At 42.0% G+C, this 288,358-nt stretch overlaps 1 protein-coding gene across 1 annotated transcript; it reads right to left on the bottom strand.

The window, feature by feature from the left end:
- Window positions 1-99,041: 99,041 nt before the first annotated feature.
- Window positions 99,042-276,204, bottom strand: LOC145341448 (zinc finger SWIM domain-containing protein 6). The gene is made up of 14 exons (XM_080186405.1): window positions 275,690-276,204; window positions 156,725-157,081; window positions 155,325-155,473; window positions 150,205-150,355; window positions 136,353-136,532; window positions 133,226-133,402; window positions 132,834-132,980; window positions 130,848-130,976; window positions 126,785-127,045; window positions 124,434-124,569; window positions 113,132-113,289; window positions 107,870-108,033; window positions 105,973-106,054; window positions 99,042-101,417 (listed from the first exon to the last, which is right to left on the bottom strand). Exons 1-14 carry the CDS (start codon window positions 276,057-276,059, stop codon window positions 100,555-100,557), a joined length of 3,324 nt encoding a protein of 1,107 aa, XP_080042531.1. The 5' UTR covers window positions 276,060-276,204; the 3' UTR covers window positions 99,042-100,554.
- Between the last annotated feature and the right edge of the window lie 12,154 nt (window positions 276,205-288,358).

Below are 288,358 nucleotides of genomic sequence, written 5' to 3'. Positions count from 1 at the left end.
TAAGAGAGGGGATTAAGGGTTATGGGGAGAGGGCGGGAAAGTGGAACTGAGCCACGACAGATCAGCCATGATCTTATTGAATGGCGGGGCAGGCTCGAAGGGCTAGATGGCCTACTCCTGCTCCTATTTCTTATGTTCTTATGTTCACGTCGTTAGTGTGTGCTTAAACCGGACCAGCTGATGGGCAACATGACACCTCAGTGACTATCACTGTTCGCTGTGCAGATACATGGATTTGGGCCAGTGTCTGTGGGAGTTTGCACATTCTCCCTGTGCTTGCGTGGGTTTTCTCTGGGTGCTCCGGTTTCCTCCCACACCCCAAAAACGTGCTCTTAGGCTGATTGGTGTTAACAAATTGTCCCTAAATTAGTCTTCCCTCAATCTTCCCAAATAGGCGTAGACAAAGGTCACAGGTAGAAGAGGGCACTCACAATGTTGAAATGGTGGCGCGGGCTCGTTGGGCCGAAGGGCCTGTTTCCCGTGCTGTGTTGTTCTTTGTTCTTCTTTGTTAAAACCAGCCATGCCTCCACCAGAGAGAGATGCAGTTTCGTTGGTTTGACCAGTCTGCTAGCAGCTTGCAATACACGCCAGATCATATCCTTGATCATTGTTCTGAGCTGTATGTGCTACCCCCCAGTTACAAAACAAGCTGGCCTTCCAGCTGGGCAGCCACTAATCATCCAGTTGACGCTTGATTGGCCATGTTGTCATAATGGGGCCTGAGTGAGAGAACACACACTTCCCATTCTACCTCCCTCACCCTACTGGAAACCATAAAATCAGCTCATTGACTTTAGCTATAACAAAGGTTTAAATCCATTTATTTATATGACTTAACTCTGACATTAAAAAAGAGCAGAGAGAGCAAAGTGGCATAAAGATTGTTAAACCTATAGTAATGCTGTTCAAAATTTCCAGATTTTTTAACATGCAAGTGACTGAACTTCTAATAAGTAGTGTGTTGGGGTCAACCACATTGTCCAGTGTGGAATAGGTCCAAATTCTGGATTTTGAAAATGATATTAACATTATGTACTGAAGCAGACAGCACTGTGAATGTACCTTCACCACATAGACTGCAATGGTTCCAGAATGCAGCTCACCATCACCATCCAAAGGGAAATTTGGAATAGGCAATAAATGCTGAGAGGAGAAGAACTTGTGGATGAGAACATGGACATCATGAATCCAGCAATGACTCAGAGGAGGAATAAGATGTAGATCAGAACCATAGCAACCTGCAAGAAAAACAGCAGAGATTGGGTACTGGGCAGATTATTCAAGCAGGGAAGAAGGAAAGAAAACAGTAATTAAAGGTCAATGATTCTCAAATCAGTGGTAGGGAAATTATTGGAAAAAGTTCTGAGGGACAGACTTAATTTCCACTTGGAGAGGCAAGGATTAATCAAGATTGGTTGGCATGGCTTTGTCAAGTGGAGATCATGGCTAACAAATTTGATTGACTTTTTTGAGGAGGTGACTTGGTGTGTGAATGAGGGCAGTACTGTTGATGTAATCTACATGGATTTCAGAAAGGCCTTTGACAAGGTGCCACATAGAAGACTGGTCAAGAAGGTCAGTGCCCATGGGGTCCAGGGCAATTTGGCAAATTGGATCCAAAATTGACTTACTGGCAGGAGGCAGAGAGTGACAGTCGAAGGTTTTTTTTTGACTGTGTCCAGTGATGTACTGCGGGAATCGGGTCTGGGTCACGTGTTGCTTGTCATGTATATTAATGTTCTAGGTGTGAATGTGGAGGGTAAGTTTGCAGATGACACAAAAATTGATGGTATGGTAAATAGCAAGGTGGAAATCTTTAGGTTACAGGATGATATAGATGGGTTGGTCAAATGGGCAAAACAGTGGTAAATGGAATTTAACCCTAAAAAGTGTGAGGTGATGCATTTTGGGAAGCAAGGCAATACACTATGAATAGTTGAACACTAGGAAGTACAGAGGACCAGAGGGACAATGGGGCGCATGTTCAAAGATCACTGAAGGCAGCAGGTTAGGCAGATAAGGTGGTTAAAAAGGCATATTTGCCTTTATTACCCAAAGCACAGAATATACAAGCAGTTAGGTTATGATGGAGCTGTATAAAACGTTTGTTAGGCCACAGCCAGTGTACTGTGTGCAGTTCTGGTCACCATACCAAAGGAAGGATGTGACTGCACTAGAAAGGGTGCAGAGGAAATTCACCAGGATGTTGCCTGGGCTGCGAAGTTTCAACTTTGAATAGAAGCTGGAAAGATTGGGTTTTTTTCCCTTAGAGCAGAGAAGGCTGAGGGGGAGGGTAACTCCATTAAAGTGTACAAAAGTGTGAGGGATATAGAAAGTAAGAAACTTTCCCCCTTTGTGAAAAAGTCAATAACCATGGGCTGCTGATTTAAGATAAGGGGCTGGAGAGCAGATTTGAGAAAAATCTTTTTCATCCAGAGTGGGAATCTAGAAATCACTGCCTGAAAGGGTGGCGGAGATGGGAATCCTCACATTTAAGAAGCATTTAGATGCTTCTTAAATGTGAGGATTCAAACACTGAGGATTTAAACACTGTTGTACACAAGGCTATGGACCAAGTGCTACACATTGGGATTAGCACAGATACAATGGGCCAAAGAGCCTCTTTCTGTGCTTGACTTTATTACATCAGAGAGCCTTTTATTTTTAGACAGTTCAACTGAGGCTTTGGCGACGCCAACCAACTTCTGCCCTGGCACACATTGGCTCACATTTGTAAATGTTGCCTAGAGGTCTTATGACTTTCATCAGCATGCATCAGGTATTGTGGGCCCTATTAATTTAAGTATTCCCCAGACCAAGGATTAGCAATCAAATACTGTACAATAGGTGGTATGTGTAATAAAGATCAGATTAACAACAATGCAACGTATTACACATGCAGTGAATACCAATGATGGTCCCTATATTGAGAGTGATTTCTTTATTTGATTATGGGTATGATGCCAATGTCCTCCCACATCACTGCTAGCTACGCTGGAAGCAAGATGCTGGTCTTAATACCCGATGATCTTGACAGGCATCTTATAGTCATCTGAAGCCATGAGGTCCCTGGCGTTGTGAGGGATTCCTGCCTCCGCAGACCGAGTATTAACAATTAAATACTATACAGCATCCTGAGATGCTGTTGGCACTGGCAAAGGGGCGCAGGGGGAACTGCTGAGGGCAGGTGATGGTCTAGTGGTAGATTATTAATCCAGAAACTCAGTTTATGCTCTAGAGACCTGGGTTCAAATCGAGCCATGGCAGGTAGTGAAATGTGAATTCAATAAAAAGATCTGGAGTGAAGAATCTACTGATGACCATGAAATCGTTGTTGATTGTCGGAAAAACCCATCTGGTTCACTAATGTCTGTTAGGGAAGGAAATCTATCCTTACCCGGTCTGACTTACGTGTGACTCCAGAGTCACAGCAATGTGGCTGACTCTCAAATACCTTCTGAACAAGGGCAACTAGGGATGGGCAATAAATGCTGGCCAGTCAGCGATGCCTATGTCTCATGAATGAATTTTAAAAAACCATCAGGAGACCACAGTTTCCACCAATTTGTGCAAATCCACTGAGGTGTCTATATTTGGGCTAGCGGCAAAGCAAGGATAGGATGGTGCACCCATTGCTGTTTCCTCGTCTTCCTCAGAGATTAACGCCAGTTCCTTAGCTACTTGGCTGCCAAGTGAAGGAATAAGACAAATGAGTTCACATCTACAGTGAGGAAGGTCATCGAGTAAAAGTAGCTTCATCTCGAACACTGATATACAACATATGATGTATGGCTCAGAGGTGGTATTCTTGAACCATTACATCACACAAACCCATGCCATCCCCTGTTCCATCCTCACTCCTTCACACCCAGGGGAGGCTGGTGCAGGGTCTGTATGAAACTCATTACACTGTAGCATTAGCTACAGCCTCCCCTCTGCCAATCAACCTAGCCCCTGTTGACTGGACTATTCCAGGATAATTTAAGACTTGGAATAAACCTATGGAAACCTTAGTGACATGTGGTTTACTGCAAGCTCAGGTGATGCCAGCAACTTTTTTCTGACTATTAGACCCCTCCTCCATCATTCCAGAACCTGTCAGAACCTTTCATGAGCATTATAGGTCTTGTACAGACAATGGGAGATTGATGATTTGATGATTGATGATTGCTGCAGCTGTATAGGGCATTGGTGAGGCCGCAGCTGGAGTACTGTGTGCAGTTTTGGGCGCCGCACCTGCGCAAGGATATTTTGGCCCTGGAGGGAGTGCAGAGGAGGTTTACTAGGCTGATACCGGAGTTGAGGGGATTGAGCTATGAGGAGAGGCTGAATAAACTAGGCTTGTACTCGTTAGAGTTTAGAAGAATGAGGGGAGATCTCATTGAGACGTATAAGATGATGAATGGGATGGATAGGATAGAGGTGGAGAGACTCTTCCCGCTCAAAAAAGACAGTAGGACTAGGGGGCACAGCCTCAAGATAAAGGGGAGGCGGTTTAGAACGGAGTTGAGGAGGAACTTCTTCACTCAAAGGGTGGTGAATCTCTGGAATTCTCTGCCCGTTGAAGTGGTGGAGGCTGCCTCGCTAAATATTTTTAAGAAGCGGGTTGATGGGTTCTTGATAAGAGAGGGGATTAAGGGTTATGGGGAGAGGGCGGGAAAGTGGAACTGAGCTACAACAGATCAGCCATGATCTTATTGAATGGCGGGGCAGGCTCGAAGGGCTAGATGGCCTACTCCTGCTCCTATTTCTTATGTTCTTATGTTCTTATGATTTCCATATCTGAGTGGATCAGCCATACAAGTAGCTTCCATCATCCTGTTTCTTCTGCGCTGCACACTGAGGCACTTCTTTTTTGATAGATGACACTCCCATCCCCAGCTGCTGAGGGCCTTGCAGGGTGCTGAGACTCCTTCAGTTGACATTGTGGACATGCGGGGTCCTGTCATCCACACTCTTGGTAGAAACCTCTGAGGAATACCACATGCATATTCCCTTATAAGTGTATTGTTATTGATTTGTGAGATGTGGGCGGTTCTGGCTGGCTAGCATTTGTGTGTGAGTGCATTGACAGTCAGCTGCCTCACTTATGTTCACAGAATGTGAAAGTTTGTTCTTCCTTTTTCCTGCATTGCGGCCAGGTCTTACACATGACCTCACAGCCATGCATTTCCATCTAGGCTTTCTTGGTCAGAAGGGAAGGTCTGCTTTTGCTGTTTGCTGACAGCCTGGAGAAGTGTTCAAAGGGAGTCATCACTGAACCATGGGACTATCCATGCATGCTCTATGCCATTGCTGATGGAATATGTCTGACTCTCTGAAATCCCTGGGGTTTCTCTATTTAGCCTACAGTGGCTTACAATGACTGAGGTGCAGTGGTACAAAGAGGGTTACACCAGCTCCTTTGACTGCAGCTTGCTATCACTTGCTGACTTATCTATTCCATCTGGCCTTCTCCATCAGTCACTCCAATTTGTATAAACTAACACTGCTGGTCTCCCTTTAACCCTCAAGCCTCTTCTGCCCCTGAGCGCCTTCTCATTGCTGTCATGATTCTCACTGGCCAGCCATTAAATTGGTGGCCAGAATGTGATTGCAGATAGAAGTCAGGACCACACAAAAGAAACACGTACTCCATACTAAATTCTGCCGTATGAGTTGTTTTTTAATGTTTGTCTTTATCTATACTTTTAGTGCTGATGCCAAGAAGCAATAATATTATTTTTTTCAACCTCTTCCTTGCAAAGAACAAAACATCTGGACTTCACTTTGACACTGAGACTTTCCCCATATGGGAACATGGGTAAGATGGTAATAGAGGGAAATAAATCAAATGCAGGCAATTGGGGCTAGCTTAGGGGTTTTCAAAAAAAAGGGCAGCATGGACAAGATAGGCTGAAGGGCCTGTTTCCATGCTGTAAACCTCTGTGTTTCTTTATGATGTGAAGGGTCTCAGAGTAAATAGGAACTTCCCTTAAAGCTGGGTCTGTAAATAATTCCTGCATTGCAAATCATTTTTGTGGCTTTTTAGTTTCTTCTGTGGGTGGGTCTGGCTATCTTTTCAAAATTGCATTAATCGGGATGTTTCCTCTTTTCCTCATTGTTCCCACTTAGAATAGTGGCCGTTTTCACTGCAGCTCTTTCCAGCAGCCGGGTATATATAAAAATATCCCCGTTCAGCTTCGTTGCCTGACATTTTTTCCCCCTGTGCCTTGAAGGAAGTGCCTTAGCCCCTGCTGCTGGCTGGTACTGGCACTGGCACTGTTAATGTCTGAAACTTGCTGTCTCACAAATGACTGTTGTGAATCTGTGCATATCTTGGCTTGGAAATCTGTGGCAACTTTCAAGCATTGCAGCAAACTCATGTCCTAACATGTAAGTTGCTCCCGCAGAGGTTTTTCCTTTCAATTCTGTCAGATTTGCATTTGCAGTTATTATCTTGAATCCTATTTCACATTGTGAATCACAGATATAATTCATTCCAACATAATTGCAGAGATTGTTTGAACCTTTACACAGATAAAAATGGCAGCCAAACTAAACTTAAAGACAAAATGATGCTGTATAAAGCGCTATTGGTTGTTTTAAAGAGGTTCCAAGTTGGTTGTTGAGTTTCAGCCTTATCTCACAAATAGTTATCTCATCTACTCTCATTGTAAGCTCAAGTCACTCCACTTTGATCAGTGTAGTACTCAGGAAGTAGTGTTGTTGGGGGGGGTGGGGGTGGCACCTTCTTTCAGATTAGACAATAAACAAATTTTTTAAAGGTCCCACTGTTTAATTTATGGAAGATGAATTTATGGATGCCCTGACCAACAGTTATTTGTGAACCAACAAAGCTACGTTCACCTCACTGCTGTTTGCAGAAGATTTTGCAAATTAGCTGCACATCAAAAGTAATTCATTGGTTAAGGGAATAAAAATTGCTACATAAATTAATGTGCAAGGAGCACAAATAAATTACTACCATGAATGTGTCTACTACCTCAGGATAACATGGTGTGCCTTGAGAAATTGGCATTTAGGAAGCTCTAAAGAAGTGAAACAAAAAGAAGTCACAAACCACCTATAACAGTAAAGCTGATGTTTTTTCTGTTACCAAGCAGAGATATAACTAGTCATGCAGTCATCCATATGTTGGAATGTATCACCAAGGTCACCACGGCTTTATTCAAGGGGTCACACATATCACATTGCCAAAATTGTCAATTAGCGGATATTTGACCTCATCACATTCATATGGCAGTCTCTGTGATTTGGCATTCCAAGTAGGGAGAGGCACTGCACAGTGGAAAACTCAGGTATACCATCCATGATTTTTCATCCCTGAATTTTAATTGTGGAAAATTATAGGGTGAACGCCCATGCATTCTTCACGAGAATGATTCCTCACTGGGAGCAATGAATTGGCCCTTACGCACTTTATTTTACTTTTGGTGAGTTTTTTTGGTATACTTCAAGTAACTGATATTGAAAGTTGAGGCATGGAAAAATTGGCCCTTCTTATTCAAGTCAGCATTGGTATCAAGCATGCCGGGGAAGCTGTAATAATAATATACAAACATTAGCCTTCCAAATATACTATATCAAGTTTAAGTTATACCATTTTTTCAATTTGTTCTTATATCCTTTATAAGTGAAATTGTCAATTTATTGCCAACTTGTTTTATCATTTCTAGGCTGCTTTATGGTATGGATCTATGTCCACAGGAAATTAGTTCAGACTTTACAAATATAAAAATGATACCTGCCAAACACCATCTGCTTGGGCTGGATTCCAATCCAAATCTAATATGTGAAAGGACATTGTGTTAGCCTCCAGAATTAACCAGGCCTAATGGTTTTTAAGGAACTTTGCAAAGTAAGACCTCAGAACCATAAATCAATTACCACGTGAAGTAATACTAAGGACAAACTGTCCGTACAGTTTGGATATTCCAAACTTTGATTTGCAAAGATCAGCTCACATTATGCCCAAGTATTAAAGAAGTATTTATTTCTTACATTGTCATGTGGCCCAGGCACATGAACTGAAATTTTATCACTATATTAATTGTCTGACAAACATTAGAAGAGATTGTTATTCTATATTCTATATTTATGCATGGCATGAGCAGTGCTAACTCTGAAAACCAGTAAGTGCTAATTCTTCTCCCCTTCAGACTATTATCGTGATTTATAAATAATCTGTTCTTTCCAGAAGTGCTGTCAATCACAGATTATTTAACCTGCGTTTTACTCAGGCATTTTGAAACAACATGTTTATAATTCAGTTCCTCAAACAAGTTTAATGCTTCATTCCATATTTTATTGGACAACAAATTATGAAGTAAAAAGCTTAAGAAGAAGGTTGAACACGTTGGACCTGCACCCATTGGAATTTGGAAGAATGAGAGGTGTACCATTTCGAAACAAATAAGATCGCGAAGGGGCTTGATTGGTGGATTCTAGGACAATGTTTTCTGTCCTGTGGGGGGTTGGAACTAGGAGGCACAGTTTGAGAATCAAATACCTGTGGGTGTACCTACACCTCAGCGACTGCAGCAGTTCAAGAAGGCAGCTCATCACCAGTTTCTCAAGGGTACAGTAAGAAGTCTCACAACACCAGGTTAAAACCCATCACACTCTAACCAGTTGTTGTGACTCCTTACTCTGGCTTCTCAGGGGCAACTAAGGATGGGCAATAAATGCTGGCCTAGCCAGTGACACCCACGTGCTGCAAATGAATTTAAAAAAATTATTGACTAATTAGTAACCAGAATCAATCTTAGTTTTCATATTAATACAAACCCATTCATATCACTATGTTGGATGTTTCCTTGCACTTTGTGACAATACACTTACAGGCAGCAACATTCCCCGGCATGGGAGATGGAGAACTGTTTATGTGTATCAAAGTACCATTTATATGCAGAAGGTTTTTTTTTGCAATGCAACACTACAGATAGAAACATTGAAGTAGTATCAACCTTTCTTCGACAATTGATGCATTTATAATGTCTCCCGAGGTAACTGATTTAAATAACATGCTGGAGAGAAAGATTTATGCCTACGGATGTACTGATGTGGCAATACACCATCCAAGTTTTGGTCTGATAGATTTTTAGTTTATCACATCTTGCCATCGTGATGAATAAAAGCAAACAACAATAGCAAGAGTCAAACTGAAACACTGCTGCCTTATGCTACTATTTGAAGATGTTTTGAATTAGAAACCATGGGAATGATGTGGTAACATTTGTTGTTTCGAGTTAACAACTTTGCCACTCTATCCACTTCTGTAAGTGCACATTCTCCAGGAGTAACACGTCACTGAATCATTTGCAAGATGGGTCTGGTAAATAATGGGAAGGAGAAGCAAGTTCCTGGACTGTCCTTCTGGTAAGTTCTGATAAATATCCTTATTGGTGCCAAAAAGCTTGCTCGTTGCAGTTTGGTGCACCAGGAACAGTTTATTCCCAGCAATCACAGCATCTGGACATCCTCACTTTATTTCGAGAGAAGAATTTAATTAATTCTAGACAGAAAATCCTGTGGGGTCTTCTGACCTCTGCACCCAAATTCCTCACCACCAGTGTGAATACATAAATTTCCTTACTGTTATTGAAGTGTAAGTTCATAAAATTACCCAATATTCTTCAACTGGCAAATTTGAGATTCCCCCTGAAATTACGAGAATTCTGGTGCAGCACATGGGAGCCTTTTTGCCCTGGACCTATGCCAGAGGCCCCGGGATATAAATTTGTCATTGTTTGGTTTCAGATGATAAGGTTTGTCACAACCAGGTTAACTGGTTCTATACGGTATATAGTGGGTCAATAGGCAAGGAGGTACCTTAGCTTGGCATGGGGAGGTGGGAGGGGTGGTGGTGCAAGAGGAGTCATGGGGTTGGTGGAGCCTCACTGGTATAGGGATCATGAGGCTGATCTTTGGAACTCACCTTTTAAAAGATGTCCTAATACAGACTAGGGGTTCATGTCTCATTGAGAGGCCCTGAACTACAACTCTAAAAACTTGGCCCGAATCCATGATTACTGTTGACTAGTGTGACATTGTTTAACTCTACAATGGAGCTGTCCAGATTGGGAATGTTGCAGACAGGTTTTTGACAAGAATCAGCCCGCACTCATTAAAGGCATTGCCAAAAATCCAACAGCCTAGGAATGAGGTCAGGAATCCCAGAATCTGGAACCTCCCAACACTTTTAAAGACTTCCTGAGTCATTGGCTATTGACCACCCTCCACTGCACACCACCTCCCCCCCAGCCCATGCCTCCCACTTCTGCAGCCCTTTGTGCCTGTTATGCCAAGCTATGGCACTCCCCTATACTCCACTCCCCTTGACTCACTGTACACTGCATAGAACTAATTAGGCAGACAAATGTGTAAAATTAATTAGAATTAGTAATGATATTCATTAATTTACTTTCCACTACGTTAAAATGTCATTTAACTACTACTCAATAAAAGTGTCAATCAGTTAGACCCTTAATAACAAAAACCACAAACCCTTGAAACTAAATAACTCATGCCTCATCATGTATGCTTGGCTGAGACGGCAGTTATTGTTGTTGACACAGCTGCACCCCAGAGAAAACATTGCTTTACAGAGAGCTCAGGTTCTTTGATCTTTTTCAGTTTCACAATGTTTATTTACACAAGGTTAAGTGGTTTCAAGGGATGTGATATCAGTTTTTGATACTTTAAAGGGCCTGGATTATTAACACTTTCATTGTTTTGTAGCGAACTTACATGTTTTTAAACCTAGTGGGAAGTAATAATGACCTTTTTAAAAGCTTTTTTTATACATCCTACTGTCAACGTAGGATTAATTGGTTCTATGCACTGTACACTGGGTCAACTGGCATGGAAGTGCTATAGTTTGATATGGGGGCACAAGGAGCCATGGAGGTTGGTGAAGTGCCATAGCTTGATGTTGGGGGTGTGTTAGGCCATGGGGGCTGAGTGGGGCATAAACTGGCATGGGGCATATTGTGGCATGGATGGGGCCTGGAGGTTGTATAGGGGTGAAGGGAATGAGGGATGAGGGCAGGAGGGACACTGCATTTTTATTTTAATTGGGAAAAGTCCCACAGCACCAAGTCAGCCTTTTAAACAAATCTCCTCCGCCCCTAGCAGTCCCTCATGGCTGCCTCTGCACTTTTTCCTGGGTCAGCAAATTCGCCTCCAACTTATACCTGTCTCACGAGAATGAAGGTCTCACCTTTGTGGGCATTTCTCCTGAGCTGGGTGGGCTGAGCCGGGAATTTTACTGACTGCTGCTGGCTGTCTTGAGGATGAAAATTCAGACTTGAGGTCACCCCAAAAATTGAGCCTCATTAATATTAATTAGCCTTGCTTTACCAGCAGCAGCTCAAAAGATTGACGTCCTGGAGGAGGATGTGGAGTGGCTCTCGGTACAGGGTGGGATTAGGCTGGGTAATCGAGACACTGTGGAGTTGGGGGAGTTTAACCCGGACAACCTGGAAGCTACCTCGCTAAATATATTTAAGACGCGGGTAGATAGGTTTTTGGTAGGCAAGGGGATTAAGGGTTATGGGGAGAAAGCGGGAAAGTGGAACTGAGCCACTTCAGATCAGCCATGATCTTATTGAATGGCGGGGCAGGCTCGAAGGGTTAGATGGCCTACTCCTGCTCCTATTTCTTATGTTCTTATGCTCTTATGTTCATGGTTCCACTGTTTGCTTTCTTTGAACTTATTATTAAACTTGAAAGAGTGCAGAAAAGATTTACTAGGATGCTACTGGGACTTGATGGATTGAGTTATAACATGAGGCTAGATAGACTGGGACTTTTTTCCCTGGAGCGTAGGAGGCTTAGGGGTGATCTCGTAGAAGTCTATAAAATAACAGGGGTGGGGGGGTGTGGTGGGGGCATAGATCAGCTAGGTAGTCAACATCTTTTTCCAAAGGTAGGGGAGGTAGTAGTAGAGGCGGGTACAATTTTGGCTTTTAAAAAGCATTTAGCCAGTTACATGGGTAAGATGGGTATAGAGGAATATGGACCAAATGTGGACAACTGGGACTAGCTTATTGGTGAAAAAAAAAGGTGGCATGTTCAAGTTGGGCCGAAGGGCCAGTTTCCATGCTGTAAACCTCTGTGACTGTATGATTCTACATTTTGCTGTTGGTTCCTCATTGTTCAATAGTCCCAAACAGAGCATGTACTGGCTTCTGTTTAATTCTGTCATATCCCGTTTCAGTGAGGGGGCCTAAAGTATGCGTTCACCCCCATTCACAATCTGCTGGCTACTGGAGGTTCAATCAGTAATAATTAAAGCTGGTAATTTTTAGTCAATAGAGCCAATAGTGGGCCGAAGGCTGAATAAATTCCTCAAAGAGAAAAAAAATCCACCTGCATTGGGAGTAATCACCTCTTTATTTTGAGAGATGTGAGAAGTAGAGAAACCAAGCCTGCTCTCAGCTGGGCCTAACGAGGTTATGCTCAGCAGAAAGCCCTTGAACTCTTCTAAAAATGCCCTCAAAGGCCTCAGCAATCTCACTATTCCAGACTTCCAAGGTAAAGTAAATGGATGAATCCCACAGATTCCTGCTTATTCTCTGCCTTATGCTATCCATGGATTTTGAGCCTCATTCGTGTACACTATTGTCAGAGGAAGCCATTAAAAAAATACTGCAGCGATGGAGATGTTGGATAGGGTTTCTCCTTTAAAGGTCCATGGCATCAACTATCTCATAAACAAAATAACCAATGACCTTAAATGGTCTGATATGACATCACATGAGGTTTTGGGCAAGCTCTTTGGTCAGTTTGTTCTGCAAATAAAGCAATTTGGAAGCCATCACAATCACTAATAGCATGGTCTGTTCATAATCACTGCAGATATTCATCTGTTTGACTTATAGGAAAGCAAAAGCCTTTTAATAACTTCATAACTTGGCCTTAAACAATGGGTAGTACATCAGTGGCTGCAGTACATCAGAGTATTTCAATGAGGCGCCAGTGCAAAGCAATTTAGGCGCTATCCAGAAATAGTTCCCTGTATCCAAACTGGTAGACCTACCTAAAAGAGGCCATACTGGTAGACCTAATACATAACCAATATTGGGCCTCAAGATCTTATGAACATACATATAAACACACAACGTAAGGACAGGAATAGACCATTTAGCTCTTCAAGCCTGTTCTGTCTTTTGATTTAAAAAAGCTGATTACGTGTGGGCTGAACTCTACTTTCCTGCTTTCTTGTCTACCCATGATAAATTCTTAATAGGGTGTCAAAAGTTATCTAATTCAGCCTTACAAATGTCCAACAACCCTGCCTCTGTCCTCTGGGGAAGAGAGTTCCATAGAAAAGTGACCTTACCTTGTCTTAAATGAGAACTCTTTTTATTCTGTGGCCATTGGTTCTGGTATTCCCCGTAAGAGGGAACATCCTCCTAGTTTCCACCCTGCCAAGTGCCCTTTTATATATTTCAATAAAATGACATGTGAATGTACAAGTTAAGAACAGGAGTAGGCCACTTAACCCCTTCAGCCACCATTCAATAAGATCATGGTTGATCTGATTGTAACCTCAATTCCACATTCCCACATGCCTCATATAACCTTTCACCCCCTTGCCTGTCAAGAATCTATCCACCTCTGCCTTAACAATATTCAAAGACTCTGCTTCCAAAGCCTTTTGAGGAAAGAGAGTTCCAAAGGCTCACAATAGCCCTCTGAGACAAAACTTTGCACTTCAACTGTCTTAATTGGGTAACACTTTTTTATAAACTGCAGCAGGCGATGGTGCAGAGGGACCTCGGGGTCCTTGTGCATGAGTTGCAAAAACCCAGCTTGCAGGTGCAGCAGGTGGTCAGGAAGGCAAATGGGATGCTGGCCTTCATAGCAAGGGGGATTGAATATAAAAGTAGGGAGGTCTTGCTGCGGCTGTATAGAGCATTGGTGAGGCTGCAGCTGGAGTACTGTGTGCAGTTTTGGGCGCCGTACTTACGCAAGGATATTTTGGCCTTGGAGGGAGCGCAGAGGAGGTTTACTAGGCTGATGCCGGATGGTTGAGGGGGTTGAGCTATGAGGAGAGGCTGAATAAACTAGGCTTGTACTCGTTAGAGTTTAGAAGAATGAGGGGAGATCTCATTGAGACATATAAGATGATGAATGGGATGGATAGGATAGAGGTGGAGAGGCTCTTCCCGCTCAGAAAGGACAGTAGGACTAGAGGGCACAGCCTCAAGATAAAGGGGGGGCGGTTTAGAAAGGAGTTGAGGAAGAACTTCTTCACTCAAAGGGTGGTGAATCTCTGGAATTCTCTGCCCGTTGAAGTGGTGGAGGCTACCTCACTAAATATTTTTAAGAAGCGGGTTGATGGGTTTTTGATAAGAGAGGGGATTAAGGGTTATGGGGAGAGGGCGGGAATGTGAAACTGAGCCACGATAGATCGGCCATGATCTTATTGAATGGCGCGGCAGGCTCGAGCAGCTAGAGGCTCCTGCTCCTATTTCTTATGTTCTTAAACAATAATCTCTATTCTAGATTCTTCCACAAGAGGAAACATCCTCTCTACATCCAGCTTGTCAAGATCTCTCAGTATCTTACTTGTTTCAATCAGTTTGTCTCGTATTCTTTTAAACTCCAGTAGATACAAGCCTATCCTAGCCAACTTTCCTCATAAGACAACATGCCCATTCCAGGCATAAGTCTAGTAAACTTTCTTTGAACTGCTTCCAGTGCATTTACATTGTTTCTTAAATAAGGTGACCAATACTGTGCACAATATTCTAGATATTAGATGGATTGCCCATGCTAAATTGCCCTTTAGTGCCCAAAGATGTGTAGGTTAAGTAGATTAGCCATGGTAAATATGCAGGGTTATGAGAATAGAGCAGGGGGTGAGCCTGCTCTTTCAGAGAGTCAGCTCACAATGGGCCAAATGGCCTCCTTCTGCAGTGTAGTGATTCTATGGTTCTATGTGGTGTCTCCAATGCCCTGTACAACTCCCTAACCTTCCTACTTTTGTAATTAATTCGTCTCACAAGAAACAATAACATTCTATTTGCCTTCTGAATTACTTGCTGTACCTGTATGCTAAGCTTTTGCAATTCAGACACTTGGACATTTGGTTTCCATTGCATCTTAGAGCTCTACAAACTCACAACATTTAGGTAATGTGTACATTTTTTATATTTCCTGGCAAAATGGACAATTTCACATTTTCCCACGTTACACTGCATTTGCCAGATCATTTCTCATTCTTCTAAACTCTAATGGATAGAAGCCCAATGTGTCCAACCTCTCCTCAGAAGAAAATCTCTTCCTCCAAGAATTTACACGATACTGACAAGCTGTGGTTACTAGCAGACTTCCCTATCTGGTTCATCCTCAATGCGAATTTCAATTTAGGTCTATTGCAACAGGGAAATTGGATGGAGAGGCATGGAAGCAATTTAGAATGGGAGAGGTGATTTAGAAAATCAGAGGATGGTAGGATGATTGGGCACTGATAACAAACTCCAATGCTCCTCCTCTTAACTCAGTATTCAGTATGTTTTTAAGCTTACCATTTTCATAGATCTAACGTCAATCCAGTTTTCCTAAATAGACCAAGGCAAGCCACTCAGTTTTGCAAACCAGGTATCAAACAGTTATTAGGCTGCTCAATTGTATTTATTATAAGAGGCCTATGACCTGTTTCAGGTTTGGCCCATAGACATCTTTTCTTCTACCTTTACTAACATGATGCCCCGCTTGAGCCTGCTCTGCCATTCATTATGATCATGGCTAATCATCAAATTTAATACCCTGATCCCACCTACCTCTTAATCCTTTCAATCCCTTAATCTTGATCCTCTTAATCCCTTAGCCCCAAGAATTATTTCTAACTCCTTCTTGAAATCACACAACTTTTTAGTCTCAACTACATCCTGTGGTAATGAATTCCACACATTCACCACAGTCTGGATTAAGAAATTTCTCCTCACTTCAGTCCTAAAAGGTTTACCCCTTATCCTCAAACTATGACCTCTAGTCCTGGACTCCCCCACCATTGGAAACATTCTTTCTGAATCTACTCGGTCTAATCCTGTTAGAATTTCATAAATTTCTATGAGATCCCATCTCACTCTTCTAAACTCCAATGAATATAATCCTAACTGACTCAATCTCTCCTCATAGGTCAGTCCTACCATCCCAAGATGGCAAACCTTTGCTACACTCCCTCTACAGCAAGAACATCCTCCTTCAGATAAGGAGACTGCGCTGAATACTCATGTTGGATGCTTAGGCCTAAACAAAGCAGTGCACGACGAGTATGTGCTGGAACTGGGAGAATCAAGGATTGTTGGAAAACGGTCCTTGGACATCATCAGTGTGCTGGTCTCGCCTCCACAGGCAGCCCACCTTAATGAAAAGATCAATGTCAGCTCTTCGGATCCAGTAGTTGCCCTCAGTAAGTTTCAGGAGGTTACAGGAAGGATCGGGTGTGGGTGGAGGTAAGGTGGAGCATTCCTCTACTGACCCCCACCCCCAGCTCCAGAGGAATGAAAGAACATTTAACATGCCTTACATTAACAGCTGCTGGAGCCACTGAAACATCAGCCTGTCCCATTCTTTACCAACCATCTGTACAGATTTAGTGCGGGTTAATTTGGGCGTGTTGTGCCGGTTTTCCCACCAATACATGGAAAAGCCTTCCAATTTCTACCCTCACGTCTTCTGTTAAGTTGAATTTGGTTTTCCTGACTCAAGTTGCAGATATTTCAGCTTCATTATTGGACACTGTCTAAAATTCCAGAGGGAACCGTTTACCAGTCTCATATCTCATTCTGCAGCCGGATTACATATTATCAGTTTTCATTTTGCCTCCAGCAATTGACAAGTCAATCCTAATGTTTAGCATAATGACCGATAGTATTCAACTTGTCTGCATTGGGTTCTTGTGTCACAAGAACTCGCCTCAAGAAAGTGACACCCTAATAAGAGGGGTCACAGCTAATACAAAAATGTAACTGTTTGCTACTGTTTTCAGACACCAGCCTACAGCTGTGAGCTTTAGTGTGTGGATCTCTTGTGTAGCCACTCCTAAGGATACTGTATCTATAATGGTAACTTGACTGGTTCTTGACCCTCCTGTGCCTTCACTGCACAAAAGCCTAATTCACTTTACATTAGCACTGCTGAAACTCACTATTGAAAGGTGTTTATGTAGGAAAACACAGGGAGCCCTATTCGATATTCTTCATGCCTAACATAGGTAAACTGAACTGTATGCCAGTAACTGGTACAAATAAACTCTTTTAGCACTGATAAAAATACTTGTAATGCTAAGTTGTATTTTTCACCAATATCTAGCACAATCGTGCTCTGTTACAATTGAAAGTGCTAAAAAGAACTTCAGCGTTTTCAAGTTAATGCAGAAAAGTGTTATTAAAAACATCAAACAGTGGCGTAGACCTGGGAGGATAGGAACATGATCTGTGAGTAGCATTGTGATTAAACTGGCTGCTCCCAGCATCCAGGAACTTTTGTAGCATCTACATCAATAGGGATGAAGTAGAAAGGGTCGAGAGCTTCAAGTTTTTAGGTGCCCAGATCACAAACAACTTATCTTGGTCCCCCCCATGCTGACACCATAGTTAAGAAAGCCCACTAATGCCTCTACTTTCTCAGAAGACTAAGGAAATTTGGCAGGTGCACTATGACTCTCACCAACTTTTACAGATGCGCCATAGAAAGCGTTCTTTCTGGTTGTATCACAGCTTGGTATGGCTCCTGCTCTGCCCAAGACTGCAAGGGGGTTAAAATGACTTTTGACTAGCTCCACAATCTGGTCAAAAGGTTTCAGCTGGAATCTTATTACTGTTCACACCAGCAGGATTTTCCCATCCTGCTGCAGTGACTGGAGATTTGGCTAGGGCCCTTGCCGGTCATGTGGCCCTCAGATCATGCTCCCTCTTCAAGTTACATGTCACTATAGCAATTGTGTCAAATACACTGATATTTATCTTGCCTATGTCCTTTTGGATTGTGAATACTTCTATAGGATTACCCATACCTTTCCAGCAGTGCAAATCCTCCCAGCTTCTGCAGCAATTCCTCATAACTCAGATGTACAATGTGTCACCCATCAACTTGGATTCCACTCCCTGCATGTTTTCTCATGACTGGATGTCTTTCTCCTGTGTAAAGTGACATGAATTCTGCCACCAGACATGGCAGTTTTCCACGTCAGATTGTCTGCTTTTCATGAGCAAGGAGAATGTTGGGACAAGGGACTTCATCCTACCCAACGTTACTTCATCTCCTCCTATTTCCCCAGACCACACTCCAAATTTTTCTGGTCCACTTTCCATGATACCTGCTTTTGGCAGAATGGGAAAATCCTGTCTATGTGTCTGAAGTCCTCTTCCCATGCTGTCTCTGCTTTAGAACCCTACTGTTTGGAAAAAGATAATAATGCTGTGAATTTACATTAAATTAGATTTACAGCTTCGTTAAGCCAGTTCCTCAATATATGCCGGCCCTTCTCTACCTGATTGGGCACTCCTGTTTACAATCCCTTCCAGTTTTATATTATCTGAACACATCAGGCATTCATCATCAAAAAAAGACAATTGCAGTTATACAGCAACTTTGAATGCAGTGAAATAGCCCAAGGTACTTTCCGAAGTGCTGAACCGAAGAATGAGATACAGTAAGGGATGATCAAAAGCCTTGGCCTGAAAAGAAGCAAGTGAGGCAGAAAGGGGATTGGGAAGGAGGGGTTAGGGATGAAATTAGAAGTGTGGGCCCTTGACCGCCGAAGACACAATTACCAACAGTGGTGCAAAGGGAGGAGGGGAGGCAGAAGTGACTAGAATCCTTCCATGCCAAGCCTGCTCTTTATACCATTTGCTTTCTCCCCATTAGCCATTATTTGATCCATTTCAAAAACACTTGATTCATTCTTTCTAATCTTGTAAAGTAATCTCCAATGCAACTGTTCATCAGAACAAAGAACAAAGGACAACCCAGCACGGGAAACAGGCCCTTCGGCCCAACGAGCCCGCGCCGCCATTTCAACAAAGCATTTTCCTACACCTACCCTGCCCCGTGTGTATGTGAACGGTACCCCTAATGTAGCCAGATTCAGGGGAGAATAGTGTCAATTTGGTAAAACCAATCAGCCTAAGAGCACATCTTTGGGGTGTGGGAGGAAACCGGAGCACCCGGAGGAAACCCACGCAACCACAGGGAGAATGCGCAAACTCCCACAGACACAGGCCCAAATCCATGTATCTGCACAGCTAGCAGTGATAGTCACTGAGCTGTTGCGGTGCCCGTCTGCTGGTCCAGGATTAAGCACACACAATGACATGGAGTACTAGGCCACTCTTGAAACCTCCAAGAGCAGCCCACGCACGACCCACCGTGTGCATGCCCCTCGTTTGACAACAAGGTGGACCGACACCTGTGGAATAAAAGAGACAAAACATTAACATGTAATATTACATTTCCAGTGTCGACCCGAGGCTCTGACCATTTTTAATACCATCTACTATAACCCTCCATCCCTGTTTCACTCATGTGTCTATCTAAGTAAACCTTAAACAAGTCCAATGTGCCTGCCTCCACCACCTTACTTGGTAGTGCGTTCCATACCCCCACGACCCTCTACGTGAAAAATCTTCCTCTAGTATCCAAATTATACTTCTCCCCCCTCACCCTTAGATCATGACCTCTCGTAATAGTTGTCCCCAATCTAGGGAAAAGCCTACCACTGTTGACTCTATCTATTCCCTTCATTATTTTATACACCTCTATCAGATCCCCCCTTAATCTCTGTCTTTCTAAGGCGAAGAGTCCCAGTTTTTCCAATCTTTCCTCGTAACTCAGTCCTTCCATGCCAGGCAACATCCTGGTAAACCTCCTCTGCACCCTCTCCAGGGTCTCCACGTCCTTCCGGTAGTACGGTGACCAGAACTGGACGCAGTACTCCAAATGCGGTCTAACCAACGTTCTGTACAACTGAAGCGTTAGATGACAGCTCTTATACTCTATACTCCTTCCTATAAAGGCTAGCATTCCGTAAGCTTTCTTCACAACCTTCTCTACCTGTGTTGACACCTTCAGAGACTTGTGCACCTGCACTCCCAGATTCCTCTGTATTTCTATGCTCTTAATCGGTCTACCTTTCATCATGTAACTCTTCCCTGCATTATTCCTTCCAAAATGCATCACCTCGCATTTGTCAGGATTAAATTCCATCTGCCATCTATCTGCCCAATATACCAACCTGTCTATATCCTGCTGTGTCACCTGACAATCTTCCTCAGTATCTGCCAAACCTACCATCTTGGTGTCATCTGCAAACTTGCTGATCACACCACGTACGCCCTCTTCCAAGTCGTTTATATATATTACAAAGAGGAGAGGTCCCAGTACTGAGCCCTGCAGCACACCACTGGTGACTGACCTCTAGCCAGAAAAGGACCCTTCCACTACTACTCTCTGTCTCCTATTGCCCAGCCAGTTTTCGATCCATCTAGCTACGTGTCCTTGTATCCCATGTGCCTTAACCTTTTCTACCAGCCTACCATGAGGGACTTTGTCAAACGCCTTACTGAAATCCATATAGATGACATCAACGGCTCGCCCATCGTCAGCCGTTTTTGTCACCTCCTCAAAAAATTCTACCAGATTCGTAAGGCAAGACCCCCCCTGAACAAAGCCATGTTGAGTATTCCTAATCAGATCGCAACGCTCCAAATTCTTATACATCCTATCCCTAAGAATTTTTTCCAATAATTTTCCTACCACCGATGTCAAACTCACTGATCTATAATTACCAGGGTTATCCCTACTACCCTTTTTAAACAGCGGTACCACATTAGCTACCCTCCAGTCCTCTGGGACCTCACCTATGTCCAAAGAAGAGACAAAGATTTGTGTCAGAGGCCCAGCAATTTCATCTTTCACCTCCCTAAGCAGCCTGGGATAAATACCATCAGGCCCTGGAGCTTTATCCGTTTTTATGCTACATAAAAACCCTAGCACTTCCTCCCTTGTAATGGATATTTCCTTCCACTGATCTACAGCTCCCCCCAAGACACTACACGACACCAAACCCCTCTCCTTTGTGAATACAGACGCAAAGTATTCATTCAGGATCTCCCCCATTCCCTCAGACTCGATACATAGCTCCCCTCCTTTGTCCCTAAGAGGACCAATTTTCCCTCTAACCACTCTCTTGCTCCTAAGAGTAAAATGTCTTTGGATTTTCCTTAATCCTATCAGCCAAAGCTATTTCATGCCCTCTTTTCGCCCTTCTAACTCCCCTTTTAAGCTCCCTCCTACTCTCTCTATATTCCTCCAGCGCACTGTCCGTTCCCAGTTGTTTCGACCTAACGTATGCCTCCCTCTTCTTCCTGACCAAGTCTTCGATACCCCCTGTAATCCATGGCTCTCTAATCCTGCCTTTCCCATCCTTCCTCTTTGCCGGCACATGCCTTTCCTGCAACATTATCAGTTTGCCCTTGAAAGCCTCCCACTTACCAACCGTGGACTTGCCAGCTAACAACCCCTCCCAATCAGTGTCCTTCAGCTCCCTCCTAATCCGGCTATAGCTTGCCATCCCCTAGTTCAGTACCCTCCCCTTCGGGCAGCACTCATTCCTTTCCATTTTTATCCTAAAGTAGACAGACTTGTGGTCACCGTTAGCCACATGTTCGCCTACCTCAACCTCAACCACCTGCCCCGTCTCATTACCCAACACTAAATCCAGTATAGCCCCTTCCCTAGTTGGGCTAGTTACATACTGCTCTAGGGACCCTTCCAAAACACATTTTACAAACTCCTCTCCCTCCGTACCCCCAGCTCTAAGCACCTTCCAATCCACTCCAGGAAGATTAAAGTCACCCACTACAACCACCTTATTCTTTCTGCACCTATCTAAAATGCCTCTGCAAATACCTTCCTCCACTGACCTTGGGCTGTTGGGTGGCCTATAGTATACCCCTAGCATCGTAATCTCTCCCTTTGCAGCTTTGCTGCAATCTCACATTTGCCTATTTTGTGTAATATTCCTCATTTTCCCTGGTAACTGCACCAAAGAAATGACTACAAAATTGAACCAGTTCCCAAAGAAACAAGCAGCCATAACTTTCCACTTTTAGGAATGAATGTGAATAATCATTAATCTTGAATATTTGTTGTGAATTTGCTCCATGGAAAATCAGCTTTGCTTTCTGCTGGGAATTCTTTCTTCGTTTCTCTACACCGCTGGTGTCAAAAAAACCTGGACAACCTTGAGAAAACAGTGCATTTCTCAAGTTGTAGGCAAACACTTACTCGGACACATGAAGTCATTAATTTCACAGCAGAGTGCAAGAAATGGAAGGCTGGTGCTCTGAATCACAAACTCTATTCCTTAAAAGATGGATGAGTTTTCTGGGCTAAGGGAATGACCACACACTTTCCGAATAGTTACATGTGAGATGGGCAGGGGGATATATAAAATCCATAGAAAATCCCGACCCAGTATGTCTTGACTTTAATGAAATCTGAAGGCCCAAACATAATGGAATAAACTATTATTGAAGTTTCATAGAATTCCTACAGTGCAGAAGGAGGCCATTCAGCCCATTGACCACAATCCCACTGAGGCCCTATTCCTGTAATGCCACATATTTACCCTGCTAATCCCCTGACACCAAGGGACAATTTAGCAAGGTCAATCAACCAAACCTGTACATCTTTGGACTGTGGGAGGAAACTGGAGCGCCTGGAGGAAATCCACACAGACACGGGAAGAATGTGCAAACTCCATATAGACAGTGACCCAAGGCAAGAATTGAACCTGGGTCCTTGGTGCTTTGAGGCGCATTGCTAACCACTATACCATCATGCCACCCCTAAATTCCCCATCAGGATATTACATTATTCATTTTATAAAACGTTGACATCTAGGCAATGTAAAAAATGCCACACAGCTTTCCATTCAGTTAGTTCTCTGCTGAAAAGGATGTTCAGGTGGAAGGTAAGCTCCTGGCCTTTAGGACACCATTGCAGACTTAAATTCACCCCCTTCCTTCTTCCCAAGATGGAAAATGACACTCATCGATGGACCAAATCATTATCAATTAAGTGCCTTGAATAAGCATCAGCACAGATTCAATGGGGTGGGGAATCTTTGTCTCTTCTTTGGACACAGGTGAGGTCCCAGAAGACTGGAGGGTAGCAAATGTGGTCCCGTTGTTCAAAAAAGGTAGTAGGGATAACCCTGGGAATTATAGGCCGGTGAGTTTGACATCGGTGGTAGGGAAGTTAATGGAAAAAGTACTTAGGGGTAGGATGTATGAGCATTTGGAGCATTGCGATCTGACTAGGGATACGCAACGTGGATTTGTTAGAGGGAGGTCTTGCCTTACGAATCTGGTGGAATTCTTTGAGGAGGTGACAAAAACGGTTGACGATGGGAGAGCCATTGATGTCATCTATATGGATTTCAGTAAGGCGTTTGACAAAGTCCCTCACGGTAGGCTGGTAGAAAAGGTTAAGGCGCATGGGATACGAGGCCAGGTAGCTAGGTGGATAGAGAACTGGCTGGGAAATAGGATACAGAGGGTAGTTGTGGAGGGGACCTTGTCGGGCTGGAGGCCAGTGACCAGTGGTGTGCCGCAGGGCTCAGTACTGGGACCTCTCCTCTTTGTAGTCTACATAAATGACTTGGAAGAGGGCGTAGGTGGTGTGATCAGCAAGTTTGCTGATGACACCAAGATGGCAGGGTTGGCGGGTACGGAACTGGATTGTCAGGTGATACAACAGGATATAGATAGGTTGGTGCAGTGGGCAGATAGGTGGCAGATGGCATTTAATCCTGACAAATGCGAGGTGATGCATTTTGGACGGAATAATGCAGAGAGGAGCTATGTGATAAAAGGTAGGCCGATTAGGAGTATAGACATACAGAGGGACCTGGGAGTGCAGGTTCACAAATCCATGAAGGTTGCGTCACAAGTGGAGAACGTTGTTAGGAAGGCTTATGGAATGTTAGCCTTTATAGGAAGGGGCTTAGAGTATAAAAGCTGCCGTCTAATGCTTCAGTTATACAGAACGTTGGTTAGACCACATTTGGAGTACTGCGTCCAGTTCTGGTCACCTTACTACCGGAAGGACGTGGAGTCTCTGGAAAGGGTGCAGAGGAGGTTTACCAGGATGTTGCCTGGCATGGGGGGACTGGGTTACGAGGAGAGATTGAAGAAACTGGGACTATTCTCCTTGGAAAGACGGAGATTGAGAGGGGACATGATAGAAGTATATAAGATACTGAAGGGAATAGATAGAGTTAATAGTGAGAGACTGCTCCCTAGACTGGGTACGAACACGAGAGGTCATCATTTAAGGGTGAGGGGGGGGAGGTATAATTTGGAGGTGAGAAGAAGGTTCTTTACGCAGAGAGTTGTGGGGGTCTGGAATGCGCTACCGAGTAGGGTGGTGGAGGCAGGAACGTTGGACTCGTTTAAGATGCAGTTAGATAGGCACATGAGTGAAATGAGAATGGAGGGATATGGTAGGGGCTATTAAATAGGGTTAAACCTCGGGAGACACCGGAAGGGCAGGCTGTATGATTAATATTTTTTGTCTTTATTCCACAGGTGGAGGTCCACCTCGTGTCAAGCGAGGGGCATGCACACGGCGGGTCGTGCGTGGGCTGCTCTTGGAAGTCCAGGAGTGGCCTAGTACTTCATGTCGGTGTGTGTGCTTGATCCTGGACCGATAGACGGGCGCCGCAACAGCTCAGTGACTAGCACTGCTAGCTGTGCAGATACATGGATTTGGGCCTGTGTCTGTGGGAGTTTGCGCATTCTCCCTGTGGTTGCGTGGGTTTCCTCCGGGCGCTCCGGTTTCCTCCCACACCCCAAAGATGTGCTCTTAGGCTAATCGGTTTTTACCAAATTGACACTATTTCTTCCCTGAATCTGACTGAGTAGGGTCCCATTCGTAGACACGCAGGGTAGAATAGGTGTAGGGTGATGCGGCGGCGCGGGCTCGTTGGGCCGAAGGGCCTGTTTCCCGTGCTGGGTTGTTCTTTGTTCTTTGAATACCTGATAGAGATTTTCTTCTGTTTTTCATCAATGGACGCTACATATGTAAAGATGTTTGATGACTATGTTTTCATAAATGGTAAGCTTTGTTTTTATTCAGAAGGATTTAAAATATAGGCATTGCACTTTCAGGACATTCTGACAGTATTGGAGAGTGTAGAGATAAGAATGCTTCCAGGGATGAGTTACCTGGATAGATTGGCAAAGAACAAGGGTTGTTGCTTTAGAGAAAAAAAGGCTGATAAGAGATTGGATAGGAGCATTCAAAGTTAAAAGGCTTGGACAGAGCGGATTTGAAGAAACTGTTCCTACTGTCAGAAGAGTCAAGAACCAGAGGACACTGGGTGCATAAGGGTCTAAGTAGTAGTTATACAGCAAGTAGTTAGGATCTGGAATGCACAGCCTGAGTGAGGTGGAAGTAGATTCAATCATGGCTTCCAAAAAATAATTGAATAATTATCTGGAGAGAAAGTATTCACAGAGTTAGGGGAAGTGGGACTTGCTGAGTATCTGTTACAGAGAGCCTGCATTGACAGAATGGGACAAGTGTACATTTTCTGGACTGTAACTGTTTTGTGATTTTATGCTTCCACATTAGAAAGACACTAATTTATTGATGATGTACAAGTCCAACCTTTAAAAAGTTCCTTTAGTCGTAGCAGACAAAGCAAAGGAAGATTCTCAGAAGCGTTGTTTAAGTTGAGGATATTTGCAGTCTCAGTTAATCATCATCTTCTGCTACTGCTTTAGTTGTGTGGGCATCACAGGTTAATAACTGTACTTCACCAACATTTAGATGGATAACGCTGGCTAAACTGGACATGACCTGCTGAAATTATATTCCTGATAATAAAATCTCCTCAGTGGAAATAATCTAAAAATGGCCCTTGAAAATTTCAAGTGTTTGGTCTGTGGCTATTTCCTTGGGCAGCTTGTTATGTTATGGGATCTTACAAGATTGTGTGTGGAAATGGGAACAGAGCAAAACTAAGAAGAATTGATAAACATTTGATTTGATTTATTACTGTCACATGTATTAACATACAATGAAAAGTATTGCTTCTTGAATGTTATACAGACATAGCATACCATACATAGAGAAGGAAAGAAGAGGGTGCAGAATGTAATGTTACAGTCATAGCTAGGGTGTTGAGAAAGATCAACTTAATATAAGGTAGGTCCATTCAAATGTCTGATGGCAGCAGTGACGAAGCTATTCTCGAGTCGGTTGTTATGTGACCCCATGCTTTTGTACCTTTTTCCCAATGGAAGAAGATGGAAGAGAGAATGTTGGGATGCATGGGATCCTTGATTATTCCGGCTGCTTTCCCAAGGCAGTGGGAAGTGTAGACAGAGTCAATGGATGGGAGGCTGGTTTGCGTGATGGATTGGGTTACATTCATGACCTTTTGTAATTTTGTGCAGTTTTGGGCAGAGCAGGAGCCATACTAAGTTGCGATACAAGAAAGAATGCTTTCTATGGTGCATTTGTAAAGGTTGGTGAGAGTCAATTTTCAAGGGCCATTTTTAGATTATTTCCACTGAGGAGTTTTTATTATCAGGAATATAATTTCAGCAGGTCATGTCCAGTTTAGCCAGCGTTATCCATCTAAATGTTGGTGAAGTACAGTTATTAACCTGTGATGCCCACACAACTAAAGCAGTAGCAGAAGATGATGACTAACTGAGACTGCGAATATCCTCAACTTAAACAACGCTTCTGAGAATCTTCCTTTGCTTTGTCTGCTATTACTAAAGGAACTTTTTAATGAATGGACTAACGCATCAACAATACATTAGTGTCTTTCTAAAGTGGAAACATAAAATCACATGCCAAATTTCCTTGGCCTCCTGAGTAAGTAAAGATGCTGGTTGGCTTTCTTAACTATAGCATTGGCATGGAGGGATCAAGACAATGATAAACATTTTGTTATTAGTTGGATACCAAGCTAAATCTGTCATTGTGTGTAAGCAAACCCAATAGGAATTTCTAAGAAAATGTCCAACAATGTTCAAAGTGAAGGAAAATATTTAAGCTTGTTCTTGAGATACAGTAATATTGGACAAATTAACACACAATTAATAGGAGCATCAGTATCAGGATACAACTTTTTTTATAGAGCCATGTTTAATGCAATGGAGTGAATACAATAGATCCTTTAAATATTCATTAATCTCCCATGCGATTGGTGGTTAAGTAATCACACACAATCAAACATTATAATAAATGGAAATGTGTCAATCATAAATACAATTTTATCTTCAATCATAAATTGGTCAGGCTTCATCATCTAATTGTTGCACTTGCTGAGTCCTTTTCATCAGCCCATGGATTCCCTCTTCTTGGTCAGAAATCTTACTTTCCAACCTAGAACTGCCAACACAGCCCTTAATAACCTGATATGATATCAAAAATATTGCATACCTGTAACTACTTTGTCAATTTTAACTAAATCATGCCATGTTGCACTTGAATGAACTAACCAGCCTTGTGCCCTCCCTTACTGCCTACCATTCACATACCATTGCCCATCTGAGTGCTCCGACAGAGTGCTGCAGCAGTAGTTGAAATGTGACTGGCTATAAGTTGCTGTGATGTGGAGCTGCCGGCATTGGACTGGGGTAAGTACAGTAAAAAGTCTCTCAACACCAGGTTAAAGTTCAGCAGGTTTATTTGGTAGCACAAGCCACAAGCTTTTGGAACACTGTCTCTTTATCAGGTGAGTGGGAGTTGTGATGAAGGGGCAGTTCCCCGAAACTTGTGGCTTGTGCTACCAAATAAATCTGTTGGACTTTAACCTGGTGTTGTGAGATTTCTTAACAAGTTGCTGGCCACTGGTGGAGACTGCAGATGGCCTTTGAGGACAACTTAGAGCAACTGAATGCCTGTAAAGCTCAGTGTGGACAGCTGCAGTCAGGATTGCCTGCTTGGGGGCAGGAAGGCACAGCAGGGGCATCGCTTGATGGATAGTGGTGAGATCACAAAGAGAATATTGTCCCCATCAATGAATTCAGCACTGCCACCAGCCATAACCTCACCAATGGCCCTTCTGATTATGACCAGCATTATCCCCGAATATATAATAAACTTACAATGTTCACACTAGAAATGATGCTACCCAAACACATTTTTCCCTAAATCCAAAGGTGATGAAAGATTTTCTTTCCAATACTGATTTTTCTTCTTGCATCTTGTTTTACGTTATCATTGTTCCTTTCATTTGACATCAGTTGCACAATATCAAATTATCACCTAGCAACCGAGCAACATGGGGATTAAATTCCTAAAGTTCTGCTGCCACTTCATAGTTATGTTGTTTCTTCCCAAGATACCACTTATCTTTAAACAATCCCTGCCACCCTCGCCCCCCCCACCGTTAACCAGAAATGCAAGATAAATGTGTTTTGGATCATCGTTCTGACACTCATCAATGTCACTGGTCTTCAGGAGTACATTAAAAACAATAATTTAGAAGTTGGGGGTAGTGGGGGAAAGGAAATAGGTACATGTTATTCATGTTTCCACACAGAGTATTGCCTGTTTCACAGAGTACTCTAGCTGGTAGTTTGACTGAAAAGTAGAAACTCATTGAGTAGAGTTAGGCAGTTTAAGGTGATGCTAGAACGTGATCTGGTCTGCTCGAGGCAAAATTCATTTTCCTAACTCCCTCTTTTCCTTTCCTCATTTTCCTCTCTTTCCATCCTCTCCAAAATGCTTTGTACTTGAGGGACACTATGTGTACTCAAAGCAAAAAAATTGGGGAGGTGGGCAGCACAGTGACACAGTGATTAGCATTGCTGCCTCACAGCGCCAAGGACCCAAGTTCTATTCCGGCCTCGGATGACTGCGTGGAGATTGCACATTCCTCCATGTGTGTGGGTTTCCTTCGGGTGCTCCAGTTTCCTCCACAGTCCAAAGATGTGCAGGTTAGGTTGATTGACTGTGCTAAATTGCCCCTTAGTGTCAGGGGGATTAGCAAGGTAAAGAAGTGGGGTTAACAAGATAGGGCCTAAGTAGGATTGCTGTGGAGCTAGGCTTGATGGGCCAAAATGGCCTCCTTTTGCACTGTAAGAATTCTATGATTCTAAATACTGCAGAAAATGCTGGAAGCAAATCTTCTATGAAAGATAATACTCTGTGCTATTCGCCTTGTATTTCTGGGTTTTAGGGTATGAACTTCAGCAAAATAATATAAATATAAATATTTAAAGGATTCTGCTTTAATGGATTTGGAGGGCTATCAAAAGTAGTTTTAGCAAAAATTGGCCACATAAGATATTTTCAAAGTATTTTCAGCAATACTTTGATGTAATTTTAAAATAAAGTTTGGCTCTTGTTGATACAGATATTCAGCCCTTCATAAGAGAATATTGGATGGGTTTGAATGTATAACAATTCCCAACATAAGCCTAAGTCTCAGGAAAAAAAAAATGCTCTGAAGCATTTTTGCTTTTCAGAATAATTTTGCCAAGTACCTTTTATTTAGTTATATCTTGTTGGTGAAATATTAAAAATAGTCCAACTTCTTATTCTGGTTGATAAGGTGTTGAGTATGCTCGACAAACATCTGCAGATTATATGAACAATTGGCATTCTTGCCAACATTCCTCAACTTTGCTTTAATTGGTTATTATTGGAATACAGCAAGCCCATTCAGCACTTGTAAATCATTAAGAGTGTATTATCAATCAGGAAAGAACAAATAGCTGATATAACCATCATTTAAAAGTTTTTGTTTGGTTTGATTTTTTATTCAAGTATTTGCCAGATTTTGTTGGTGCGAATTAAACAGTTCTGAGCTGATATTTTGATGATTTGTAGAGAGGGTGATTCTGTTACTTACAACAGCAAATTGCACCAGATATCAAAAAGAATGTATACTGAGATAGTCAAATGATCATTAAATTAAGTTTTTCAATTAATCCAATAAAATTGAATAAACAAATTAAATGAGAAAAAGTGCAGATGCTGGAAATCTGTAATACAAACAGAAAATGCTGAATAAACTCAGCAGGTCTGGCAACATAAGAACATAAGAAGTAGGAGCAGGAGTAGGCCATCTAGCCCTTCGAGCCTGCCCCGCCATTCAATAAGATCATGGCTGATCTGTCGTGGCTCAGTTCCACTTTCCCGCCCTCTCCCCATAACCCTTAATCCCCTCTCTTATCAAGAACCCATCAACCCGCTTCTTAAAAATATTTAGCGAGGCAGCCTCCACCACTTCAACGGGCAGAGAATTCCAGAGATTCACCACCCTTTGAGTGAAGAAGTTCTTCCTCAACTCCGTTCTAAACCGCCTCCCCTTTATCTTGAGGCTGTGCCCCCTAGTCCTACTGTCTTTTTTGAGCGGGAAGAGTCTCTCCACCTCTATCCTATCCATCCCATTCATCATCTTATACGTCTCAATGAGATCTCCCCTCATTCTTCTAAACTCTAACGAGTACAAGCCTAGTTTATTCAGCCTCTCCTCATAGCTCAATCCCCTCAACTCCGGTATCAGCCTAGTAAACCTCCTCTGCACTCCCTCCAGGGCCAAAATATCTTTGCGCAGGTGCGGCGCCCAAAACTGCACACAGTACTCCAGCTGCGGCCTCACCAATGCCCTATACAGCTGCAGCAAGACCTCCCTACTTTTATATTCAATCCCCCTCGCTATGAAGGCCAGCATCCCATTCGCCTTCCTGACCACCTGCTGCACCTGCAGGCTGGGTTTTTGCGACTCATGCACAAGGACCCCGAGGTCCCTCTGCACCGTCGCCTGCTGCAGTTTTTCGCCACGTAAGTAATTGCACAGTTGATGTTGAGTGCATATAGTCTTACTACAGAAAAGAGACAGGAATTTTTTTCATTCATTCGTGGGACATGGACATCACTGACCTGTCAGAATTTAATGTCCTCCCCTTGTTGTCCGAGGACAGTTGAGAGTCAACCCCATTGACTCTCCATGTAGGCCAGACCAGGTAAGGATGGCATATTTCCTTCTCTAAAGTGAACCAGATGGGTTTCTCCAACAATCAATAACGTTTTCACGATCATGAGTAGATTCTTAAGGCCAAACTTTTTTTTTTACTGAATTCAAATTCCACCGTCTGCCATGGTGGGATTCGAACCCAAATCCTCAGAACATTAGTCTATTGCTCCAGAAACTCAGCTAATGATAATACCACGAGAGCTATCACCACCTCATCTGTTGAATGAAATATTTGGAGACGCTGGTGGAGCAGAATGGAAAGTCAGTGACAGGTCAGAGTTAAGGAGTGATTGATAAAGAAGTCATGGAAATGATTCAAAAGAAGAAAAGAATTATTTGATTTAGAAATATGTACAGCTCAATGATGAAACAAAATATTAGGTATGGTTCTGCCCAATACAGACAGGAAAATACTACAAATTTTAAAACTGTGTCTCAAAATGGAAATAACAACTTTTAAGATGGCTGACCACACATCAGGTGACTTTGGCTGTATCAGTTCCAGACAAGACCTGAAAGTCAAGCAAATACCTAATTAAAATTTGGACAATGACAGCCCCTTGTGAAATTCACACACCCCTTTGTTAAAGATAAACTAGCAACGGAATAAGACGATCACACATCAGTCAACCGGCCTTTCACTTCATCCTGAAATGTGAAGATATTGAAAGGTTTTGCGCCTTCATTTGCCACGGGCATGAATGGCGAAAGGGCACAAAACATCACGCGGGCCAGAAAACAAGAATCCCCAATTACAACAGGATCTTGATCAATTGGGCCAGCAGGCTGACAAATGGTGGATGGAGTTTAGTTTAGATAAATGCAAGGTGATGCATTTTGGTAGATTGAATCAGGGCTGGACTTACTCAGTTAACGGCAGGGCACTGGGGAGAGTTACAGAACGAAGAGATCTAGGGGCATATGTTCATAGCTCCTTGAAAGTGGAGTCACAGGTGGACAGAGTGGTGAAGGCGGCATTCAGGACGCTTGGTTTCATTGGTCAGAACATTGAATACAGGAGTTGGGACGTCTTGTTGAAGTTGTACAAGACATTGGTAAGGCCACACTTGGAATACTGTGTTCAGTTCAGGTCACCCTTTTATAGAAAGGATCTTATTAAACTAGGAAGAGTGCAGAAAAAATTTACTAAGATGCTACTTGATTGTTTGAGTTATAAGGAGAGGCTAGATAGACTGGAGCATAGAAGGCTAAGGGGTGATCTTATAGAGGTCTATAAAATAATGAGGAACATAGATGAACTAGTCAGTCAATATCTTTTCCCAAAAGTAGGGGAGTCTAAATCTAGAAGGCATAGGTTTAAGGTGAGTGGGGAGAGATACAAAAGTGTCCAGAGGGGCAATTTTTTCACACAGAGGGTGGTGAGTGTCTGGAACAAGCTGCCAGAGGTAGTAGTAGAGGCAGGTAAAATTTTGTCTTTTAAAAAGCATTTAGACAGTTACACGGGTAAGATGGGTATAGAGGGATATGGGCTAAGTGCAGGCAATTGACAAGCTTCAGGGTTTAAAAGAAAAGGGTGACATGGACAAGTTGGGCCAAAGGGCCTGTTTCCATGTTGTAAACCTCTGATTCTATAATTATGCCCATTCAAGCACCACTTATATGTGTGAGTGCATCACTGATTGTTGCTCAGCATTTAACCCTTAACACACTGACTTTGTACAATTGCTGATTACCTTGATGTATCTGTACCACTAACCCTGTTAACTACATTCACTTAGAAATTGGCAATGGCATATTGCCTGAGGTGGACATTCTTAATCCTTGTGTGCTTGGTAAATGTTGATAAATGCTTCCCATGGACCAGGTTGAGGGCATGCCTTGGAGTGAAGTTTTGGATGATGCCTGCACCTCAGGTGAGAGCTCCAGATGCAGTAGATGGCTGAAGCTGTGGCCACTTGGGCATGTGGGTGTGTGGAGTCGTGCCAAAGCAGAATGTGACGTAAGGACTGGGCATCACTGTTGTGGCCAGAACATGAGTCAGTGGGCTTTGAGTGGCAACTTCAGCTGATGAATGGGTGAAGAGCATTCCTTAGGAGACAAATGTTAATCATCAAGTCTTTCTGTGACACTGCAGTGAGGACAATGTCAGGAACATGGGGCCTGGTGATCTTGCTCTCATTCTTCTTGCTTATAGGCAGGAGGTAATAAGACTACAGAAGGTAAACGCCAAAGGCAGGAACAAAACGCTGAAAAGGAGGAGGTGGCAGGGCCTGCTCTGCACACAGAGGATGAACCCCAGAAAGCTGTCAGTCAGAGGTGCTTTGCCAGTCCCAGGGTGCAGAGTGCAGGGAACTGGTTGGTCACATCTGCCACATTCTGCAAGATTTGTGGTTATGGGGACTTGGAGGAAATCCACTGCCGGTGTCACTGAAGGTTACAGCAGTATTCAATTATTACACTCATGGCTCCTTCCAGGGATCCACAGGGGGTCTATACAGGATTTCGCAAAGGCACTGCACACGAGTGCATCCAGGAGATGACAGGTGCAATCCTCAGGCAAACCAGGATACAAGAAGAATGGGTTTTCCTCAAGTGCAGAGTGCCATTGACTGCACTCATATGGTACTCAGACCTCTGGGGCATCAAGCTGTGAATTGTGTGAACCACAAATGCATCCACTTGCTGAATGTTCAGTTTCTATGTGACCACACCAAATACATCCTGCAGATGTGAACAACATAGTCAAGGAAATATAACTAAATCTTGAAAGTGGGAGAAGGATTCTCCCGCAACCAGTTCCATCTTCAAGCTCACCTGAGAGCTGACCTTCTGGCAATTCAACTACAGGAATCTTGACAGATTGCTGAGAATCCTCTACTTTACAAAACCCCAACTTGGGCGAAAGCATTAACTCATCTAAGAAACTGGAGGCTGTTACAAAAAGAGACTGAAATAATTATGACCTATATTTGTATTGCTTTTTCTTCATCCGTGTCTAACATTTGTGTGAATGGTGGCTTTTGAGAGGTGTCTTAGAAACATAGAAATTAGAAGCAGGAATAGGCCATTTGGCCCTTCGAGCTTGCTCTGCCATTCATCTTGATCATCAAATTCAATATCCTGATCTCCCTTCCCCCTCATATCCCATGATTCCTTTAGCTCTAAGAGATCTATCTAATTTCTTCTTGAAATCAGACTACGTTTTGGCCTCAACTACATTCTGTGGTAATGAATTCCATACATTCACCAACCTCTAGGTCAAGAAATTTCTTCTCACCTCAGTTCTAAAAGGTTTACCCCTTATTCACAATCTACGACCCCTAGTTCTGGACTCCCGCACCATTGGGAACATTCTTTCTGAATCTACCCTGTCTAACCCTGTCACAATTTTATAAATTTCTATGAGATCCCCTCACGTTAGGATCACCTGATTTGAACGCCTCACACCTGGACTTCAGCAATCACTGGATATCCCTGTTGATCCATGGTTTCCTATTAGGAAACACAAAGATTTGCTTCCTGCATGTACTGCTCCAGAAAACCATCCCACATGTTCTCCAGAAATAATTTCTCTATTGTTCTGTCATGAATTTGACTCTCCCAATCTATATGCAGATTAAAGTCACACATAATCACAGATGGCCTTTAACACATGCACTGGATTTCCTGCCTAATCTTTTCCCAACATTACCACTACATGGTGGTTTGTATACTACCCTCACCAATGGTTTTTGCCCTTTGTTGCTTCTTAACTTGATGCATACAGACGCCACATCAACTATATTAATATCTTTCCTCAGTATCATATCATTGTCACATTTTAAACCTCCAGGGCAAGAGTGTGTTAATAAGTAATCTTTATTTTTAAATTCATTACAGCTTGCTGCTGGAAAATATTTAAATTGAGACACTTCATTCTGAGGCAACAGATACACACTAACTTCACACTTGAAAATATTTTGATCATGGACAATAAGAAAACACAAACTGTGTGCGACAGTACAAATATAGAGAGAGCAAGAGTATCCTTTTTGTATGTTTAAAACAGCAAAACATTGAAAGATTGTCATAGAAACAATAGATGTCGAAGGTCAGTAACAGGGATCCCCAGATGATTCACCTGGTTAGACAGAGAGCAGCTGAGTCACTATAGGCAAGGAAAGTTTTCTATCTGGTGTTTGTTGAATTAGCTGTTATCAAACTGGGTCACAGTAAGAAGGGTGCAATTTGCATTAATGATCTAGAAATACAGACAGGAAAAGCAATCAGGCTTCCTGCTCCTGCTTGCTGTATCGTGAGAGCTACAGGAAATTGTATGTATGTGTGAACTCCCTATGATGTCCTTCCTAATGAAAAGCCAGCTTATACTCACAATCTTGACTCACATTTGAAGAATAGGTATCAGCTGGAGTCTGCCCTAATGTAGTTTCAGCTTTACACCACATGCATTAGTGTTATATTCTCCACCTCCTTAAACACTCTGATAAATCATTCCAAGTTCTAATAACCCTATATTAAAAAAAGTCAAACATTTCCTGATTACTGATTTGCCAACTATTGAAAACATTCTTTCACTTTTAGTGGCTTGAAGCCTTTCATAGTTTTAGCTATTAATGTATTTTGCATGACTTTCTATTAAAGGCACATTTCTTCTGTATCATGCTCATGTTTACCCTGGCTATGATTATTAACATTTTCAAGCAATTGAACAATTAACCCCTTCTTCAGATTTGATTACCAAAGCAAGCATGAAGATGCATTTTTAAACCTTGTCAGCAGAGGTTGTGTACCAAATTTGTTTTGTGCCCCATTTGATAAGGTATGCTTTAGGGCAGTTTCAGCTACACAACATGCAAATTCGATAGGATCTTTTAAGAGACTTCTGGATGGGACTTAATAGGATTGAATGTTATAGATAAACCTAGTAGGTAGGGATGTGATTGGCGCAACTTGTGGGCTGAAGGGCCTGTTTGTGTTGTAGTTTTTCTATGTTTCTATAACCGTTCCCCCAACCCAACCCCCACCTCTTTAAATATTTCAGTCACAAGGTGAGAACAGATGAGGAAGGCCATTTGGTGAATTAGAGAGTCTGATGTTCATCTTGGATTTTCTCAGGTTCTCCCAGAATTTGGCTTCCCGTCCTGTGTCCCAGTTGTGGGCTCCCAGGAATGCCATTTGGCCTGGATTTCTCCAGGTGATCAGACTGCTCAAGAATTTTGTGCATGCATAAATCAGAGCTCATGCACTGACACTCAGCCACAAAGGAGCAGCAGCGCTGACTGCCACTCTCCTGCCTTACAGCTGTCAACTATCATCATGGTGGTTTGGGGTCTTGCAATGGAGGGAGTCCATTGGACTCTGATGAAAAAAGGGGAAAGGTCTGGACAAATAGCAGCATCACTCAGACCCGACTTGAGTTGGGGAGAAGGTCCAAAATTGACTCCAATGCCATGGCAGTCTCAGGCTCCATCTGGGGGCTTGTGTATGGCTCTGACTCAGAAGGGGGAGTGGGGGGGGGGGGTGGGGTGAAGACCTAAGGGAGCTGGAAGGCCCGGCAAGCATGGGTAAGGGTCAGGTCAACCAGAGGGAGAGAGTATCCAGATTGATATGCAGAGATAAAGTCAGTGACGTGCTTGCACTGCGCCAACATTACGCCAGCCTGTAACAGATTCATATTCATAATACATTTGAGTGCCATGTAATACCCTTATCTTTCAATTACATCCTAATTTCAAGATAAAGTCAATGACACGTGAGCATCACATCTCACCTGGCTCACAATCATTTAAAGATGGGGTATACCAGTTGGCTTTGTGCAGTTGTGCCTCAGGCCATGGTTTTCCTGTTTAATCCCACAGCTTTGGGAAGGAGAGCAAGAGAATGGCAGTTTGCATGGAGTCTGTGGACCAACAAGGGGGAGTCAGTTATGCAGGGGGTAGTAGAGTGGGCTAGGGGGCATGAAGCACTGAAGTGAGAAGGGCCTGACAATTTGGGTGTGGTGAGATAGTTAGCCAAGGTAAGAAGATGAGGGACCTAAAGGGTGGAGTCAGTATTGTTCAGACATGGGTTTATCATTTTTACAGACGCATCACAGAAAGCATTCTTTCTGGTTGTATCACAGCTTGGCATGTCTTCTGTTCTGCTCAAAGGGTTGTGAACGCGGCCCAATCCTTCATGCAAACCAGCCTCTCATCCATTGACTCTGTCTACATTTCCTGCTGCCTCGGCAAGGCAACCAGCACAATTAAGGGCCCCATGCACCCTGGACATTCTCTCTTTCACCTTCTTCCAGTCAGGAAAAAGATGCAAAAGCCTGAGATCACATACCAACCGACTCAAGAACAGCTTCTTCCCTGCTGCCAGACTTTTGAATGGGCTTAGAGGTTTACAGCACTGAAACAGGTCCTTCAGCCCAACTTGTCTATGCCGCCTTTTTTTAAAAAAAAACCCTAAACTAATCCCAATTGCCCGCATTTAGCCCATATCCCTCTATTCCCATTTACCCATGTAACTGTCTAAATGCTTTTTAAAAGACAAAATTGTATCTGCCTCTACTACTACCTCTGGCAGATTGTTCCAAACACTTACCACTCTCTATGCAAAAAACTGCCCCTCTGGACACTTTTGTATCTCTCCCCTCTCACCTTAAGCTTATGCCCTCTAGATTTAGACTCCCAAAAGTCTCTGCTGAATGTCCAAGAATGTCCTGCAAGAATCTGGATTGAGGCCTTAATCACCATATTTATTAACGACTTACATAATGGAATAGAAAAATGGGATAGACAGCCTCATATAAATCTTTTTCTAACACCTTCACTGAGGCACAGAGACTTTAGCATGACCAACCAACCCCTCAAATAGGTTTTCAGAAAGCTCATTTTTAATCTGTGCCCAAGTTGCCCATCCTTTGCTGAGCCTGCCTCTGACCCCTCACTATTTCTGGGGTCACCAGCTCCAAACTCCTAACGCAGCCTGCTACCCCAAAACCTGCCATTTGCTCAGACATTTACACATCGCAGGGCAGGGAATTTGTCAGACTCTGTGAAACTCTTGTGTGGATGAAAACCTAATCCTCTATTGCCGGACTTGCTGAAAACGTTTCCAGCATTTTCTGGTTTATTACTAAAGATGGCTCATGGGCATACACCAGAAAATATTAAGTGCCCTGGGCCTATAGGCAAATGAGAATCTCACAATGGCTTAGTATATGGGGGACTCCAACCTTACCTTGCATTAAGTTGATCTTTCTCTACACCCTAGCTGTGACTGTAACACTCCATGCTGCACTCTCTCGTTTCTTTCTCTATGAACAGTATGCTTTGCCTGTATAACACACAAGAAACAATACTTTTCATTATGTTAATACATGTGACAATAATAAATCAAATCAAAAATCTCAGGATGCTGACTGACAGAGTCCTGTTGGAGCTTTTAGATCAGTAACTTCATTTCAATTATCCCCACTGAGATTGGTCTTGGACAATGTCCTTTACAATGCATTGATTGGACACCATCTGAGCCTGCAAGTCAGCCATGTCCCTAGAGTGGTGAATACAACATGAACATTCAATAAAAAGTGAACAAAAAAGAAAACACATTATTTCTTCCACAATAAAGGAAATGTCCCTAACTCGCCTATAACCATCAATGTGTGTGCCGTGAGGTGTGCCAATGCATTTAGCTCTCTGGCTAAGCTAATGTAAACAGTTCTCTGTCTTCAGGTATTGTCCCTCTCTCCCTTAAATCTGTCATATTATTCCTCTCCTCAAAAAAGCCAACCCCTTGACAAAACTTCAGCATCACTATCCTTGCAAAGCAAACTCTCATTTCCAACTTCCCCATTGAAAGGGCTGGGACCAGAAGATCCAGCTGCCGACCATTGATGGGCTGCCTCTGTCACTGTGAAACATGCCATACCGAGGGCACAGAAAATCTCATCCCTTTTTGCAAATTCCTCTACGGCCTTGACCCATTCCTATCTTTATCACCTCCTGTAACCCACAACCCTCCAAGATATCTGTGCTCTGCCAATTGCCGTTGTGCATCCCCAATTTCGATCACTGGTGCCGTGCCTTCAGTTGCCACGACCCTACATTTTGGAATCACTCCCCCTCCACTTCTGAACCTCACCTTTCTTCTCCAAGATGCTCCTTAAAACCTACCTCTTTGATCATGTCTTGGGTTATGTGACCTAATTCTTACCTGGCCTGGTGTCATATTTGTTTTATAATGATTCTGTGAGGTGTCCTTAGGGTGTTGTATTCCATCAAAACTATCAAATAAATGTAAGATGTTTTTGTAGTATATCTGCCTCCTTGCCAGCAACTGGGGGATAAATTTCCTCCATTCTCTGCTGAAACCAGTGATTCAAATTCATAGGTAAGAACCAACTTCCTTACATTCCATGTAACAGCAAATTATTAATCACTGACTCATCTGGAAAAGGTTTGAGAGATTTAAAAAAAGAGAAATTTTCTAAATACCATCATTGGCTCTCACCTGCCATTATCCTTTCTACAAGTGCCTGTTATGAACATTCCAGCCTATTTATACTTCAGCTTCCTGAAGTGCTTTGCCACATATCTGCCCCTAACCAGCATAATACACACTGAAGTATTTATTAGAGCTAACAGTTCAGTAGACTCGGTAGACATAAATGAGCAGGTCTAGTACAACATTAGCATTTGATATTCATAATGTACACTTGAACTGGCATGCCCGTGGGCTAAAATTTTTAAAAATTTACTCCATTCTGTAAGTTACAAAGCCAACGCTCAGAGTGGACTGGGCAAACCCAAATCCATTCCTTGCATGCTCGATAAACCGAATTCGAATTCCAATTCCAATTTAATCCAATTCATGGTCCCCACAAGAGAAACAAACAAGACCCAAGTTGACAAGTTAAGGAATTGCACCCTTGCTTGTCTTGAGCTTGATCTTAGCCAAAAGGCTGGGAGGTCCCGAGGTTTTTTTCTAGTTTATATCCAATTCAATCCAATCAAAGTCCAATTCAGAGTCTCAGCAAGTGAGACATTCTGAATCCACACTCACTCCCTGTCTTGGTCTTGATCCACATGATCCAAGCTGATTGGAGCAGGCATTGCACCTTCTCCAAGGCTTGTCCTCATTTGCATCTTAGCCAAAAGGCCTAGATGCCGCTTTAAAAAATTACTTCAAATGAAGCCTCAGTGTAACCTTGTGACTTCAAGCAAGTGCAGAATGTTGACACTACACTTGATCTTAGCCAAAAGGCTGGGTAAATTTCCCAGAGCCTTTTGCAGCAGCCAGTCAGCCATCAGATTGAGTGCTGCAGTCTGCTGGATCTGACAGCAGCATTTTTATCTTTACCTACCTTATGAAATTCACATAGTTTTCCTCATCAATAAAAGCTTACTGGAAAGAAAATGCTGACTGCATTGAGAAAAATAACATCCATCAACTTTTCCAGCCAGGAATGTTGACCTATTCAAAGGAGCAGTTGAAGTAATTACTTCATTGAAAACCAGTGTTCTGCTTTCTTGGTGAGATGTGTTTGGGTTGTGATGAGCGTGTGTGAGCTGCCTATCAGCAGTTCCACATTTTACCTCTAGGATAACCCATTCATCTCCCTGGTTTTGCTAAGACTTCCATAAAAAATGCATTCATTTGCAGGGACATGATGCACAAACCTTTAGATAAAAAGGAGGAAAACACACCCCAAAATGCTCTCATCTTGAGGGCCACCTTTGTGTGTGGCAGCATCAAGCTGTGTTTAGACCCGCGGTACAAAAACATTAAGGCCAGAACTTGCCGCTCCCATTCATATTGGAATAGGTTTGGGGACAGGAGTGGAAAATATCATGTGCAAGGTCACACTTTATGTCGGTGTGAACGCACGGCACGATTGTCCCCTCTCTGTTCAACGTCAGGAACCTCACTTGAATATATTATCAGGCCTGTACATCGGAATCATCCTCCCCATCATCAAAAAACCGATCCACAATGTCACGATGGCAGAAGTCATGAAACCTGACTGATCTCCAAAGGCTTGCACCTGGCAAGCAAACCTTTCAGGGGAGTTCAGATGAGTACATCAGGATAGAAACCCATGCCTGGGTAGTACCCAGGCAGCATCAGGAGGTGCTCATTAAAAATGGCTCACTGACTCAAATTTCTAAGTTGTTGGCAGGACAGGCGAATCAGAGCCCACCCTGCCAGCAATACAGCATGGGATCCATCACTTAAAGCTTTTTTTCTGACTCCTAAACGGTCGCCATTGCCCTTCGTAGCTTCGACACTTCTTTTCCAACCCAACATCAACCTTTGCCAATATCCGGGAAAATCCCGCCCATGGGTCACAACGTGTTAAAGTTCTACCTGCAGGTTCCTGATGTTGCATAGTATGTGTGTGGCCACGTTTCTGTGGATCACTCCATGTAGTTACACTGTGCAGTATCACCAATCCCTCATGAAAAGTTTATGCAGAGAAACACTTTTGATGAAATGTCCATCAGGCAGTGGTCTGCATGTAATGTCTTTGAGAACCTATGGGAAAAGGAGAAGGTGGATTCTGTTGGATGGTTCCCCGGTAGACTGTTAAAGTCATTTGTCAAAATGCCTCACTGTCAGAGCTTTCAAACATGCATCACAACGTGGTTTGGCTAAGGTGAGAAACCCCACCCCTTACCATCAGATCCTGTGTACATGGCCAGAGTCTCACCCCCTCCACACATTGTCCTCGAGGTGGTTGTGGTGGTGAAGAGGTTGTTCTTCATCTCTTTCTGGAAGGTGCCTTTGCAAAGGAGGTCTGGAGAGAAATGCAATGTTTATTGTTACGGTTCATCCTGAGTAATTCTGTCACACAGGACTCTGCTACATGGGCTGGTCTCAGGAACGTACACCAAGGCAAATATCAGCTGCCACTGGAGAATCATCAACTCAGTGAAAGATGCTGTTTGGTCTGCCCAAAACTTGTTGATGCAAAGAGTTCTCCATGAGCAAGTATTGCGGGCTGCCCATTCCAAGGCTCTGTGTTGAGGGATGCAGTGAAGCTTGGGGCAGCTGCTGTAGAGGCACAATGGGGGAAGATCACTGTCTAGCCTTTCAACCATATTGCACTGACAGACTAGAAACTTTATAGAGCCTCTTGGACACACATTGAATGACTAGGGTGAATATTACAGATACGCAATTATATTAAAGCACCAGTTCACTAATGCAACATGGTCTTTGCCAAAAATTTGAATCTCATTGCATAATGTTCTTTTAGATACTTTATGAATAAAATATGCTTTTGCAGAAAAAATACACCCATTAGAAAAGTAGGAAAGATAAACCTTGATTGCATTGTGGAGGGTTTCATACATATCAACTCATTGCATTTATTGTCTACACACAAACACACACTGAGGCTCAATAACAATGCCCTGAGCCATTCAAACTGATAACATTCATGCAAATGATATTGTTCGGAGTATTAATGTACGTTTTTGACTTGTATTTTATGAACTTAATAAGATCAGCATTGCGTTGCAATTTGTAATATTGACAACATTTTATTATCAGATTTTACAGCTTCAGTAATTTAATTGTTAAAATTATATTTGATTTGACATAATATCTTGCATCTTCTTGGCTAAGTTAATAACTCCTGTACATTCATCAAAGTGACAAAGTTATGAAGAGTTATAGAAAGTAGATGTGGTATTAATACCATGCTGTATTTAAATAGATCTATCCCTTTAGGTCTAATAGGCTAGACATAAAAGTAAAAAAGACACTTGCAAATTAAATCACCAATAGTTAGCAGTGGAATTTCTTTTTTATGTGGAATTTTAACAAAATATTAATTGTGTGCATGCCCAAAGGAAAAGTACCTTGCACACTTTACAGTGAATCCATCCTAATTTAGAGTCAGCAGAGGGTAAAAACCGAACCAATCCCTAATTACTCGAAGTTCGTGCCTGTCCGGAATTTTGTTTTGCACAATAAACCTGACATTCACATTGTGTGATAAAGAGCCAGTGGAAGGTCCAAGTAATATTGTGCAGCCTGCAGCCAAGAATTAGACAAAGCAGCCTAGGTCTTTGCAATAACAAAAATAGAGAATGCAGGACAAGCTTGGCAGGTCTGGCAGCATTTGTAACAACTGAAAACAAAGCTAACCTTTTGAGCTGTTATGACTTCTTCTTAGGTGCAGGTTGTTTTTAATTCAGTGTGAGGTTCAGGCAAATGGAGAAAGACTAAAAGGAACTTTCTGGTCTACGTTGTGCCCAGGATATATTATTCCCTGTTTTATGAGTGGCTCAGTGCCACAGTGGTTATTACTGATGCCTCACAGTGTCAGGGACCTGGTTTCGATTCCTGACTTGGGTCATGGTCTGTGCAGAGTTTGCAGGTTCTCACTGTGTCTGTGTGGGTTTCCTCCAGGTGCTCTGGTTTCCTCCCACAATCAGAAAGGATTGCTGGTCAGGTGCATTGGCCATGTCAAATTCTCCTTCCGTGTGCCCAAGCAGGTGCCAGAGTGTAGCGACTAGGAGATTTTCACAGCAACTTCATTGCAGTGTTAACGTAAGCCTACTTGTGACAAAAAAATAAACAAACTTTAGACCACCCACTGACTTCCCGATAAGTAGTGGGGGAGATGGGGGAAGGGATGGTTTGGAAGACCGTGTGAGGAAGAGAAGGTGATAGGCCCCAAAGAAGAAGGTTTTTGACTTCACTCAAGGGCCTCCTCGTCTTTCTCACCAGATGCTGAACTGCTTCAGCAGAGAAGGAAACTCACATGCACCTTCCACCTTAATAACCAAATTACAATTAGTCTTATCAATGGCATAGAACGTCCAATTAGCAATTATAGAACAGTCTGAATCAGACCAGTGCCTCATCTGCTAAACCAATAGCATTAAATTCAGAAATCTGCCAGAACAGAATGGAAAACAGAACTGCTCAACATTAATTGCCCGCCCACTCCTTTCTGATGCAGTACGGTGAGTTAAAGTACCTCCCAGGATTTCACTGTTAGTGGGACAAAGGCATATGAAAATGATTTGAGCTTGCTCTGCCATTAAATAAGATCATAGTTGATCTGTTTGGTGTTGAGTTCCACATTCCCATTTACTTTTGATAACCATTGACTCCCTTGTCTGAAACCATCTAGTTCCATCTTAAAAATATTCAGTGATCCAAAAGACATGAGCTTTTCTGAAAAAGAAAGCAAAGGTTTGCTCAACCGGCACAACTGGATTTGAAAATTCAGTTAGGCCTTTGCACATAGGAGTAGGGAGAGATCATTCAGTCCAATAAACTTGTTTCACTATCCAATTGAATTGTGACTTATCTGTACCTCAATGACATTTATCCATCTTTGTTCCATACCCCTTCATAGCCAAAGGTATAAAAGAAACCCTGTGAAAATTGTAGACAAAGAAAAGGCAGTTGACGTTTGATAAGCAGATATTCTGGGAAACTGCTTTTTATTTATTTGCAAACATGAATCAATGGAATCACTATCTGCAGTAATATCACCATAATAAAGATGGTGTATGATGCACGCGTGTGAATGGTAGGTGGCTAATCATTGATTCATGTCATGTCTAATTTCTGGTGATGCATTTTGGATCAAGGAAGAACTCCAGAGTGCAGGCATTAGCAAATAATAACAACCACATTAACTTGCAACTTTAGAGTATTTTCATTTCACAAAAGCATCAAAGGTCCTTCACAGCGGTGTAATTAAAGAACAAAGGAAATTACAGCACAGAAACAGGCCTCTGGCCCTCCAAGCCTGCACCATGCTGCCTGACTGAACCAAAACTCCCTACTCTTCTGGGGACCATATCATGTATTTGTCCAGGTGCCCTTTAAAAGTCACTGATGATAATGAGAGGCATGGACAGTGTGGCTAGTCAGAAGCTTTTTTCCAGGGTGGAAGGGTCAATTACTAGGGGGCACAGGTTTAAGGTGTGAGGGGCAAGGTTTAAAGGAGATGTACGAGGCAAGTTTTTTTTTTACAGAGGGTGGTGAGTGCTTGGAACTTGCTGCCAGAAGAGGTGGTGGAAACAGATACGATAATGCCCTCCATACCAGGCAACATCTTGATAAATTTTTTCTCTCCAAAGCCTCCACACCTTTCTGGTAGTGTAGTGACTAGAATTGAACACTATATTCCAAATATGGCCTAACTAGTGTTCTATAAATCTGCAACATGACTTGCCAATTTTTAAACTCAATGCCCCAGCTGATGAAGGCAAGCATGCTATATGCCTTCTTGACTACTTCCTCCAACTGCGTTGCCACTTTGTGACCTGTGTACCTGTACTCCCAGATCCTTTTGTCTGTCAATACTCCTAAGGGTTCTGCCATTTACTGTATATTTCCTATCTGTATTAGGCCTTCCAAAATGCATTACCTCACATTTGTCTGGATTAAACTTCATCTGCCATCTCCGCCCAAACCGCCAGACAATCTATATCCTGCTGTATCCTCTGATGGTCCTTATTGCTATCCACCAACCTTTGTGTTGTTCACAAACTAAATCCAGTTATATTTTCCTCCAAATTATTTATTTATATTACAAAGGTCCTAGCACTGATCCCTGAGGAATGCCACTTGTCACAGCTCTTCATTCAGAAATGCACCCTTCCACAATACCCTCTGTCTTCTTTGATTGAGCTAGTTTTGTATCCAGCTCACCTCTGATCCCATACAACTTCATCTTCTGCTCCAGTCCTGCCATGAGGGTCCTTGTCAAATTGGAAGCTGAGTTAAAGATGAAGGAGCTATTAGGTGGTTCTAAAATCATGGGAAAAGATATTGGGGACGATTCTCCCAGCCTGCTGTGCTGCTCCAGCAGGTTCCCCACTGGGCGTCATGGGCTCTGTGGGTCTCTGGGATCTGGATTTCCAGCATTTTCCAGCAGGGAGCTAACATCGGTGTGGAGATGATTAAAATATTTAAATTGCGACTTAAATCTTATTAGCGGGCCCAGGGCTGAAGTCTTCAGGCCCACTAGCCTCCAAACACCACCACCACCCCTCCCCAAATTCCACACCCATCCAGGAGTGGGTCACTCCAGTGGTGTTCATAACACAATATCAGGGCCTTTGGTGGAGAGGTGGGGGGGGGGGGGGGGTGAAAAAGATTGGTAGGGGTTTAGGGAGTCCTGCAGCCACCCTGCATAGGGATTCACGGCAGGGGGAAGGAAGGGCTGATCGGGGTGGGGGGGGGGATGAAGAGAGGTGAGGGCTCATTAACTCTATGTGCCGCACCCTTATGCTGCATCTTCCTCCAAGTCTCTATCCAACGAATTTTCAGTGATCCTGGTTTATCTTATGCATTATATTATCATACATTAACATTGTCTTTACTACATTATCACTTGCCCCATCTCCCCCTTTCAAGTCCTGAAATTCAAAGGTTCAGGTGATCTTGAAGCCTCACAACCCTTCCATATCTTGTTTGTTCCCCTGTTGGAGTAAGCTCTGCTGATTCTTTCTGTAAGTATAGAGGTATGGAGATTGTTCTGACATCTGGATATCATTTCATTCTTTTGAGTTGAATCACACTTGGTCAGTTCGGCTGTTGCGTTGGTTGGTTGTTGCTACCCTAGCTTGTTTCTTCTTCTATCCATGTGTGCATTGTTGCAACATCCTCTGCATCAGAGCATGAGCATTCTTATGCCAAGAATGAGGTTTAGTAAAATGCTCAACTCTGTATTTCATTGTTAGCCATGATGGCTGCTATCAGGTTCCAGCATCTTTGGCTTTGGTATGCTGGCTGGGAGCTGCTGTATGTCTAACCAGAATGGATAAACCTGCTCTGCAAGGACAGAAGACCATTCAGAACTGAAGCCCCAGTAAGGGTACTTTATTATGTCAGTATTTGGGAACTTGTAGATCTCTAAGATTAACAAGAGTGGTTGTCTTCACATTTTCTGCTGCTTTGGAGGAGATCCAGCTCTAAACAGACATAAGAGGGAAAGACTGGTTATGGCTGATACCAGAGCATGGTGGCATAGTGATTAGCACTGCTGCCTCACAGGGCCAGGGACCCAGGTTCAATTATCAGCCTGGCTCACTGTCTGTGTGGAATCTGCACGTTCTCCCCACATCTGTGTGCGTTTCCTCTGGGTGCTCCCATTTCTCACCATGGTCTGAAAGAAGTACTGACTAGGGGATTTTCATTGTAACTTCATTGAAGTGTTAATGTAAGCTCACTTGTGACATTAGTGAGTAAACTAATAAATAAACTTAAAATTTACATTGGCTTGAAGAAGATGTGTTTGTCACCATAACTTGGTGATTTCAGAATCATGTCAGATTCCTCCAGACCCACATAGTGTATCTGTTGTTCAAAACCACAGGTTTTTTGCCTGACCGGACTGTTACACTGGATCCTGCATCTGATTTAAAAAATTTGACAAACAGCCATTGACTGAAGTGTCTGCATTCCAAATTGAGAAACTATGATCCTTGACCTCAACCAAGAAGCATGGCTGTGTGCCTTCTGGGCTTACAGTTTTGACCTTGTCTTTGATCTTTGGGTCTTCTGTGCATTCCAGAGTGTTTTCCCTACACATAAGAACACAAGAAATAGGAGCAGGAGTAGGCCATCTAGCCCTTCGAGCCTGCCCCACCATTCAATAAGATCATGGCTGATCTGAAGTGGCTCAGTTCCACTTTCCTGCTTTCTCCCCATAACCCTTAATTCCCTTGTCTATCAAAAACCTATCTACCCGTGTCTTAAATATATTTAGCGAGGCAGCCTCCACCACTTCAATGGGCAGAGAATTCCAGAGATTCACCATCCTTTGAGTGAAGAAGTTCCTCCTCAACTCCATTCTAAACTGCCCCCCCCCCCCTCCCTTATCTTGAGGCTGTGCCCTCTAGCTCTGCTGTCCTTTGAGCGGGCAGGATCTCTCAACCTCTACCCTATCCATCCCCTTCATTATCTTATATATCTCTATAAGATCCCCCCTCATCCTTCTAAACTCCAATGAGTACAGACCCAGTCTATTCAGCCTCTCTTCATAGTCCAACCCCCTCATCTACAGTATCAGCCTAGTGAACCTCCTCTGCACTCCCTCCAAGGCCAAAATATCCTTGCGCAAGTGCAGCGACCAAAACTGCACACAGTACTCCAGCTGCAGCCTCACCAGTACCCTGTACAGTTGCAGCAAGACCTCCCTACTTTTATATTCAATCCCCCTCACTATAAAGGCCAAAATTCCATTCGCCTTCTTGACCACCTGCTGCACCTATAGACTGGGTTTTTGCGACTCATACACAAGGACCCCCAGGTCCCTCTGCACCGTAACATGCTGCAGCTTTTCACCCTTTAAATAGTAATCCCTCCTACTATTATTCCTGCCAAAGTGGATAACCTCACACTTGCTAACATTGTACTCCATCGACCAGGTCCTCACCCACTCGCCCAGCCTATCCAGATCCCTCTGCAGACTTTCCACACCCTCCACGCAATTTGCTTTTCCACTCATCTTCGTGTCATCAGCAAATTTCGTCACCCTACACTCAGCCCCCTCCTCCAGATCATCTATATAAATGGTAAATAGCTGAGGCCCTTGCACCGATCCCTGCAGCACTCCACTAGTCACCAACCGCCAATCAGAATAGCACCCATTGATACCAACTCTCTGCTTCCTATTTGACAGCCAATCCCCTACCCACGCTAACACCTTACCCCCCAACTCCATTCACCCTAACCTTCTGTAGCAACCTTTTGTGCGGCACCTTATCAAACGCCTTCTGAAAATTGAGAAACACCACATCCACCGGTTTCCCCTCTGTCTACCGCTGTCGTGTCCAATGCAGCTGCACTGAAAACATTGGGCTGAAATTGCAGGACATTGATCTCACCTGTGGGGGTGCTTTGCTCCACAGCATTGACATAGCTGCTCTGCTGGCCAGTTCAGGTATTGCTTTCCCTGTTCTGGAGCGCCCAGTGATTTAGTTTCTAATCTTGCTGAACTGTGAGCTGGTCTCTTCACCACAGTTCATTTTCTCCTCTTAAAATGGTTCTGTGTTGATCACAGAGTTCTAAATATCTGGATTACCTTTTCCAGGACTAGATCTTTCTTTGCTTGCCTGAGGTCAGGGAGTGCATTATTTGCAACTCCTACCACTCTGACGCGTTCCAATATCCATGTGGAGTTTGCACGTTCTCCGGCTTTCTGCTGCAAACCAAAGATGAGGGTTACGTAGATGAACCATGCTAAATTGCCTCTTTATGGCAGGTGGACTAGAAGGGTAAATACGTGAGGTAATGCTGCTAGGGTCTGGATGGGATTGTTGTCAGTGCAGGCTTGATGGGCTGAATAGCCTCCTTCTGCACTGCAGAGACTCCCTGATTAGTTGAATAGTCACACTGTTCCTGAAATATTTAATTAACTCTTTCTTTTTGTTTCCGAAGAGGTCAGGAAATGAACGTTCAGGATCTGACTCAGGCACTGGATTTTAACAACAAACTACACTTCTGACTCTGAATTACTTTAAAGATTTCTGAATACTTGCTGTAGCCTGGAAATTTAAAATATTTAGCTCACCCTTGCAAGTTCTACCTACTCTGCACTCAGTTCCAAAGGAGATTCATTGGAGTATTCTGTTGCAGTAAGGATTTTTAAAATTTCTGCCTTCAGCATCCAAACCTTTCTTTGAAAACTTCTCCTAGTGATTTTTCCTTTGCTCCCAGAGCTTTGTTTCATGTCAGAATGCTTTGCTAAAGTTTACCTCAAACTTATAGTACAGTATTCGGTTGTTCTCTGCATTTTAGCAATGTTTTGGATTTTTTCCACAAGTTGCCACCACATTGTAGAGTGATGGTAGGTCATATGTAGATTAACTATAAGTTTTTATTGACTCAGAACTATTTACAACTATACAGTAAAGGATACAAGCTAGGAGCTTTTTCCATGTTTGCTGATACACACTCTATTCAACCCTTAACTAACCCTTGGTCATGTACTCTCTTACATCACTGTGGGTGATACAGTCCCACTTTAACTCTGTATGGGCTAAACCTTTATACTACAAAGCTCAGGTAAGACACTAAGGTTGTGAACTGTGGGCTCCAAATTGAGATAATGGTCAGGGAAGGAATGTGTAAATACAGAGTTTATGGTGAATGCCGAAGATGATGGCTTTGATCTACCCAATGTTTAACTGGGGGAGCCTGCAGCATGTCCAGGACTGTGTACCAGACAAAAACTGGCAGGAACAAGGCAATAGAGGGTACAGAGAAGTGATGGAGAGGAAGAGATGGCCATCAATTGACTATTTGTGGAATTTAATGTTGTGTCTTTAGATGATGTTGTATGAGGTGAGAAAGAGGCAGCAAAAGATCACTCGGCTGGCCCTCCACTCTTGGGGATTACAGAAAGAACAGTAATTCTGGATAATTGGACTGGTAAAAGTAAAACCAGGCAAGAATAGTCTCACTCAACCGAATGAAGGTCACTGGCAGAAGATGGTGGACTGAGTCAAAGGTTGCAAGGTGGACAAGAAGAATGAAGGAATTGTGATAAACACAGAGGGTGTAATTCATGCCTTTGGTTACGGTGGTTTTTGTGTTGTGCCAAGAGGGGCAATCTGATTGAAAGGATTTGGGAGGATTCAAAACATTCAGTGACTTTAGGAAAGGAAAGGAGGTTGTAGCTGGGATAATTTGTAAGGATGGAATGGTTGCAGCTGGACTTCTGAGGAGTGGGGGCGAGATGAAAGCACGGAAGCGGAGTCAGCCAGAATGGGATTCCCAGAATGAAGATTGGGTAATCAGAAGTTTCATGTGAAATGGATACAGATCAGATGCCATGGCTGGGGGAGGAAAAAAGGGAAGCTATCTGACTGAGAAACTGGGATGGGTCTAGGGGAAGGCAGGAGAGAGTAGAGCCTAAGGAGTGAAACAGGGTCAGATGCTTAAAGAATGTTAAGGCGTCACATTCAGCATTCACTGCATTCCAATCATATGGCTTGATTTGGAGTGTCTTTTAAAACCAGGTTGCTGTTATTTTATTCACTGTTAAATCTGGTTTATTTGTGGGAAAGAGTAATTCTGTTTGTATATCGAACATCCTGCATACTTTCATGTATTTCCACACTGCTGTCTTATTATGGGAGTTTTTTCTTCGTGGAGACACCATTTCCTTGACAATTAAAAGCTGTGGTACAAAGAAGTCAACATTTTCTTCAGGTCCCAAGTATGGCCAAACGGGCCACCAGAAGTGGCGATTTATCAAGCATCCTGGGACAATTGGGCAAGAACTAAAACAGCAGGCTGCAGCCGAAAAGACAGAGATAAACAGGCTGCAACTCATAACTGAATACACAGGATATAGGCCATCTCCAGGACAAAGGGGACTTTCTGGTCAAACTGGGTTGTTTACCAGACATAGGGGCACCTTAACTCCTTACTTGGGAGGGAGGTGTGTGTTCTACGTATCCCCAGCACCTACAGACATGGCTGTTGGGGAACAAAGAGAAGTCTCACTGTACCAGCTTAAAGTCCAACAGGTTTATTTGTAGCAAATGCCACAACTTTCAGAATATGCTGTTCCTTCATCGGGTGGGTGGGAGTTCTGATCATAAACATAGCACAAAGACACAAACTAAACTTACATGAATAATGATTGGAATGTGAGTCTTTACAGCTAATCAACTCTTAAAAAAAGTTACAGACAACGTGAGTGGAGAGAGCATTAAGCACAGGTTAAAAAGGATGTGTATTGTCTCCAGACAGGACAATTAGTGAGATTTTGCAAGTCCAGGCAAGTCGTGGGGGTTACAGATAGTGTGACATGAACCCAATATCCCGGTTGAGGCTGTCCTCAAATGTGCGGAACTTGGCTATCAGTCTCTGCTCAGCGACTCTGTGCTGTCGTGAGCCGGGAAGGCTGCCTTGGAGAACGCTTACCCGAAGGTCAGAGGCCGAATGCCCATGACTGCTGAAGTGCTCCCCAACAGCAGGAGAACAGTCTTGCCTGGTGATTATTGAGCAATGTTCATTCATCTGTTGTCATAGCGTCTGCATGGTCTCCCCAGTGTACCATGCCTCAGGACATCCTTTCCTGCAATGTATCCGGTAGATAACGCTGGCCGAGTTGCAAGAGTATGTACCGTGTACCTGGTGGATGGTATTCTCACGTGAGATGATGACATCCGTGACAATGATCCGGCTCGTCTTGTAGAGGTTGCTGTGGCAGGGTTGTGTGGTATTGTGGCTGGGTAGTTTGCTGTGGACAATGGTCTGTTTGAAGGCAAGAAGTGAGAGCATGGGTTGGCTTTGGCGAGATGCTCATCTTCATCAATGACATGTTGAAGGCTCTGGGGAAGATGTTGCAGCCTCTCCACTCCAGGGAAGTACTGGATGACAAAGGGTACTCTGTCCACTGTGCCCCATGTTTGTCTTCTGAGGAGGTTGGTGTGATTTTTGGCTGTGGCGCTTCAGAAGCGTTGATTGATGAGTCGAGCGTCATATTCTGTTCTTACGAGGGCATCTGGAGGTGTCTGTTGCGATCCTCCTCATCTGAGCAGATCTTGTGTATATGGAGATTAGGATTTCCAAGAAGATCGTGCGTATCGACACAAACATCAAGTTTCTACAAAGATGCAAGAAAGCAGACAAGATACCAAAAGGACTACAGATCACGAACCCACTCAGGTCAATCTATAACACAGACTATGCTGAGAGTCTTTGCCACTGCACCTCTCTCACACTCCTCAACCACCTCATACACCAGCTCTACAGCAAACGCTGCATCCTGGAAACCAAGATAGAATTCATATTCTCAACTTGCGCTCAGAACACAGACCGGCTGCGAACCTCTGCCAAGCAGAGACAAAGGAACTACATCATCTACATGCACACCAAAAACAGGAAACTTGAGAAACTCGGCATCACCACCAGCAGCAACCAAGCCTCCCCTGGTACCACAGTAGATAACAGTACCACTGCAGGGAAGTCCATTGTCAACTTGTTAGACTACACACTTCAACCAGATGAAATCGAAGTTCTCAGCCGAGGGCTCAATTTCTGCCCCACCACCAAAATGGACCCCAATCTCACAGCAGACACAGAGGAATTCATCAGGTGAATGAGGCTATGGGAGTTCTTCCACAAACCCCAAGAGGCCAACAGTGAACACAATGAGACAGCCGATGAACCGGAGCAGCTGACAGAGGGATCTGCAGTGCAGCAACCGAGGAGGAGAGAGTCCATTTGGACTCCTCTGGAAGGCCACTGCCCTTGACTTTACATGTATGCCCAAGCCATCAGGAGATGCGTCAACACCAGATTCATTAACCATACTCACTAGACAGCTCCAAACATCACCCAAGCACAACGCAACGCCACCCGCGCTCTCAAGACCAACCGCAACATTGTCAATAACAAGCAGACAAAGGAGGCACCATTGTCAAACTGAACAGAATGGATTACTGCAAAGTGTACTGACGACTGAACAATGAGGAACACTACAGACAGTTACCTGTAGATCTGACCAAAGAACACACCCGTCAACTCAACACTTTGATCAAGACCTTTGACCTGGACCTTCAGAGCACCCTCTGTGCTCTCATCCCACGTACTTCCCACATTAGAGATCTCTACTGCCTCCCAAAGATACACAAGGCAAACACCCGGCTGTCTCATTGTATCGGGCAATGGGACCCTGTGCGAGAACCTCTCCAGCTACATCAAGGGCATCCTGAAACTTATTGTACAAAGAATCCCAGCTTTTGTTGCAACACTACAGTTTTCCTACAGAAACTCAGCACACAGCAGTTGAGCCAGGAGCACTCCTTGTCACAATGGATGTTTCAGAACCAGCATCCCCCACGACGATGGCATTGCTGCAACTGCCTCAGTACTCAACACTAACAACTACCAGTTTCCAGATGCAATTTTACAACTCATCGGCTTCATCCTGGACCATAAAGTCTTCACCTTCAACAACCAGTTCTTCATCCAGATACATGGAACAGCCATGGGGACCAAATTCACACCTCAATATGCCAACATCTTCATGCACAGGTTCAAACAAGACTTCTTCACCACCCAGGACCTTCAACCGATGCTATACACTAGATACATCAATGACATTTTCTTCCTTTGGACTCATGGTGAACAATCACTGAAACAATTATATGATGACATCAACAAGTTCCATCCCACCAGACTCACTATGGACTACTCTCTGGAATTGGTTACATTCTTGGACACACACATCTCCATTAAGTATGGTCACCTCAGCACCTCACTATACCGCAAACCCATGGATAACCTCATGATGCTCCTCTTCTCCAGCTTCTTCCTAAACACGTTAAAGAAGTCATCCCCTCTGGACAAGTCCTCCATATACACAATATCTGCTCAGACAAGGAGGATCACAACAGACACCTCCAGACGCTGAAAGATGCCCTCATAAGAACATCATAAGACTCATCGATCGACAGTTCCTATGCGCCACAGCCAAAAACCGCACCAACCTCCTCAGAAGACAAACACGGGGCACAATGGACAGAGTACCCTTCGTCGTCTAGTACTTCCCCGGGGGGAGAGGATAAGACATCTTCTCTGGGGCCTTCGACATGTCACTGATGAAGACCAACATCTCGCCAAGGCCAACCCACACTCCCACTTCTTGTCTTCAAACAACCGCACAACCTCAAACAGTCCACTGTCCGCAGCAAACTACCCAGCCTTCAGGAGAATAGTGACCACAATACCACACAACCCTGCCACAGCAACCTCTGCAAGACATGCCGGATCATCAACATGGATACCATCATCTCATGTGAGAAAACTATCCACCAGGTACACACTCTTGCAACTCGGCCAATGTTGTCTACCGGTTACGCTGCAGGAAAGGATGTCATGAGGCATGGTACATTGCAGAGACCATGCAGACACTATGACAACGGATGAATGAACATTGCTCGACAATCACCAGGCAAGACTGTTCCCTTCCTGTTGAACACCTGTTGGGGAGCACTTCATCGGTCACGGGCATTCGGCATCTGACCGGGTAAGCATTCTCCAAGATCTGAGCATAACCTGTGTATACAGAGGGCTTGTCCATAGGGGATGGCTTCTTTAACATGTTTAGGGTGGAAGCTGGAGAAGTGGAGCATTGTGAGGTTATCCATGGGTTTGTGGTACAGTGAGGTGCTGAGGTGACCGTCCTTAATGGAGACGCGTGTGTCCAAGAATGTAACCAATTCTGGAGAATAGTCCATAGTCTGATGGTGGGATGGAATTTGTTGACATCATCATATAGTTGTTTCAGTGATTGTTCACCATGAGTCCAAAGAAAGAAAATGTCATTGATGTATCTAGTGTATAGCATTGGTTGAAGGTCCTGGGCAGTGAAGAAGTCCTGTTCGAATCTATGCATGAAGATGTTGGCATATTGAGGCAGAGTTGCTGAGCAGAGACTGATAGCCAAGTTCTGCACACGAGGATGGCCTCAACCGGAACCTTGGGTTCATGTCACACTATCTGTAACCCCCACAACTTGCCTGGACTTGCAAAATCTCATTAACTTTCCTGTCTGGAAACAATACACGTCCTTTAACCTGTGCTTAATGCTTTCTCCACTTACATTATCTGTACCTTTAAGACTTGGTTAGCTGTAAAGACTCACATTCCAATCATTATTCATGTAAATTGAGTTTGCGATCAGAACTCCCACCCACCTGACGAGGGAATAGCATATTCCGAAAGCTTGTGGTATTTGCTACAAATAAACCCGTTAGACTTTAAGCTGGTGTTGTGAGTCTTTATGTTTTTACCCCAGTCCAACACCAGCATCTCCACATGTTGGGGACACATCCAGAGATTGGTGTGGCAGCACCCGATTGGACTTCATCAATCAGGATGGTCAAGTCCTGATCGATTGATTGGCAATGGCCATAAGGGGAGCGAAAACCAATAGGATATAAAGAGTGCTGCGCAACCAAGAATCTCGCTCTCTCTGACCCCACGAACAAGCTACAATAATAATGACCATCGCCAACAACAACCAGCACAAGGAGAGCCACCACATCCAAGGAGGAAGGAAGACCAGACCACAGGTCCAGACTACACAGAGGACTACAGAGAGCAGCACACATATAAAGGCCAATAGCTGCCTGGGTACTTGCCAATCACGCAAAGTCAAGGTCTAGTATTAGACTTGAACTTTAGTATTTCTGTAAGATAACTTATTATTGGTTGGGTGGGTGATTATTGATTGTGTGTTTCAATAAATATTGTACTAACAAGAAGTCTACTTGTAATTCTTTGGCAATGGTATAAGAGTTAAAACAGACTGCAGCAGGCACAACAAATTGGCAACTCTGATGGGACGTCAACAAGAAATAACTTTGTTGCTCTGATATCAAATCCCACAGAACATCCTGGAAATTTAGCCTGAGCCCGAATTAAGATAGCAAATGCCCCACATGATGGCCAGGATTTCAAATAAATCAAAGGTATATATCGAACGATTACTTAAAACTCAGAGCCAACAGGTGTAAACCCCTTATTGGATAAATTACTGCATTTGAGAACTGTCATTGTTCATGCATTGTTACGAACAAGGAGATTAGGGAAACTCCGTAGGTTTACATTAGAATATGGAGGGATTAGGACCAGAACGTAGCCCAAAGCTGAACCGCAGTCTGATCAACTGCCTACCCCTTGTCGTCAAAAATATAGAATGGCAGGAAACAGCATAGAGACAGAGAAGTGTCCCATATGGGAAGTAAAAATCAGAGGATACATTAAGAAGAAAGGATGATCCCTATGAGCAGAGTTTTGTACCAATACTGAGATGGGACCAGGATCCCTAGGGCAGAAGTATTGGGACGATCTAAGGAAAGGGCAGGAAAATGTGAGAAAGCGACTGCTCTGGTGAACTGCTTGGAACAGAAAAGGAATTAAACATAGTTCTTAAGGAATTAGAGGAATTGAAGCAGGCACAGGAGGAAAAGGAGGACATTAAAAAAAAACTAAAGGATCATAGAATCCCTACAGTGCAGAAAGAGGCCATTTGGCCCATTGAGTCTGCACTGACCACAATCCCACCCAGGCCCTACCCCATGTCCCTACATATTTACCCACTAATCCCTCTAACCTACACATCTCAGGACTCTAAGGGACAATTTTAGCACGGCCACTCAACTTAACCCACACATCTTTGGACTGTGGGAGGAAACTGGAGCACCCGGAGGAAACCCATGCAGACACGGGAGAACATGCAAACTTCACACAGACAGCGACCTGAGCTGAGAATCAAATCCAGGTCCCTGGAGCTATTAAGTAGTGGTGCTAACCACTGTACTACCATGCCACCCCTGAATTGTGATTTGAAGTTGCAAATAAAGGAACTAAAGCAGGAGAGGATAGAACAAATAAGAGCCCAAAAGGACAGAGGTAGATGAATTAAAGAAAACCAACCAGGCAAATTTATTACATCGAGGCAATTTTCAAACCCAGTACGAGAGAGTCTACCAAGACACTCAGCACTCTGTCTTGGCCAAAGGTGAAGCCGAGCAGGCAGTAGCATGATTGGAAGTGCACTGATCTGCAGGCGGCAATAAAGTCGCTACATCAAACCAGTAAAGAACAGAGACAGGCAACCGCTGACCACTCCAAATGCTAGCGAGAAATTCCACAGCTGGAACCCCTATTATCGGTTCAAAATGGATTTGTGTACACCTTTGGGACAATAGAGGAAGAGGAGATAGAGGATGTGGATTGGGGAGAGTTCAAGGAGAACGCTAAGCTGTATGTTACGCGAAATGAGGATTGGGGTCCACCACCATCTTTCCCAGAAGAAGTCATATCCACTGTGCCCTCAGATTCACCTCCAGTACCGATGCACCCAGTGACGACTGAACATCGGGTAGGAGAGTCTCAGGGCCCAGCTCTTACACCACCTCATTTACGGTGGCATAATTGGCTGAGATCGCAAATAAAATCAGCCACCGGCTGACGCACATAGTTTCTTTGATGATGATGTTAAACAGCAGAAGATAATGCATGGGCTAGATGAAAGGGAAGTAGTGAAGCTCACGGTCATATGCTTAAGCAAGTCTGTACAGTCTGCCCTGCCAGCCCCTCAAAATGTTGGGGAAGGAACCTTAAACGAGATCAAGGAAGTGATATTGACTGCGGTAGGGTTTAAAGGAGATCCTGTAGATGGGTTAAATAAATGTAGAGGAAAGGGGAACATCTGACTGCCTTTGCTGGTCGTTTATGGATCCACTTCACGGGAGTATATGGGGCGTTAGATCAGGTTAGATTAAATGAAGCCTATTCATCCAAATGGGCTGGGACATTAGTCTTGCATACCACAGAGGAAGGCAAGAAAGCCTACGCTAATTTTGACGCCGCAGAAACCACACACAACGAAGCATGGGTTCTCCAATGGTTCGCTCGAGTCTGGGAACATGAAGTTCAGGGAACCCCAAGGTCACAGTCAGAAAGGGAGGTGAGAATGCTTCTGATGAGGGCTAGCCAGGGTCCAGTATGGAGAAATGCAGGTAGAGGGGATCACTACAGAGATACCGCTCGACCTTACACAACAGCCCCGGGGAGAAATAGAGGGACATGTTTTAATTGCGGGCAACCAGGACACTTCACCCGCGATTTTGGGATACCCTTGCCACCATATACACAATCCCAGAGACCACCAGTTAGGTCAGCTCCTAGGTACGAGAGAGAGATCACCGCCCACCACCGATAGAAGGTCCCAGTCACCCCATGCATACCGTAAGCACTACCCCCACCACTTTCTCTAACTGTCCCACCTACGGAACCCTAGATTGATGGTGTCCAGCCTCCCCAACCTGGGTCTGGAGCACCAGGTGGGATAGCGTAGGGAGACCCCCCAAAGTTAACGGTGAGGTAAGAGGCCACCTTATAGAATTCTGTTGGGAAAATGGAGACGCCCAAATACATCAAAATTAAAAACAGACATCCCTTGGCCAACTATGGGCACAATTACACTCATTGGATTCACAGGACACATGCAGGAGGGACACATTACAGCCCCTGTACAGATCCGCCTAGGTTACATGACGTGTGACCTTCTGGTGGAGTTAGTTGACCTTCCCCCAGACTCTGAACACATCCTTGGGTCGGACACATGAATAAATGTAATCTATCATTTGATCCAACAAATCGATGCATTTGGCAGATGGCTACAATTAGCAGAGCGCCAACAATCATTCCAGTCGGGACATATGATAATAGGTTAGTGCAATAGTGGAATTCTGGTTTGATCCCTTAACCATTAGCAATGATCCAGCCATCAGGGAGGTGCTTCATAGAAACAATGGAGTGTTTGGGCGGCACAAAGATGATTGTGGCCAGATACCTGGGCAAGTGTTACTGAAGGGCCAGACCTGAAACCACAGAGACAATACGGTTTCCCCAGACAGGCAGAGGGGGAGATGGCCAAAGTAATTGATATTCTATCGCAGCAGGGGGTGTTGAGACGAGTGGCATCCACAAATAATGAGCCGATATGGCCTGTGAAGAAGGTAGATGGATCATGGATGTTAACGGTCGATATTGGGAATTAAGTAGGTTACCCCACTCACAGCCCCCACAGTAGCCACAAGCCCCGTCACCATGATGAGACAGGGAACCCAGGCAAAGTTCTTCATGGTACTGGATACCATCCCTTTAAAATCGGTCCTGCCAGTACAAGTTTGCTTTTATCTTCCAAAGACAGCAATACACTTGGACTCGCCCACCACAGGGTTTCCATAATTCCCCGTTCATCTTCTAAAGGCAACTAGCTACCAGATTAGAAAGATTTTCCCGACCCAAGTGCTTGGTCCAATGCGTAGATGATTTACACCAAAGAGGAGCATATAACATTGCTGGATGAATTACTCGCGCTGCTCCATTCATTAAGCTGCAAAGTCAACACGAAAAAGACCCAAATTTTGCAACCCAAGGTTATATTCCTAGCTACAGTGATTACGCATGGGAAGAGGGAGATCGAACAGAAAAGGATAGACTCCATAGTGCACCTCCCATTGCTCCGAGATGTGAGTGTCCTCGATCTTTCCTAGGTCTAGTAGGGTACTGTCGGAAACATATAACAGCTTTGCCACTAAGGCAGCCCCACTTTCTGAATTGCTAAAGAAAAACCCGATCTGGAAGTGGATTGCGCAGCACACAGCTGCAATAACTGATTTAAAGTGCACCCTTGCCAGCCTTACTAGACCCTGACCCAGATCTATCATACACCTTAGAAGTTGCAGTCACTGACCACACACTTTCAGCAGTATTATTACAAGACAGACATGGTAGACCAGGCCCAGTCATCTACGCCTCATGAGTATTGGACCCAGTCGAACAAGGTTTCTCTGGGTGTGAACGCCATCTGCTCACAGTATTTTGGGCCGTGCAGCATTGCCGGACTGAACCCAGTAACCATTCTCACTGAACACATCCCAACACAGCTTCTGCTGGACGGCTGCCTTAAAGACAGCTCAGTAAGCCAGGTCCGCACTGCCCATTGGACACTCTACTGCAGGGTAGAGACATCACTGTAAAGCAAACCGAAGTGCCCACGTCCCTGGCAGATAATTTAAATTACGGGGGAGATCCGCTTGAGTGTCAGGTTCTTGCCACAAAGGACCCCACAGGTCAGTTTATCCTGAAATGACAGGAGACACGATCAGGGGCAAAACAGGCAGCCCCCAGCAGACAGACTCAGCCATGAGAGTTTATGTAGATGGTTTATCCGCCATAGCGGATGGGACCAGAATCACAGGATGTGGCATTTATGTGGAAAATCAACAGGAATAGCTACTAATAAAACTCGCCTTCAAACCACCCAGCCATTTGAGTGCTCAAGCTGCTGAACTAGCAGCAGTCACATATGTAGTGAGCCACCCAGACCTACTTCCAACACCTGCCAACATACAGTCTGACAGTATGAATGTGTGCAACAGCCTGACTGAGTTCCTACTGTTATGGGAAGACAGAGGCTTCGTATCTGCGGATGGAAAGCCCCTACCATCAGCCCCCTTATTAAAATACGTTCTGCAGGCCACTGAAGGACGCACATATGGGATTATTAAGATTAGAAGCCATCAAAGGATCTCCCGACCTGGAAACTGTAAGGCCATTGCATTAGTTAAGGCCAGTGCTCGTACGGGACAGTTTTGGCAGCCACCTGTAGGAGAGCGAGTCAATGCTGTGACCATCTGCCAAACTAATATAGCCGACTTGGTTCAGGCGCAACGCACTGACAGTTCCCTAAAACAATTTTTAGAAGCAGTCTACCCAGCCCCATATGAGAAATGAAAAGACAAAATGCAGATTCAGGAGGGTTTGATATTAAAGGCAGGCATATACGTAGTCCCTTCCCAGGACAGAAATCAGCTCATCTACCAGTACCATGACGGACATGGCCATCAGGGCATAGAGACAACAACTGAATGATTAAAAGAATTATGTTGGTGGCCTGAACTGCACGATGACGTTGCCCATTATATCAACAATTGTTTAATTTATGCCAAGAACAACCCCGATAGGTATGCCAGAAAAGTGGAGCTAAGGCACACACGTCCAGTACGTAGAAGGCCCCTGAACAAATCTCCAAATTGATTATATCAGCCCACTAGTGTCATGTAGGAATGGATTTAAATATGTCCAAGTAATAATAGACACTTCCACCAAAAGAGTTGAGGCATTCCCCACTAGATCCAACACAGGTAAGGCAAAGATATCAGCCCAGCAGATGTTTACACGATGGGGTCTTTTCCACAGCATAGAGTCCAACCAAGGGACATATTTCACCGGGCGGATGATGCAGAACATTCTGGCTATTTTTGGCATCAAGCAGAAATTCCATATCGCCTACCATCCACAATCCAGTGGAATCATAGGGCGCACGAACCGAATGCTAAAAGACGGTGCAGTAAAACAACAACATGGGATACAGTACTTCCCTTTGCCTTTCTGAAGGTATGCAATACTGTTTCCAGTTCTTTTGCGTTCACCCGTCCACATATTAATGACTGGCCTACCTATGAGGGGAGCTGAATACTTCTTGGGGTTTGATTTAACTGAGCCTGCTATCACAGAACTCACCCACGGGAAAGCCATCCAGCAGATAACCGAAAACATTAAAGCAGCCCAGTTAGCCGTGGCTGTCTGATTAGGAATTACAAAGAAACACAGCAAGGCATATTTCGATAAAAGGATACACCTGGTAGTTTATACAGTTGGCCAGCAGGTGATGATTTCCCTTTACAACCGCAGTTCTTTCTTGTCCCTGAGGTATGCAGATCCGCATACCATCACTGACAAAATAAGCCTTTCAGTGTATAAGGTCTTAATCACCAACAGGAAAACTGATTGGTTCCACGTCAATCAACTGAAATCTTATGGGACTCAGAATAATCACTTCCACCATCTCTCATTAGAGATAGGGGAGGATGACACTGGGCGACTGGAACAGCCTCACCCAGGAAATGTATTTCCCCGGACACCTTCTCATCCACTTTCAGGTTCAGACAAGACCCTTACTCCATACTACAACCCAGAGCCTTGTCCACACCTGAAAGGGTACTTAGAGGTACTGATCAACCCAGATATAACAGGAGATTTGTGCACCTCCTGGCACGACTCACTGAATATCGGCTCTTGCAGCCTTATAGATTCTCCCATAAACATAAGCCTTAACAGCCCCAGAGCCAACACGAGGCCCTGATTAAAAGACAGTGGATCCCCCACCAGGGTAAGGGACCAGACACAGATTGATCAGAATGGGAGACGAGGATAAAGGAACCACGAACCCAGATCCAAACACAGACCGCCACATGGAGGCCAGGTGAGGAGGTAATGATAGAGCCCCATGAGACAAATGATTCCGAGGAGGAGTCTCTGTTGGGCAATTGGTTAACAAAAATGCTGAATGAAGGAATCTAAGGTGCTCCAAATGATTAAATTTGCAAACCAATGCAAGGTATCTCTGATGGAAGCACCTACTTAAAACCTCGCAACCTGCAGATCCACCGTGACCAACCGACCGACAGTAAAATGTCCACGATCGAGTACAACCAACTCATTCCCATACTTACTGTACAATTAACCAGGTTATCTACACAGTACAAAGCTGTGCTTTTTGGTCACCTTTCTTCAGTCAAGGCTAATCATTAAGGCAACTGTGCCCAACTTTGAGACCATTGCCGAGCAAATTTTTGTTCCGATCGATAAATGGATGAGTCGGGGAGTGATCGGAAAAAAGCTCGTTTAACTGGCCAGCAAAATCAAGGTGGCCTGTTTTATTCTAGCAGCAGTCACCATAACCCCAGGGATTCGAACAGCACTGGAGTCAGTCTGTAATGACCTGAAGAGGTGTCCGTTCCATGACTGTTTCAAAGTTTGAAGATGGAATGCATTTAAAATTTAGCACAGGTGCCTCTAAGAATTTAAAATGTCGCCCAGTCACTTTGACGATTTGAAAACATCTAGATAACATCTAGGCAACTATGCTAAATTTTCAAATCGTCAGGCCACCTTGATTTTGCTGGCCAGTTAAACGAGCTTTTTTCCGATCACTCCACGACTCATCCATTTATCGATCGGAACAAAAATTTGCTCGGCAATGGTTCACAATTAAAATTTTAAAAAAAACTACGGCATGCAAGCGACAATCGATATATCCAGGTCCTCCTGACCACACTACAGTTGATAGTGTTCAAAAACAAAGTTGGGGTGGGGGGGGTTGCATGGATAGTTTAAATACATGTATATACATCAAATATTAGACACGATAACAGCAGAAATTACATTGATCTCCTCTGGATAATGACAGACCACAAAGAAGCAACCTAGGGTTTATCTTATCGGACTCATCATCAGGATAAGCACGAAGGTTCAATGACGACTGCAAAGGGGCTCCAGGGAAAGCCCTGGGAATGATATTAGGGCTCCCCATAATCACTGACGACCGGGTCGGACTGAGGGTCTTTGAAGTGGAAAATATAGAGACAATCCATCAGGATATCTGGATAGGGCACGACGGCACTTTACTGCACTCAGTGGAGAAAGAAGGGAGATTTATTGGCACTACTCTGGACAGATGTCAGCAAACTGACAAAATAATCGCATACCCGTGCCCAGTTTATTTAAAAGGAGCACACAATGTGTGGATTCAGAACAAACACTAACCCAAATTGCTCAGTAGAAGCTCGCAGCCTGGACACAGACGTAACTCAGGTAGCTTACAAGTGAGCAGGGAGTTAATGTCTCACCACCTCCCTGAAACAATATCAGTATGGTGCGACACATTGTAACATTACTAACACTACAGACAAACCAGCCAGGGTGGGCCTCATTCAACTAATAGGCATTCATAAGAGGGAGAGGGTAGATTTGAACACTACTGACGAGCTCCAACAGACTCGAAGGGAGTATCACATGAGCCTAAAACCCCTGCTGGAGGAGTTGAACCTGATTGGGGTAAAATTGGCTACAGCCCACAGAACCTTTACCAAAGTAATACAGCAGACCCATGAAGTGAAATTAAAGAAATTAAAGTCATCTCCTGGTGGAATGATCTTTGGAACTGGGGCTGAAACATCCAAATCCAATTTGTTCATATAATGATGGTATTACTGATTTTGTTCACCCTGGTATATCTAATCATCTTCAGTCCAATTTAGCTAATGAAAAAAAAGGATCACCCGGAGGCAGGACATAGGGTTCGCCCTTGAACAGTAGTCCCCTCTAATTCAGTAGAGCAATGTTTACAGGGAGCCTGCCATTTTGCGATTTGTACTAATGAACAGTTAGAAATCCTACGATCAAAATGTGCCTCAGGTTTGCGAATACTTTATTGTAACATGTGTTTGAATGTTTTGGTTTGTAATTAGTTTATTGTAATAATGGTGTTTGGAACATGTGGTTGTTTGTATTTGTAGAGTGTTGCTGTCTGTAGCTTCTGCAATATAAATATGTTGTAGGGATGTATTACTACTTACATGCCAATGCCTGGGCCTTACTTGACTGTTGAATAACTGGGGAATTCTGACAGATATTAGTTCTGAGTTTGTGATCGATCATGCTTCGTGTTCAGGATCAACAGGAGGGACTATGGCCCAACAGGCAACCTAAAATGGCCATTTCTAAAGCATCCTGGGACAATTGGGCAAGAACTAAAACAGCAGGCTTCAGCCTAAAAGACAGAGATAAACAGGCTGCAACTCAGACAACTGAATACACAGGGTATAGGTCATCTCCAGGACAAAGGGGACTTCCTGGTCAAACTGGGTTGTTTACTATATATAGGGACGCTTAACCCCTTATTTGGGAAAGAGGTGTGAACCCTACATACCCCAGCACTACAGACATGGCTGTTGGGCACACATCCAGAGATTAGTGAGGCAGCACCTGATAGTACTTGATCACCCTGATCAATAAAGTCCAAATTGCTGGATTGGCAATGGCCAAAAGGGGCGCAAAAACCAACAGGGTATAAAGGGTGCTGTACAACCAAGAATCTCTCTCTCTCTCTCTCTCTCTCTCTGACCTCACAAATGGCCATCGCCAGCCACAATCAGCACAAGGAGAGCCACCACACCCAAGGAAGGAAGGAAAATCAGAGCCAGAGTGCCAGACCAGACTAAACGACAAGACTACACAGAGGGCTACAGAGACCAGTGCACAGATAAAGGCCAATATCTGCCTGGGTACTTGCCAGTCACACAAAGTTAAGTCGAGGTCTAGTATTGGACTTGAACTTTAGTATTTCTGTAAAATAACTTGTTGATTGGGTGGGTGATTATTGATTGTGCATTTAAATATTGTTCTACTAACAAGAAGTCTACTCACAATTCTTTGTCCACTGTATAAGGGTTAAAACAGATTGTGCAGTAGGCACAACACAAAAAACTTCAATTGTGGGGACACAGTGGTGTAGTGGTAATGCAGCTAGACTAGTAATCCAGAGAACAGCATAATACTCTAGAGATCCAGGTTCGAATCCCACTAAGTCAGATGTTGAAATTTGAATTCAATAAGAAACCTGGAATTAAGAGACTAATGATGACTATAAAACCTTTGCTGATTGTCATAAATACCCACCTGGTTAACTAATGTTCTTTAGGGAAGGAAATCTGATCTGACCTACATGTGATGCCAGACTCTCAGCAATGTGATTGACTCTTAACTGTCCTCTGAAATGGTCTTACAAACCACTTGAGTTTTATCCAACCGCTACAAAGTCACCGTGGGTGTACCAACACCACATGGACTGCAGCAGTTCAGAATGCAGCTCCTTCTCAAGGACAATTAGGGATGGGTATTAAATGCTGGCCTAACCAGCGATGTCCCATGAATAAATGTTTTTTAAAAATTCCAATGTCCAAAGGCCTGTATTTATGGGTTAGGAACCCTAGCTGCTGGGTGGCAGGGTATGTCTTATCAGCATTTCCATTTCACTTGCTGCAGGCTAATTTATAGACAAGGACTAGATATCCTTTGCCCATTGCTATGAAAACTAGCTGACAGAATTCAGACCACAGTCAGGGACGTAGGCGCAGTAAGCCATTCTGCAGTTGGTGTTCGTCTATATCTGATAACATGTTTGCTTAAGAAATCTTTCTTCCTTTCCAGTGGAAACACCAACTGGAAGAGTTTGGAACTTTTGTCACCTGGCTAGCTTTTCATTAGCTCCAATATATACAAGAACAGGAATTTATACCGCAGAATAAAATTACAGACCTTTTCAGACCACAGAAATGTGATCCTGCGTGGTAATGCCTGTTGTCGGAGAAGAAGCCAGAAAGCATTCATCACGCTACAGTTCACATTGCCTTCATTATTTGAAGGTCCCGAGAGCACAAACAGATGGTTTTATTGGAGACCAGTACTTATATTTTCAGCCAAAGCAGATGACCCTAATTAAAAACCCCACAGGAGTACTCACCACAGAAATCACACTTACCCACCGCCAAGTTATTGTCAAGCATGCTCGGGGGATAATTAAGCAGCAGTTTTGTTGTTTGTGCTGCTCAGGTAGAGTACTGGTCACCAGTCCAGCCAAAGTTTCCAAAAACACCACCAGCTGTTATTTGCTGAATACTTTTGCCATTTTAAGTGGAGTCAGCATGCTGCAGGTTAAGAACAAGGGTCATTTGGATAAAGTCTACAGGATTGCAGTGATGTTGGATGTTTACTGAGACGACTGCTGCATGCCACTTATGATAGCTTCAAAAGATATAGCAAATGCCTTTCATTCTGGCTTCAAATGCCACTTGAAGGCAAACCAATCCCTTACCTGTATAGTTGATGTACAATGTGGGCTCACAACCTGCCCACATCCTGTTTCTCACTGTTCTCCCACTTCCACTGACTATGTTCCAGAAGCCAACGCTTTCCAAATGCACTCACACTGTGTCTGCTGGCAGTACTCTATGTGAGTGGAACTTGGAATTACAATGTACAAAGTTCTCCACTGTAATTGTGTTCCTTCCTTCCTGCACTGCGCAGAGGCATAGCCATAAAAGATACATGTTCTCTGAAAACTCTGGCCATGACATTCAGGAGAGAAATTTGTCCATTTGGGCCACGTCTTATGTCGATGCAGCACACCTTCAAAGACTGAACTACACCACTCCCAATATGTGCAGAATGACCTCTTCTCATCCCCAAAGCTCCTTTCACCACTAAAACCTCACACATGCCTTCATTTTCTGAAGACATGGATATTGTAATACTCTCCTTCTGCTTTCCAATCTGTCACTATCCATAAACGCCAACTTGTTTGAAACTCCTCCACATATTTTGTCACGCATTCAGCCTTCCTTTCCAATCTTCCCATTTTCATGCATTTAAATTGATTCTCCAAGGCTCCAAGGCATTAAAATTCTGGTCTTTGCATTCAAATGCTCCAGAGGTCTCACCCCACCTGCGGCACAGTGGCACACTGGTTGGCACTGCTGCCTCATAACTCCAGGGACCCAGTTGGGTCACTGTCTGTGTGGAGTTTGCACATTTTCCCCATGTCCGCGTGAGTTTCCTCCAGGTGCTCTGGTTCCCACTCACAGTCCAAAGATGTGTGTGTTAGTTGGATTGACCATGCTTAATTGCCCCTTAGTGTCAGGGGGGCTAGCTAGGGTAAATGCAGGGGGTTATGGTGATAGGGTCTGAGTGGGATTGTGGTCAGTGCAGATTTGATGGGCCAAATGGCCACCCTTCTGCAGGAGAGGATTCTATGCTCTCTCCCAATCTCCTAGAATTACACAGAGGTGACAACATGAAAAGGCCTGTGTTGATAATTATCCAGAACACAAGTAGCACTTCTGATCATGTATATCCTTCTCCATCCATCTCAAACACTAAGCCTTTGATCAAGCTTTTGATTACTCTAAACCTCTCCCTTCTTTACATCTGTGGGATGCCTTGGGATATTTTGAACAGGAAAGGCATTAAAATGAATACAAGTTATTATTGTTAATACATTGACATTGCTCCAACGACCAGAAAATATTTCTCCTATTTGTCACAAGTAATGAAGAACCTGGAGAAATGTAATCATTCACTCACCTCCCTTTCCAGAAAAATGGTATTTCTGGCTATTTCAGCCACTTAAAAGAAAGCTGCAGAAGTTCAGTCCAGTGCCTCAATCTGGATTCCCACAGTGGTCATCCAGTTCCACATGAGTCCAATGAGATTGAGGGATCAGGAGCTTTAAAAAATTCTACCACTCAAAACACAATGACATTGAACATAGTTGAACACAAGGCCATTTGACCCTTCGAGCCTGTCCCATCATTCAATATAATCAGGCTGATCTGGTTGTGGTTTCAGCTTTACTTCCCCATCTGTCTCCCATGACCCTGACTCCCTCGTCAACCAAAAATCTAAAAACTTGGGCTTGAATTAATTTAAAGGCCCAGCCTTCACTGCCTTCTGGAGAAGAAAATGCCACACTCTAATGACCCTTTTGGAGAAAATATATCCTCAACTGTCTTAAAAAGGAGAACACTTCAAATAAGGAGACCAAACCTGTACAGAATACTCTAGATGTGGCCTCAAGGCCCACTACATCATCTTTTATATTCCATTTCTCTTGCAATAAACACCAACATTCCATCTGCTTTCCTAATCACTTGCTGTACCTGCATACTAACTTTATGTGATTCATGCACTGTGACACCCAGATCCCTCTGTACCTGAGTTCTGCAACCTCTGTCCATTAAATCACATACTGATTTTCTATTCTTCCTGCCAAGATGGACACATTGACATTTACTGACATTGTATTCCATCTGCCAACTTTTTGGCCTTTCACTTAACCTGTCCATATCCCTTTGCAGACTCTCTGCCTCATCTTGACATTTTACTTTCTTACCTATCTTGATGTCATCAGTAAATGTAACCACCATGCATTCAGTCCCTTCATTAATGTAGATTGTAAATAGTTGAGATCCCAGCACTGATCCCTATGGGGAACGGATAAGCTTCTGATCAACCTGCACAACTGATGACTATTTTTTCAAATGGCAAGGCAGGAAATGTCAGCCTCTGTATCTCAGCATGGTCCAAATCAAAAGTTTTATAATATGTCATTTTCTCTCGGCTTCACATCCGACATTCCTGTAACTTCCTATTGAATCATTCCAGCCTGGCTTCCACCATTTCACAGCAGTTCAATATCCTCAACAAAAATCAAGCAAAACATCTATGATATTGTGGCTTTGGGGCATTATCTTTTCTCAGCCTCCTTGATCTCTCTACAATGTTTAACATAATCGATTATATCGTCTTCCAGCTTTTCAAGTTCCATACTGCTGTCACATGGGTCAATTAATTCATACCTTTCTGAATCCAGCCAGGGAATAGTCTTTGTGCCCAGCTTGCACTATCAGCTCAGGAATCCCTCCTGAATCTATTCTTGGCTGCCGTGGTTTCTTCATCTATCTGGTGCCGCTTGACAAGATAATGCCCAGACACATCAGCAGACATCCAGATCTCCTCCTTTACCGCTGTGCTATCAGGCTGCTGCTCTGGCATCTGTTCCTGAATGACTAATAACTCCATCCAGTATGCCAGGAACTACACAAATCTTCTGGCTATTATCCCTCAAGACTGAAATAAAGGCCATCTATTTACAGGGATGTCGTTTCAACACATCGAGAAACCCCATCTCATTTGAATCAAAATCCTGGATTATGACGTGCTACTCTTTTTGAGGAGGGCAGGATGTTCACTTCTTTCCTTGTGAATACTTTAAGTAATCAATCATTTGGTATATTTTCTATATTGTGCCTGTCAGTTTACACGTTTTGAAGTGCTCACTCCTTCTCTGACAGCCCTCGAGCTATTATATGGAAATAAATGTGTTACTCTTATGCTTTACATAGATGGGTATGTTTTCTCTTTTCCCCTCTAGTCAATATTTTGACATGATCCTGCGATATCCTAGATTCATCCCATCCATTAAACCCATTCTCTTGTGCAGTATTTGTAGAGGTATTTTTTCATCAATTTCATTTGGTTTCTTTCAACCCATGTATTCACACTGCGTGGTCAGAATTATCATTTAAATCTCCAATCTTCTACTGAAATGTGACCAATATCCCCCTCCAATCTTTTGTTTTCATTCCTTCCCTCAGTTATTAGTTAACTTAGCTCTTTTGAAGTTATTACCCTGCCTTCTGTTCTTTAGTATAATCGAATGTTAAACATGATGGCCTAGTGTATTATCGCTAGACTATTAATCCAGAAACTCAGCGAATGTTCTTGGGGCCAGAGTTCAAATTCTGCCAGAGCAGAAGGTGAAATTTGAATTCAATAAAAAAAATCAGGAATTAAGAATCTACTGGTGACCATGAAACCATGGTCGATTGTCAGAAAAACCCATCTGGTTCACTAATGTCCTTTAGGGAAAGAAATCTGCTGTCCTTACCTGGTCTGGCCAACATGTGACTCCAGAGACACAGCAATGTGGTTGACCCTCAACTGCCCTCTGAAACAGCCTCACAAGTCACTCTCAAGGGCAATCAGGGAAGGGCAATAAATGCTGGCCAGCCAGTGACACCCACAAATTAATTCTAAAAATGCAAACAAATCGAGAGTGGATAAGCAGGATGAATGCCAGGCCAGATGAGAAGGATACCTGGTATATTTACGTGGTGAATGGGGCCATGGACAGGATGAGGACATGACCAACAATGGAGATAAAGATGTGTATGGGAGAAAGAGTGTTAATATACTTTGAGCTGGCAGTGCGTGGTATCCCTGTGAATGTGAGAGAGAGTTGAGAGTGATGAGAAAAGTGACTTACCATGGCAGAATGGAAACAATCATTCATCCACTCTTAGCAGTGGGTGGCTGCCCTCTTTTGCAGGTAGAGCTAACCACTGTCTTCATTTTCCATGCTGGATGTGTCACCTTGGATATAAGCCTTCATTCAGAGCATGTGTATAGTTCAAATCCAATAGACTCCCACCAATTCCAGGAGGATTAGCAACTCTCTCGACTTTACCTGTTAGCTTCTCCATTGTTCCAAAATCACAAAGTACCAGATACCATTCACCAGGCCCTACACAATATACCCCCACATTTTAACATGCAGTCAAAAGAGCCAGCTTTGTTATTGGGAAGCAGTCAAAATCAAGGGGTAAATAATTTATCTTTATGTATTGTGGGATATGAGAATTTCTGATTAGGCCAACATTTATTGCCCATCTGTAACTACCCTTGAGGTGGTGGCAGTGAGCTGCCTCCTTGAACCACTGCTATCCATATGGTGTAGGTACACCCATAGTGCTATTAGAGAGGGAGTTCCAGGACTTTGACCCAGCGGCAGTGAAGGAACATTTATCAATCAGGTCAGGATAGTGAAGGGAAATTCCAGGTGGTGGTGTTCCTAGATACCTGCTGCTCTTGTTCTTCTAGATGATAGCAGTGGTGGGTTTCAGAGTAGCTAGAGCGGGAGTGACAGCACCCCTTGAGCACATTCTTCAAAAAATCTTTTCCCGAGATCTGAAGTCCTCGATCCGTGTACTGCAATTATGGGATGCAAATCACAGGGTGCGACAGTATCCGCATTGTACCACATTTTTCTGACTTTACCAATAATTAGCACTGTTGCGGAACGATCCTTTAGGCGGCTCAAACACCAAGTTCTACCTTCATTCTACAATGGGTGAGGATAGATTGTCTGGGTTAGCTTTGGTCTCCATTGAAAGACAGTTGGCTACTGAGGTAGATTGTAATAAAGTAATAGACAACTTTGCTAGAATGAAGCCTAGACAAAAGAGGCTGTTGTAGTTGCTTCATACCTTTTTCATATTGCTTCATTTTGTTTTCACTTTACGTTTAAAATGTAAAATAATTAAATAACATGTTTTTGTTATGTTTTGATCTTAAATACAAAATAAAAATGTATAATGAATTTAAAATTATTTGGTATGCATCATGGCGCCTTTTTTATGTGCTCCCTCCCTCTAATTTTAGAACCCAGCTATGCCCCTGGTGGGTTTGGAAGGATCCTGAGTTCCTGCAATGCATCTTGTAGATGGTACACACTGCTCCCAGCTGAATGAGCATTAGGTGGAGAGTTGGGAGTGGTATGGGACATGGAGAGGTGCCTCGATTGGATGGGGAGGTGTGGGCATACTGTGGGTCAGTTTCCCTAAAAGAAACATCAAGAATAAAAAAAATTGAATATAAGGTAAAATAAAGCAGATTTTAAAATGTAGAAAAGAAAATAGGTTTATGGCATTTTATAGAAAGGGAGATAATTTTAAACAGTAAAGGTATTTGAAGAATTAATAAATCATTTTAACCAATGGCAGTCAGGTCAAGAGAAAGGCCAGTATTCCTTTCAAGTTTTATTCCCACTCAATCCTATGTAACAGATATGTTAGACAACATGGATTAATGAGTCATATTCAGTTTTCAGTACTCCGAGATTAAAGAATACAACACTAAATCTTCATTTCTGCTACATGGCCTGATGTGGTGAAAACAAAATAGCATATTTTCATTTTGTACTTTCATACAAGTTCAACTGCATTGCATTTTTTTTTTTAAAATGATCTATTTTTTGATCTCTTACTGCTGAATAAATCAGAAGAAGCTTGAAGTACATAAACTCAATCTGCTTCATGCAGTCTTGCTTCTAAATCAGCCAGTATACAATGAGGCCATTGCTTGGCTGATTCAGAACTGAAGAAACTGCCCTAAAGCTGACAAGTAGATTGCTGGAAATAAGATACAGCATTGTAAATAAGCCCTCAAAAAAAAAGCCAGTCGCACTTGGAGAGATTGTGTAGATTTTAAGTAGCAATTAAAAAAAGGTTTCAACGCTTTCAACCCAATGTTTACGTGGAGCCTTTTAATTCAGTGCAAATTCAGATTATTTTTCTTCTGCTTGCTACGTTAATTGTGTGGGACCACTTAACTGGAATGGAATCTTAATTTATAAATCAGCTTTCAGACCACTAGTTTCAGATTGGTTCCAAACCTGTTCCTGAATGCATATTGGAAAGTGTTTCCGTCTTTAACTAGTTTCCTTAGCTTATGGCTTGCTACATCACATGTACGATGCATGCACATGTTTGAAGGGTTTGCAGTTTCTGTTCCTATCCACATGGCTGATTTTTGTCATTGTACCCACGCAGACTTCCTCCTTACAATCCTGCACCCTACATAAAACTCTATGCTCAGCTTATAGCATAACTATTTCTTGATTCAGATTTCCTCACATTTTAACTCTTTCAACTTTGATGGTGTCCTTAAGCACCCATCCACCCTCCATCTCAGTTTCTAAATAAAATCCCAGTGTACATAATCAAGCCAACCTGCTGAATGAACTATGCAACTGCAAAGCTCTATCTGAAACATAATCAAAGCAGAGCAGAGGCAGCTACTGAGGTATTCCTGCAGAGACAGGCAAATTAGTCACAAATCCTGTGCACTATTCCTTGAACAGTGTGAATGTGGCAGCACAAAGTAATTCTTTTCTAATGAAACATTGTTGGCTATCGAACAAAACTGATGTTAGATGTCAGCTGATTCCACACTGCTGACCAACATGTTTGGCTTCAGTAAACTGTCCTAGGACCACATTTGAACAAAGGATGTAGTCAGTGATGGAAGATACTGGAGGTGCAAGTGAAAAAAATGGCATTTCACCTGCAAAAGATTTTCTTTTAGTTCAACTGGAATGGATGTTCCCCAACTCATTTTCAAAAGTGAAACTTTCTTTTGATGTATTCCATGTTCATTAAATTGGAGTATATTGTTGCTGGGCTACTCAGCAATAGAATACCCTTTGAATTTTGATATGCTGATGTAGGCATCACCCATTCTAAGATAGGTTAAGCCTATGAATCTTCTACCAAGCCCAATTATTGTAGCTCAGCCCCAATTTATTTCCTATTCTATTATACCCACATCTTGGAGCCTAACAAAGAAAGGACATTATATTCCCATCTGTCTAAAATGGCAACATGTCAACACATTGTCCCCCCAGCTTTCTTCTTAACATGTTTTCCTCTCCTTTCTAATTGTCTTTGTGTGCTGCAAAACAGTCAGTACTAAGAAGGTCCAATTCCCATGTCGACTGAGGTTATTCATGTGTACAAAGATACAAAGATACAAAGAACAACACAGCACGGGAAACAGGCCCTTCGGCCCAACGGCCCAACGAGCCCGCGCCGCCGTCCTACTATCTCAGTGACCTATTCATGATTTTAGTCTACGCCTAACGTGCGAGGATCAGGGAGGTCCAATTTAGGGACAATTTTAGTACCCAATCAATCAGCCTAAAAGCACATCTTTGGGGGATGTGGGAGGAAACCGGAGCACCCGGAGGAAACCCACGCAACCACGGGGAGAACGTGCAAACTCCCACAGACACAGGCCCAAATCCATGTGTCCGCACAGCAACAGAGATAGTCTCTGAGCTGTCATGTTGCCCTCGAGATGGTCCAGTTTAAGCACACTAACGACATGAAGCAATAGGCAACTCCCGAAGCAACATCCAAGAGCAGCCCACTACAACATGCCGCCCGCATGCCCCTTGCTGGACTTAAATGCCTGTGGAGACAAAAAAATTCATTATTAAACAGGCAAAGACTAACATTCGAGGCAAAACGTATTCCCAAGCCTACAATGTTCAGTAAGGCCTACTATATCCCCCTATATGTAGCCCGCTCATATGGCTGTCTAAGTGACTCTTAAACAACCCTAGCGTGCCTGCTTCCACCACCTTACTCGGCAGTAGAAGGCTTTCTCAATCTTGCCCCTTGCCTGAGGTGTGGTGATCCTCAGGTTAAATTGCTGTCAGTTACTGCCTATGGTCATCTGGGACTATGGCAACTTTGTTTTTTTTTAAACTAAGTGGTATGCTCTTGTCCTCTGCTAATAATGTTCTGAAACTATGCTTTATGTACAACAGGTCTCTTTAATCATTTTGGACCTGTTAAGATCTGCTCATCTGCAGAGTAAATAATGGAGATTAATACACATTTTCAGTGCAAGTGTGGAGTAGGTGATTTTAGTGGAGTATTTGAATTGACTTATGACAGTCTGTATAAACCAAAAAAATCTTTGTCTATTATATTCTCTGTAAATGGATGATGATAGCCAGTGTTTAGAATTAGATTTCTTTCTTTGAACTCGGATAGTTTTGGTCATATTGTACAGAGTATCTTGAAAACCAACATATGGTAGTAAATAAACAGAAAGTTTATTAATTATTCTATTAGAATGCCTGTATCTGGTATACAGCATACATGATAATTGCTCTGGGCAAAGAATCACATATCACAAAGGATGTAAAGGTTTAAAAGGAGGCACATTCCTTAAAATGTATTCAGGAGTTTTTTGTATCAGTGTGTAGGAGGCACAACAAGGAAAGGAGCAGTGCTGGGGAACGAAGCCAGACATGTGTTCAATGTGGCAGTGGGGAACATTTTAGTGACAGTGACCACAACACAATATGATTATAGACAAAGAAAAGGATGGCTTGCAAGACAATTTTCGGGGGACAGGGGTTGGGGGGAGGTGCAGATTCCATTAAAATAAGGCAAATCTGGCCAAAGTTGATTGGGAACAACAACTTGTGGGAAAAATCTACAGTGGAGGACGTTCAAAAACAAAGTAGAAACATAGAAACTAGAAGCAGAAGTAGGCCATTTGGTCCTTCATTTTGATCATCAAATTCAATATCCTAATTCCCCCTTCCCCCTTGATTTCTTTAGCTCCAAGAGTAAATCTAATTTCTTCTTGAATCAGACAATGTTTTAGCCTCAACTACATTCTGTGGTAGTGAATTCCACACATTCACCACCTCTAGGTGAAGAAATGTCTCCTCACCTCAGTTCTGAAAGGTTTACCCCTTCTCCTTAAATTAGGCACCTAGTTCTGGACACCCCCACCTTTGGAAAGTTACTTTCTGAATCTACCCTGTCTAACTCTTAGAATTTTGTAAGTATCTATGAGACAAAGCCCCTCATGGCAGATTGGTGCAGAAGGTGAGGTCACATGGGATCAGAGATGAGCTGGCAAGGTGGATACAAAACTGGCTCAGTCAAAGAAGACAGAGGATAGCAGTGGAAGGGTGTGTTTCTGAATGGAGGGCTGTGATAAGTGGTGTTCCTCGGGTCAGTGCTGGGACCTTTGCTGTTTGTAATATATATACATATATCCACCAACCTGTCTGTCATCTGCAGACTTAATCAAACCAGTTACGTTTGTAACTGGTTTGATTAGTAAGTTTGCAGATGACACAAAGGTTGGTGGATTTGCGAATAGCGATGAGGATCAGTAGAGGAAACAGCAGGATATAGATCAGTTGGAGATGTGGACAGAGAGATGGCAGATGGAGTTTAATCTGGGCAAATTGAGGTAATGCATTTTGGAAGGTCTAATACAGATAGGAAATATACAGTAAACGGCAGAACCCTTAATAGTGTTGATAGACAGAGGGATCTGGGTGTATAGCTTACTAAAAGTGGCAATGCAGATGGAGAAGGTAGTCAAGAAGGCATACAGCATGCTTGCCTTCAGCAGCTGGGGTGTTGAGTTTAGAAATTGGCAAATCATGTTGCAGCTTTACAGAACCTTAGATAGGCTGCATTTGGAATACAGTGTTCAATTCTGGTCACCACACTACCAGAAGGATGTGGAGGTTTTGGAAAGGGTACATTTACCAGGCTGTTGCCTGGTATGGAGGGCATTAGTTATGAGGAGAGGTTGGAGAAATGTGGTTTGTTCTCACTGGAGTGATGGAGGTTGAGGGAAGAACTGATAGAAGTCTACAAGGTAATGAGAGGCATGGACAGAGTGGATATCAGAAGCTTTTTCCCAGGATGGAAGAGTCAATTACTAGGGGCATAGGTTTAAGTTGTGAGGGTCAAGGTTTAGAGGGGACGTACAAGGCAAATTTTTTTTTTTATATACACACACAACACACACACACACACACACACACACACACACACACACACACACAGAGTGGTGGGTGTCTGGAACTCGTTGCCGGGGAAGCTAGTGGAAGTGGATTCGGTGGTGACTTTTAAGAGGCGTCTTGACAAGTACAAGTACGTGAATGGGATGGAAATAGAGAATATGGTCCCTGGAAGGGTAGGGGGTTTGGTTCAGTTGGGCAGTATGGTCAGTGCAGGCTTGAAAGGCCGAAGGGCCTGTTCCTGTGCTGTAATTTTCTTTGAGATCCCCTCTGACTGTTCTAAACTCCAGTGAAGATAATTCTAACTGACGTAATCTTTCCTCATGTGACAGACTTGGCATCCCAGAAATCAGCCTGGTAAACCTTTGCTGCACTCCCTCTACAGCAACGGCATCCTTCCTCAGATAAGGACACCAAAACTGCACATAATACTCCAGATGTGGCCTCACCAACACCCTATACAATTGCAGCAAAACATCCCTATATGCAAATGTGGAGAATACAGGTCCAACATATTCCCTAGAGTGGGAAATGTAGGAGCAAAAATTTTAGGGAAGCTTGGGTGCCTAGGACAATTTGGGACTGGATAAGGAAGAAAAGGTCTTTTAGCAAGCAAAACAATTCAATTGCAGCCCTAGATGAATTAGGAAGTGCAAGAGAGAACTTGAGAAGGCATTTAGAAAACAATAGCTTCCGCATCCTTTCGATAACATGGCCACCAGAACTGCACACAATAGTCCAAATGCAGCCTAACCGACAGCTCCACATGATTTCCCAACTCTTGTACTCAATGCCACAGCAGAAGACGACATGCAGGTCATACGCTTTCTTAATCAGTTGCCACTTTTAGGGAACTGTGGACGTGCACACCCAGATCCTTCTATATATTAATGTTCCTAACAGTTCTGCATTTACAATATAATTCACACTTAAATTTGATCCTCCAAAATGCATCACCTCATTTGTCCAGATTAAACCCTATCTGCCATTTCTCTGCCCAAGTCTCCAATCTACCTATATCCTACTGTGTTCTCTGACAATCCCCTGCATTATCAGCAGCTCCACCAATCTGTGTCATCTGCAAACTTAATAATCAGACTCCCTACATTTTCCTCCAGATCATTTATATACACTACAAACAACTGAGGTCCTAACACTGATCCCTGAAAACACCACTAGCTACAGATCTCCATTCTGACAAACACCCTTCCGCTGCCACTGTCTTCTATAACCACCAAACCAGTTCTGTATCCACCTAGCCCTGAATCCCATGCAATTTTAGTATTTGTATCAGTCTGCCATGTGGGAAATGCCTCACTAAAGTCTATATAAAACTACATCCACAGCCCTTCCCTCAAATTATCTTTGTTACCTCTTGAAAAAACTCAGTCAATTTGATGAGACATGACCTTCCCCTTACAAAACTAAAACTGCCTGTCACTAACCAGTCCATTTTCTGCCAAATATATAAGTATCCTGTCCCTCAGTATCTGCTCCAAAAACTTCCCCACCACTGACATCAGGCTCACCAACCTATAATTTCCTGGATTATCCCTGCTTCCTTTAAGCAAGGGAACAATATTGGCTATTCTCCAGTCTTCTGCAGCCTCGCCTGTGGTCAAAGAAGATATGAAGACATCTGTTAAGGCCCCAGCTATTTCTTCCCTCGCCTCCCACAATAATCTGGCCCCAGGGACTAGTTTCTCTTAATGCAATTCAAGATACTCCACACTTCCTCCTTCAATAAATTGGCATTCTCTAGAGTGTTCACACACCTATCCCTGACCTCAACATCTGTCATGTCTTTCTCCTTGGTGAATACCGATACAAAGTACTCATTAAGGATCTCATCTACTTCCTGTGGCTCCACGGATAACTTCCCTCCATTACCTGAATGGGCCTAGTCTTTCGCTTGAAACCGTCTTGCTCCTAATATATTCATAAAAAATCTTGGGGTTGTTCTTCGCCCTATTTAAAGGCATTTCATGGCCCCTTTTAGCCCTTCTAACTCAATATTTAGGTTCCTTCCTACTTTCACTATATTCTTCAAAGGATTCCTTAGAGATGAGAACGTTGAGAGAAGAATTGATGGAGGTGTTCAAAATCATGAAGGGTTGAGACAGTAAATATTCAGACTTAGGCTGATGTGGCAAGTAACATTTGTGCCACACAAGTGCCGGGCAATAATCATCTCCAACAAGAGGGAATCTAACCATCTCTCCTTGTCATTAACTGGAACAACCATATAGATACTGTGGCTACAAGAGCGGGTCATAGTTTGGGAAATCTGCAGCGAGTAACTCATCTATTGACTCCCCAAGGCCTACCCACTATCTACAAGGCACAAGTCAGGAATGTGATGGAATAGTCTCCACTTGCTTGGATGAGTGCAGCTCCAACAATACTCAAGAAGTTCAACACCATTCAGACAAAGCAGCCCAATTTATTGCCATCGATGCCCGGCAACAGCAGTGTGTAACGTTCACAGGATACATTGCAGCAACTCATCCAGGCTCTCTCAACAACACTTTCTAAATACATGACCTCTACCCCCTTGAAGGACAAGGCTAGCAAATGCTTGGGAACACCATTACCTGCAAGTTTCAAGTCACACAGCATCCTGACTTGGAACTACATTGTCATTCCTTCACTGTCACTGGTCAAAACCTACACCATATGGACTTGTAAGAGCATGAGAGTCCCTTATGGAATCTCACTTAGGTTCAGAGTCATGCTCTGGATAGAACAGAAATGAGTGACAATGTCAACTATTACATTAAAACATCAATTTTATTGAATAATTATAATAGTGATATAGTAATTATAATTGATTATATAAAAAGAGGCAACTTTATTGAAAGATGAAAGCACCTTATTAAAAGGAAGACAAACATCTTTACCTACATATTGCACATGCCATATTACAAATGTTAACCCTAAACTGATCTGTTCTAGATGGCTCCCCAAAATGGTAAAATTCCCTTTTGTCCACACATCAAGTCTCTGAATAACTGTACCTGGGTGGGCAATTTAGTCATTCCACTTCAACCCTTCTTTCCATAGTCTTGTGGGTGACTATTTCATGCTGGCTGCAGCAGTGAATCCTGGAAACTGTCTGTATAAGCCAAATTTCTGACTCCACTCAAGTCTTCCCCCAAACAAGAGTCTGGAGAACAAGAATCTTTATCAAATCCCTCTCGCAGGCACTGCAAGGATTTGCAGACTTTGGAAATATTCAAACTGCTTACGCATCTTTTGAAGGCATCTCCTATCAATCAGCCATTAATCAAACTCCATCTCCCGATTCCTTACCATATTGACTGCCCCTTGCGTAAGGGCATTCATTGTCCCAGCTTATAGTTCAAGAGTCATTGAATGCAGCAAGAAAAAGGACTTCTGATGAACAAAAGGCTCTTTTTGTTTTAGTAGCTTGAAATAGGAAAACAAAGATGCTGACCAAATACCAGATGTGAATAGTTAGTCTGAAAAATAAGATATTGGGGAAACAATTAATAACATCACGACTGCTTACTATGGATTAGTTATTTGACTTAATCAAAACACTTATGTTTTGTTTTATTCATTCGTAGAATGTGGGCTTTGCTGAATGTGGCAGCATTTATTGCCCATCTCTAATTGCTTTTGAGAAGATGGTAGTGAGTTGCCTTCTTGAGCCACTGCAGCACCTCTGGTGTCAGTGCACCCAGTGTGGTGAATCAATCTCTACAAAGTAAAATTTGATAAAAAGGTTCAATTAAAAGTCAGCTGGATTACTGACTGTAGGCCTACAGACTGCAGCTGAAGGCAGCGGCTCATCAGCTCCACTCAAGGGCAATTAGGGATGGACTATAAACGGTTAAGAACAGGAGGCAGATTTCAGTTGTTTAATAACAGCAGCAGTAACACCACAAGGAAACCCTTCTAACAGCAAGTTAACAGGATTTAGGGGAGGTGGTGGTATTATCACTCGACTATTAATCCAGAAATTCATTTAAAGTTCAGGGGACCTGGATTTGAATCCTGCAATGGCAGATGCTGGAATTTGAATTCAATAAAATAAAATCTGGAATTAAGAATCTACTAATGACCATGACGCCATTGTCGATTGTTGGAAAAACCCATCTGGTCTTTTAAGGAAGGAAGTCTATTGTCCTCATCTGGCCTGGCCTACATGCGACTCCAGAGCCATGTGGTTGACTCTCAACTGCGCTCTGAATAAGGGCAACTAGGGATAGGCAATAAATGCTGGCCAACCAGCAACGCCCATGAATGAATAAAAAATTATAATTTACTCATACAGAATGTCACTGGCAAGGCCAACATCTGTTGCCTAACTCTAATTTCCTCCAAAAAGGTGAAGATGTGCCACCTTCTTGAATGGGCACAGTCCATTTCACACACCCACAGTGCTGTTAGGGAATTTCAGTTTTGACTTAGCAATAGTGAAAGAACAGCAATAAGGTAATGATGGTGAGTGTATGGGAGAGGAACTTGCAGATGGCGGCATTCCCTTGCATCTGCTGACCATGTTCTTTTTGGTGGTAGGTGTTCCAGGTTTTGAAGGTGCTGTTGAAGGAAGCTTGTTGAGTTGTTGTAGTGCACCATATATACGGCGCACACAATGTTGAAAACAGGGTTAAGGCAGATGAGGTGCCAATGAAGTTGCTGCTTTGTCCTGGATGGTGCCAAATTTGAGAATGCACTGTCCAAGAGTGTAGTGGAGGCAATCATGGTTTTTAAAGAGGAACCAGTTAAATACAATGGAGAAAATAATTACAGGAAAATGGCTGGGTAGTTGGACTGGCTGAATTGCTGTTTCAGAGAGGTAGCATGGACACAACAAACTGAACGGTCTCCTATCAATTCATGCCTTACATGCTTTCGAACTGGATGCTTCATTCCATTGTTCCATGAGTCAAATCCGTTGCTTCTTACTGTTTAATCTACTTAAAAGATAAGTCAGGTATATTTGAAACATTGACATCTTAATTATAAATCCTACTAACACACACATTTGTTTGAACTAGAGCCAAAGCAAATAGATTACAATTGTCCTTTCTAACCAAAACATCCATACATTCCGATACAAGATGCTGCATTCATGTGCATTCAGCGTGTGAGAGCAGAATGGTGACTGGAAACAGGACATTTGATGGTAGATGTCAGCAGAACAAAGGTTAATCCAGATTGGACAAAGGAGTCCAAGATGATGTTGAATCTCTGCTGCATGTCTGACTATCATGACTGTAAAGTCTGTCAGAACCAAATGTAGTTTTATGTTCTTATACATATGTACTTACATGAATGAAATCTTTGGCCACTTTTACAGGACCGTTTCAGGAGGTAACAGGGCCAAAAGTTCCTTGCATTGGGAGGTCCCATACCCTGGCCAACAGTCAGGGCCCAGCATAGGGTTGGCACAAGCAGAATTGGCCAAGACTATGAATGGGGATGGTGCAGAGATTGTAAGGAAGGGGTGGTTGGGTCATCCTGAAGTTTGTGTGTGTTAAATAAACTTGTATTTAGAACATAAGAACATAAGAAATAGGAGCAGGAGTAGGCCATCCAGCCCTTCGAGCCTGCCCCACCATTCAATAAGATCATGGCTGATCTGTCGCTGCTCAGTTCCACTTTCCCGCCCTCTCCCCATAACCCTTAATCCCCTCTCCTATCAAAAACCCATCAACCCGCGTCTTAAAAATATTTAGCGAGGCAGCCTCCACCACTTCAACGGGCAGAGAATTCCAGGTGCGGCGCCCAAAAATGCACACAGTACTCCAGTTGCGGCCTCACCAATGCCCTATACAGCTGCAGCAAGACCTCCCTACTTTTATATTCAATCCCCTTCGCTATGAAGGCCAGCATCCCATTTGCCTTCCTGACCACCTGCTGCACCTGCAAGCTGGGTTTTTGCGACTCATGCACAAGGACCCCGAGGTCCCTCTGCACCGTCGCCTGCTGCAGTTTTTCGCCTCGTAAGTAATAGTCCTTCCTACCATTTTTCCTACCAAAGTGGACCACCTCACACTTGCCAACATTAAATTCCATTTGCCATTTCCTGGCCCATTCGCCCAGCCTATCTAGATCCTTCTGCAGACTCTCCACACCCTCCGCACAATTTGCCGTTCCCCCAATCTTGGTGTCATCAGCAAATTTTGACACTCTACACTCGGTTCCCTCCTCCAGATCATCTATATAAATGGTAAAAAGCTGAGGTCCCAGCACCGACCCCTGGGGCACTCCACTAGTCACCATCCGCCAATCTGAATAGCACCCGTTGACCCCCACTCTCTGCCTCCTATTTGACAACCAATCCTCTATCCACGCTAACACCCTACCCCCAACTCCATGTCCCTCGACCTTCTGCAATAACCTCTTGTGAGGCACTTTGTCAAACGCTTTCTGAAAATCTAGAAAGACCACATCCACCGGCTCTCCTCTATCCACCGCCCTAGACACATCCTCATAGAACTCCAGTAAATGTGTCAGACACGACTTCTCTTTAATGAAACCGTGCTGCGTCTGCTCTATCAAGCAATTCCCTTCAAGATGCCTCGCAATTTCCTCCTTAATGACAGATTCTAACATTTTACCTACCACAGATGTTAAACTAACCGGCCTATAATTCCCCGCCTTTTGCCTGGCACCCTTCTTAAACAACGGCGTAACATTAGCCGTTTTCCAATCATCCGGCACTTCCCCGGAATCCAGCGACGTTTGGAAAATAACCACCAAGGCATCCACTATCACCTCCGCCATTTCTTTCAGAACCCTCGGATGCATTCCATCCGGTCCTGGGGACTTGTCCACAATCAGCCCCTCCAGTCTGTCGAGCACCGCCTTTCTAGTAACAGTAATGTCATTAAGACCCTCCAGTCCTACCACCTTTCTATCGCTAACACCCGGCAAATTATTCACGTCCTCCTCCGTGAAGACAGAAACAAAAAAGTTATTCAATACCTTAGCCATATCCCCATCCCCTACCACTAGGTCCCCTTTCTCATCCTCTAAAGGACCAACATTCACCCTAGCCAGCCTCTTCCTTTTTATATATTTATAAAAACTCTTGCTATCCTTTTTTATATTAAGCGCTAGCCCAGCTTCATAGTTTATCCTACCCTTCCTTATCAACTTCTTTGTCAATCTTTGTTGACATTTAAACATAAGAACATAAGAACATAAGAAATAGGAGCAGGAGTAGGCCATCTACCCCTTCGAGCCTGCCCCGCCATTCAATAAGATCATGGCTGATCTGTTGTGGCTCAGTTCCACTTTCCCGCCTCTCCCAATCCTCTTCTCGCCCACTACTCTTAGCTACTCTAAATTCCTCCGCTTTTAGTTTAACACTTTCCTTCACCTCCTTCGTTATCCACGGTTTATTACCTCTCCTCTTACTATCCTTTTTGACCATCGGAATAAATTTCCGTTGAGCACCAAGAAAGATCTCCTTAAAGATCCTCCACAGTCAAGCAAACTTTGACAATTAACCAGAGAAATGTTGGGTGGGATTCTCCATTCTCATTGGTGGTGGGACTTTTTGTGAGCAAGAATGGAAAATTTGTCGTTCCAGTCAAAACTTCATTAACTTACAGCAGCAATGGAAAATCCGAAGCACTTATGAAGATGGAAGCTTTTATTCATCGAGTCAAATGACCCCAAGTTTGTCAATGGTTCAATAAAGGAGAGAAAGGCTTTAGGGAGGGATTTAAAAAACATGAGCCTTTGGTCAGTGTGTTGCTGGCAAGGTCAGCTCAAGACCTTGTACAGTAGGGAACGATTACTAGGATTTTGATGTGGCAATGCCGAAGGAACATTGCACTGGGAGGCAGGTGAAGGGAACTCACCAGGGCCACGCACGTAAGTATAGCCCCTGGGGGCAGAGACATTCTTAGACAGTACACTGACACTGCAAGTGGGCGCTGCCAGCATGCCAGGAGCAGTCACAGTGAGGGAGCCCTTCTGGGGAGCTCCATGGGATGGGTTCCTTTGTCAATGGAAGTAGCAGCTCCCATGTCCCATGAAAATGGGGTTAATTTTTTTGTTATTGGAAATTGGGCTGCCCTTTAGAAAAGGTGCTCTGATTGTGGGGTTCCAATGCTGCTGGCTTTTTCTGGCCCCTCTCCTAAAACGTGGGTCACACCTTTTTTGTGTTGCAGCAGGTGTTGGGTTATCTGGAGAGAAATGTTAAGTGCGCAGCCAGCAAGCTCTGGGCCAGATTTCTCACCCGAGCCAGCACTTGGTGCAGAAGTGTTAAAATTCTGACCATAGAGTATGAAAGTAAACTTACAAATAACATAAAAGTGGACTGTAAAAGCTTTGACATGTAAAAATAAAAAAATAGTGAAGACAAATGTAGGTCCCTTACAGCCTGAAACAGGATAACTGATAATAGAAAACAAGGAACTGGCTGAGCATTTAAACAATTGCTTTAGTTCTGTCTTCTCTGAGGAAGACAACTTCCCAGAAGTGCTAGAGAACGAAGGGTCTAGTGAAAAACGAATTGAAGGAAGTTAGTATTATTAAAAACATAGTGCTGGAGAAATTAAAATGGGGGTGAAAGTCAATAAATCCCCGGGGCCTGGTAATCTACAACCCAGAATTCTAAAGGAGATGGCCATGGGAACAGTGAATATGTGGTTGTCTTTTTCCAAATTCTAGAATGGTCCTAGTGATTGGAGGGTAACAAAACGTAACCCCACTATTTAAAAAAGAAAGGAGGGAGAAAACAGGAGTAGCAGACCAGTTAGCCTGACATTAGCAGTAGAGAAACTGTGAGAGTCTATTATAAAGGATGTGTTAACAGGACCCTTGGAAAATAGCAACAGGATTAGACAAAGTCAACATGGACTAATGAAAGGGAAATCATGTTTGATAAACCTATTTTTGAGTTTTAAAGACATAACTAATACTATAGATAAGGGAGAATCAGTGCATGTGGTGTATTAGGATTTTCAGAAAGCTTTTGATAAAGTTCCACATAAAATTGGTATAGACAAATAGTAACACGATTAATAACCAGTTAATGAGTCATCACTGTGCCCAAATTAATAGTTTGATTGTATGTGAAGGTCTTTGGGACAAGTCTAAGACAAGTTCTTTCTCTTCCAAAGTATGCCATGGATTCAACCATCATTTACATAAACTCATTACTAAAAGGTACTGAAGATGACTTGACTAATGCAGTGGTAGAAAGGTTTTGTAAATTTGAGCACAGTGTGCTAATTAACTATAACAATGTTCACCTTATTTTGCATAAAAGCTTACTCAAATAGACCACTCAGCCCTGTTCCTGCACTGTTTGTTCATGGATGATCTGTATCTTAACACCATTTACCCAAATTTATTCCAAACCCTTCAATAAAATTACCTAGCAATAATCTATCGACCTCAATCTTGAAAGATCCAATTGCCTGTACATCCATAGCTTTTGGGGCCATGGGCAGACAGAATTCTAGATTTTCAATACCCAAAGTAAAGGCAATTTCATTCCCAAATCATTTGGTTCTAATTTAAAGGTTACACCTTCTTGTTCAGGATTTTCCAAATAAGGAAAATAGTTCCTTTAATTGTGGCCATACCCAATCCTTAACAACCTTAAATATCTCCAATCTCCTGCCAACTTTCTCACCTCACGGAAATAAAATAGAACTTATCAGAACAGTTGATAGTTATTCACTTTCACTCAGGCTCTATTCTGAAGAATTTGCACTGTACAACCTCTAAAGCTCATAACGGTCAATGCTAAATATTGAATGCAGTATGGATGGAGTCTGACCAAGGCTTGGTAGAACCAAAGCATCTCTTCTAACATTTATATTTCATCTCCCTTGAAATAAAGGCCAACCTTTTTTTGGGATTACTTTTTGTATGTATGCATTTGCTTTTGATGATTTGCGTACAATGACATCCAAATCGCTTTGCTCTTCCACGTTTTAAAAATCAGCAAAGCCAGTAAAAGCACCTGCTATTAAAGACTGTCCTGTGTGTCATGTTCTGTTCGATTTTAATCATCAAAACGTGACAGAATAAAGAGTGTTATTGTGACAGTGAATGAATAGCTAGTAATTAAGGGTGTACTGTATTTATTTAAAACTAGAGATTTTTGTAACTTAAGCACTCAGCCCTGTTAGCTAGGGCCCAAAGCACAAATTCTAAAGCAATTAGTTTTAGTAGTAAAATATGAGGATACCATACAACATGTCAGCACTGTCTGCAGTGTCGACACATGAAATAAACCTCATCACAGGTCCTCATTTCAAACTATTTTCCATGCCACAACTCCCAACAGCATTAAAATTAATTTTCTTTAAATGACATTTCCCAAATCTAAATGCACCACCTATTGTAAGGAACATATGCAGAATGACGACAACAACATAGCAATTTCATTAAGTGGTTCAGCTGACACTTTAAAAAGGTCAAATAGTATTATCTGAACGCTAAAATTAGTTCATTGTCTTGAAATCAATTCCACAGGCCGTTTGATTGTCTTTTCTATATATTGTTGATAATATAGTGTTATTTATTTTTTACCTGATGGCTAAGATCAAGATGACAAGTGATCTGCATTTCTACAATAAGCAACATATCAGACATTATAAAGCGCCAGCTGCATAGGCAAACCTCAAAACATGACTACGCATCTGCATTCCAGCCAACATAATGGTGGCTAATTTTCCAACAAGCTAATCCTGCCTTTTGCCACGTGATGCATCATGTGCATAGCCTTTGATACGCAGTTGGAGAATTTTGAATAGACACTCCCATGAACTATTTCCAACCAGCAAAATGGTTCTATTTTGTCGAAACCGCTATGTTTTCTGAACCAAGGCTATAATCAGCAACCTCTCCCACCACAATTTTGTTGCTCCATAAAATTCCACATATTATAGAAGACATTGCTCCAACTTTCCATTTTGGTTTGCTGCTTGGCAAAAAGCTGTATATTTTTCTGAAGGTCAAATGAAAGAATATTGCAAAATTTTCAAGTTTAAAATGTGATTTTTAAATTTCCATCAAAAGTGTAAAGCAAAGCTGCAAATATTGCTGAAGTGGGTGCTGCAAAAAAATTCTCTCTGAACAGGTTATTATCCAAGGCAATATGATTGATCTTTTCCACTAACAGATGCTGCCATCAGTCCAGAAAGACGCTCAACTGTGTGGTAGGTAGAACAATGTTTTATGTGTAGTGCCAGGTAATAGGGCCATATGTCCTGGCAATTGCTGTTTAAATCAAATGGCACGTTCCTTCCGTTGTTCATAATAAACAGAGTACAGACTGTACCAAGTTAGAATCATAGAATCCCTATAATGCAGAAGGCCACCATTCGGTCCATCCAATTTGCATTGATCACAATCCCACCTCGGCCCTACTCCCGTAACCCCACATATTTACCTTGCTAATCTCCCTGACACTAGGGTTAATTTAACATGTCCAATCAACCTAATCCTCACATCTTTGGACTATGGGAGGGAACCAGAACACCAGAAGAAACCCACGCAGACATGGTGAGAACATACAAACTCCACAGACAGTGACCCAAGGTCAGAATTCAACCCGAGTCCCTGGCACTGTGAAGCAGCAGTGCTAACCATTGTGCCACTGTGCTGCCAGTTTATGCTCGCAAACTCAAAACAGGTCAATTGTTGGATATGATCCTTGCTGAACATTCAAGTGCATGGTTAGCTACATTAACAACGAATTTACTAATTAGTCTCTCGTAACATGGCCAATTTATGCTCGCTAGAACTGACATGCATTCGTACCCAGGGACCTTTTTCCTGCAAAAAGGAATATGTTCAATCTTTTCACCTTTTCTGAAATATCAAAGGAGCTTGGGGAGCCCATACCAACCATTACTTTCTCCATGGCAACACCATGGACTTGCTAACCAATCACAACCCTTTTCACCTGTAGTAAATTGTTGCGATTGCCAAATTTCATGGCATTCTTGCCTTTGTCCTGATGAGCTTCAGTAACGTGTCTCTTCAGTAATATTAGAATTATTTTATTAATTTAAGATAGCATTTTAAAATTGGACCAAATTTAAAGCTGGTGTTTGTCACCACATAAACCAAGTCCCAAGGGAAACTCAACATTTACCAAACACAGAAGGATTGAAGTTAACTAAATAGACAGAGATAGGATAAATGAGAATGCCATTGGGAGTATGGACTTGAACAGTGTAGACATAGATAGATTTAGGGTTCAAATACATACCAGTAACTTGCTGAAAATTCAAGTAGAAACAAAGGTTTGTCAGCAAAAAATCATCAGAATATGATTTTGTTTAAAAAGAGGGGGCTATCAGAGTAAAAACATTGACGCATTTACAGAAAACATTGGTTAGTCCACAATTAGTGTAACATGTGCAATGTTAGGTGCCCCAGTACAGATTGGCCAAGGTGGCTGCCAGAGCTGGGAAAATATTAGTTTTACAGAGAAACGGGCAACATTGGGAATATTTCCATTGGTGTAGAAAAGGAGATCTTTTTGAAATTATGAAGGATTTGATACAAAGAGGTAAAGACAATTTCATCTTGTCAATGAGTCATCAGATTAAAATATTCATTGAAAAAGAGGAGAAATTTCCACAGTTTTTAGGGGTGAGGAATGCTTTCCCACAGGGCAAAGGTAAAGTCCATCACAACCTTAAGACAAAATTGAACATTCAGCTTAAGTAAAGGATAATACAGATCATCAGATGGGGAAATCTGTAGAGTAGTTTAGGATGCTTTCATTTTGAGTTGGCAGAAACACAATGGTCTTCCTCTGTTTAAACTTTTATGGCTATGTGCTATTTTAATCTCTAGACCTCAGGATACTATTGTAATACTTAAAACATAAAATACTATTTACTAATTTTCTATTATTAAACTGCTACAATAATGTGGGCTTTAACTTTAGAAAGATGAGCTAAGTCAATGATATTGAACATCAAGGGCTGGACTCTCTGACCTTGCCCACAGCTGGGATTTTCTGGTCTGAATGGCTGGAAAATTCTGGCCCAAGTATTTTAAATTTGCAGAGTACAATAACCACCGTGAACATACAGGCCACAGAAATTCTGCCAATTATTTTTCATGTTTTGTATATTCCAAAAGATCCAGAAAATCAGTTATTTTCAAACATTCATCTTGCTCAGGCTGCAACCTCTCCAGTAACTGAAATGCAGAGAGGTTGAAGGAAAGAGAAGCATGATTCAACAATAATACGCATTTATATTGTACAGCAACTTCAGGATAATCAAATATTTCCAAAAATATTCCTGTTTCAAAGGAACAAAATATTCAAGTTAGACATAGAGCCACGCAAGGAAAGAGGGGTCAGGAGTGCGAGACCTTGGAGACATTTGAATGAAAGGATGATGGTTTTCAAAAGCAAAGCTTTGCCAATCAGGACCCAATGTGGGTTTGTAAGCAAAGCCTTGCCAGATGAATGGGACTTGGTTATATGAGCAGAGTTTTGGACAAGCTCAAGTTTAAAGACGAGAGGCCGTCCAGGAAGATAATGGAATTCTTCTCTAATCTTTTATGCTTGTATTAAAATAATGAAGTCAGTAAACACAGCAACCTTTTTTAAGGGGACAGGTGGTGGCTACAACTGAAATATTATCTACGGCCTTTCCTTATTATAGACCTAATAAGCAAACAAAAAAAATGAATTAATTGCTGAGGAAAAGGAGATTGTTTGAAAGAGTTGCTTGCTGCTGTAAGTTAAGCAAATCACAACGTTTTAAGAGGTTTGCCATTTGGAGTGTGTGTCTATTCTGGTCCTTTTCTCAGGGAAAGATCAAAAAGTTCACTACCCCTTTTCAACATGCTTAGGGAGTTGATGTCAACAATGGACTTTTACTGCCTGCATTTCCTGAGTGAGAGAGGAAGCAGGTATACTCCTAAAGTGAATGGTCAGTAATTTAAAATAGCATCATATCACTTCCTTTCCCCCCAGAGCCAGCTTCTTGTGAGAATATTGCAACCCACAGTAATAGCCTTACACCAACAGAACAGTTTTATTTGCAGAGATGACAACAATTACATATTTAAATAGCAAATACCGTCAGAGCTACCTTCAGTCCAAACACGGAGCAAATTAGGAGCACTAGATGAAAAATTATTGTTAGACTCCAGAGGACTTAATTATGACAAATATACTTTAACAATAATTAATTCTGCACTGTCTTTTGAGGTGACTTCAAACATGGAGACATAGAACATAAAACACTACAGCAGAAACAGGCCCTTCGGCCCACGAGTTGCGCCGATCACATCAACACCTATCTATAACCCCCAATCCCATAAAACCCCATATACTCATCCAGAAGTCTTTTAAAAGACCCCAGCAAGTTCGCCTCCACCACCACTGACGGCAGCCGATTCCATTCACTCACCACCCTCAGTGAAAAACTTGTCCCTAACATCACTTCTGTACTTTCCTCCCCGCACCTTAAACCTGTGTCCTCTCGTAGCGACCATTTCAACCCGGGGAAATAGCCTCTGAGAATCCACCCTATCTATTCCTCTCAACATTTTATAAACCTCAATCAGGTCGCCTCTCAACCTACGTCTCTCCAGGGAAAAGAGACCCAGTTCCCTCAACCTAACTTCATAAGGCATGCCTCCCAATCCAGGCAACATCCTTGTAAATCTCCTCTGTACCCTTTCAATAGCTTCTACGTCTTTCCTATAGTGAGGCGACCAGAACTGCGCACAGTACTCCAAATGAGGCCTGACCAGGGTCTTATAAAGCTGTAGTTGGGGAGAAATGCATTAAGGAATGAGTGGGAATACAATTTCAAGAGGTAAGGGCACAGTAAAGTTTACATAGGAATAGGGAAACATATCTAATGCTAATTTGAAGATACAGAACTAGGCCATTCAAGCCTGTTCAACTATTCAGTTAGATCATGACTGATACGTATATCAACCCCATTTTAACCATCTTGGTTTTAAGTCCATGATACCCTTAATTAAAAACACATCTACAAATCAATATCATGAAAGCTTCAAATGACACAGCATCCATAGTCCTTTGAACTTTGAGTAAATACTTTAATTTGCAGATACTGGCTACATTTGGGACACAAAATTCATTGTTTAGGTAGTTCTGGATTCCACTTCGGTCTATGCGTTGTGCACGCTGATTACATTCTACATCACAACTTTTTAAAAAGTAGTTTGCTCAGAAGTGCGAGTGATTGAGAAGGCTGAGCCCTTCTTGTTCAGGAGCCAAAGGCATTTATAGGATTATACTCTAGCCACTACATAGTGAGATGAAGTGAAGATAGGTATGGAAGCAAACCCTCACTACCTACACCAGAGAATTGACTAATAGAATGAATGTACCACTCATACATCACAATTCCACTCATCCTTAGACAATATTATTGAAAAGGCTGCAGTCAGAAATTCTAGACATTGCCCAGTCATTTTCTCATAGTCACCCTGGATACTTGCTCCGAAGGAAACAATGAACATAAAAGGACCACACTGTCAGATTAAATACATTCCAACAAGAAAGAAAAATGTTAAAGAATAGGCCTGGCATCCATGGCCAACTGGAAAAGTTAAAGATAGTATCAAACAAAGAAAAAGCATTTAATTGTGCAAGGTAAGTGGTCAGAAAATTGGGCAGAATACAAAGAACAGGAAAGAATATCTAGGGAATCAATAAGGGAAAAATTAGAACACTAGGTTGAACAGCCATAAGCTAGCCAGAAAAATAAAAACAGATAAGAGTTTTTATAAAGAGTTAATGTTCATCTCAGGCAAAGTGAATCTGGAGAATTGATAATGGAAAACACGGAAAAGTGAGATGAATTAAGTATTTTACATCAGTCTTCACTATAGAGGATACAAGTAACACCCCATAAACAATTATTAACAAGGAAATGGAAGGGGGGGAGGAACTTGGGAAAATTAGTTGGAAGCGGCACTAAGTTGTTAGAGCTGAAGGCTGATAAGAGTCCTGATGTACTTCACTCAAGGGTGTTAAAAAAAGTTTCTAGCAAGATAGTTGATGCTTTGGTTTTAATTTTCCAGAAATGCCTAAACTAGAGAAGGTCCCATTAGCTGGCAAATGTAACACCATTATTCAGAGACAGAAATGGAGACAGAAAGCAGGAAACTACTGGCTAGTTCACCTATTATCTGTCATAGGAAAAATACTAGAAGCTATTATTGAAGAAGTTATAGCAGGGCATTTGGATAAGCTCAAAGTAATCAGGTAGCGTCAACATGGTTTTGTGAAAGAGAAATCAAGTTTAATCAACTTATTGGAACTCTTCAAGGAAGTATTCTGGGCTGTGGATAAAGGGGAACCAGTGGATGTACAGAGATTTCTGGAAGGCATTTGATAAGATGCCCATCAAAGGTTACTGCAGAAAATAAAACCACATTATAGGGGGCAACATATTGGCATGGGTAACAGATTGGCTAACAGGAAGGCGAGAGTAGGCATAAATGCGTTTTTAGGTTGGCAAGATGTAACAAAGGATCAGCTGGCACCTCAACTGTTTACAATTTATGTTATGTTGGTGATTATTTTCCAGACGTCGCTGGATTCCGGGGAAGTGCCGGAAGATTGGAAAACGGCTAATGTTATGCCGTTGTTTAAGAAGGGTGGCAGGCAAAAGGCAGGGAATTATAGGCTGGTTAGTTTAATGTCTGTTGTAGGTAAAATGTTAGAATCCGTCATCAAGGAGGAAATAGCGAGGCATCTTGAGGGGAATTGCTTGATAGAGCAGACGTAGCACGGTTTCGTTAAAGGGAAGTCGTGTCTGACAAATTTACTGGAGTTCTATGAGAATGTGTCTATGGTGGTGGATAGAGGAGAGCCGGTGGATGTGGTCTTTCTTGATTTTCAGAAGGCGTTTGACAAGGTACCTCACAAGAGGTTATTGCAGAAGGTCAGGGGACATGGAGTTGGGGGTAGGGTGTTAGCGTGGATAGAGGATTGGTTGTCAAATAGGAGGCAGACAGTGGGGGTCAACGGGTGCTATTCGAATTGGCAGATGGTGACTAGTGGAGTGCCCCAGGGGTCGGTGCTGGGGCCTCAGCTATTTACCATTTATATGGATGAGCTGGAGGAGGGAACCAAGTGTAGGGTGTCGAAATTTGCTGATGACACCAAGATTGGTGGAACGGCAAATTGTGCGGAGGGTGTGGAGAGTCTGCAGAAGGATCTAGATAGGCTGGGCGAATGGGCCAGGAAATGGCAAATGGAATTTAATGTTGGCAAGTGTGAGGTGGTCCACTTTGGTAGGAATAATGGTAGGAAGGACTATTACTTACGTGGCGAAAAACTGCAGCAGGCGACGGTGCAGAGGGACCTCGGGGTCCTTGTGCATGAGTCGCAAAAACCCAGCTTGCAGGTGCAGCAGGTGGTCAGGAAGGCGAATGGGATGCTGGTCTTCATAGCGAGGGGGATTGAATATAAAAGTAGGGAGGTCTTGCTGCGGCTGTACAGGGCATTGGTGAGGCCGCAGCTGGAGTACTGTGTGCAGTTTTGGGTGCCGTACTTACGCAAGGATATTTTGGCCTTGGAGGGAGTGCAGAGGAGGTTTACTAGGCTGATGCCAGAGTTGAGGGGGTTGAGCTATGAGGAGAGGCTGAATAAACTAGGCTTGTACTCGTTAGAGTTTAGAAGAATGAGGGGAGATCTCATTGAGACGTACATGATGATGAATGGGATGGATAGGATAGAGGTGGAGAGACTCTTCCCGCTAAGGATAGGAGGACTAGGGGGCACAGCCTCAAGATAAAGCGGGGGGGGGGGGGGGGTGGTTTAGAACAGAGTTGAGGAGGAACTTCTTCACTCAAAGGGTGGTGAATCTCTGGAATTCTCTGCCCGTTGAAGTGGCGGAGGCTACCTTGCTAAATATTTTTAAGACGCGGTTTGATGGGTTTTTGATAAGAGAGGGGATTAAGGGTTATGGGGAGAGGGCGGGAATGTGGAACTGAGCCACGACAGATCAGCCATGATCTTATTGAATGGCGGGGCAGGCTCGAAGGGCCAGATGGCCTACTCCTGCTCCTATTTCTTATGTTATGTTCTTTATATAAATGACTTGGATAAAGAAATTGAAGGTTGCCAAATTTGCCAATGATACAAGGATTGGTAGGAAAATAAATTACGAAGAAGGTGCAAAGAGGCTGCAAGACACAAAAATACCAGACAGAATGGGCAAAGATTTGGCAGAGTATAATGTGGCAAAGTGTGAAATTGTCTATTTTGGCAGGAAGAATTAAAAGTTATCAAAATGGTGAGAAATTACAGAGCTTGAAGATGCAGAAGGATCTGGATGCACTAGTGTATGACTCTCAGAAGGCTAGCATCCAGGTACAGCAAATAATTGGGAAAGCTCAGAATGTTATTATTTATTGTGAGGGGTTTTCAATACGGAAGAAGGTTATGCTTTGGTTGTATGGGACACTAGTGAGACCACATCTGTGTACACTATTGGTCACCTTAGTTAAGGAAAGATGCAAGTACATGGGAAGCATTTCAGAGATTTACCAGGTTAATACCTGGAATGGCTACATTGTATTATGAGCAAACATTGGACAGACTAGGCTTGGATCCACTGGAGTTTACAAGAGAAAGAGGTGACTTGATCAAAACCTTTAGGATCCTGAGGGCATTAACATGGTGGATGTAGAGATGTTTTCTCTTGTGGGAAACTCTAGAACTAAGGGTCATACTTTCAAAATAAGGGATCGCCTATTTAAAATGGAGATGAAGTAATTTTTTTTCATTCAGAGTCTGGAGGCTTTGGAACTCCTTCTCAAAAAGGTGGTGAAGCAGAGACTGAATATTATTTTAAGGCAGATAGATTCTTGGTAAGCAAGCTTACTGGAATGAAGTACAGATTTGAGTCTTATCATCACTAGACTATTAATTTAGAATCTCAGCTAATGTTCTGGGGATCTGGATTCAAATCCCACCAGGGCAGATGGTGGAATTGGAATTCAATAAAAAAAAATCTGGAATTAAGAATCTACTGATGCCGGAAAAAGCCATGCGGCTCACTAATGTCCTTTAGGGAAAGGAAATTTGCCATCCTTACCTAGCTGCGATTCCAGAGCCACAGTAATGTGGTTGACTTTCAAATACCTTTCGAGGGCAACTAGGAATGGGCAATAAATGCTGGCCTGTCAGCGATATCCAGGTCTCAAATGATACAATGCTTTTCCTTTTCTGGAAGATCATTGTACCCAGAGACAAATCACCACAATCCATACTGCGCACAGGATAACAGTCACAAGCTTTCAAGGGATTCTTTTCAGTTAACTCGAACTGCAAAAGTTTCCCACTGAGCGATTGCCTAAACCACTGAGACTCATTCTGTGCAGGCTGTTACCTTAAGCACTCCACCAGATAATTAGCTTAACTGTATGAAATACCTCAATGGGAACACCACCACCACAACGATTGCAACATTCAAGAAAACAGTTGACTACCACCTTAACAGAGCAACTAGACATGGACAGAAAATGTAGCTTTGCCAGAATCACCCACATTCTGAAAACAAACCTTTGAAAATGGATCACTGCGTTTTTTGGTAGGTTCGATGTAGCAAAACTCAGAATGCATCCATAAATTTTAGACTGTATTACAGGATGATGGTAGTGCAGTCAGTTCATCCTACCTTTCATCTAGTTAGCATAGGAATTCAATAGTGAGCTTAGGGGATCAGGACCTCGATAAATTATATAAAAGATTAACAGTGGAAGTCATACTCCAATTCCATTCACTTTAAAAATAACCTAAATGTGAGGAAGAATACCACTTTTTAAAATACGCCTGTATTTAAACTACCATTTAATCAATGGTATTTCGGTATTAGCTATTACATCAGGTTAAATATAATTCCAACATCAATACAATATAAGTTGAAATGTTGAAAATCTTAATTCACTTCAGATACATTCAGCCTTCCCATCTTGTTTCCCGAATTTCTACGATCTTTGTTTCAGAGTCACAAATGTTTCCTCACCTGGACAGAGCATTTTAAGCAGCAAAGTAGAAATAGTGATGGTTGTGAACTGGCCATTTAAGGAAAAGGAGCAATTAGGTTACGAATTAAAGGTTTTACACAAGCATACTACATATTTATTGACTTAAATGATCATTAAACTAATACATATAGTGAATTGATTTTTATACCTGTTATTTTAGATGTGGCAATGCCAGTGTTGGACTGGGGTGGGCACAGTAAGAAGTCTCAACACCAGTTTAAAGTCCAACAGCTTTATTTGGTAGCCTGAGCTTTCGAAGTACTGCTCCTTCATCAAGTGAGTGGAGAGTTGGGTTCATAAACAGGGTATTTATATACAGGCTCAACTGCAAGATAATAGTTGGAATGTGAGTCTTTACAGGTAATCAATTCTTTACGGGTACAGACAATGTGAGTGGAGAAAGGGGTGATAATAGGTTAAAGAGGTGTGAATTATCTCAAGCCAGGACAGTTAGTAGGATTTTGCAAACCCAGGCCAAATGGTGGGGGTTACATGTAGTGTGACATGAACCCAAGATCCTGGTCACATTCCAACCATTATCTGTGTCTATATATGTTCTGTTTGTGAACCCAACTCTCCACTCACATGAAGGAGGAAGAGCACTCCACAAGCTTGCACTCGTGTTGGACTCTAACCTATCATTTAAGTACTGGAGAATTAGTTATTTGAATCTGACTAGGCATATTCTAAATGAAGCCATTTAAACTCTTATTACTAATAAATACATACTGGATGAAATTGGACAACATCTAATACAGAGGCCATAATATTTTTGCAAATAGAATAAAGGGATTATCAACACATTTTAATTGCCAAATACTTTTGCTTGACAGAAACTAAAATTAAAGTTGCAACAAGTTCTATGTTGGTACAGCATCACCATCATTTCAAAGCATTCAATAAGCCTAACGTTGATACCAAGGCCATAGGCATAGCGCTCAGGATTAATAGCATGGTGGAGATCCTTCTAATGACCCGACGGCAATGTCTCCAAATTGCTGGTTTCTGCACAATCACTTTCTTGTACTTCAGGTAAGATGAAGAGGTTGCAAGCCATCAGACAGCCCTGCAGTAATTAAAAAAAAAGAGGCAAGATGCAAAAGAAACAAATGCCCATTGAAACATTTCTAGCTGTTTTAAAGGAATCAAATTATAGACAGAAAAAAGTAATTAGTGACAAGCTATTTGTCACTACACAATTCACATGTTACTGATCTCATTGTCTTTAGACTTTTTTAAATCAAAGGTAAAGTTTAGAAGCAGCAATTACAAAGAGGCAAAAAATCAATTAGGTAGATTACACCTCAGTTTAACACAATTTTGTGACATTTCCCTGTAATTTGCAACTACAAACCTAATCAGCCACATTCTAGGAAAAGCTATCTAGTACAAACAATTCCTTTCAATTCCAAAAGTGATACTGGGTAAGCATCCACTTGCAAGTAAAATATTAAAAAGTTCACATTTTTATAAAATGATTCACAAACTGAATTTTGGATGCTTATAGCTCACTGGCAAATATATATTATACACAGAGACATATTTAACTTTCAAAAAACTAATTTTAATCAAAACAAAAAAATTGTTGAATCATTAACAAGTTTATAAAACAGTGATTTAGTTACATAAATAAATTGATATCAGTGTATCAAATCTTAATTACTTTTAAACTTCAAGAGCATGTTTACACGGGCGATGAAGTACAATCTTTTACCTACTATAATAAATAAAATGGTGAGCAAGAAATTATAATTTTCTTTTCCTAAACAGCAAAAAAGGCTACAGAACATACCTCTAGCATTTTCCCTAGTGGAAGGAACAAGTGACACTAGTAACATTTTGCACCCAACGTAAAAACTCTTTTATAAAGCACAAGATACAGAACAGTTCTGCTAAATTAAAGACTCAAAATAGAAACCAAAGTCATTTTTAATGAACAGTTTGGTAGTTAGATGTCCAGTTTGGTTATTTTTTTTAAAGCATTAAGACAAGGCAAGATAGAAGGCTGTTCTCTCTTGAGGAATTCTATAGGAGGAAAAAAAGTAGAACAGTCTTACTACACAGCAACTTCCTGTCCTGCACAAAGTCAGTTCCCAATGCAGATTAATATTTGTTATTGAGCACATAAGTAGCATTTCACTATACCACTGCAAAGGCCTACTGTAACATCTTTTTATTGTAAAACACATAGTTCAACCTTTTCAAGGATGTCTTTAATTGTTGTAGTTCAGTTCTAGACTAGGAGGCACAAAGCCTGATTCTGGCAAATACTTTTAATGCTAAGGCTTACTGCTCTGGCTGTCATTTTTTTTTGCCCCTCTTAACTATGGTGTCTGTTACAAGCAGATTTTTTTTCATGTTTTTAAATTATGTTTTCTCAGACTAGTTATCAGTCCAATCATGCAACAGAGGTGGTGGCTCTGCATAGATGCCCAGCACGCAATTCTCCACCTGAGCCAACCTGAAGCAAGGCGCACTTTAGTCCTTCTGATATGTTTTTATACCAAGCTACTGCAGCTTCAAGTATTTTGCATTACATAGAATATTTTATAAATTAAAATGTTACGTATATTTTTTCAATATTCAGACATATACTATAATATATACAGTACAATAAATGCTCTCATTCTTTCTTCGATAAATCCCTGAGAATGTGTGTTGACAGTCGCTAATTACACATGCACGAGCATCGTGTGCCATGCTTCTGGATGAACAGCACTGCAAAGCCACGTGATCAGCCTTGTATTTTTAATACACTGAAATGTAAGGATGAGTGACGAAGGAGTAAAGCTGAGTCCATACGAGGTACTTATCACTTAGGATGGAGGTGTCTGTTTGGTTTAAAGCCATACTCTTAGGCTGTGAATGTACATACAAAGACAGGAGCGACGTGGGCTTTTTGCCACTTGACAACATGTACTCAGTGTAAACTGATACTTTTTTTTCTCTTTTCTCTCATACAAAAGACACACATAAATCTCACAATCAACAGGGTTAAAGTTTGTGAACTGTTCGTTACTATACACATATAATACCGGTGTGGCTCTGGTTTAAGTTAAAAAGGGTACAAAGGCAGGCTCAATATAAAGATACGACAATGTGATCAACCAAATCGTTCACGCACCAACATCATGAGTTTTTTTTTGCCTTTGTAAATTTGCTTCAGGTTGTCAATAAACTGTGTAAACTGGATGTGTCCATCATGAGCCATCAAGAAGGTCTCTCGAGCCTTGCTTAGGAACTCTATAAATTCACTATAGTGCCGTGGACTAATGTGTGTAAGCCGCGAATGTGTTGTATTTATATAGGCCCCAATAGTGGCATCCAGGAGCTGTCTGAGTGGGGCTTTGTCCAGTGACATTAATTTCCCAGAGTTCCTCCGTCCATGGAGTCCCACCATTCCTGGTGTGGTCAAAGTGCACCGGCGCAGAATGTCAGAAAGTACTGTAGCACACTGAACACTTTTAACCACCAGAGGTATTATCGCTGCTAGCTCATTCTTCCCAAGGGAGTGGCTAAGTGCACATGCCCATAGGACGTCATTAATGGCAGGGTGTGTATCCTGATTGTAACCCAGGTTGAGATGCGTCATTGCCAAGGTGGCTAGCTTATAGGCCCGCATCGGGTAACCACGGTGCTCCATATACCGAGCAATTGTGAAGAGCTGTGTATAACTCATACCAGTCGTGGCAGCATCTAGAACTATTTGGTAAGCAGTCTCAAAAGCTATATGATCCTTTTCACACAGAGTTAGGGCTGAGAGGGCACAGTTCTGAGGATCCTTCATAGCACATTGCAATGCAAGCGTCCTCGCACTGCTAGCAAGTTTCTCCCGTTGGTTGTAGTCCAGGTTCAATCTAACAACTGTGCTATGGGACATTACTGTAGTGGCAACAATACTGGTAGCTTCAGTTGGGGTGAATAGTGTAAACCAATTCTGCATAATGCTGTCCAATGCATAAACTCCTAAAAAGGAAAAGAGAAGAGGTTAAGATACTTTGCTCTACAAATAATGACAGAAATAGGTCCCAGTATGCAAATCAGGCTTCTGTGCAGGTTACAAAGAACACGAGTGCATCCATGTCTGCAAAAATTTTCTTCATATTTCAAATGATAGAAAATATTTTCTTCAGTGGTGTGGAGGCAATGGAAACAAAAAGGAAATTACAGAAGAGGATGCAAGTGCACAGAAACTGAGAAATACCACATGCACATGGCTCCTACCTCCAACTAAGCAAGGCAGTATTTGCAAAACAGGGGCCCCACAATAAAACAAAAAACAAGATCAGGTTTCTCCATACTTTCATAAGATGAAATTAATTTATCACAAGTTTTCTAAACTGATTTAAATCAATTCATTCCAAAACTAGATCTGCAGCTTTTAAAATCATGCTTGTGCCAAATAATCAGTTTTCTTTTTTAGCATCAATTCACCAGGAAACCTATTCGTACATCAAACAGAGGAAAAATATTCCACCTAAGCTCTGTGCTCACGAGGGTTGACTATCAGCATCCAGCAATCATACAACCATAACTGAATACTTAAAAAGCTACTTGCATCTATCTTGTATATGGATATGGGCTGGATATATTGAGCGCTTCAGGACCACTGTGCTGGGGCCAATGCCCACACCGCAGCAAGACCAGGTCAGCAATCTTCCAGGAAGCATCCTCCTAATTGGCACCTTTGTGCTCATCATCCCAATGCTGCAGTTTCAAAGGGCCGCAGCGCTGTAGTCTTGATAGCGCCACGGGTAGGCGCTTTGAGAACACAAGGGTCTCAAAATGGAGAGACTTCAGTTACATGGATAGATTAGAGGTTTTCTCCCCAGAGAAGGCTAGGGGATGATTTGATAGAGGTGCTCAAAATAAGGAGAGTGAGCAGAGATAGGACAAAACTACTTCTATTGGTGGAAAGATTGAGAATCAGAGGACACCGATTTCCAAGGTGGTTGGCAAAAGAACCAGAGACGACATGAATTTTTCACATAGCAATGCTTAGGATCTGTAACGTCCTGCTTGAGAGTGTGCTGAGGCAGATGCAATTGTGTGGCTTTCAAAGGGGATAATTATCTGAAGAGAAAAGATTTGTAGTGCACGAGTTAAAAGGCAGGGAGTAGGTTGCTCTCCAGTGAGGCTCCTTCTGCGCTGCAGCCTTTTCTATGATTCTAAGAGCTTAACAATGGCTGGAGTGAGAATGGGAAAAAATGTCATACCAAAGCACCAGGGATGCTCTTTTGAGGTCGAGTCACAAGAGGGAGCTTTCTTTTACATCTGGCCTTAGAACCCACTGATATGGAGCCAAAGAACAAAAGCCAGCCATTTGGCCTATTAAATCTCACCCATCATGGAATACATGATAACACATTCTCAACAATAACTGTTTTAAAAAAAATATTATCCATTTCTGTTCCATACTGGCATTTATTGCCCACCTCCAGTTGCACTGAGGTGGTGGTGGTGATACAAATATTTTGCTAAGCCATTTGAGTGGGCTGTTAACTTGAGTTGCATACTGGCTAGAGTGGGCTAGGTCTGCAGGTTTCATTTAGGGAAGGAACAAATTGAATTTATGTGACAACCGCACTGGTTCATGGTTACTTGTTGCAGATGTAATTTTTATTTGCAGATTATCCAAGACATTATTAATCCAGGCCTTTAGATTATTAGTCCAGTTACGCATTCCTGCACTAGCCTGTCCATGTACGTATCAAGCAGATCTAATACTTCGTGTCTCACCCACTGTCCATAGGGATGTGATGGACAGATTAAGCCCAAGCGAGCTTGGGCAATAGCAGGAGGGTGCAAGGGTCAGAAGTGAAGAACCAGGCCAAGTCTCAAGTGTACCCCAATTTAATTTACCAATCAGCACAGAAATTAGAACAATGATTAGATTGGGATTCTCAGCAAGAAAGGACATTGCCACCTCAAACGTTCTGTAGTCTCTTGAACGACATTGCCAAATATATAAAAAATTAAAGCGACATTTCATTGGTCACTTGAAAATATATTAGACATTTTGAGTAGGAGCACTGTATCCAGCAGATCATCATCATAGGCTGCAATCTGGTCCACTTTGTCGTGCACAAGACTTAAAAGGTTAATTTTTTTAGAAATTTCAATTTTTTCTTCAGGTTTGGCCAGAATCTTCACAAGTTTTATTCTTTATTAAGCAAATTATATGTTTTTAAAACAATTACACAAACTATGCACTAAATATCTACCTGAAGACCCAGTTAACGATCAGAGACATCTTACTATGTTTTCCATAATTTAGTTAATTTAATTCAATTATTGTTGGGCTATGTTTCCTAAGCTAGGTTGTATTGTTTGGTTTCAGTTATACCAATACTTCATCCCCTAACCACCTTGTTATTAACAGTTCGAGTTAGGAAATGTATGATGAGTTTTCAAACTATACAAAATATTTATGTGCATTGAGGAATGTTAGTAAAAGGGGAACATGACCTCTGTCACCTTGCCCCAAAAGCCCAACTCCAGTAACAAGCACAACTCACAGCCAGACATTAATGCATTTCTAGCACTACCACTAGTTACACTGGTCCTCAAACATTGTGGTGCTAAGCCTGTCCCAAATAGAGTGATGGAATATGAGAAAGGACAAAAGTGAACGTGAATGTAGCAGTGGTCCTGTTTGGGTGAGTGGGCAGCCATAGAAATGGATTTCCTAAATTAGCCTTTCACAGCAATCCTTCCAGTGATCCTGGCTGCTTCTTGGTAACCACAAACTTTATATTTTGCTTCTGCACAGTGCAGGTGTTCTTGAATGCTGCAGTAAACCACGTAAGCCAATGAACTGTCACACTGCCAGGTGTTCACTGACCTAGCCAAGTAGGTTGTAGTGAGTCATGGTCTATGATAGTGCTGGAGCCTGGGCGCAAGGAGAAACTCCTGGGGAGGGAGCGGGTGCAAAAATGGACAGAAAGGCAGAAGCATAGAACAAGCAGAAAGGAGGAAAGTAGCAAAGGTGAGATGACATGCATACATATCATCATAAAGAGAGAGCACGTGAACAAAATAAGTTAACCTGATTCTGGCTACGTGTGATGCAAAATTCCCCAGAGTGAGATGATTTGATACCTAATTAATAACCTTCTAGACAGATTAAATCAAAAATTACCTATAACACAAATATGACAAGTTCTGAAATTTGGAATTTACAGATCAGATTCTTTCACTGGCATCTTGTTACAAGGTGAACTATATGTACAGAAATCAAACCAAGTTAACATTTAAATGTCTGGTTAGCTGGGAAATGTATTATATTTCTGCTTTCTCTTTCAATCCCAAGAAAAAAGTAGAATTTTTTAAAGTTATGTTTTGTCCCGTTCTTTTCATTGGAAGACACAACTTCCAGTTAATTTAGACAATTTGTAACATTAATGCACATGACAATAAGCTAATTTTCTTTGTTTAACACAGCCAATTTATTTCAATGTACAGTACCTTTGTTTTTTTGCACGGGTACTGTGAAGTGTCCTAAACAGTACCTTCACATTTGCTGCATGGTTACACACATGCATAGCTAAGGAGGAACATTAGTAACAATCATATGGTTTAGTTAAAACAAAACAAACCAAAAAGACTGCTGTTGGGCCTTTTTAAGATACTCCCTGTACCTTTCTTTGCAGTTTTGTTCTCACTCTGTAATGTCCTTGTCAACAGGTCAGGCAGTCAAATTGCTCCAGCCTAAAACAAAGCCGTAGTAACTCTCCTACTTTGGAGGTATGCAAGACTGGCTTGTCTTGGCCTACTCTGTAATGTGCTCCTCACCAGGAAGTGCCTTGCTAGCCACTTTACTTGGGCCGGTGGGGGGGCCGTGGGGGTGTGTTGTGTGTGTGTGTATATAGAGAGACAGGAAATTTACCTAGGAAAATCACAAAGTAACTTTGAACAGATTTCCTAAAATGCTCGTTACAAGCTGATACTCCCACGTCCTATTAGACACCACTGTTTACATTAAGCAATTCACATCGAGTCATTAACCCTGCAGAAATCAGGCCTGTCCCCACCAAATATCTCAGCAACAGCAGCTTCAGGTGTTTATGCTGTCTCTCTGGGATCGCTTGGAATCATCAGCCGAAAATTGCAGCAGCTGATTGGGAGGGCCCGTCAGAAAAGGGAAAAAAAAAACTTTTAAGACAGAACCCTTCCTCCTCAGATGCTCAGTAAGAAGTCTCACAACACCAAGTTAAAGTCCAAATCACCTGATGAAACAGCAGTGCTCCGAAAGCTTGTGATTCCAAATAAACCTGTTGGATTTTAACCTGGTGTTATGAGACTTCTTACTGTGCCCACACCAGTCCAACACCATCATCTCCACGCACATCCTCAGATACTGACAGAATTAAGCATTTTTTGTTTTTTTAAAAACAGACTTTTAGCATTTTCTTGCTTTTAAGTTTTCCATTCTTGATCTTGAAGTTAGCTGAAGGTTTTCTGTTGCACCGCCTCTCTTTAATGCAGCTGTTCATGGGGTGAATTACAATTTTTGACTCACCTACTTCTGTCGCACATGTTACCAACCATCGCACCATCTCACGACGGCGCCAGTTTAATGTTGATAATGTCATTCGCATAACCTGCAACAGAATGGTTTTAAAATGGAAGTTTAGGTTTTTCAAAAGTGACTGGTCAAATGAAAAGCTACTGGAAGAAAAGCTGTTGATCTTTGCATTCTGAAGCTCTAAGTTATTTCATTTTGTGGAGGGAAAGGAAAGATCAGCTACTTGTAAATAAAAATTCCAATGGAAGTTGTATTTGTTGACACCTGAGGTATTGATGCTGGGTTATTGAGACACTTTCCCCATTTTGGGCATCCTGCATCAGCACCAAGCTCCTCTAAGTCACATACTGCATGGTCAAGATGCAGAATAAAGCTCATTTATACTCTGCCACAAAAATGCACCTCAGCTCTAACCTCAGAAACCACAACTATCACACCAATATAGCTCCCATTTCCAACAGCAGTCTTTCCAACTCGCTGTCTTGGGTCAATGCTCTATATAATTCCAAATGAAGGGGGGCTTTGTGCAGTGAGCAAATACCCACCACAAATGGCCCAAACTTCAACTCATCTCATCATAGGATCCAAAATGTAATTTGATCTCATCAACAACTTGCATTTACAATGTTTCACATTGCAAAGACATCACAATCGTTTTACAAACTGGATCAATAAATGGTCACTGATTATGAAAGAGCAGAGGCAGAATGAATTTAGGAGGCAGAGCAGAGAAACAATGGAGAGGTGTTTAGTAAGCTATTGAAAGCAGGGACGGAGGAGGTAAAGATGTTGAGACGGAATTCCAGAGGTTGTTCCAGAGGAGCAGGATGTAAAGCATGACCGTCAATATAAAGAATGTGCACTTATATTTATATCGTGGGACAAGATACGGGAATATGTTGAGTGTGACTGGAAATCTGTGCTGCAGAGACAGACAGGCCGGAAAGGAAAACAGAGGGTGGTTAGCGGATTAGACAAAACTAACAGGTTTCAGGTCAACCTCTACTCAGCTACAGCACTTAGTGGTTAATGTGTTGAAATAACATTCAATGCTGCTTGATGATGGAGAGTATAATAGGGTGAGCAGTCAACAGCAAGAGACCATGTGGCAATACGAGGGATTTTATATCAGTTTGATACACTCCTCCTTACAAAGGGAGGAAAACCACACCTGCAGACTAGAATCCAGGAAGCAAAAGGTTGCACACATATGAAAGGAGGTGCAGGAACAGTAAGGTCCAGTGCAGAAGGTGAGAAGACAGACCACCAGATAAAAATGCTACTTTTAAGGTGCAGTTAGGAAAGGCCAAAGTAAACAACATAAGCAGGAGAAAATGTCAGTAAAAAGCCAGGAAAGCAATCAATATTGGAGTTAATAAATGGCTCACTGGGTGAGAAAAAGCTGCCCTCCCTCACTCGTTCTAACCCAAGGAGGTAAAAGGCCAGTGTGGAAGGGTTCGCTTAATAGTATACTTTATGTAATGATCAATAATATGTTAGATAGGCAAAATATGGGATTTGAACACGCTTCTTTGCTACAAATTGAGAGATTCAGATCCACATCATTTTACAATTTAAAAAAAAATCACAAATTTGTGAAAATCTACACCATTGGAATTGTCATAATATGAAACCAAGTCGTTACAAAAAGATGCACAACAGAGAATAATATTTATTAAACACAAGATACACAGACACTTTTTTGGTGGGTCTGGGAGAGAGAAAAAGTGAAGCATATTACTTTATTAATAATTCAGAAAAATCTTCATATGATGGCACTGTTGACTGCAGATAATAATCTCAATAATAAGAGCCTATCTGGTTCTAATTCACTCACTGAAATTGCCTAAGAAAGAACATCATCAATCTTGGCATTACATTGTGGACTTACCTGAAGACCCAGCTCCAGGGACACTTTGAGAAGGGTAATATCGGGCAAACTGTCCATAGGAGTTGCTATTTTAAATGCATCCTGGGCAAGCTTGAAGATGTGTGATGAGGAGTGAATGTTCTTTTGTATGGATTCTAACACTGTTTCCAGCCTCACAACATCCCCTGCAATTATTTGAAAAGATGTAGTTTGCTGAATTGCTTTCAAACAAACATAACTAAATACAAGCTTGTATTTGAAAATAAAAAGTACTTTGCTGTAAAGACAATGAGAAGTATACAGATCGAATCAGTGTCTGTCCATACATAGCTGCTGTTTTATCTTTCATGCAACAAGTTGGATATAGAAAAACGCATGAACTATTCAATAATTGTAATGCTGTAATTGTTTACATGCTTGTGTGCTATGTCAACAGAGGAATACTTACCTCTTTAAAAGTGATGAGTGCCATTTTGTGGGAAGCAGGCAGGTGTCAGAAGGTGTGTGCTGTATATAAAAAAAATCAACAGCAATTTTGGGGCCTTGTGGGGCTGCCCTCTGCAACCAAGTTGCTGGTCAACAGGCAGAGAGTCACCAACTCGACCCTTTTTTTTGATTCAATCATGGGACATGGGCGTCGCTAGCTGGCCATCATTTATTGCCCATGGGCAGCTGAAAGTCAACCACATTGCTATGCGTCTGGAGTTGCATGCAGGCCAGATCAGATAAGGATGGCAGATTTCCTTCCCTAAAGGACATTAGTGATCCAGATTTTTCCAGCAGGTCATCAGTAGATTTTTAATTCCAGATTTTTTTTTATTGAATTCAAATTCCACCACCTGCTGTGGCTAGATTCGAACCCAGGTCCTCAGAACATTTAGCTGAACTGGCTCCCTGAGCAGCAACTGAAAAGGAAAATATGAGTAGTAGTAGCTGCTGAATTATTTTCATTTTAATTCTAACCCCATGTAAAGCCTCCAATAATATGCTGGAATCAGCAAACAGATCAGGGATTCATCAATAGGGGACAGTTTTAACTTGTTCCCGGGGCAAAGAAGTCTATGGAAAAAAAACTTGACGGCTCTCCCACAAGATCACAGAGAAGCTTAGTATTTCTGAGAAACCATGTGTCGCACAAAATCACGAGAGCTGGACTTTTTGGGGTTAAGTGGCCGACTAACACTCTCCAACAAAGGCTGCCAACTAGCTGTTGCTTCTACCAAAGAATCACGTGCTATGTGCCAAAAAATTATTGTAATGACATAATCCAGGGACAAGGCTGTTGGAGCCTGAACAACACCATTCCTAGCAGAGCAGCATAGCTCTGCATTACTGGCTCCATTGAATAAACCAATCATTCAACTTAAAGCTCTAGTTTGACAGTTGAGGCAAAAGATAATCAAACTGCACAAATTGTCCTGTATTTGATTACATCCCAGACTTTCTAAATGAAAAAAGCAAGTAAAAATACCAAGAACAAGAAATGAAATAGGTTCAAAAGCTTCTGGACAGGAACCAACAGGCCTGAGAGCAAACACCAGTGGGCCAGACTCTTCTTCAATACAGAAAAAGAGGCAAGAATTAGAAAAGGGGGCGAGGAGAGGTATAAACAACAAGTAGTTCAATCAAGATAGGTAAATGCATTGAATGATTTGCAACCTCCTTAAATGAAAAGCAGGAAATGGTTAATTGATATAAATGATCAGCTCAGTCAGGAAGAGATTAAACAAACAAAGAACTCACTAAGAGCAAAGACAATGAGAGGCCCAACCATACAGAAATAAAGCAAGAAAATGAGGGAGTTGGCGGGGTGGGGGGGGGGGGGGGGGGCGCGGCGGTGTGGCGGCGGAGAGAGAGCTGTGGTGGTGGGAGGAAAACGACAGGAAGTCTACAGATGTGGGTCTGAAATGAAAACAGAAATGCTGGAAACACAATGGAAGCATCAATCCACAAGGAGAAACCAAACACAGGCAAACATACAGAATCATTACAGCAGTCATTCAGATCATTGTGTTCACACACACAGGCTCTAGCTACTCGCTGGGTGAAAAAGTTTCTCTCATCGCTTTTGCTTCTTTTACCAATTGGTTTAAACATGTTTCCTCTTGTTTGTGATTCTTTCACAAGTGGGAATAATTTCTCCCCATCTACTCCATCCAGAGCCCTCATAATTGAGTATCTTCTCTCTCAACCTTCACTTCTTAAAAGAAAAAAAAAAATTTCAAATAATCATCAAATTCCCCCTCGAATACCTCAATTAAACTTGCCTGTACTGTGCTGGCAAGCAGTCCATTCCAGACCCTAACCACTCTGAAAAAAACTCTCAACTAACTTTTGCTTATTATTTTAAATCTGTATTGTTTCTTTCTCAATCCTTTCACGAGTGGGAAAATTTTCTCCCTATCTATTCCATCCAGACCCTTCAGGATTTTGAACATCTCTATCAAAATTTCTTCTAGCCTTCTCTTCAAGCCAAAAAGTGCTAGCTTCTCCAATCTACCTTCCAAAGAGGCTGCATGGTGACACAGTGGTTAATACTACTGCCCCTCAGCTCCAGGGACACCTGTCTCCAAGTGCAAATTTCCCTTTGACTCCCAATTGACTCCACTCCTTTTACCATCCTTCATGTGCAGGTGTGTCCTGTTGCAGCTCCTGTTAAATCACATGATGGCTCTGGAGCTGGGGATGGATTCACTTTGGAGCATCCACGATGCTGAGGAAGTTGTGGAAAGTACGTTCAGTGAGTTGGTCACACCACAGATAAAAATCACTGAGGGAAATAGGGAATGGGTGACCACCAGACAGAGGAAGACAGTGCAAGAATCCCCTGTGGTCATTTCCCTCCAAAACAGGTATACCACTTTAGATACTGTTGAGGGAAATCTTTTATTCATTTGTTGGACATGGGAGTCGCTGGCTGGCCAGCATTTATTGCCCATCCTTGGCTGCCCGAGGACTCTGGAGTCACATGGAGGCCAGACCAGGTAAGGACGGTAGATTTCCTTCCCTCAAGGACATCAGTGAACCAAACATGTTTTTCCAACAATCGAACATGGTTTCATGGTCATCAGTAGATTCTAAATTCCAGATTTTTAAAATTGAATTCAAATTCCACTATTTGCCATGGCAGGATTCAAACCTGGGTCCCCAGAAGTGAGTTTCCAGATTAATAGTCTAGCTATAATACCACTAGGCCATTGCCTGCCCCTGCACTCCCCCCATCACCACCAATGAAGATGGCTTCATAGGCTACTCTGTTTTGTAAATGCCTCCTGAGCTGATCTTTCATATTGCTAAATAGCTTCGAGTCCTCCTGTGATTGAACCATCTCCATTTTTCCCCAGACACTGGTTTCATTTTCATGTTTTCAGCTTTGAAGAAAGGTTTTGGCAAAAAATACTAACCTTGCTCCTCTCTACACACATGCTCCATACCCATGTTCTGTTTTTTGTTCCAGGATTTCCTAATATTGTTCTGGGGCAGCACAGTCAACTTTCTTGCTACCTATTTCAACCACACTTTACTATCACAACTGACATTTACATTCAGCACGTCAGATCTAAAAAAATGCATCTGGAGTCAGACCATTGATAAATGCACTATTTTAATACAATTGTGATTGCATATTTGAAAAATACAAAATTTTTTGGATTCTCACCTCCTTTAATATTTATTTTCTAAATAAATAAACTTAAATTAGCGTCACAAGTAGGCTTACATCAACACTGCAACTAAATTACTATGAAAATCCCCTGGTTGCCACATTCTGGTGTCTGTTCGGGTACACTGAGGGAGAATTTAGCATGGCCAATCCATCCAGCCAACACATCTTTTGGATTGTAGGTGGAAGCAGAGGCACTCAGGAAGAACATGTAGACTCTGCACAGGCAGTGACCTAAGCCAAGAATTGAAACCAGGTCCCTGGTGCTGAGAGGCAGCAGTACTAACCATTGTGCTGCCATGACTTCCCTGCACTGGCTTGGTTGATAGGGCAGACAGATCCTCTGAACCCAGCATTCATCCATAATGCTAGATAAGAGAGCTCTACAGTGGGTGACCTCCTCAGGTTTTCCCTCTCTAATGAGCCATAGAATCATAGAAAAACTACAGCACAAACAGGCCCTTCAGCCCACAAGTTGCGCCGATCATATCTCTACCTACCAGGCTTACCTATAACCCTCAATGCTATTGAGTCCCATGTACTCATCCAGAAGTCTCTTAAAAGACCCTATCGAATTTGCCTCCACCACCACCGAAGGAAGCCGATTCCACTCACCCACCACCCTCAGTGAAAAACTTACCCTTGACATCTCCTCTGTATCTACTCCCTAGCACCTTAAACCTGTGTCCCCTTGTCGCAGCCATTTCAGCCCTGGGGAAAAGCCTCTGAGAATCCACCCGATCAATACCTCTCAACATCTTATACACCTCTATCATGTCCCCTCTCATCCTTTGTCTCTCCAAGGAGAAAAGATCGAGCTCTCTCAACCTATTCTCATAAGGCGTGCCACCCAATGTAGGTAACATCCTTGTAAATCTCCTCTGCATCCTTTCAATGGCTTCCACATCTTTCCTGTAACGAGGTGACCAGAACTGAGCACAGTCCTCCAAGTGGGATTCTGACCAGGGTCTTATACAGCTGCAGCATTTTCTCCTGACTCCTAAACTCAATTCCTCGATTGATGAAGGCCAGTACACCATATGCCTTCTTACCCACATCCTCTACCTGCGAAGCTGATTTAAGAGTCCTATGAACCTGGACCCCAAGATCCTTCTGATCTTCCACACTGCTAAGAGTCTTACCCTTAATATTATATTCCTTCATCCCATTGGACCTACCAAAATGTACCACTACACATTTATCTGGGTTGAAGTCCATCTGCCATTTCTCTACCCAGTCTTGCATTCTATCTATGTCACGCTGCAATTTATGACATCCCTCCAAACTATCCACAACACCTCCAATGTATCTGACCTAAGCTCAGCTGCTCATATCAAAGAGGTGAGGTTGTGAAAGATCATGAATGCAAACCTCCATGCAAACACCTGATGCACTGAAATCTCAACAGATGGAATAATCCAGTTAAAAAGAAATATTCCTGACCATCTCAAGTATATCCCCCTCTATCTTCAAAACTTGACCAAATGAATTTGAAGGGAGGCTGCAAAAGTAATTGAAGGATTAAGCTGCAAGTGAAAATGCACTATGGAGTAGGCACACATTTGAAAAAAAATAGTTTTACCACTTAAAGTCAAGAGTAACTTAAAGCCAAGTGAAGTTACCTTTAGCAGCTGTTAACATTGTAGAAGCCAGCTCACATTGCTGAGACTCAATGTGACTTAAAGTGAACCAGCGTGGATAACGGTTTGGAACGACAGATGCAATGTGGTGTGGGCGTGATACATCTCCTGTCGGTGCTGTTGATTCCAATACGGGCAACCTGTGAAGCATCAAAAAAAGAGCTTTTGACTTATTCTTCTCTAGGTATAATTGTTTTTCTCCCTCAATTTTAATCCACAAAAACAACTGAAAATTGCAACAATTGCGGTGTCAAAGATGAACAGATAGCAGATTTAGGCATAAGATTTTTTTTATACAATTTAGTTCTTGGCCTCCTAAACTGATGTGTCCCTCTTTTAAGGAGCACCTTAAAAATCACATCCTTGATCAAAGAACAAAAGGGCTAAAGTGCAAAAGCTTAGCAAAAAGCAAAAGGGCAGTTGATATCATTGGTCATGTCAATGTTTGTCTAACTACGTTTCTGTAAAATGCCTTGGACATTTCCCTACATTAAGATTGCGCAAATAAACTGGCCAGCTATTCACCTACCAGTTTGCGCAATACTGCTTCTGAGGAACAATTGCATATTTGCCTGTATAATAGTCACTGAAGCTCAAAAGCATAAATTTACGATATAGAACACTTAGAAACATTAATCTGATATAGTACAACAATGAATAGTAAATAAACTTAACAGTATCATAACAAATCAGACTATGTTTCTTGTAACTCATTTAAATTGTCAAAATACAAAAAAGTAACAAGGATGGGTAAGGTGGGTCAGGCAAAGGGAAGAAAGAGGATATTCAAAATGTTTTCCGGGATTAGCTGAAATTTATTTTTGAGTTTAGAAGTTATCAGGAGATTGGTGTCATGTTGCAGGGAACTCCTTAAAGATGTAGAGTTATACCAACATTGTGAGCAGGTTTTCACACTTATAGCTCACGTTTTTGTATTCTTAAAAAGCAGTCTGTCCCACTAGTCCAAAGCCCAGTCTGAGGCTTTAAGGTCTTAGTCCTAAGGATGCGAACAGAAAGACACAAAGGGCCTTTTCTTTGAAAAGAAATAATCTCCAAAGATATGCAGGTTAGGTGGACCGGCCATGGTAAATTGCTCCTTGGTGTTGGGCATAGGGCTTGGGTGGGATTGTCGTCGGTACAGGCTCATTGGGCTAAATGGCCTCTTTTGCACTGTAGGGATTCTAGAATCAAAACTCCACGAACAAAGAGAACGAAGAACAATACAGCATAGGAAACAGACCCTTCGGCCCTCCAAGCCGAATTGAGATTGACAAAGAAGTTGATAAGGAAGGGTAGGAGAAACTATGAAGCTGGGCTAGCGCTTAATATAAAAAAGGATAGCAAGAGTTTTTATAAATATATAAAAAGGAAGAGGCTGGCTAGGGTGAATGTTGGTCCTTTAGAGGATGAGAAAGGGGACCTAGTGGTAGGGGATGGGGATATGGCTAAGGTATTGAATAACTTTTTTGTTTCTGTCTTCACGGAGGAGGACGTGAATAATTTGCCGGGTGTTAGCGATAGAAAGGTGGTAGGACTGGAGGGTCTTAATGACATTACTGTTACTAGAAAGGCAGTGCTCGACAGACTGGAGGGGCTGATTGTGGACAAGTCCCCAGGACCAGATGGAATGCATCTGAGGGTTCTGAAAGAAATGGCGGAGGTGATAGTGGATGCCTTGGTGGTTATTTTCCAAACGTCGCTGGATTCCGGGGAAGTGCCGGATGATTGGAAAACGGCTAATGTTACGCCGTTGTTTAAGAAGGGTACCAGGCAAAAGGCGGGGAATTATAGGCCGGTTAGTTTAACATCTGTGGTAGGTAAAATGTTAGAATCTGTCATTAAGGAGGAAATTGCGAGGCACCTTGAAGGGAATTGCTTGATAAAGCAGACGCAGCACGGTTTCATTAAAGGGAAGTCGTGTCTGACAAATTTACTGGAGTTCTATGAGGATGTGTCTAGGGCAGTGGATAGAGGAGAGCCGGTGGATGTGGTCTTTCTAGATTTTCAGAAAGCGTTTGACAAAGTGCCTCACAAGAGGTTATTGCAGAAGGTCGAGGGACATGGAGTTGGGGGTAGGGTGTTAGCGTGGATAGAGGATTGGTTGTCAAATAGGAGGCAGAGAGTGGGGGTCAACGGGTGCTATTCGGATTGGCGGATGATGACTAGTGGCGTGCCCCAGGGGTCGGTGCTGGGGCCTCAGCTATTTACCATTTATATAGATGATCTGGAGGAGGGAACCGAGTGTAGAGTGTCAAAATTTGCTGATGACACCAAGATTGGGGGAATGGCAAATTGTGCGGAGGGTGTGGAGAGTCTGCAGAAGGATCTAGATAGGCTGGGCGAATGGGCCAGGAAATGGCAAATGGAATTTAATGTTGGCAAGTGTGAGGTGGTCCACTTTGGTAGGAAGAATGGTAGGAAGGACTATTACTTACGAGGCAAAAAACTGCAGCAGGCGATGGTGCAGAGGGACCTCGGGGTCCTTGTGCATGAGTCGCAAAAACCCAGCTTGCAGGTGCAGCAGGTGGTCAGGAAGGCGAATGGGATGCTGGCCTTCATAGCGAAGGGGATTGAATATAAAAGTAGGGAGGTCTTGCTGCAGCTGTATAGGGCATTGGTGAGGCCGCAACTGGAGTACTGTGTGCATTTTTGGGCGCCGCACCTGCGCAAAGATATTTTGGCCTTGGAGGGAGTGCAGAGGAGGTTTACTAGGCTGATACCGGAGTTGAGGGGGTTGAGCTATGAGGAGAGGCTGAATAAACTGGGCTTGTACTCGTTAGAGTTTAGAAGAATGAGAGGAGATCTCATTGAGACGTATAAGATGATGAATGGGATGGATAGGATAGAGGTGGAAAGACTCTTCCCGCTCAAAAAAGACAATAGGACTAGGGGGCACAGCCTCAAGATAAAAGGGGGGCGGTTTAGAACGGAGTTGAGGAGGAACTTCTTCACTCAAAGGGTGGTGAATCTCTGGAATTCTCTGCCCGTTGAAATGGTGGAGGCTGCCTCGCTAAATATTTTTAAGACGCGGGTTGGTGGGTTTTTGATAAGCGAGGGGATTAAGGGTTATGGGGAGAGGTCGGGAAAGTGGAACTGAGCAGCGACAGATCAGCCATGATCTTATTGAATGGCGGGGCAGGCTCGAAGGGCTGGATGGCCTACTCCTGCTCCTATTTCTTATGTTCTTAAGCCTGCGCCACTCATTAGTCCAACTAGACATTCTTTTGTATCCCTCTGTTCCCAGTCTGCTCATGTGACTCTCCAGATAAGTCTTAAGCAATCCCAGCGTTTCCGCCTCCACCACCCTGCTTGGCAGTGCATTCCAGGCCTCCACCACCCTCTGCGTAAAATACGTCCCTCTGATATCTGAGTTAAACCTCACCACCCCCCCCCCCGCCCCCCCCCCACCTTGAAGTGCAATCTCGCCCCCCTCACCATTAATCTTTTCCAGTGGTTTATTTTCTTAACCAACATTTTTGCACGAGATAGAATTTTCAGAAGCCCAGCACTTAACAAATCACACACACAAGATATATTTTTGTCCTTCCTAACGATCTGGAAGTCAAATTTACCCAAGTCAGTTGATGTGTGCCAATTCTGACTGAAAACCACGTGGTCAATGCTGGTTTTCAAATTATTCCTTTGTTTGTGTGCTTTATTTGAAGTGGCTTTCTTCACCTCACCTACTGGAAGTGCATTAATCTCTAAATTTTCAGGATTTGGATGTAAAAAAAGGCACCGAGAGGAATCTTTATTTCTACATCGTCTGAAATTACTGTGTCAATAAATGATCAATGCTTGTTTGCCCTGACTAAATGACTGCTTCTGCATTGAACTGACCTTCAGCAAGCAGGACACGAGCACTTCACTTTGGATGAGAACAGAACATTCAGTTGACCTTTTCCTGGCATTCCTGATACCTGTGACATTACATATACTACTACTTTTCCAAATCTTCCAAGTTTCCAGAAACCATTCATGCCTAACAGTCATTTTTTTTCTCTTTTACTCACAGCATATGAAGCCTTTACAACTCTCAAGCAGATGAAATGGCATGGGTTGCTGTGGGGACAGGATATTGGGAGCGAAAGAGCGATGCTTTAAATTCAACACGAGCCTCAAGTTGGCTATAGACTGTCATCGCAAAAAAAAATTGCACAGTTCCTAGAGGAGATGAATTAAACATGCAACATACAAGACGAAGGTAAATGGGTACAGTCAAAGATGTGTTTAGAACCACTGCAGTGCTCATCTCATAAGAACTAGAGCTCAGAACAAAATATTCTATTCCAGAATTAGTCTTGCATGTTGTGGAATAAAATTATTATTCCGTTCCTCTGGGGTACAGGAGTATTCAGGAATCCGTAAAGCCTAGTAATTAGTATGACGCAAAGTTGCAAACCATATTAGAGGGTCTGCATTTCACAGTGAGTGACTTATCCTTGGGGTCAAGGACACAATGTGAATCCCTTTCTACAGTAACCAGGCATTGTCAACAATTAGGGATAATAAACTAGAGATAGCAACCTACTAATCTGCACTGTGTGCACACATTTTTGAGCAATAAACTAGTCCACTTCTACTCAAGCAGAACATAAATGATCAAGACAGCTACCAAGATGTGGACAGTAAGGACTATGCTCCTGCCCAAGAATGATGGTTTTTCCTTGACCTGGTAAGTAGGAACACAACTTGCTCTACCTATTCCTCACAGAGCTTACCTTCCAAGCTGTAAGGTAAGAACTTCACATTTATAATAAAGTCTAATTTGAACTGTTAGAGTGAAATTCTACAAATTAGGAATTATTTTTATTTCCAAAACATACTTAAGTTCTGTTGCACAGAAGTCAGATGACCACTTTGATAGAGTGGCCTTTACAAAGAGCCAAATGGTTACACACACTAAAATGTTATGTCTCTTTTCAGGCCCGTCAGGATGCCTGTGGCCAACAAAGTGCCTGAAGGAGACCAGGATCAAGTTGGCACAGTGCATTGCACAGATTTCCCAACTCCACGATAATGCTCGTGGATCCAACCATGATGCAGCAGCCGGTGGCCCATGTCTCAGTTTCCACTGCAGCACAAGCAGAAGCCACTCTGTCTGAGTTCTATAGTGCTGTCAGCTCAGGCTGCTGTCACCATGGCTGCAGATACCAGTGTTCAAAGGGGCTTGCCAAAAGGGGCACAGCAATTGCAAAATCCATCTTTTGCCAGGGAGAAGCAGGCAGAGTGAACACATGGCCTGGAGGGGTTTAACAGGATTTTAATCAGTTAGGGAATCAAGGGTTATGAGGATAAGGCAGGAGTGTGGTGTGGCGGATATCACATCAGTCATGATCTGAGTGGCAGCCGAGCAGACTCAATGGGCCAAATATCCAACTTCTGCTCCTACGTCTTATGATCATTGCCTTCTCTACAGTGTAGGCTGTCATTTCTGCACGTACATTGCTTTTCAAACATACACATCAGCTTGGAAAGGAATTCCAATCCTTCAACATCCAGCTGGTGAAAGACCTAACACAGTATCATGCAAGTTGATGCCCAGTGATTAGTCATGTTGTCTTTATTCTTCATTAGGCCTCTGTATCATCTGCATTTGAGCCACCGTAACACATCAGATGGTGGGTTGAGGCAACAAAGGTTGCCCTTTGATGACAGCACATGACACTGGTGCACAACCTATGCATGCATGGGCAGTATGTGAATAACAGAAGGCATGCTGCTATGTAAAATGTGGCAGAGCAGTTTGTTAGGGTGTTTAAAGGATACATCTGCTGCCTGGACCACTTTGGAGGAGCCTTACAGTATTAACCACCAGCTATAAAGCAAGCCCTGCAGTATCTACAACCTTTACAGGAAAGAAAGATGATTTGGTAAGTCCAGGCCTGAATTTATATCTATCCACCCCTAACCAAAACTGAGGCATCTGCATCAATGTTTTCGCAGCTCCCAAGTAAGCAGGAGGGTGTAGAATCTATTGTTGATCATGTGAAGCCCATTCCATTCCCTTGCGTTGATGGGTAGAGACACTGTCTCCACAAAGCCACATGAGAAGTGCCTCTTGCTTACTACGTTGGCCAACCTGCCAGAATCTTATTGAATATACAGTGGAATCCATCACAACAAAACCAGTTTGGCATCTGGGGCCACTAAATGCAATACTTTGTTTCGATACTAAGAAAGCCCACTTAAGTGGGCAAGAGACTACTGCTAATCTTGGAACATACTTCAATTGTGACTATTATTAGGAACAGTGTGGGAAGGTAGTCAGAGGAAAAACTGCAGGAGAGGAAGTTCTTGTGATGTCTAACACGGATTAAAAATCTGACAGCTGAGGTTTCTTTCGTCAGCTCTATTGCCTCGTCAGCTTCTTCTCCTCTTTGATTTAAGCAATTAAAAAAAAATCAAACCCACTATGAGGGTTTCTCTTTCTTTACTGCCATCAACCCTCAAATTCTACTCTCTTCAAACAACAACATAGATGCAGAGTTCACAAACTCCATCAGCTGTTTTCATTGCAACCTAAATATTTGGAGCATTTAGAATACTACAGTGCAGAAGAGGCCTTTTGGCCCATCAAGTCTGCATCGACACATGAAAGGCCCTGACCTGCCCACTTAATCCCACTTGCCAGCACTTGGCCCATAGCCTTTCTAGTTTCATTTTGCTTGACTTTCATTTCTCACTTTCTTTCTTGCAGACCCTACGCCAAAAGTTTAAATACAAAGCGTACAACATATAGTGCAATGATAGAATATACAGAATCATTCTTTTTAAAAAGAAACCTACTGCTTTGTAAAACTGCCGACTTCAAAATTATTTAAGACCAATTATTGTTCCAAACCTCCTCACAATCCACTGTTGAGATAACTGATACCAAGGGCATGACAACAGACTACTTTATTAAAGAAAACAACAGCTTCAGGAAGAATTGGAACTAACAGATTCCAAGCATTTCATATTGAACAATGCCAGGAACAGTCCTGGAAAGTTTGACAGCAGAAAGGAATTCTACATTTGATACGTCTATGACGGTTTACTTCTTTGCGCTCAAAGCTGTCCATATATTTCCCAGAAATTAAGATTTTTGTTTAAAATTTCATCCCTTTGCAAAAGTCATACGTGAAGTAACTAATGCCATTAACATTCAATTGTACTCAACTAACCTTCAAACTGTATATGATTTGACAATGCCAGTAGCCAATTCCAACACTTTGAATTTACTCACGCTGGACTAATACCACTCAATTTGCAGTTAAATTATTTTCACAACAGCAGCAACACACAGCAGAGAAACACTCCAAACTTTTAAAATATAAATCTGGATCCTTTCAAATAAAGGACATTTGACAAAATTACTAAAAGCAGCTACTTTTACTCCCCATAATCCAACAATATTTTGGCTCCTGATTTAAACAACAAAAATCAGAGTAATTCTATTTTAAATCTAACCAGATGTTGCAAGAACACTATGAATTCAAAAATGAATGACTTTTATATAAAAGGGACACAAACCAAACATTAAAATATTTGGGCATTTTTGTTTAAATAGCATTGACAGAGTGTCACTAATGCATAATCTTAAAAAAGATGCCTATCCCTCATTTCAGCAATAAGTTTCTTATAACAAATAGGATCAATGATTGACAAAAGCAACATGCATTACTCAGCTAACCTTCAAACTATGTATAACTTGGCACTGTCAAATCATACATATTTTGAAGGTTAGTTAATTGGGTAAAATTCAACGTTAATGGTATTAGCTCCTTCACATAGTTTTTGCATAGAATATACAAATAGATACAAAAGGGCAATTATGTTCACTGAATTGCCATACAATCCTTAATGCTGTAAAGCATAGTTACAAATTTATGTATTCCTGATCTTCCCATCGTTTTAAAACTCCACAGTCAGATCACCCCTCACCTCAGAGAATATAGCTCAATACATACATTCCAAATATCACTCCAGACTGTGGCCAATGTAAACTATCCCTTCATAAAGGCACGGTGGCACAGTGGTTAGCACTGCTGCCTCACAGCACCAGGGACCCAGATTGAATTCCAGCCTTGGGTGACTGTGTGTTGTTTGCACGTTCTCGCAGTGTCTGCGTGGATTTCCTCTGGGTGCTGAAGTATGGTTTCCTTCCATACTTCAAAGATATGCGGTTAGATAAATTGGGTCATGTTAAGTTGTCCCTTACTATCTCAAGATGTGTAGGTTGGGAGGACGGAGTAAATAAGTGGGATATGGGGATGAGATGCTCTGTCAGAGAGTCAGTGCCAACTCAAATGGGCCAAAACAGCCTGCGTCTGCACTGCAGAGATTCTGTGATACTAATCCGCTGAGTTCTGAATGCCCTGAATACACCTCGGGATGATCTTCTGGACCTTGTTGATTATGAAATTCTTGGTAGTGCTATATTTCTGGTGCCACATTCTTCTCTGTCATATTGAAACAAATGTTTTAAGCCATCTATTTTCAAGGAAGTAGTGCCTTCACTCAAACAGCATATGCAGCAATCAGAGGAACAAATTGGGGGCTCCTTGTGCCAATCTCATCACTTTCAGGGCAAGTGAGTGGCTACCTGTAATTAGTGTTCTCTGGTGATGTATCAGAATGACTCCCGTAATATTACTGTTGATTATGCAACTTGGTGAAAGGTCAGGAAATACCACGTTAGCAGTGAAATACTAAAAGGATTAGCTTAAAGCTGCCTGCAGGCTGCACTGTGTGGGGGATCACAATGTCATTTTTAAATTCGATGTGGAGATGCTGGCATTGCACAGGGGTGGGCACAGCAAGAAGTCTCACAACATCAGGCTAAAGTCCAACAGGTTTATATGCAATCACGAGCTTTAAGAGTACCATTCTTTCACCAGGTGAGTGGAGCCATTGGGGGCAGGGTGACATAATTGGGGGTGAGGCATTACATCATTGGGAGCAGTCCCCAGAAATAAAGGTGAACTCAGGGACACACAAAATGCAAGTCTGCCACAGCCTGCCTACATTTACAAGGCTTGATGCAATCTAAGACAAAGCAGCCTACTTGATTGTTTCAGGTAGTGGATGGGGTGCCATTCATTCCCTCCACCACCTACGCACAGTGGCAGCAGTGTGCAACATGTACAAAATGCACTGCAGCAACTCACTAAGATTTCTTTGATAGCGTTTTGCATACCCACAGCATCTACCATCTAGGAGAAAGAGGGCAACGTGTTGGATTACAATTTTTCTGGTCAAGATCCATTCTTTTCCTGTTGTAATTGGCTTTTCCCCTGTAAATTATTCTTATTCTGAACTGTACCTTGTCCTTTTCCATAGTCAACCTAAACCTTTTAATGCAACAATCACTGCCCCCTAAATATTCCCCTACTGATAGCTGATCCACTTGGCCCACTTCATTCTCAAGAAACAGGTCCAGCAATGCCTCCTTTCTCATTGGACTGGAAACATACCACTCTTCTTACACCTACATTGCTTATTAATGATTTAGGTACTAGACTATCAAATCCGCTCATTCACGTGGTGCATTGGTTAACATTGCTGCTGCACAGCGCCAAGGACCTGGGCTCAATTCGAGTCTCGGGTGGCTGTCTATGTGGAGTTTGCACATTCTCCCATTCTGCGTGGGTTTCCTCCCACAGTCCATAGATGTGCAGGTTAGGTTGATTGGCCATGCTAAGTTGACCCTCAGTATCAGGGCAAATATGTGGGTTTATGGGTATAGGGCTTGGGTGGGATTGTTGTTGATGCAGGCTCAGTGGATGGAATAGCTTCCTTCTGCACTGTAGGGATTCTATGATTAATTTACCATAACCACCACCTTCACTGTAGCCCATATTATATCTGCTAATATAATGGCTGCTACTCATTTTACTTGGGTCATACAAAGCAGACAGGGTGGTATGCAAGGAAACACGAGGCCAAAGGGAAGCATTACAGCCTTGTGACACATAAACCCCTTCACACTCATACTACCTAAAGTCAAGACACAGATCTGTAAGTTAAAGGATATTATCCACAAGGCCACAGAAGTAATAGGACAAAGTTCCATTAATCATGAATAAATTGTTCAGGAAGCTATTTGTCCCATATAACAGGAACTCAGATGAACGCTACATAAATCTTTAGGTTTTATTTTCTTGTTGAGAAAGTTTTTATTACTATGGTTTCAATCACAAATACCAACCAGCTGCTAGGATTATAAGTAGTGGCTTGGCTGGGGCAAGATATGGCAGTAGATAGATGTACACAAATGTATTTTTTCCATCTCCAGTGCAATGGTCATTGGAAATGAGGCAACTTAATCAAATTACTAAATCAACATCACAGACGAGGTTTTCTGGCCTTGCTCATCCTGAAACTTTAAAATCCTGCCCGAGATCAAAGGACCTTTTCATGTTCTGCTCCTTGCCCGCTCCACTTCCTGTGAAGGGCAGGGCAGTAAAATTCCAGCCCATGTGTGGAACTTGAGTGTGCAGGGGTAGCAGTGAAAAAAGTACCACCCTTTATATCCTTCAAGAGTATGTGACAGTGCAGTTGATTAACAAGTAGTCAATCAGTAGCAGCATTTAATGCAAAAAAGGTACAAAATCTTCTTGGTACAGTCCCTGCTTCCCAATTCATCAAAAAAGATGAAAGTCTAGGCCTTGGGAGTTTTTATTTCATCAATATCACATCTGATTCAAATTACGTGCATTTAAGCTGAATCTTTGGTGCAATTCAATTGTCTGAACCTTTCTTATACATGACTATTTCTATTGAGTAGCCGTTGCAATGACAGAGCAAACAATTGCTCCACCACTATTGAGGAGCACAGTTGAATGCAAATAGCAATTAGTGTTTATTAAGTACCCATGCTTGAATGATGGGTAATATAGTTGGGGGTGGGGGTCCAAATCAAGACAATTGTTATGACCATAGCTATCCTGAGGTCTAGATCAAAGCTATTAAAGCATATTCATTATTCACACATTCACTAAAATCTCATTTTCAGTAGTTATGAATAATTTAATGAGGTTTCATTTAAGGGCAGTTTGTGATTAAATACTTTCTGAATCTGCCAACAATCCAGCTCAAACATAGTCAGAATCTGTAACGGCAGCATCAGACCTGACAGGCAGATTGGATTTGAGAGATGCAAGTACAGCATTCTCTTTTCCCTTACTGCAGCCATTCATTGGACTGAGCTGTGGACACATAAGCCATTTAAAAGATCAACCAATTAAGTGAACGTGCCAGCAATGCTAAAAATGGTACTGCAGCAACGGCCAATACTCACCGCATTGCTCTCAGTGCAATTTTGTATGCCAACTCAGCATCATGAGGTAGGAGAGACGTGAAGAGATACTTGGCAAAGGTGTGCATTGGAACGCTCTCTCGGTAGATGATTTCACCCAGGCCACTGTAGGGCCCACCTGCAGAGGAAGGCAAATGTTAGGCTCAATAATTGTACAAACAAGTCAGAAAGCAATGTGACCTCATGTACACAGCCATTTCGAAGACACAGGGAGTCCGATTTTAACTCCATCAGTGAATGGTTTTAGAATGAGCTAAAAATCAAAATCTAGCTGTTTATAGTGGGAAGGTATTTCTGAAAGCTGGAGAGTGACTAGAGGTCACAGCCTATTTATCCAAGGTTATGACAGGTGAGTAAGAGTTGGTGAGTAAGCAAACAGGTATAACAGCAAGGTATTGCACTGTTAAACTAATCAGATCTCTGTTTCACTGACAACAAATGTTTACTACAAAGAGCAAGGAGATAAAGTCATAGATGAATGGCAGCACAGTGGTTAGCTCTGCTGCCTCACGGCTCCAGGGATCTGGGTTCGATTCCCGGCTTGGGTCACTGTCATGTGGAGTTTACATGTTCGCCCTATGTCTGCATGGGTTTCGTCCCACACTCCAAAGATGTGTGGGTTAGATTGGTTGGCCATGCTAAATTGCCCTTTACTGTCCCAGGATGCGAAGGCGAAAGGGGTCAGCAGAGTAAATATGTGGAGTTATGGGGATAGGATCTGGGTAGGATTGCCTTTGGTGCAGACTCAATGGGCTGAAAGGCCTCCTTCAGCACAGTAGGGATTCTATGGTTTTCAAAGACACCAGTTCCATGTGATAAACTAATAAAATATTTTTAATGTTCTATTTAATTTCAATCACAACCATTGTCAGTAAAATCTGCTTATACTTTGTTTCCATTTAATGCACATTATACTCCAGACACCTGAATACCTACAATGACCTAGGCTAACATTTGGAGAGTGCTTTACTGTTGGAGATGCAGTCTTTAGATAAGATGTTAAGCCAACAAATTTCAGATGAGCTGAAGTAGAATAAAAGATCCCATGGCACCATTCAAACAAGAGCAGGGGTGTATTCTCTCATTGCCTTGGCCAGTATTTATCCCACGACCAATATTATGTCTTTGCTGTCTGTGAAACTTGCTCTGTACAAACTGGTTGCCATATTTTCTACATTATAGCAGTATAAAATTATAAAGCACACAGACTTGAGGTTGCAAAAGGTGCTACACAAATGCAAGCTATTTATTTCTTTAACACATGCTAGTAAAGACCAAGTATTTCATTTTCCCCCACCAGTCCCAATGACCTTTATGTGCCTGAAGGAGGCAGGCATGTAATCTGCACCTAGGCCTACTTTAACACCTCTCAAGTACAAGGGAGAACAAATTGGCCACTAGCTCTTCTTTGCTCCTTCAGGCAGGGGGTCAACAGTATCCTTTGCAATCTCAATGTATAAGCATTCCCAGCCACAACTCCAGAGTTGCTATTGTCAGAGATTACAGCATTGCTATTCTCAGCTGAATTCCCCTGATGGGCAGCACGTCGAGTTTATTTGAACAGGAGCAGAACAAAAATACATTTGAAAACATAGAACAATTGCAGAGTTTTGGATAAAGTGATGAGCATTAGGATAGTTAAATGATCCAGGCTCCTGTTAAATTAAGCAATCAGGATTTATAGAGCTGACACGGGTTGTGTGAAGTGTTTTCATTTCCTGTTCTGAAAGTTCCACGAAATTAATTCCCTTCCAAAGACAAAAATAAGTCAAAATACAAATGGAGGAGAAGACAATACTAAATATCAAAAGTTTAAGCACATAAATAAACTGAACAATCTTTCTCATGGCAAAGAGAGTAGCAATCCATCCCTACACAATGCATTCAATCTGCTGTCACTCAACGGCTGCTATTTGTTCAGCTCTAAAGGTGTTCAGGTTAGGTGGATTGGCCATGCTAAATTGCCCCTTAGTGTCAGGGAGACTAGCCAGGGTAAACACATGGGGTTATGGGGATAGGGGTTGGGTGGGATTGTGGTTGGTGCCGTCTCGATGGGCCGAATGACTGCTAAAGGCCAATTGTAGGGATTGTCTGATTCTAAGGCTGTGCAACAACGGGACATCCAAATCCAAGTCCAAGTCTGTGAGGAGGGTGAGATGTGTACCGGTTTTCTCTTAATCACCCAGAACAGGTTCACAATCTCAGCACAAACTCCAAGGGGTGACGCTGGGCAGAACACAATCAGGTTGAAGGAGAACAAAAACAGCAAGTATACATCCAGCAAAGCAGCAACTATAAAAGGTTAGGCTGAAAGTTCTTCAGAGTTAATTTACCTTCTAACAGGAAGACTGCTTGTTTTCGGAAAATTTTCACCAGCATGTCATCTAACTCGATCTCCTGCAGCTTTGCAATCAGCTGCTCCTCGTTGCGACACACTTTCTCCTGGGCATACAAGCCATCGGGCATTATTCGTTGCTGACCCAATCCAATCAGGGCTATTTCAACAGCTAGCGTTAAATAGGATTCCCCATCTTCCAGGAATTTGTGAGCAGGCAGATGTTGGTACTCCAGCAGTTTCAACTGCCCCATGGTTTCTATGAGAAAGAAACAGCCACGCACGATCACATTCGGTTAATCGTGCTGAAGAAAATTCCACTTTAAATCCAACCCCTAATATACTCTTCCAATGCGGAGTGCGGAATTAAGCCCTACCTGCACCGAGCTAAATTCAACTAGCCAGTGTTGCTACAACTGTTGGCTGCATTGCCCAGGAGATTGTGCCCAAGCATGGTCTGACATTCTCCTTTCCCCTGCCCCCTAAGAAAGGAGGGAGTAAATGCACAATGGATCAATTTTTAAAAATTCCAATAATCAGGCAAGATGAGCAAGTGATTTTCCAAAAAAAGCTGCAGAATAATTCAGACTCATTCTCCCAAGCTAATCTGTGCACCAACTAGCAGCTGTTTACAGGTCTGTAAGCTGCTTGTTTGAGCAAAGGAAATAGCTAGGGGCTGATGTGAAAACAGGGTGAGCTGGAATGCAAGAAGGAATCTGTGAAGAAGTGTCACGATAAGAGTTTTTCTTCAAAAAAGGCAACCACATGCAGTAAGCGAGTTTGGCATTGGTATTCTTGCATAATTCATAAAGCAAAGTATTTATGCCAGAGAAAACTGCACAGAAGTCTGCAATTATAACTTAAATGCCAATTCTCACCCATCTCAGGTAACCAAGCAACTAACTCTAAACTTGATTCAAGTTTCTTTGATCATTTATTAACAATCCCAGATCATACAGATGAAGATGCAGAACTGAGGGGTAAAAACATTGTACAATCTGGGGGCACAGATGCCAAGCATCCATCCCCTGTAAGGCCAGATTTTTAAGTAGTGAAGCTGGAGCAGCTATTCTAATCAGGGAGCTGACGTCAACAGGACTTCGTCATTTCTTTATCAGACCACTAGAGGGATCCCAAAGGGTGAAATAAAAGAAGAAAATTGAACACACTTACACCTGTCCAAGGAACTTATGACCCGATTGCCAAAAAGTTAATGAGTTACAGGAGATTCTACAGAGCAGACCCATCCCACACGTCACCTATCTCTACAAAAGCCTGGATGAAGATAGTTCCCACCAGGCCCCTGGTCTTTTAATTAACAGCAGTGACTGCACTTCTGAAGTAATTCACTGGTCAAAGTGCTGGGGGTGTATTCTGAGCTCATAAAAGGCACTATATAAATACAAGTCTTTCTTTATACTTACAGGCTATATATTCAAGAGGAATATAACCACAATTGTAATGCTAATGGAGTGCTCCATAAACAGAGTGGGAAGCTGAGAATTGAATGGATATTTGATGTAGGGAAGATGGTGTTTCTTTTTACTTTAACACTGATAGTGTTTTGTATAAATTTGAGACAGTTAAGTATTTAAAACCAGCAACAGATAGCTAATGCTAATATAATAATATTAAATTAATAATTTAAATTGGGTAATTTAGAAACCTAATGATAAAGCAAATGACTTAATTACATTAAACTCTAACTAAATACATAAAACCAGGTTATAGATGGCAGTGCAGGAGGCATTCTACATCCACAGTATGATCACATTGGTTTTAAGCACCTGCAACTCGAGGAACTTTGGCTCAGAGTTGTGGAGCTGAGTCCAAGGTGCAGACACAGTAATGTATCAGGAAGTCAGGAGAGCTTCAGGGCAGGGGAATAGGCAGTGGTGGAACAAGAAAGTTACCAGGACACTTTGACCCATGGAGGCAGCCGGCCTACCTTAGGCTAGGTAGTAGTTTACATTTGATTCGTGATCAGGAACAGGAGGATGCAAGACAGGTAAGGGGAGCACAGCAGTTTTGAGCTAACTGTCTTCATCCATACTGGGAACAAAAACTGCAGGGAGAACAAGCAAAAAGGACTGTAGCACCATGATAGAGGAAGCCACTCATAATTCTGAAACAAAAACAGAAAATGCTGGCAAATCTCAGCAGGTCTGACAGCATCTGTGGGGAGACAATGGAGCAAATGTTTCAAATCTAGATGACCCTTCGTCAGAGCCCCTCTGGGGTCATCTAGATGCGAAATGTTGGCTATGTTCTCTCCCCATAGATACTGTCAGACCTGCTGAGATTTTCCAGCACTTTTTTTGTTTCAGATTCCAGCATCAGCAGTATTATGCTTTTATCTCAATTCTGTAATTGGTTTTGTTCAAATTTAAGACATCCATTTTGGACATAACCTTGCAAGTGTGCCTTAGTGATGTCCAGTAAATTAAATTCATTTATCTCCATTTGTGCCATTAATTCATCCATCTAATTATGAATGCTTTGTACATTTCAATACAACCTTTGTAATTTTAATTTTTACTATTCTTCTCTGATACAGCTTGAAGTGCTAATTCCTCATTACTAAAAATCTGTTCTTCATACAATCTGCCTGATTTCATCAAATCATCTAATCTTGTCTATAACCTTGACTTCTCTTCAGACATATAAATTTGGGAAAATGGAGTTGTTCTGTTGTGATGGACTCTACTTAACCCAAGCTGAGACCACTATTCTGGTGAATCAAATAATTACAGTGGGAAACAGGACTTTAAACTAACAAGGCAAAGGTGGGGAGGATTCCAATAGGGGCAACTTATACATCTGAAGAGAAGTCAAAGGTTATAGAGCAGATTAAGTCAATACATAAATGAAGCATGAATAAGAGTTTCAGTGGCAGATGAACTGAGACAGAACAAAGATGGGCAATGTTACAGAGGTGGAAAGAGAAAGCATGGATAATGGTACGAACAGGAGGTTGGAAGCTCATCTCAGTCAACATGTCACCAAGATAACAAACAGATTGGCCAAAATGCAGACTGTTGCCAGGTAGAGGGATAGAGCTAGTAATTAGGGAATAGAGTAAGCTTGAGGATTGGGAAAGTTTTAAAAAAAAAAATCACCAAAGGGTGATCCAAAAGGGAAATATGAAAGTAAACTAACAAGAAATAGAAAAACAGATTCTCAGGCTAAAACGGAAGAGAGTAAACAGAGTCCTCTGACAGGCAATGATAGTTTTAGTGTGCTGTATTTCTGCGTTGGGCTTGCAAAGTGAGCAAGTGGCTTGAGCCCTATTTAGAGGATGCTGATCTTATTGCATGTGCAGCTGTTTGCACCCTAATGTGTGCACTGACTGGTGAAGGTAGATCTGTGGTAGACAGAAGGGAAAAAAAGAGTCATTCACAGATTTCTTAACTAGCACATTGAGGAAAGGGAGCACGTTAGACCACTTCATCTCCTCCATCTCAAAAGTGAATTGGAGCTTAGTATAGAGCTCAGTAACGTGTGCCAGAAAATCTGAACATACAAATTCAAAAATCATCTACATATTGGGAATATGTACAGGGTAGGAAGTGGGAGTACAGAATTGGTTATAGGACATGAAACAGGATGAATGAACATGTGATTATAAGGATGGCACCAGAAAACAAGCAGAGTGCTGTTCAGAGTGTTATGAATCTTTGCAATTTGCTAACTCAGACTATGGATGCTCGATCATTGAGTATTGACAGATTTTTGGACCTAAAAGGGATTTAAGAGACATGGGGATGGAGTGGGAAAATGGAGTTGATGCAGAAATCCAGACATGACTTGAGTGAACTGCTCAAGCAGCCATTTGACTCACTCACTCCTGCTTCTACTTCTCATATCCTTAAGTTATAACTTAAATTAATAAATAGAATTCTGTGTTGGGCTTCTTTAACTTCACCCTGCTGAAACCCTGATGTCAGTGCCAAACAAACTAATGGCAGGTCCATCGTTTCACCATGTTAACAACAGACAACACAAAAATTAGATGAGAGAAAACAAATGCATTCTACATTGACTGTTTAAGCTTCTCATACCTGTAAATTCAGAATACCCAGAACTTTCGTCATCCACTCTACAAGCATCCATTAATGTGCTGAAGAGACAGCCAATAGGGTCCAGTGGGTGACCTACCCAGCCTTCAAGATTGGTTATTGTTGTGATTCCTTTGTGGAAAAACAAAATCAATTGTTACATGGTTAAAAAAAACTAACTCTACAAAACAGACAGATTGTCAATATTAGCTTTTTATGTCTTGCACTTGAACTATACTTTCATCTGAAATATTTCAGATTTCCAGCATCTGCAGTATTTTGCTTTGATTATACTGTAATCTGAACTCGTGTGGCTTTGTATTATTCACTTAAATACATGACACACAAGAGGCCCCTGTTGGTCTGCTTTGGTATCCACTAGGGACCAGTGTAAAAGAAAACCTTCTTCACATCCACTTAACTCGAGAGTTGGGGAGTAAACATTAATTAAATTGAGCCTTGTCACAAACCAACAAACCATTTGAAGTACCTTTAACATGGGGAAATAAAAATGGTCCAAGGTGCTTCACAGGAGCATAAAATTTGACACTGAATCATATAGGAGATATTACAACAAATCAACAAAAAACATGGCCAAATAAGTAGGTTTGAAGGAATGTTTTTAAAGGAGAACACAAAAATGTAGGAAGACAGATTATAATTAATGATGCACAAGAGACCAGAATTGGAGGAACACAGCAGGTTGTAAGGCTGGAGATCACAGAGTTAGGGAGGGTGAGGCCATCAGTCCATGGAGGAGCATTTTAAAATCTAAGCATTGTCAGACTGGGAGCCAATATAGGTCGGCAAGCAGCAGAGTGACAGCTGCAGAGGACTTGATGTGTGCTAGGATATCAGCGGAGTTTTGGATGGACTCAAGTTTACATACAGTGGCCAGGAGGGCATTGGAAAAGGCAAGTCTAGAGCAATAAAGACATTTCAACAACAGATGAACCAAGGCAAGGGTGAGGTTGATTGACATGAATGAGTTGGATATTTGGGGATGGGGTGGTCTTGTTGACGCAAATGTGATTGAAAGCTCTAAGGGTTAAGTATGACACCAAGCTTGTACACAGTTTGGTTTAGCATCAGGCCGTTAGTAGGGAGAGAGATGGAGTCTATGGCTAATGAGTAGAGTTTGTGGTGGGGACCACAGACAATAGCTTCAGTCTTTTCAACATCTAAAATCAGAAGAAATTTCTTCTTCAGTACTGGGTGTCAGACAAAATCAGACAGTGGACAGGTTAGGAGAGGTGGTGCCGAGGTGTGACTGGTGTCTCCAACTTACCGGGTATAACCTGATGCTGTGTTTTCAGACAATGTTACCAAGGATAATATATCATTGAGAAATAGGAGGGGGTCAAGGACAGATCCTTGAGGGAGAGCAGATGAGGCCAGTATGGTGGCACAGTGGTTAGTACTGCTGCCTCTCAGCGCTAGAGGCCTGGGTTCAATTCTGGCCTTGGTGACTGTGTAGAGTTGTATGTTCTCCCCCATATCTCTGAGTGGGTTTCCTCCGGGTGCTTTAGTTTCCTCTCAGTCCAAAGACGTGCAGGTTTGGCGGATTAGCCACACTAAATTGTATCTTAGTATTCCAAGATGTGTAGGTTAGGGGATTAGCAGGTAGGTACATGGGGTTACGTGGATAGGGCCTGGGTAAGATGTTCTACTGGGGAGCCGATGCAGACTTGATGGGCTGAATGGCTTTCTTCTGCACTTTAGAGATTCTGTAATTCTATGTATTGACATGCAAATAGGAAGAAAAGCCATTGTAGGTGATTCTCTGGTTACAACTATATAGATAAGAATGGAGCTCCACCTACCTGGATGATGGAAGTGAGGAATCGGGAATAGGATGGTGCGGTCAAAGAATGAAGGAGGATAATTTACTACGGTCACAATCACTTAGGAGGTAATTTGTGACTCAACATAGAAGTTATGGCAAAGATGGCCATTTGAAAGTGCATTTTACAGCTTTCCTCTGCTTACCTTTCCTCTGTGCCTGGAACATTTCAAGCTGTTTTTGCTGTTGCCGCCTCAGTGTATTGACAATTGCTATTGCTAGTCTCAAGGCCTCTCTGGGATATCCATGAGATCGCAGTGCGTCCACTCGAGCACAAGCTGTAGGGACATGCTCTAAAATTCCAAGGGAATGCAAAGAAAAGGAATAGCAAAGAGAAGAAAAGGTACATTAAGCTATGTGACAATCAGGCTTGGCAATGAATCCAATAGATACTTGTGGCAGGAACTCCATACTTAAAAACCAGCAGTTATAAACAGGCACTGTATTCATGGCCCAGGCCTTCAATTTTTCCCCCAGTACCATAGAAACTGGACAAAGAGAAAAGACATGCAAATGTCTTTCCGGTTTAGCCACTTACCGTGCCATAGGGGCCACCCATGAGAGTCAAACAGTGAATTTTCACTGTCGCCATGGTAACAGTAGTTTGTGTAGAGGTCACTGCTAATAATGTGCTGTAAATGGTTGTCCTGCCAGTGGAGATCACATGCCTCAATGGCTCGTGTGAACACAGTCCGGTGAGGCCTGTTTGCAGTATCTGTCAGCAAATTGAAAAAGGTACTTCAATTGTGTGCACTTAAAAAAAAAAGAGCAGCAGCTCCTTGAACCCAACATTCAGCAAATCACATTATGGTATATTCACCCCTCCCTTAAAAACTATTCATCCCTCCCTGAAAAACATACCAAAGTGTGCTATGCACATATGGTGCAGAGTAATTCCATCTACTTTTTATACATTACAAAATAACAATGCATGTACGTGAAGCAGTTTGGGGAGATGCAATTTAAATGCAAGCTATTTCTCATTGCATTGTTAACCATAACAGCCTTAATGACAGTGCTATCATATAATAGGGATAGCTCTGTTGCAAACCAAAATAAAACAAAAAAATGCTGAAAAATCTCAGCAGGTCTAGCAGCAGCTGTGGAGAGAGGAATAGAACTCAAGTAGAGTCCAATATTATTCTTCTTCCAGAACTTTCTTCAGAAGTCGAGAACTAATTTGCATTTCCAAGTTAGAAAGAACAGCAAATAGTGTGGAGGGAAACTTGAAGTTACAGACATGCCAAGACACTGAAGCACACAGACAGACTAAGTGTTTAGCACTGCCACCTCACAGCACCTGAGACCCAGGTTCAATTCCCAGCCTCAGGTGACTGTCTGAGTGGAGTTTGCACGATCTCCCAGTGTCTGTGTGGGTTTCCTGCAGCTGCTCCTGTTTCCTCCCACAGTCCAAAAGGTGTGGTGGTTAGGTGGATTGACTAAATTGCCCATCAGAAGGGCTAGCTAGGGTAAATATGTAGGGTTATGGGGATAGGGCTGGGTGGGTTTGTGGTTGATGCAGGCTAGATGGGCCAAATAGCCTCCTGCTGCACTGTAAGATTCTGTGATTCTGTGAAGAGAGTGTGATAAAACTGGTGGGAAATAGAATTCAATGAGAGAAAGTGTGATATCTGCTTAGAATTGGACAAGGACAAACCAGAATACATTCTTAATAGAGAGAGAGTAGGAGCTTTGGAAGAACCGGGGAGATTTGGGGGTCCAAGTAGACAAATTACAGACCCTGGTACACAGGTCAAAAAGCATAACATGATGTTAGCCCCAATTTCAAAGGGATTGGATCAGAAAAAAAAACACAAATGAATCTTCAATTATGCAGAGCTCTTCCAATCAAAATATTTAATATAGTAAAAAGGGATCCAATGGAGAAAACACAGAAAAGCTATTTCTCCTAGTGGAAAAAGTGAAATTGGGAAATAATTTTCCTCTGAAGGAGCATGAAAATCTTGAAAGGTTCTGGATGCAATATCAAATGAAAATTTGAAGACCAAGATAGATTTTTTTCTTTAAGCAAGTGCAAAGGATGTGGAACAGAACAGGCTCCAGGGGCTGAATGGCCTCCTCCAGTTTCAATGTTTTGGACCAGTACACACTTGCTTTCCCAGCTATCAGGCAAAGTTGTGCAGGTAGAAATGAAAGCTGGGAGTGATAAAACATTTTTTTTCCCCTGCAGCTGTTGGTACAGTGGCATCTGCATTGCAGATTGAGCAGATCTGACATTATTGTGAGTTCACCAAGCCAAAGATCTGCATCAACTAAATGCAGAAGTTCTTTATATGGTTTATAAAAGATAATGACTTGAAGACCATCTCACCTGACATCATTAAAGAAAAAAAATCACATGACTGCCCAAGTAGCAGGGTTCTGGAATATCACAGCCTAATGCCAAAATTATCAACAATTATACATTATAAAACTGTTTATTCCAAATTTTACAACTGCAAAAATCAAAGTGTCTTAAATAAAATTATTTTCCCTAGTAATTTAGCTGAATTTTAAAATCACTATAAAATCACAATTAAAAAAATTTAGAAAGTCACATTTTACTTTAAAAGAAAAAGGTCTTGTTAATGTCTCTGAAACATATCAACTCCTTGCTGGAGTAGATTTTCCACAAAGGCCAGGAGCCCCCCCCGAACTTGCTCAAATAGTCAATATTCCTGTGTCAGCATTGAAGAGTTATTGAATTTCATGGGCATCATGTACAGATCCAATTCAGTTTTTATTGAGAACACAAATCCAGGAGTTTCTGGATAACTATCAGGAGCTGAAGGCAATTTTACACCAACTCATCCATGTTCATGGAAATTCCCTATCAGTGTCCCAGTGAGTCCAAATCTAAGACATTCTTGGCCTGTTTATTTTAGCTGGTCAGTGGATAAACTTACAGAACCACCAGATCTAATAAATCATGTAGGCTTGAGGGATTACTTGCATTCAATTATGATCTGCAACTCCTTGTTCAAATCAATTTTTCCACCCATTTCTTCACCAATTATACTTTTCAAATATTAATCTGTTTCTAGGTGTGCAATCTTTGCTCGAAACCCAAAGTTTTAATGAATTATTCTAATTGTTCCAGTGCGGTAGTCCAACACCAATGTCCTTGGAGGGCAGGAATTTCCAGCACCATAGCGGCGTGTTTTTCCAGTGGCTGAGGCACCTCACCATTGCTTGCCAGCAAGATCTTCCAGTTCCGCCAATGTCTATAGTGTTTTGTGTACTTCTACCATCTTGCCACTGGGCAGCACGCCACAGTGTGGGGGAGTGGAGACAAGACAATCCCGCAGGAGGGAAGAGCTGAAAAATCCTCCCCTCCTCCCGCCAACTCCAATTTACTTTATCAAAGCCTTTTATGTTTTTGGACATTGATGTTGGATCTCTGCATAATTTACTGCACTCTAAGGAAAGAAGTTGCGATTTGGCTCAAAGCTTCCTTTTTTGTTCCTTGGTGGGACGTGAGCATCACTGGCAAGGCCAGCATTTGTTGTTCATTCCCACTCTCACACAAGAAGCCTCTCAGCCCCATTCCGTTCACAATCCCCTCTCCCCACCACCAATAATGACCATGTAATTGCACAAAAGGAAAAAAAAGTCCAGTTGCATTGGAGCTGACTAAAGAATAAAGTCCTTAATTTAATCCTCACCTTGGTTAGCATTTGCACCCTGAGGCAAAGCATTGGTTAAATTGGGCAGCTCATTTCCATGGTTTCCATCCTCCCAGGGACAAACATCAACACAGTTCCATTTTTTGAGCTGCTTTAGCCAGCCTGCTTTCTGTTCAGGCTTACAATGGGGATTTAAGACTATACACATCCACAGAGCACCTAAGGATCCAAAAAGCAGACAGACAAATTAAAACCATGGCATTAAATTAAAAACCTCAGAGTAATTTCCAAATACAGCTCACGGAGATTCTGGGAAACAAGTTTTAAATTTGAATCTTCAACAGTATTAATAAATATCCAGAGGAAGCAGTCCCCACTCATTCAAGTCAATTTGCATCAAGAGCAGATGGGCCTGTATTTTACTATATTGCCATTTCTCATTTCCCTATTGAAATAAACTCATGATAAAGTTTCTTCACAAATTGAACTGCAACCTTAAAAAAAAACCAACTATTTAAATACCAATTTTGTATAGTCAACGACGAAAATAAAACAAGACTAAAATAAAACAAGACCAAAATAAATCTACTTTAAAGCATTATGTTAGCAACGAGTGTGGAAAACACTCAGCAGTCCACATTGACTCAATATTATTAAGATATTAAATTATTAAACAAATATTATTAAATTAATAACATTAATGCTTGCTTAGCTGATCATTTGTCCCTGCCTGGTTGATGCTCTACAACTGCAAAGCTTATTTTTCTTTTAATCAAGTGCTTTTACCTCACTGAGGTGGATTCAGGCTCATGCATATCCAAAAACCTGCTCTGAAAACCCAGCTGTGAACTTCCACAACATTCTAAAACATTCAATTTGCCCCATCTCTTACTGTTAACAGATTTATTAAAAAATTCCAGGATCTGGAGCTAAACCTGGACCAAACACCATCAATTCTTCCTCAGGCCATATCCTGTTTCATTGGAATCAGTTTAGAAGTACCGTTTACAAACTAACTAAACAGAAAAGGGGCAAAAATATTACCTCCGATCACCTGCAGTGATGGTGTTACCTAGAATAGGATGGTGGAGAGAAGGATGAGGAAACAAAGACAAAGATACCCAACATGGCTGGATCAGCATGGATTTCATATTCATTCTGCTCAGTTTCCAGACCAAACCATGCAGTGTGAGGATTTGAACATCAGAGGATAGCATTAAGTCATCCAAGTGCCAATCAATGGCCATATCTAACAAACCACCTTTTCCTGACATTCACTGGTATCACACCATCATCAAACTCCTACTATCAATATCCTACGGCTTACAATTGACCAGAAACTGAACTGTAGCAGCCCTATAAATACTGTGGCAGGTAACTTGCCTCTTAAGTCCTAAAGCCTGGTCTGCCATTTACAAGACACAGGTCATGAACATGTTGGATGACTCTCCACTTGCCTGGGCAAAAGTAGCTCCAGAAATCAATTAAGATGTTCATCATCTGAAATAAAGCAGCCCACTTGATTGACACCCTCATCCATGACCTTAAATACTCACTCCCTCCACTACTGACACACAGTTGCAGCAATGTATATCACCTAGAGGGTGCACTGTAGCAACTCACCAAGGCTCCTTTGGCAGCATCTTCCAAACCTGCAACCTCTACTACTTAGAAGGACAATGGCAACAGATGTACAGGAACAACATCACCTGCAAGCTCCCCTCTGAGCCCCCCAGAATCCTTTGTTGTCATGGGGTCAAAATCCTGGAACTCCCCAAAAGCATTTTGGGTATAACAACATCACATGAATTGCAGCAGTTCAAGGTGGCAACTCATTACCAAGATTTCATGAGGGATTAGGGATGGGTAACAAATGCTGGCCTTGGTAGTGATGCTCAGATCCCAAGAATAAGTTAAAAAGGAAGCTTGGTTGGCCCTCTGAAAGCCCCTGTCAGTTACTGGTAGGAGTCAGCTCTTGAAAGCAGGCGGCTGCCAATGGCAAAGATGAAAATGTTTTAAGAACCAAAAATAGAAGATAGTTGACAACTACAATCAAGATTTTTTTTCCTCAAATTGAACAGCTTTTAAAAAGGTGAAAGAAAAAAATCACTAACTCAAAATGAATTGACTAATTGACTACAGATTACATTCTCATTTGCTTGAAATTTCTGCCTTTATTTGAAGATCGTTTTGTTTGGATCACAGATATTTTGGTGTAAACAATTTGATTTGATTCTCACAAATGAGATAATGACCAATGCCAGTCTCATCATGAGATGAAGGGTAGGAAATATTAAGTTTAGTTTAAATTGTAACACATACAAGCAGCTTTCTATAGAATTGAGTTCATAGCGCTTCAAAAAGAACAAAGATTATACAAATATATACACACACATATACCTGGAATAACTCAGCATTCCAATTAGATCCTTAATACAGGTCTGAAAAATAATGCGATTAACATTAAATATCAATTATATTCTGTGAGCCATCAACTGGCCTCATGCTACGGCTCTAAACAAGGTCTAAATTAACCATTTTTTTTACATGATTTTCATGAGCTGTTGCCTAGTTACAGATGAGTGCTTTCAGACATGTGTCAAAGTATGTGGGCATCAGCAAGCAAACTTTTTATGAATAAAGACTCAACATTCAGCCACTGCAGAAAGCTTTAGGAAACTGCAACTCAATTTGGGCTTGCAATTAGAGACAAATGCATAAGTTTTCATTTTGAGAGACAGGGATATAGATGAAGCAGCACTTTGCCCAATCCCCCTCCTCCCACAGCGCACAGACACTTTTAAATAATTAATCTGTGCCCGGCAATGTGCAGATCACATACGGTTAATGCACACCTATTTAAAGGCTACAACTGCCACAAATTCAGACAGACTGCTGTAACCATGTGCCAATTACTAATAAAGCCTGTATGTGGCTAAAATACACTTTATTTGCCTAAGGAGAACAGGGGAGATAGAAAAAGACAGCTTCTTCACAGTATCATTGTAGTAACAGGGTAATATCTGAATAGAGACAATTGATTCTGATCATCCAATACAAAGTATAATTCTGAAGAGAAAAACGTTTCATTTGATTCTTAGTTATAATGTTAGAGTGGCCCTAGGTAACCCAAGTCTAACCACACTATTTAGCTTCAGTTCCAAGATAATTTAGAAAGAATTTGAACTTGTGGCTGACTGGTACATAAGAGAGCCTTCGGAGCAAGCATGCAAATATCACGTTTCCCATTAGATAACGAGATGCTAACTCTCACAGTGCTATGCAATTTAATATTAATGCCACTGGGGAAACAGTAGGAATAAATTTCAAGTGATGTGTAGGAAAGCTCTGGAGAAATGCTAGTTCAGATTTTGTTACCATGAGGAAAAGACCCAGAAAACAAATATGCTGCCAAAAACAGGAGATTTTTTTAAAAATCCCTTCATTGGAGCAGTAATGTATTCCAATAAAGTTCACAGGCAAGATAGAAATTGTGCCATTTGTTACTTGAAACCAGCCATTTACCATTGGTGGTGTTGCACTCTGTAGGCTGCATTTAGGTCACTCGACAATTAAAAATTATTCTATTAGGTGTCTGCACAAATATCAATCATGCAGGAATAAAATTAAGTGAAATAAGCGACATCTCACTAAAAAGGTGAGTTTTAAAGGAGATTACTTTCGAGAAGGTTTGAGAAACTCATGACAGGTTGCACAGAAAATCCTGCCCCTGGTCCCAAATACAAAGGTTTCAGTGGTTAATCAAGCATGTGAGGTGAAGGTAGGCAACGTTATACACTGGGGAGGACATGAGGGTCAAAAGCTTAGCTCAGCATTGATCAGATCACAATGGTATTGCTTTATCATAAGGGGTGCATGTATACTCAATGAGCTTCTCCTGTACCTTTAATCAAAACTCCATGTATGGACAGAGAAGTTTCAACATGATTGGGAAGTATTATATTGATCCCCAAAACTTTGCAGCAATGACGCTTAATTCAGGAGACCAGGAGCTCATAACATTTGCGCCACTTCAGTTATACAGAATTCTGTAGATCACTCCTGACATTGAATATGCTACACTGACACCTTTATATATCCAATGTCACGTAACCACATGAAGGTTATGGTTGAAATATGGCAAACATTGCACATTAACAATTTATTATTGTTCTAGGTGACTATGCATTTACAATTTTTCCAAAGACACAGTTTGATCATGTGCAGCAGGCACGCACAGCCTCAGCACAGAAAAGACAGCCACGAAATAGTGTGCTGTGGACTCGGGGTCCTTAGACGACTGAATCTTTTATTTTTTGTCCTAATTCACTCCATTATTGAATTAAACTTTGATGTATTGGTCTTGACATCTGCTTCAAGCTGATTGTATTGTGTATGATAGTTTAATCACTCCCTATGCATTTTACAGTGGCTGCCTGATTAATGCAATAGATTACCTGTGCTATCTGCGGCAAGTGGGAATCATTGCCTTTTCCAAACTACACTTCCTTCATTTGTTGAAAACAGACTACATGTTGTATTAAAAAACTACCCAGGCTAAAGGAAATTAACAGACTTGCACTACATGTCTTCTCATGTAACATACACGTGCACACAAATTTTTTTTAAAATAGTGTTTAATCCATTGGACTAATGGGGAGTGTGTGTGTGTGTGTGTGTGTGTGTGTGTGTGTGTGTGTGTGTGTGTGGGTGGGTGGGTGGGTGGGTGGGTGGGTGGGGGCGGGTGGGGGGGGGCGGCGGTATGTGGCGGTGCGGGGGAAGTGGGGAACTTCAGGCAAAACACATATGATACCAAATGAAATCAAAACAATTTACCTGCACTGCTGACCAGCTGCCTGGCAGGAGAAAGATGAGAATTGACAGACCTAAATTAAATGATAGTTTAAATAAGGGTCAAAATTCTCCATAGAACTGAACTGTGGTTTGCCCTATTCATTAAGATGTTTTTCTCAAGTGTTGCTACAAAACAGAAATAAGCGAAAATCCTTCAAATAAAACAATGATAGTTTTCAATTAAAATAAAAAACACGTGAAAATGGAGGGGCATTGAGTAATATATCCTTGAAGATGGGATCTTGGCTGGAGTTTCCAATATTTGTTAGGACGGAGTTAGTCTGCCGTTAAATCTGTTATTGTAATCTTGGTGTGTTGACAAGCTGTTTGGGGGTCCATCACTCTGAAAAATAGCAGACACTCATCTAATATTCTTCTACCTCAGTGGTTTCATCAGATTAAGCATCAGGGATTTAATTTAACAGTTTCAGCTTTATTAGGCTGTCATGAGAACAGCCCAGCTTTGATAACAGTAGCTGCTCCAATTATGGCTGGCTTTAGGAATGACAAGGATAATGATTCTTTCATACCACACTAAAGCAATAAATGGTTGTTTTGCAGTACCATTTTGAATGAATTTTTCTTTTAACTCTTTCACTAGCTGCCTTGTCAGGAAAATCCCAATCCTGCCACAAAAGGTTTATTTTTATGTCAAAAGGATAGGATTAAAATGATTTGCTTCTTTATCTTGCCATAAGGGCATCAGTCTGCAGTATGTTCCTGTTAATGGAGCGTTCTGCCTCAAATGTAATCCCCATATTCAAATCATCAATAAATGGTCTAACATCAGAGTGGGAAAGTGTTCGTCTCACAGTTGGCTTTTGACAGTGACTTGTGACATTTGTATTCAGGTCCTGCTTTTCCATGTGGCTAAAGGGCTTCCAATTTCATTTCACAGCCAGAAGCCTGCAGAAACACCAATTAACTTGCAGATCCCATTTGCTGACAAAAAAAAAATCAACCTCATTGCAATGCCTGGTATCTAGCAGTGCTCAGCATTTAATTCCAAAGCAGAGCCTTGAAGCAATGTGATCCTGTCACTAGCGCATAGAGTTAAACTAGCTGTTCGGCTTACATGGAAAACCTATTCACTTTCTGTGGTCCACATGTCACCTTTTGTTATTGCACAGAATCATAACACTAGTCACAAAGCAGCAACTTTATCTAGCCTCAAGTCACTAGCTGGCACTGAAAAGGTTGACTTGATTTCCAAGCTATGGACCACATACATATAGACCAGAAAGCACTGAGCTTTAAGGGATCAACAGACATAGCCACCCTAGGCAGGAACCTATTCAATTCACAACAGAAGATTTCAATGCACTTTGCACCAGGATTAAGGTCAATAGCCACTTTATCCTTTCACAGATTTTGCCCAACTGACCTTAGAACAATTATCGAGGGGAAACATTACAACAAGATTGCAATTGCTATTAAATCATTCTAGTAGCATTTTACTTCTGGGAAAAGTAATGCTCTTGCACATAATTACTGAGCTCTCTTCACTGTCATTTGTATGAAGAATTTCTTCACTTCACCCCTGACTGCTTCATAATTCAAAGTTATATCCTCTTCTCTTTTCCTTTCTTCTATAGAAAGTGCCACTCCTCAGTTTTTCGGGTGGCGTGTTCCCACACCTTTCTTAATGCTAAACTGCAAGGATCTAGGAGACACACGAGAGCAGCTGTGGGTGAGACAAACCTCAAATCATGTTGCAGAGCGCTTTTTCCAATTGCCTATCACAATCCTGAGCTCGGAGTATTGAGAATCTCGGCTACAAACACAAACTTAACATCTTATGGTGCAATGCAACGTGTTGAACTTCACCACACTAATTGACATCTGAATGTTTTTTTAAAAATACTATAACTGTTCAGAAATAATCAATCCATGGTATCCAGTCCAAAGATGTGCAGGTTAGGTAGATTGGCCATGCTAAATTGCCCCTTAGTGTCAGGGGCACTAGCAAGGGTAAATACATGGGCTGGGTGGGATTGTGGCTGGTGGAGACTTGATCGGCCGAATGGTCTCCTTCTCTGTGGGGATTCTACGATCTTCCAACTTGTCAAAATCTCAAATATAAAAAGTACATCTGCTGTGCTGCAAAGGCTGGGAATTAAATATTGTATGGAGCAAAACATGTTAACAGGCTCAAAATAACAGAGCAGAGATGATACTGTAGTAAGCTTCTTAGAGATTTTTATTGCTCAAATATGCTTGAAAGTATGAATGCATACCAAAATAAACAGCCTTACTCCACAAAATTATTGAGATTTAGACTAACCTCACTCCTAGAATACAATAGAATCTTCGTTCTATTTATAAACCTGCATTATTAATTCAGCAGTCATAACGAGTATATGGTGGGCGTCTTTATTCCTCGATACAAGTTTCATTCAACATTCAAAAAGGGAAAACAGGCAATCATACTCATTAGAAAACCAGTGATTTTTGAGTAGTAAAGATTTGATTTAGGCTTTGGTCTCCCAGGTCTCAACAGATAATAAAAAGGTATTGTGGACTAAACAAGCCTGGCCCTTATTTGACGTCATTTCAACATTTAACAACTACATTGGGTGCCTCTTCCACTCTTCAAATGAGGCATTGAAGAGGAGGTTTCTCTAGCTATAAAAAAATCCCAGGGAACTATTTGAAGAGGAGCATTGGCCAACACCAAAACAAATTAACCAGTCATTCACTCATCCTGATATTGTGCGATGTGGGCACACAAAATGTGAGAACTTGCTGGTTGCTGCCATAATGGGTCCTGCGACTCAAAAAAGCACAACTGCAAAGTTTGCAAGAGAAAAGGCTGCATAATATTTTGCCTAAATATATAATTATTTTCCTTTCCTTGCATCAAGTCCAAACTGCGTTGTTCATAGAATCCCTTCAGTGCAGAAGGCCATTCAGCCCGTTGAGTCTGCACCAACTCAGATGGAACATCTTAATCAGGCCCTGTCCCCCAGCCTATCCCAGTAGCCCCACACATTTAGCATGGCCAATCCACCTAATTGACATCTTTGGACTGGGGGAGGAAACGGGGACACCAGGAAGAAATCATCACAAACACGGAAAATGTGCAAAAATCTGCAGACATTGAACTGGGTCCCTGCCACTGAGGTAGCAGTGCTAACCACTGTGCCCTCCTATAACAGTTACATTATTGCACAATATAGCTGTAGCATTCCTTCCACTTTAGGTCCACATTTTCTCAAATGCATTAAACCGAGCTTTTACAATTCTAGCAGTAAGTTGTTGTTGTTGTTGAAGCTTTTTTTTAAAATCAAGTTTTATCCAGGAATGTCAATTTTCCCACTGAGCAGCAAGACCTTAAAAACACTAGCAAACTCACTAACAACTCATCAGCCATTAAAAAACTGACTTGAGCCATGTGTAATACATATGCACGCTTCACTTTACAGCCTTTCTAACCATCTGTTTATTACTGATGTAATACTGTATACTTCTATTCTCATCCAGATTCAATCCCATAACTATCTCCTCTAAAAACAGTGAATTTTGCTGTTGCTTGCAGAAAAAAGTGTTCATTTGAAAGTGGTTAGTAAAAAACTTTTAAGTTTTACATAATTCTTACCCTGGATTCCCATATCAATATGGGCCCAGATCAACAGGTCTCCAGATTGTCAGAAAACGAGGGTACAGTTGTAGTGGTGTCAGGACCCTATGGAAGGCCTGATACAGATCTACATGGGAATTGTCCCACGTAGATCAGTGTGTCAGGTCTTTGCAAGGACCCTCCACAAAATTCTCTGACTCTGGAGCTGTCCGAAGTCTCTGGCACAAACTCAATTTGATCGCCCACATTAGTTATTCAGAAATGTTAGACAGAAAAGTCCTAACCTAACTCCTGAGTAACTCCACAAGTGACCCTCTAAAGATTCACACTGACCCACCAACTACCACTCCTTGACTACACCTCAACTACCCACCAACACACCCACCTGTTCACCTTCAACATGACTACAAGTTAGCTAGAGTGTAAAACAGGGGGTATTGTCCTGTCATCCCCCACCTCCACTCCCATTCCCCTCAAAGCAGCTGCACTTCAGAGTCCCCAGATGGACACATTACCAGAAATACAGGGTAAAGATAGCTCCGAAGACAGGGCAAGAAAAATGGAGCAGCACTGAGTTGGGAAAAGTTTGAGCGAAGTAGCGATTGGATGGTAACTGCTGCTCCTCAGAAGTTCCAGGCCATGAAATTCAATGCAGTGAGGAACTCAAGATGCTGAGGACAACATTTGTCACTGGAAGGACACATTGCACTGCAGTTCCAATGTGACGCACCAAACCCCACCAGCAATCATCCATCCTGCAGGAACGAGCAGGTCATGTACATTCCTCCCAGCAACTAATCATCCAATAGCATGAGCAGATCACTAGGAACTGGCTGGCAGCCTTTCCAGTTTTATTGGATGCTGCAAGGGAAGGGAATACCAATGGTAAGTAACAAAAAACAAGAAAAAGAAATATATTTAGCAAGTGGGGTTTTACTTTAAGAGACACACCATTATTGAGAGTTATTTAGACAGGCACACCAAAGGTTTTGCCCAGGAACAAGAATCTTTGATCATTTCCTTCAGCGTGTCAGTGTCAACGAACCCATATATTAAATAGTTTAAGAATTGTAAAGGAGTTTTACCAAGACCAGAACAGAAAAGAACTGGTCAAGAAGCAATCATTCAATGAGTTCTTTACCTTTTAGAGCAGGTGTGGACAAATTTTCAAATGTCAAAAAGCTACAAAAATAAATTCTGTACCATTTAGATCTTTTTAGTTTTTGCAATGTAGGAATCTCTCCATCTGTTCAATGCCTTGGAACAGTTTCCTCAACTGGGGGATCATCTACAACTGGTTAAATGGCATTTAAATGTTAATGCTGTTTTTAAAGATGGGACATTAAAACCAAGGCCTCATCTGCCCCCAGTGAGAGGTGCACCTTAAAAAGATCCAAGTGCCATCCCTAATGATCTACCAACAAAATCAAAACACCTAAAAAGATGGGACTAAATAAGATACAGAACTCATCACCAGGTACCCACATTTGATGGGAAACAACTGCAGGATGCAGTGTCCGAATGGCAGACTGGGGGGGTCCAGTGCTCCAGGCAGGCTTGGAGGCCCTCCCCCAGTGGCTTGCTTTTGTGTAACAATGCAGAGTATTGCACAGAGTGCTCTTCCCCTTGTCTGTGGGTGTATTGCTTGACAAGCAGATTTCTAACAAACATCATTTGCCTTCTGAATTTGACCAATGCTTGTCCTTGCTGCTTTCTTTGCAGATCGTTTGGATCTCTAGCTGTTAATTTAAAATCATTCTCTGTTCAAGATGGGAAAGGAACAGTGACCTCCCAACAGAAAGGGTGTGAGGTATTTATTGATCATCAAGCTAGGCTGATGATTTGATTATCTACAGACAATGGAAAAACCATATCAAAGCCAGCTCATTAGAACCGTAACCACCTCTAGGACAAAATTTTAATGCTGTTCCCGACAACTGAACAGGATGCGGACGGGCTCACACACTCACTTTGTGCTGCCTCACACAGGATCCCAACTAAAATTTTAAATGCTGGCAGCGTGACAGGGAGACACATGCAATCACCCAGTGGGAGCAGCTTTTCATTGGTGAAACTCACCATCAGCTAACAATGCATTAGGTATGGGTGGGCCATAAAAGAGTCGCCTGGACAGAAGCTCCATCACAGCCACAACTTTACTGCTCCATTCCATTGCAATTAACATAAAATTTATAAGCACATCATCATGGGTGTTTTGCAAAATAAAATTTCACATTACACTGGTTTCACCTGATGTGACTAGCTTAGGCAGAACGCTAAGTGCGCTGGAACACATCATGGTTAACACACACTGATGGTTACTTGGGAACTGGGGACATTTTCTTTACCCTGGAAGAAGTAAGTTTTTTTTTGTTCACCCTTTGTTAAATGTTCAGGTTAGTGCCCAGTGTTGTACTCACTACTGAACTTCTCCTCCCCTCAGTGCATTGTGAAGGACATTATCTGACAGCAATCCCACTGGGGATAATTAAAATGCTTCAGGTAAACTCAAAGTCTTGTAAGGACTCTGCTAGTCAACACTCTGCATTGGACACACATTTGGACAGCAAAAGACACTGCCCTTTAGGCCTTTCATTCTCTTATCTTGATAGACTGTCCACACCACACTCAGGACACCAGGCCCGTCCCAATTAACTCCTTTATGGCCCTTACCCCTATTGTTCCTTGGTCTCCTCACCCCCCCTGGCCCCACTCTACTTCCACTGACTCTCCCTTGCCACCCTCCCATGGAAACTGCCATTCTCCTCCATCCCTTCCCTTGCGTCAGAGCTCAACAAGGAAAACCGCTGGCCTCCATCACAACTGCACAAAGCAGACTATTGCAAGCCAAGGTGAACTGGGTGCCACAAGATTGTGCGCTGCTGACTTTATCCCAAAGGTAGGACGCAAACACGTAGGTAACAAGCGTTTATGGCAGACAAATACATTACAAGTAGGATCTCACTATGGAAAGATGCAAGGCTTGACCCATTACAATCACATCACTGAATCCATCTCCAAATTTGAACCTGCCTTTTGAAAAGTGAAATTTCAGCTCCGACAGAATCTCCTCTTTTGCAGGCCCCCAGAAAATCCGCCCCCATTGTCTTGGAGTTTTTCTCTCAAAATTTGTATGCATACACTTTGTCTTAAAAGCCCAATAAATTTGAAAAATTGACAATACATTACAAAACATAATAAATGCATAGCTGAAAAATATTAAAACTGTGGTAAAAAGTACAAGGAGCTGCAATAAAACTTGAAACCTCCAACCAGAGATAATCATGTTTGAACTCTAACATTGGAAAAATTAGAGATTAACCAAAGAATTAAATTGCATAACAGCAGTCACTTTTGCATTAAAATAGCTTCAATGAAATAGTATTTCAAAGGGTAATTACTTGAATCCTCATTTTACCCCCTCCAACGGGTGGCACAGTTGTTAGCACTGCTGCCTCAGTGCCAGGGATGGGGTTCGATCCTAGCCTTGGGTAACTGTGTGGGTAGAGTTTGCATGCTCCCCGCATGTCTGACTAGGTTCCCTTTGGGTGCTCTGGTTTCCTCCCGCAGTCCAAAGATGTGTGGGTTAGGTTGACTGGCCATGCTAAATTACCCCTTGGTGTCAGGAGGGCAAGCAAGGATAAAATATGTGGGGTTACAGGGTAGGGCCTGGGTGGGATTGTGGTCGGTGCAGACTCGATAGGCCAAATTGCCTCCTTCTGCACTATAGGAATTCTATTCTGTGATTCCAAACTCTCAATTTTGGTGATCAGCTAGGAAGGGATCAAGTGCAAAGCTAGATCAACACAAGAAAGATTTTCTTCCCTCTATCCACTATTAGGTAGGAACACGAGAACAGGGGAGGATTATTAGCAGAACAAGCTTGAAAGCCCATTCAGTTGGATCATGGCTGACTTTCTCCATTTAATCCAATTCCCTTGATATCCTTACCTAACAAAAATCTATTCATCTCAGTCTTAAAGATTCCAATTCACCCACAAACCATAACCTGAAGGGGAAGACCATTTCAGATTTCCACTATCATTTATGCTTCCCAGTGTCATTCTGAAATCACCCAGATCTAAATTTTGAGATTCCACCCTTTGTTCCTGATGGCTCCACCACATGTTCCCAATCTCAATCCTGTAATCATATAACACCTCAAATTAGCTGACCTCTGAACCAGTCAGATCAAGCTTATCGAACTTGTCCTGATGCTTTAATTCTTTTCATAGCCAGGAATTATTCTGGTGAAAATGCACTGTACTCCTATCTAGGCTACTCAACTCCACTTTAAATTAAAATTACCCAACACTGAATGTGGTTCACTAACCATCTGAGTGAAGCAAAAGCATGACTATCAGACAGCTGCAATTCTTTTATAAATCACAGAATTCCTAGTGCAGAAAGCCGCCATTTGTCCTATCAAGCCTGCACCAACAACCATCCCATCACTCCACACATTTACCCTGCCAGTCCCCTGACAAGGGGCAATTTAGCATGGCCATTCAACCTAACCGGCACACCTTTGGACTGGGGGAGGAAACTCTTGCAGACAGGGGGAGAACATGCAACTCCACACAGACAGACACCCACCCAAGACTGGAATCAAACCCGCATCCCTGGCACGATGAGGCAGCAGTGCTAACCACTGCCGACCTTGAACCTGATACTTGTTGCATCAGAACACGGATTTTAAAAAGGACGCGAACAAAAAGGTATCCTAGATTAGGAATGTATTTCAGGTTTGAAGGAGATCCCAAGTTCCCAAAAATCTTTGGGGACAGGCCAACACCTTAAACAATTGCACTTTTCAGAACTTTCTGCTTTTACTTCGCATTTCAAGAACTTGCGCATTATTTTCAACTCTTTCTTATAATTTACCTTAAAAGATCCAGACCCATAACCCTAGGTCATAGATTTTCCAACATTCACAGTAAGCATCACTGTACAATACTTGCTGACAAGCTGATTTAGTATAAAAGGTGGAGAAGAGTTTTAAATTTAACCATGTTTAAACAAATCTTTGCACATTTAACCCCTTGAGGACCACAGTAAATTTTAGCTGAAAGTATTTGAATGCAACAAGCCAGATTCCTCCCCCACCCTCCCCAAAGAATGCTTGTTTCTGCACTTGCACTCTCTATGGTATCAATACTTCCCTTTACAAACAGCTTTCAGAATTCACATCCCACATTGTGGCCATTAGACAGCAAAAGATATATAAAGATTGCTGCAACTGTACATCAGGGGGTTAACTGAAAGCTTAATGTTATCTAGTTTTGAGGCAGAACAAAGACTTTCAAACTCAATAGACCCAAATTTTAACTATTAGGATATTTATCATATTTTCCAAAATGGCAGAAAGTACAATGGTTAAAAAATCCCCATACCTCCACTACACAATCCCTTTTACAATTTAAGTAACGACTTTCCTCCAACACAACTTTTACTTACCCAGTTCATCCCAGAGCTGTCTATACTTGTCAGTCATTGCTGTTCCTTGTTGCCTCCACAGAGAAAGACGGGGGTCAGCCATAAACTGTTCCGTTATTAATGTTAACATCCGAGCACCGTTTGAATCTCTCATCTTCAACATCTCCCGCACCTGCCAAATTATTAAAACAGGAGCTGCAGCCATCACGAACCATTTATTCATTCTCTACTAAAGTACGCACTTGGAGGTTCTGGTCTCTCCATCAGTAATCATAGCAAAGACACTTTCCTGCATGAGCTGCTAGGAACAGTTTCAAGAACACAAGAACCCTTACCTACATCAATGTCCTTCTCCAATACCATTTTAGTGGCCAAAATCACTTCAAATGAACGCCAAAACAAACCATGATCTTAGTCCAGTTATTCCCTCAATAACATTAGTCACAAATAACATTGGCTTCTCTATCAGTTTCACCTTGTACAGCTGTTATTGGGATATTACTACCTTGGGCATGGGTGCTTTCCCACCTCAATACTGTTTCTTTTAATTTAGATTATTGATTGCCAAGGCCATCAGATGCAAAGTAGCACTAAACCCTAGCCCTAAAGTAGCACTTTAGCATGAAAAAATACTTAGATAGGCTAAAAACTTCTGGTAATAAAAACAGCTGCCTGTACTATATCAGGAAAAACATTGAAATTTATAAGAACACCCAAACTACCGTGTACATATTTCTGGGTACTTGTTTAAAAGGACTGGGAAAAGGGGAGTAAAAGGAGTCAGCCAATTGAACATTCACCATTCCTGGCTTTCAATCACTGTCCACTGTCTGAAAGTGGAATGCTAAAGCATTGAAAGTGAGATGAGCATTTATGATACAGAAAATTTTAGATGAATTGTGTTTTGACGGGTTGAGGGAGAAAATTGCCAAGACCTCAGAATTCATGTTTGTGGGTTCCACCAGGAAAATTGGGAGTGGCCAACTTGGTACAAGTTTTTATAAGGGACACTTAACTAATCCTGATATTTACATGCCAGTTAGCTTAGCATCCACCATTGAAAAAAAAAGGACATCTTCCATTTAGGATAAAATTACCACAGAGAGAGAGAGTAGGCCCCTCAACAACAGGAATATTTTGAGGAACTATCAGATAAGATAGGTTGGTTGGTTGGGGGGGGGGGGGGGGGAGGGGGGGGGAAAATGGGGATGGGGATGGGGATGGGGATGGGGATGAGGATGAGGATGAGGATGAGGAGAAAGAAGGGGACAACGTGGTGGAAGCAGTGCACACAAACTTCATGAGAACCTTTGATTTGCAAGCTTTCATGTGCTACCTTGAGAAGGTCAAGTGGTATGGAGGAAGGGGAGAAGAACAAAACTGGATTAAAACTTGGCTACAGAGGCAAACAGTTGAGGACATTTTATTTTAAGAACATAAGAAATAGGAGCAGGCGTAGGCCATCTAGCCCTTCAAGCCTGCCCCACCATTCAATAAGATCATGGCTGATCTGTCATGGCTCAGTTCCACATTCCCGCCCTCTCCCCATAACCCTTAATCCCCTCTCTTATCAAAAACCCATCAACCCGCATCTTAAAAATATTTAGCGAGGCAGCCTCCACCACTTCAACGGGCAGAGAATTCCAGAGATTCATCACCCTTTGAGTGAAGAAGTTCCTCCTCAACTCCGTTCTAAACCGCACCCCCTTTATCTTGAGGCTGTGCCCCCTAGTCCTACTGTCTTTTTTGAGTGGGAAGAGTCTCTCCACCTCTATCCTATCCATCCCATTCATCATCTTATACGTTTCAATGAGATCTCCCCTCATTCTTCTAAACTCTAACGAGTACAAGCCTAGTTTATTCAGCCTCTCCTCATAGCTCAACCCCCTCAACTCCGGTATCAGCCTAGTAAACCTCCTCTGCACTCCCTCCAAGGCCAAAATATCTTTGCGCAGGTGCGGCACCCAAAACTGCACACAGTACTCCAGCTGCGGCCTCACCAATGCCCTATACAGCTGCAGCAAGACCTCCCTACTTTTATATTCAATCCCCCTCGCTATGAAGGCCAGCATCCCATTCGCCTTCCTGACCACCTGCTGCACCTGCAAGCTGGGTTTTTGCGATTTCATCTGCTCACCGCACAAAGGGTTTTGATGTAGTCCTGGACGCAGCGGTGTCAAAAGTGTGTAGATAATACCAGAACAGGAGTAATAGCTCAGTCATAAGACCAAAGGGAAGTTGATGAGATTATTGCTAAACGGTGGCAGTTGAAATCAAATCTTAAAAAAAGCAGTCAACTAATTTCAGCAGGTGTTGTGGAAGAGCTGAGCAACTTGAAGGGTACAACATAATACTAAAGGCAGTACACCTGGTAGATGAGGACATTGAAAAGTTCATAGAATTGTAGGATTTATCTCCTGAGGTACAGAATATGAAAATCTAGCCATAACTAATAAGCCTACGTCAAGCCTTAATAAAACCTGCAGTTAGAATATTGTGTGCCGTGTTGTACTATAGCAAAGTTGTAAGGTTTCAAAAGGGGATTGAGTACATATTTGCTAGGATGTTGTCTGATATGAGGAAATAAACAGAGACTTGAGAAGTTTTTTAAAATTAAAACAGAGATTAAAGAATGATATATGCATCTTTTAAAATTATGAGGGAAAGGGACAAGGTAGATAAAGACCACTTCCAGAAGTTGATGATTAAAAGGAGGCACTGTAGACAAGATAAAACAACAGATTTTGAACATTGTGAAGTTGTTTTTTCCTGACCCAAGGTCAAAATTTTCTCCAACCTCTTCCAACTGGGTGAGCCAGTTCCTCAATGTTTCCATCTCCACAGACCTTCACCGGGGGCAGCACTGGAGTGCTGCTGGCTACCTACCTGGCAGTAACACGAAGCTAATTAAGAGAGATGATTGGGTAACTAAGCTACATTTTTCTATGCCATTCCAATTTTCCTGGAGGAGTCAGGGACCCTTGCATGGCTCACCAGCTCACAGGAGGTGAGCCCATAGTGGGAGTACCCAACAGCTGCAGCTTTACACAAGACGAGTAAACGAAGTGTAGGTGCAGTCCCACCATTGCAGCAGTGCTCTCAGAGACTGCTGCCATGGAGAATCCTGGGGATTAAGAAAATCATTTGACCTCCTCCTCTGTGTGCTCCTTCTTTCACCTCTGACACTATCTGAACTGCAGCCACCATGACAGCTGCCAGCCTTCCTCCCTTGTGTGCTGGCTCCCAGTTGGCCCTCTTGCAGCCTGCTTGCTACCTCTAATTGGCCACCTCCTGTAAAACGAAGCCAGTGGACACTACAATGGGATTGGAAGCTGGAAATGTTTACAATAATGGTGTCCTAACACTGGCAGCAAGGTTCAGACTTCTAAGTTGAAGCATTGTGGAATTCATTTTCAGAATTAGTGGCTGAAGTATAAAAAAGTTAACATTTCAGATTATATTAGATAGATGGGTGAAGGCGATGGATTACAGAAACATGAAAGTAAATGTGATTAGAACCATTTCTCATCCAGACATGGACTCTTGGACCAATGGAGTTTTCTCTGCTATAAATTCTTCTTCTGAGTCAGATTAGCTGCCACGTTTCCACAGTTAATCAGCCGAACACCACTCGCCATTTAGACTTACACATGAAGGATTTCAGCTAGGCAAAATAGTAGAGGACAGCTGTTGCCTCTACTCCAGGGCTTTGAGAAGACGGAAAATATAGTGTACACCAGATATGTAAACTGATTTTAATGTGAGGTATGTTACTTTTAAAACAAATAAACAAAAGACAGCTTTTCCTACTTTCAAGGGTCTATTTTACGACCCAAAAGGTGGTCTAGTGACCACCATGGTAGTCAGGGCTCTGCCAATCAAAAAAGTATTTTAGCTTCCCTTCTACTGCAGGGACAGCCTTGGTACTTCCCTATACCAGCCTGAGACAGAGAACTTGGCATATAGGTGAGCCCAGGGAAAAACTGCATTGCTAATTTAAACTCCACTATTGCAATGTGCTGCGCAAGCACACTAGCTAAGCAATTTCCAATGCCTTACCCATGAAAGACTTGACAACGTACTAGGTTTAACAAAATGTTATAGCTGTGGAGAAGACTACTATAAAGAGCGATACAAGCACAGCATGCTTCAATTTTTGTTTAGCAATTTATAACTTTGAATTCTCCAATGGAAATAATTTTCCTCTAAAGCTAGAGATTCAAAAAGCACCGTCAAAATGTAGGAGGCAATTCAATTGATCCAAGTTCCTGGTCAACAGATATGTTCATAAAGGGATGGATTTTTAAAAAAAAAGTGAGTAGTGTTGTGCTCTAATGCTCCATTTGAACATGGCTCCCTACTCGGATTGCAATATAGGTACATTTACTTTGCAATCTTTGAATAACTTTGTAAAAAACATACAAAGAAGGAAGTTATGACATCATTTATACTGAAGAAAATGGCAAAAATGTAGACTTTGTATTCAAAAGTCATGGTATTAAGTCACAATGCGCATGGGGAAACCTGACCCAACTGAAGCTGTATCATATGATTATAATGTGCTTCGGTGTAAATGCACTGAAGGTTAAATTTATACTAAATGGGCTAATGAATCTTGAAGACAAGCCAATCCCTTCTATCACTTCCAAATAAATCAGCACTGTAAGGATTGTATTTAAAGTAGACCAAGAAATAATTTCCATGAAAAGAATAATCAGGGGTTACTTCTTATAAAACAGTCTGCAAGTGAACTTTTCAACAAAAGCTCATCTTCGTATAGTCCACAGCATCTTAAAGAAACCATACTCAGAATCTACTCATTTGGCTTATTTGAAATGCACCAATCTGTTTTTAATATAAATCCGTACTTTCACCTAACTTTACATTCAAACCCATTGATACAGTTTCAAAGTAAAATTAATTTAAAAAACATGAAAAAATAACAAATTATCAATACATCAATGAGTATAATCAACTGAATCTTAATATTTTAGAGTCAGATGATATTACTTATTTGCTTAGTCATTTCTAGTGGTTGATTTACTGGTTGTGAATTGTCAGTTTTTGGTATTGATCCGTGAGGTTCACAGGCCATGCATACACATCAGCTGCTGGGTGAGAGACAAGTTAAAAATCCATACCTTTGCAAACAACAAGTTCAGCTGTTTTCCAGATCCATGGTAACCACCCTGGGAGAGGAAGAGCTTAACCTGTTCCTGGACCTGCTCCTCATCCAAGTGCCAACAGTTTTCATCATCAATGCTGGCCCCTGCTGTTGGGTCAGGGGCACCTTCATCCAAAGAAGAAAACTTTTAAAAGTCGGGTCAAATAAAATTCAGCTTGAATGTTTAAAGGAGTAAAAGAAATATATGCGAGTAGGAGTGTAAAACATTGATCCAGAAATTCTAGTTGAGATGTGTTGGACTGTTTACCCAGACGGTCTAAAGACTGAATCCCCTACGCCTGCCCTCTGTATAAGAGGGCAATGGGTTATCGCAACTGTTATATTTTACAAATGGAAATCTTATTTTGGGACCATTTTCACCCTGCAGATCACAGCTAAAACAATCCAATTGTTCTGATGGAAAGACAAAAACACTGGGGGAGACAGAGACAGAAGGAAGGAGCAAAAATACATTGTGTTTCCGTCCCAAAAATGATTTCACATTCCCAAAAAGCAAATATGACAAAATGCCAAAAACCTCAAGAACGCTGCATGCAACTGATACAAGACCTTTAGAAAAGTGTCACATGAAGGCCTCATCCAAGCCTTGGTCTTTTTAGCTGAGCAATGGCCACCTGGAAAGAGGTCTACAGTCAGGGACTCTCGGCAATTTGCTTTTCTAAAGGCCATACAGTTAATTTGGTCATAATAAGAGCCAAGAACAAAAAAAACTGCAGGAACTGGAAGCATGGAAAGGGAGGGAAATTAAACAACCAAGAAAAATATTAAGATGGAAGAGAAAAATCAACCAGAAGGAAAAAAAAAAGAATCTTAACTGTTAAAACCTAAATGGCTACAGAAAAATAAAAGAAAATCTGATGGGGAAGAGAGAAAAAAAATGAGGAATAAGCAAGTTGGACAAATACTTTCATGTATATAAATCTCCATTATATCAGCAAACCCTCTGGCTGTGCAAACTGTTTACCACAATGACAAAACAAAGGCTACCCAAATGCTCAACCAGGCAGGTCAAATCAAAATATGTCAGCAAAGAGTTCACTAAATACAAACCATAGTGACTTTCTATAGATATATTTGGCTATACTATATTTCAGTGCCGAACCAGCCTGAAACACACACACACACACACACACACACACACACACACACACACACACACACACACACACACACACACGTTTCTCTATTGATTTAGGGTTGTCTGGTCAATACACTCGACATATCTGCTTCACTTTTAATAAATACTGAAACACAAATCTACAATTATGCACTTAAAAAGTTTATATTAATACATCAGCAAAGCAGGTTTCAGTCCAAAGGAAAAAAATCAATGCCAGGTCAACACGCTGAACCTACCGTGTACTTGATTGATTTCAGAGTTCAGGGAGAGGATTTCATCGGCTAGTTTTTGGGCAGTAGGCAGAACTTCTGTGTGATGTACTGTGATCAAATACTGAACAAATTTCTGCAATTGGTCTCGGTTCATCTGAAAAAGTGTCTCTGAAATGGGAAGATGCAACTTGACCTGATCGGGCTTCCGAATCCGGTACAGCGAGAGTGCTACAACGTGTGCGCAATAAAAGATGTCTTTGTTTCCGCAGCCACAGGTCACTGAGGTAATTTTGCAACGATCAAAACTGATAGCAACATTGCAAACAGTTTCTGGTTCCGACTGTGTGGCAGGTTCAGTCACTGTGCCACTTAAGTGAAATCCTGCAAAGGAAAGAGGAAAGCATTTATCAGCAATGAAATAAACAAATCTGTCATCTTGCCAAGCATCTTATCTTCCAGCCGGACACTGCAGCTGCATCACAACATGGGAGAAGCACATTTTGTTAAATGAAAGCATGTATGTCAACAATAGTAGCATGATCATAGAAGGGAGTGAAAAATATTGATTTGTTTTTGAGACACAGAGAAAGCTGATTATTTTAACCACACTGGAAGGAGGGAAAACTCCTAACTGTAAAAATCTTAATTTTTCAGCTATTGCTTTAACTAACCACGTAATTTGCCTAGCAAGTTAAAGCAGTCCACAGCCATGGCTGCATGTCCCTCATTTCAACTCACAGTAAAGGAAGCCAGACAGAAGCAATACACTGCAATTTGCCAACAGGGGTGGGAGATTGCCCATCTATAGCTAATAGTGGTCATCTCCCTGTGCTGCTTACCCATTGATCAAGCAAAGTTACAACCCTTACAATGCTCAAAGCACAGTAACATTACATTATTCTAAAGCAAATAGGATGCGTTAAAGGTAACCTTATAATTAGGGAACTGAGCCGAACAAAATTAAATCAGAAAGGTTTCTGTACAGTAACAAACATGACTGGTAGCTTTTAACACTTCATTTTATTTTCCTTTAGTTTTGATTAAATAGACTGCAGGGGTTAAGGAGGAGGACGGGCAGACGATAATTACGAAAAGGACAACGTAGGAAAAATAGATCAGCAAACCAAGACATTTATTTACAACTAATCTTTCAGCATTTTTTGACCACTTGCCATGGTAATTGCAAAACTGAAGATAAAATGTAGAACATTTCAAGCAAATACAGCCAAAATTTATGGAGTAGTTTTCCACCCAAGAAACAGTCAAGGTTACATTAGTTAAAAAAAGATAAACTGAAAGTTACATTATGCTCAGTATTCAAAGGATTAAATCAGCATTGATTTAAATCTGCTTTGTCATATTTAAGCTTTGTAGCAATGCTGGAATACAATAGGATCTACAGCACCAAAAGGCTCTGCAGCAAAGAGCTGCTAAGATTTAATATGTGCAACTACTGTCAAGTGAACCACCACAAATAATGGCAAAAAAACTCCAACGTCATGGCATACCATTCGAAAACAAGCCCTCATATTTCAATCAAACAAAAATTTTGCAGTTTGAAGAGTCTCCACCAAATACAAGCCAAGTAAAAAAAAGAAGCAAAATCACAATTTTTAGTTAGTCAGTAGTGACACGACACTGGGGACTAGCTTGGTCCTGCTAGATGCCATGACCTAGAGCACAAGGGGGCGTCAATAAGAACATAAGAAATAGGAGCAGGAGTAGGCCATCTAGCCCTTCGAGCCTGCCCCGCCATTCAATAAGATCATGGCTGATCTGAAGTGGCTCAGTTCCACTTTCCTGCTTTCTCCCCATAACCCTTAATTCCCTTGCCTACCAAAAACCTATCTACCCGTGTCTTAAATATATTTAGCGAGGTAGCCTCCACCACTTCAACTGGCAGAAAATTCCAGAGATTCACCTTTGAGTGAAGAAGTTCCTCCTCAAGTCCATTCTAAACTGCCCTCCACTTATCTTGAGGCTGTGCCCTCTAGTCCTGTTGTCCTTTGAGCGGGAAGAATCTCTCTACCTCTACCCTATCCATCCCCTTCATTATCTTATACGTCTCTATAAGATCCCCCCTCATCCTTCTAAACTCCAACGAGTAGAGACCCAGTCTATTTAGTCTCTCTTCATAGTCCAACCCCCTCATCTCTGGTATCAGCCGAGTGAATCTCCCCTCTGCACTCCCTCCAAGGCCAAAATATCCTTGCGCAAGTGCGGCAACCAAAACTGCACACAGTACTCCAGCTGCAGCCTCACCAGTGCCCTGTACAGTTGCAGCAAGACCTCCCTGCTTTTATATTCTATCCCCTCGCTATAAAGGCCAGCATCCCATTCACCTTCTTGATCACTTGCTGCACCTGCAGACTGGGTTTTTGCGACTCATGCACAAGGACCCCCAGGTCCCTCTGCACTGTAGCATGCTGCAGCTTTTCACCCTTTAAATAGTAATCCCAAAATAAATACCACCTATTTACACGTTTTCTCCAACTCCATCAGCATACTATGAACTCCTAGTCACTTACCTAAAACCGTAAAATACATTGTCTTTCACTTCCAGACTGCTGCTTAATTTCACCCCAGTCTGAACATCACTGTCTGCTAAATGCTGGACTTTGCAACTTCAACTCACTCCTGTTAGGCACAAGTCCAGTCACATCATGCAAGTCCTTTATTCAATTGCAAGCTATGTTAGCTAATCACAGCTGTGACAAAGCTAAGCATATTCAAATATGGATTCAGATTCCTCCTACAGTCCAAAGATGCATACGTTAGGGGAATTAGCGGGGTAAACGTGTGGGGTTACAGGGATAGGCAAGATGCTCTGTTAGAGAGTGGATGCAGACTTGATGGGCCTACAGGCCTTCTTCTGCACTATGGGGATTCTATGGATTTATTCACTGTCGCTGGGGTTAAAATCCTTCAACTTCTTCGTAGCAGCACTGCAGATTGTACCTATACCAGTGATTCAAGAAGGTAGCTGACCACGGCTTTCAAGCAACAATTGCTGGCCTTGGCAGCAACATTTACATCCCACAGAGGAATTACAAAAAAAAAGCTGTCTTTTAGCTGAGGCGTTGATTTTTTTATTTTTAAAACATAAAGGCCAGAAGCCAAGTTGTAGTTACTTCACACACATTATGTATCGAGATTGTGTGCGCATAAGTTTTATTCAATGCTTCAAAGCTGCTTGCCTGCAATGTAGTTTTTCCTTTTCAGTGATCATACCCCAGCTGAAATAATCATATGCAGGGAACAATCAAACACAACAGCCCTCCTTTGCCATTCCTTCCCAGAAACATGGATAGCAGAAGGTGAAGACGTCCCAGCTAAGGCCATCATGGACAATCTGCTCCAATTTTCCAGCATTAGTGTCACAGAGTCATATAAATGGCTATTTGGGCAAGGTTGGAATAGGCAGGCCATGGAATTGCATCTCAGTACGATCAAGAAAGTACTCCAGGAAATAACGCAGCTTTGAAGATGAATGACAGTATCAGGGTTTTCAGCACAAAGTGAAATTCTGTTTGGTGCAACAATGGTTTTCTTTGGGTTTAAGGCATATTGTTAAAGATGAATGGGAGGTAATCATGTAAATCTTCTTAGATTGCTAGTTGCAAAGTTGCATCCAGGCATTTATCGAAATCCTAAGCCCCAGATAAGCCTCGTTGGATAAGCACAATTTTAAAAATGTAAATTAGGCATTTCTTCCTGTAACAGTGCTGTTCCACACTTTCCACTCATTTTGTTGCATTTTCCACACACCTCTCGAACTGCCTTCATATTTTCTCTCTCCCTCTCCTCCTTCTCTAGGCCCCCAGCTCTCAGATTCATAGAATTGTTACAGCGCAGGCCATTTGGCTCATCGTGTCTGCACTGGCTCGCCAAGCAAGCATTATGGCTGAGTGCCATTCCTCTGCCTTTTCCCTCCGAATCCTGCAAACTGTTTCTGTTCAAATATTCCATTTAATGCCCTCTTGAATGCCTTGATTGAGCCTGCCTTCACCACACTTCCAGGCAGTGCATTCCAGACCTGAACAACTCTGAAAAAGTTTTTTCCTCATGTCAGATTTGCTACTTTCACATCACTAACTCCGTGCCCTTCATTCCTAATCATTTTATGAGCAGAAACAGTATCAGCCTTTCGACTTGGTCCTGCTGCCTCATGATTTTGAGCATCGCTATTGAATTTCCTCTTGGCCTTCTCTCCAGGGAGAACAGTCCCAACCCCTCTAATCTATCCTCAAGTAAAATTTCCCATCCCTGGAGCCATTCTTGTAAACTTCTTCAACACTCTCTCCAATGCGTACATATCCTTCCTGAAGTGCATCGCACAGAAGCGTGCACAATATTCCTGCTGAGGTCTTAACTAGTGACTTGTACAAGTTCAGTATAACCTCCTTGCTCTTGGACTCTATGCCCTTATTAATAAAGCCCAGAATACAAAATAGTTTATTAGCTGCCATCTCTCTTTGTCCTGCCACCTTCAATGACCTGTGCATTGTGGTGTCACCAGGGGCTGCATGCTGGAAGGTCAGTATTTCTGGACAAGAGCTTTTCCTACCAAGATGATCACAGGAAGTCAATGACAGACTGATGAAGAATCAGTGCAATGACTATTAACTGTGCAGCCTGATCAGATTATATGAGCAGGGTACTGACTCTTGCTTGAAGGGAAGCCCACTTGTGAATGAGAGGAGGCTGCTGCCTTGGAGAGGGAAGGACTTATTGTGTGTAAAGTTTGGCTCAAAGAAGAGCTAGGTACTTTTTTCCTTTTTTTGTTGTTAGGACAGTCTTCACCTTCATACTGTATCTGGACAACTGTGATTTATTGAACGGAGAGAACTCCATCCCACCTAGTGCAATCCCAGCCCAACAACATCACAGCACATATATCCCAGGTCCCTCTATTCTTCAGCCCTTTAAAGAATTTTACCCCTTATTTTGTACTGTTTTTCAATCTTCTCCCTGGTAAAATGCATCACATCCCAATTGTCCACATTGAACTTCATCTGCCACTGGTTTGCCCATTCCACCAACTTGTCTATGTCCTTTTGATGTTCTGCACTGTCCTCTTCACAGTTTAAAAATACCATCAACTTTTGCATCATCTGCAAACTTTGAAATTATAACTTGTACACTGAGATCTGGATCATTAATAGACATCAGCACTGACACTTGGTGAACCCTCTACAAACCTTACTCCAGCCCAAAATATAATCCATTGACCATTACTCTCTGCTTCCTATTTTTCAGGTTAATGTTGCATACACTTTGCTACTATCCTTTTTATTCCATGACCTTTAACTTTTTCACAAGTCTGTTACATGACACTGTATTGAATGCCAAGTATACCATATTTCATTACCCTCATCGGTCCTTTGTTACATCTTCAAAAAAACTCCAGCAAATTAGTTAAACAATTTCCTCTCAAGAAACTCATGCTGGCTGTTTCCAAATCAACCCACATTTTACTTTGTAATTACTAACCCTATCCCATATAATGCCGCATAAGGGATGGCATAGTGGCACAGTAGTGAGCACTACTGCCTCAGTGCCAGGGACCTGGGTTCGATTCCAGTCTTGGGGACTATTTGCATCGAGCTTGCACATTCTCCCAGCGTCTGCATGGATTTCCTATGGGTGTTCCAGTTTCTTCCCAGTCGAAAGATGGGCAGGTTAGGTGGATTGGCCATGCTAAATTGCCCATTGACATCCAAAGATGTGTAGGTTAGGAGAATTGGTGAGGTAAATATATGGGATTACAGGGATAGGGCAGAGGGGTGGGCTTGAGTACAATACTCTGTCGGAGAGTTGGTGCAGACTCGATGAGCTGATTAGCTTCTTTCTGCATTGTAGGAATTCTATTAGTCCGATTGGGAGAGAAACTGTTCTCTTCCAGTCCCTTGGCATCTCTGTTTCATTTACACAAACCAAAGATATAAAGTAATGAATCTCGATCTCCATAGCTAATTTATTTCACTCTGTATTTAACTACATGGTGGAGTTGTAAATAAGTCAGATGCTCCAATCCATTCCACAATATCCTAGTCAAAGAGAGTGGGGAAGCTAGAGGTTCAGCCACACTGGACAGTAAGTGGTGTCTGGATGTTTGTAGTACCTCTTTTGTTGCTCAGCCTTCTTGGCAAGAAAGCAAAAAAAAACAGACATGTAGATGAACACACAGATGAAAAGACCTCCAAGAAACAGCATACTATGAAAAGTACAAACAAAACATTGACAACCTCATACAATTCAAGATGGCACTGATTGGAAATTAAACAGCCAAAATCAAAAATGTTTACTATTTTAACCACAGCAAATCACATCAAATCCAACAACTACAGAAGTCATTTAAAGGAGATAACTAAAATACCTCAGGAAAAAAATAAGGCAACATAGGACAGGTTATCACCTATTTGGTGCAATCTCAAATTCATCAGAAGCAATGGTTTCTTCAGCCCATGTACTAAATTTGATTAAAAGCCACAGAAACCTCAATGCTCACATTTTCAATCCTTCTGGAGCAGAGGTAAATTATTCTAAATAATATTCAGTGTTCACTTTTTCCCAATACTGGATGTACAGTAACACCATAAAAAGAAACATACACACCATTAAAACTGAAAAAATACAGCTGAAGTCCAAAAATAGCCTTTGTATGGAATCATATTAAGAGCAAACAAAAACAGTATTTAATACTTATCAGTTACGTCATTGCAACTGATACAACGACTCTGTCAGGATCTCGATAGTGTGGAAAATACTGTCCCCTTCCCTGCCCTCAGATTTGGGATCATCTACAATCACTGATAAAAACAAAATTTGGGCAGATTTGTACCAAATGTAGACCATTTCTGAAACATCGTCCCACATTATCTGCAGAACCCTCTGTCATGGGTTAGATCATGAGATGAGGAGATGGGGCTTCTGGTGGGCATTTCACCATCATTCTCCTCAATTCCACTGAGGGGAGTTATTTTGCATCCCCCAAAAAGCTTTTGCCTGTGAACTCTGCAACAGATTATAAAAATCATAGTACAAATATAATGTCTCAAATCTGATTATGCAAGAATGCAGCCATGTCTGAAAACCAGGCTTTTTTTTAAACATGTAAAATGAATTTATTATTAAAATAACTTGCCTTTTTGGACTAGATCCTGCAGTGACATTCTGACTAGTTATCTACTTTACATGCCTTTTCTCACGCTCAGACTGATCCGAGCAACCTTGGACCTGACTCAAACCACCCGCTCTGAAAATTGGTACCAACTCCTGTCCCGAGGATCCCTTTTTGAGACATTGTCCATGCATGCTTACTATACAGAGTGAGGCCAGCCTATACATCAAGGCCAGTAATTAATGGTACAAGCTTCCTGCAGGTTTTCTATTCTGGTTTAAATATGGATTGATTGTCTACATTGGATTTACAATTCAAGCACAATACACTATGGTATTCTATTAATGCATGGCTGCCTTGTTCTAGAAGCCAGTCCACGCTCTCAAGTAATAACTTACTTCCAAAACCAAGCACCAGCACAAGAACAAATGCTAACTTCGATGATACAGACGACTGTGAAAACATTGAAAAACATCTGCCTGCTAGTCTGGAGCTTTATAAAATTCATGTGCATCTCTCTGCTGAGGTTACGCTCAATTAGATGGCGGTACCATGCAGTTTTAGCATGAAATGTACCTGATGACTGCTCCTTTTCCCTGTTGCTTCCAGCAGTCAGATTATATACAACAAACATGCAGGCAATATTTCCATTTTTAGCCTTTTCTCAGTGAAACCACAAAAGGAAAAAAAGAAATCTTGAACAAGCGGCGTAGAGAAAAATATAGCACAGAGAAGTGCATTCAGTGTTAAATGCAAAACTCTCCTGCATTTATAAAGCTAAATAATACAACTGCTGTTACCGCAGCATCCATAGATTCACCTTCCCAGTGGTCTCAAATGTTGCTGGAAGAACAGCAAAAGAAGTTGCTAGGAGTCAGTTTCCCAAAGCTAGTTAAAATTAACAGAAAAGTCTCTCAGTACAATATAAAAAGAATTTTAAAAACAGCATTAGGTATTTATTTGCTCTGTTTATAGCCCAAGGGTGTAAATATACAATTAAATGGATAATTATAAAAAGAATGTGGTAACAGTCCACATGCTGCCAGACCAACAATTTTCTTTCACCTCACTCAGCTTTACTATAGCTGTGCATCATCCAAGATGAGGCTAGAGAACGACTGTACTGCAGATCTGTACTAACACCACTCTCGGGTAGCCAGCAGTGTATGCACAAAGTTATGTGACAACAGGAAGTTTCTTTTCTACTCCAGGCACTTGGTGCCACAGATCAAGGACAAAACAGTAGAAACCTTGCAGTGATAGAAAACTTGTGTTTATAATGATCTAGATTCAGTCACAGCAGGTAAAGGGAACTAATGGCAGCCACTAAATCCTGTGCTGTATTATACATGAATATTTGTGGTAACAGCCCTTCAAACAGGCATTATTGAAGATTGCTACTTACCACAAGAGTGAGTAATCCGGGACTAACATTCATATGGATAACAAATGAGAACTTTTAGGTCACTGGGTCCCTCACCACGAAACAAGAGACATGCAGGTGATTGCTCCGCACACCTACCAACAGCTCTGAGCTCCAGGTAGTGTTAAATCTACTGACACAATTTGAAGGGATGGGGTGCAGCCAATAAACAAAACTTCAATGCAACTCAAGGGCAAATCTCAAATCATGGGTGCACCAAGTCAGCACATTACTCAACAGCAAAGAGCACTGCAATCTAGTTAAGTGGTGTTCACACATGCAAACAGTTCAAACCTGGATGGATGTTCCCCTTTCCCTGTTAGCCAACAAATGCCCTGGCCAATTGCAGCCCTTCCTCCTCCCTCAGACTAGACACCGGTGCATGGCACAGACCATCCAATATGCTTGGTGCATGCACACACACACGGACTAGGCTAGCCATATAAAGAGTCTGGTTACAAGAGCAGGTCAGAGACTGGGAATTCTCCAGTGACTAACTCACCTCCTGACTCCCCAAGGTGTGAGATAGGACACTTTCCAATTGCCTGAAATAAGTGCAGCTCCAACAATACCATCCAACTCAAAGCAGCTTGCTTGACTGTGATTCCATTCACCACCTTCAATTTTCATTTCTTCCACCAACAACCTATGAGCAATCTGTACCATTTACAAGGTGTACTGCAGCAACTCACCAAGGCTTCTTCGACAACACCTTCCACACTGACAACCTCTACCACCTAGAAGGATAAGGGAAGTAGGCAACATAGAAGCACCACCACCTTCAAATACTCTTCCAAACCACACACCATCCCAACTTAGAATATCACCGTTTTTTCATTGTAGCTGGGTCAAAATCCTGCAGCTCCCTCCCTTACCGTGTTCCTACAACTCATGTACTGCAGCAGTTCAAGGCAGCAGCTCACCATCACCTTCAAGGGCAAATAGGACTGGGCTGCCACTGTTTGTAGCACTGGGTCATGGGTCAAATTTTTTTTGAAGTGGTTGAAAATTGAGATCTGCATGGTGCTACCAGGGCCAGAATAAAATTGCACCAATTTTTGTGCCAAAAATGAAATTAGAAAATTCCACCCAAAATGCTTCACCTGCTCCTATTTACAAATGGTTGGAGAATATTTCTTCAGGATTACTCATTTCTTCCACTTTACGCGATGCACCGTTTTGAGTTCCAACAGTGGTTGGAACTTTCAATAACTTGGTTTGATTTATTGTCACGTGTTTTAGCACACAGTGAAATATTGTTTCTTGTGTGCTAAATTTCCTTAGCCCCTTCAGAAAGTAGAGGTGTTGGTGGGCTTTTGTACTCTGTCTCATCATTGAGATCCTACCCACTACAGTGGTGTCATCTGCAAACTTGAAAATCAAGACGGAATGGAATTTGGCCATACAATCATAGGTGCATAAGGAGTATGGTAGGAGGCTGAGGAGACAACCTTGTAGGCCACTGGTGTTGAGGATGACCACAGAGGATTTGTTGCCTATCCTTATTGATTGTGGTCTGCGAGTTAGGAAGTTTAGGGTCCCATCACAGAGGGAGGAGCTGAGCCCCAGACTGCAAAATTTGAAGTCGAGTTTTGTAGGAATGGTGGTATTGAAGGCTGGGCTATGGTTGATAAATAGGAGTCTGACATAGGTGTCTTTGTTGTCTAGGTGTTTCAGGGTTGAGTGTAGAGCCAGGGAGATGGTGACTGCTATGGACCTGTTGCAGTGATAGGCAAACTGTAGTGGATCCAGACAATTTGAGTGGCCAGAATTGATCTGTGCCATGACTAATCTTTCAAAGCACTTAACAGGTATTGATTCGCGTGATGGTCTGATAATACCTCTGCAATTTCCATGTCAGAACAGGTTCTGTATACCTAGGAAGACTTCTGCAATACATCAATAATACCACCTACAAAAATATTATGGTGACCCAAAGGAGAAGGAAAGCATTTTTAGTGAAAATGGAGTTCACGTCCCTCAACACAACTTCAAAAATATCTCTCCCATGAATTATTTATTCATCCACAGTTGGATGCATGGGCTGGATTTTCACCATTGAGATGGAATTTTCCCAATTTGGCAGATCGTCCTCAGATAAACGAGGCACACCAGTTTTTCTCCAAACAGATAGGGATAGGATTGAGTTGGGCCCACCACAACAGCAGAAGCTGTTTAAATGTGGCCACGGAGGTGTGCAAGTGCCAAGGCAGGCTGGCTATAAAGGCCTATCTTGGTTTTCTGGGCCCTCACCCTTCGCTGCCTCTTGTCACTCACCCACTCACCAAGACCCTTCCAGCCTCCCCTCCAACCTCCACATCCACTTACTCACGTTCAAAAAAATTACAACCTCCTATAGCTGTCAAAGCAAACACTCCATTTCCATCTGTGAAAACACACCACTGTTGAGCAAATCTATTATAATAGATTCTTAGAGCTTAAACATTCATGATAGGGTCATCTGTAAACTTCAACAACAGAAACAGGTGACCAGATATCCTTTTCTCCAGCTGGCCTGACTCTGAAAATTGCAAGGGGCAGGGGGAGGGGGGGAAAATGAGACCCATACCTGGCAATGGAATCAACCAGGCCAGGAGTGCAGAATTTAGGATTGCTTCCCACACCCTTATCCTGCACCAATAAATTTGCTAGTGCTGGGAATCCTGGAATTGGATCCCTTCCACCATTTTGAAGGCTTATAATCAGCCTCACTATTGACCCTCAGTGCCCTCTATTTCAAGTTTCCTGCTCTTGGGGCATATGAAGTAATACTTCATTATCATGATGATTCTGCATATCTCACTGTTCACCTGGCATGGATATTATTTATTTTGAACATTTCTGAACTTTTGCATTCCGAAAATACCAGGACTGACCACAAAGTTATGATGAACAGAATAAAATGGTGCAGTATTTAAACCGTGGCATTCAAATTCATTGATCAAAACAAACTACACAAACATATCTTCATTACTTTTAAAAATTAAACTCTTGCTGGGGCCCTTCTTCTCATCTCTGACACTCATGCTTCTTTCTCATGCCCACCAATATGCTTTGACCTCTCCCTCTCTGCTACTAAACAGCATCAGGAAATGTTAGTAAAAAGGTAGGCCTATCCTAGCCTGCTCTGCAAGTTAAAACCAGCCTGTTTCCTATCAACGGTTTGAGAGCATTGGGATAGCACCACCTTCCAGCATGATTCCCAGACAGAAGACAGGGAAGCAACAAGCAAAGAGTTGGAAAATATTTTCTTACAGAATTGGAAGAAAGCCAATTATTTTTTGGACCAGAAATTCCTTACTTGCACACATGCTCTTGTGGAAAAACAGAAGAAAATCAAATAACAAACCAGAAATAGCAGTGACTGTGTCTATTACAGACTACTTGTAAATTGTGTGAAGTATAAGTACATGTCACGCATTAAAGCAAGTTGTACAAGCTTAAAAGGAATACTCACAGGATTGTCTCTCAGTGGCCTCAACTGTTCGCTTACTAAAGCTAGCATTGTACATAATTACATATCAAAATTCCCAAGGGCTCCCATTTTGTCACTTTTTTAAAAAAGCTAAAAGATATGAATCTGGAAACTTACTGATAGAGACCGCTGGGAGCCAGATGAATTGAACACCTGTTTCATTTCCCTGTTTGATTTCATCTTTCTTGAAAGTCAAGTACAGGACAGAGTTGATGACAGGGAGGTGAATGTGAGTTAATTTTATGTCCCAGGTACACAGTACTATTTCTGTCAGCGTGATGTGAAAGCTATGCCACAGCAAGTGCAGTGCACTAAAGGATGAAGATGCTGCTCCCATAGCATTTCACATTCTGACAAGTGAGGAGATACTAAAGTTTCAAACTGAAGGTGAACTACCCGGAAACTTTCAGGGTTACTGAAGAACAGGTGGTCTCATCAACCCTTCACAATGAATTTAACTACATTTACAATCCAGTTAACAGGTCATTGCAGAGTTCCAGAGCACTGACCAGGGGACAATGCAGAGCCAACAATGCGAATCAGTGCTCTGTCCCTACTGTTCAATAGCAAGTATCTGAAATATCAGTGGCACTTTTTCTTTTGCAATCATTCATGAAGAGGCTATTATTGCATCTTATCCTAATAGCAACCCTTTAATATAATCATAAGTACTTTGTAGTAAGGCGTACACAGCATTAATATCTGGCATTCATCTCTTACACTGTTAAGAAGCACCCTGCTGATGTACTTGAAGTTCGTGTTATTTTAACATTTTTGTCATTGCTAGAAAAGCTTTAATTTGTCATTAAGAGCCACACATCTACATTATTAAAGGTTTTCATGCTGCGGTGGCTTCTCAGAATTGGATGGCCAGATTGAGCCACAGTTTCATCACATGGGGTAAATGGACTTAGTTAATGGATCACATGGTTCTTGCAAACCAAACTCTTCCAATTAGCTGTTTGCAATGCTTCCAACATGGTGAGTTGCCTTATAGCAAGCTGATTATTATTCTGCAAGAATATTTGATATTTGGGTGAAAAATTAAGACATTTTGATTATTTTGTGACATCTTCAACTTAATGCAATGTACGCTACATTCCATTCTTAAATCAAATCAATTTTTAAAAAGTTAGTGCAGCTTGGTTTTTTTTGGTGCTTGTGTTTTTTTTTCACGGTTTTGTTAAATCAGTCAGTTCCATTTTAAAAACACAGCCCATCCATTAAATGCACCAACAGCATTTTACATAAAATGCAGCAATTTCCAAGCAGAGTAAAACAACTTTATCTTAAATCTGAGAAGTGAAGTGTTTAGAACTCGCATTTGTTTTAATCTGAGTCATTTTTAAACTGTACAATTTTCTAAGCAAACAGTTTTTCAAGTGGGAACATCCCAGTTTTGTATTAGCCATTTCTGCAGGCTGAACCATGTCAAGTGATTTCATTTGAAATTTTAATTCTTACCATTTTTGAAATTAAAATATTTGTCATTTTAATAGCTATCTTGTGCAGTCTTCTGGTTGTGTTCAATGACATTTAACATTATTTTCCTTAGGAACTGCCTATTTATTTGTAAATACACATTTACTGACTCAAAACAAAACTGGTCCACAAAGCACAAGTCAGGAGGGAGTGTGACAGAATATTCTGGATTGCCTGGATAAGTGCAACCCCAACAATACTCAAGAAGCTTGACACCATCCAGGACGCAGCAATCTGCTTGACTGGCACGCCATCCACCACTGAGGCACAGTGGCAGCACAGTGCACCAAGTACAAGATGCTCTGAGGGAACTCACCAAGGCTTCTGACAGTACACTCCAAACCCAGGCCTCTACCATCTCAAAAGGACAAGGTCAGCAGACACATGGGAACATCTCTACTTGCAAGTTCCCCTTCAAGCCACACACCATCCTGACTTGGAATATATTGGTTCCTTCATATTTACTGGATCAAAATCCTGGAACTGCCTTCCTGACGACACTGTGGATGTACTTGCACCACATGGACTGCAGCAGATCAAAGTGGCGGCTCGCCATGCTGTTGTCTAGGGCAATAAGAAAGCTGACCTAGCCAGTGACACCCATTCCCAACACAAGACAACAATGATTCACCTTTACATGAGCCCTGAACAACCGGAAATTATTCAGATACCATTCTGTTCATAAAAGCACAAAGCATTTCTAGCATTTTGTTTTAATTTCAGTTTCCAATCGCCGCAGTATTTTGCTTTTGAATTCTATTCAATCTACATGGCCACAAAATTCACCAATTGCTTGTAGTTTTCTCAACATATGTTTTATAGACTTAGAGAAGATGTTACCAATTGTGAGGGAGACCACATCTAATAAAGATGCAAGGGGAAATGTTACTCTCGGGGGGGGGGTAGAAGAAGAGGCGATATACCACACAGGGTAGTTGAGGTAAACAGCAAAGATGTATTTTAAAAAACCTGATTAAACATGAGGAAAAAGGTTATGCTAATCAGCTGAGATGAAATCGGTTGGGGGGGGGGGGGGGGTGCGTTAGAGAAGGGGATGGCAGTGTGAATCATTAACGTAGACATCAACCTGTTGGGCCAAAATGTGCTTCATATTTCATGGAAAATAACATTTCCATCATCTTGTGCAAGAGACACCCAACATTTTTCATTTCTGAAGAACAGTGGCATGCTTACCTGGATTTACTGACCATTCCATCTCGTTATCTTTTTAATGATTATTTACATACAGCATATTATAAAAGAACACAAGAATTGAAGGAGCTGGGAAGTAATTTACCTTCTGCACCAGTAATCAGCGTTAAGGTCATAAGTCAATGAATGCTCCTGCTGTGTGTGTGAGTGTTGTGCAGCCACACTTCACAGGCCTGTTCATTTAAAAATTTTAAAGCTACAGCACATGAAATAAAATTGGCCAACTACTACAACAACATTTTAAAAAGGGAACATTGATCCCGACCTCAGATCACACCACATGAATTAAGGAAAGGACACGGGTGATATCTCCCTTTACTCCAACATCTGGTTTAACTTCCCCCAACTTCAGACCACACTCAGCTACACAATCTGGACAATTTCATTCCTCATCCCAACCATGCTTATGACCTTCAAGAGGAATCAGTAGCCAATTTTATGCTTTGGATTCACACCTGCCAAGAACTTCATTCGAAATACATTCATGAATATCTGATGGTCCATGAAACTAACGTGAAAAAAATAAAATCAAGCTCAGGTCTCAGAGGTGAACAGTTGGCCAACCTTTTGCATCAATTGTCAGAGACAAAACAGTATTTGTGCATTTTCTGCTAAGACATCAGACAGTTCAGCCAGTTGTGCATCATGTTGGTGTAGATTCATACTTGCAATGCAAATACAGCAACATCCAACTATTATTATTTTCAGGAGAGGGGAGGAGATGCACAGCCAATACATCTCATCTATAATACATAAGAACATAAGAAATAGGAGCAGGAGTAGGCCATCTGGCCCTTCAAGCCTGCCCCGCCATTCAATAAGATCATGGCTGATCTGTCGTGGCTCAGTTCCACTTTCCGGCCCTCTCCCCATAACCCTTAATCCCCTTGCTTATCAAAAACCCATCAACCCGCTTCTTAAAAATATTTAGCGAGGCAGCCTCCACCACTTCAACGGGCAGAGAATTCCAGAGATTCACCACCCTTTGAGTGAAGAAGTTCCTCCTCAACTCCGTTCTAAAACACCCCCCCCCCCCCTTTATCTTGAGGCTGTGCCCCCTAGTCCTACTGTCTTTTTTGAGCGGGAAGAGTCTCTCCACCTCCATCCTATCCATCCCATTCATCATCTTATACGTTTCAATGAGATCTCCCCTCATTCTTCTAAACTCCAACGAGTACAAGCCTAGTTTATTCAGCCTCTCCTCATAGCTCAACCCCCTCAACTCCGGTATCAGCCTAGTAAACCTCCTCTGCACTCCCTCCAAGGCCAAAATATCTTTGCGCAGGTGCGGCGCCCAAAACTGCACACAGTGCTCCAGCTGCGGCCTCACCAATGCCCTATACAGCTGCAGCAAGACCTCCCTACTTTTATATTCAATCCCCTTCGCTATGAAGGCCAGCATCCCATTCGCCTTCCTGACCACCTGCTGCACCTGCAAGCTGGGTTTTTGCGACTCATGCACAAGGACCCCGAGGTCCCTCTGCACCGTCGCCTGCTGCAGTTTTTCGCCACGTAAGTAATAGTCCTTCCTACCATTCTTCCTACCAAAGTGGACCGCCACACCTTGCCAACATTAAATTCCATTTGCCATTTCCTGGCCCATTCGCCCAGCCTATCTAGATCCTTCTGCAGACTCTCCACACCCTCCGCACAATTTGCCGTTCCCCCAATCTTGGTGTCATCAGCAAATTTCGACACCCTACACTTGGTTCCCTCCTCCAGGTCATCTATATAAATGGTAAAAAGCTGAGGCCCCAACACCGACCCCTGGGGCACTCCACTAGTCACCATCCGCCAATCCGAATAGCACCCGTTGACCCCCACTCTCTGCCTCCTATTTGACAACCAATCCTCTATCCACGCTAACACCCTACCCCCAACTCCAAGTCCCCTGACCTTCTGCAATAACCTCTTATGAGGTACTTTGTCAAACGCCTTCTGAAAATCCAGAAAGACCACATCCACCGGCTCTCCTCTATCGACCGCCCTAGACACATCCTCATAGAACTCCAGTAAATTTGTCAGACACGACTTCCCTTTAATGAAACCGTGCTGCGTCTGCTCTATCAAGCAATTCCCTTCAAGATGAATACTGTTGTATGATATGGAGATGCCAGAGTTGGACTGGGGTAAACACAGTAAGAAGTCTCACAACACCAGGTTAAAGTCCAACAGGTTTATTTGGTAGCACAAGCCACAAGCTTTCACTGCGCTGCTCCTTCATCAGGTGAGTGGGAGTTCTGTTCACAAACAGGACATAAAGACACAGACTCAATTTACAAAATAATTGGAATGCGAGTCTTTACAGGTAATCAAGTCTTAAAGGTACAGACAATGTGAGTAGAGAGAGGGTTAAGCACAGGTTAAAGAGATGTGTATTGTCTCCAGCCAGGACAGTTAATGAGATTTTGCAAGCCCAGGCAAGTCGTGGGGGTTACAGATAGTGTGACGTGAACCCAAGATCCCAGTTGAGACCGTCCTCATGTGTGCAGAACTTGGCTATCAGTTTCTGCTCAGCAATTCTGCATTGTCGTGTGTTGTAAAGGCCACTGAAAATTGGGTAAGCATTCTCCAAGGCAGCCTTCATGACATAAGACAACGCAAAATCGCTGACGAGAAACTGATAGCCAAGTTCCGCACACGAGGACAGCTTCAACTGGGATCCTGGGTTCATGTCACATTATCTGTAACCCCCATGACTTGCCTGAGCTTGCAAAATCTCTAACTGTCTGAAAACTTGTGGCTTGTGCTACCAAATAAACCTGTTGGACTTTAACCTGGTGTTGAGAGACTTCTTACTAAATTCTTGTAACCAGTGTCATGTGCCTTAGCTGCTTGCTCAAGAATGAAAATATGCAGGGAGGGATGGAAAAGTTGGCACCGGAATTAAAGAAAAATTTTCCACAACTGTTAAGTCTTTAATTAAATCATTGATGATACCTTGAAAAACACATTCTTTAAAACAAATTGCCCTTTAAATGGTGACAAATGCGACATTCAAGAAAATGCTTTAGTACTAATCGGAGTATAACACAATATATTGCTTCACAAGCCATGTTCACTTTCAAAGCTAGGGTTCTCTGATTAATAACTACATTCTATCTATTACAGCATGCACTAGATATTAAACATCACGTGCAGCTGAATCACCACAATCACTGAAAAACACAGTTCATTCACCACCAAATTCACTTAGAGATTAATCATTGTTGGGAGGATTAAAACATCACTTTGCAATGTTCTAACCCTTATATATGTGGCAGACCTGATCAATTGAACAATGTACCATCACAGGAACAACTTCACAGAATATAGAATAGCACAGCACAGGAGACCATCTATCTCACTGGCTCTTTCGAAGTGTAATCCAATTAGTCCCACTCCCCAGTTCTTTCCCTATGTCAAGAACACAATTACCCTTGAAAACCACCACTAAATTAGTTTCTTGAACATGAAGTGCATCACTCCTTGCATGAAAAAGTTCATTTTCCCCTCATGTCACCTCCAATTTTTTTGCCAATGTTAAATCTGTGCCCTCGAGTTATCAACCCATCAGCCAATGATGCCATCTTGGAAATCCACTTTATTTTTGAAAAAAAAACAAACCAGCAGATACCCACAAAATGTTTGAGGTCAAAATACAGCTGAAGAATCCTTTATCCAAAAGCCCCATGCTAATTATATTCCAGATCTCAGATAATTTAGTTTTTGGATACTGGATGTAGGCTTGCTTATGTTACGATGGACTATGGTTATAGTCCAAGATAAATAAAATGGCTAGAAAAATAGACAAGATGTATCACTGAATAATAAAATATAGAATACCTGTAATAACTTCCCATTCCTGATACCATCTGTGACTTTGCTTGTAGGAGAGAGTTTAGAGTATCCTATACCCTAGAGGGAAGCAATCTCAAATTATTCCAGTTTCATCTGCCTCACCAACATTGATTTCTTGTTTCATAAGTTTGTCTTTTATTTTGTATATTATTTCCTGATCACTTGTAAATGCACATCCTTTTGTGTGTATCAATCCATCGCATATCTCATCATCTACGAGCATTTTCTCTACCGTATCTGCTATTTTGTCCTCATTGTCATTTTTAATCAAGCTGGTCTTGATGTAACGCCATTTCTGCAATCTCCTTGTCAGTCAAGGAATGCAAGACGAAAAGCACTGTTATTAATGCCGTACACTTCCTTGAAATCGTTTGCCTCCAGTCTATTCACACATTCCAGTGATATATTGTATATTCAAGGAGCTGGTTTAACAGATTATTTTCCTTGTCCACATAAAACCTTCAAAGTCTTTGTCAATATTATCGTCTTCATTGAACACAGTTGTGGGCTGAAGGTTGCACCAGTTGTGGATCAAGGTGTCTTATCAACAAGACACCAGGCATTTGCAGATGCGCGAATGGCATCCTTGACTGTTAGCTTCTTTTACAAGGCTTCAACCCCCATGCCTCTATCAGCAGCACCAAGTATACTATTTAAGGAGGAGTCTTTATATTTACATTTCATAGACTGAAGAATGCCTTGGCCCATCGATTTAATTAAATACATTATGTTGACGGGAAAAGTAAACAGCCAAAAAACAGTACAAGTGTGAGTGAGAGGGGGTAGGAGAGTTTAACAATTGTCCAAGAGCAACACAATTTTGTAGTTTTCTTCTGGTCCAACTACCCGACAAAGACACGTCTCTTGTACGAAGTGGCTGTGAAGCTGATCGGAAAACATGTTCCTGGTTATCCAGGTTCTTTCAGTGACATAAAAGTGAACAGGTAATGTTTGAATATGCTTAAAAGAACCTGGGATATTTGGTCTTCCTGACCAGAGCCAATTTACATGTGTGGGTCCCAGCTAACCAAGGACAGTTAACCTATTCTCTGAACACCCATAGATGTACTCTTCTCTGCCACTGCTAGCAGCTTCTCAAGGACATGCTGCCAGAAGAAGCTTGTTTGTCAGCATTGTAAATTTGTTGAAGTGAAAGATTTTCATCTGAAATTCGCTTAACAAGCTCAATAAAAAACTTCCAGCAGCATCACGGTCATCACAAACTTTCAAAAACTTGACACTGACACTTCTGGAGTTGCTACAGCCAGCTTGTCATATATTCACAGCACTCCATAATGCGGTGGATCTCAGCCTGCTGCATGATCAATGAGCCAGTCAGCAGAAACCTTTCAACACTGTGCTGACGAATCCACTCCATCACATCACTATATTCCTCATTCTTCGACCTATGCAAACTTTTCCATTTATTAACTTGAGAATTACTTTTCAGATAAAATTCTTTAAATTGTATATGGTAGCGATACCCACTGCATCCTCCTTACTCAACTGCCTCACGAATGCACCATGATCAAGTTTCTCAACTTTCTTAGCAATTGATAGCAAACTAGGCTTCCTTTTCCTCTCCATAAGGGTACCTGATGGTCTTCTGGACATGTTCACCACACAAATCACATGATAAACAGTGCAGACAAACAACTAGACTTCCCCGCTAAAGGCCAATGAGGTTAAAAAAAGTGCAGTTTTGAAATCTGCTTGTTGCACTTTCAGCATCTATCATTGAGGAAAACACCTTCCTAACTACCAATCTTGTTCCATGATAAAATCCTTGTTTAGGATTAAAATTTTATAGCAACATTATTACTGCACCTTCTTTGCAGTGGCATGCCCACAGGAATTAGGCAATATAGAAACTCTGGAGGGTGTAGACTACCTATAGAGTCAACACTGATGTTTTCTTTAATTTGCCTGACAACTTTGCTAAAGCTTCACAATTCAAATCTCAAATTTTAGTACAAATCATGGCTCAATTTCAGTCACCCCTTGCATTAAACTCATCCCTTATGGAATCCCTCCTGCCAGGAGAACTCTGTTCACCCCTCAAACCCAGGCAGCCACACCCTTGTCCATTCTTCAGTGTGCCCCTCATGCACCAGGCACTACACATCAAGTAAACCTGCCAACTCAACCATTAAAACATTCTTTACAGGCAACAAGTTATAGTATTCTAGGCTGCGCTTTAGTGGTGACAAATATGACATTCCAAAACAAATGCTCATGTGCTGTACTGTGTAAAGTATACATTCCTGTAAAAAAAGAGCAGAAATGTAAAAGATTTAAAACTTATTTTCAACTTTGTGTCTCATTTGCATGCTAGTCCCTGCCTGAGAAGGCAACCCAACAAGTTGCTACCAATACCAGACTTATGAAGGACTGTAATTCCCAGGGGCGATCTTCACATTTTCAAAAGGAAATATCTCCAAACCTCTGCAGGAAAATAAATCCTACCAAACAGCCCACAGTCTTTGTATTTGGAGCTGCACTAAAAACAGCAAGAAGAAAAAAAAATCCTAACTTCTTGGTCTTATAGAGCCACTTGGTATTAATAATGTCACTTTTTCTCTTCCAGGTTGAGAAAGCTTCATGGTAGGCCAAAGCTCATAGGACACCAAAAAGATTGAAAAGATGAGGGAAGGTAGGATTAAGTCAATGTGGTACCCTGCTCAGCCAAACATCTTGCTGTTCTCTTATAACAAACCATTCCAGCTTTCGCATTGTGCACAATGCTCAGATTTATAGCCCCCAGAATTTACATCACACTTAGACCAAGAAATTCTGTAATTGACTCAGTTGAAAATACTATTTATAAAAAAAATTGACAATTTAATTCACCTAAAGCCAACCCTGGTTGCTCCCTCTAGATCTCTGCGGCACAACTTAAGACCAGGTCGTTACATTTAACATTCTGCTCAAGAGAGCCAGGCAAGCATTTAGCTAGGGATTGAGTCCACAAAGCACGCTACAAGAGCCAGAGAAGGTACTCCAAATGAATAAAAGCCTTGATGTTAGACAGATGGTAAACAGAATTCACAGCCAAAAAATTTCTATTTTGTTTTTGCCACTCAAAGACCCTATGTAGCCATTAGGTTTTAGTGTATGGACACCAATTTATTTGAAGAAGTAAATGTAAAGTCTACGCTTCCAGTAAGAAGTCATGCTCAAAGAGTGCAAGTCAGCAAAAGGGCTCCAAGGGTGCAACGCTAAGCCAGTTTTCCTTCAGGCACCACTTCCAACTGGAAATGCTGAGATTGGTGAATTTACCTCAGTAAAACATTTCTTTAAAAAAAGTATTGCTGAAGTGATGCATAAAGCCCAAAAACATTATACTAATTAGGTTTTAGAAAGGGTGTAGAAAAGATTTAGGGAGGTGGTGGTATTGTCACTAGACTAGTAATCCAGAGATCCACAGTAACGCTCCAGGTCCCAGATTCAAATGAAATTTGAATTCAGTTAAAAATAATGGTGACCATGAAGACACTGACAAGTTGCAAAAACCCATCTGGTTCAACTAATGTCCTTCAGGGAAGGAAATCTGCCATCCTTACCTGGACTTGTTTTTTTTAAGATTAGGTGTGAGAGTAGGCATTCAGCCTCAAGTCTGCTCCATTATTCTAAATGATCAATGCTGATCTCTATCTCATCCTAACTTCACTTCCTTGCTCTTTCCCAGAGCACTGTATCCCGCTTCTGATAAATATTTATCTTCCTTGAACCTATTGATTGACTCTGCATCCACTGCATTCTGGGGCAGAGTGTGTTCCATAGATTCACAACCTTCACAAGTAGCTGCTTCTTACCTGTCTTGACCCTCTTCCCTTTTACTCTACAACTATGACATCTTGTCCTAGACTGTTCTAGAGGGGTAACATTTGGCTAACATTTACTTCATAAATCCCCGAGTATTTTATATACCTCAATCATATCCTCCCTCATTCTCTGTACTCCAGCGAGTACAAGCCTAAGCTACTCCTCATATGACAGCCCCTTCAAACCTTGACCCAATCTAGGGAGCCTCTTCTGAACCATCTCCATGGCACCACATCCTTCCCCAAAGGAAGAAACTAAAACTGAACACAATACTCCAAGTGTGGTTTCACCAATGGCTTATACAATTGTAACAACACTTCTACTTTTACACTCGACCCTCTGCAATAAATGCAAGATTCCATCTGCCTTCCTTATAACATTCTGCACCTGCATACCCACTTTGAGACTCATATACAAGGGTACCCAGATCCCTCTGCACAGGGACCTTGTGAAACCAATTTAAATTGTAATTTGCCCTTTTATTTTTCTGGCCAAAATGGATAACCTTGCATTTATCCACATTAAACTCTATCTGGTCTGGCCTACATGTGACCCAGAGCCACAGCAATGTGGTTGACTCTTAACCACCCCTTCAAAGGAAATTAGGGATGGGCAATAAATGCTGGCCCAGCCAGTGATGCCCACGTTTTTTGATTTGATTTATTGTGATGTATATTAACATAGTGAAAAGTATTGTTTCTTACACACCATTCAGGCAAAACATACCATTCATAGAGAAGGAAACAAGAGTGTGTAGGATGTAATGTTACAGTCATAGCCTAGGGTGTAGAAAGATCAATTTAATGCAAGGCAGGTCCATTCAAAAGTCTGACAGCAGCAGGGAAGAAGCTGTTCATGAGTCAGTTAGTACATGACCTCAGACTTTTGTATCATTTCTGGAAGGAAGATGATGGAAGAGTGAATGTCCAGAGTGCGTGGGGTACTTAATTAAGCTTTGCCAAGGCAGTGGGAAGTGTAGACAAAGTCAACGGATGGGAGGCTGGTTTGCGTGACAGATTGGGCTACATTCACAACCTTTAGTAGTTCTTTGTGGTTTTGGGCAGAGCAGGAGCTCTTATTTTTATTCGTCCCATGAATGAATAAAAATAAGTTCACAAGATTGGTTCCAGGAACAAGGGAACAGGAACAAGTTACATGGGCAGACTGATGAAACTCGGGCTGTTCTCCTGAGTGAAGACTGAGAGGAGATTTGTAGACGTGTTTAAAATCATGAGGGATCTAGACTGCTCTTATTGGCGCATTAGGATAGATATTAAATTTAAATTGATGGGCGAAAGAACTGACAGGAACATCCTTTCTTTTTAAAAAGAAAATGATTAAGGGTCTGGAATGTACGGTCTGAGAACGTGGTGGAGGCTGATTTAAACATGGCTTTCAAAAGAGAATTAGATAGGCCCGAGGAGAAAAAAAAATTGCAGACAATGGGGAAAGGTTGGAGAATGGGACTAGTTGACTTTTCTCATTCATTTAACCCAACTTATTTGCCTAAATTATCTTTCCACAGCTGAAGAACCTAGCCATTTCTGCAAGACAGTTTTAGCTCTTAAAGGACTCTACCGTATCTCTACAGCGTCAGTAATATTCTGTTTCTGTAATTCAGCTTTTGGCTCCTAAGTAAATGCTGTTAACATTTGTCAAACACTGCTTAAATGCAGTCATTAGTATTGCAAACAAAACAAAAGTGCTTACTATTTCATAGTGCTGGAAACATTCATTTTTTGAAGTGCTAAACAAACATTATTTTAGGAAAATTTGAACAGGATGCACTGAATTTCACTCTCACAAAAAGGTGTTCAAAACACATATTGCAGTGCATCAGAACATAGAATTAATTGGGCATCCAGCAGAGGACACTGGACCTTCAGACAATAGCACTTCAATCTCATGCAGAAACTGGAGCTCTCTCGCCTTCATTTTGCAATGCTTAATTCAAGAGAGAAAGAACTTTTGTTTGTAATAGTATTTTCTATAAACTCAAACTGTTTCACAAGCAATGCGTGTAGTCACACAATGAAACTTAGCAGGCAATCTGCATAAACAGACTCGTCTAACAACTAGATCATTTGTTTTCAATGTCCTTTGTTGGGAGATGTTGCCCAGAACAATAGGAAAACTCCCGTTTCAAATAGTGCTATGCGATCCTTTACACCCAGCAAAAAGAGACGAGTGGTGCATCAGTTTAATCTCTCATCTGGAAAAGGACACCTCCTGACACTAGAGCACTCCCTTAGCACTTCACCAAAATGCCAGCATAACTTGGGTGCTCAAGTATCTGGAATGAGATTTTAACCCACAACCTTCTGATTCAGAGATGGAAGTACTACCACTGAACTAAGGTCAACTGATCGTACATACAAGAACGTTTGAAATAGGTTGGAAAGAAGTGGGAAGGAACAAGAACTAACTAGTACTAGCTACAGGAGGCAGATCGACTAGTTGGTGAAGGAACTGTATGAATAGTTCCAGAAAAATCAAAGACAGAACATTGTGCTCTCATTGCTGAAACAGGAAGGGTGGGCGGTGGCTCGAGCTACTAATATAAAAGATACTGAAGCATTTGACAAAAAAGTTTCAAGATAGCAAAATAACTTGACTTTTCCTCTTGCATGTAATTCAGCAGTATAGTCCCTTGCTTTCGTTCATTTTTCTCAAGCAAAAACATACCAACAAAAATCTGCTTATTCATCAGCAAAAGTGGAGGCAAAAACACCTAAAGCCACTGTTCGTTTCCAAAGAAAAAAAAGCTAAAAGCAACACCAAGGACCATTTGTACCCAAAATGCTCAATTTTGACACGATTCTTTGAGAAAGTAGTGAAATATCTAAGTTTACGTCAATCACCTAGGAAGATTTAAAATGAATGATAAAGTTGCTACCTGAGGTGGCTTTGCTAACAGATGAAAATAAAATTATTCCCTCTTGATATACTTACTGGTTCCTTCAATTTGTATCTTTATTAGAAATGAAACTTCCCACACGTGCCGCTTTACTTTTCCCCCTCGTGCATTTGAACATGCAGAGCTATGTTTCACATCTTAGCAAATTGTACAAAGCTTCGATTTGTGAAAGTCATTACAGGCAGAATATTAGAGCTTTAGAAAATGAACAATGAAGATTCATGAGAACTCTAAATGAAGAGGATTCACATAAAAAAATTGAAATATTGCTTTTCTGCCAATTGGAACCAATTAGAATCAAGGAGGACAAGCTAATAATACTTTTTCAAAATCATTAAATTTTTTAAAAGAGGATAAAATGTGAACGAGTATTTCCACTAACTGGGTCAGTCCACATCACTGAAATTAAATTTAGTGAATCAGACCCCAGCTCTGTGCGCAAGTGTAACTAGCAAGTTATTAAACTCAATTTAAAATGAGCAAACTTGACTCAACAAGCAAAATCACAGAATCCTACAATGCAGAAGAGGCCCTACGGCCCATCGAGTCTGCAACTGTGCATGAAAGGCCCTGCTTGCCCATCTAATCCCACTTGCCAGCTCTTGGCCCATTGCATGCCAAATACTCATCCAGGTACTTTTTAAAAGGGCGTGAGGCATCCCACCTCCATCACCCTCCCAGGCAATGCAATCCAGATCTTCATCACCCTTTGAATAAAATCTTTTTCCTCAAATCCCCTCTAAACCTCCCACCACTCACTTTCAACTTGTATCCCCTCACAACTGACCCTTTAACTAAGGGGAACAACTGACCCTTTAACTAAGGGGAACAACTGACCCTTTAACTAAGGGGAACAACTGACCCTTTAACTAAGGGGAACAACTGACCCTTTAACTAAGGGGAACAACTGACCCTTTAACTAAGGGGAACAACTGCTCCCTATCCGCAGTGTCCATGCCCCTCAATCTTGAGCATATCAGGTTGCCCCTCCTTCTCTGCTTCAGAGAAAACAACCAAGCCTATCCAACCTCTCCTTAAAACTAAAATGTTCCATCCCAGGCAACACCTGGTGAATCTCCTTTGTACCCCCTCCAGTGCGTTAAATACATTAAACTATCAAAATAATTGTGTATTTCATTCTTCAGTGTGGTGAGTGAGTGTTAGGTAACAGAGGTACACTGCATCAATACAGAAAGCCCACCCCACCCGTCTGGGGAATATTAAACAAAGAGGCACTGGGTGCCACAATGGGAGAAGGAGGTAGGTGATTATGTGGGTGGGAAGAGTCTGGAAAGTCAGTCAGGAAATTTTGTCCAGGTTCAAGCAATGGCAAAGTCTGAATATGGGTCAGAGAGGGGACAGCAACAACAATTAGTCTGCGGTAATCATCTGACCAGAAATACCATGTAGTAAAGTCCAAAGCTTCTGGGGTACAGTACGCATAGTTCCCAATTTGGGAGAATCACAAAACATATGGATGGCTTCCTAGGATTTCAAAAATGAATTTACTGTTCCTCTCTTCAGACGCTGCAAGCGTACTTAACAGGATTATGATCAGCAACTCCATAGCAGATTCAACGTGCATTAAAAACTAATTTAAGGTGCTGTCAGAGTGAACATAAATGTCATGAATAACTGTAGCTCAATTGCTAACACTCACCTCTGAGTAACAAGAGGTAAGGTTCTTTTTAAAAAAAAGCAAAGCTGATGTTCTGGTGCAGTACTGAGGGAGTGCTGCACTGTCAGAGACACCGCCTTTTAGATGAGCCCCATCTGCCTGCTTGGCTGGATGCAATCCTGTGGCACTTCTTTGAACAGCCATGGAATTATCCCAAATCCTGACTGATCTCTATCCATCAAGCAATCAGAACAGCTTATGTGGCCATCATTACACTGCTGTTTGCACGGTTTGGAGTGCTCATTTTGGTTTCCTACATTATAACAATAACTAAGCACTTGACATGGCCTCTGGTTGAGCAAAGTCCCACATTAATGCAAGTCTTTCGCTATTAACTAACAAACTATTATGTCTTTGCTCAGAACAGCAAATGAGCTGGTTATTCATGAGCTGGTTAGTGGATAATCACTAAAAATACCACAAATGTTACCACTATCCTAGTGGATGTGGAAGTCATTCAACAGATTGAATGCCAGGTGAATCCAATTAGGATTAACAATCTAGATATTCCATTTGACTGTTCGATGCAGTCGTACCTGCCAGAAAATTGGACTTTTCTGGCAGAAAGGTTTGTGATCAGAAAATAAATCACCGCCACTTGTTTTTAATTATACAATCCCACCAAATACCTTTGGCCACTTGACTTCCTTGTAACCAAGTCTGTCAACTGACAATGATAAACTTCTGTGAATACATTCCATAAATGTTCAAGTATCAAGTTATCACAGGAACTCTCAAAAATTGTTTTTCCTTAAAGCTTCATAATCATCAACAGAAAAGAACACTGGGGCAGCACAGTGGTTAGCATTGCTGTCTCAGTGCCAGGGATGCAGGTTTGATTCCAAGCTTGATCTCTGCCTGTGCAGAGCCTGCACATTCTCTCCGCGGCTGTGTGGATTTCATCCAGGCGCTCCAGTTTTGTCCCACAATCCGAAGGACATTCTGGTTCGGTGCACTGGCCATATGTAGCAACAAGGGGATTTTCACAGTAACTTCATTGCAAAGTTAATGCAATTCTATTTGTAACACTAATAAATAAACCTTTAAAACTTTAAACATTCCCCCTTTCTTGTTATTCCCGCCTTAAACTCAGTATTTGCTTTCACAGGACCACTATTAAATAATAGGACATGTCTACTTGCTCCAAAATCTCTCCCAATGCTTGTTCCAAAAATGCTATCAAAGCTATTTTTGAATAGTCACAGTCAAAATGACAATAGCCTGACAGGAAGAACTTCATCCCATTTTCCTTTTGCACTATTTGGAAAAGCAGCCAATTCCAACGCAGGCCTTACGCAGATAATAGGAACTTGTGACCCAAAATTCCACACCACCACTTGGACAATTTAAAAAAATTATTGGCACTTGATATTGAAATAAACATGCAACTTATTTCAATGGATGTCGTCAAACAGTACTGTCTCTCTCCCTACTTTGTTGCTCAATCTTGAAACAGAGGAGGATCTGAGTAGTTTCAATGCACTTTTACACTAATGTGCTGTACCACAGCAATGAGGCCACATGGGCTTGATAAATGACCAGAGCAAACTCCTGATCTGAGCCATTGTGTAGTAGGGAGGGACAAAATCGACACCAGGTGCTTCCCCAGTGAAACTGGAGGGAGGAAGTTGTCATCAGACTGCTCTGAACACATTTCATAACAGCCAGCTCACAAGTAGATTAGCAAAAGCCTAGAAGAAAAGGGGATACAGACTAGGAAGATAATGTGGGAATTTCAAACAGTCACAATGCCATATTAGCCAATTAATAAAAACAATCAGTCTCAGAATTATAAAAGACCAAATCATTAAATCATAATTTCTGCTGATGAGGGTTCAACAATTTTGGTGAAATAGGTATCGCGAGTATTAAAAACATCATCAGTAGATTCTTAATTCCAGATTTTTATTCAATTCAAATTTCACCATCTACCATGGTGGGATTTGACCTCAGGTCACCAGAGCATTATCCTTGTCTCTGAATTACTAGTCAGTGACAATGCCACTACACCACCATCTCCCAATACTAACCAACCCTAAATGTTAGTTTTAGCACCACTTTTGGAAAGCAACTTCCCTTGGACCTCATGGACACAAACTATTGTCACATTAACCATTAGAGAAAGTATGTGCTTCTTAAATAATATTTCATGAAAACAGAAAATGCTACAGACACAAAAAGGTCCATCAGGATTGTAAAGATAACCTGTGGGTGAGGGCACTTCAGGCATGTACCTTTGGGTGAAAGGCCAGAGTCTGGCTTTTCTTCTTATAGATGCTGACTGACCTTCAGCATATGTCTACTTTTATTTCAATTTCCAGCATTTGCTGTTTCTTTCTTTCCATTTTCTAAATCTAAACCAGAGTGTATGCACGTGCAATGCTCCAAGCAAACATTTCAGGAGCTCTTCCCTCATCCTGGTCATCTGATTAGCCCCCCACACAGCATAAGCGATTCACTGCTCGACCAAGGGCTGTTCCTTGGCAGCTGACTGATTGCTACACAGCCTTAGATTTAGTCAAAATTGTGGGCATTAATGTGGCAAATGTCAACAGAGTTCCCTGCTTATCATCTTAAAGGGGTTCATTCAATATTTACCACAGGATTCAGACTGCAAGAAAGCATAAAATGAAAGTACAGCTTGGACCTGTCTTTATTGTTTTCAAAAACTGCCACAAATTAATTTGCACAGATATATGTAGTTTGCTGGTCCGCAATTTAAATATAAAATGCTCTGCTGTTGGATCACAAAGCAACTCATTCCAATTCTAGGATTATGCTACATAGTACATGCTTTAAAATAAGACACAATCGCAAACACTTCTCTTCAATATGTCAGTGTAGTTTATGTATTAGAGAGAACTAATAGATTAAATACCAACTAATTACCTGCAAATTTGGAGAATTTAGCTACAAATTTAAGGATGTTTGAACTTGGGCATTTAGGCAAAAAAAGTAACAATCCAGAAGGATCTCACCAATTTTTCTCATGGTGGTGGGCGGTGATCTAGGAGGTGGGGTCGATGAAGGTTGAGATGGTTTGCTGCATTTTATAACTCAGCTCGTTGTCCCAATAATTTGTACAGCAATTGGGCATAGCAGTTTAAAGCAAAGCAGGTAAAACTTAAAAACTCACCAACATACAAAGTTGTGCACCGTTATATTAAAGCCTCAAATCTAATAATACTGCTGGGCATCACCAATACAGCAAAGCCCATTTGATTACTGTACAATTTTTACAGATGCACCATAGAAAGCATTCTTTCTGGTTGTATCATAGCTTGGTGTGGTCTCTGCTCTGATCACGGCCGCAAAAAACTACAAAAGGGTCACAAGCGAATCCCAGTCCATCACTCAAACCAGCCTCCCATCCACTGACACTGTCTACACTCGAAAAAGCGGCCAGCATAACCAAGGACTTCATGCACTCCAACATGCTCTCTTCCATCTTCTTCGTTCAGGAAGATATACAAGTCTGGAAACACAAACAAACCAACTCAAGACTTCACCCCTCCTACCATCAGATTAACCTCACATTAAGTTGATTTTTCTCTACATCCCAGCTATGATTTAACACCACATTCTGCACCCTCTCCTTTCATTGTGAACAGTATGCTTTGTATGGCATGCAAGAAACAGTACTTTTCACTGAATATCAATACATGTGACAACAATAAATCAAGTCAAAAGTATGGGACAGTGCTTTACATGCTCAGCCTGCCACCAATGGATTTTAGTATCGTTTTCTCCTCTCAGCCACAAGAATCTCATCTGTTTACGTTTGAAATTTCTCACCGATTCTGGGTAAGCATGACAAATTGTGTTTACCAGTATGTAACATATTTGACATAGTAAAATGTCTCAAGATGCTTCACAAAAACACCATTAAAGAAAATTTGATAGTCAACCACACATGGGGGCACAGGGCAGATAACCAAAGGCTGGGTCAAAAAATTAGATTTTTAAGAGGTGCTTCAAAAGAGAAGCGGGTAAAACATGTAGGGATATGGGGGTAAGCCTGGGCGGGATTGTGGTCACTGCAGACTCGATGGGCCAATGATAGAGCAGAACTGTCTGGCCTTCGTGAGGCATGTTTCTCGCAGTTGATGCGAGGCACATCATTGGCCAGATCTTCTGGCCCCACTGCTGTCATTGGGGTTTCCCATCGACTCCACCCCATACCACCAGGAAACCCACAGCAGCGGTGTTCCATCCAGTGGGACCAGATGATCCTGCTGGCACGAACATTTGGAAAGTTCTGGCCACAGAAGAATGAGATTGAAAAGCAGAGTGTGTCTGGGAAGGAATTTGAAAACTTAGTGCCTAGGCAGCTGAAGGCATGGGTGCCAATGGTGGAATGATTAAAATCAAGGTTGCACAAAAACAAAAGATGGGGGAAGAGTAGAGGAGAAGAGTGTAAAATAAAAATGATGGAAGAGTTATTTTGAAAAGGTGTGTGGATGAGAGAAACATTTGTCAGAATCTGAGAGGATTGAACAGATAAGTTGAGATTTTAGAAAGCTTAAATATCCAATGAGAAACAAGACAGCCTGATTCAGCAAATAAATCTGCAAATTCTGAAACATGATCTTACAGAAAGATAAATTGGAAATGCTACAATGGCCTCATCTTGTATTTATGTGCCTTACCTTTGGTGCTTTAATGTAATAAAACATTAAAGCACTTCAAGATATTATGAAACAAGATAGGGTATGAAACTACACAAGGCGATATTGGGGTAAATGACTAAAAGAGGTAGATATTAACGAGCATCTTAAAAGGACGAAAGCAAGGTGGAAAGAGGGGGTAGGGAAAAGAATTCCAGAGCTTGGGGCCTGTGCAGCTGAAAGCAGAGTCACCAGAGGGGCAATTAAAAATTAAGGATGTTCAAAAGGCCAGGCTTAAGAAGAACACATATCTCAGCAGGTTGTGGGACTGGAGGAGATGACAGAAACTGCAGTGGGCAGGTTTATGCCAGATTTGAAAGCGGGATGAGAATTTTAAAATTGTGATGTTGCTTAACCAGGAGCCAGTACAGGTCACTAAGTACCGGTGACCACAGCAAACAGAATTTGGTGAAAGTCAGACATGGGCTGTAGCATTTTGGATGACCAAGTTTACACAGGGTAGAATGTGGGAGGCCAGCCAGGAGTATGTAAGAATAGTCAAATCCAGAAGTGACAAACACAAATACTTCAGCAGCAAAGGAGATGAGGCAAGAGCAAATTTGGACAAGGTTACCAGGGTGGAAATAGATATTCTTAACAACAGCATAGGTATGTGATTGAAAGCTCATCTTGGTGTCATATTTGACCACAAGGTTGCAAACATCTGAATCAGGCTCCATTGCCAGGGAGAACAATAAGAGTTTGTGGCAGGGACTGAATATAAAGGCTTCAAACTTCTCAATATTTGTGATGGAAATTTCTGCTCATCTAGTTGGGGACACAGCCTTGTAATTTAAAACACAATGGAAATGTTGAAAAAGGTGGTAAGACAGAGCTGGGTGTTGTCAGTGCTATGCTTTCAGATGATATCACCAAGGAGTAGGTGAGAAAGAGAAGGGGGGGGGCGAAGGATAGACATTTGGAGGATACCAACTCCCATTGCGTGGGAGGGGGAAGAGAAGCAACTAATGATGATTCACTGGTTATTATTAGATAAGAACCTTAAGTCACACCTTGCTGGAAAATTGTTGAGAGGCATTGGAGGAGGACAGTGTGATCAACTGTATCAAACATTGCAGACAGATCAGCAAGGAAAGGACAGAGATTATGCCTTTGTCACAGCCATATAGGATATCGTGTGCAACTTTGACAAGAGGCATTTCAGTACTATAGCAGTGATAGACAGATGATTGAAATGATTCAAACTTGGATGCCCATGAAAGGTAGGCAAGGATTTGGGAAGTGACAACATATTTGAAGTCTCCGAAAAGGAAAGGGAGATTTGCATTTATGGTAGTTTGCCAAGCAGAAGGGTCAAGGGTTGTCTTTTTTAGAAGGGCAATGACAGCAGCTTTGAAAGACGACAACACTGGACCCCACGACTTAAAAGGGTTAACAATGTCAGCCAACATGGGAGCCAGGAAAAGGTGGTTGGGCGATCTTAGAAATATGGTCAGAGAGCAGGAGGCAAGTTTTATGGAAACGATGAGCTCTGAATGTTTTAGGTGGGGAGTAAAATAGGAAAGAAACTAGAGAAGGATACAAGTTCGGGACTAGGACAGAAGGAGCCTTAGAGGAAGTTTAGCCTAGTGCGTGAGCGAATAGAAGGGAAGTGGTAGTGGCAGCTGTTCTCAAAGAAATCAATGAGTTCCTCACACTTATTGCTGGAGATGAAGGTGGAGGAGACAGGGGAGGTGGCTTTAAAGGGAATAGTTTGCAGTAGAAAATAGCACCAGGAGAACCTTTGCATTTATGGATGATCCTAGAATTGAGTAGATTGTGCAGATGAGTACAGTATAAAGGTAGTGTCTTACATGCCAGATGTGGTATTGAATGGTTAAACCAGTTGCCCCACATCCAAAATTCATTCTTTGAAATTAACAGAGTGGGGATGGGGGTTGTAGCAGCAGAAATGGCCAGGGTGAGAGAAAGTAATGGTTTGAATTGCAGTCAGGTGAAGGCAAGGGTGTGTTAAGCAGGTCATTAGTTGCAGAAACGTCATGGTGAACAGAGAATCTTTACGTTTCAAGAAGATCATCTCATTCCTTTAAACTCCAAAGGATACAGGCCCAACCTTTGCTAATGATAGTCTCTTAACCTGAGGAATGTTGAGTGAATTTTCCAAATTGTTTCCAATGCAATTATATCAGTTCTTAAATGAGGAGACCCAACAGCACAAGAATATAGTCTAAATAAGGCCCCATGCAGCTTCAGCTACACTTCCCTACAGTTGCAATAGGTGCCAATATTCTATTTGCTTTCCTATTCGCTGACATCTAGATCCTGCTGTACCAGACTTCTACAGTCTCGCTCTACTCAACCAACTTACTGTTTTTTCTACTCCTCCTGCCAAACTGGAAAAGTTCACATTTTCCCCCACATTAAAACTCCATCTGCCAAATTTTTACCCACCTATCCAAATCCTTTTGTAGACTCTATGCCCTCTTGACAGAGGTTCCAATTTTCTTTCCATGACTGACCAGGAATCAATCTCTCTTACTGCCTCTGATCAATGTATGTTACAAGGATTTTCTGATTGTCATCAAACAGGGTTAAGTCATTCGAAATTATTCCAGAGCGCTTCTGATTTCTGCATATTTGAGGCAATCTTACAAAATCCAGAGGAGTGGGATTTGAACCCAGAGTTTCTGGCTCCGAGGCAATGACTCTATCCACTGCACAAAACCGACCTAGAATTAACTGCACACTAATAACCTTATGTTCAGGGTGTGCTGAATGGAAAAGTATCTCAGTACTGTAGCACACACGGTATTCCAAAGTCATTGGACCAAATCTTCCGAAGAATAGCAATCACCACTGGATTAGTACTCAGGCTCCTGGTTTTTACCCGAAAATGGAGTTCCACATTTCAATGGCCTGAACATCCCCAGAAACAGAGTGCATATATACGTGTGTATGTGTGTAATTGTGTGCGCATGTGCACAGAAAGAAACGATGGTCAGGTGAGTTGGAGGTCAAAGGGGTAGTTGGGCCCACTGGAGAAAATTAGTAGTATACTTACTCAGGAGTTAGAATTGGTTTTACTCCTTACCACCTTTTCTGGTTAACTACTTTGCTACTAAGTTAAACCCATCTGGAGTCTCTGACTTTAACTCTGAAGGGTTCTGGATAGAAGGGAAGTTTGAACTTCCCAGGAAATTCCCAGTGTCAGTGCATCAGAACCTCTGGAGGGTCTCCCAGCAAATCTTGGGAGGGTTACCTCCAGGATACTACCATCCAGAGATTGGGAGCTCTGGGCCATTATTCCAATCCAACTCCTGTGAGACTTTAAGTATTACAACCAATTCCAGATGGTTACTGGATTGTGTTTTGATAAACAGTAGCTATATATATATATATATATATATACACACACACACACACACACACACACACACACACACACATCTGTAGCAGCTGTGGTCAAAAAAACTTCAAACAGTTAACTAATTAAACAGCAAATCCTTTACAATCTTTCCTTTTTGAAGAGATGGAAATTCTACTCATGTTGGGACTGAATTTACTTTCAAAATAAAATTAGATTAATGAAACGCACCGTTATTTATGCTAAATCACACAGTAATTTCAGGTGAAGGCAAATGTGAGGTTCAACATGAAAATATGAAACTTGTCTACTATTTGCTGCTTGATCCAACAACCTTTTAAAAAAAAGTGTCTTGCTGGTTGATTCATCTTTTAAATGCTTCGCACAGAATGAAGTTCTGGTCCTTAAGTGATTGATACTAACGAAAGGAGGATCTAGATAGGCTGGGCGAATGGGCCAGTAACTGGCACATGGAATTTAATGTTGGCAAGTGTGAAGTTGTCCACTTTGGTAGGAATAATGGTAGGAAGGACTATTACTTACAGGGCAAAAAACTGCAGCATGCAACGGTGCAGAGGGACCTCGGGGTCCTTGTGCATGAGTCGCAAAAACCCAGCCTGCAGGTGCAGCAGGTGGTCAGGAAGGCGAATGGGATGCTGGCCTTCATAGTGAAGGGGATTGAATATAAAAGTAGGGAGGCCTTGCTGCAACTGTACAGGGCACTGGTGAGGCCGCAGCTGGAGTTCTGTGTGCAGTTTTGGTCGCCGCACTTACGCAAGGATATTTTAGCCTTGGAGGGAGTGCAGAGGAGGTTTACTAGGCTGATACCGGAGTTGAGGGGGTTGAACTATGAGAGGCTGAATAAACTAGGCTTATACTCGTTAGAGTTTAGAAGAATGAGGGGAGATCTCATTGAGACATATAAGATGATGAATGGGATGGATAGGATAGAGGTGGAGAGGCTCTTCCCACTCAAGAAGGACAGTAGGACTAGAGGGCACAGCCTCATGATAAGGGGGGGCAGTTTAAAACAGAGTTGAGGAGGAACTTCTTCACTCAAAGGGTGGTGAATCTTTGGAATCCTCTGCCCGTTGAAGTGGTGGAGGCTGCCTCACTAAATATATTTAAGACGCGGGTAGATAGGTTTTTGATAGGCAAGGGGATTAAGGGTTATGGGGAGAAGGCAGGAAAGTGGAACTGAGCCACGACAGATCAGCCATGATCTTATTGAATGGCGGGGCAGGCTCGAAGGGCTGGATGGCCTACTCCTGCTCCTATTTCTTATGTTCTTATGAAACTAAAATTGCCACAAAGAGGAAGTACCCATCTACTCCAGTCTAAGTACCCTTTTTATCAGAATGATCCATCTCAATTATAGCTAAATAACCTGACACTGCAAATGCTTTTACAAACGTGGAGTTTCAATCCATCAGCTTTTAATGGTTGGAATCCTGGAACTTTGAAAAAAACTTTTTCTTGATGGCCCTGCCTACAAAGATGATCAAATGGAGATCACAGAATCATAGAAATCCTACAGTGCAGAAAGAGGCGATTCAGCCCATCAAGTCTGTACTGACAATAATCCCACCAGACCCTATCCCTACATATTTACCCGCTAATACTTCCAACTTGCGCATCCCAGGACACTAAAGGGCAATTTAAGATGGCCAATCAACCAGAACCGCACATCTTTGGACTTGAGCGCTTCAGGTTTCTAGGTGATCACCAACAGCCTGTTCTGTTCCCTCCACACCAGTGTTATAGTTAAGAAAGCCCAAAGTCTCTACTTTCTCAGCAGGTTAAGGAAATTTGGTATGCCACTATGGCTCTCACCAACTTTTACAGATAGAAAGCATCCTTTCCAGTATCACAGTTTGGTATGGCTGTCTGTGGCAATTTTAGTTTAGTTTCTATCCGTGCAATGCGTTTAAAAGATGAATCAGCCAGCAAGATGCTTCTTTTTTCTAAAAACGTTGTTGGTGGATCAACAAGAAACTACAAATAAGATCACAAGAAACTACAAACTACGCTGTCCAGTCCCATCACGCAAACCACCCTCCCATCCATTAATTCTGTCTACACTTCTAATTGCCTCGGAAAAGCAACCAACATAATCAAGGACTCCAAGTATCCGGACATGCTCTCTTCCACCTTCCATTGGGGAAAAGATACAAAAAAGCGTGAGATCACGTACCAACTGACTCGAGATTCTTCCCCGCTGCCAGACTTTTGAATGGACCTATCTTATATTAAGCTGATCTTTCTCTACATCTATGTAGACACTCTCATTTTCTTCCCCCCATGTACTCTAATAAAAAGGTGTTTTGTCTGTATAACTCACAACAATACTTTACACTGTATCGTAATACACATGACAATAATAATAATCCAACTCCATTCAATTAGCTTTCACAATTCAATCTTTCTTTGCTTTTCATCTAAGATTTTCACATTAAATTCACATTTACACTTCTTTTAGTCCTTGCACTGCTTATTTCGCAATCTTTCAATCTGGTTGGTTAGGGAGAGACACAGTTGCTCACCCTGTTCACATTAGTCTCAGTTGCCCTGTGAGGGGATGCAGGTACAATGTTGACCTTCCGTTTATACCAACATAAGTGTCAAAAGTTCATGGAAATTAGATGGACCAGGAGAAAGCTGCCATCCTTGCGCCTGTTACAATAAATTCTGACCCAACATTTTTGATTCAGGCTCACCAGCAAACACATTCCTGTTCTGCTTCACAATGTTTTGTTCTATTTGCTTTCAGCTGATTTGAAACATACTGACACACAAGAGCTTGCAAAAAAAGGTTACACTGGGCCATCAGCAGCTGCACCTGCATTTGGAGATTCTAATTACTAACTGCTCACTGAATTCATTTTGCACAGAGCTTCTAAGTGTCTTAATGTTATGCTGGATACAGCATTCATCATACAATTATACTGCAATTAAAAATGCTGTTCTTGCTAATTAGTGGAAATTGGTTTAATCGCAGTTCAACAATTTTATTTTTAAACTCAAAGTGAAGTTTTCAGTCTGTGTATACATTTGGAACAGGAGGCTTAAACCATTTGGATTCAATTCAATTCACAACTGCATCATCAATTTTCTATATTTTCAATTGTCGTCTACACCTCATGGCAGACAACGGTATATGCATCTTGTACAAGTAACAGTTAAATAGAAAGAGTTCTGTAGTGAAGCATAGGGTTAAATGATGAGTGGGGACATTGCTCAGTAATGTTGCAGAAATCTATGGAACATGACAATTTCTGATAGTGTCTTGATTAGAATGGATCCAATAAAAGCTGTAATTGTACCTAATGTACACTATTTTATTCACTACACAACATACATATATGCTACCACATTCTTAAATTTTATCATTTCGACGATCAGTCATAACCCCAAATTACAAACTAGACTGTCTTTATCTGTTTAATCTGTTATCTGCTTAGTCAGAAGAACACAAACAAAACTGGTCCATCATTTTGCACCAACCACAGTGCACAGTGACAAACAAATAACTTTCTTTTTAAATGATGGAAATAAGTCGCACCAGAAGCTGTAATAAATGTAATTAAAATATTTCTCAAGTGAAATATGGTGTCGTTAGAAATGTTTAAAAGTGCTTATGTCTGCAGTTGTATAATCAAGTCCAAATAGTTCAAGCCTAAAACCAAACAAAAAAAACGAGGTTGCTTATCTCGTCTTCCCATCCATCAATATTATCCTGCACCATAAAGACCCTGGGGGCGATTCTCCAAAAAACTCTAAGTGCTGAATTCATGTGAAAACTGGAGTAAATCACACTGCTTTACGTAGCGGGAGTTTCAAAATTAATCCTTTGTGCACTAGTTAAGGTGGCCAACAGCGTAGCACTGAGCGGGCCATCGGTATGATGTAGCGTTTACTATCAAATAAACCTGTTGGACTTTAACCTGGTGTTGTGACACTTCTTACATTGGTACATGCACAGTGAGCCTTGTCTACTGGCCGCCCAGCACAAGCTGGCCAGCTCCACAACACACACACACACAAAATCACTGGCCAGAAATCTCTCAGCAGAATGGGACAACCACATCCCCCCCACCCCCAACCTCTACATCTTTCATTTAGTTTTCTCAATTCAAAGAGGAGAAACACAAAATGAGTTTCCTTCTTCACATAGGTAACCACGAAAGGAAAGTGGTAAAACTGTTCCAACATGTGAATGGCTGCTGACATGTTTTTGCCAAAACCAAACTGCTGTTAATGGAAGGTCACACATATAGGTTTAAAAAGTTATTGTACTCTTTGAAATTAACATGTTTAACAGATGCATCACCGCATCATCACAAACTATTTCCGCACAAATAAGATGTGCTTTGCAACATTTCACAATGCACCAACCTAAAAATCATTAGCACAAAAAAAACTGAAGCTGAAATGTTTGAGGCTGAAGTATTTAATTAATCAGAATTGACTCAGAGGCATTTTTAAAAATGGCCAATCTTGCTACAAATCCAGTTTTTCCCTGGGTGGATTTTTTTTTAAGCTGAAGAAACAGAGCCCTCCCATTCTCTCGCTCCCTTTTCCATAAAAATGAACATTATATACAATATTGCTTGTGTGTGGTCTCCTCCAAGCTGCCCTTGAAACCTGGGAGTATTATGGCATTTGGTCTGTTATATCCGAGCACATGGTTGTAAAGCACAGCTGTACCCAATTCATGGTTGTACAGCTCCAATTCAGATCCCTGCAGTTCCACAAGGCACCTGGCTTAGAAATAAGTCTACCAGAGGTTAAAGTCAGACAGAGATACCATTACAGTGCTTATTGCAAAAGAGGCTTCCTATAATTCTGCATGCAGACACCTGTTTCTTAAATGCCCTTGAGGTCACAAAATATGACCCAAGCTGCCAATAGACACCACATTGTGGGTATGCTTGCATAACAACACCCAGAAGCTCACATTCCCCCTCGTGAGTGGCAATGCAAATACAGACTTCAGTGACAGCTGATAGAAATTTAGTACTTCTCATTTTCAGAACTAAAAATTTTAATAAGTGTACATTTCACATTTGAAAAATTAACTCCTTAAAGATGAACTGCAATATTGAAATATGAATGCATTTGTAATCTTGGGTTAAAAAATATTTAAGTACCTTTTCATTTCATGTACAAAACTGACTCAGAGGGGAAGATAGATGAACCATCATTTGTATACACCTTTCCCTGATGCTGTCAGTGTTAATTCTTGTTTCACTGCTTCTTCAGCACCATCCAATCACAGGTCAAAAATATCACTAACCATTTCCATAGGCCCTGCTGTGCCAACCACTGATCTCTTTTCTACGTCTCGTCAGCAGAGGGGCAGACGGAATATTGGTATTGCAAGGATACCACAAGCTATCTGAAAGTACAATGTTGCTGATGCACCAACTGTATTGGTTAACTACAACCTTAACCCTACACCAGCTCAAGGGAACGTACAGACAGCAGTCACCACTGATCCCAACTGTACAATTTTCACTGGCAGCCAGACAAGGTTGAGGGATGGGCTGCTCTGTCACTTATCTACAAACGTGTCTGCACCTTTCCCAGCCTCTGGCCCATTCTGCACTGGAAAGGCAGTCATGTGCTCAGATGCCATACAACACTCAAAAGCTTTTGTCAACTTACGGTGACAGGTCTTTAATTATCTCCATCACTTTAAATTTAACTATACAGATTTTTTATCTGCTCTTCAGACCCATTCACACAGTCAGTCATTCTGTCACACAAAGCCCACCAATTGGAATATGGCAATAACGTTATAAAATCTAGGTTTGTAAATCTGGATACCAAAAAAACTAAGCATAGGCAAGCCAAGATGACAGAATTAAAAGATTCAATAACCTCAACTCAAACAACCAGAGGCCTTTCTCTTGTGACTTGTGGTAAATGTCCTCCACTGTTGCAGGAACGGTAGTATTTCATGAAGAATAATATTTATAAGCCCTTTTAGAAGCATGGTCTTGCACATCCAATCACCTGCAACTTCACTGTGCACACACACACTCACAATATATAATGTGTGGGTGTGTGCGCATGCGTGCGGGGTGTTTGGGGAGGGGGGGGGGGGGGGGGGGGGGGTGGAGATAGTTCCAGAAACTCCCTTGCAATGCAAAATGAAATGGTCGTAGTCACCCATCAACCTCAATTCTTTCCTCTGGGTTTGCTGGCCTCTGTACAAAAAAGTGCCAGAACACCAGTATACTCCATCACTTTTCTTCATATTACTTTCAAATGTGAGATTTTTTCAACAATTACATATTTGGTCTGGACAATGACCAATCTGGACTGCAGAATGAAGATGCTGAAACATTAATCTGACTACAGTGAACATTCGACATAGTGAATTTCTGCTCAAGTGACACAATCATAGCTCACATAGCTCCCCATTTAAATTCACAGAAGTGCCTAATACAAAGTGACCACATGCAAGAACACACCAGACCAAGTACTTAGTCAATGTGGAATCAATTTTGTTTCCCACGTTCATTGGCCAGGGCAATTTTTAAAAAGAGCAAGGAAAGTAAAATACTTCCATAAAAAAGTGTTATTCTGACTTAAAAATCTCTGAACAGCAATCCCCGATGGTGACACTTAAAGATCTTAAGTAAGCAGTTGTTAGATTGAATTGCTCTGACATCCGCTATGCGCATGTGTAGGCCATGTCTAGAAGGGTGTAGGCCGAGCTCAGTGAGTAATCCACTCAGTCACACTCCATAATCCTGAACTGACGACATGCCATTTCTTTGTCGGTTGCAGCTATTCAGATACAGGTGACTGTGTCAGGCTAGTACAAATGGTGCACTCAGATAAAAGGATGGGGTAAAGAGAGAATACAGAAGTGTTGAGCTCTTGGTGCATTGATACAAATTGGCAAAGGAGCAGATAGCAAAGCCAGTTAACCCTCAGCTCACAAATCAAAACTGAACCAAGGAGAAGTTCTTTGTCAATTCCTGGCTAGTTATTACAGATTGCAATAGACTAGAAAGATGAAGATTGAGGGATAAGCGACCAGTGACATCAGTGCTTCAGTTAACAGGTACTTGATCTCTTCTGGCTTGCAGAGTCAACTGTAGTCAGGCACTTCCCAAAAACTCAACCAATATTTATGAGTAATTGAGACATGACCAGCTGGCAGGCACCAGACAGATGCAATGATATTGCTAACATTAGGATTGCTGCTGTTCTAGCATTTTAATGTCAGACTCAGATTAGTGACAGCGCTCTTGCCTCCAAATCAGAAGAGTGGGTTCAAGTCTCAGTCCATAGACTGAAGTACCAAATCAGAGCTGACACTTCCAGTGCACAGTTTCTTTGCTACTGTAAAGTCAGAACTGCCATGTTTTAGCTGAGATATGGTTAGCACTGTTGCCTCTGAGTGCCAGGAATCCAGGTTCAATTCCAGCCTTGGGTCACTGTGTGTGGAGTTTTCACATCCTCCCAGTGGATGCATGGGTTTCCTCCGGTTGCTTCCCATGCTCCAAAGATGTGCAGGTTAGGTGGACTGGCCATGACAAATTGCTCCTTAGCATCAGGGAGATTAGCAAGTAAAATATATGTGGGGTAATGGAGATAGAGCCTGGGTGGGATTGCTGTTGATGCAGGTTTGATGGGCCAAATGGCCTCCTCCTGCATTATAGGGAATCTACATTTAATCAAGGCCACATCTGCCCTTCAAAATCTAAGTATAGGATCCAATGGTGAAGATCTAGTAAGTTCTCTTCAGTGTCTTTGTTAATATTTATCCTTCAACTGATATTAAGACCAATTACCTGGTCAGTAACTCATTGCTGATTGAGATAGCTTGCTATTAGCTGCCACAATTCCCTACGATACAGTCGTGCTAACATTTCAAAAGCACTTAATTGGCTGTAAAGCACTTTGGGATGTCTGGAGGGTGTGAAAGACTGGACATAAATGCAATCACTTCATCCTTTCTATAAATTAACTTTTTTGAACATATACAATTTCAAATGGAACCAAAGGATCACATGCTGAAAAATTAATTTGCCTTCCCAGAATCTGGATAGGGGAAAAATAACTAGTTTCATTTCCACAGCATCAGAATCTGACACATGCTTACACAACATTGCCAGAATTGAGAAATACAGTGTGTTTCCTTTTCCAAATGCATCAGTCAGTATTCTCAGGGGTTATATGCTGTACAGGACGTACCAAATGCCTTAAGACTCATGTGACCAAGTTAAAACACACACAAGTGATGAAAAACAAAGTCAGAGAGAGATGATTAGTCAGTGGTTGAAAAATCTGGTACATGAGAATAGATGTCCATTCAAGTAGCGAATAGAATTATTGCCCAAGCTAATTCATTCTTCGTAAATGTAAAACATTTACACTTCACCTGAATTTTCACAAACATCGCTAAATTTAAAAACATCTTCCTCACAACACAGCAGTGTTAGTTTCAATTTTCAAGAAACTAGAAAGGTTGAAAAATATTGCAGTTTTGGAGAATAGACTTGAATTGTAGCTATATCGAATTACGGAAATGAGCGCATTCTCCAAGGAAAGCACTCCTCACCCACCCCCTCAATTATGCTTGAAGTAGAACTCAAGATACAAACAATTGTCAAAACAATTGCAGCTACCCATTAGAACATCTAATCAACTGACTTTCTCCAGGTCGCTATAATAAAACCGTTCATTAATAAAGCAGGATAGACTAGCAAGACCAGTTGGCAAGCTTTGTTCATCTCTATTACTTGTTTGTCGTCAACTGTTGTACCATTATTCAGGTTGTACCTGGACAGCCACACACCTGTTCCATTGAGCAAACTGTAATAGATTGCCTATTCACATGATGGATGTTGTGTTTTACAGTACAAATATCTCATTTGACCAGTTAACCACTGTGGTTTGCATGGAAACTGATGAGTCTGCCCTACATCATTTCAATTGTATCTTCATGTTAATCAATATTTACCATTTTTCAAACAAGTAATAATAACTGGTAGTAGAAAACATTACTGCATCATGCTTTTATATTTACCACTAATCTGAGCAAACTAAAAACAATTCCATCTGTAGCCACTTTACTTTTCCAACCAAATTATCAGCAATATGGATCCGAGCTTAAGAAATAATTCAATTGACCATCCGCTTTAACGTCTCAGCAATTGCAATAACAGCAAGTCAGAGTCATAGAGGTTTACAGCATGGAAACTAGCCCTTTGGCCCAACTTGTCCATGCTGTCTTTTTTTTAGAAAAGCCCTTAAGCTAATCCCAATTGCCTGCATTTGGCCCATATTCCTCTATACCCATCTGACCCAATTGTACCCACCTCTACTACTAGATTTGGCAGCTCATTCCAGACACTCACCATCCTCTGAAAAAATTGCCCCTGTAGACACTTTTGTATCTCTCCCCTCTTACCTTAAACCTATGCCCTCTAGTTTTGGGAAAAGATATTGACTATCTACGTTGTCTATGTCCCTCATATTTTATAAAGGTCACCCCTCAGCCTATGCTTGAGAAAAAAGTTCCAGTCTATCCAGCATCTCCTTGTAACTCAATCCATCAAGTCTCGGTAGCATCCTAGCAGGTTTTTTTTGCACTCTTTCTAGTTTAATAATATCCTATGATAGGGTGACCAGAATTGCACACAGTATTTCAAGTGTGGCCTTACCAATGTCTTGTACAACTTTAACAAGACATCCCAATTCCTGTATTCAATGTTCTGACTTAAACCAAACATGCTAAATGCCTTCTTCACCATTGTGTCCACCTGTGACTCCATTTTCAAGGAGCTATGAACATGTACACCTAGACCTTTGTTCTGTAACTCTCCCCAGTGCCCTCCATTAACTGTGCAAATCCTGCCCTGGTTCAATCTACCAAAATGCATCACCCCACATTTGTCTAAATTAAACTCCATTTGCCATTCAGCTGAACACTGGCCCAATTATCGAGATCCTGTTGCAATCGGAGGTAGCTTTCTTCACTGTCCATTGTGTCACCAATCTTGGTATCGTCTGCAAACTTACTAACCATGCCCCCTATATTCTCATCCAAATCATTAATATAAAATGACAAATAATAGTGGGCCTAGCACTGATCCCTGAGGCACACCACTGGTCACAGGCCTCCAGCTTGAAAAACAACCCTCTGCAACCACCCTCTGGCTTCTGTCAAGAAGTGGGTATGCTGGCGTTGGACTGGCGTAAACACAGTAAAAAGTCTGACAACACCAGGTTTTAGTCCAACCGATTTATTTGATAATAGACTCAAGCTTTCGGGGTTAGCCCCTTTGTCAGATGAATGGACCGATGAAGGGGCTAACCCCGAAAGCTTGTAAGTCTATTATCAAATAAATCGGTTGGACTAAAACCTGGTGTTGTCAGGCTTCTGTCAAGAAGCCAATTTTCTATCCATTTAGATAACTCACCCTGGATCCTGTGAGCTTTAGCTTTATGCAGCAATCTACCATGCGGTACCTTGTCAAAGGCCTTGCTAAAGTCCATGTGGACAACATCAACTGCACTGCCCTCATCTACTTTCTTGGTTACTCCTTCAAAAAATTCAATCAAAATTTGAGAGATATGATTTTCCATTCAAAGCCATTTTTGACTGTCCCTAATCCGTCCTTGCCTGTAATCCGACCCCTCAAAATACCTTCCAACAGCTTACCCACCACAGACATGAGGCTCAACGGCCTGTAATTCCCAGGCTTTTCCCTGCAGTCCTTTTTAAACAAAGGCACAACATTTGTCACTCTCCAATCTTCTGACACCTCACCTGTGATTATTGCTAATTCAAGTATCTCGGCTAGGGGACCCGCAATTTCCTCCCTAGCCTTCCACAAAATCCTGGGACATACCTCATCAGGTCCCAGGGATTTATCTAGCTTGATATGCTTTAAGACTTCCAGCACCTCCTCTTCTGAAGTTAGTACACGCCTCAAAACATCACTGCATTTCCTCAATTCCCTAACATCCATGCTTTTCTCAATAGTAAATACTGATGAGAAATAATGATGATTTAGGATCTCACCTACCTCTTGTGGATCCGTACATAGATGACCTTGTTGATCCTCAAGAGGCCCTACTTCTTTCCCTTTATGTATTTGTAGAAGCTCTTTGGATTCTCCTTTGCCTTATCTGCCAAAACAATTTCATGTCCCCTTTTTGCCTTCCTGATTTCTCAACTCTACTCTACACCCCCATACTCTTCAAGAGATTCACTTCATCCCAGTTGTCTATGAACATTATGTGCCTCTTTCTTCTTCTTCACCAGGGCCTCAATATCCCGAGTCATCCATGGTTCCCGACTTCCGTCAGCCTAGGCGTTCAGTTTAAGAGGAATGTGTTTACCCTGAACCCTGGTTAACACTTTTGAAAGCGTGCCACTTACTAGATGTCCCTATGCCTTCCCACAGACTCCCCGATTAACTTTTGAAAGTTCCTGCCTGATATCAAAATTGGCCTTGCCCCAATTTAGAATTTTAACTTTTGGGACAGACCTGTCATTCTCCTTAGCGATCTTAAAGCTAATAGAATTATGGTTACTGGTCCCAAAGTGATCCCTCACTAACACTTCTGTCACCTGCCCTTCCGTATTTCCCAAGAGATGGTCAAAGTTTGCCCCTTCTCTAGTTGCACCATCCACGTACTGAATGTGAAATTCCTCCTGAATACACTGAACAAATTTCTCTCCCTCCAACCATTTAATACTATGGCTGTCCCAATCAATGTTGGGAAAATTAAAATCTCCAATTATTACCACCCTATTTTTCTTGGAGCTATCTGTAATCTCCTTCCATATTTGGTCCTCAATTTCCCACTGACTATTTGGGAGCCTATAGTCCAACCCTATCAAAGTGATTTCCTTTTTATTTCTCAGTTCTACCTATGTAGACTCAGTGGTCAAACACTCAGATAGATCCCCTCAGTATGGCCAAAATGCTTTCCCTAATCAAAAGTGCAACTCCCCCTCCTCTCTTACCTCCTGTTTTTTCTTTCCTATACAGTCTGTACCCTGGAACATTAAGCTGCCAGTCCTGTCCTCCCCTAGCCAGTAATTGCTATAATATCCCAGTCCCATGTACCAATGACCTGAGTTCATCTGCCTTGCCCATCAGGCTTCTTGCAGTGAAATAAATGCAGTGCAATCTGGACTTTCCTTGCTTTTGCCTGATCTGTCTGGTACTAGGATTACTGGCACTGCCTTTACTAATTTATGCGCTCTCTAACTTCTGTGCTGTCCTTAAACTTCTCTTCTGTCTCCCTACTACTCTGGATCCTATCCCCCCTCCCGCCAAACTAGCTTAAACCCTCCCGAGTGGCTCTAGCAAATCTCCCCACCAGGATGTTGGTTCCCCCTCCAGTTCAAATGTAACCCATCCCTCTTGAACAGATCAGCCCTTCCCCAGAAAGGTCCCAATGATCCAAAAATCTAAATCCCTGCCCCCTGCACCAGCTCTCAAGCCAGGCATTCATCTGCCTTATTCTCCTATTCCAACTCTCACTAGCACGTGAAAACTGGTAGTAGTCCTGAAATTACTACCTTCGCGGTCCTGCACATTACCTTTTGCCTAACTCTCCATGTTCACATTTCAGGACCTCATCCCTTTTCCTACCCATATCGTTGGTATCAATATGTACAACGACCTCTGGCTGCTCACCCTCCCCCTTAAGAATGTCTTGCAAATCGCTCAGATGTCCTTGACCCTGGCACCAGGGAGACAACACACCATCCTGAAGTCTTGATCGCAGCCACAGAAACTCCTGTCTGTGCCTCTATCGAGTGAGTCCCCTATAAATACTGCTCGCTTGCTCTTTGCCCGACCCTGACCCAAAGCTGAACCAGCGGTGGTGTCACAAGCCTGGCTACTGCTGGTATCTCCCCAGACAAGCTATCCCCCTCAACAGTATCCAAAATGGTATACCTGTTTGAAAGGGGAATAGACACAGAAGACTCCTGCACTACCTGCCTCAGATGGATAGAGAGTTAAAATAAAATGGAGAACACTAAAGTGACCCAAAACACTTTCGCTTTACAGCTGCATTAAATGTACGTTGACAAAATTAAACTGTATGCAGATAACTGGCTTTACCAACCTGCATACTGAATAAGATCATAAGCAAGAATCCCAACCTGATCATCTCAACGAACCAAATAATATTTTGTACATCACTAAGCACCTCTGCTTCTCAGGCAGCCCCTCAGAGTGGAGAAGGATGTGCTTTCACAGTAAAAATCAGTTCTTAGGTGACTGAGGAGTCCAATGGCTGATCTATAGTCTGTGTCACAGGTGGGGCAGACAGTGGTTGCAGGCGTGGGTGGGTGGGGTGCCTGGGTTGCCATGTGCTACTTTTGTTGTTGATGCTCGAGTTTAGTTTGCTTCCAGAGGTGAAACTATAGGTGTTCACCACCTTTCCGGATGCTTTACCTCCATTTTGGATGGTCTTGGGCCAGGAATTCTTAAATTTGAGTTACACATTTTCAAGGAGTTTGAGGGTTCATAGATTTAGAAGCAAAATTAGGCCATTCGGCCCATTGAGTCATGGCTGATATGCTCCTCATCCCCATTTTCCTGCTTTCTCCCCATAACCCTCCAATCAATGTTGGGAAAATTAAAATCTCCAATTATTTTACTTTAATTTACCAATTAAAAATCTGTCCAACTCCTCTTTAAAGTTACTCACTGTCCCAGCATCCATTGCACTTTGGGATAGCAAATTCCACGATTCACAACCCTTTGATAGTAGTTTCTTCTCAACTCTTTTAAATTTGCTACCCCTTATCCAAAGGCTATGACCTCTCATCCTAGAATGCCCCACCAGAGGATGCATCTGCTCCACATCTACTTTATCCATACCTTTAATCATCTTGCATTCCTCAATTTTGATTTCCTCCTCATTCTACGAAATTCCAAAGAGTATCAACCTAAACTGTTCAACCTCTCTTCATATGATAAACCCCTCATCTCTGGAATCAAGAGGGTGTCCATGAAGCACTTCTCTGCCCTCCTAAGGCTCGCTCGTCCTGCCAAAGCTCCAATTAGAGCATTAAAAAGTAATTAGTCATAAGTAAGGTTTACATTAACACTGCAATGAAGTTGCCGTGAAATTCCCCTAGTTGCCATACTCTGGTTCTTGTTCAGGTCAATGCAACTCATCAGCATGTCTTTCAGACTGTGGGAGGAAACCGGAGCATCCGGTTTACAGGTAGCCTTGTGTCAGGAATGTGGACAATGCAGCCTGCCCAGCGGAGCTGACTGAGCAAGAGCATGGTCAATGCTTCAATGCCAGGGGATGTTAAAACTTAGTGACAACACACCAGTTATCACATGGGCTTGATGGAACAGGGCCTTGGTCCAGTGACAAGAGAGTCCGGGATCCACTGCATAGGCTAGGCTGTACAAGCACCCATACCATACTCTTCTTGTCCACCTCTCTCAAAGTGCAGTGTGCCTATTTTCCTCACTGAAATCTCATTCTCTACAGCCCCACTCTCCTCACTGAAGTCTCGCTCTTTATACTCTGCTCAAGTTTCAGTTCTTTAGACCGCACTTTCCTCTCTGAAGTCTCACTCTTTAAACCCTACTCTCCGCACCAAAGATTTGCTCTTTATGCCATTAAAAAAACAGAGACAACATAGGAACAGAGGGAACAGAAGTAAGCCATTCAACCCCTCAAGCATGCCCTGTCATTCAAATAGAATTAGTTGATCTTCTACCTCAATGCCATCATCCTGCACTATTCCCTGCATTCCTTAATGTCATTCAATCCTAGAAATAGGTCAATCTCTGCTTTGAATGTACTCATGACTGAGCTTCTGTATCCCACTGGGGTAAAGAATGCCAAAGAGTTACCAGCCTCCAGTTGGGAGAAATAGCAAAATATATAATCTTGCGGTGAAGGATCCTCTTGGGGAGAGTGATCATTGTATGGTGGAGTTTCTGGTGCAGATGGAGGAGGAGAAAGTGGGTTCCCGGACGCGCGTCCTTTGTTTGAACAGAGGGGAGTACGGTAGGATGAGAGAAGAATTGGCGAATGTGGACTGGGGGAGCGCGTTGGAAGGTAGGTCTGCTGAGGAGCAGTGGGAATCTTTAAGGAGATCCTTCTTGGTGCTCAGCGGAAATTTATTCCGATGGTCAAAAAGGACAGTAGGAGGAGAGGTAATAAGCCGTGGATAACGAAGGAGGTGAAGGAAAGTGTTAAATTAAAAGCGGAGGCGTTTAGAGTAGCTAAGAGTAGTAGGCGAGAAGAGGATTGGGAGAGGTTTAAATGTCAACAAAGATTGACGAAGAAGTTGATAAAGGGTAGGAGAAACTATGAAGCTGGGCTAGCGCTTAATATAAAAAAGGATAGCAAGAGTTTTTATAAATATATAAAAAGGAAGAGGCTGGCTAGGGTGAACGTTGGTCCCTTAGAGGATGAGAAGGGGGACTTAGTGGTAGGGGATGGGGATATGGCTGAGGTCCTGAATAACTTTTTTGTTTCAGTCTTCACGGAGGAGGATGTGAATAATTTGCCGGGTGTTAGAGATGGAAAGGTGGTAGGACTGGAGGGTCTTAATGACATTACTGTTACGAGAGAGGCGGAGCTCAACAGACTGGAGGGGCTGATTGTGGACAAGTCGCCAGGACCGGATGGAATGCATCCGAGGGTTCTGAAAGAAACGGCGGAGGTGATAGTGGATGCCTTGGTGGTTATTTTCCAGACATTGCTGGATTCCGGGCAAGTGCCGGAAGATTGGAAAGCGGCTAATGTTACGCCGTTGTTTAAGTAGGGTGCCAGGCAAAAGGCAGGGAATTATAGTTAGTTTAACGTCTGTTGTAGGTAAAATGTTAGAATCCATCATCGAGGAAATAGCAAGGCATCTTGAGGGGAATTGCTTGATAGAGCAGACGCTGCATGGTTTCGTTAAAGGGAAGTTGTGTCTGACAAATTTACTGGAGTTCTATGAGGATGTGTCTAGGGCAGTGGATAGAGGAGAGCCGGTGGATGTGGTCTTTCTTGATTTTCAGAAGGCGTTTGACAAGGTACCTCACAAGAGGTTATTGCAGAAGGTCAAGGGACATGGAGTTGGGGGTAGGGTGTTAGCGTGGATAGAGGATTGGTTGTCAAATAGGAGGCAGAGAGTGGGGGTCAATGGGTGCTATTCGGATTGGCGGATGGTGACTAGTGACTAGTGGAGTGCCCCAGGGGTCAGTGCTGGGGCCTCAGCTATTTACCATTTATATAGATGATCTGGAGGAGGGAACCGAGTGTAGGGTGTCGAAATTTGCTAATGACACCAAGATTGGTGGAACGGCAAATTGTGCGGAGGGTGTGGAGAGTCTACAGAAGGATCTAGATAGGCTGGGCGAATGGGCCAGGAACTGGCAAATGGAACTTAATGTTGGCAAGTGTGAGGTGGCCCACTTTGGTAGGAATAATGGTAGGAAGGATTATTACTTACGTGGCAAAAAAAACTGCAGCAGGCGACGGTGCAGAGGGACCTTGGGGTCCTTGTGCATGAGTCGCAAAAACCCAGCTTGCAGGTGCAGCAGGTGGTCAGGAAGGTGAATGGGATGCTGGCCTTCATAGCGAGGGGGATTGAATATAAAAGTAGGGAGGTCTTGCTGCGGCTGTATAGGGCATTGGTGAGGCCGCAGCTGGAGTTCTGTGTGCAGTTTTGGGCGCCGTACTTACGCAAGGATATTTTGGCCTTGGAGGGAGTGCAGAGGAGGTTTACTAGGCTGATGCCGGAGTTGAGGGGGTTGAGCTATGAGGAGAGGCTGAATAAACTAGGCTTGTACTCGTTAGAGTTTAGAAGAATGAGGGGAGATCTCATTGAGACGTATAAGATGATGAATGGGATGGATAGGATAGAGGTGGAGAGACTCTTCCCGCTCAGAAAGGATAGGAGGACTACGGGGCACAGCCTCAAGATAAAGGGGGGGGGGGGGGGGGGGGGGCGGTTTAGAACGGAGTTGAGGAGGAACTTCTTCATTCAAAGGGTGGTGAATCTCTGGAATTCTCTGTCCGTTGAAGTGGTGGAGGCTACCTCGCTAAATATTTTTACGACGCGGGTTGATGGGTTTTTGATAAGAGAGGGGATTAAGGGTTATGGGGAGAGGGCGGGAATGTGGAACTGAGCCACGACAGATCAGCCATGATCTTATAGAATGGCGGGGCAGGCTCGAAGGGCTGGATGGCCTACTCCTGCTCCTATTTCTTATGTTCTTATGTTCTTATGTTCTTATAATCAGATCTGATCAGAGTGTGTAATCAGCCTCCATGTGAGAGAAATCATTTTTGTTTCCAGCGATGGAAAAATAACTCAATTTTTGTACTAAATGAATTTTTCAAATGAGAAAATAAAAACATGTAAAAGAGAGGAGGCAACTGTAAAGCATGGAAAGTTAAAATGTATACTTTCCATTATGGAATTAATTGTGTTCCAAGTTCAAACAAGTCTACCTTCAAGGAAACATTAGTTGCAGTTTACGCATTACCCAGTGGCCACCCAAGAATATATTTCACATTTAAACCAATAGGCAAGTTACAATTTAATGCAAAAATCAGCATTTCAGGCACATCTATTGCTCAAAATGAACTACCATGTCAGAAATGTACTTTCAAAACAGGCATTTTAACTGTTCAACCTCCTTGGTTGTAGCCTCCAATGTACAGTGCAGCACTTAACTACATAACTAGTTCTTGTTGTCCAAGAAAGGCATGAAATGTCTACCTTTCAACTACACTTTAAGTAAACATACAAGCTCACTGCCTGCTTAACAAGCTTCAAAAAAAACTGAAAGCACAGTTTGCATTAAGATTAAAATAAGTCTTCAGTGAGACAACCGTAGGCAATGAAATCAGTAGCCAGTTAAAAAAAGGTGGATCTACGTTGTTTTACACATTTGACAAAAGTTACATTTAGCTTTAATCCACTAATGTTTTTTCCAATACGACATTAGCCACCTGAGACCCCACTGCTTCTACCACATTAGAAACATAGAAAAACTACAGCACAATACAGGCCCTTCGGCCCACAAAGTTGTGCCGAACATGTCCCTACTTTAGAGGTTACTAGGCTTACCTATAACCCTCTATCTTACTAAGTTCCATCTACTTATCTAAAAGTCTCTTGAAAGATCCTATCGAATCCACCTCCACCACCATTCCACGGCAGCCCATTCCACACACCGAGTGAAAAAAAAACTTACCTCTGACATCTCGTCTGTACCTACTCCCCAGTACTTTAAACCTCTATCCTCTTGTGGCAACCATTTCAGCCCTGAGGAAAAATCCTCTGACTACACATTACCCACCTTGAGCAAGTTCAGTGCCAAACAGACCATCTCAAACAATTTCTCGCAAGATATTAGCCTCTCACGATTGAGACATGTTGCTCAGCTGACACTGTTGCCAGAGTTTGCCTCCATCAAATTTTGAATGGGCAGTCATATATTTTTGAGCAGCACCTCAAGCCCAGGAGTGACCAAGCCCAAAGAATTCATAACCATCAGTTCCAACTGTATAACCTTCCAAAACCCAAGAACAATTAAGGACATGGAACAATTTTCCACAAACCTCAATCTCCAAGTCCCCTAAGGATTAATTTAAGGAAAATCTGTTGAACCTTTTTAATTAATGTGATCAACGGCCACAATCATGTACTTCCTATGCGAATTCTCTGAAGGGAAATCTTACCAAGCATCAACTTTGATATTTTAGCACCCTCACCATGCATTCATAAATAAAAAATACACTCGCTACTTCATCAGTAAACATTCAGTATTATTTGGAAATGTTTCATGTGACACAAACAAACGGGAACAAGTATGACACACCAAGTGTTAGTATAATCAAATACTATCCTCTACTGATTTTATATTGAACCAGACAAATTGCACTGCTGAACCGAGATGTGAAGATTTCAGTACTATTGCCCAACATGCAACACTTCATTACAGACCCTGCTCAATCTAAGAACATATTCTCAGGCACTATTAGGGCAAGCTGCTTCATTTCATCACTTTTGCAATTTCTAATACTGCATTACATGGAAAAAAATTAAGTGGAATAGCCATCCTCCACCCCTCTCCAGTCTATTTTGTATGCCGCACATGCACAGACACACAGTGTGCCACTACCCACAAAAGCCACTCCCAGCTGCATTGCTGATCTGGTCTGGCCCTCAGCTGAACTGCCTGTGCTGACATCAGCCGACAACTCAACCAGCATTCCTAAACACATCAGACAAACCCACTGGTGGGAAGCTTAGAAAGCCCTCAGCTGTAGTGAAGAAAGCAAAGCCTTGGCCGAGAGCCAGACTACTGAGCTAAGCATTTTGTAACGCACTTCCTTTTACTTTAACAGCTTGCATAATACCTCTGCCAAATCTAAATTTAACCCTTATGCTGCTCTGTCGCTCCCCTACACCTCCCTTCCACAGAACATGCAGCTATATCAATCAAAGCATAACCGCCCAACTCAGAACACTTCCAGGAAGAGACGCCTTTTTAATTGGATACACATGGGAGAAAATAAAAGCCACTTCAGCTAACTCATTAACCCCTTGTTCACTGAGATATCATAGCAACATTTTACTGCATTTGATACAGTACCATACAACAGACTTCGGAGTAAATGGACACAAAATTAGTTAAATGACAAGAAAAAAGGATAATAGTTAATGGATGATTTTCAGGCTGGAATAAGGGTTGTAGGGGAGCTTCCCTATTCCCATTGTTGAACCCGTGCTCTTCCTGATGTACATCAATGACCTAGACCTTGGTGTACTCTGCACAAATACAAATTCGCCAATTGGAAATTTGGAAGCACTGAATTGTGAGGATAGTTTAGAACCTCAAATAATTTAGACAAGTTGGTGGAATGGGCAGACAAAATTACAAATGGAGCAATGTGAGGTGATCTGTTTTGATAGGAAGAACATGCTGACAGTATAAACTGAAGGATATAATTCTGAAGCAGGTCCCAAAGCAAAGGGGTCTAGATGCATATGTACATCAATTAAAAAAGGTGGCAAGACAGATTGAGAAAGTGGTTAATAAAGCATTAATAAAGGCTAGGATAATATATATGAAAACAGAGTACAAGAGCTAGGTAGTTATAGTCAGAGAGGTTTACAGCATGGAAACAGGCCCTTCGGCCTAACTTGTCCATGCTGCCCTTTTTTTTTAAGAACAACCTGATGTTAGTCCCATATCCCTCTATACCCAACTTACCCATGTAACTGCCTAAATGCTTTTTAAAAGACAAAATTGTATCTGCCTCTTCTAACTCTGGCAGCTTGTTCCAGACACTCGCCACCTCTCAAAAAATTACCCCCCTGGATGTATGTATCTCTCCCCTCACCTTAAACCTATGCCGTCTAGTTTTACACTCCCCTACCTTGGGGAAAATAAATTCTTAATTTTGCGTCATAATTTAACATTATGAAGGCCCAAATTGATCTTGTTTGGCCCATGGTGCATTCTCTCGAGCAACTCCTTTGGAATCGTAACCATGCAACACATGGGCCCAATAACATTTCATTGTCAATAGTGCCAGCAATTTATAGAAGATTGGTACTGCTACTTTGAAAAAGCTATTCACTCATTCCCATCATTTACCTCCATATTTCTAAGATTTCCTTAAATTTTTATTCACTTCCCTTTTAAAAGCTTAGTAGTTTTCAAAGTTCCTGGCCATGTATGCTATGTCCTAACAACCTCAATTCTTTGACCTTCAGGTTACCCACTCACTGGACCAATGGAATAAGGTTGTTCCTTTCTTTTTCCCCCTCTTCAGAACTACTGTTATTTTAAAGCAGTTCGAGTCTGTGTTTATTTACTATCATTCCAAGAGACCCAGTTTATTCAATTTATTAAATCCTCTCACTTCTTCTCCCTCCCCATGGCTTTGACATCCTTCCCAAAGCAGGGTACTCAAAATGTTGAGCTCGTATAAAAAACTAGTTCAGCCTTAGTTCAAGAAGTGTGTCCAGTTCTGGGCACTGCACTTTAGGAAGTATGAAGGGATGGGGTCGAATGTAAAAAAGATTCATAACAATGGTTGCTAAGGAACTTCGGTTATGCAGTCAAAATGGAGGAGTTAGGACCACTTTCCTTGGAGAAGATGAGAAGGCGGAGAGAAGACTAGATCATGAGGAGTCTGGACAGAGTAGATAGGGAGAAACTGTTCCCACTCATGAAAGATTGAGAACAAAGATGTCACAGATTTAAAGTAATTGGCAAAAGAAGCCAGTGTGGTTAAGTTCTGAAATGCACTGCCTGAGAGTGTGTTGGCAGCGTGTTCGATCAAGGCCTTTATGCAAGACAGGAGAATGGGCTAATGCTTATTTGGAGAGCCAGTGCAGACTGGCTTCCACACTGAAACAATTAAGTAATTTTGAGATTCCAAATACTCTGTTTGATTATGATGAGGGATTTAAAAAAAAGGAACACTTTAAAATCCATACTAAGTGCAGTTTTGTTCTGTACCAAAAACATGCTGTTCTATAAGCCTTAGCTCAGCAGCAGGATCACTGCCTGCAAGAAAGGTCAAAACCCCACGCCAGAGACTTTTGACTGATACTGTGGTGCAGTACTGGAGGAATGTGTTCTGCCAGATGAAATGTAAAAGATCCAATGACACCAAAGAGGGGCAGGAGCTATCACTATAAGCCCTGGCCAGTTATCCCCGCATATCACCAAAACAGATTATCTAGTCATTTATCTCATTACTATTGTGGGACCTTACTGTGCACAAATGACTGATGAATGACTTCGAGCCTCTTGAAATCCCCCTGCTCACCAAGTGCATGCAAGGTGCGATATAAATTTATTCATTTTTTTTTCCTCTTATCCAAATCTGTCAGTTTGATGTGAAAAGGATCAAAACACAACAGAAGGGCTGTGTAGACATTCACCATTCAATGCCAATTCCAAATGTTTGCTTTCATCCAATTTTTTTTTGTTTTAAACATTCAAAAAGTAGCTCAACTAATTTTCACTCGACAAACTCAGGCTACCACAAACCTCCCCGTCACTGGAAGGGTATTGGGGAAAAGCGAGAAATCGGGAGACAAAGTTTCAAACGCTGAGCCCAGAAATTCCAGATGGATCTTGGAAGTAGCACAAATTGTGAATTGGAACTGGAAATTACAATTCAAATCTAGTGTGTTGGCAGTGCCAAATCAAAGCTCTCTTTATTACTGCACTGGCCAAAATTCAAATCTGCGCTGCTATTGCTGATTATGCAACAGTACAAATGAAAAACATTCAGAAACATTTTGACACATTGTTTCTATTTTTAAAGTCTTTCTAGGACCACAAAGTTTTCATCACCAATGACTGGCATTCAATGCAACCAACCCCAAGACACATCTACACTTGTTCGTCATTCATTGTCAACGCCAATTAGTATCTGGTTTTGAGATAATTGAATGGAATCAGGGATACTTACTTATTGGCAATTCCTGTTCTTTGGGATGAGGGAGGAATAAGAAGACGAGGAGACATTAAAAACATGGCCGTTTCACAAAAAAACAGGATCAATTAACAAAAGGTGAATTTATGATGCTGATTTCATGCCAGAGTCAGTCAGTATCGTGAAAATTAAAGTTCTAAGATTAATCCACATCATATGTAGCACTTTCAGGTTTTAAAAGAAACACGGATATGGGGACAAAATACATCACCCAGATATATTAGATAAGAGAATAGTTTCTTAATGAAATGCAACCAAAATATCACAAAACAAGATTTCAATTATATACACTATTTAACCTAGAACTTTATTGATGAAACAATGTCAGTCTGCTCTGAAAGTGCATAAATCTGTTAATTATTTGACATGGCACAGAAGTTTAACATTTAGTGTCACAAGTAGGCTTACATCAACACTGCAATGAAGTTACTGTGAAAATCCCTAGTCGCCACACCTTGGCACCAGTTTGGGTACACTGAAGGAGAATTTAATATGGTCAATGCACCTAACCAGCACGACTTTCAACTGTGGTTGGAAATCAGAGCGCCTGGAGAAAACCCACGCAGATGAGGGGAGAACATGCAGACTCCATACAGACAGTCAACCAAGGCTGGAACTGAACCCAGGTCCCTGGTGCCATGAAGTAGCAGTGTGAACCACTGTGCTGTCCAGTAGGAGTTTCAGGTTTATCAATAGGAGACCACAATCAGTAAGGATAGTCAACACCACCACCTCCACAATCAACCTCAACCACGGTGCCCCACAAGGCCGTGTTCTCAACCTCCTACTATATTCCTTATACGCCTATGACTGTGTGGCCAAATTCCCCTCCAATTCTATGTTCAGGTTTGCTGTGGTGGGCCGGATCTCAAACAATGACGAGACAGAGTTCAGGAACGAGATAGAGAATCTGGTGAACTGGTGCAGTGACAATAATCTCTCCCCCAATGTCAACAAAAAGGAGATTGTCATCGACTTCAGGGAACGTAGTGGAGAACACACCCCTGCCAACATCGAAGGAGACAAAGTAGTTGAAAGCTTCAAGTTTTCAGGTGTCCAGATCACCAACTTCTTGTCCTGGTTCCCCCCGCCCCATGCTGACACCATGGTTAAGAAAGCCCACCAACATCTCTACTTTTTCAGTAGAGTAAGGAAATTTGGCATGTCAACTACAACTCTCACCAACCTTTACAGATGCAACATAGAAAGCATTCTTTTGGGTTGTATCACAGCTTGGTATGGTCCCTGTTCTGTCCAAGATAACAAGAAACTACAAAAGGTCATGAATGTGGCCCAATCCATCACCAAACCAGCCTCCCATCCACTGACTCTGTCTACACTTCCCGCAGCCTCAAAAAAGCAGCCAGCACAATTAAGTACCCCACGCACCACAGACATTCTCTCTTCCACCAGGAGAAAGAAACAGAAGTCTGAGGACATGTACCGATCAACTCAAGAAAAGCTTCTTCTTTGCTGCTATTAGAATTTTGAATGGACCTATCGCGCATTAAGTTGATTTTTCTCTACTCCTTAGCTATGACTGTAGTACTACATTCTGCACTCTTCTCCTTTCCTTCTCTATGAACAGTCTGTATTGCACATAAACAATACTTTTCACTGTATACTAAATCATGTGACAATAATAAAATCAAATCAATTTATGGGTGATATGGTGGCACAGTGGTTAGCACTGCTGCCTCTCAGCACCAGGGATCTGGGTTTGATTCCTGGCTTGGGTCACTGTCTGTGTGGAGTCTGCACATTCTCCCCATGTCTTTGTGGGTTTCCTCCGGGTGCTCCAGTTTCCTCCCACAGTCCAAAGATGTGAGGGTTAGGTTGATTGGCCATGCAAAATTGACCCTGTCAGGGGATTAGTAGGGCAAATATGCAGGGTTACGGGAGTAAGGTCTGTGGAGGATTGTGGTCAATGCAGACTCAATGGGTTGAATAGCCTCCTTCTGCACTGTAGGGATTCTATGAAATCAAAATAATAATGTATTAATTGAATGCACATAGTTCTGGTCTGTTAAGCTACAGCCTACCCACATTATGGATTTATATTGCAGTTTTGCATGTGCATGTTACAATGACAGCATTGTACCACCTGTTAGTCAAAACTTCGAAAATTTTTACTCATGAAATTAGAAGTATTGGAATCTCAAAGTACTGTAGAGTCAACATTAAGCCACAATTAAATTGCACATTCAAAAGGGCGGCACGGTAGCACAGTGGTTAGCACTGCTGCTTCACAGCTCCAGGGTCCTGGGTTCGATTCCAGGCTTGGGTCACTGTCTGTGTGGAGTTTGCACAAGGGCCAGATGGCCTACTCCTGCTCCTATTTCTTATGTTCTTATGTCTGCGTGGGTTTCCTCCAGCTGCTCCGATTTCCTCCCACAGTCCAAAGATGTGCGGGTTAGGTTGATTGGCCATGCTAAGATTGTCCCTTAGTGTCCAGGGATGTGTAGGTTAGAGGGATTAGTGGGTATAATAATATGTAGGGATATGGGGGTAGGGCCTGGGTGGGATTGTGTTCAGTGCAGACTTGATGGGCCGAAGGGCCTCTTTCTGCACTGTAGGATTCTATGATTCAAAGTTTATTGATTAGTGTCATTAACACTGCAATGAAGTTATTGTGAAAATCCTCTAGTCGCCACACTCTGGTGCCTGTTCAGGTACACAGGAGGAAGAATTTGGAATAGCCAATGCATCCAACCAGCACATCTTATGGACTGTGGGAGAAAACCCAAACAAGGGAAGAACATGCAGATTCTGCAAAAACAGTGACCCAAGCCAGAAAGCAAACCCGAGTCCCTGGCACTGTGAGGCAGTAAAGCTAACCACTGTACTACCGTGCTGTCCTCAATCAGGTTGCAATTCTCCAGACAGTTCATTATTTATCTCAGTTATAATTTCAGAGTTGTTTTCTTACTGGGTAATTGGAACAAACATAAGCAAGGGAAAAAAAAAAGGAGAAAAGTTAGGGCGGCCTGCTCTGTGACTCCTTGCTGCAGGGAAGGGTTGGAAAGTCTTTGGGAGTGGCTGTAGGAAAGTATAATGCTGGTTTTTATGCAAACTGTAAATTAGAAAGGGGATTGGGAGGATACCCAAGGTAATTAATATGCAAGAGAATTCTACTTTCAGAATTCACATTAAAAAATTGTCTTTCTACAGGAAGGGTGAATGCGTGTTTCTGAAATTGCTCAATCTACTAAAACAGCAGCTAGGTTTTAACAGACCCATGCCCAAAACTGGTTGTTTTGATCTTTGATTTTCACTTCTCCCTATTTCTGAAGCAACATATAAAAATCAAAAAGCTAAACTCATTAAATGTGGCTATTACAACATAGTCTAGCAGCAAACAAATTGAAAACAACATTCACATCAATTACTGATGTCCTGTGAGCCCAACAGTTACAGTAGTAAAGTGTACAGTTTCTTGATTAGGAGTTACCGAGGCTGTTGGTCAGACTTGCATTTTCTCCACAGAGCTGGCTTTGCCAGTTTAGGTTGCAAGGAAGAAAGAAGGGTGGCACAGTGGTTAGCACTACTGGCTCACAGTGCCAGGGACCCAGTTCAATTTCCAGCTTGGGTCACTGCCTGTGTAGAGTCTGCACGTTCCCCCCATGTCTGGATGAGTTTTCTCCAGGTGCCTCCCTGGAGCAACAATAATGTTCGCTCTCATCTTTCTTTGTTATCAAAGTTCACTGAAGAGCATGTGTGTGGAAACCAAGCAAAGAGAGAATTGGGATCTCATGGTGGTGGAATAGTTTTCTGACCCTACTGGAATAGGCTAGACGCAGGTCAGGTATAAGTGAGCTAAAATTGCAGTTGTTGTTGTGTCCCAGCATTTGCCTTCCATACAGGAGAAAAGAAAAACAAATCACCATTTGGAATATTCCAGGGAAACAAAAGGAAATACTTAAGGGACTAAAAAAACCGAAGGAAATGTACAGGTCAAACTCAGAGTACATCAAATGATGTAAATCCTAACCACAGGTGACAGCTGTACATTTGTTCATACATATTGTTTTGCAATTTCCCATGTGAATAATTGATAACATGAATAAATATGAACTTTTGAAATATAAGTTGGAATATAAGCTCAGCAAAGAGAGCTTTCCTATTGGCCTCCCAATACATTTCCTGAATTTCTGTTGCTTCCAGCGTCCACCAGTGTCAAACCAAAGAACTCGTCCTTATTTAACTGTCACGCGTTGCACAGACTTATTCCTTCTTTCTGACCTGCAACACAGACTTAAGGAGTCAAAGAGAGAGGACGTGGAGAGAACAGAGAATTTCAGCTGCTGCCATACAGTATGGACATTCATGGCAATCAGATCCTGAAATTCTGTACTGTGCCTGGCTGTAGTTCAATTCACTGGTGCAGCATACTCACTTACACAGAGAGGCCCCAACCAGTTTACCTCTTGAGCCTCACCTAGGGAATTCAAAAATGGAACACCGTGATTTCTCTTTTCTCAAAAATGATTTCTGGCAAAAAGCAAAAGACAGCCCCTTATGATCTAATCAGAACTGAAAAACACATGAAACCACATTGAGCGCGAACTGAAGCATTTGTTTTGTAGTATTATACTATACAAGAAGATGTGACAGGGCAGGGACTGTCAACTCCCTCAAGGCCATCCCTCAGAATCCAAGATTGCAGATCATCCTTTCCCATCAAAGATTATTTTTACATCTCACCACTTTACAAGCTTCAGCTACATTGTTCTGGTTTCCTTTGCGTCACTTTTGGTTTCCCCACCCTCAAAATATTGCTGAGCATCAGTAAGCCATTTTCCACAATCCAGAATTTCTATGGCACTGCAAAAGAAATGTAAAGCTCATGATATTGTTGAGATCATGGGATTTAATCAACACTGCAGGAATTCAGCCCCCCACTTCACAACATTACCTCAACTGCACCACTATTAATTTTTTTCTACTAGCCACCCTTACAATGCTGCAAATAATATTCATCATGCATCAGCAATAAGCAGTATCATATGGTATATTTATAACTGCTAACTGCTTAATCAAATTCATTTCATTTACCAGACTTAGAGAGACTATTTTCATCAAAGCAACTTGAGCTGGACATGAATCCATGTCCCACAGATAGCAGCAGCAAGCCTAATCCAAAGTGCCAGGCAGTTCATACTTTGCATAGTTTACAGACAGGAGATAGCTGGTCTTAAACCCTCTCATTGCTCACCACCGCCCCCCCCCCCAAACAAATTCATCCCCAGGATTAGTCAAATTAGAATTATGGAACACAGGAGGCTGCCATGTGGCCCATCATGGGCAGCATCATGACAGTGGCTGGTACTGTTGCCTCAGTGCCAGGAACCCAGGTTCCATTTTGGCCTTGGGTGGCTGTTGTGGAGTTTGCACGTTCTGCGTCTCTCCATATCTTTCCTCTGGGTGCTCTGGCTAAATGTGTCCAAATATGTGCAGGTTAGGTGGATTAGCCATAGTAAATGAATGGGGTTATGGGACAGAGGGGAAGGCCTGGGCAGGATGCTCTTTAAAGAGTCAGTGCAGACTTGATGGGCTGAATGGCTTCTTTCTGCACTGTAGTGTTTCCAGGTTGCATATCCACGCCAGCGCTCTACAAGAACACCACACCCAATCCCACATCTCCATCTTTTACTCTAAGCCTTGCAAACTCCCTCAACTGTATTTTGAATTTTCTTTTGATAGTCAGAATCAAACCTACCTCAGCAAGTAGTTAGGGTCTGGAATGCACTGCTGGATATGTAAAATGTTTTTCATTAGGTTCGTCAATCCGTTAAACTAGTATTTTCTGGTCCTCTAGCCTGATACCAATGGGAACAGCTTTGCCTTTTCCAGTTCCCTGATGATTTTAAACACCTCATCAATTTGCTTGTCTGAAGAAAACAGCGCCAGCTTTTCCAAATCAATGAAACTGTGATTCCTCATCCCTGGAATCATTCTTGTGAATCTCTTCTGCACATCCTTCCAATGTGCTGCCCAGAACTTGATGCAATACTCTAGCTGACGCCAAACCAGTGTTCTATACAATTAAGCTCAGGACGAAACTCAGTATCCTATATGCTTCTTTAACTACACTCAGCTAGTATATCACCTTCAATCATTTGTGAACATATATCTGCCCCCAGGTTCCACTAATCCAGCACCACCTTTAAAATTGTATCCTTTACTTTCTATTGCCTCTCCCCTCAAACCAAAATGAATTACTTCATACTTCCCTGCATTAAATTTCATCCGTGACATGGCGACAGGTCCACCTGCAGTTGTGTTAACAGTAGTATTGGCAGAATGAGGCCCATAAGTGGTCATTAATTGGCCACTTAAGGGCTTCAATTGCTGGTGGGTGGGAAAGTCGACATCAGCCTTCCTGCAGAACTCTACTCTGGTGGAGACAGGAAGACGGAACATTGTTACACCACCCTCCCAATTATTTAAATGCAGTTTTCAACTCCAAACTCCTGCAAGAGCAGACAATTCCACCCAAAAGGGTACAAGAGGTAGGCAGCAGGATGGAGTTGAAGCCACAATCAGATCAGCCATGACCTTATCAAATGGCAGATCAGGCATGAGAAGTTGAATGGCCTACTCCTGGTTTCTAATTTATTTGTTCACATGGATCATTTTTTTGTCTCAGTAATATCGGTAATTCCTTCTGGGTGTTCCGGTTCCCTCCCGCAATCCAAAGATGTGCAGGTTAGGATTGGCCACGCTAAATTGCTCCTTTGTGTTGGGGGGAGGGGGGGCTAGCTAAGGTAAATGCTACGGTTGTGGGGATAGGGGCCAGGTGGGATTGTGGTCAGTGCAAACTCGATGGGCCAAATGGCCTCCTTCTGCACTACAAGATTCTATGAAGTAGACTTCATCCTTGTGTTTAATACAAACAAGAAGTATTGAAAGAAAAAATTTAAAGCAATCTTTTCTAATGCTGCAATGATTTTTCTCCTAGCACACTAACAGCAACGTCTTGGAGACTGGTCTTCACTTCTGAGGATAGGTGACCACACATCTTTGCAATAATGTATGGTTTCATTTTTAAATACAACACGAGTCAGATGCCCATTTCCACAATCAGAACAAGATCAAATTCTGAACGCAAGTGGTCAAAAACACCTCTGTTCATGCTGCACGGTACAATTGGAGATGATTGGATATTATATATAAACACTGGAAAATAAAAAGTGATCCTTGTAAACTATTTCTAACTCGCTGTTCCAGTCATCATTTTGACCATCCTGAAGTAAATCTGTTCAGCCAGACACTTGCTATTATTGTTTCTGGTCACTATCATACATTTATCCCTGCAATGCAATGATAACAATAGTAACTACTTTAAAGTAGCCGTCTACTACGTCCAAAAATTGAGACCATAGAGGTCAGACATCATCTTTCCAAAAGTATTCCACGGACAATTGAGGCATATAATCAGAAACAAATATTCTGATTTTAAGGTCAAGTTAATCATTTATTAACACATTCACTATTGTTTCTCCGTGGAGCCCTTGATCACAGAAAAGGCAGTCTATCATAAGAACATAAGAAATAGGAGCAGGAGTAGGCCATCTAGCCCTTCAAGCCTGCCCCGCCATTCAATAAGATCATGGCTGATCTGTCGTGTCTCAGTTCCACCTTCCCACCCTCTCCCCATAACCCTTAATCCCCTTGCCGATCAAAAACCTATCAACCCACGTCTTAAATATATTTAAGCGAGGTAGCCTCCACCACTTCAATGGGCAGAGAATTCCAGAGATTCACCACCCTTTGAGTGAAGAAGTTCCTCCTCAACTCCGTTCTAAGCCGCCCCCCCCCCCCCCCTTTATCTTGAGGCTGTGCCCTCTAGTCCCCATGTCCTTTCTGAGCGGGAAGAGCCTCTCCACCTCTATCCTATCCATCCCATTCATCATCTTATACGTCTCAATGAGATCTCCCCTCATTCTTCTAAACTCTAACGAGTACAAGCCTAGTTTATTCAGCCTCTCCTCATAGTTCAATCCCCTCAACTCCGGTATCAGCCTAGTAAACCTCCTCTGCACTCCCTCCAAGGCCAAAACATCCTTGTGTAAGTACGGCGACCAAAACTGCACACAGTACTCCAGCTGCAGCCTCACCAGTGCCCTGTACATTTGCAGCAAGACCTCCCTACTTTTATATTCAATCCTCCTCGCTATGAAGGCCAGCATCCCATTCGCCTTCCTGACCACCTGCTGCACCTGCAAGCTGGGTTTTTGCGACTCATGCACAAGGACCCCGAGGTCCCTCTGCACCGTTGCATGCTGCAGTTTTTCGCCATGTAAGTAATAATCCTTCCTACCATTATTCCTACCAAAGTGGACAACTTCACACTTGCCAACATTAAATTCCATTTGCCAGTTCCTGGCCCATTCGCCCAGCCTATCTAGATCCTTCTGCAGACTTTCCACACCTTCCGCACAATTTGCCATTCCACCAATCTTGGTGTCATCAGCAAATTTCGACACCCTACACTCGGTTCCCTCCTCCAGATCATCTATATAAATGGTAAATAGCTGAGGCCCCAGCACCGACCCCTAGGGCACTCCACTAGTTACCAACCGCCAATCCGAATAGCACCCATTGACCCCCACACTCTGCCTCCTATTTGACAGCCAATCCCCTATCCACGCTAACACCCTACCCCCAACTCCATGCCCCCCGACCTTCTGTAATAACCTCTTGTGCGGCACCTTATCAAACGCCTTCTGAAAATCAAGAAACACCACATCCAACGGCTCTCTATCCACATCCTCAGAACTCCAATAAATTCGTCAGACACGACTTCCCCTTAACGAAACCATGCTGCGTCTGCTCTATCAAACAATTCTCAAGATGCCTCGCTATTTTCTCCTTGATGACGGATTCTAACATTTTACCTACAACAGACGTTAAACTAACCGGCCTATAAATTCCCTGCCTTTTGCCTGCCACCCTTCTTAAACAACGGTGTAACATTAGCCGTTTTCCAATCTTCCGGCACTTCCCCGGAATCCAGCGAGGTTTGGAAAATAATCACCAAGGCATCCACTATCACCTCCGCCATTTCTTTCAGAACCCTCGGATGCATTCCATCCGGTCCTGGGGACTTGTCCACAATCAGTCCCTCCAGTCTTTTGAGCACTGCCTCTCTAGTAACAATAATGTCATTCAGGCCCTCCACTCCTACCACCTTTCCATCGCTAACACCTGGCAAATTATTCACGTCCTCCTCCGTGAAGGCTGAAACAAAAAAGTTATTCAAGGCCTCAGCCATTTCCCCATCCCCTACCACCAAGTCCCCCCCCCTCATCCTCTTAAGGATCCAACGTTCACCCTAGTCAGCCTCTTCCTTTTTATATATTTATAAAAACTCTTACTATCCTTTTTTATATTAAGCGCTAGCCCAGCTTCATAGTTTATCCTACCCTTCTTTATCAACTTCTTTGTCAATCTTTGTTGATATTTAAACCTCTCCCAATCCTCTTCTCACCCACTACTCTTAGCTACTCTAAACGCATCCGCTTTTAATTTAACACTTTCCTTTTCTTCCTTCATTTTCCACGGCTGATTATCTCTCCTCCTACGGTCCTTTTTAACCATAGGAATAAATTTCTGCTGAGCACCAAGAAAGATCTCCTTAAAGATCCTCCACTGTTCCTCAGCAGACCTACCTTCCAATGTGCTCCCCCAATCAACATTCACCAATTCCTCTCTCATCCTATCGTACTCTCCTCTGTTCAAACAAAGGACATGTCCAGGAACCCACTTTCTCCTCCTCCATCTGCATCAGAAACTCCACCATATGATGATCACTCTTCCTAGGAGGATCCTTCACCACAAGGTCCCTAATTCTACCTGCCTCATTACATAACACCAGATCTAAGATAGCTCGCTCCCTCGTCGGCTCCAACACACACTGTTCAAGGAAACTATCCTGGCAGCATTCCAAGAACTCTTCCTCAAGACCACCGCGTCCAACATGGGTCGACCAATCAATATGTAGACTGAAATCCCCCATAATTTTTCGCCGTTCCATTCCTGCACGCCGCATTTATTTGCGCGTTAACAGCCTGCCCTACCCCCAGATTATTATTTGGGGGCCTATAGACGACACCCACCAGCGTCTTCCTCCCTTTGCTGTTCCTAATCTCCACCCACAACGATTCCACTTTCTGCTCTTTGGCTCCTATATCATCCCTTACTACCACACTGATGCTATCCTTAATCAGCAGAGCTATGCCCCCCCCTTTTTCCTCCCGCCTATCCTTCCTAAACACTTGATACCCCTGTACATTCAGCTCCCAGTCCCTGTCACCCTGCAGCCACGTCTCTGTAATGGCCACCAGATCATATCCATTTGTGCTGATCTGCACCACCAGCTCATTCACTTTATTCCGAATGCTTCGTGCATTCAGATAAAGTGCCTTCATCCCAGCCTTCACCTGTACCCTATTTGCCGGAACGCCACCAACTTTACTCACACCCCCTACTCCCCTTATTATTGGGGCATCCTTGGCCTCTTCCCTTACCTGTACCCTCTCCTTTACTTTAGGCCCCGTAATTTCACCTACCCTCGCACCCTCCCCCCCACGTAATTAGTTTAAAGCCCTATCTACAGTCTTATCTACACGATTCACCAGGACTCTGGTCCCAGCACGGTTCAGACCAACCCCATCCCACCTGAACAGGTTCCACCTACCCCAATACTGATGCCAATGCCCCATAAATTCAAACCCATTCCTCCCACACCAATCCCTGAGCCACCCATTCACTTCCTTAATCTTATCAACCCTATGCCCATCTGCACACGGTTCAGCAGTAGTCCAGAGATAAACACCTTGTCGGTTCTACTTTTTAATTCCATTCCCAGCTTTTCATACTCCCTCCCCAGATCCTCAGTTCGCATTTTGCCTACGTCATTGGCACTCACATGTCGCAGGCAAAAATCAAAACCTCAAACCCACAAGTGCAGCGATGACATGTAGTGAATTTGTTAATAAACCATACATGAATTAAATATTTTTTTAAAAACATACAAGGCAGGGAAATTATTACTGAAAAAAGATGCAATTAATTCAAATTCATTCCAATTCGGTGAGCTTGGAAATTGATGGTTGAAAACACAAATTCTTATGATGATTGGATGATGCACCTGTTTCACAGTGTAAAGAGGGTACCAAAGCATCAAATATGGTGGACACTGAAGGCATGCATATTCCACGTCAAAAGTGCACCATCACCCACCATGTTGGCACTGCAGGATATGTGGCACATGCGCATTTAAAAAAGGCATTGTATCTGAATATAGGGGGGCTTAATGTCCATTTCAGAGTCCCTTCCTTAAATTAGCCTATGTTTGGGATAACCACGTCTACACATGGCTTAACATGTCCTGATACCAACCACATCAACACTCCAACAGGCAAGGTTTAAAAAAAAACACTTATCTGGGTGTGTAACTAAGACAAGGAGTGTTCCTTCCAACTGCACATCAAACTTCTGGATAGTTGTCAATGTCTGCTCTCCCCTCATCTCAATTGCCATCCAGCTCCCAGTCCTGTCTTCTGATTGCCTCCATTTTCCCACCACTGATTCCCTTGCCTACTGCTCCTTTCCATCTCACAACCAGCCCCTTCCAGTACTTTCTGGAGGACAAACATCCAAAGTGTTAATTTGCTTCATTGAGAGCCACCTAGTGACCTGAAGGTGGTATCCATAGCTCATAGTCTAATTTAAATACTGAATATACCCTTGGTCCTACTTGTTCCTCATTCATTATCAAATCTATACACAGAAAATGGCACAATAGTTGGACTGTTGCCTAATAGTACCAGGGATCCAGGATCAATTCAGCCTTGGGTGACAGTCTGTGTGGAGTTTGCACGTTCTCCCCACCTGCGCAAGTTTCCTCTGGGTACTCTGGCTTTCACCCACAGTCAAAGATGTGCAGGTTAAATGGGTTGACCACGCCAAATTGTCCCTTAGCATTCCAAGATGTGTAGATTAGGGGGATTAGCGGGGTAAATGTGTGCAGTTACAGGGATAGGGCGGGGGGGGTAGCACTGGTAAAAATGCTCTGTCAGAGTCAGTGCAGACTCGATAGACTTGAATGTCCCCCTCCTACACTGTAGGGATTCTATGGTTCTATGAAGGTAACATAAATGAAACTTGTTGCTTGAAATCTAACCCATTTGAAGTATTTATTTCCTGTCTTTCATACCCTCACAATGTCACAAAGCATTTCACAAGTAAATATTTCTAGAATAATTGCTGTAAAAAGAAAATGCAATTTATGTAATCAATGGCCGGGATCTGTTTCTGCTGGCATCGGTTGAAGAACAAATGTTGGATAGGAGACCCTTGCTCTTCTCAGCAGTACAATGAATTTTTTTTATATCTATCGACAAGGGAAACAGAACTTGTTTTAACTTCATATCTTATAAACAGCACCTCCTTCAATGCAGAACTTTCATCAGGACTGCTCTGTAATGCGAATCTAGGTGATATGGTCTGGAGCAGAGTTTGAACACAATATCCTGACGAGCGTTGCCATTGATCAAGGCTAATCAGGCTGCAAAAACATAAATAAATTAGCTTTATATGTTTTGAAAAGACAACCCAAACAGGTTTAAAAGATAGAATGTTGCCCATTTTCCAGAAATCTGCACATTTCAGTCTCACTTTTAGTCATCTGGTTCTTCAGAACAGTTACCATTTTAATTTGGTATGTGTACTTAAAGGTTTTAAAATGAATATCCTTGACACATGTACAAATAGCTATACCAACATGAAAAAAATCAGGAGAAAATGTCGATGCACACAAGGCAGTGCAATATAACCATTTTTGGGATACAAAATAATTTAGAAGAAGTGTCACTCAAGAAGCTGATGTCAGACAAAAACTGGAATTTTTTTTATGGCCCAAATGAATTGCAACAAAACTAAACACTGAAGAATTTCCTCAAATTATGCAACATGTCACACCTGCAGTAACAATGTTTCAACTTTTTGTATAAAGGTAATTGGCCCAACTAAAAACTTGAGGCATCACAGCCAGAGAGTTGATGGTCTAGACTATTAATTCAGAAACACAGCTAATTAATGTTCTGGGGACTTGGGTTCAAATCCTGCCACGGCAGATGGTGGAATTTGAATTCAATAAAAATGATCTGGAATTAGGAATCTACTGATGACCATGAAACCATGGTCAATTGTTGGAAAAACCCATCAGGTTCACACCAAACCCATCTGATCGTCCTTTAGGGAAGGAAAGAAATTTGCCATCCTTATCTGGTCTGGTCAACATGTGACTCCAGAGCCACAGCAATGTGGTTGACTCTCAAATACCCTTGGGCAACTAGAGAAGGGTAATAAAGGCTGACCCATCAGCAACACACGTCTCAAATGAATAAAAAGTTACATCCTCAAAAAAAACTATTGCATTTGTCAAGTTGAATTTCCCTTTCTAGAAACCATGTTGACTTAGTCTAATCATACTATTCTTTTCTAAGTACATTATTAGGACTTCTTTAATAATAATTCATTGGGCAAGTGCTACAATCTATGTCAAGCTAACAGGTCTGCAGTTCCATTTTCTTTCATCCTCCTTCCCTGAAATAGTATAACATTTTCTGACTTCCAATCTGCTGGGGCTATTTCAGACTCTAAGGGATTTTGGGAAATCCTAGCTATCTACTGTCTCTGCAGCAAAGCCCTTTATAACATAGGCCAGCAGGTCCCGGGATTGTGTCAGACTTGAATGAGTTTTGCCAGTATTTTTCATCTGCTATTAATTACCATAATTTCTTCAGATTTATCAGCCCCAAGTTACTCTTTTTCTGATATGAAATTTGGGCCTTCCACCAAAGACTGCGTCAAAATATTTATTCACTCTGTCACTTTCTCATTTCCCATAATTTCTTTATTTCCAAAGGACTAATGTTTACTTTAGCAACTCTTCCTTTCAAGATGCTTGGAAATGTTCTCACCATTTACTTTTGTATTCTTGTCTAGTTTGGCTTTTTCAAAGAAAAAAAGTCAACATTTTGGTGGCCCTTTTCTAGTTTCTGAAACACATCCAAACATCAGACTACTATTCTTTACAAAATACAAGCCTCTACTTTTAATCTAATACTATCCTTAACCTCCTTAGAAAGCCACTTTCCCACTTGAAGTTTTTAGTTTTCCTTATCTCTTCTCACACTGATTCTATTTCTTGATTTTCTGAGCCAAGATTCTCTCTCACTCATGTCCTATGTTATACTTTAAAAAATGAGGAGGAGCCCTGATAATAATGTTCTTCTTTCAAAAAAAATAGTGTACACTCTGGAATATCTTTTTCCCCCAAACTTGGCCATCTCGTGATCGTATCTTTGTATTGGTGATTGGATATAAACCATTTGTCTCCATTTTTGGCATTAGTTCATCCATCTTATTGCAAATGCTCTACACATTTGGATAAAAAGTGACTTCAAATTATTATTTAAAAAAAAAAACGATTGTTCCCTGCATGGACCTTACTCTTTGATGCACTATTACTGTTAAACTGTTTCTTCTTGTCCCATTCAGTTTGTCTTTACCCACATTGATATACTTCTCTATTGGCCAAACATTTACCTTTGGATTTCTAAATCTCCATTCACCAGAATCCCTTTGTTGGTTTCAAAGCCACTTTTCCCCACTCTAACCATATTTTTGGTATACTTTTATGTTTGCATGTCCTGTCCTTTTCTGTCATGTTCTGGTTCCCATTACCCACATCACTACTTTGTTCTTTCACTTTCAATGTCCACATCTTCCCTTCCACGAACCCTGCTCTTCCTCCCTTGGCTCTGTACATCTTGCACTCCTCCCCACCACTTTAAGCTCTCGCTTCAGCTGCACAATAAATCAAGATGTTGGTCCATACCAGTTGAGGTGAAGGTCGTCCCTACAGTACTAACTGTCTCTTTCCCCAGTCCTGGTGCCATCTGCCCCTTGAATTAAAACCCATCTCTTCCACACGAATCTTTGAACTATACATTCAAATCTCTGACCTTATGCAGCATGGTAGCACAGTTATTAGCACTGTTGCCTCAGTGCCAGGCCTCAGATGACTGCCTGTGTGGAGTTTGCACATTCTATGTCTGTGGGGGTTTCCTCTGGGCCCTCCAGTTTTCTCCCACAGTCCAAAGATGCACAGGTTAGGTTGATCAGCCATGCTAAATTGCATCTTAATGTCGGGGGATTAGCAGGGTAGATATTTGGGATTACAGGGATAAGGCCTAGGTAGGACTGTTGTCAGTGAAGACCTGATGGGCTGAATAGCCTCCTTCTGCACTAAGGATTCAAGGATTGTGTGTTATTCAGTGACACTATGAAAGTATAACTAGAGTGTTGCCAGCACCAGTTCTACTTTCACACACAAATTCATCAGCTTTTCAATCAAATCATTTGTGTTAAATTGGTCTTATAGCAGTGAAAATAATTGAAAACTAGAGAGAGAGACCTGGATTAGGAAGAAAAAGCTTCAGCACATTCAAAATAAAATGCTAACCAATAGCTCTTTGTTCCAAGTTAAACAAACATGTTTGTTTCAAATAAAAGTGAAATACTTAATGAAGCTAAAGCATTTTCTGTTCAGGTCCTTACAAAAGGCACTTCAAGTTATTTGTTAGTTATCAGCACAGCATGTTGGAACTCAAGTCAGTCATGCCACAAAGTATGAGAACGCAGGTTCCTCTCTGCAATTTACCACACAGCAAGTTTCCAACGTTGGTTGTTTTATTTGGAGAAAGGGACAGGCAAGTCAAAAGCCAAGTACTGACTGAACAGAAAAGCAGTTCAAATCTGGTTTGGGGGGGGGGGGGGGGGGGGGGGCTGTTCGCTCAAAGCTTCTGTCACATCGTTCCTAGCAACCAGTTAAAGAGTTGCATTTTCACAAGCCCAATAGTAAATTGCCAGTCTGCCCCTCTCCCAGCCATGAATGATGTGATGCAGCCAAACAAGAAAAGAAATCCAAAATGGAACAATGAAGCAAAAGAAGAAAAAAAAATCAGAATCAGATGCCCACATTTCTCCTCCCTCAAATTAATTGCTTTAAGAAACTTTCAGGATAAGTTATATTTTTTAGCTCCTGTGCCTAAAAACATTCAGATTTTACGTTCAGTAAAAATCCATAACAAATTGGGATAACAATAAACTAGTAATAGCAATTTAGTTTTGAACAAGCTTCGTCCTTAAATCTTGCAGTGTTCTTTCAATAAACTATGTGCAGACATATTTGTTCCATTAACATTGCAAACATTTGCCGAGGTTTAGTCACTTACACTAGGATGCCATTACAGGAGCTGGTAGGTCATAGGCAACTTTTTGAAAAGGTGTTTTGTTCCAAAGCCACTAATATGTAGAAATCCTGGAGATTTAGACACTACCAGAAGACTGAAGCATTTCAAGTGCTGGGGGTACTGAATGCATGTATTATTGAATTCCTACATGCTTATTGGCTGAAAGAGCAGAGATCAAAGCAGTTAAAAGTCTGCATTCACAGACGAGTCTGAAGTACCAGCCTAACCAAATAAATACCATTTGTCATCTCTGTTGCATCATTTGCACTGGGATCACCTTGCTACATAATACAAGTTCGACAACATTCACAAGTTGAAATGGTAATCATTATTTTTAAATATAAAAGTGAGAACATAAGGCAGGGATTTAATAAAGTGTGGAGGGGATAACGAGTATTTGGCAGCTTTTACAGTAGAATGTGGAGCCACAGCCAAGTTCACTCTCAGCCCCAAATTCTCGATTGAGAAATATCAAAGACTGAAAAATTACCTTTGCGAAAATTCTTTCAATGTTGTAAAGCCAACCAATGTTGATCCTATCTGCTCAGATTATTTTTAACTTTATTCATGATATTTGCACTATGTCACAATCCTAAATGCAGTACAGCATCACACTGCATTAAAATTTCTTGGTCGAGTGGAAGATTTAAATCACACAATGGAAGTTTTATATAAAAAAAACTAGACCACCACAACGGCTGCAGTTTCCACAGATGAATGAATTAACTTTAATGGTAATATACTACCATTATATTTTAGGTAATATAATGCAACTATTAAATTAACTCCCATTATCATTCATTTACTCACCCTGGAATTTCTTTATCTGCATCTCCTTTTGCAGAAGTAGAATTTTCCCCCAAGATCTATTTAGACATTTTCTAAAGCATAAACACATCTTCCTTCAGCAGGGGAAACACACTAATACTAACTCAACAGACATCATGACAAAGAAAAGGCCACCAGGACCAAGTCCATTCTACAGAAGTACATATCCCTTCAGCTGATCAATAGATGCATCAGAATCAGTGAAAAGGCCACAACCCAGCTGTCTGAAAAGGTGAAAAAGGTTGGGGACAAGGTGCTGAACATTTCACAGGCTAAATGGTATCAGAGAAAATGTGTCCCTTGAATGTTTGATTGCAACTCTGCTTTAACGTCTTGTCTCGGATTTTTATGGCTCCCATCCATTCACAATTATTTCATAGCGACATACATATAGCCAAATTTTTGCAGCTAGTGATGAATACTAGAATTAGAGTGCAAGAAATATAAGCAGCAGGTCATTTGGCCCTTCAGACCTGCTCTGCCTTTCAACAAAGATCATTCTTCCATGGCTACCTTCCTGCACTACCCTCATGTCACTAATTCCTTTGGTATCTGACAATTATCAACCTCTGCTGTGAATGTACTCAATGACTGAGATAGAAACACCAAAGATTGCTGTATGATTTATCCATACTAGTGAGCACCAATAGCCTCACATTTATTCCTAACACAAAATCTGGCCCAATACAATGTAATTTGTTAAGACCTTTCACATGAAAGCTGTGCACGGTTAGTAAAAGCAAGCTAGATTATGGCTGAGTTCCAGGCTGAGAGATTCGCAAGAAAAGAAAATCACATGTTAAAACTTTAACTAATTCATGTGTGCTCAGCTCTGTTTTTCCAATCAATGTTAAGGAGTTTATCAAAGTACTTTAAGAACATTGTTAAAGTGGGGTTCAGTGTTGAACAGACACTGCTAGCGATTCAATTCTGATAAACCTTTGAGGAGAATTTGTATTTATTTACAGAAAAGCAAACACTGCACCAATACATGTATTCTCAGATCAGATTGGCTCTAGGCATAGTTCTAGAAAGATTTCTCAGACAGATCATGTGGTGGGGCCCCATATTAGTGTCTACAGCCAACTCTTTCATCTTTTAATTCTACCTTCCACCAGAAATGTATCTGTTGCCTTTTAAACTCATTACACTACTTGCTTCAATTTTCCAATAACCTAATCCAAATATCTCTTGCCTTTCTTTTAAAATAGCTCCATCTCAATTGCCCAGTTACTTGCATTAACTAGCAATTTACAGTAAAAGGTAAAGCCATAGTTCTAGATGACTATAGGCTGTTCTCCCCTCTGAGGGAGGGAGCTGACTGGTGGTGATTTTAACATGAGGATCACCAAACCTCAGACAAGGGGCAAGGTTGAGAATAATCTCAGCTGGTAGGCTTCTGCAGAAAATGCAGATGTATGGGATTGAGGGTAATCTAGGAAATTGGATCAGGAATTGGCTAGCAGATAGGAGACAGAGGGTGGTGGTTGATGGTAAATATTCGTCATGGAGTTCGGTTACGAGTGGTGTGCCTCAGGGATCTGTTTTGGGGCCACTGCTGTTTGTAATTTTTATTAATGATCTGGATGAGGGTATAGTTGGGTGGATTAGTAAATTTGCTGATGACACCAAAGTCGGAGGTGTGGTAGATTGTGAGGAAGGGTGTCATAGTTTGCAGGAAGACTTGGACAGGTTGCAGAGCTGGGCCGAGAGGTGGCGGATGGAGTTTAATGCGGAGAAGTGTGAGGTAATTCACTTTGGTAGGAATAACAGATGTGTCGAGTATAGGGCTAACGGGAGGACTTTGAATAGTGTGGATGAACAGAGGGATCTAGGTGTATGTGTACATAGATCCCTGAAAGTTGGGAATCAAGTAGATAGGGTTGTTAAGAAGGCATACGGTGTCTTGGCGTTTATTGGTAGGGGGATTGAATTTAGGAGTCGCAGCGTCATGTTGCAACTGTACACAACTCTGGTGCGGCCGCACTTGGAATACTGTGTGCAGTTCTGGTCCCCACATTACAGGAAGGATGTGGAGGCTTTGGAGAGGGTGCAGAGGAGGTTTACCAGGATGTTGCCTGGTATGGAGGGGAGGTCCTATGAGGAGAGACTGAGGGATTTGGAGTTGTTTTCGCTGGAAAGAAGGCGGCTAAGAGGGGATCTTATTGAAACATATAAGATGATTAGAGGTTTAGATAGGGTGGACAGTGATAGCCTTTTTCCTCGGATGGAGAAAGCTAGCACGAGGGGGCATGGCTTTAAATTAAGGGGGGGTAGTTATAGGACGGATGTCAGGGGTAGGTTCTTTACCCAGAGGGTGGTGAGGGATTGGAACGCCCTGCCTGCTGCGGTTGTAAATGCGCCTAGTTTGGGGGCATTTAAGAGATCCGTGGATAGGTTTATGGACAAAAAGGGATTGGTTTAGGTTAGTGGGTCATTGTTTTTTAACTGGTCGGCGCAACACCGTAGGCTGAAGGGCCTGTTCTGCGCTGTAATGTTCTATGTTCGGGAATTGAAAAAGAATTTAAAATCATCCACCGCCTCTATCTTTGAATTTCCTATCTTAAATGGCAATGGAAAAGTTAAGACCTAACACTAGTCTTTGCCTCAATGTTCAGTCCAAAAGATCATCATTTGACTTGGAGCTTGCGGCAGAGGAGATACTGTGCATCAATCTTTATGGTGGAAAATACTTCGAACATCCCAATACTAAATAATATGATGGAGGAATTAAATGCCATCATTACTAGAGAATGAATATTAGACAAACGAGACAAAGCTGAGTGGTTGGACAATATTGAATTCTTGAGTACTCTATATAAAAAGATATATTCCTCGCTCTGTATAAAAAGTGACATTCACAATAGGAACCTTTCTTCAGGGCTTCACACAGTGGGCAGCATTGGTTCCAAATTTAGGTGACTATCCATGTGGAGTTTGCATGTTCTCCCAGTATCTGTGTGGGTTTCCTCCAGATGCTCAGATTTCCTCCCACAGTCTAAAGACATGCAGGTTAGGTGAATTGGCCATGCTGAATTGTCCTGTAGGGGGAATTTTCAGGATAAATACATGGGGTTAGGGCTTACATGGGAATTGGCAGTGCAGGTTCAATGGGCTGAATAGCTTCCTTCAGCACTGTAGGGTTTAAGATTCTTCAGTTTCCCACAATAGTTTCCTCATCCGAATCCAATCTTGTCCTGATCTGTGTGAAGCCTGCTTTTTCATCCTCGATACCTATCTGAGTTTACATACTTCTTTCCAGCCATGATCTTGACTAGTGAATGTACTTTCTTGGTGTTAGCATTCTTGAAGGCGTCATCTGCTTCTTCTGCTCTTTCACTCTGCCTGTCTACTATCTACACAGCACAAATGATGACTGTGATGGAATACGCTCCACTTGCCTGGATGATTGTAGCTACAATGACACTGAAGAAGCTTGATACCATCAGGACAAAGCAACTTGCTCGACTAGCAACCATCCATCCCTATAACATTCGCTCCCTGGACTACTCCGCACAGTAGCAGCAGTATGCACCATCTACAAGATGCACTGTTGTTCTTTTAGTAATGCAACACAAACTCTGGTTAACTTTTTCCGTTGAAGCCGACCCTGAATATTACTGATGGATCTCTTCCTAATAGAACTTTTATTGAGCTTGTGCATGTTTAGAAAAAGGTTAGTGCAAAATCAAGACCAACAGAATATGTAGTACAAGGAAAAACATCAAGATTCCGCGTGCTCAGAATTTATCCATGTACTAGCTTTGACAGAATAGCATTAAATTATTCTACCTGGGGGACAAGATCAACTGCAGGTTTTACTGCAGTGCATTAGGCATGTCAGACTGACACACCACAAGAGCAGAAAGATGTAGTTATCAGCAATTTTACGGACCTAGAATAGAATGAAATGGTGCTCAGTAGAACTACAGTATGAAAAGGAAACCATTAAAGGGCTCTTGGGGAGGTTCTGCATCATTTAATTTTAGACCAAAGGAAGTCACATCTTGCATGAAATTTTAACATTTGCTTTCTTAAGTCCCTGGATGAATTATTCTTTCGGAAGAACAAGGGACCTGAAATATATAATTTTTTTTTTAAAAAATCAATCCCGGCAACCTACTGTTGCTCTGTACAATTGCCCAATCAAATCCCAGAAATAATATGCTCCACGGCAGCTAAGTAATAATAGCGCTGCATTCTTTAGAAACCAGAATACCAATGTAGCAACTCAATTCACTAGAAATTTAAATACGTGTACAACTGTTGGGAGTTTTTAAATAATTGGCATATTCAGGGATAATGGATCATTTGCAGTGGTGCACACAAATGCAATTTTGCTTTTTCTTAGAGGAAACATATTTGGGACTGGAGTTAAATATTTTATTGCATTTATAGTTACACTCTTGTCATGATATAACATCTGTGTTGAATAATCATGCCTTTCTTCTATATATAGACTCGCACTTCTTAGAAGCATAAAAATTTTTAACTTTTTTTTTGTAAATTGTCCAAGTTTCCGGCTGGCACATTCTTCTCTTCCCAAAATACAAACAGCTCATATCCCCGACTGCTGCAACCTCTTTCTACAATGAGAAGGCTGAAAGTACTATAAAATAGTAGCAGCAGACCTTAGAGTTGATCAAAGACACACTTCTGATTTGTCACTGTTTTCCCCCCTTTTATTCCAGGGATTTGATCTTTGCTAGTAAGGGCAGCATTTACTACCCTTCCCTAATTGCTCTCAAGAAGGTGGCATTGAACTGCCTTCTGGAACCACTGGTGAAGGTATTCCCCCAGGGCTGTTAGGGAAGAAGTTTCAGAATTCTGACCCAGTCACCAGGAAGGACCAACAACAAATATCTAAATTGGAACAGTAGTTGATTTGGGGGTCTTCCCATGTACCTGCTTTCCTAGTCCTTCTAGATGGTACAGATTGAGGATCTGGAAGGTGCTGTCTCAGTTTGTAGACTCACACAAATATGCTTCTCGGCATAATTATTCATAAACCCCAAAACAAGCTACACAAGCCTCTATTTCTGCATGAATTGAGAGAAGTGAAATGTCAGCATGATTCCAGCTTGGAACTCTTGAATTGGTCAATGGGGAAAAAATAAAGATATGGTGTGGAGCAATAGAGATTTCCGTGCATGTTAACCGATATTAGTAAGGGAGGCAGTTAAAAAAAGCCCGGTGTATCAAGGTTGATTGCTGGCAAGGTGGGGTGGGGGGAGCCAGGAAAAAAAAGACACAGCCTTCAGCTGAATCATTGTCCAGTCATCCATTCGCAATGTGCTCACATTGGTCAAAGATTGACCTTGTTCCATCAATAGAGCTTCAGCAGTCTCTCCCTACCTGGTTCATTTCCTCCAGCCAGTAATTGGAGACCATAAAATTCAAAATAAATTCACAACTGAACTAGAAAGACAAATGGAGGGAAAAAACTGATTTCACACCGAGGGTCACTGTGAAACGGAATGAAATTCTACAAATTGAGCATTTGTTTGAAGAGACCCAGCATGCATGGTGGTGGGAAAAAAAACTGAGGTTTTAGATTAAATTGGACGGCTCTTTCACAGAGCCAGCACCAGTACAACAGACTAAACGTTCCCCTTCTGTGCTGTAGGATTTAAGAGAATGAAACAACAAAATATCCCACTGAGACCTTAACACGTCACACATCTTAGCTTTTTAAAAAGTTGTTCTGTATCAGTGATTGGTCTGGAACTTGATAAGAAAGAGTCTTCATCCCATATTCCTTTGACCTTATTTCTGTAACGGTTGCCCTTACCCTCAGTATCTGACCCTGCCATTGACCCCAGGGAGCAGCAGCAGCAATACAGCTAACACCAAGGAAGAATAGTGACAGCAACAAAACACACAATTGAGCAAAGCAATTCCATCGCACTAAGAGCACACATCAAGAATAGAGGAATCCCCACAGAAATAACGACTCCCCCTTCAACAAAATACAATTCCATTTGGCATAAATTCAGCAACTCCAATCCAAGCCTATTCTAATCCTCACCTTCAAATCGAAGTAGCCCTAAACATAACCCAGAATGATTTGCTGACAACTCGGTTGACATGGGTAAGTAGAAACCTAGTAGAAGGTTCAAAGTGTAAACATAGCTGCACCAGTAATCCAGCAGCTTTGGAAATGCATGGTAACAAGTATGAGAAAACAGGGATGAACCAGGCATTCGGAGCTCCAACCCAATAATTTTGAAAATCACAAGATTGTGAAGAATAAGTAAAGCAAGTACCCTTCCAGACTGCTCTCAGACCACATTTAACCTGTGTAGGTGATAGTTTTTTTATATATTGGATCTGAAGGATCTAAAGCTGAGGACACAGCTGGTCTCAAGCCTATTCCCCATTGTGAACCAACCAGTGTTATCATTAGACTTACTTAGCATATTGACACCACATGAGGCAGTTCAAGCAAGGCAGTACAGACATTTCACACATGCTTCACTTTGATGAAATCTTAGTGGTGGAGAGGAGGGGAAACAAAGGAAAATGCCAACAATGCAGCTGCATTGAAAATTTCCTCTGACCACAATTACACACTACTAAATCATAGAAAAAAATTTGCCACAATAAGCATACTTACAAACATTATGAAAAACAATGACAGTAAACACCAAACGGAAAGAAACCTCACTTAATCAAGACCAGGCATTAGAGAATGAGACTGAGAAACCCAGTATTCATACTTGCACTCAGAATGGAGTAGTCTTAGTTTCCATTTCATCCAGATGCCACACTGCATCATTCGCCAGAAAGTGATACACACAGTAGAGGGACAGCTTGACCCCACCATCAGACTGCAAACTAGTGGTTAGCACTGCTACTTCACAGTGCCAGGGTCCTGGGTTCAATTCCCAGCTTGGGTCATTGTCTTCATGGCGTTTGCATGTTCTCCCCATATCTGCATGGGTTTCTCCAGGTGCTCTCACAGAATGAAAGATGCGCTGGTTAGGTGCATTGACCCAAACAGATGCCGGACTGTGGCAACTAGAGGAATTTTACAGTAGCTTCATTGCAATGTTAAAGCCTTACTTGTGACTAATAAATAAACTTTACCCAGATACAAATTAAAATGAAGCTGGTCATATGGATCGCTTACATGACCATTCTCAAAATGCTTTCCAATTAAAGCTAAACAACGTTCTAGTCTTGTCCATCCAGTCTTTCTTACCTGTCCATTGATATCCTGAACAGACAAATTTCAACCAATTCCCTGTCTATGGGCAGGAAGACCAGCTCTCAGAATCATGTAATCATGAAAGGAACCAAACTGGTTGGAATTCAGCATTTTCCAGCTGTTGTCTCTCAACATTTATTCTTTGCGTTTGGTGGGAATGGGACCTACTTAAGATTACACATGATTGCCTTAGATGTCCATGTGCTGAAACCAGAATACAGTAACAGCACGAGGTCTCACAACACCAAGTTAAAGTCCAATAGGTTTATCTGGAACCACAAGCTTTCGGAGGGCTGCTCTATGATAGAATTCTTACAGTGCTCACCCCAGTCCAACACCTGCATCTCCACATCCTAAGTCAGAAGTGAGAGTAGTCATCTTTAGAGTATGCACCTTGGAAAAAGCACACTCCACCAAAAGACAGCCTTATCAACAGTTAAAACTGAAATGAATTCTGAAGCAGCAGCCCTATATGCAATGTGACACAAAGAAATCCAGTGTAGTGGCAAAAAGCTGAAACCACCTTAGGTTTTATCAAAAAAGCTCTACATGGTGAAGAAGCAGACTTCATAATCTACAGCAATCCTAAACAGATTCAGGATCAAAAGAATAAATCAGGTTTAGCTGCAGAGTTGGAAATATTGAGGAAAGGGACATTAAATTATCAACTAGCTAATAATCAGCAAGTTATAAGTTATCACCACTCTTTCAAGTCTTGTTTTGCTGGTTACTTTTTAAGTACATCAGACAACCCCCTACCTTAGTTCCAAAGCAGCACATTCTGGCACTTAGACTGTTTACCATGGCAGCAGGAAGACAACATGCAAGACCACTTGAAATGCTTGGCTGACAGGGCTGTCCACACTTCTGCCATCTGTTCCACAATCTCTTCCAATTGACAAGATGGCCCTTCAATCTTTCTTGGAAAATTCACATGCCCTGAAGTTGCTCGGTCATCATTGTTGAATACAAACCGCAGATACCAATGACCAATATTGTACATTCTTCCAACACATGAAGGAAACTACAAACTTCAAAAAAGTGGAACCAAGAATTTCAGACACTGAAATTTAACATGGTAGAAAGAAACATTCTTGACGATACGACTGCTCAAAATCACATCTTGTTTTCTAGAGTGGATGAGACTTCATCAAGCAAGGCTGAACAGGACTTGATGGGGGAGGGGGAAATCAAATGAGCGAGGAGAAAGGAAGAAAAAAAGGAGCGATGACGAGAGAGAGCAAGCATGCATTTTACTTCAGAGAAAAAATAACAAACCTTGAAACTCTTGAATTATGAAAAGTATTTTGAAAATTCCACAACAAATTTTGATTTCTACAGTAACGCCCAGTGGGCCATTAAGCTGAATATTCCTGAAAATCTGATTTCTACATAACTTGTAGATGATGGTCAAGAGCATGTACAAAGAAGAACAAACAGTAGAACACAGGAACAGGCCCTTTGGTCCTCTAAGCCTGGCAAGATTAAAAACCATATGCACTTAAGAGTACATGTCCTTCCATTTCCATCCTATTCATGTATTCACCTAGCTGCCCTTTAATGCCATTGTCGTACCTGCTCCTACCACCTCCCAGGCAGTACATTCCAGAAATTCATCACCCTCTGCGTAAAAAAACTTTTCCCCACGCACCTTAAACCTATGTCCTCTAGCCTATCTAGCACTTGACTTTTCTACCCTAGGAAAGAACATCTGACTATCCATCAGTAGATCAGTTATGTCAAATGGAGTCCAATATTTCAGAGACAGAAGTCATTCATAAGAACATAAGAAATAGGAGCAGGAGTAGGCCATCTAGCCCTTCGAGCCTGCTCCACCATTCAATAATATCATGGCTGATCTGAAGTAAATCAGTTCCACTTTCCCGCTTTCTCCCCATAACCCTTAGTTCCCTTGTCTATCAGAAACCTATCTACCCTTGACTTAAATATGTTCAGCAAGGTAGCCTCCACCACTTCAATGGGCAGCAGAATTCCAGAGACTCACCACCCTTTGAGTGAAGAAGTTCCTCCTCAACTCTTATCTAAGCTGACACTCCCCCACCCTGCTTATTTTGAGGCTGTGCTCTCTAGTCTTGCTATCCTTTCTAAGCAGGAAGAATCTCTCCACCTCTACCCTATCCATCCCCTTCATTATTTTAAATGTCTCGGTAAGATCCCCCCTCAGCCTTCTAAACTCTAACGACTACAGACCCAGTCTATTCAATCTCTCTTCATAGGCTAACCCCCTCATCTCCAGTATCAGCCTAGTGAACCTTCTCTACACTCCCTCCAAGGCCAATATATCCTCTCGCAAATGCGGTGACCAAAACTGCACACAGTACTCCAGTTGCAGCCTCACCAGTACCCTGTACAGTTGCAGCAAGACCTCCCTGCTTTTATATTCTATCCCCCTCACTATAAAGGCCAACATTCCATTCGCCTTCTTGATCACCTGCTGCACCTGCAGACTGGATTTTTGTGATTCATGCACAAGGACCCCCAGGTCCCTCTGCACCGCAGTATGCTGCAGCTTTTCGCCCTTTAAGTAGTAATCCCTCCTACTATTATTTCTACCAAAGTGGATAACCTCACATTTGCTAACGTTATACTCCATCTGCCAGGTCCTCGCTCACTCACTCAGCCTATCCAGATCTCTCTGCAGGCTTTCTGTGCCTTCCACACGATTTGCTTTTCCACTCATCTTCCTGTCATCAGCAAATTTCATTACCCTACATTCAGCCCCCTCCTCCAGATCATCTATGTAAATGGTAAACAGTTGAGGCCCTAGCACCGACGCCTGCGGCACTCCACTAGTCGCCAACTGCCAACCAGAATAGCACCCATTGATACCAACTCTCTGCTTCCTGTTAGACAACCAATCCTCAATCCACGCTAAGACCTTACCCCCAACTCTGTGCCCTCTAATCTTTTGCAGCAACCTTTTATGAGGCACTTTATCAAACGCCTTCTGGAAATCTAAACACACCACATCCACCGGTTCCCCTCTGTCTATCACACTAGTCACATCCTCAAAAATCCAATAAATTCGTTAAACACAACTTCCTCTTCACAACATATCTACAATTGCCAGTATAAACTTTTATTTACATTATAGACAATTCAGTAACTACCCACCCTCAAAAATAAATGAGGTCGGAAACACTGAGGTCCTCCTGTGTCGACTGCTGTGTTCCCAGCTGTTTCCACATTTGTACGCCCTATGAAGTTCAGGATAATTTTACACCAAAAGCTATTGTGTCTCCCAATTGACCAGCACAGGCTGTTGACGGAAAGCCTCATGCATGGGGATTTTCAGCTGTTCTCAATGAGAGCAGCTGTGGACCAGGGAGTACATGCAACTAATACAAACTGAACACTAGATTATTGAATACTGGAGAGTGAACATGTTCAGTTTCGTATAATAAAAAATGTGCATTGATTCAACTTACACTGCACAAACAAGCTGGATGAACACAGGCAAAGTAGCACAAACTGATGATCAGTAACTATGATCAGTAGTTAGAAATTCTCCCTTTTCTTTAAAAGAAAAATGAGAATATGTCAGATGTCAATCACAGAAAATGGTTTACTTTTTTTGCCCCAGGTTAGGAAGGCTTTGTCTGAAGGATACACTCAAGTACTGTGCTCTCAGTCACAGCAGGCGATAGTGAGATTGCTGGAAGATTATTTTCTTAACATAAAGAACTAGATTACTTACATCCACGTCAGGTATATATATTGAGCAAATAGAGACCTCCCGTTTACTCCCTCAGATAGTGGAGAACAGGAATTGGGGATTAATGGCAAAAACCAAACAACTATGGAGTATTTCATTTGACAGCTTAGAGGGCAAACAGAAATATAAACAGTTTCTAGGAACAGAGAAAGGTGGAGAGATACATGGTTCCTCACTTATTTTTCAGACTTGAGGAAGTACCAGGGCTGCTGTTCCTTGATACGTGTAACTAACCTAGACTTGTACCTACAGGGCATAATTTCAAAATGCAGAGGAAATAAAGACTTGGAAGTATTGTGAACAATGAGGAGGATAAAAAAGGACATAGGCAGGCTGGTGGAATGGACCAACATGAGAGATGAAACTTAATGCAGAGAAATGTGAAGCGAAACTTTTGATAGGAAGGAGGAGATGCAATATTAAGAAAAGGTACAATTCTGGAATACAAGAGCAAAATTGTCTGGGGACATGCGCACAAATCATTGAAAGTGGCAAGACAGGTTGAGAAAGTGAAAAAAAGGCAAACGAAGAGGCTTGGGCTGTGAAAAGAGACATAGAATACAAAAGCAAGGAAGTTATGATGAATCTCTGTATAGAACATAGAACATTACAGCGCAGAACAGGCCCTTCGGCCCACGATGTTGCGCCGACCAGTTTTTTTAAAAAAAAACACTGACCCACTAATCTAAACCAATCCCTTTCCATCCATAAACCTATCCACAGATCTCTTAAACGCCCCCAAACTAGGCACATTTACAACTGCAGCAGGCAGGGCATTCCAGTCCCTCACCACCCTCTGGGTAAAGAACCAACCCCTGACATCCGTCCTATAACTACCCCCCCTTAATTTAAAGCCATGCCCCCTCGTGCTAGCTTTCTCCATCCGAGGAAAAAGGCTATCACTATCCACCCTATCTAAACCTCTAATCATCTTATACGTTTCAATAAGATCCCCTCTTAGCCGCCTTCTTTCCAGTGAAAACAACCCCAAATCCCTCAGTCTCTCCTCATAGGACCTCCCCTCCATACCAGGCAACATCCTGGTAAACCTCCTCTGCACCCTCTCCAAAGCCTCCACATCCTTCCTGTAATGTGGAGACCAGAACTGCACACAGTACTCCAAGTGCGGCCTCACCAGAGTTGTGTACAGTTGCAACATGACGCTGCGACTCCTAAATTCAATCCCCCTACCAATGAACGCCAAGACACCGTATGCCTTCTTAACAACCTTATCTACTTGATTCCCAACTTTCAGGGATCTATGTACACATACACCTAGATCCCTCTGCTCCTCCACACTATTCAAAGTCCTCCCGTTAGCCCTATACTCAACACATCTGTTACTCCTACCGAAATGAATTACCTCACACTTCTCTGTATTAAACTCCATCCGCCACCTCGCGGCCCAGCTCTGCAACCTGTCTAAGCCACCCTGCAAACTATGACACCCTTCCTCACTATCTACCACACCTCCGACTTTGGTGTCATCAGCAAACTTACTAATCCACCCAACTATACCCTCATCCAGATCATTAATAAAACTGATTCAGTCTCAAATCATAGAAACCCTGCAGTGCAGAAGGAACACAGTAAAAAGTCTGACAACACCAGGTTTTAGTCCAACCTATTTATTTGATAATATACCCACAAGCTTTCGAGGGGACTGCCTCTTCGTCAGGTGAATGCTGACGAAGAGGCAGTCCCCTCGAAAGCTTGTGGGTATATTATCAAATAAATAGGTTGGACTAAAACCTGGTGTTGTCAGACTTTTTACTGTGTTTACGCCAGTCCAACGCCGGCATACCCACATCGTGCAGAAGGAAGCCATAGAGTCTGCACTGAAACAGTAACCCACCCAGGCCCTATCATCATAACCCCACGTATGTAGCCCGTTAACCCCACTAATATACACATCCCTGGGCACTAAGAGGCAATTCAGCATGGTCAATCCACCTAACCTGCACATCTTTGGACTGTGGGTGGAAATCCATTGAGACACAGGGAGAATGTGCAAACACCACACAGTCACCCGAGGGCAGAATTGAATCTAGGTCCCTGGCACTATGAAGCAGCAGTACCAAGCACTGTGCACTTGAGGGAAGGATGTGAAGGCTTTAGATAGGGTGCCGAAAAGATTTATCAGAATGGGTCCAGGGCTGAGAGACTTCAGTTACCCAGATTGGAGAAGCTACGGCTCTTTAGCTGTAAAGACTTGCATTCTAATCAGTGTTCCGTAAACTGTGTGTGCCTTTACATGCCTTGTGAGCAGAACTCTCCACTCACCTGATGAAGGAACAGCATTCCAAAAGCTAGTGGCATTTATTATATAAACCTGTTTGACTTTAACCTGGTGTTGTGAGACTTCTTACTGTGTATTCCCCTTACATCAGAGAAGGTTGACAGGAGATTTGATAGAGGGCTCTGGGCAAAGGAGCACAAGACAGCAAAAAAGCTGTTCCATTGGCAGAAGGGTATGGAAGTCTGCAGCGACTTTCCAGGGGATCCACAAAACCATTGCAGGGATGAGCAGCGCATTGGCATGATTATGGATTGACAATTGTATTGCAGTAACTGCTCATCACTCCCAAGAGTGCTCCTCACTTACTCACTGAGTATACTGGATGTAAGATTTTGAAACATTTTCCCTAAATATCATAATCTAGACTGAGCAATGGGATTTCAGGCATGTCCCCACAACTGACAATGGGTCTTGCTGCAAAGACAATGACAATTGTGTCTTGACGAATTTATCATTGGTCACGGCAATATCAGCACAGCGAAAATGCAAACAGACAAGTGCAACTGCATTCAGGATTTTTCTTTAAAAAAGCTCAACACCTTGGGCAGAACCTTCGATATGTTGCATAGATGGGAGGGCTAGAAAACTGGCCTGAAAGCTGCATGCCAGTTTTCCTGCATTTTGATACATGGAGGCAGCTGGGAGTCAGTGTTCCAGGTAATTTTTTTTAAGCCCACCCCACCCTCATCACGGCCACATTTGTAACTGGTAAAGCTGCGGCTGTAAACCAGCCGCTGATTTCCCCTCCAACGTAGCTGTCAGGTCATCAGTGCAAATTTCACCTTAAAGAAGTTTTCTGAAGGAACCTCCGTCATGAGACACCCCCTCTCCTCTCTCTTCTACATACATCAGCAGCTCCCACTTACGACAGTGGGGCTGTCAATTTCCAAATGCTGGATGGCCTCCTATTGGTCCTCCTGCCTAGGATGCCTGCTTGCTGTATCCAATTGGGCACAAAACACACACCCTTATCACCCATTGGCCAACTGTCCAAAAATCAGATCTGATCTCAGACACTGACACCATGCAGGTTCAGGATCAGGAAACGGTCCCAACATCAGGGCTTTGAACATAAGAACATAAGAAATAGGAGCAGGAGTAGGCCATTTAGCCCTTCGAGCCTGCCCCGCCATTCAATAAGATCATGGCTGATCTGTCGTGGCTCAGTTCCACTTTCCCGCCCTCTCCCCATAACCCTTAATCCCTTCTCTTATCAAAAACCCATCAACCCGCTTCTTAAAAATATTTAGCGAGGCAGCCTCCACCACTTCAACGGGCAGAGAATTCCAGAGATTCACCACCCTTTGAGTGAAGAAGTTCCTCCTCAACTCCGTTCTAAACCGCCTCCCCTTTATCTTGAGGCTGTGCCCCCTAGTCCTACTGTCTTTTTTGAGCGGGAAGAGTCTCTCCACCTCTATCCTATCCATCCCATTCATCATCTTATACGTCTCAATGAGATCTCCCCTCATTCTTCTAAACTCTAACGAGTACAAGCCTAGTTTATTCAGCCTCTCCTCATAGCTCAATCCCCTCAACTCCGGTATCAGCCTAGTAAACCTCCTCTGCACTCCCTCCAGGGCCAAAATATCCTTGCGCAGGTGCGGCGCCCAAAACTGCACACAGTACTCCAGCTGCGGCCTCACCAATGCCCTATACAGCTGCAGCAAGACCTCCCTACTTTTATATTCAATCCCCCTTGCTATGAAGGCCAGCATCCCATTCGCCTTCCTGACCACCTGCTGCACCTGCAAGCTGGGTTTTTGCGACTCATGTACAAGGACCCCGAGGTCCCTCTGCACCGTCACCTGCTGCAGTTTTTCGCCACGTAAGTAATAGTCCTTCCTACCATTCTTCCTACCAAAGTGGACCACCTCACACTTGCCAACATTAAATTCCATTTGCCATTTCCTGGCCCATTCGCCCAGCCTATCTAGATCCTTCTGCAGACTCTCCACACCCTCCGCACAATTTGCCTTTCCCCCAATCTTGGTGTCATCAGCAAATTTCGACACCCTACACTCAGTTCCCTCCTCCAGATCATCTATATAAATGGTAAATAGCTGAGGCCCCAGCACTGACCCCTGGGGCACCCCACTAGTCACCAACCGCCAATCCGAATAGCACCCATTGACCCCCACTCTCTGCCTCCTATTTGACAACCAATCCTCTATCCACGCTAACACCCTACCCCCAACTCCTGACCCCTCCAAAACAAAAATCCTTTCTTCTTGCTGCCCAACTGGGAAGAGAAGAACTATTGGAACTGTCCTGTTCAGGACATTAAGTTTCAAGGGGAAAATTACCTTCTCAGTTTTGGCCATCTGTTGCTGCAGAGTATTCAGAATTGTTTTAAAAAAGTAAATGTTGCTATCTTTCCTCACAATATACATTTGTGAAACATCATTTTCTGCTATGGCAACAAAGATGACAGAACAGGTTTAATCTGGAAGTGGAGAAGGATTCATGACTGTCACTGTCAAACATCAGACAGAATCTACTGTGAGAAACATGTACACCCATCCACTATAGGTAAATATCTGACTCCTTATAAAGCATTATTAAAATACTATTGAACATTATGAAATGGAGGGGGATCCATGATTACTAAACCATTTAAAAAGGGGACTTTCAACCAGGAAGATTTGAGACCCACTGGTTTAGAACCAGAGGTTGCTGCAGTTCAGCAACTGGCATAGAAAAGCAAAAGGGACAGGAGAAAAAGATGTGTATACACCTCATGTGGAATCCACTGCCTGCAAGACTGCTGGAGGCATATTCAAATCATGGCTTTTCAAAGAATATCAGATAAAGAAATGAAGGGGGAAATTCATGTGTGGGGTTTTGGGGATAGGTTTAAAATTTATTTATTACTGTCATAAATAAGCTTAATAAGTAAGCTTACATTAACATTGCAATGAAGTTACTGTGAAAACTCTCTAGTCACACTCTGGCACCTGTTCAGGTACACAGAATTTAACATGACCAATGCATCCAGCTTGGAGTGGGGCTAGCTAGATTGCTCTTGCAGAGAACCAGCCTGGACTTGATGGGCCAAATAGTCTTCTTTTGCGCTGCAACCATCCTGTGAATTTAATTTACCAACTGTACCAATCCCTGAAAGTTACCTTGAGTTACGCCCCATATCCCCTCACTACTGCAAAAGACGATGAACAGCCTACTGTTTCATGCTAAAATTCATACTTCCTACACCAGTTTTTTTTAAAAATCTTAGTACAGCACAAGAAGCACCAAAAAAAAAATCATTAAAAGCTGGTGCAAAGTTCACTACCAAAAACACCATTTCTCAACTAATTTAACATTTCAGCAGCTTTCTGTGATGACTCCTTGGGAAAGAAAAATATTTGTTCCTACATCAACTATGAAAAGGTTAACCCCTCCCACTTAAAAAACCTCTATATCAAACAAATAATTACTTACACACTGAATAATTGTTCAGTTCTAAAGGTGGACAAAAAAGTGTTCCTAAAATAACTCATGAAACTGACAGAATTCATCTCAAATTAATTCACAAAACCGCTCACTTTGGCCCTTCAAAGTAAATGACAGTTCAGTTTGCTGGATTACCTACCTTCTTTCAAATTCAGTGCAACCGCATTTGTTAATCTGCATCTCGTTTTCCTGGAGCACCTGACTTTAAAACCCCAAACACGAGGGTTAATTCCAGCAATTGGCCTGTGACAGAGTTTAAACTACTAACACACTGCATCACACTGTAGCAGGGTGGAAGTTTCCGTCCATAGTTTACGTATAGAATATTCTGAAGCTGGCCAAACAGAACTATTTTGCAGCCAAATACGATTTACAAATCCTAACAGCCAGAAAGCACAATTATAGATAAATGCTTGGAAGTAAGCCGTGTTTGCACTTCAGCTATAGATGCTGATACACAAATTATAATTTAATTGTTAATTTCGCAGTCGGTACAGACTTGAAGGGCTGGATGACCTCTTTCTGCACTGTAGGCATTCTAAGTTTCTATGGGATGAAATCAGACCCAAAGGAGAGCTTTCAATTCATTAGCAGAAGTAAAAGGAAAAAAAATCATGAGTGTTTCTCAGAAATTGCCCGTAAAATATTGTAAGAATAGAAATGTAAAAATTCTACCATCCTTCCATTTTTAATGCAAGGCCATCTAGAAGGCACACAATTTCCCATGGTTACTTATAATATGGTAGACAATTAATTAAGTGAATCATCAATATGCCAAAAAAAGCCAACTACAACTTATACTGTAGCCTGATTAGACCTCTACAATGCATAGCGAATAATACTTAATACAATTAGTCTACCAAAATGTTGCAAACCTTCTCTGCTTTCCTCAATTTTTGTCTCTTCTCATGCTGTTTGCTCTTCAAAGCAGAATCAGAATCATAGAATCCCCAGTGCGGAAGGGCTGAATGGTCTCCATCAAGTCTGTACTGACTAAGTACCTCAACCAGGCCCAACTGCCCATCCCATCCCCATAACCAATGTATTTACCCCACTAATCCCCCTAACCTACATATCTTGGGACATTAAGGGGCAATCCACCTAACATGCACATTGCATCTAGCTAACACCTTACACTCAGTCACTGGCACAGCAATTCAGATGGTGAAATCTAAACATCTGGATACTGTTACCACCCACACCTCCCCAACTTCACTCATTTGACCACCCCCGCCCCAAAAAAGAGGTTACGCATTCTGCATCAGATTGGCAGATAACCAGCACTCTGGCCACTGGTTCACTGACGTTACCTGCTTGTCAATATTATAGTGATCAAGTTAGTGTTCTTCCTTAGCTTTTCCCTTCCTCAAGGGAACAATCCTCTTCAAAGTTTTACAAAATAATACAGCAAACATCTGGAACCCAGTGGAGTGCAGGAAATCGGGTCTACATTCCTCAATTGCCATGCGGTACAAGGTGCAGACAAGAGATGGTGAGGAAGTGCCAGACAGACAGTCACCTGCAGCTTTACGTCCAAATGTTTATTTCAAGTTGTGGTTTCCCCAATGTTCAAAAATCGAAGAAAATACCACTTATACCATGTCATGTAGCTGTACGTGCTTGTAAAGATTAAAAAGAACACTGCTAAAAGTGCATTAAAACAAAACATTAAAAAAACCATGAAATTACTTATATACAGCATAACAAACACATTGTGCCAATGTTGTTGGTGAAATGCCACACATTTAAAAATATTCCTGCTACATTTTAACAGTATAACAAATGGTCACAGTACTGTGTCTTCTACAGTTTAGAACCTCTGGTAGAACTTTTATTCTTGGCCACTCAGTTCAGAATATAACAGTCTTTCATAAATTGTAGCTGCTTGAAAAATAAATCTGATTTTCCTGATGAGAACACAATATCTTCTGTAGTTGTGTTATATACCAGATATATTTCAACTGAATAATGCAACTTGGGTCATCCCAAAAGAGACAGTAACAGCTACAAATATCCAAGTTAATGTATCCAAAGCAAAGCTGCTCACTGTTGGAAGGAAGCTTGAAGCATTCAACCAGGTGCAAATAGTCTCTGCTTCCCATCTTGCCCTTCTATCTCCCCAAATCGACTTTTCCCCCCAATGTGTTGCACACGTTTTCACATTTTTTGTTTGATTTGGTTCCCAAAGCACACCAGGAGGTGGTCTGAGAGCACAATGTTAGTGAAAAACATCTGCAAGCTCTCGTGTGAAAAGCTTCACATTTCTGCTAAAATGTGTCAATGAAGGAGGCAATAAGGCAAGACAACAGCAACATTGCATCCATTAATAGCAGGCTTTTCCAAAAACAGATTCTTATACAAGTACAAACGTTCAGAAAATTAAACTGTCCGACCAGCCATCAAGGAATGCTCTAATCAAACAGTCATAAAGGGACGTAATACATCAGCTTAATAGACTCTACCTCAGTTATGTCCAGTGAAGTGAAAGGTAGAGGAAATTAGGTAATTCAAGAACAAATGGAGAAAATAACCCACATAACTATCATTGAAGAGATGATTGGCTTAATGAAAGATCATAAATGAGGAATACCATTTTATCACATAGGAACTGCAAAATTGGTACAGAGCACCATCATCCACAATACGTTAATACCTGCACAATATAGCCAATGTGCTTTGACGTCTGGGTTGTTCATGTATTCAAGCAACCTAGTCATTACTTAAGTAAATTTCTGTTACAGGAACATTGACGTCTAGTGATTGATGACTCTAAAACCCGACAGCCCACAACCGTTGCCTGCATTAGTCATTTTGTATTCTCTTGACCATATTGAACAGCAGACAATACGGTTAAACAGTCATTTTCTGTAAATAGCATTTTTGTACGCTTTTTGTCTCAACATTCTAAAACACTAACAGAAACCAGCAAACTGTGACATTAAGATGAAGAAGCTTGGAACTAAAAAATATTATCGCAATCACTGTAGTTCAGGCAATTTCCAAAAAGGTATATATAACAAAAGGGAAAAATAAAATTGCTAGATCGCGGGGTGGGGCAATAGGTGAAAGAAAGCATTCTCCAAACCGTAGGAAAGATTATTGGAAGATTCGTTTCCCCCTTTTGGTCACAATACAGAGAGGTGGGTGGGAGGGAGGGAGGAAGGAAGGGAGGCATTTTTAAGAAGCAACCTCAGGAGGCTGACAAGGTAGTTCAGCTGATTCAAAGTGTGAACACAATTCAACGAGTATAATAGCCTTAGCCTCACATGTGCTCACACTCCAAGAAAATATGCAATTTCTTGGGGGTAAAGATGAAGGGAAGATGGAGGTGGTGGGAAAGCAGGCTGGAGGAGGAGGAGGTGGCACCAAAAGTTAGAACAGCGTTTCTCATACACTTCCTTTTCTACAAGATACAAATAAATTAGCAGAGGTTTGCAACAGGTCACTCAACCTCCTGACGACTGTCAGTCCATGAGCCAGGCAGAAATACAGTCACGATATCTGTTTTCATTCCAGGTTTTGAAAGTTCTACTAACTCCATCCCGTCCACCTTGAAAACTGGGACAGAGATCTTGTCCCAAATAACATCTCCCAATGATTATATTTACTGGGCATTTGTGCCAGGCTCAGTCCTGGAAAAAAAGCTTATTTATGTATTCATAGCACAACCCAAACAGAAATATTTACATTCCACAACATGGGCAAAACATTGAATGCCATCCAAAAAGCAGGGCTCTGGGAGAAAATTCTACAAGAAAACAGTTGAAAAAAAAAAATCAGACATCTAACCACCTGCCTGGGTAACAGGCACAAAGTCAAGTCAGTGGCAGCATTCTGGTTTCCGAGTCAGAAGGTCATTCATCGTTTCAAGATGAACTGGGAGGACCCAAGCACAATCTTGGACTCCAACACACTTTCCAAATAAACTTAGTCCCAACAGGGCCCCACATCTTTAGGGATTGAAACAAATGATAGGCCTGTCAGTAAAAATTTGCAAAACTCAATTAAAAGCAAATGTTCAGTTATCTTAATGGATCTCTCAACTTGATTACAAAGCTTTTGTCAGACATTTGAGCGAATCTTGCATAAGGCAAAGTGAAAGTGCTCACATCGAGAAAGCCAAGGCACCTTTTTTAATAAAAGGCCATAAGACACAGGAGGAGAATTAGACCACAGCCCATCAAGTCTGCTCCACCGTTCAATCACGGCTGATATTTTTCTCATTCCTATTCTCCTGCCTTTTCCCCATAGGCCCTTGATAAGGGCCTATCTCTATCTTAAAAGACACTGTGACCTGATAAAGACCACAAGACATAGGCCATGACAATGCATCTGCAGCACAGCTACTGCTTAGCAAGGCTTAGTTAGCATTCAGTGCAAAAACAAACCTTTACATCACTTGAAGGAATAGCAAAATAATATGCTCTTAAAATCACAGCATCTCTCCACTTCTAAAAAGGTGGAATTCTAACCCCAATAACCTTTTTATTAAAAACAAAGGTTAGTGAATATTATGGATTCACCAGTGTTCAGTACGCAATTATACACTGGCGTATCAGAGGAACATGACAAGCTGTGCACATTACCATTTATAGCAGAAGTGTTAAAAACTCACCTTGGCTCAGTTTGGATTAAAACTCTACCCTTAGATTCAAGGAAATAATCCAGGATAACAACTTCACTGCAGTAGTTGAGCGGTGCTGCATTGTTGCATGAGGCATTAAACTAAGGCCTATTCTATGATACTCCCCAAATAGGGGGGGGATCTGTCCTGATATTTTGACTAATGTTCATCACAAATCAAAAGCACCAGAAATTGTTATTCACTTCTGCAAATTGGCAGCCATGTTATCAATCCTCCAAATTAATTAATTAGGCAGAATCTTGTGGAGGTGACAAGTGTCTCAATCATTAGCTGGAGAGCCAGCAAGAGCATCACCTCTTTATGGGACGGCCCATCATATTTTGCCATCTCTGGTGTATAACTGGACAGCAACAGGCATCCAGGAAGCTGCCTGCCAGAGACCAGCAGCGATCTATTGAAAGGCAGTGCTGTTGGGAAGGCAGCAGCCAGTGCCTCCAAGGTCCAAGATCTTTGCTGGATCCCAGGTCAAAGGTGAGTGATGGAGGGAGGGGTTTGCTTGTAGGGTTCTCCACATGGCAAGCTTCCCCCCACAACCGGGTTAATACCAGCAACAGCAGGGTGATTGGCACTGGCATGCGAAGGCCATCTACAAGCCTTCCCACAGTTATGGGAAGATGAAGATGGGAAGGGTGGGATCCCCATACGTCTGATTAAATGCACCCCGCCATCATCCAATGAGCAGGCACAAGATTCTCTGTCGACTAATACACTTTAGGACATCCTTAGGTTCTTTATTTCCCATCCTTATGACATTACTAAGGAATGAAATGTAAATTATGCTGACTTCCACTACCAAAATATGCACGAGTTTTGTTTCATCACATCATGCAAAATGGGGCACTTTTCTGCACAACTCAAACAGAAACTCTCCTACATCAAGGAAAAGCACATACTTCACAAATGAGAATCTTTCAAAAGACATAAAATAACATCCAGGAAAAAGCTTATTTGTAATTCAAAAATGTACAGATATTAATGAGTAGATTCATTTCAGACACACCAACTTGCATGAAAAATACGACTTGGTCTAAGTACTAGAGGGACACTCCCACCTATTGAACTGCATTACACCATCGTTTTCCATACACGACTTGAAACAAAGTATAAAAATTGAGCTGACAATTGTTTTACAACTGGATGGCCATGAAGAGTCAACTGGAATTGCGTAGCTTTGGCTAAACAAGGATTCCAGGATCCCTTTTCTGAAGCGCATTAAAGGAACCAATTGAGGCTTTCATGGCAGCCTACCAAATTGAGGTCTTTCTTCAGAAATCAATCCACATATTATCAGATCCATTAAGTTTAATTCCAGTACTTTCCATAGTGGGATTTCAACACAGTCTCTGGATGTACAACGGCCACACCTTAAAGGGGCAAATATCAAGACATCATTCAATCAAGTAAAAAGATTGGTGAAGGCAGCTAGGTTATTAGATGCCACTGGAAATACCTCCATCAGATGGAGGTTTATCATTGTAACCCAAAAACAGCATTGCACGAGCTCCATATGACCATCATCTTCACGGTGACACAATGGTTAGTGTTGCTGCCTCACAGCACAAGGAACCTAGGTTCGATTCCCAGCGTGGATCACTCTGTGCAGAGTCTGCATGTTCTCCGTGTTTGAGAGGATTTCCTCTCAGTCTGAAAGACGTGCTGATTTGATTTATTATTGTCACATGTATTAGTGTACAGTGAAAAGTATTGTTTCTTGTGCGCTGTACAGACAAGACATACCATTCATAGAGAAGGAAATGAGGGTGCAGAATGTGGTGTTACAGTCATAGCTAGGATGTAGAGAAAGATCAACTTAATGCAAGGTAGGTCCATTCAAAAGTCTGATGGTAGCAGGGAAAAGCTGTTCTTGAGTCGGTTGGTATCTGTCCTCGGATTTTTGTATCTTTTTCCCAACAGGAGGTGGTGGGAGCAAGAATGACCAGGGTGTGTGGGGTCCTTAATTATGCTGGCTGCTTTGCTGTGGCAGTGGGAAGTGTAGATAGAGTCACTGGATGAGAGACTGCTTTGCATGATGGATTGGGCTACATTCATGACCTTTTGTAGTTTCTTGTGGTCTTGGGCAGAGCAGGAGCCATACCAAGCTGTGACACAACCAGAAAGAATGCTTTCCATGGTGCATCTGTAAAAGTTGGAGAGAGTCGTAGCTGACATGCCAACTTTCCTTAGTCTTCTGGTTAGGTGCGTTGGCCATGCTAAATTCTCCCTCAATGTACCTGAAGAGGTGCCAGAGTGTAGCGACTAGGGGATTTTCACAGTAACTTCTAACTTCATTGCAGTTAGAATGTAAGCCTACTTGTGACAATAGTGAATAAATAAAATCATCTCCAATGAGCTTCTGTCCATCCTAAGGTCAGGAGTCTGACTGTTGAGTGGGTTCACTGCTGGTCACAACTTAGCCATTAAGGAAGCATGCCAGAAGCTTCACCAGACAAACTTCAGCTTACCCCACAGAACAGCTCTCATTGGTTCTAAAGCACTATATGACACATTCCAAGATCCTGAATGAAACTATAGAAATGCAACACTTCCATTAACACCATGATAAAGTGGAGGCTCGTTATTCACCAAACAATTCTTCAGAAACCCACCATGATCCACACACCTCAGTTCAGGAGTGCAATGAAATATTAACCATTCACCTGGATAAGTGCCATGGCCACTAGAAAGTTCAACACTAACCAGGCCAAAGGTTTAATTCTTGACATTAAATATCCATTCTCATCATTGTTGGAAGACACTGTTGCAGCCAATCATATTTATAGAATGCACTGCAGTAACTCAATAAGGCTGCTTTAACATCACCTGCCAGCCCCATAATCCTGACCATCCAGCTTTTTAAGAGCAGAAATGCCACAGAATGCCATTACTACCAAGTCACACCATCCTAACTTATCCTTGCTTCCTAATTGTGGGTCAATATATAAGAACATAAGAAATAGGAGCAGGAGTAGGCCATCTAGCCCTTCGAGCCTGCCCCGCCATTCAATAAGATCATGGCTGATCTGTCGTGGCTCAGTTCCACAATCCCGCCCTCTCCCCATAACCTTTAATCCCCTTGCCTATCAAAAACCTATCAACCCGCGTCTTAAATATATTGAGCGAGGCAGCCTCCATCACTTCAATGGGCAGAGAATTCCAGAGATTCACCACCCTTTGAGCGAAGAAGTTCCTCCTCAACTCCGTTCTAAACCACCCCCCCTTTATCCTGAGGCTGTGCCCTCTAGTCCTACTGTCCTTTCTGAGCGGGAAGAGCCTCTCCACCTCTATCCTATCCATCCCATTCAACATCTTATACGTCTCAATGAGATCTCCCCTCATTCTTCTGAACTCTAACGAGTACAAGCCTAGTTTATTCAGCCTCTCCTCATAGCTCAACCCCCTCAACTCTGGTATCAGCCTAGTAAACCTCCTCCGCATTCCCTCCAAGGCCAAAATATCCTTGCGTAAGTGCGGCGACCAAAACTGCACACAGTACTCCAGCTGCGGCCTCACCAGCGCCCTATACAGCTGCAGCAAGACCTCCCTACTTTTATATTCAATCCCCCTCGCTATGAAGGCCAGCATCCCATTCGCCTTCCTGACCACCTGCTGCACCTGCAGGCTGGGTTTTTGCAGCTCATGCACAAGGACCCCGAGGTCCCTCTGCACCGTCGCCTGCTGCAGTTTTTCGCCACGCAAGTAATATTCTGGAACTCTTACTAATCACGGTATCCCTACAGCCAATCGGCCCATTGAGCCTAACATCAATCCCACCCAGGCCCTATCTCCATAATCCCACGTATTTACCCTGCCAATCCCCCCCAGTCTCACTACGGGACAATTCAGCATTGACAATCAACCAAACCCACACATCTTTGGAATGTGGGAGGAAACCCACACAGACACAGGGAGAATGTCACCCAAGGCTGGAATTGAACCTGGGACTCTGGCACCGAGAGGCAGCAGTGCTAACCAATGTCATTTCTTAGGGTGCCATAATAAAAGGCTGTAGCAGTTCAAGGAGGTGGTTCACTATTGCTTTCTCAGGACAAGTAGGAATGGGTCAATAAATGAGATTTTAACAGCATCATCTATTAATTAAAACAAACAAAAATATGGGTGGGGACAACCAGCAAGTAAAGGAAGTATTTTAGAAATGGCCAAGATAATAACATTTCACTAAGTGAACATAGTTGCTATGTTTTTGATGATAATTTGGCCATGAAACACTACCAAAAAGGACAACAATGGGTTAGACTATTTTTTCTAAATCATCGAGGACAACATAGATGAACACAATCACCTGCAGGGAAAAAAAAGCCCAAAACAATCTACACTTCCACCAAAACATTTTAGTAACCTTTCAAGGGCATGCTTAGTCTAACTAAGTCTATTCAGGTCTTGCACAGTCCAAACTGGTAATATTAATGCAGGAATCAAGAAAGTGAGAGATGAAGACCTACTAAAACATGTTACAAAATTAAATTCAATAAAAATGACCATGAAAGTGGCAGGATTTTTGTCAAGCCCCATTGGGCTTTACGAAAAGCACATCGTTCACAGGAAGGAAACCTACCACAGCAACCTCGTCTGGCCAATATGTGACTGCTTTGCCAGGCTATATTGTTGATTCAATGCTCTCAGGAAAACTGTAGATGGCCATAAACACATACTGCCCACAGCCAAAGCAATATAGTTTTTTGTTTGTTCATTCATTAGATGTGGAGGTCAATGGCAAAGTCAGCATTTGGTGCCTATCCCCAATTGCCTTTGAGTGGAGTGGCTTGCTAAGCCATTTCCGAGGGCAGTTAGGAGACAATCACATTACCATGGATCTGGAGTCACATGTAGGACACTGATAAGGGTGGCAGATTTCCTTCTCCAAAGGACAGTGAACCCGATGGGTGTTTTACGACAATGATACTTTCATGATCATCATTACTGAGCCTAGCTTTACATTCCAGATTTATTAAAGTAATGTAATTTAAATTCCAACATTTGTTTAAAGTTTACTTATTAGTCACAAGTAAGGTTTACATTAACACCGCACGAAGTTACTGTGAAATTCCCCAAATCAACACACACTGGCACCAATTCGGGTCAATAATGGCACGGTGGCAGCAGTTAACAGGTTCGATTCCCAGTTTGGGTCACTGTCTGTGCAGAGTCTGCACATTCTCCCCATATCTGTGCGTGTTTCCCCCGAGTGCTCCAGTTCCCTCCCACAGTCCAAAATACGTGGTTAGGTGCATTGGCCATGCTAAATTTTCCCTCAGTGCACTCGAACAGATGCCAGAATGCGGCGACTAGAGGATTTTCACAGTAACTTCATTGCAGTGTTAACGTAAGCCTACTTGTGGCATAAATAAATATTAAACAGAGGTTTAGCCTGCACCTCTGGATTATGAGTCCATGTACATTACCACTGTGCTACTGCCTCTGCACAAAATAGATTATCCAGCCTGAAAAGCTAGCACTAAGTTTTGCCTCTTCCAAAACTATTCAAACAAATATCTATCACTCAAACACCATCAAACCATATTGATTGGGCACTTACTAGCCTAACTGGCATCTTGCTGTGAGCATATTTGCTGTATTGTTATGTATCCCTACATGACGAAGTGATAACATTTCACAGGTAACTCATTAACTAGGAAATACACTTGACATCCTATGGACATGAAAGGTGACATACAAATACAAGTTTTTTTTTCATTCTGCCTTCTTGGAGCCAAGTTTTTTGCTTCCTCAGATACAAAAAAACATGTGCACCTACCTACTTTTTCAATTTTTAATTTTGTGCAAAGAATGAAAATCATTAAGATGAAGTCAGACTGCAGAGAACATCTTGCAAGTCTACATTTAAAAACTTTCAGCATTAAAAAAAGAGAAATCTTCCTCCTAGGGAGAGCTAGGTAATACTAGGTTGAAGCACATTTACAGACTTACAATGCAGGACATTTATAACCTACTCCTAGATGTTGGATATCTTAATAAACAGTGGGAAGACTTTTTTTAATTAAATGATTATGTTGTTCAGTGCATGTGAAAAATGCTGAATTCAAATCTGAACATTTAAGGGGGAAGTAAATTTAGGCTAAAGAAATGCTGACATTCAAATGTAGTAAAATTATAGTACAACAATATGGTTAAGTCTATTTTTCAAAAGGCATATGATAAAAAAAAGCCATCGAAAATTTTGATATGCCTCACAGTAAATAAACTCCCATCCCAACCACCTTATTAAGCTCAATTTCATTCATTCAGCACAATTTGGATTGACAACTGTAACACCCCTTTCCAAGGTAAGGCATTCGAATTATTGAACACAGGCCAAGCAAGCGGATGGGATGGTGGCAAAGGTAGCTTAATGTAGTCACATGAAGCAGCACCTCCATTGTTATAAAGACTACCTTTACCAATGTTTACCCTGACTAAGGAGCTTCATTCATCAAGAACACAATATAGAAACTGCAACTGCACATAATACAATATCTCCACAATTCAGTTCATTGTGGGAAGCATACTATGATTACCCAATGCGTTACAGGTGGGTTGAATCGCTCAAAGTGCAATTTTGTTAAATCCTTTCCATAATCTAAGTGCAGAAGTAGATGAACAGAGGGATTCAATAGTCCAGACACATTTTTGTGAAGTGCTAGTCAAATTTAGGTTACTGCGCAGTTTAAGTTATCCTACAAGGACAACAAACTGGCCTTGGAGGATGTTGGGTAACAATTGAACAAGACAAGGCTGAAAAGAAGAGACTGAGCAATGATGCAACATTGGGTAAACTTGGATGTATACCTGTATGAGTTTTAAGAGATGCTGAAAATAATGAAGAGTAATAACTACATAGATAAAGGCTCTGTCACAAATAAGATAACCCAAACAGAACAAAGTGTTAAAATTAGAACCAAATAACAAATAAAAAGGTTATAGCATTTGTCCCATTAACCATACAAACTGAAATCAATTAAAGGTATTTAAAACTGAGATAGGTAATGATATGACATTGAGCAAAATACAGAAAACGGTAAGAAGTTAGGACTAAAGTCCTACCACTGTCATTGTTAACAAAGTAGCAGAACAAGTTGTTAAATTCAGTTAATAAAACTTTGAATATACAAGATAGTCTCAGTCATGGTGACATTGACACTATCAATTGGTGTGAAAAAATTCCATCTGGTTCATTAATGTCCTTTAGGGAAGGAAATCTGCCACCTTTGCTTGGTCTGGCCTACACGTAACTCCAGACTCACATTATGGTTGACTCTTAACTGCCTTTTGAAATGGTCTATCAAGCCATTCAGTTCAAGGATAATTAGGGATGGGCAACAAATACTGGCCTTGCCAGTCACACCCTCACCCCCCACAATTCCCATAAAATATCCCAACACTTTTGTACATCCCATTATGCTATTCTATAACTGACATCCTAATATACTAAAATAGGATTGTGCAATTTATGAGATTCTGGAGGCTAGATCCTCAAGGTCAAACATGAAGCAAACACTATTTGAAACACAAAATTGAAGTATTAATTAAAAACTTGTGTACACAGCAGAGGAATAAGAGAGAACAGTTTCAGCAATGAGGAAAACAAGGAAATGCCACCAACACATTATGACTGTAGTAAATACATTATTCTTCAAGGTTTGTTGTATGGATGTCACATACAATACATCTAACACCTGCAATAGTTAAACGATAATCCAATTTAATAGATTACCTTTGTTCAGTTCATGGTCTGTATCCAGCATTAAAAAAAGGATATGCCTTTTGAAAATAAAATGGCCAAGTCCACAATTCCTTCTATGTTACTTTTAAAGTTTATTTATGTACACCTTCACCATGTTTACTCATTCAGCTGTTTTGTTGAACAGAACATAGGGAACAAAGCCACTTGAAGTCATTGCCTATCACACAGAACTACTTTAAATTGCCATATATACAATTTCAGATCTCAGACCAAACCTGAATTAACAATGAAAAATGGCTTTTGTAAATAGGCAGACTGGTAAACACACCAAGAGGCAAATTACCTGAATTTTCAGCACATTAATTCAGCAAATGAGCTTCCGCTTTATCTGATCAGCTGGTTCTTGAGGGTTTAAATATGCTGACAGGCTCCACTGCATACTTTCAATTAATGTCAGAACCAGTCAAGCATTCCCCATGCATTTCTAATGGCAAAAAAAGTTTCAGCTATTTCAAAGCCTGTCAAAGTCATTCACCTTCAGTAAGATTCATGTGTTTACTGCACAGCATGTGGGTGTGAAGAATGAGACTACTCTCTTCAGTTTGACACTTCAAATTTGGTCATGACAAATTCATTCGATAAACATGCTGAATGAGGAAAATTGTTTATTCCAATTAAATAATTCTACAGAAGAAAAAAGTTTCTTAATCAAACTTTAAAAACAAAGCATATTACAATCTCTCTCCCCCCTCCACCCCCACCCATACACACACAGCACCATTAACTGCGGCTTTGCGACTGATATTCGAATAGGTATTCACATCTAATCTCTGTCTACTATTCTCTCTGATATATTGAGGCTTTGGGGATAATTTCTCAGCTGCTCACAATGCCGAATGTTGTGTCAACAGATGCTTGGTTAGTACAATGAAATCTGGCTGGATGAATCTCTCGTCCGGCTGCAGAATTCCTACGTACCCATTCTCAACATGCCTCACCACATTAACTTAATCTCAGATCAAAACAGCCTTCCAGAAGACCAACCAACCGCTTCCCCCACCGCCCCCCTCAAACAGGAAGGCATTGGAAAGTTCTGCAAGGAAATAATCAACACATGGGTGACTTTGGACTGTACTAAAATATGCCTAGCCATAAACAATATGGCCACACCCTCATAGAAGTGTACACAGCACCAGGAGGATAAACAAAAAGATTGACAAGGTGCCAAAAACACATTTGACTCACTTTCCATAGTAGTCCCAATCCAAGCACATGTTTTTACAATTTAATTGTACATTTGTAAGGATTCAGTTGCACAGCAATCAGGTTAAATCCCCTTAAAGGAAGTGATCTCTTAACATTTAAGTCTTTTTTGCTAAGAAAAGGACAAGGCAATTTCAGAAGACAATATTGCCTTTTTTGTGGCAAATTTATAATTAATAAAATACATTAACTCACCACTGGCACTATAACTTTGGAAACCATGAACACATGCCTGTTTTGCAATTTTTTTTGGCTCTTAAAACTATAATTTAGTTGTAGTCAAACATTGCTAGCAGAAATGCACCAAAGATCAATTCCTAGAAAAGGGGACAGCAATGTGCCATTTCAAGACTGCAACATGAAAGTTCATGCTACTTTTAATTCTTCAATCACTCACTGCACTACTGTAGCATAACTATACAAAGCTAATCTTAGGAAACCTTGGGTACTTTGGCATTTTCCATCCAAAGAACAAACGGACTCAAAAAGCAACTTAAAATTCCATTTGCCTCAGTCAATGTTCACATATTCAATGCAGTACTGTTATAATTTGCTTGTGTCAATATGGAAGATGAACAAAATAGACTTTTAAATTCTGAAATGGGTAAGGGTACAGGAAAAGGCATACAGATAGAGAAAACAACAAAATAACACTTGCTATGCAACATTTTTTTGTTAGAAAAGCTAAATAGGCATCCTTGAACTGAGAACTAATATTGCCATGTCTGGTTAAGAAATGCTTATGAAGGTGCAACATGATCTCTCAAGAGTTAATTACAGTATAACCATCCTACTGTCACTTGCAAAGACAGCACTATAGAAATGAATGTGAGAAGAAACTTGTATAACTGTCTATGAACACAAGATCATAACATCAAACTCAGCCTTGAATATATTCAATGACCTGGCCTCCACTGCTATCAGTGGAAAAGAATTCCAAAGACTAACAACTCAGAAGAAATTCTTCCTAGAATTCAATTTACAGTATGTATCCATTATGTAGCTGAGCACTCATAACTCCAGCTACAGGAGCCAAATTTCTTATACACAAACGAGGCAGTTTAAAACCATTCAACTGATTTCAGACAGTTTTTTTTAAAAAAATGGGCTTTGAGACAGAAATGCCAGCAAAAATGCCAGTTGAGGGGATTGAGCTATGAGGAGAGGCTGAATAAACTAGGCTTGTACTCGTTAGAGTTTAGAAGAATGAGGGGAGATCTCATTGAGACGTATAAGATGATGAATGGGATGGATAGGATAGAGGTGGAGAGACTCTTCCCGCTCAAAAAAGACAGTAGGACTAGGGGGCACAGCCTCAAGATAAAGGGGAGGCGGTTTAGAACAGAGTTGAGGAGGAACTTCTTCACTCAAAGGGTGGTGAATCTCTGGAATTCTCTGCCCGTTGAAGTGGTGGAGGCTGCCTCGCTAAATATTTTTAAGAAGCGGGTTGCTGGGTTCTTGATGAGAGGGGATTAAGGGTTATGGGGAGAGGGCGGGAAAGTGGAACTGAGCCACAACAGATCAGCCATGATCTTATTGAATGGCGGGGCAGGCTCGAAGGGCTAGATGGCCTACTCCTGCTCCTATTTCTTATGTTATGTTCTAAAAAGTCAACATTCGCTACCTGCAAAACAGAGAATTTGTACACTTGTGATCCTGAGGCTACTGTCAGTAGCTACCTACTCCTCCACAGGGTGCACTGTTGAAGACCCCACATACTGCAATCTTTAAATTGAGAACTTCACCTTTTACATTGTAATATCATTGTTAAATATCCCCAAAAGGTTACGCCTTGTAAATGAGGTGCAAATAAATAACTGAATTTTAAGCCATGTAGCAAGTCATAACTACTGCTGAACCACCTTTCTGGCCCAGAAAAACCTATTTTGCAATCAATTTTTTTCCATGATAGAAGTTTCATTTTAATTTTAATTTGTAAAAAAAAGTTCATAATATTTCAGCTGACAGAGGAGAATGTCACAATCTGTAATTAATGCATTTTACTTCCAGGGTTGCCATCTGAAAATTTTTCAAGGTGATTGACTACTTATCCTGCCAGTTAACATCAATGTTTCTGGACACCTGGACTTGTTAATTTAAATCTGACAACATTGGGGACCAGGAAATTCAGTCCCTAGATTTTGAGATCTTTACAGGCAGCTTTCCTACAGTTCAGCAGTAAGCATCATTGCTTTGCCACTAACTACAAAATCCAGGCCATCATATGTCTCTCCTCCTCCTCCTCCTCTTTCCTCTCCCCCCCTTAATAAGTGGAAAACACTTTAAAATGTTGTGTTAACTTGTATTCAACATTCTTGCTTTGATACAGTTTTCAGTTAAAGCAACAGAATGGAAATCCCACAGTAAAATAATGCTTATGCCATTGCACTAATGTTCCCCGTAAAATGTAGGGCTTGTAGATGAACATTAAAATGTTTGTGTGTGACTGTACATAGAACAAGGACAGCGTGTTACCCTCACCAGACCATTGCAAAGCACTCCTTTTTAATTGAACGTTAGATTAAAGTTTAAATGTTACCCAAGTATTGATTTATAATATGCAACTTAAGATCTCAGCTCTTTTTAAACCAAGACAGTACGCCGAATTTCACCCAGTCACCACTTTCCAGGATTCATTCCAGAAACTGAGTAATTCAGCCTTAAGCTTCTGATTTCACTACACCTTCAACACAATTTTAATATGGCCAGCATGGCTTGCAATTATCTCTTTACAGCGCTTTAAAACATATACGGTACACTTTCTATTGTTCACAACGATGGCGAGGACTCAATCACAGAATAGTCAATGTTGACAGGTAATTGAATGTTCCCAGATTTTGACTCGAGACTTATGGTGCAGTAATATCTTAAGGATGAAAAAGGAAGACAAAATACATTGCAGACAATGTAAACTGAATTTAAATTTTTCTTAGGCTGAGAGGATGATTTATGGTCAGCTGATGAGAATAGCATTTGTAGGATGAGCAGAGACAGCCATGCAAGGCTTTGCCTGTGAAATTAGCCTGCAGATGTATCATTGGAGTGCAAATAATAGAAGCTCCACTGTAACATACCTTGAATCTTTTTGTCTTTAGTTGTCACCGCCATCATCATATTTGTGATGGCAGAAGGCCTGCTGACTGATAGTAGGTTTGAACACTATTCCAAATTTAGTGTTTAAAATCTATTTTTTCCCCCAATTGTAATAAAATATAAAAAATGTTCTGAATTCACAGTACTTATTCTGTTAAAACTGATAGTGGGGGACTCAGGTGGAGAGAATTAATTGCAAATAGTTAATTATGCATCAATTTGATCCAAACAAGATGTTAGTGCTGGGGAATTAAACCCTTTCCCTATTTCAGGCACTGAGTGCCACTATCAAGCACCCTTAGATCAGGTAGCGTCCATCCAAATGCAAAATATACAGAATTAGCCTGAGCCCAAACCTCAAAATAGAGCCCTCCACAATTGCAGCATTTCATCTTTGTTTCTGGCACCAACTACCCCAAAGCCAATGAATGTTATTCATCTGGGTAGGTATGAATCCAAGCCATAGATGAAAGATCAGTATTCATCCCACTGCATCATTCTTTGATTTGACTATATGGATTGTTTGTCAAACCAAGTTACATAAGGTTCAGAAAGAATTGAATGAATGACAGTCAGTCACTACTTATATCAACTGCTTTTCAATTGGTAGCAGTCTCACCTCAAAGAAAGCTGTGGCTTCAAATCCCACTCGAGTTTTAAGCCCGTAAACGAGGCTGCACTGTGCGCTCTTTTAAGAACATAAGAACATAAGAAATAGGAGCAGGAGTAGGCCATCTGGCCCTTCGAGCCTGCCCCGCCATTCAATAAGATCATGGCTGATCTGTCGTGGCTCAGTTCCACTTTCCCGCCCTCTCCCCATAACCCTTAATCCCCTCTCTTATCAAAAACCCATCAACCCGCTTCTTAAAAATATTTAGCGAGGCAGCCTCCACCACTTCAACGGGCAGAGAATTCCAGAGATTCACCACCCTTTGAGTGAAGAAGTTCCTCCTCAACTCCGTTCTGAACTGCCCCCCCTTTATCTTGAGGCTGTGCCCCCTAGTCCTACTGTCTTTTTTGAGCGGGAAGAGTCTTTCCACCTCTATCCTATCCATCCCATTCATCATCTTATACGTCTCAATGAGATCTCCCCTCATTCTTCTAAACTCTAACGAGTACAAGCCTAGTTTATTCAGCCTCTCCTCATAGCTCAACCCCCTCAACTCCGGTATCAGCCTAGTAAACCTCCTCTGCACTCCCTCCAAGGCCAAAATATCCTTGCGCAGGTGCGGCGCCCAAAACTGCACACAGTACTCCAGCTGCGGCCTCACCAATGCCCTATACAGCTGCAGCAAGACCTCCCTACTTTTATATTCAATCCCCCTCGCTATGAAGGCCAGCATCCCATTCGCCTTCCTGACCACCTGCTGCACCTGCAGGCTGGGTTTTTGCGACTCATGCACAAGGATGATGATAAACTGAAGACTTGTTCAAGTGGACATAAAAGATATCATATTACCATTCTAAAGAACAGCAGGGCAGTTTCTCCAGTGTCCTAAACCTCAAACACCTAAAATCACCAATCATCAGATTGCTGTTTGAAAGAGCTTGCTGCGTGCAAATCCACACCAGCGATTCCCACATGACATTGCGAATGCTTCATTGCCCCAAGTGCTTTATAGCCATTCAGAGATCATGGAAGGTGCTGCATTGTTGCTGCTCTTCTATAATTAAACTAGTCAAAGCCCCATTCTTTCATTCCCGACTAGTTCAGGATTCCTAATCACAGCTCTGAGAAAACAACATGCAAAACAAGTTGTAAAAACTGAGAAATAGCAGCAAAGTAAATCCACTCCACTAGCAAATATGGCCATGGCTTCAACCGCAATGCCACTTATGCATCTGGTCCCCATGTCCCTCGATTCCCTAAATGATCAAGACCAGAATTCTCTGGCCTTGCTCGTGGCTGGGATTCTCTGCTCCCACAGCAATGGGAGATTTGGCTGAATACCATATTCTCACTGGCAGCAGTAGTAAGGCATGCAAGACTGGAGAATTCTGACAAAAAAGTCCCATCATACTAGCCTTGAATATATGGCAAACCATACATAATCCTCTGGGATACAGAATTCTAAAAGACTCAACTACCAGAACGGGCAGCACAGTAGCAGTGGTTAGCACTGCTGCTTCACAGCTCCATGAACCTGGGTTCGATTCCTGGCTTGAGTCACTGTCTGTGTGGAGTTTGCACATTCTCATGTCAGCATGGGTTTCCTCCGGGTACTCTGATTTCCTCCCACAGTCCAAAGATGTGAAGGTTAGGTTGATTGGCCATGCTAAGAAATTGTCCATTACAGCACAGAAACAGGCTTTTTGGCCCTCCAAGTCTGCACCAACCATGTTGCCCGACTGAACTAAAACCCCCTACCTTTCCAGTGATCATATCCCTCTACTCATTTATTTGTCGAGATGCCCTTAAAACTCACCATCATATCTGCTTCCACAAACTCCCCTGGTAGGAAATAACACCTTGTGTAAAAAAAAAACTTGCCTTGTACATCTCCTTTAAACCTTGCTCCTCACACCTTAAACCAATGCCCCCTAGTTATTGATTCTTCCACCATGGGAGAAAGTTTCTGACTATCCACTTTGTTCATGCTCCTCAATCTTGTAGGCTTCTATCAGGTTGCTCCTCAACCACTGGTTGCTTCCAGTGAGAACAAACCAAGTTTCTCCAACCTCCCCTCATAGCTATTTCCCTCCATACCAGGCAACACCCTGGTAAATCTTTTCTGTACCCTCTCCAAAGCCTCCAGCGTAGCCCAATCCATCATGCAAACCAGCCTCCCATCTACTGACTCTGTCTATACTTCCCGCTGCCTCAGCAAAGCAGCCAGCATAATTAAGGACCCCATGCACCCCAGACATTCTCTCTTCCACCTTCTTCTGCTGGGAAAAGGATACAAAAGTCTGAGGTCATGTACCAACTGACTCAACAACAGATTTTTCCCTGCTGGCATCAGACTTTTGAATGTACTTACCTTGCATTAAGTTGATCTTTCTCTATACCATAGCCATGACTGTAACTCTACATTCTGAACCCTCTCCTTTCTTTATGTACGGTATGCTTTGTCTGTGTGGCACGCAAGAAATAATACTTTTCATTAGATACTGATGTGTGTAAATAATAAAATCAAATCATTTTCCATGGACACAACCCATTCAGCCTATCATAAGACAACACTTATCCCAGAAACCAAAATCGAATGAACCTTCACTGTACTGCCTCCAAGGCAAGCACATCTTTTGTTAACTATGGTGACCAACACTGCATTCAATATTCCAGGTGAAGCTGTCCATCAAGTGTGTTTGGGGGAGGGTGGGTAAAAGGAAGGTGGAAGGGGATGAAAAGACATTAATATTCAATACTGCACTGTGATACAATTCCACATTGCCAGTTTAGCAGCTGCTGTACAGCAGATTATTTGCTCTTGACCAGAGGATTCACACATTCCTTACGAACTTGAAGAGATCCCAAATATACTGGGAAATTATTGAGTGCAAAGAGTCAAAGTAGGCAGACAATAAGGAATTTATCATCTAGAAATTTAACTCAGCTAAAACACTGTTCACAAGACAGGAAATAAAATTGAACTTCTTTCGATGGCTACCACAAATTTAGAGTCTGGTTTAAATTTCTGCCTGAAAAAAAGTTGTACTCAAGGGTATAACACTTTTTTGTAAAATAACGATTCATTTATTTTTAAATTTTATTTAGGGGGTCTTCATTCTTTTCCACAACAAAAACATTGAACAAGTGAATAGTAAATGAATAGTTTCTGTTATGAATCAGTAGCTAGGTATTCTTTTCTGTGCATAACGTTAAAGAAAACATTTATTAAATGGTCAAAATGAACCTCCGCTCCACGAAAATAGTTTCTCTTCAATCTTTTCATAGGATATACACCTTGACTTTCAAATTTACCGTTTAAAAAAAACAGGAGGTAAGAATAAGTAAAATAAAAAAGTTAGGACAGATCTAAGATCTAAAAAAGGTCAACAAATTTAGTTCATATTTGATTGTGGAACACTTTTCCCCAGGCGTGCACCTACAACACAGCAGATGCAGACCTCACCAAAACAGCATGCAATACATCGAAGTACTTCTAAACTAGACATAGGCCGGAATTTTACCATCCCACCAGCCACAGGAATCGGAGCACGTGAAGAGCAGACCATGGGAAGATCCTTCGACCTTATGGTTTCAGGATGAGCGAGGCTATAAAATCCCACCCAAAAAGCTTTCTACACAAAGTATTTTAACAATTCAGTGTACGATGAGGTGGTTTTCTGGTGCTAGGACAAGACAAACATTCATTAAAAGATAGAGGGCTTTATCCTGCAACTGCCACATCTACCTGATCTGGGAGTAGGTGATGCCAACAATAAAGTATAAGCACCAACAGTAAAACAGTAATTCAGGGCATCGTTGATCGATCCCTAATGAACACAAAAACAGATAACTGCATCAATGGGCTTTCCTCCTTTCCCAAAACAAAAACATTGAACAAGTGAATATTTTGAACTGTCGAATCATTTACCAAAACATTTCTGTAATTCTGCATTATTGCTACGGACAAATTTGAATTCATACGGTGCCTTCCGCCATGTCCCAAAGCATTTTAGATTCTCTGAAACTCAATAGTAACTATACTTAAAGGTGTATTTGCACACAGCAAGATCCCATAAACTGTGATGATAGAAATGTCTGGATAATCAGTTTTAGTGATGTTCATCAATGGATAAATATTAGCCAGGCCACTGTAAAGAATGCTTCTGCTTTTCCTTGATAAGTTTAACATCCCATCCAAAATACCTCATCTTCACCAGGGTAGCACTCACACAGCATTTCATGCAAGTGTCAATCCGGATTATGCGCTCAAGTCTCTGGAGGGAGCTTTGAACTCTCAACCTTCTGAATCAGAGGCAAGATCAAGGCTGATATCTACTTCAATATGTTCGCCAGTAAAATCTAAGAAACAGTCGCCAATTTAGTTTCTTGCTTTGAGTAATAAAATGGACAGCGTTTGTCCATGCTATCAAGTTTATTGCTTGTAGTTGAAGAGGCGGAGGAATGGTGATGGGGAGAAAGGGGCTGGGAGGTTGATCCCATACATCTTGAAATCAACATGAAGACACTAACATCTGATCTTGTTTTCTCTAATCCGACTAACAGTCAATCACTTGAAATACTGAGCCAATCACATTTGACTCTGAACCTGACCTCGACTGACCTCAGACTACAGAGGGAGAAGCTTGAAGAGATAGAATTGATTTTTTGAGAGTCAGCTATACTAAAGCATATTAAAAAATGATAAAAGATGTTCATTGTAGTCAATCCTTTGAAGCAAAAGGTAAAGTGCATTTTGCTGAAATCATTTGTCAATTTCAAAATTATTACACAATTCTTTTAAATTATTCAATCCAAAGAGTGACGCAAGTATTGTACAAATCTCTTGCCTTTATATTCCAAAATATTTGATGCAAGACCATACCCAGATCCACTCAATTAACTTGCTACTGAATTTTCACTCTAAATACATACATTCCAAGTGTTAATAGATAATTAAACTGATGCAATAAAGGCCCATTTGAACACAGGAACCAAGTTCGCCACATATTCTTAACTGCACATAAATAATTAATTAAGAGTGGCTAACTTCAAGTCCATCTTATTGATGACTTGCAGGACTCCATTACTAACTGATGAGAACTGCGCATCACGAGTGTTAATATTATTTAACAGAATTCTATACACATTATAAAGTCTAGCAAATAGAAACTAAAGTGGAAAAAATACAGTCAACGCAGATGTGTAGTTGAAGTACCACAAGTCTCATCTGTCATCTTTAATTTTTTTGTAAATATATTGCATCTTCCCTAAATCCAGAAGGTTCATGGTTGCAAAGAGATCAAACAACTGAGAATATTTAAATTTCTCCCCCCCCCGCCCATTAAATATGTTGCAGAATTCCATTTTCTCCAATTGCTGGACAAAAAGCTGTAAAGTTTAGGGACAGCGGAGAGGGGAGAGAGGGGAAAGAGATGAGGAGAGAGGGGGAAGAGATGAGAAGAGACAGATATACGTGGCCAAACTCTATTGACTCTTGCACCAAATTAAATAATAGATAGATCCCCAACAAATGAGTGTTAAAAGTGTGCCCATTTTGTTAGATAATCAGAGGAATTGCATATTTTAATAGTATCTGAACATGGCCTTTGTTTAATTGATTTGACAGTCTCTAATTGAAGATTTCAACTTATTTAACTGCAAATTATCAGTGACCAAATTGATATTTTCTCAAAAATGTTACTTCTTTGTGTAAAAATTATGCATGAAAGAAGTTACACTACATTCCACGCTTTTTCCCATTAACGAATGTGACAAAGAATAAAAACTATTCACACAGTGTGGACTATATTAACTTGCATATTTTTTCATAAACCCCTGCTGATGCTATCAAACATGCAAGCAGTGAGTTCACTATTATTGCATATTCATGTAAACATAATACTGGACTTCTAAACCTCTCGGATTCAGTTCAAGTAAACCTGAAATCCACATCATTTGTACCCTTTCATTTACAGAGGTGCTGCCATTGTTTGTCACAATATTTATTTTCGAGAGGACATTTATTTTATCAGGCTTGTGACCCAGTGCAATATCCACATGTCTACTTTGCAATCTCAAGACAAAGCACTGTATTTACTTAGCTGCCATTTTTGCCAAAGAAAAATGGTGAAGAGCTCTTGTTCTGGTTTGGCAAGATTAGATAAAATTCCTCACTAGGAATAGTCAGGCACTTACTACTTTATAACAAACAGAAAAAGTATACTTAATCTCAAGGCCCTGTTTACGCTAGGTCTGTAAATTCATATTTTTAACCAAGTTTGTAGCTGTTTTCATTGAAAATGCATTGTGTGCAGTCCAAGACTTGGGATGCATTTAAGATCTGATAATAGTAGATAGCTTAATTGAGATCTTTTCGAAAGAGATCCTTCATTTTATCATTTATACAAAGAATGGATCAAAAGGCGGACCTCTCACAGATGCACTTTATTATTCACTACACAATATCAATTTCAACCAATCACTAGAGAAAATAGAACATGAAGTGTTAATATCAAACTAGTAATTTTATAGTAATGATTTGTGGAGAGACAACAATAAACCATACTTCTCACCCTTTCCTGCCTCAGGAACACTGACATTTAAAAGAGCTGTGTTTCTGATCTGATCTTTCATACGTTATTACACTAATCGAAAGTGAGCCAGTACTGAAAGCCAGTATGCCATTCTACAGTATAAACTTGCTCAGAGACACTTAAGTGACCACCCCCATAAACACTAGCGATCAAATTCAGTTCTGATCAAAAGCTTCCTAGCATAAATGGAGTATTTGATACTCAGTCTGTTATACGCATGCTAATTGAAAAAAATGGTATTTCACTTGGCCTGTAACAGGTTTGCCCACTTGATTGATAGCTTTTTTTTTTAAATTTAAGATTGGGATCAACTTATTTTGATGGCCGACAGTATGCACGTGAATATAAAACATACTTCGGAATCTTAAAACGCAGTAAGTTAACTACTTTCTGAATGTTAGAAAGCTGGAAATTCATGGCAGAAAGTCAAAGCAACCCAAGGTTTAATGCAAATACTTTACTAGATTACCACATACTGATAAGCCAAGTAGGGCTGCAAAAGCCAGATTTTCATGTAAGAATTGATTAGTGCTCAATGATGATCATTTGAAAGGCAGGGTCTCGCAGAAGGTTATAGATATTTGAAAGGGTTTCACATTTGTGTGGGGGGGTGGGGGGGTTGGGGACAGAGAGACAGAATACAGGCACCTTCAAAGCTCATCAGGAATACATTACAACCAAAATTGACTTCTAGCAGATATATGAAGCAAACAATTGCATAAAAATACTAAACACTGGTTTCAACATGAACTTGCACTGAGCAGTGCTGCTCATTTCAATGTTTTATACACGAAACTAGAGTTGTAAACGATTAATGACTGAACAGATCAGGCAACTATCAACCGTTCAGCAGCTAACAGGGCTCTTAGCTCTGAAGTAGCATAGCCATAAATAAAAGTTAGCCTTGAGCTCCTGGTTAAAAGGGGCAGAGCAATAATGAACAAAATTTAAATAAACAAAACTAATGAATAGCAAAAGCAAGACGTTTAACACTTTTCTCAGTAGCCCATTATCTCATTTATTACAGTGAGTGATAGACCCAGGAAAAAAACGTTTCTCAAAGTTATAAATGCCATACATCATTGTCAGGTACAGACGCCAGCTACTAGAACAGAGATGGATGCTCACGTGAGTCCTTCCAAGAGTCACTACAAGGCTATGAAAATGGAGCATTAAAAGTGGAAAAAATCCATTTGTAATCATTTTTTGTATATCATTGTGACAATTATTAGCAGCTTAGGTTTACCTTTATACTAAGAAATGCCTCAGAGGAGTGGCTTTTAATCACTTGATGACCTTGACAACAATTATGCATTGCACAAACTACCATGTTGTTACAGGTTTATAGCAAAACTGCAGTCTGACCAGTCACACCCAACATTAGCTTCAATTATGTCACAGACTCCTCAAAAGAGTCTACAGTTCTATGCATTTTCCTGTGAACAACTTTAAAACCCACATATCCAGATATTTCTCTTCATGAATCCACATGCGATTCTGGGTAAAAGATTTCTCCCTTCACATTTACCCAAAATAAGTCCCCCACAAGTTGGATTGAAATCAGTAGCATTTCAGTGCTATGGTCATGGCAATCATGCTCTTGACAACTGAAGCAATCAATTTTTCCTTTGGTTCATTCCCTCCTTTCCCATTAGGGCACTGGTTGTCGTTTAAATTCCCCCATTACCAGGAGCAGCACATTGTATGAGGTGGAGTTTAAATGTGCAATGCTGTCAATCACTGTATTTAGCAATCTGAAGCTGATCTAGATGGGACAATGTTTAAAGTGTGTACAAGAGTGAAGAGAAGGGACAGTAAAAAGAGAGTCAGAGCTTTAACGGTCCAGTGTCATGAGGGAGAGCCGTCATGAGGCTGAGACAGCAGATTGAGGAGTGAGGAGACAGCAGAGTGCCAGAGATTGTATGCCTGAGCTATGCGATCAGTGTGGGAAAAAAAAATGAGGCTACTTGTATAATCACTGACAACCTCTTTACTCAAAAATAAGTCCATCTCCAAAAAATGTACTGAGCTAGGGCCAAACATTCCCTACAGCGGAGCCGCTGAAAATCAAAAGCTGCCCAGATCCTGCAGGGGCTCCTCCTCGCTCTCAAAAAATTCTTTAAAACCCTTGACATCGTTCCTGTTGAAAGCCACTAAAGCTCGTCTGTCTCTCCTGAAAGATTGCATCTTTTATTTATCGCCCCTTGGCTTATTTTCACAGTGAATTCCTGGCTAAATGCAATCAGCCAAGAACCCTCCCTGTACGCGCTCCTGTCATTCTTGATCGGTTGCATGCGGAGAATCGAGTGCAAAAAAAAAGCTCAAAGCTCAACACAACCGGCCAGCACTTCATTTTTATTAAAAAAAAACACAAACCCTCAACAAAAAAACTGACCCATTTCGAAAGGGGAGGCTAAAAGATTAAAACAAAGTCGACATGAAAGCCAGTGTTTGCAAAAAAAAAGGAAAGGGGTGGGGGGTGGGTGGAATGCCAAACACATACTGGGCGAAAAGCCCTTTGGGCGGAAGGGCACTGCGCCCAATGAGCCACTGGAAAATAAATGACCATGCAGAAAATCACGTTTGCAGATTGCTTTAGAATTCCAATTAACCACCGAGCAAAGGGAATGGGGGGGGGGTGAAAAACAACAAGCTCCTGCCTGCCCATTAGCACTGATGGAGAGATCGAGAGCGGGGAGGGAGGAAGAGATCCGTGCAGGGTGGGTGGGAAAGACTACAATCTGCTCAAGAGGTCTGGTCAGTTGGGGTCTCCTACTCCCTTGGATGGATCCCCTCCTCCTCCTCAACCTCAACCCTTGGTGGGATGAAAAGGATCGCTCCAGCCAGTCTGTCAGTGCCCTGCACACATTTCTCTCCCCAATCTCTTTAACAAGCATTGAAGGGAGCTCCATTGTCCGACGGTGGAGGGTGACAGAAACAGAAAAGAACAAATAATAAACATGAAAATGGGAACAAAGTAACGAGGCGGTGCGAAGGGAATGCCTGACGGCTATTTGATATGCGCAATTGGCAAATATAACAAGCAAGGGTTCATTCCAACAAAAGCTACTCTCCCCCACCCCCCCCTCCTCAAGTATTGCAGGGGGAAACAAAAAGTGAAAATTAAATCTATCTATGTGCATGTTATTTATTCCTCTTGGTCGGTTCCCATTGTCAATCCTTTTAACTGGAACTCCAGATCCTGGCTGGGGGGAGGGGGGAGATCTGCAAGGTTAGGGTCTTTCTAACGGGAGGGGAGGAATTTCCAGTGCAAATCCCTTCCCTCTTTAAAGAGTAAACAACCCCTCCTCTTCTTTCCCAGTAACATGACACATACAGCCAAACATTTCCAAACAATATCTCTTTACAAATAGGAAAGAGTACTGCAAAAACAGGACGCCATCTTTTTCGAAATAGATCTGGAGTGAGGAGAGAGAGAGAGAGGAGGGGGAATTCTTTGTGGCAGTGGGAACATTTCAAACAATCTGCACCAACTCATTGCCATGTATCAGGAACATTAAAGCTGTGAGTGACAGGGTTAAAAAAAATCCAAAGGCTGCCCCCCCAGCAGACGGAATGCTGTCCCTTTAAAAGAAAGGCTGTATTGTGTACACTTTCTTCACCTGGCTTGCTCTTTAAATTCCTGACGTGGGCACATCATGCATTCTCCTCTCGGCTTCAGGTCTGGTTAAAACGCGCACCACCCCCCACCCCCCCAAGGAGAGCAGAGTGAGAGGTTGGGGTGAGTGCTGCTACGGGAGGGGGGCAAATACTTACCGACTTGAAGGACATTGTCTACACAGCCGCTTTCCAGCAGCGCGATGCCTCGTTTAAAAGGCAATCTGCTCTCGTCGTCCCCTCCGTCCTCGGCCGAGTAATTGAATGAGGAATACATGCAAATCTCCCGTTCGTTCCTGGGGAAGGACCAGTAGACGATCCGCCTCTGCACGGGCTCCGGGATGCGGGTGAAACGCTCTTCCACTTGCTGGAAAGGCCACTTCTCCGCCACTTTCCTGGCACTAATGTCCAGCAGCGACTCGGGCTTGTAGCTTTTGCCGGCCGGAGCCGCCCGAGGCGGCGCTTTGGAAGAGTTGAAGCCGGGCCTGCAGCAGAGCCGTTTTGCGGGTGGCTGACCGCGCTCCGCCATACTGCCTCGCTCCGCTACTGTTACATTGAAACGGAAGTTGTGTACATTATAAGAGAAGCCTTTATCTGTTTACAATGAGGGCGCGCCTCCGGTGCGGCAAAAAAGGTCACCCGCTCCTAATATGGGGATAAGCGGGAGGGGGAGGGAAGGAGTGAGGGAGGAGGGCCGCTCCTGGGCGCCGGTGAACTCCTCTCAGCGCCGCAGCGGCGGCGGCGGGGCCGGAATGGGCGGGAAGCGGGGGCGTTCCAGACTCCGCCCATCTCCAGACAGGAACGTTCCACCCATAATGGGAATGGAACGGGCCGAGCGGCCACCTTCTCATTCTCAATTCCAAACCCGGCTCTGACAGGAGTGGGGGGAGGGGAGGGGACACGGCACCTCGGCCCCACCCCCGGCTCCGCCCCCTCCCCGCCCTTTGTGACGGCATAAAAGGAGCGTCTGACCTAACTGGGTGACAGAACGCGAGGGGGTCTCCTCCTCTTAGCCTGGCTGCTTCCTTTATGCTACCACCCCTTTTACGGGCTGGGGAATGTGGGGTGGTCTGGTCTCTATTCTTCCCCCCCCCCCCCCCCCCCCAGCTGCGACGGCTCCTCTCCGGCCTTTGTGCTGCCATATAAGGCAGGCGGTAGTTGACGTTTGCTGGGTTCTTCAAAACAAAGGGCGCACGGCTGGAGGCGGTTCAGTCTGTGCTGCCGCTGTAGCAGCAGCAGCAGCAATGGCTCCCTTCGTGTGTCAGTGAACTTCCCAGCGCCTCTCTAAGGGGAAATCTGCCTTGCAAACAGGCGGCTCCGTTCGGGATTCTTCCCACTGGATCCTGCCCGGGAGGGCTTCCTTTTTCCTTTTTATGCACCCGATTTCTGCAAATTTAACTCTGATCATTCTGGTATCACCAACCCTCTTTTAAAAACATTGACGTCCTCTTAACAATCTCTCTGCACTTTTGGTGCTAATGTTACCAATCTAATTATCACACGCACAATTGCGATGGCTTTTAATGGAGAAGGCACACGTCTTCGTTACCGGAAAACGCAGACCAACTTTTACGTTTACTGCAATTGCCTGCTACTGTCCAAATCTAGTTTCCGTTCCTTCTCATAGGATGTTACAAAAGGGGATTGCGTCTTATCAAGTGTTAGTGCCAGACTTTTTTTTTCTGTCCTAGTTTATGGTTGAAATAGACCACAGGGAACTGACCGAACTCAATTCTTTCTTACAATATCCCCTCCACATGTGTCCCTCAGAGATACAAAACGCCTACGAAAAGTGTCCCGAAACGACGTCCTTTCCATGACGAATGCAACCTTCGCCAATTTAGGCCCAAACTTGTGCTGCACCGATCATCAGACTTCCCACAGTACTCAGCTTTTCCCATTTTCCAACTGTACAGTATTGCAGCAAAACCTGGCAGCAGTAAAAATTCTTGGCAGCTCTTTGCACCAGCTTTGAAGTTGGAGAGTTTCCATACTGTCAAAAGGTTTGAACTAAATTGCCATGGCATGTGTAGGGTTCGAGAGGAAGAGGGAAGGGCAAGGTTGGTCGTAACTGACTCCACAGATGTTATGCTCTACTTGTCATTAATTCCACAGGAAAAATGCGTTTTCGCATACAACCCCCGGGGAAGAGGAGAAGGCATGTTATGCAGGCGATAAAAATGGCATTAGATTATAGAATGGTCTCCTGTGCTGAACCATTCAGCCCATCATGTCTCTGCTGGCCCTCTGCACGAGCAACTCAGAGTGCTATTCTTCTGCCCTATTCCCACAACAACAAGTCATTATAAAACACTTTTAATGTAATGAAACATGTCAAGGCGCTTCACAGGAACATCATAAAGCAAAGTTTGTCATCAAGCCATAGTAAGGAGATATTATGTCAGATGGTCAAAAGCTTGGTCAAAGAAGTTGGTTTTAAGTGGTGCCTTAAAAGGAGAAAGTGGGGTAAATTAGTGAAGAGGTGCAGGGAGGTTATTCCAAAGTTTGAAACCTTGGCAACTGGAGGCATGGCCACCAGGGGTGATGAAATTATTATTGGGAGTGCACAAGATGCCAAAATTGGAGCAGTGCAGATATCTCAGGGAATTGTAGGGGTGGGGGAGATTGCAAAGATAAGGATGACCATGGTTAAGGGGGTTTGAAAACAAAGATGAGGATTTCAAAACCCATCTGTGGCTTGACCAGGACTCAATATAGATCAGTGAGCGCAGAAGTGAAAGAGGAACAGACTTGCTGCAAGTAAAGACATGACAACAGAGCTTTGGATGAACCTAAGTTTGCAGAGGGTGGGATGTGGGAGATCAACCAAGAATGCTTTAGAATATTTAAGTCTTGAGGTAACAAAGGCATGGATGGGGGTTTCAGCAGCTGATAAACCCTGTAAATTAAATCTTAAAATGAGAATACCGGTTCAACAAAAACAACTTACATTTATGTAGCACCTTCAATGCAGTAAAACATCCCAAGATGTGTCACAGAACATTATGGAGAAAAATTTGACAGCAAATCTACATAAGGATAAGATGACCAAACATTTGGTTGGAAAGAAAGGTTTTAAGGTGTCTTAATGGAGGGAATTGCTTCAGGATCTTCATTATTCACCTCCAACATTTATATTCAGAGAATAATTTAAAGATTCCTTCACATGCTATAGAACTACAAAATTACGAATGTGAGACCAGATTCAAAGAACATAGGAACAAGAGTAGACTATTCCAGCCTGTTTCACTGTGCAGTCAGATCACAGTTTATCTGTACTTTTGAACTCCATTCATCTTCCTTTGATCCTTTTCTGTACTTGGTAGAAATCCATCAATCACGTTCTTGAAAATTTCAGTTAAGCTAAGACTCACAGCTTTTTCATGGAGTGAATTCCAAATTTTCATTGTGTGAAAAAGTGATTTGTGACTTCATTCCTAAATGGTCACTCTAAACATGAAAATGTGCCATTTTGTTCTGGAGTCATTCATTAGAAGAAGTAGCTTTCCAGTTACCTATTCCAACATATCTTAGTTATTATTTAAAACACCTCAGTTATATCACTCCACAGCTTTGCAAAGTCAAGGGAATACATTGCAAGTTTATGCAACCTGTCCTCATACTTCAAGGCCTGCTATAATTCAGATGAATCTATGCCCTATCCCTTCAAAGACCAGAAGATCCTTCTTGAGGTGTCATTACCAAAAACTAAATGCAGTATTCCAGACAGGGTCTGACCAAGGCTGTGCATAAATAAAGTACAATGTCCTAACCTTTGAAAATGCTTTGTGATGAAAACTAGCAATCCATTTGGCCTTTTTGATTTATTTTGTATCTGCACTGGCTTTTAGAGATTTGGTTCTAAAATGAATGCCCAAATCCTTTTGTTTCCCACTATTCAATTCTATCTGCCACTCACTTGATCTATCTATATTGTTATAATTGAGGTCAGAAACTCCAAAATGTTTTATGAAGTCAGCCTGGATCATAAATTTTGCACTTTGAATTTAGCTAAGGTAAGCATGAGATACTTCACTTCAGATATGATTCAAATAATCTACTCAGGAGGTTTTACCAAACAACGTTTATTTAAGTATACAGTTAATATGCATCAAAACAAAATTAGTAATAACTTTTACCAATTACAAACCAAAAACAAAACAGCCATGATAGTATATAACCCTTATTAAATATGTCTAAAATGTTTCAATCAAACAAAACTTCCCGATACAAAACTCTTTCCACGGGTTCAGCACAGAAAGTACAAATGCTCACGTGATGCCAGCCAGGGGCAGATCAATTCCTTTGGGTGGAGAATTGAAACTCTGACTTCCCAGCCTTGTAACTTCCCGCAGCCCTCTGCATATACACCCAGAATAGCTTGAAGTCTGAACAGCTTCCCAAAACACCAGGGAAAGAGAGACCCTAGGCAAGCTAACCATTTACAACAGATTTCTATGCCAGGAAGGCCAGGAACCTTGCTTCCAGCTAACAGCAAAATTTCCCAAACCGGGAGGGGAGTGATAAACACTGTTTTCCACTCAATGTCCACTCCCTTCTAAACTAAAACTGATAAGGAATCCTTAGTTCTTTTTCCCTGGGGAGCAACCACCTGACATTGACTTGACAATCAATCTTCCCCCTCACAATGCAAGGTCACGAAAGATCCCAGAGTAAAAATAAACAAAACTCCATTTAAGCCATTGAAATAGAAATAAAAGGACTTCTAGCAGATAGCCCAGCAACAATGAGAAGAAAACTGAAAAGTTCTTACAACTCAGAGAACATTAATTTTTTAATTTTTAAAGGCACTCTAACGTCACAATATTTTGGTCACAATATTTTGCAATTTTCTGCTTGCCTCCTCACAATTGTCATATCCCTTAGTTTAGGATCATCTGCAAACTTGGATATACACCTCTTCATTCCTTCATCCAAGTTTTTGATTGTATTTAGTGAAAAGTTAAGGTTCAGATACAAAACCTAATGGAGAACTACATTACCGTCAAATAACAGAATATGTTCCTTTATCCCTAATCTCTGTCTCCTATCTCCCAAGCAATTATCAATACACCTCACAAGTTATCTTCAATTCCATTCACTCTCATATTCACTTGTGTGCAACTTCATCAAATGCCTTATGGAAATCCATGTAGACGTCAACTGTAGAGATTCCTCTGAAAACCTTGTTAATGACCTTCTTTTAAATTCATTTAGTTCAGTCAGATATTCACAAGTTCATACTGACTCTCTTTGGTGAACTCATACTTGTCCACTCTGTTCTCATGCCCCTTTTCACTTCACAGCTCTGTAATTTGCAAAGAACACATCTATGTTATTTGCAAAAAACGTAAGTATTTTACTGCAAGACAGAGTTTATAAGGTTGTAGAGCTCAGTGCTTTTAGGGGGAATGGTTTCATGTGGATTTCCTGTGGTTTACCATAAATATATTTGAAGATCCAACAATATAGCCCTTTCTGAAAGTATAAATGATTTCTTAAAGCTTTTAATAACCAACATGTTTACACTATGCCCATTGAAAGGTAGGAAAAATGAAGTTTTGGAATTCTGAAGTGCTTTAGATATTTAAATTTTGGGACAAGTTTTCAAGTTCAGATAACTCTGGAACAGTGACCTTTCAAAAGCAACCTGCTAAGACCTATTATATGGAAATAAAGAGAGACCAACATACCAAGCTGAGAAAAATGTATTTGCCTTGGTTGAATTCTTTCTTGTTGAAAACTTTTATTAATAGATATTTTTTTTAAAAATCTTTAGAATAGTTACCTTAAAACTGTGCTATTAGGCTAATTCCCAAATATTTATGTAGTTATTAAGCTTCAAATGTCTGATGTGCAGAGAGCACAACGAAGTCAATGGGCAAGTATTCCTGCAATTGCTACCCTAAAAGAGGGCACATTTTCACAGACCAAGAACAGATCGAGGGGTGATAGAATTACTGATTTTAGGATCATATTGAATGACTGAGGATTTATTTAAAATGCAGGCTGTAGACTACTGGATTTTTGGCAGCTGCTTCTTACATGAATTCTAACCCATGAGTCTACATCTCTTGACCAATATAGGTGCACTGTGGTATGTACTCATGTCTAATCGCAACGTAGGTGTGTGACTAACTGGATGAGATGTCACTCATCTTCCTCTTATAGCTCCTCAGCTTCTGCGCTTCCTTTTCTGGGGGTGGCACAATGATTAGTATTGCTGCCTCGTAGCTCCAGGTACTAGAATTCAATTCCAGCCTCGGGTGACTGGCTGTGTGGAGTTTGCACATTCTCCCCATGTCTGTATGGGTTTCCTCTGGGTGCTCCAGGTTCCTCCCACAGTCCAAAAATGTGTGGGTTGGGTGGATAGGCCATGATAAATATGCAAGGTTACAGGGATAGGATGAGGGGGTGGGACTGGGTAAGATGCACTTTCAGAGAATTGGAGCAGACTGAATGGGCTAAATGTGCTCCTCCTACACTGTAGGGATTCTATGATCCTATAAGCATCAAATATGGTATATTCATACAGCAGCATACTGTGACACTACTGTGCCTTTAAGAAATGTATTTTAATCATATTTCTCTGCAGTTTTTTCAAGCAGGCCTTTTTTTTGCTGTGACACCTGAGGTGATATTGAATCTGGGCTAATACGGTGTCCTGAAGTTTTATGACCCTTTTGGAATTGTTGGATGGAGCACCTGGTGTTGTCAGACTTTTTACTGAAGCATGGTTGACAGGTTTGGTGCTAGCTGTTTTCCCAAAAACATCCAAGGTTTTAGTTTCATTTTGGCCTGAAGCTGTTTGGATTGCAAACTGAAAGCAATTTTTTTGGTCTCTCTCTGGAGTGAAAATTCTGCAGTCTATGAGTTGCTAGCTAGAAGCTAGTAGAAAATTGAAATAATTGGCAGACCTAAAGTCTAGGTGCCAACTTAATTGTCAAATTTGTACTTGCACTTCCAGTGCACATCATCACATCAGCACTTACATCCAATAATATAGTTTTTAGAAATCTAGAAATTGATTGAAATCAAGAATTCTCCTATAATTAAAACAGAATGAAAATGTAATAAAAGTCTAATGGTTTCACAAAGTGTTATTTGTTCCCTCAAGGAAATGAATGGAACAAAATTGCCATGTTTTAATCAATGTTTGTGGGCTGGGAGACTCAATACGAGGCTGTTTTGTAGACTCCCAACTGGGTGCCATGGCCACTGAGTCTCCGGCAGCTGGATTTTGGGCCATAAGTCAGTGCGGAGCTACATAATTTATTTAAATGCGCATTTGACTCTATATCACATCCCATTAGCGGGCCCAAGACTCAAATCTCTTGGCAATGCCAGCCTCAGCACCATGGCAATGCCCAGGGGGCAAAGTGGCAATGCCCAGGGGCATCGTGGCATTGCACAGTGCCAAGCAGACGAGGCCTCTGGGTGGTGGTGCGATTGGTGGAGTGAGGGGGAGTGATTGGTGGGGATGGGGGTTCCTACTGTCACTCTGCATAGGGATTGCGAGCAGAGGGAGGGAGGCCAGCAATCAGGGATGGGCATCAGGGTGGGCATTGGGGGGTCAGCCTGCTGGGGTGTCTGGACTGTGGGCCGGGTCGAGACTGTGGAGGGGGAGAGGGGTCAGGGCCACTGTTAAGGGGGATGGGGGAAATCAAGGCCAGCCAGGGGTGGGTCAATGCCTAGACATGTTCGCATGGCCAGCAATCAGGCCGCGGGGGGCTCGGAGGGGTAGCAATGGAGGAATCGAGGGGTGGCCAGCGATTGAGCTGGCCAGCAATGTGGGGCTCCTGCACATGATCTCAGCGCTGACCGATCGGCGCGTGCACAGTGTTCTGCTCTGTGCTATGCTGCCGGCCTGTCCAGTGGGAATAGGCCCCCCCCCGCCCCCCCAGCTTTTTGGAGTGATTTACGCTAGTGCAGTCTGCAGTGCACAGTGTGGGAGATTCATTTTGAAACTCCTACTGCAAAAAACAATTAGATTTACTCCAATTTTTAGGCAAATTCAATACTTAGAAGTTTTGGGGGAGAATCATTCCCAATATCTTCCCGATGAAAGGTCATTCAGCTGAAACATTAGCCTTGTTTCTTTTCACAGATTCTGCCTGACCTGCTCAGTATTTCCAGCATTTTTGTATTTCAACCAAACAGCTTTGCTATCAATCAAGCACTGACCCAAAAGTGTCAATCAATAAAAGATATATATATAAATCAAGGATTCAATTATTTTTAAAGCCATATTGTCCGAGAGTCATTTGTGACACAGAAGGAGGCTATTAGGCCCATCGAATCCATGATCAATTATCTGAATCATTATCTATCTGTTTTCTCCACAAATACTTATTGTACTCTGTATTCTGTTTTCGGTTCAAATAAAAAGACAGATGCAGGGAAAGAATGCAGATGATCACATGGTCTGCATGCCTCACCTCACGATGCTTTTGGTTTTCTGACCTCTGAAAAATATGAATAATGTGACTTTTAAAAAAAGACAGGGTCCTGTTTCTTCTCAGTACTTAGGAAAAATCTCAACCACTACCCAAAAAAGCACACAACATTTTGATTACACTGGATAGTAACAATGCAACACAAACTTACTTCACCAAGGCCTTCTACAAGAAACCCAAGAGAAACATAAATAAAGGAACAAACAGTTGGGAAATACGGAATCTAGATCAATTGCAATAAAACATATTTCATGTGAATGTGTTGCACTGAATTCACACCAAATAATTTGAAATGAATTCCAGTCCCTTGGAATGTAAAGTGACTATTTTCAGTTGACACAGTTGCAGGAAGTTTGACGATAATTCAGAGAGGATTGATTAGGCTTCAGAGGCTATCTAGAGACTGGGTTACAACCCTATTGTGAGCTAAATTAGTCTATTTTCTATGTTTAGCAGTGAAATGTGAATTTTACATCCGCAAGAAGCAAGTAAATGTTTTAGAAAGCTGTTCACTATCATGTGAAATGATTGCATAATCAACAGCAACTTAGAAATCTTATGATGATTTTTGAAGGGACAAAAGCCTGGTGGAGTCTTTTGGTCTTTTGTCCATTGTGTATTTGGGGCAGTTGAAATGGAAATACTGACTTTGCCGAGGAACCAGATAATGGAGTAGCAAATAAGACCCAGGAAGGGCTGAGAAAAAAAAAAAAAATTTTTGCAGGGAACAGACAAGCTACTTAATTATGATAATTATTCTGAGACTGACCATCAATTGGGAATAAGGTGAACAAAATTCTATAATGTCCTGGGAATGCTCCCAGCCTTGCCCCCAAAGGTTGATTTTGATGCAATAAAGGGCAGCTCTTCGACACATGCACCATTTCCTGATGCACAGTTTCTAGGGAAGTTGACAGTGTAGAAAACTTGTGGGTCAGCTTTGCACCCTAAATTTTGTCCTCAACATTACTGACAGAACAATGTTGCAGTTTCACATGTTTGGAGGGGGGAGGGTTTTTATTTGGTGGGGCAATTCCTGGACTGGAATTCACTTCCCTCCCTCTCCTTTGGACAAGGGATCATTGCCAAGTGCCAACATATTGACAACCAAGTACGTATGTCAAAAACAGTAACAAAACTTGAGGCATTTATATTCAACAAATCACATTGGCTCACCTAGAAGTGTATTTCAATGGAAAGCTAATATTGTCAGTTGACATGGTACTGCAATAGTCTGGTGTCATATGATATTGAAGCATAGTATTTGCTCCACAAAATGTAGGGTGGAATTCTCCCTTCCAGCCTACAGTTGGTTTGGTGGTGGCTGGAAACCCACCAGTGTAAAGTCTCATTGCAATTCTCCCAATGGCAAGTGGTGCAAACCCCATTTAAATTCATTTGCAGTGCATGAATGCCCAGTAAAACAGCTGCCCACTGACATCCACCCAGGCTTTGCGGGAAATTACGTAGACATAAAACTCAATTGCAATGAGTGGTGTGCATAAGGCAATCCTCAGTTCATCAGAGACTTCAGGGTCAATGCAACAACTATATGACAAAATGCTGAGCTGTTCCTGATGTGCTGTTCACTACTCTGCTGGGGCCATCCATCTCCATGCTCAGCTTGTCTTCAATGTACAGCACCGTGCTGCTGGACCCATGGACTTTCCAGTGTCACTGAGTTAGATCAGTTCTGTGACTGGGGTTGAGGAATCCAGGGGTCACTTTACTCTTGATGTACACTGAGGTGTCTATCTGGACAGTACTGTGCTATGGGACTCGTGCTGCCACCACAACAGGAGTTCAACTGGGGTTGGAGTGTAGGGTGAAGCCTGGGGGTGAGGGAAATATGAACTAACAAAATCAAAGTGGGGGGGGGCATGTGGAAGGAGAGGGGGGCAAAGGGCAAATGTTCACAATGACCCTTGCCCTTTGGCCATTGGAAGGCAGAGGGGCAAGGAGGTAGATGAAGTACATGAACAATGGAAGGCAGAGTGAAGAGTGAGGGGTAGTAAGCAGGACCCCAATAAGGCTGCGTGAAAAGCTCACAAACAAATGGGGTTGCAACGGTACCACGTCTTTTACTGGAAGAGGATGCAAAAAGATTCCAGATGCAATGGACCGAGCCAAATGGGCATGGGTGCCTCATAGGTGATGGGCTCGGTGGGAGAGTGATTGAAACAAGGAACAGACTTCTTCTTGAGGCTGCTAGCCTTGTCCCTCTGGCTTGCTGACATCCAGTATGTTCTGGTGAAGTGGACTGGAGACAGTGATGTGAGTGTGCTGGACTGATATTTAAAAATGGTGCCAGACCTTCAAACATATTAGCTGAAAGTGGGTGGCTGAATCAGCTGCCGGCCCACAAGGAAAGTCAGAGGGGAGTTCACGTATATAATTAATGAGCTTCCAAGCACAGAATCTACATGGAATCTGATGCAGGATCCCATTAAGCACCGCCTGGGTTGCCCCCATCATACTTAGTCTCAAAATGGGAGAATTCCACCCGTAGGATAAAGATTCACATTTGTGTTTTGAAACACATGGTCTTCCCAATTCAAATTTACTCTGTGGACATAATTGCTCTTCTTTTGAAAGGGAAAATCAAGTATTCGTTTTTGCTTTTTGGCTACAGCTGTATAGAGAATCAACAGAGGCATGGGGTACCTATTATGGTCCCCACATTATAGGAAGGATGTGGAGGCTTTGGAGAGGGTGCAGAGGAGGTTTACCAGGATGTTGCCTGGTATGGAGGGGAGGTCCTATGAGGAGAGACTGAGGGATTTGAGGTTGTTTTTGTTAGAAAGAAGGCGGCTAAGAGGGGACCTTATTGAAACATATAAGATGATTAGAGGTTTAGATAGGGTGGACAGTGATAGCCTTTTTCCTCGGATGGAGAAAGCTAGCACGAGGGGGCATAGCTTTAAATTAAGGGGTGGTAGATATAGGACGGATGTCAGAGGTAGGTTCTTTACCCAGAGGGTGGTGAGGGATTGGAATGCCCTGCCTGCTGCAGTTGTAAATGCGCCTAGTTTGGGGGCGTTTAAGAGATCCGTGGATAGGTTTATGGATGGAAAGGGATTGGTTTAAGTTAGAGGGTCATTGCTTTTTAACTGGTTGGCGCAACATCGTGGGCCGAAGGGCCTGTTCTGCGCTGTAATGTTCTATGTTCTATTAAGCTGGTCATCACAGTTGGGTAAAGTATGGGGCAATGGTAAATAATGAAAGGAAATGGGGAGAAATTTGCGAAAGAAAGTTGATGGTATGAATAGTTGAAGAAGAATTACAGCCAGCTGAATTGTGACATATTTCAGCAAGTGGAAATGACAACATTAAGAACATAAGAACATAAGAAATAGGAGCAGGAGTAGGCCATCTAGCCCTTCGAGCCTGCCCCGCCATTCAATAAGATCATGGCTGATCTGTCGCTGCTCAGTTCCACTTTCCCGCTTTCTCCCCATAACCCTTAATCCCCTCTCTTATCAAAAACCCATCAACCTGCGTCTTAAAAATATTTAGCGAGGCAGCCTCCACCACTTCAACGGGCAGAGAATTCCAGAGATTCACCACCCTTTGAGTGAAGAAGTTCCTCCTCAACTCTGTTCTAAACCGCCCCCCTTTTATCTTGAGGCTGGGTGGCATGATTATAAGGCAGACATATGAGTCAAGTCAAATGAAGCATTGCAACCATGTCTGATAGGGCATTGAAGAAAGTGAAGATGACAGTGTGCTACTATCTGTAAAGTACCATCCTGAATAATATAACAATAATACAGTAGAAATTCCAAAAATCTAATCCATGGGTGAGGGAGATGCAATGTGCAACAGAACCCTGCTCTACTAGGTTTCTGCCAACCATGATTTTCACAATAAATCGTACTTAGGGGGTGGTTAGATCCAGTGTTACCTCAAAATCAAAATTTCCAGGACAGGCCAAATGGTCCACCCAAACCTACTCCAGGTAGGTAGAATGCATGCCTTAAATGAGTGCAACCATAGACTCTATTCTGGGCCTCCTAAAAGTCCAGGCATAAACAGAATTAAGAGTAATTGATCCTGGAGATGGAGTCTGCTCAACTGCAGGCAGTAAAAAGTCTGACAACACCAGGTTTTAGTCCAACCGATTTATTTGATAGTAAACTCACAAGCTTTTGGGTTAGTCCCTTCGTCAGGTTTCGTCACCTGGTGAAGGGACTAACCCAAAAGCTTGAGAGTTCACTATCAAATAAATCGGTTGGACTAAAACCTGGTGTTGTCAGACTTTTTACTGTGTTTACCCCAGTCCAACACTGGCATATCCACATCATAACTGCAGGTAGCCATTATTGAACTAACTTTATTTACAGTGCCCCAACTGAGAGGGCAGCAGAGAGGC

Source organism: Carcharhinus amblyrhynchos, chromosome 1 (assembly GCF_965287045.1).
Source record: "Carcharhinus amblyrhynchos chromosome 1, sCarAmb.v2.hapA, whole genome shotgun sequence".
In the NCBI taxonomy this organism is placed as follows: Eukaryota; Metazoa; Chordata; class Chondrichthyes; order Carcharhiniformes; family Carcharhinidae; genus Carcharhinus; species Carcharhinus amblyrhynchos.
Note: the sequence above shows the minus strand (reverse complement) of the source record. Positions and strands in the feature narration are given on the sequence as shown.

Bases quoted from the DNA above. Each gene is read 5' to 3' on its own strand.
- LOC145341448 (XM_080186405.1), bottom strand. From the start codon at position 276,059: ATGGCGGAGCGCGGTCAGCCACCCGCAAAACGGCTCTGCTGCAGGCCC. The intron at 133,403-136,352 runs GTGAGGATTAAA...ATTTGCTGACAG, and splicing joins GGGTGCAAATGCTAACCAAG to ATACTGCAAACAGGCCTCAC. The intron at 130,977-132,833 runs GTAAGCAGAGGA...TTTTCCACAAAG, and splicing joins GTTCCAGGCACAGAGGAAAG to GAATCACAACAATAACCAAT.